At 33.4% G+C, this 288,358-nt stretch overlaps 3 protein-coding genes across 10 annotated transcripts in view; 2 read left to right on the top strand and 1 right to left on the bottom strand.

Annotated features, from left to right (window-relative positions):
- The window catches only part of SEMA3C (semaphorin 3C), a 182,384-nt gene extending 123,573 nt beyond the window's left edge, over nucleotides 1-58,811 (top strand). The window contains exons 10-17 of one of the 2 annotated variants that reach the window (XM_074194035.1): nucleotides 1,962-2,106; nucleotides 16,101-16,323; nucleotides 29,803-29,891; nucleotides 34,954-34,995; nucleotides 39,035-39,192; nucleotides 48,123-48,190; nucleotides 49,100-49,230; nucleotides 55,409-58,811. In XM_074194035.1, coding sequence (XP_074050136.1) covers nucleotides 1,962-2,106; nucleotides 16,101-16,323; nucleotides 29,803-29,891; nucleotides 34,954-34,995; nucleotides 39,035-39,192; nucleotides 48,123-48,190; nucleotides 49,100-49,230; nucleotides 55,409-55,828 — 1,276 coding nt within the window. In that variant the 3' untranslated portion in view covers nucleotides 55,829-58,811. The remainder of the gene's footprint in view (nucleotides 1-1,961; nucleotides 2,107-16,100; nucleotides 16,324-29,802; nucleotides 29,892-34,953; nucleotides 34,996-39,034; nucleotides 39,193-48,122; nucleotides 48,191-49,099; nucleotides 49,231-55,408) is intronic. The other variant, XM_074194034.1, reaches the window with a different exon arrangement.
- Nucleotides 58,812-136,711: 77,900 nt separating this feature from the next.
- Nucleotides 136,712-257,502, bottom strand: CD36 (CD36 molecule (CD36 blood group)). 6 transcript variants are annotated; one of them, XM_074194030.1, is made up of 15 exons: nucleotides 257,305-257,502; nucleotides 192,301-192,386; nucleotides 191,560-191,777; nucleotides 163,707-163,867; nucleotides 159,839-159,983; nucleotides 159,402-159,581; nucleotides 158,666-158,757; nucleotides 157,339-157,385; nucleotides 154,431-154,500; nucleotides 150,961-151,148; nucleotides 147,860-147,978; nucleotides 146,338-146,411; nucleotides 142,404-142,458; nucleotides 140,786-140,950; nucleotides 136,712-138,772 (listed from the first exon to the last, which is right to left on the bottom strand). In XM_074194030.1, exons 3-14 carry the CDS (start codon nucleotides 191,677-191,679, stop codon nucleotides 140,786-140,788), a joined length of 1,416 nt encoding a protein of 471 aa, XP_074050131.1. In that variant the 5' UTR covers nucleotides 191,680-191,777; nucleotides 192,301-192,386; nucleotides 257,305-257,502; the 3' UTR covers nucleotides 136,712-138,772. The 6 variants fall into 6 exon arrangements, with proteins under 6 accessions (XP_074050131.1, XP_074050129.1, XP_074050132.1 ...); XM_074194028.1 differs by lacking the exon at nucleotides 257,305-257,502 and adding an exon at nucleotides 222,643-222,786; XM_074194031.1 differs by lacking the exon at nucleotides 257,305-257,502 and adding an exon at nucleotides 212,394-212,680.
- Nucleotides 257,503-281,981: 24,479 nt separating this feature from the next.
- Nucleotides 281,982-288,358, top strand: part of GNAT3 (G protein subunit alpha transducin 3) — a 159,581-nt gene continuing 153,204 nt past the window's right edge. For both annotated transcript variants that reach the window (XM_074194026.1, XM_074194023.1), the window contains exon 1: nucleotides 281,982-282,446. The gene's annotated coding sequence lies outside the window, so the exon portion shown is untranslated. The remainder of the gene's footprint in view (nucleotides 282,447-288,358) is intronic.

The raw sequence follows: 288,358 nt of genomic DNA, 5'->3' as shown, positions 1-288,358 counted from the left end.
AGTTCCAATGACTTCTTGAGAGAGTTCATTCTGTTGTACACCTCTAATTTCTGGAAATTTCTTCCTTATATTTGCATGAAAATCTGACTTTGGCATCCATTGGTCTTAATTCTGACCTTTGAAGCTACATATAACTTTTCCCTCAAGACAATCATTTCATTATTTGAAGTTACTGTTATGTCTCTTCTTACTTTTTCCTTTCCCAAGTTCCCCATTCATTGTCTTCAATCATTCCTCATATCAGTTTTCAGCTCCAAACTTTTTTTTACCTCATTTCTCTGGATGCACTTTTTTTTTGGTTTGTTTTAGTATTCCTCTTAAAATTTGGTGAACGGAATTATCTGAGCAAATGGATAGTGTATTATTTCTTTTCTTCAGAATCTTAACATGTGTAATTCCTAAGATTGTATTATCAAGTTTAAAATAGCAGCTGAGGAAAAAAATGTGACTTTGGTGGTTCCTCTTTAAGCTGCAATTAGACAAATCCATATGTATATATATATATATATATATATATATATATATATATATATATATATATATAAAATTCAAAAATAAATTAAAAGTAAATTTAATGGAAAATTGGAAGATTTTTAAATTTTATTTTCAATTTAATATGTTTGTTCTTTTTTTAAAAAACACCTTTTGTTTAGGTTGTTTTTCTTACAATGAAAACTGGATTTGTGTCAAGGACACAACAAACTAAACAAAAACAAGTTCCAAATCCTCAAGGCAGTTTTAGATTTAAGGGAAAGATTTTATGTGTCCAGGTTTCTGTTTTCCTAAAAGCCAAGACTGTTTTTTTAATCCAAAATAGATATATTAGACATTTAAGGTTAGTGATCACACTATTGCATGTATATTTTTATAAATATTTTATATGAAAGGCAATTATTTTCCTCCTTTATGTCCTAAATTAGGTATGTAACAGGAGAGAAATGTTTGCAATGAAAAACAATTGTTAGTATTAGTTGATCTGCATGTGTGACCAAAGGGCATTTTTTTTTAGCAAGGACTGAAATAAGACTTACAAAGGTGTATTGTTTGATTTAATATGCCTTTTTGAACTATGTTCCATTCTTGTCTATGACTAAGTGGAAAACTGTATAAGAGAATCAGGAAGAAAATGATTTTATACAATTATAACTAATAGTCATGACAGTAAAAATCTGAGATCATTCTTCTAGCATTGTTCTAAATGAAGATATTCATTAGTTGATAAGCATTTATTAAACTCCTAGTCTATTTCTGATTCTTTACTAATTTCTGGGGATAAAATGAAGAAGAAGATAGTCCTTACCCTTTTAGTGTTTACATTCTAAGGGAGGAAGACAATACATGAAAAGAAGCTGAATAACCAGGGATAGGGTACAGTGGGACACTGTCATGAGTGCATGATGTATGATCAGCTTTGAATTTATTGATGCCATGGTTCCTTAGCTGCAGTAAGAGTTACATTGACATTGACATGGAATTCATCTGTTTATGAAAAATGGTTCTATTCCCAGGCAGTAAGAAAACATACTCTCCTTTTACTCATCCTATGATTGTAGGAGGAAGAGCAAAAGCTATTTCTCCTCAGAAGTTTTGCTAGAATGTTTTTAAACTCTCTAATCTCTCTAACATAATTGGTATGATATATATCCTAGATGGCCCCTAGAATTTTTTTATGACCAAGTTTTATAAATTCAGATGCCTATGTAATGTCACTTCACTTGATTAAGGAGTTTTTCATACTTGGTCTAAAGTTGTTTGGCTATTTTTGACACATTTTCTCACTTTGTATATACCATACTTTAAGTGATATAAAGACTGATTTGTCCAATTCTAGAATATATTTGATTATTTTTTTATCAAAGATTCTCACGAAATTTTGAGAAATTCCTGAGAAAATCCATGCATCAATCAATTAGCTAGTTTCCTATATACAAGGTAACTTTTTGCTTGTTTGTTTTCTTCAGCTCAGTATTTAAGGGTTCAGCAGTGTGTGTGTATCACTTATCTGATATACAGACTGTATTTAATGGACCATTTGCACACAAAGAAGGGCCAAACCATCAGCTTATTCCGTATCAGGGAAGAATTCCTTACCCCCGTCCTGGAACTGTAAGTACCTTTCTTTGGATATTTATTATTTTTCCATAATTTATCAAGGAATTAGTATTCTGCCCTCACCACTAGTTAAAATGGAGTAGATAATTGTACTTCCACAAATTCATCATAACTTATATTAACAAATTGCTTTTTTTAAAGTTTGAACTTTTTTGCTATCATTATTTGTCTAGCACCTTAATTTTTAAAAATAATAAAGCTAAATGGATCTAAGTAACAACTCTATGAGATGAACATGGTACTTATTTGTTTTCCTTTGATATATCTAGAGTAAGTATAGGAATAATGAAGGAATAGCTCATTTATATAAATCTTAGAGAACTTAAGTTCTTTTATAGATGCCATTATATTATCAAAATTATATGCCATATGTATTTAAAAGTGGTTACCGCTTTTTAGGAAAATCCAAAATTTGGAATTGACTATAATTATAATTTAAAATGAAATGCATATATATCAGAATGATTAAAATAATAATTCAAGTAGAACCTAGCAGTCATAAGTATGAAAAATCAGTTCTTAAATGAAATTACTTAGGGGGAGGGTTGGGAAAAAAGATCAATTTACATGACCATCTATCGTCATTATTAAAAACAAAAACCATAATTTCTCCAGCTGAAAATACAGAGGCAACTGTCTGATTAAAATTCATGTTTTTCTAGTCTTTCGATTTTTTTATGTTGCATTTGCTACATTTGGTAGTCATTTGGCCCTATAGTCTGCTACTCTCAGCAACACTGATTAATGTTCCTATCTTGGTATAAATGGCATAGAAAGCACTGAATTAAGAGAAAATACTACAGAATAGAACTGCCTAAAGGAATTATTTTTCCCCTTAACTCATTACACTTGATGGAATAGGGTAATAGAAATTGTAAAGAAATGGAAAATACTAAGTAAGACAGATCTTTTGGAAAATGAAAATGATTCAGTGAAGTATTTGCATTTAAACTTTAGAGTTTATTTTACTGGTATTGATAGTTAATAATTCAATTTATTTTTCCTCTCACTTTTCCAGAAATTAAAGAATATTAATATTTTATGGCTTGCCCAGACCTGAGAGATTTTCTAACCATCCCTCTCTCCTCATTATATAGATTAGGAAACTAAAGCAAAGAGATTTCTTCAATTTGTTCAAGGACTCAAAGTTAGTTATGGGTACAGACTGGAATCAAGATCTCTTCATTTCTATTTCATTTCCCTTGTACTACATAAAGGAAAATAATCAAAGACCTAAATAACTCTACATGATGCTAGAAAGGAATGCAGTCCCTCAAATAGCTTTCAATTTCTTTAGAATTTGGAATACTTTGGTCTACGAAGAAATCCAAAACATAACTTAGAATGTTGAATTTGGAATAAAATTATGCCCTTAACTCAATTCAGCTTAATCTTAAAGAAATGTTTCTAAAAATAGAATAATTTAAAAGGTGAATAGGTTTCTGGGGGGGGGGGGCTTTGAACACTTCTCCTTTAAGCAGAGCTACGTGACCATTTGTTGAGAATATTTTAGACATAATTCTTCCTTTGGGTAGCATTATGTCTTGATCTTTGTCACATCTTCTCTATGAATTGGGAGCTGAATAGGTTTTATATATAAAATCTAGATGCATTAGATCTGAAACAATTTTCCTGACCCTTACCATCAGAATTCTCATGCTTGCCATAGATGACAATTCGGAGCCTTGGCTAGAAATCACAGATACCTATGAATATGCCCATTCATAGTAAATATAATTAAATATAGTAAATATATAGTATATAGTATATAGCAAATAGTATATAGGAAATAGTATATAGTAAATAGTATATAGTAAATATATAGTAAATATAAAATATAGTTAATATAAAATAAATAATAATCAAATATAAATATTTGAAAATTGCCAGACATTACAACTGTACTGCTCTTCTCTGTCTCAACTAGTGTAGACATATCACTAATTCTGAAATGTATTTCTAATAATCCCCTTAGGAAAGCATTATTTGACATTCCTAAGCATCCTGATTCATAATCAGTTTTAAAGAGAGATATTCAAACATGGAAAACCACTTGTCCCTCTTTTGTTACCTCAACCCATGACACTACATTTAATCTACAGAAATAAAAGATAGCACTTTGGCTAAATGAACATTGAGCTTCTTTTCTAAGATTTAATGATGCTTTGATACATTCACTGGTTCCTATCAGCCATTAGCAACAGATAATAATATTTGTCCTTCATTTTTTCAAGACCATGATGACATCAGGGAAGTGATGCCATGATAAGCACATGATTGTATTTGAGTGGGGGTAGGGAGGTGCTATGATAAGTCTTATTTTCTCCTCCAGAGCCATCTGGGTCCAGTAGCCAGATAGGAATCAGGATTACTGGAGATACTTCTGGATGCAAGGCAATCAGGGTTGAATAATTTGCCCAAGGGCACACAGTTAAGAATTGTCTGAGGCTGAATTTGAACTTCCTCCCTTCTGACTTCAAGGCCAGTGCTCTGTCCACTGCGCCATCTAGCGACCATAACCAACAGATAATGATTTCCCTAACAGAAAACTCTTAGCACTTTATTTCTGCTTATTTTTTTCTTTCTAAGTAAAATTTATTATTGTTTTAAAAATGTGGGAAAATAGCTTTGTGTATTTGAATTATCTGTCCTGAGTGAAAGGCAGAAATGGAAATGGATGAGGATATTTTTGGTTAAGAACAACACCAAAACCAATTATACTGTATGTCAAAGTTAAATGACCACTAAATTACACTTAGTAGAGTCTTTCCCTATGCCCTTGGTAAGTCACTTAATCAAAATATTCAAGGGAAAGAGCATATTCATTTTGAGTATCTAGGAGTAGGGAAGTTGTTCCATTCAGAGTTCTGGATTCCAGTAGATTGTTGTACCTATCCCATCTCAGTCAAGTACCAGTTCTGTGTTATTGGGAGAAGTAATGTAGCTTCTCTCCATATCAGTTTCACAACATGTAAAATGGAATGTCACAATAGCTTTAATACTTCCCTCACAGAGCTATGGTGAGTATCAAATGGGATAATGTATATAAAATATTTTGCAATTCTTAAAGGATTTTTATCAATTTATTTCTTATTATTATTATCATGAAGTATTTTATTTCTATCTGTTGCTATCCCTTTAACAAAGGTTTAATGGAGTCAATATAAATAATTTCAAATATCAGCAGGGACCTGGTCAGGACTGATGAAGTTAAATGAGAAAAAATCATGAGCTTTTTTCTTCTTTTAAAGACATCCCTCTCTCATAGTAAGGTAGGAACATGTCCATTTATATTACATTGTGATGATTTATGACAATATTTAATGAAGTTTAGGAAGTACCCAAAGTCTGTTAATTTGATGAGCTTTTGACAACTCATTGAAGATGAATGATTGAGTTGTGGTATTTAGGGATGATTGATCAAGTCAAAGTTTTTATAGATCTTATCTGCTCTTTTCCCTAGGAGTAGAACCCAGAAAAGATCTTGCAGAAAACAGGGAGAACCAAATCAGGGAAGAGCTAAGCACATACATTTACAAAATTAACTTAGGTCCCTGAAAAAATGAAGCCTGTATATCTATACAGTAATCCAAAGGACTTTGCTGCTCCAGAAATGGGAATCATAGAGTCTTTCAACTCCTAAGATGGAGAGGCAGATGCAGAGATTTATTGCCTATGGTAATAGCTGGTGGTAACAGTAAAGTTCCAGGACTTAGTGTCTGAGAGAGATGAGGAGACTGCACATGTGGCTTTAGAGTTGCAATATTGATCATCAAGGGAGTGAGATATAATGGTTAAAAATAAAGCTGAAACTTTATCTCTTCCTTTACCTTGAGTCATGTGGACCATTCAGGCTTCAAGGATACTAGAGTTGAATATCTTACATTCTTCACATGCAACATTTGCTTTCAGAGGAACACTATATATTGGAATAATACTATAAATCTAGAGGACTATAAAGCTCCTAATCTGGGATATGGGAGTCAGGGAAATTTAACAAAAATAGAAAGATAGTTATGATTATTTGGGGGCTTCAATAAATCTTGTGTATTTTTTTAAATTTTCGCTAAAATAAGTGCTGAAATATTTGAGATATAGTGTAAGCTTGAGTGCTTGCACAAAATCTGAAGACCCTTTTTACTCACATGTATAGAGATATAGATAAAATGCATAGTGTAATATTCACAAAGGATACCCTGACTGTAGAACAGGTGAGTCAGGTATGGTTTTTACCCTTCCCCTAGTTTGAACATGATCCATTTAAGTGCAGAGCCCCAGATTCTAAATCATAGGGTACATATTAACTTGCCATACTAGTTAAGGTTAATTTCCTAGTTAACCAGTTAACTAACATGAAGAAGGAATCTCTGCTATAGGAAAAATAAAAGGGGTCCTCAAATTGCAAAGTGTTATGTGATTCAACTTATATGTGTTTTCAAAGAGAACAACTAAGACCAATGCATAAAAGAAACAAGACATTGCAATGAGTCAAAATATAGGGAAAAGTTCCAAATAAATGGAATAAACTGCCTCATTAGCTTATATGTTCTCATCACTGGATACAATTAGTAAGAAATTATTTAGATTTATGCCACCGATGCAATAAAAGAGATTTCCTATGTAGGGTGAGATATTGAAATTATTTGACTTTACCAGGTTCCTTCTAATTCTTTATGATAAAGTTCTAAGTTCCCTGTGAAGATAAGAAGGGTACCCTAAAACATATAATTGACACATTCATTAGCACTAAACATTGACAAATATGTCAGTCATGGAAGGGACTGATTTCTTGTGTCTTAGTAGTAATGTTGAAAGGAGAAATATGTGTATATGTCCATGTGTGTGTATGTGGGGGGGGGGGTAAAAAGGAATAATGTTCTTAATCTGACTTTATTGTTCCACCTGATGAATTAATTCATTAATTCAAATATTATTTTTAAAAGCCCATTCCAAAAACATATATAAATGATTATCCATTTGTCTTATCTAGAATTATATTTGCCACTCTTCTTCTGTAAGCAAAGATAATTGAAGGTTGACTAGAATTATATATTCTTACACATACATATAATTTATTCAGCAAAACATCATTGCTATATAAATGTAGTTTGATGTTAAAATGAGGCTGTAATATAGCATAACTGTTCTCTGATTGTTTACAGGACAAAAATAAAAGGATGGTTTATAGTTTGAAAATTCCATACCTTACACTTTTCACAGAGCACTTTCCAATCTTAGTATTCTTCTGAGAAGATTTAAAACCTGCTCCCAAGGCAGTGTATCATAAGCCAAGATTTTGAGAAGTACTTCTGAGCAGGCAGTAAAAGGCCAGCAGTCAGCGATCAAAGTGTATTTTTATAATGTGGTTTCTTATGTCTGGCACTGAGTCTCTCAATGATTCCTTTAAATCAGAAACTGCCAAATAGGGATCCTTAAAGACATGCATGCATGCAGGCATGCACACACACACACACAATATGGAGCTTCTGTATCTTCTCTTGGAAAAGAATAGCCTATTGAATATCTTGTCCTTTTCCCCATCCCCAGAACCTTGGAGAAGTCAATATTTTGGTCTTGGCAAAGAATAGCTGAAATATTCTCTTCCAGCGCTCAACCTCTCAGCTAATGTAGTCAGGGCATCTGTAGCCAAGTGACCTATGGTATTCCCTGTTCTCAAGAGTTAAGAATGCTGCCTCTGAAGCACTGCTAGTGAAGGATCAACTGTGACTGTCAAACTTTGTTTCCCCACACAGTAGTCCAGCTGCTGATAACAAACCCATAAATCTGTAGTTGCGTACTTAGAGAAAAGACACTGACAGAAATCTTATACCTAAACCGTGACTTTGAATTCAAGCTATTTCTGTTAAATGATGATCAATAGACCATAACAACAAATAGTCCTAACCAACAAGCCCAACCAACTTCAGTAGGAAGGAGTGTGCCAATTATGTCATGATGTTTTTCCATAAGTAATTCAAGTTTGTGGAAGAAACAAGACACCATTGGTATGCTGCAAAGGGCAGCCAAAGATTGCAGACTCTCTCTATGGCCAAGCGAACATATTACATTATTCCAGTTAAGCTTGTTTAATGATCCTGCAGTGCTAACTATAAACTATCCCACAACCTAATAAAGACTGGCCCATTCTAACATCTATTTATAAATGTGGAGCAGGGATATCCACTCTGGTCATTCTGCATCTAGTTTGTCTGGGACCTGATTACATAAAAGAAATTATAAATTCACAGTCTGCATGGTCAACAGATTAGGAATTAATTCCTATCAATTTAGTTGCTTATTTTATGGTAAAGAGACATAATTAGTTTTACAAGGTTAGTTGTATCCTCAATCTTACTGAATATTGCTAAATATGTTGGGGAACTTAAAACATAACCAACATTTATATAGCACTTTATACCATTTGCACATATATCTCACATGATGCTTACAACTAACCCTGAATTAGGTGCTCTCAAAGTGTCCACTTTACAGATGAAGTATTCAAGGCAGAGAGACATAAAGTGGCTTTTCTCAGAGTAATGAATTTTCACAGATAGAATATTCTCTCAGTTCTTCCTAACTCTAAATTCAGGAGTTTTCTGTTCAAAGATACTGGAGTGGTTTGACATTTCCTTTTCCGGTGTGTCCCCATTTTACAGATGAACAACTGAGAAAAATATGGGTTAAGTGACTTGTCTAGGATTATATATTTAGTCGATGTTTGAAGCCACATTTGAACTCAAATCTTCCAGACTCCAGACTGGATGCTTTTGTCCATTGCATTGTCAACTGTCCCAGTCTACTATGTGAAGAATCCACTAAAGATCCTGTTGTTTTTTTCCCTGTTAAATATCTTGATCTTTACTAGTTAGTTTTTATTCTCTCTTTATTTTGTACATACACACACACACACACACACACACACAAACTTACATGTTTTTCCTCTCATAATGTATACACGCACTTATCTTCCCTCTCTTATACAGATATTATTTATCTAATGACAAATCTTCCATAATATTTTTTCATAGTTACATAGATTTAGAGCTGGAAATAACCTTGGAAGCCATCAAGTTCAATCCCCTCATTTCCAGATAAGGCAACTGAGAGAGACCCAGAGAGCATATGGAATTTGCCCAGGACCCTTGAACTTTCATGCTTCTGTCTCCCAAACCAGTGCTATTGCTTTGTTATATATTCCATGCTGAACATGGACAAGTCGCATTAACCTCTCTCAGCCTCAGTTTACTTGTCAGTAAAATGGGTATAAATAATAGCACCTTACTTAAAAGGAGGTTTTGAATATCAAGTGAGTTTGCATGTTTTAAAGTACTTTGTAAAATTTAAATATATACCATATAAAATAATATGTAGACTAAATATAATATATACATATATTGTTTATAACATAAATATAACTAAATAGAGGTAGGTAGATTGCACTCTGGATAAAGTGCCAGTCCACAAGTTAGGGAGGATCTGAGTTCAATTCTGGCCTCAGACATTTATTAGCTGTGTGACTTTAGGCAAGTACCTTAACCTGACTGCCTTGCATCTAGAACTTTCTCCAGTCATCCTGATTAATATTTGACTACTGTACCCAGATGGTTCTGGAAGAGAAAGTGAGACTGGTGTCTTAAAACAACATCCCTCATTCTCAAATCCAATTCACAGGCATTTCATGGCATTACCTCCCTGTTGATATATTTTCTTCAAGAATGAAGGACAAACATTATCATAGTATAAATATATGATATTTAAAATCATTATAATTTTGATTACCATCATCAACACCATTCATTGATAACTTATGTTCTTTACTAGATTGTAAGTTCCTTGAAAGGATTAAGGTTTTTGTATCTTTCAATAGAAAGCACTTTGTTAATGCTCTATAATTGGGGAATAGGGGGGAAAGTCTGTAAATAGTACCTAAAATATTTCAGATACTGTGCTAAAAGTCTGGATTTGAACTTAGGTTTTCTTTAGGTCCAACGCTCTATAAGTTCACACATATTAAAGAGGACTGAAGTTAGACCTGTCTTCTGATCCATATTATGACACTGCATGACCTTGGTCAATCTCAGTTTTATCTTCTGAAAAATGAAAACATTGGAACAGGTATATTAGTACAGTGGCTTAAAAAATACCCATTGACTTTTCATTCTTAAAACCTATGTGACCTTGGCCTAGTTCTGCTATCTTTATCCATAAAATAAGAGAGTCATACCAGAGACTTTTGAGTTTCCTTTTAGTGCTAAATCTATAATGATATGATTCTGTGACTGAATAATCTCTCAAATACCCTTCATTTTTGAGTCTATGATTTGAGAAATTAGTACTAAAATTAGTAAAACTAGTAGGGTATTAATAAAAAGAGTAGATATGTTAGGATTTTTTTTTCTGTATCATTTTGAAGATGTTTATTCTGTATATTTCTATTCAGTATTGACATATATAGTATTGCCTGGGTTAGAATTTAAACTTCTTGACAAAAGGAATTATTCATTTTTTTTGCCTTTGTATCTTTAGCACATAGCATAGTGTTTGGCTTGTGAGTTTCTAGGAAATGATTGTGTATTTATTGTTTGAGAAAATATTCAAACGAAAAAAATAAATCAGGGAAGTAAATAGATATTTAAATAATTATATTTTCAAATATGGAAATATAGTAGTGAACTATAAAAATGTTTTCAATATTGTTTAGCAAGTATATTTGCTTCAGGAAACAATTTAGCACTATTCATATACCATCATTCATTCATTCATTCATTCACTCATTTAGCAAGAGTCTAACATAGGTCTATAGTATTCAAGACTGGAGATACAAGAAAAATAAAATCAATAATTTAATAAGAAGTTTATATTTCTAAAGATCAGTTATACATTTAGACAAATAAAGAAATACATAAATTAAGAAGGGGGAGAGTGTACTAATTAATTACCAGTAAGGATGAAGTAAGATATTTATAGGAAGAAACAACTGAATTTTCAATAGAAGATAGAAATTCAAAGAGAAGAACTAAGAAAGGAATGAGTATTTACTAGGTTTGGAGCAAAAACTGCAAAGATTCTTAGGCAAAAATCATAGTTCTGAGTTTAAGGATCAGTAATATTCCATCCCAAATTATACATCTGTATCTTGTCTCTCTCTTTCTCTGCCACTCTCTTTATTGTCTCTTCCCCACTCTTTCCATTATCCACCTCCCCCCAGGGCTTGTACTCTGCTATAGAGTAGGGAGCAGATTGCCATTAGATATTATTTCAGAGGCATTGACTTATGTACTCAACTTTGATGCTCTCTTTTAAAAAAATCACTTTAAAAGTTTTCATTCCATAATTGGGTATTTCCACTTGATAACTGATCAAAGCAAGCATTCAAAGAACTGGTTCAACAAAACTCTCTCAGTGTTTGTAGTAACCACACTCTTATCTTTATGAATAAAACAATTTTGTTCTAATTATTGAGCAAAGATTGTTTTCTCAGCTTGTAAGGAGAGAAGTGGTAATATTCACAAGGTATAAAGCTCTATATTTCCATACACTTTTTTGTTGAGTCAAAAGACTTATTATTATGTCATCAAGTGTAACCCAGAAGTTTAGGTAGGGTCAGTCACTAAAAGAAGAATAAATTTGTGCCTGTTGTCATCACCATTGTTGATTTTTGTATGCAGTGCTGGGCTTATCTTCAAAGTTTATATAGTGAGTCAATGGTTGTGTTAATCATTACTTGGAAAAAATATGCATTTGTCAATCTTGGAATGTATGGTTACTAGGGAAAATCCTCCTGGAAGTTAGGATGGCATTATCATACCTTCAGCAAAAAGATGTTTCCATAACCATCACTGAGATATTTTTCCCAGTCTACAAGAAAATAAAAACAACTAATTTAGAATTTCCAACTGTGTGAAAATACTGCTGGATGTTACAAGCCCTTTTATTCTTGGTAACTGTTACATAGGAGAAAAGAAAAAGGAAGGAAGGGAAATAAAATTTATAACTCCATGGTTTCAAATAAAATATTTTTTTAAAATCCTCTCATTTAAGAATATGTAGTATTATTTAAGGTAAGCACTTGGAAAGGCCTGAATAAATGAATATGTATAATACAATAAGTTATATTTTTGATAGAATATTTTACCATTACATAAATTAATTCATGTATAATTTTACTCTCTCTTTTGTAAGATGTTTCTACTAATGTATCCCAGGGCTAGTGAATGCACTAAGAAAAATAATGATATGATGCTGACTAGGCGTATTTTAAATTTATTATATCTAACTTCAACTGATTCGTTATGACTGCATGGCAGGCCACTTTTTATTAAAGATTCTATAAAATTATATACAATAGCTGTTCTAAAATTTATGCCCTCAGTTTACACCCTTTTTTCTTACCTATAAATTTACTATTTACTTTATTGAAAAGATTGAGATTATTTGATGTGAAATCTCTCAATTCTACATGTCCTCTGGTCTTACTTGTGCTTCCACTTATCATTTCTACCCTTCATTTCAATTCCAGATGCTAATTTATTTTCTCAGTTACCAAACAGCCTTTTTTCTATTTCCACTGTTCAAAAAATATATTCTTCCCTTCACCTTGAGTAACTTGCCTCAAGTTTTTTTTAATTTCTAAAATGAATAGGTTAGTTCTTCACTTTTAGTTTCATTCTCCATTGATTTCTCAGTATTTTGTAATAATTCCCCATCTCCATTTATGGGGAACAAATTCTAAAAGATTGAAATGGTAAATTTGTGTCTTATTTTCTGTCTTTGATTTGATGTTTCTATTCAGCCTATCCAGGGCATTAAAGTAAGGATCATGGAGTCATGGGTGGTTTTTTCATCACTCTTATGATTTATCATTCAATCTTACAGGATAAATCATATCAGAGAGGTGATGCCATATCATGCAAATGAATTGGATATGAGTGAGGGGGTGCTGCGCAAAGTCCTACTTTCTTCTCCAGAGCCATCTGGGACCAGTGACCAGATATGAATCAGGACAACTGGGCATGGCCCTGGATGCAATGGGATACCTTGGCTTTTTTAAGCTAGGTCTTTCCCAGGTCACAGTTTGACTGAGGCAGCACCCAATCAGTTCTTAAGGTTAGGTAGGAGAGAGAAAAGGCAAGTACTGCTGCCAATTGAAGTCAAGGATGGCTTTCACAAAAAAAGGAGACAAATGGGTGACTAGTCTGAGAATAGGTTTTAAATTTCTGGAATAAACTGAAAATATTGGGTTAGTCTATGAATAAAATGTGCTTAATAAACACTAATAAAAACATTTTTCTAGCATCAAGCAAAGCAAATAATTTAGATATAACAGAAATGATAGAGAAAATTCCTTATGCAAATACACTTAGGTCATTAGTTGACCATATAGCTTTAGGGTAGGAAAAAGAACAACTATTAGAAATAGTTAGAAACATATAAAAAGCAAAATTTAAGATAGAATGTAATACTGAACACCATGACTTCTGGGATCAGTACACAAATACAAAAAGTATGGTTAGCAAATAAGGGATTTAAAAATGCTAACACAAGGAAACAAATTCAACCTCATGGATATTGCTGAGAAGTGGTGGGATGAGACCCATTTCTATAACTCTTTGATAGTAAAAAAAAATGCAATCATTTCATTGTATTGATATAGAAAAAATAGAAAAAAATAATTCAGTGTCAGAAATTGATGCCAGAGAGAGCACCCAGATATTTCATTGTGTCAGAATCTCCTAGTTCAAAATTAACTAGAAAAAAATCTATTCAAATCATATAACATATTAGTTTATATATATGTTATTTTGTGAATTTACAAAGTGATAGTTTTTCTCATTTGAGGTTACGTATTTTAGTATATTCTTGCTGTATTTGTGCATTCATTGTTTTGTACAAAATTTTCTACCAAATAAAACTATTAAAGTATTTTTAAAATATTTTTTAAGTCACATTAAGTTGAATGAGCATTTAAGTGCTTGCTATGGAACATGACCAATGTTAAACATTGGGGATATAAAGGAAAAAAAACAAAGTTCATGGTCCAATGAGAGAGACAAATGCCAACAACTATGTAAAACAAGTATAGTATTTAAGATAAATTGGAGATAATCTCTAAGGAAAGGCAAATGGTTGAGGAGAACTGCAAAATGTTACTTTTCTTGTTTGTTTTTTTAAATAAAAGATAGGTGGGATTTTAGCTGGAACTTAAAGGAATCTAGAATTTTCAAAATGATTATTTCATTACTTTAGACATTAAATTTTTTGAAATTAATACTTATTACTTAATTGAAAATGATGTAGAAAAAGAAGGACATGAAGGGGGTAATAGAAGGAGCAAGAGGGAGAAAGACGAGGTAAGACAGAGGAGATATAGAGAGGAGAGACACTGGAAAAGATAAAGACATGAAATGGGGTAGAGAATATGATTCTTTAATTTAGTGACTGAAGATACTAACTTTATTCTTGATGAGTTGGAAAAAAATAAAGTCATATTGAACTTAAAGCATTGTGTGGTATAGTGAAAAAAACCCAGACAACTGAATTACATTGAGCAAGTCAATACTGAGTCCCTCACTGGTAAAATGAAGAGTGTGAGGTTAGATGTACTTCCAAAGTTCCTTTCATGTCTAAATCTATGATTCTATAAAATTCTATATAAAATTTGTATCATGGTAAATACTAGCTCAAATATTTGCAAATTATTATACTCTGTGACAATGAAAACATCACATGTGCTTAATAAACATGTGCTTAATAAACACTAATAAAAACATTTTTCTAGCATCAAGCAAAGCAAATAATTTAGATATAACAGAAATGATAGAGAAATGAATTGGATATGAGAAATAATACAATGTCTATTTTTTTAGGTTTTTACATTATCTAGAAATTGCAAAAGGGGAATATTCACAAATATTTAAGTGTTGGTTTTAAAACTGCAAAGCCACAATTGCTGCTCTTTTACATAACCCGGAATCTATTTAAATCACCCATGCATTGTTTTTTCCATGTTTTTATTCAAAAAGCATATGTTACCATATTTCCACTTTGTGTGAGGAATGAGGGTAGAAAACACCCATAATTCTATACTTCCCAGAAGTGTGGAACTCATCCATCAGCTAAAATACTCTCAAATTATTTCTTCTAAAATTCTTTGTCCTCATTTGGTCTTAACTAAAGCAAACAGACATATTTATGTAAGTATAACTTTTTCCCTTAAAAATTAGTTCCAAATAAAGATTTTATTTATGAGCTGATAAATTAGGAATCTATATTGTATTGACTGCTTTACTATTAAACAATCATTTAATCTCAGGCCTATCTATTCAATGAGAAAATATTTATAAGTATCAAATAAATACTAATAAGATACTCCAATGAATGTTAAATTTAAAAAAAATTCAAGATAATTTAGGCATTCTTTAAAATAGTGGTGCTATATTCAATGATATTATACCATTTAGTCTGTTCAAATTATTATTTTATTTACGTGGTCATTCTATACCAAGAGCATGAAATAATAGTCTAGCAACACAAATGCTGTTAAATTTTCTTAATGGATCCAAAATAAGAGGATACTATTGTCTACAAGCTAGTTTGGGGTTATCACTAAAATCAATAGGCTCACTTGATGAACTCTTTGTCTTGTTTCTTATAAAACAAAATTTTTAAGTTCATGGAGCACAGAATGGCAAGAAAAGAAAAATAAAATAAGCTGTTGAAAAGGAGAAAGGCAGTAGGATAAAAGAAAAATGGGGACCATAGTAGCTTCAGAAATTCTTGAGTTATCTACTAGAACAAAAATAAACATGTAAATTATTTCTGCATGAAAATTCATTATTAGCCTGCTGGTGGATTTAAAGTAAATTAAACTCAAATACATAGGTCATTCTAAGGGATTCAGTTTTCACAATCACTGAATAATCAAGTAATTACAATATTTGAGTCAATATGATTTACTCTATACTTTTATAAATGTTTTTGAACAGTGTCCAGGAGGAGCTTTTACCCCCAACATGAGAACAACTAAGGAGTTCCCAGATGATGTTGTAACCTTTATTCGGAATCATCCCTTAATGTACAATCCCATCTATCCAATACACAAAAGACCTTTAATCATCAGAATTGGCACAGACTACAAATATACAAAGATAGCTGTGGATCGAGTAAATGCTGCTGATGGAAGATACCATGTCTTGTTTCTTGGAACTGGTAAGGCGTGCATCTTCATCCAAAGACAAACTTAGCATAGTCACTTTTATTTTTACTTAGTATACAGAAATTACCTTAGTTGAACATATATTAGTACTTTCTGATGGCTATAATACTATCAAAGTTAACACATAATTTGTATATATTGTATGACACTAAAACTTTTTACAAAATATTTAATCCTCTCTCTCTTTGTCTCTGTCTCTGTCTCTCTTTCTCTCTCATTGACTCTAAAGTTTTACAAAAAATATATATATTTTATTTATGGAAACATAGCTTATTTGTTTTGACTGTAATTTATAACATTGGGACAAATACCCTATTGGGTAAAATAACTTACCTGACCTGTTCTTCCTCCTTGAAAACACTACTGGAAATTAACATTGAAGGTTTGAATGAGAAACTGTTCTTAGTCTGTATTTTTCAATTAACATTTATTGAGATCTACTAAATATAAAATTTATACAAAATAGAAGTTTTTTTGGGAAATGTTTTAGCAACTGAGGGGTGGGGGGGTGTAGGACTTAACAAAGGCTTTATAAAGAAGTTAGCATTTGAGTTGCACCTTTAAGGAAGGTAGAGTTGTTAAGAATGGATAAGAGAGGGTGTGCTTTCTTAAGATAGGCAATGAAAAGGCTTGGAGATGTAAAATGGAGTTTTCTGTATGAACAGCAAGGGCAAGACTAGATTTCAGAGTTGAAGTATTAACAAGATTGGAAAGACAGGTTGGAAGCAGTTGATATGAATTTTAAAAGATAAAGAGCAGGATTTATACTTGCTTCTAAAGAAATTAAGGGATTTACAGAAGTATAATGAGTTAATGATATCGACAGACTGATTAAGGATAATCAATCAAGGAGCTATGTAAAGGATTGATTATACAGAACAGGAAATTAAGACAGGAAGACCAATAAGAAAGTTGAGAAAGAGATGATGTGGCCCTATTTGGAGTTTTCTTGGAAAAAGATACCATAGTGGTTTGCCAATTTTCTTTTCCAGTTCATTTTACAGATGAGGAAACAGACAAACAAGGTTAAGTGATTTGCCTAGAGCCACAGCTATGGGATTTACTAGATGTAGATGTGTCTGAGGCTGGATTTGAACTCGGGTCTTCTTGACTCAAAACTTTATTCACTGTGCCAGTTGTCAGTTAAGATCTTTAGGCTGTAGTCTCTTTCCTAGGAAAATCATGGAATTCGCGATTAAAACATCTCTGGTGTCCCTTTGAACCCCAATTTTCATTGATTTAAGTGGGTTATTGAATAAATATAATCTTAATCAGAGAGCTAGATAAGAAAATAGTGAAAAGAGGTGCTTGGAAATTGTCCCTGGTTTAAGATTAAGGAAGCAGAAATTCAATTCATAAGCATTTATTTAAGCACCTACCACATATTAAACACTGAAATAGGAATTAAAGATACAAGTACAAAGAATGGGGGGAGGGGATCCATACTTGAAAGTAGCTCACATTCTATTGATATTCAAGTAAGCAAGGATTCCACAAAGAGTATATAAGAAGAGAATCTTGTGTTTTTCTCATACAAGTATTACAGTCACTATAGAAAATAAAAGAACTTCTGAAGCATAATAAAATATTAAAAATTACCTCTATTCTTGTTTCCATGAGTAAATGCTAATCATAGGATGTTCTGTTTTATTTTTAATCTTCATTACACTATTCAAGTGGCATTTACACCCCGAGGCTATTTATGAATCCGTATAAAGCATTACTTTTATGGAATATGAAGACTGAGAGATGACAGATTATAAGTATCAAATTAATTTAGGATATGTGTAGTTTTATTTTGATCTTTTATTGTAGAATACAAATTGATTTTTTAATAATTCTTGCTTAATCTATTGTTTAAGTTTTAAAATCATTAGATATATCATGACCATATAAATAAATAACTAATGGAATTTGTTGTTGCTAATAACTTCTTGTAGTTAAATATATAAAATCAGACTTTACCTCTCTAAAAATCTAAATTCTCTGAAGATATATATTCCACACTGACTAAAGATAAGTGTTGTCAGGTACTTTTAATGTGGAATGTTGTTCTCCAAAATCGTGTTTTCCTCTATGATGGAAGGAACCATTTCAGGGTCATGTTTTCTTAATCATTTTAAAATAATTTAGTTAATTACCCTCTCCTTTCTGTATGGCCATGTAATTGCACACCATGGTATATGATGTTTTTAATCTCCCTTTCCATATAAGCCCTTGGAAACTGAAATAATAGAAAAAAATGCTGGGGGAAAAAACTGAAATTTCTGATATTATGGGTAGCCAAATTGTAACGTTGAACTAAAGACATGACTGTTACAAGAAGTAGAAAATGTTTTTCTCCATTTCATTACTTTTTCTTACCACATAGTTTGCTGGAAAAATGCACATAGACTTCTTAGAAAAAAAAATGAGTGTATTGGTGTTTTTTAAGATGTGTCATTTTCCAAAATGAAATTTTAGCATATGATTTAAATTTAACATACTTAAGGAAACCACATATTCCTCTTAAAGACAACACAAATATAATAACCTAATAAAATTTGAGCTATGATGTAAATTCCTATGAAAACAGCATCTTTTCAAAAAGATGGCAATAAGGAAAGCATGTTTTCTTGACCAAGTGATCTTATGCACATTGCCTCACATGGCCACACTGTAATTTTATGTGTATGTATTTAGATTTATATCTGATCATAACACACATTAAGGAAACTGGACCAATTGTGCTTGTTTCCAATGATGGATTAGTTACCTAATACTGGAGACATCCCAATACAAACTAAACTAGTCAGGGAGATGATTCATACTTCAGAACAGATAAAATCACCACGGTAGGTCCAACCACCTTGAAGATTCTATGAATCCAAAGATTATCCTGAATAAGCCCCTAACCTTTCTAAGAAACCCCACTATTTTTACAGAGCAGGGGTTTAAGGGATGAACTTCTTGAAAGAGGGCTGAAATCTCTGTACTCCTTTTCAGAATAACATAAATTGCCTACAGTCAATATTGAAGAAAGAAATGTCAAAGTTTACTAAGAGTTTAATAAAGTTTATTAAAAATAAAAATATCATTTTAGTTTATAGAAACTTTCAAGTTATTCACAGTTCCCTTTGGAAGTCCAATGGGCCATAGATTAAGAACCATGCATCGAAGCTTTCAAAGAAAGCTTGACAGTTGATTTGAGATCTATTTATTTGTACCTAATGGAGGGGAAAGAAAACTTTACTGAAATTTACTACTGAGAGGCTGAATTCAAATATAGCTTGGTATGTTCATTATTTTTAAGTTAACATGTAGTGCTTTTTCTTTGAAAGGTTTAAACATTTCTTGGGTGGTACCAATATTCCTTACAGTTGCTTCTCAGTGCTAACTTAAAATGAATTTCTTTACCAAAGGCAAAAAGCTTTTCAGCTGTCATAAATAAAAATGATCAGGTTGCTGTCACCATGGAGAAAACTTGCATTGTATTTTTCATAAATTTTAGAGGAATTTAATGAAGATGTTACCTGTCAAAAGAGATTCAAAAGGCAGAATTCTGTGTCAATTCACTGACAAGAATGAAAATATTTTATTAACTGTTTTTGATTTGAAAATTACTGGTTATTTGTTATCTTAAAATCCTTTGGTAGTGAAGACTCAGATGACACAATGGCAATTATCAACAGTTATTCCTGATGGATTGCTATGGCAGAGATAAGACAAGATACTGTGGCTCCTGTCTGTCATGTTTGGTGGTCAGATTCTTGTGTGGTATCAAACTGAAAGCCAGCCAGATAGATAGACACAGATATGATAGAAACATGTTCTGGTAAAGACCCATAATTAAATTGTATTTAATGTGTATAAGCACTTTTGCATTTCATTTCATTCCCCCAATAGTCCTGAGTTAAATGCTTCAGTTATTATCCTCATTTTTGCAAATGAGGAAACTAAGACTGAGAAAGGTGAAGTTAACTTGAGAGCATACCCTTGACAAGGAAATTTCTGAGGCTGGACTTAGACTTAAATTTGGGGGACTGAAAGTCTAATTTTTTGTATTGACTCTACTACATGGCATGTCTCTTGTTAACTTCTTACTGTTTTTATAATAAATCTGTTTCTAGTGAATAATATTCCAATAGAACACATTTCCTGAGGGCAAGAGCTGTTGATATTTTAAAATCTAAATATCTAAATATGGGACCTTGCCCACAATAGGAACTTAGTAAATGATTGTTAAATTGAATTACAACAGAATTAGAAATTTACAAGATATATGTCATATACATAGATAGATATAGATACATTTATATCAGTATATGCATATGTAGGTATATACCTTATACTTGCATATTATTACATAATTAGTATAGTAGTTTTTAATATTTCTTGTCTTGGGGGAAAAACTTAACTTTTATGTTACATATCTGCTCAACAGTTTCTTCTGAAGAATAAATAACATCATTGTCATTGATTTTGCCCCTTTTTCCATTATCAATCTAGTAATCGACCACAATTTAGTATGTCAGATGAGAGAACTAACTTTATTTTATAAACCAGTATGTTGTAATTTGTTGGTGTCAGGGCACATACATTTGGTGAGAGAGAGCCTTTTAAACTCTATAGAAGGTAATAAAACAGCAGGAGAGAGTTTTTCCTGAGATTAATATTTCTATTTTAACATTGCCACCTACTGCTTGCAATGCAGAGCATTTGCTCCAAGTCTACCACATTGCATAGACAAGAGACAGTGCCTGTTTTCTTTAATGTTGCCGCAGTTATAAAAATATTTAAATGTCTGGGTCAGGTTCAGATACATTCAGCCATATTTATATTTTTCTCGCTCTTCATCAATCAGGATGTCATGTGGTTTTTGATAAAAGCTGAATAATTCCTGTGAATGGATGTTAAAGATTTAGGATGATTTAGTATGATTATTAATTCATAATGTGGGATGCATACATGTGGTTTCTGTCCTGGCTTCTCCTAGAGCATTTGCTGGATCAGTGTTTCTTAGGCTCTTTACTTGCATGCAATCTATGTTAAAACCTGCCTTTGCTAAACCCTGTGGAAGTCTAAGTTCTAAAGCATATTCCCCATTTGAGTCAAAGTTATTAACATCTTTGCCTTCGTGTTATGTGACAGTTACCTATGTAGAAGATTGAAGCATTCTGGCAAAACCAGGCTTTGGAAATGCATAACCCTAATGAACAGCAGAGCCATGGGTTCTCAGTAGAAAGAAGAGACTGCCAGAGATAATTTGGTAGTGTAAGGAGGTGCATTTAGTCTCAGAAAAGTCTAATGTTTATTAATCCAAGTTGGCATAGTAGAAAGAGCTCTAACTACATTCAGATGACCTCGTTAAGACCCTATCTCTATTCTTTACTGTTCTATGAGAACTTTGGCAAGTTATGTAAACCAACTCATTGTAAGTCCCCTTATTTACAAAAAAATGAGATTATCTCTGAAGTGCCTCATATAAGTAGTATAGTAGTGTTGGTTTTGAGGTCTGGAAGAACTGAGTGCAAATCTTTTCTCAGCCACTTTTTAGCTATTTGTCACTGGGCAAGTCACTGAAACTCTCAAATTGAGTTTGTTGTTGTTTAGTCATTCTCAGTCAGTTGTAAATAATTTTTTATGACCACAGTTGTTTTTCTTTTGGCAAAGATGGATTTTTTTATGACAATAGTTGTGTTTTCTTTGACAAAGATAATGGAGTGGATTACCATTTCTTTCTCCAGATCAACTTACAGATAAGGAAACTGAGGAAAACAGGATTATATGACTTACCCCAGATCCCATACCTAGTTAGTAGATCTCTGAGGTCAGATTTAAATTCAGGAAGATGAATATTTCTGACTCCAATTCCAGGATTTTAACCACTTTACCACTTATCTGACCATCTCTTTTAAAATCTGGGCTGAGATTTAACCTACAAGAGGTTGTGAGGATCCAGTGGGATGACATATATAAAGTATTTTGAAAATCTTAAAGCCCTGACATTTACTTTAATTCCTGTTTGACCTTAGGAAAGTCACTTTAACTCTGTCGGCTTCAATTTAATCATAACCAATAAAGGAGTTGGATTAGATGGCCTCAAGAACCCTTTCAGTTCTTACTCTAGGATTTGATCAATGAATCCTTGGTAAATCCTGGCTTTTCATATTTTTTTCACTTTATAACAGTGTGCTCCAGCCAACACTGAAAATTAGATAGATACTCCTCAAACTCATATTTCACTTCCCTCTATTTTCACAAAGCTTTCTGGAATGAGATCCCCTTCTATCTTCACCTCTCAGAATCCTTATCTTTCATGAAGGTTCTGCTCATTTGTTAACTCCTAAGCTCCCCAGGTTTTCTTCCTCAGGTTTGTGTTTAACTTCTTTTTATAATATATCACCTCTTGCAGTTGTTTATAAGCTCATTAAGTAGAAGCATAATTTTGTTTTTGACTCCTAGTACTCAAGTGTGATTCCTGTTACAAAGTAAGAACTTAATCAATGCTTATTTACTGAGTCTCCAACACAGTGCTCAACATGGAATAGTCACTGAATAAATTTGGATTATGAACTTCATTGACTTCCAAAGCAAGATCCAATGGCACCTAAGTTTCCCCATGTGTTTTGCAGAGAACTTCATGGCAAGAATTACTACTATGTTCATAAGAACTGAGAGGGTTTTAAGTCTGAACATTCCTTTTTAAAGAATAATGGCACAAAAGAAGGAAAAGTAGAAGTTGGCAGAAGGGTGGCATTAGAAGTAGACTTTAATGAAGGAGAATGTAAAATATAAAGTTAAAAGAAATGCCTCCAAGAATGCTGAGGAGCCTTCCCCCATTACTATAGAGAGACTTTTTCTTCTTAGACTTTTTCTTTTCAATTTTTTAAAGGTAGAATTTTCTGAATTTAATTTATTTTCTTGTTTTTATGTTAAATATAATTTGAAACTTCTCTGAATTTGCAGCTAAACAAAATGAAGTGAAGACTTTTGACTTAATTACCCATTTAAATGAAGTTAATTAGCCCCATAAAAATTGTCCTAAAAGAGCATTGTTTAAAAGTCCCAGATAAATGATTTACTTTTTTGTAACTTTAATTATACAGATGATTTCTTCAGCTCACAATGCTACATGTTTAGACCTCCATTTTATTTTAAGCAAAATACCATCACCCCCTCATTTCTGTATGGTATTTGTAATGTTTTAAAAGCATTTTCAAGTGATGCCTCATATTACTATGGAATTATTTTATTATTTTACTCTTAAAAGTTCTATCCTTTACATATGCAGATGGAATTACTGATAAGCTATAAATAGGAAATGAAACTTGAGTTGTTGGGGGGGGGGGTTTCCTCCCCCCCATTAGTGGTGATGGATTTTTTTCTGAGATCTATCCATACCTCCTAACTCATTTCCCTGTGTGAACAATGAAATGCATTTATAAGAAGTCCAGCTAGGTTAGAAGGTAGCATTGGAAGCTCCACAGGGAACAGAGCTACTTTGTTTTCTCTATATTAAGGCAACTGCCCTATGTAAGATAGAACCCATAGTTTTGATTCAATGAGTTTTAGCACTCTTATGATCTGATGGATAGAAAGGATGTCTTATTGAAAAATTATGGTAACTATGTTCTGAAAGAAGTTCTTTGTTTTTTTCTTCAGAATTTTTAAATTTATTATTATAATAGTTCATATGAATTTAATATTTTTGTTCTTGATCTGGGTCTGTGATAGGGGGAATTCATGGTAAGAAAACACCTTCTTTCGATACAGAGTAGTGATTTCTCTGCAGGGTTATGGAGTAGAATTAGGGTTTTAATTTGGGGAAGATTCCTGAAGCATCAAGTCATCAAGCAACTTGGCAGGATTCATAAATCTATTCAGAAGTAGAGTTTAAAGCAGGTATTCCAGTCTCTGAAAGCAGACCTCCTTTGCATAACTTTATTTGATTTTCAAAGCAATTTTCAAAGTCCCTTGAGATGGGCCTCACATAGGTACTGTTGTTCAACTGTTTTTCAGTTGTGTCCAATCTCAGTGAAACATTTGGGATTTCTTGGAAGTGATACTAAAGCGGTTTGCCATTTTTCCTTCTCTAGTTAATTTTACAGATAAGGAAACCGAGGCAGAAAATTTAAGTGACTTGTCTAGGATCACTAGAAGTGCATGAGATCAGATCTGAACTCATGGTGATGAATCTTCTGACTCCAGACTTGGTACTTTATTCACTAGGCAACTTGGTTTCCCTCAGATATGGGTATTATGATGCCCATTTTACCCATGGTGAAATTGTTGATCAGTAGTAAAGTGATATTCCTGTTTTAAAAGAGCTAGTAAATATTCATGTCCTATGCCTGCCATATCCTTTGGATATGGGTAACTTTTTTAAAAAACCAGATCTGTACACTCCATGCTTGTTAACACTGGGGGAAGATGAAATATGACTCAGAATGCTATGGAAATATGTATCATTGTGAAAAGCACCCTTTTGAAAGGACTGGAAGGGCAGTGATTTATCTTAAGAACTTGTTGATTCAATTACTAATTAGTGATTTGTATGGTCTTAAATCATAGAGACAATAGATGGTTCAGTAGAGTGCTGAGTCTGGAGTCAGGAGGACTTGAGTTCTAAACTAGTCTCAGTCACTAGCTGTGTGACCCTGGTCAAATCATTTAACCCTGTTTGCCTTAGTTTTCTCATTTGGAACTGGAAAAGGAAATCATGTCTTTGCCAAGAAAAACTCCAAAATCAGACACAACTGAACAACAATTAAGTAATATGAATACTGCCAAGCATTTCCATATCCCTTTATGTTCTCCAACTATTTTAATTTTAATTTTTAAAGGATAGCTAGAGGAGATTCCAGCTTGAAAGTATTAAGATATGAAGCTTTTGTCTATTCACAGAATGGGTTCAGAGTAGATAGTCACATAATGGTTTTCTTCTTGATGTCCTGCCAGATTTCCTAATCCTGATTTTGGTGGTGTATATCCTAGGGATAAGAATCTGAGGTCTGTTGTTTAGCACAGCAAGACCTTATATGACTACCCATAAGGATGTCTATTACTGTGAATTGTGGTAGTGGTTTCTGTTGGTGGAAATTCAGCTCTTTAGTTTTACTGAGCTGGGAAGACTTCAGATTCTAGAAAATGGAAAGAAATGTTCATATTGGAATGTAAACTAGTATAGACTGGAAGAGAAGGATTTGAAACTTGAATTGCTGAGGTGAGCTTCTATGTTTGGATTTGCTGAGTCTTAACCTTATTAAATTTTCCTTTTTTTCAAATTCTAGCTTGTCTGTAAGATGAGCAAAATGTTTAATGACTTCCTCTTTAGTATTTTTAATTGGGGAAAAAAAGCAACAAAATAAAAAATAGTCAAGAATATCATAATGTTGGCAAGTAGATTCATAGGATTTTTACAATGGGGAAGAAGGTGAAAAAGAAGTTATTTGACCTTCAGGTAATGATAAAGTGAACCCAAAGAAGCTACTATATAAGAATTAATATAGCAAGGATCTGAGGAAAAAGACAGGAATAGTAGTAGAATTGGAGGCTCCTTGCTCAGAGGTACTTACTAATTGTCAGCCTAACAACAACAGAGCATATTGGATCATGAATCCAGGAAATAATAGGTTTCTTAAGATTTGTCAGAAAATGACTCATCCAGAAATTTGGGAGAAATTATAATTACCCTGAAAGACAAGTCAGAATTCCCAAAAGACTATGGTAGGTTAAAGGTTATTGTCAAATATAATAATATAATAATTAATGGGAATAAATTTAAGTCTTAAGTGAGTGGATAGGGAGTTTAGGATGTTTTAAAAGACAATAAGCTCAGTATGAATTAATATTGAAATATGCCAACCAAAAAACGTTCATGTGTCCTTGGGCTACTTTAAGAGACATTGCTTGCCTGAATAAGGAGTTAATAAATATTTCCTGTATACTCTGCCATTCCACCTCTGTAGCATTAGTTTCAAGTTGGAATACTAAAAATATATACTTCCCAGGAAAGAATTTCTTCACTTATAGAAAAGATATTGTACTAGATAATCTCATAAATATCTTTCTAGATATAGTATCCTAGGAGCCACAATGGATGAAGGTATTGATAATGGAAAGGGTGTTTAGAAAAAGTCTTCCAGAATGGTGAAGAGCCTTGAGTCAATATCATGTAAAGATTGTTTGATGAAACTGGGTAAATTAAGATATATTCCAGAAGGTAATATATGCCTTCAAATTTCTGAACATTTTTTGGAGATAGAAAATGAGTTAAATTTGGCATTTTAGATTATAGAGAACAGAATTAGGCGCAATGAGTGGATATTGTTTTAAAAAAGTTCAAATGTGCTATATGGGAAATCTTCCCAAGAATTAAAACTATCCAAAAGTAGGATGCCATCCCTGGGACAGGGGTTGCAGATTGATGTAGAGATTGAAAAATGATTGGGCCTCTTACCCCAAGACCAAAAATTGGAAAAAAATCCATGGGAACTCATTATACTTGCCAGTTATGGAGGAAATGTTAGTAGTGGTCAATTGTAGTCATGGGAACACTGCAATTCACCTTTAATGGACTGTATTAATGGGATTGAGAACATCATTCTTTGACTACCTAATTATTCTGCTAAAACATAGGCTTGATCAGGGTTTGTTGTTATTTGGGTACACTGAGGAATGCGTTTTAGAAAGGGAGATGAAGAAATCATCCAGACAGCCATTGTCAATAGCTCACAGAAATGTAGAGGCAAAAGCAAAAAACAGGATAGAACATGATCCTGGAGTCAGAAAGACCTAAGTTCAAATCCAGCCTCAGACATTTAATAATACCTGAGCTGTGTGACCTTGTGCAAGTCACTTAACCCCATTACTTACCAAAAAAAAAAAAAACAAATAAAAATAATCTAGGTAACAGATAGGACAGTGGTACTGATTGGCCCTAACCAATGTAAATCATGTTCAGCAGACAAACTAGCTCATTACTTGAATTAATATAGTAGACTTAATAAGAAGTTGATTATCTTCTTTTTGATATTCAACTGTACATAGGCTAGATCTTGATGTAAAACTTTATAACCTTTTCTTTATTACAACAACATAAATTCTATCCTTTGCCCTCTTATTTCAGAAGAATCTTAATCTACAGTCTCTCACCATGTATTTGCTTGTTTTAACTAATACTTTAAAAAGTTTCTTAGAACACTTGATTTTTTGAAAAGGGATTTATTTATAAAAATCATTTATAAAAAAGGCATTTATTTATAAAAAATGGAATTATTCAAAACTAAGTGGTACAGTAGCTAAAGCACAGGTTTTAGAGTCAGGAGGATCTGCTATTTGGTTCAATGTAAAAGAAATTGTTTTTAACATTTTACATTGTCTGAGAATAAAATGCATTAATTTTTTTGAAAAGATGACTTCTGTCCCCTTGAAGGTATTCAATATATTAAAGGGTAGAGGAGTTTAAGTTTCTTATAGAATATAAGCTCCTTTTAAGCAGTTATTTTTTAATTGATTCTTTGGTTTTTGTCTTTTTCTCCCTAGTGTCTAACACAATACCTTTCTTAATGATATTTGATGGCTTCTTGGAGTGGTTTTGAAGAAGGACCTCTGAAATCCTTTTGAACTTTAAGCCTTTTTAAAAGTTATATCAGTCTATAAGAGTTGATTCTTATACATGTTCCAGAAGTTTGTTTTTATGGAGGACTATATTAGAGGAATTAATAAGATTCAAATGTTTGGGTCTTCTGAATGAAGTTGTTGATTTCCATAGTCCCCTGGAGGCATAAAAAGGACAATATTTGAAAAATATGATAATAATCAACTTCCTAATTTAAAGTACTTTCCTTTTGTTAAATCTCTGGGCATTTTTGTAATCAAGGCTTTGATTTTATGGTCCAAAAATCTTCTCTGTTTGCCAGAAATTACTAAGACTATATAGATGATTGTTTGTCATTACAATCTGCAGCAGTGAACCATAAACCCAGCGTTGTCTTCAATATACTTGTATGTGAGTGATGATGTAAATCTAAATAAATAAAAATTATGGCCTTCCTTTTCTCTTCCTATTGTCTAAACACTCATCTTCCCCTCATCACTTCACTCCTTTCAACCACACACACACTTGAAGCAGCTCTCCAAACTTTGCGATTTTCAACTTAGACTTCTTCAGTGGGACTCCATTTTGCTTTTAAAAAATGACTTACAGATCCTCTAGCTTATGTAAGCCTATTTAGATGACTCATTAATGGGTATAAGGGGCAGTCAAGGATTTATCATATTACTTCTCTTGATATTTTGAACACCTTCTCCTCCAAGATGAAAATAGCTTTCTTTGAACTTCAAAATTTGGTCACAGCAATGACCCCATCAGAAAATAAATTATTCCAGGTCTAGGTAGCCCATCTGAACAAAAGTAGATTGATTTCTGGGTTTTGAATACTGACTAGATATAAGATCATGTTCAAATCAGCTAGGGGAACTTTTTCTTTATGAAGTAATGGTTGCAGAGTACTCTGAATGTTCAAAACTGAGTCAGAGAAACTTTGATTATATCCAGAATTTTCAGACCTTGTATTCTGAATATATGGATTTAAATTTATAGAATGTGGCTTGGAACATTTAAAGATTGCCCCCATTTTGAAACTTTTCACCAGTGGAAACCTTCAATAACATATTTTAATATACATTTTGTGGGGTTTGTTACAAACAAGATTGGGCTATTTTTTTTATTGCACTTGAGTAATTTCTTGGACTTCAGTATTTAGAAATCTAAATTTGCTTTTTTTGTTGAGTATTTTGAGACTGTCAATTAACAATGTAAGATGGAAACTCTTAACATGAAAAAGAATCTTTTATGTCAGAGCATTTATAACCCATCCAAGTGCAAGCCAAAAACTAATTTGAGATTTGTGGCATTTCACTAAATAGTTCCAAGTTATGCTTTCCCATGTAATGTGGATTTTTATTCTGGACTTTATTCTAGACCATTCCCATTCTAGACTTTTCCCAAATCACATTTTGTACTTTGCATGGACCAGCATTTTATGATAAAAAGAGATTTTTTTATAACATAAAAGTATTTAGTACATGACTAGATATAAAATTGACTGATAAAATTACAGTTCATGATATGACCACAGAATCAGTGTATTTAAAACATCATAAATGAGGGAAAAATTAAAACAGTTATGATATGACTTCAAAATGCAGAGAACAGAAATACAGATGTAACAATATTATATTATCTGTTCTTTCCTCTTATAATTTATTATATTAAGATTTTTGAAACAACGAAGTCCTGCTACAAATGGAAGTGATTTTATATGCATGCAGGGAAAGGTCTAAGTTATTGTATATACAGTGTAAAAATATTTCTTCAACAGAAATTCAATAAATGTTTCTTCTTGTATCCACATGCTTTTCTTTTCCAGGGGAAAATATAATCTAGTAATAATCTAACATTTCATTATGTTCTGTTTCTTTTCCAGATCGAGGCACAGTACAGAAAGTTGTTGTTTTGCCTACTAATAGCACTGCTAGTGGAGAACTCATTTTGGAAGAACTGGAAGTCTTTAAGGTTTGATTCATTTTTTCCTAGCTTATTTGATTGAATTCTTTGACCTTATGGTCTTTTGAAAAGATAACTAGTTGATAAATGTTAAAATAAATGGATGTTGTAATGAGTTTGAAAGAAGAAAACAGATAAAATGAAAATAGATTGGTATTTCTTGTGGAATCTTTTCCCTCTTCTCTATATCTCAAATTACACATTTATTGTCTGTATTTTCTTTCCTCATCACTATGCCTTGATAAATTTTTATTAATTTTTTTAAATAAAAAGTAATTTTTTTCAAGATCTACTAGGTCTAGCCAGCAAAAAACTTTCATCATTAGCAACATATCCCACTAAAGCATAAACATTTTACTATTGCTGACTGTTAGATAACTACTCCAATTTTTAGTCAGAAAACATAAGAAAAACAGTTTTGTTTTTACTTGGTTTTATTGCTCTCAATTCAAATGTCGCCGAAGCTAAAGAAGACAAATAAATACTATCTCTCAGAACTGCACATTCTATCTCCTTAAGGGATTTCAATTTCATATTTTTAAACTTTTATCCCCACTTTGATGGATCCATCATATGAAGCCTCAAGCCCTTTATACTATTCCTTCTATAACATTATTTGCCTTTCTTCACATAAGCAATCTCTTTAATGCCAAAAAGGAGGGGAATTTGAAAACCTGTAAAAATAACAGATCCTAGAATCTTAAAGTTTGAAGAGTCCTAGTCAACTTGTCAAACTTCCTACATAAAAATCAATTAGATCCTTCTCTTTCTATAACTAGGATCTTGACATCACAGGATAATTGGTAGCACTAGAAAAGACTTAAAAGGTCATTTAGTCCAACATTTTCATTTTTCAGTTAATAAAATTAAGTCACAGAGAGGTGAAATGATTTGAAAGAACAAGAAATCCTTGAACATGTGTTCCTTAATCTAAAATTGGTGCCCTCTCCACTCTGCCTGTGCCTTGTGGCACATTAAGTTTGTAAGTCTTTTATGTATCACCGAATATTGATTGGGAAGATGGATGGTGGCTTTCTATAGTATTTATCTACTCTAGACCAAATTGGGTTGGGGGGTTTTTGGCACCATTTGGCTTGATAGTAGCAGTATTCAACTTTGCAACCTAGTCACTAATGTCCTCATCGCTAATAGTTATTGGCAAAGACTTCTTTCTGGAATAAAGATTTTTATCCATTTATACTCAAAAAGCATTTGACACAAAACAATTAGACATGGGAATAGGTAAAAAGATTATCAATTTGTGTCCAGTACCATTGAGGAGTTTCAGTCTTTTAGTCTTGCCCATAAGGAAGACAAGTCACAATCAGCCATTGAATGAGTAAAAATAACAATCTCTGTTTAAACCATTAAGTTGTGGTGGTCAGTTAAATAGCTGAACAGCTACCTTGAGTGCTATATTATGAATAATTAAAATTATTGTTATTAATTTACTTTAACCTTTACTCATATTGCAGTTTGCAAAATATATTCATATTCCTTACTTCTTTCCACACTCAGGACAATCCTGTGAGAAGGAAGATCAGGATTGTCTATGCAGATGAGGAAATGAGGAATCAGAGATCTTAAGTGATTTGTCTAAGACTCTCTTGTGAAGAAACTGGCACTCCTAAAAGTTCTCAAGGACAGCATTTTTAGAACATCCAATATAATTAATTCTGAGGAAAATGGAAAAAAATTGACAAAATGCAACCATCCAAAAAATATTGAAAATCTTGCAATGTTTGTCTACAAAAGTTTTTTCCTGGGAAAAAATTAATATTTCTCTTCAGTTCAACCATATTCTGACAATTTATAATTAAGTTATTAAGTTAGAACTCAATCTACAAAACAGTGATTAAAAACACTTCTTTTTCCATTACCCTTTTCAGTCTATTTTTTTGGCAAGTAAAAGTAATGTTTGCACTAGTTTAACAAGATATAATATTAATAGATAGAATGATACTTTACATTCTACTCCAAAGTGACAACTTGTCTGGTGAAAGTAATAGAAGAGTCTGTTTCCTGTTTCTTGAAAAAGACTTTATTATACTATAGCACTTCATTTTTTCCTCATATTGAAGTGTCCTTTTGATAATCAGACAGTATTGTTAATTAACTGGGTTTGATACAGACCAAAATATTTACATTGTAGATGGGTTTTCAAAGAAATATGAGATGTGCTTATTGTGATATAAACTGTTATGTGATTTATGTCTTGTTATCATTATGAAAGAATAACCTCTTTTAGAAAAGAAATACAGAATTGCATGGAGGGGACATCAGCAAACAGGAGCAAATCTGCAGTGTTATTTGCAGAACTCTACAGTGACTGTATGTGCCACTGATTGATATGCCCAAGTCAGAAGGCTCACTTACCTAATATAGTTACTATTTTCAGCCCAGTGTTTGTATCACATTTTCTGTGAATTAAAAGTAATAGGGTGTATGTGACAGTATGTCACAGGCTTGTAAGGAAATAATGTATTTAAACTTAAACAAGACTTGACATATTCCTTAGCTGTGTCACATGAGTGTACCACTGGAAAATAAATGTAAGGTTTAAAAAAAAGGCCAAGTTTTCTCCTTTGTTTCCATGGTGGCAAAGGACTACAAACCCTTCTTTTATGCATCCCTCTCTCCAGTCTGTGAGTTGGAACTAAGCCTGGTTTACTTAGAGGTGAGGTTGGCTGAAATATGAGAATTACTGAACTATCACCAACAGCTTAGACGTTTGTCTCAAGCAACACCTTTCTGCACATCTCTAAGAGTTGCTGAAAAAGCACTGGAGTGGGCTTTAGAGACCATTACATCACCTCTCTGAAAAAAAATGTCTTTTAGGCAAAGGGTTTGAGGCACAGAATTACTGTCAGGGAGGTAGGCATAAGCTACTGAACCTTTCTTCATCAGGTTTCAAGAATGATTTTGGGGTTATAAGTGATGCTCACCAAGTTCATCAATTATGAATCTGGCATTCACAGAGGATTACAGTCTGAGTATGTTACTCATTTTTTTTCACTTGACTCCTGTTCTGACCTCATTAAAGTGAGTCATTTCTTACAGTAGTTCTTTGTTCTTTGCAAAAGGAGAGAATTTAAAAGCTTGCTTTAGGCCAACCTGTTCTTCAAACCAAACTTGATCGAATAAAATAATGGTTTGTTATGCCTTCTGATTAATTTAGGAGTAAATATGGTTCGATGCCATTCCATAATTCTTTTTGAAAGCTTAAATCAAAATTTCAAGTTCATCAGTGGACCCACAATTCCAAGATTAATTTCTACTTTTATTTCATTCATTTATTTGTATCTCTTTCTTTTATTCTTTTTTTTAGGACAGGTCATATTCAGGTTATTCTGGTAGTTGAGGTTTGAGATTGGAATAAAATGAGATATTTGTAAATTGAGGTAGTTAACAAGAGTTATTTAGTCATAGCAAGAAATGGATAGTGAATAAGATTATAGCCTTGATCAAGTTATTTATAGTTTCCTTCTGCCTTTGTTGTCCCTCTTGGTCATTGGGTCAGAAGTCTAAAGGAGGAGTTAGCAAATTCTTATGCCCATTTTGTGCTTAGGTCACTAGGAACCTCTGTCAATGAACCTAGCCTTAGTCTCTTAAGTCAACTAAGTTGTGAGAATAATGTAATATCTTTTAAAGTAAAACTTAACCTAGCACTATGGGGTCAGATAGTGGGATATTGCTCCTACTAAATCCTTCCTTTTGTCTTTGTTTCTACCTTTTCTCTTTCTCTTATTGTGGTGATCATTATGATCAGGGCCAGGGTCAGATAGTGATGTGTCAATACTTGAGATAAATATGGAGAAAATTAAGGTGAGGTGAATGAATATGGGGACATACAATTAATAAACTTACTATTTACCAAGTACTGTGTTCAGCACAGAGGATATAAAAAACAAAAGTAGAGTATCTTACTGGCTTCAAGCAGTTTATATTTCATGGGAGAAACAGTAGAATTAGAGAATGTTACCTGTTTTAGTTTAGCAAGTTACAAAGACAGTGAATGCAACTATAGGTGAGTAGATGGCACAGTGTTTTTAATTGCAATGATAATATTGATTGTATTTTGGTTTAAGAAAATGAATTGGGGGTGGAGTGGAGGGAGGCATGGGAAGAAACCAGTTATCTGACTCTATTACAGTTTCTGGATTGAGAGCTTCCTAAACTGAGACTACTGCCATTGTTCCATTGTTCCAATCTCTGTTGGTGATACAGCCATTGTTAACTGGGCCAGCCCTCACCTGGTGTATGACACCTTTCTTGCCCAATACCTAAGTTGTCTTGGGCTAGAAAAAAAAATATCTCTCTCACTTTTTGTTGACTCTGCTGCTCCAAAACTTGGTTGGAGAAATTATTTAAAATTTGTTTGGAAGGGAATGTTAGAAGAGTTCAGTTGGACATCTGCCTATGATTATTAAAAAGGCCAAAAACAGGGTCTATGTCACTTGGGGCTCTCTCTAAAAAGGAAGGCAACATTTTAAAAATGTACATAATTACATACATATATATATATATATATACATACATATATATATATATATATATATATATAAATGTATGAATGTGCGTGTGTATAAATACACACAGATATACACACATATCTATATATATTTATATAGATATAGATATGTATATATGAAGGTCAAAATCAAAGGGAAGATAAGTAAATGAGACTTTCTCTTAGGCCTTTGGTATTTCATAGGTACTAGGGGAGTACTAGATCTGTCATCTAGTATACCTTATTCTTGCAACATAAAAAACTTACCTACCTTTCTTTTCCTACATTTTCTGTATCTTCTTGTGTAGTTCATATACCACTTCTTGCCCAAAGGTTAGGATTTCATATATGTTATTCCTTGTTTATACATAGAAGAATTCATGGAGTTAATCTTAATATTGCTCTCTCCCCCATCAAAGGAAATGCTTTAATTTTCATAGTTACACACACACACACACACACACACACACACATACATGTACTAATGTGCATGTACATAAAGTAATCATTGGGAATGAGATCATTTCCTTAGTACTCTTAACTATTTTGTTTTTCTTTCAGAATAATGCTCCTATTACAACAATGAAAATTTCATCCAAAAAGGTAAAAAGTAACCCATATTTATTTTCTGTCTATATCACAATTGCTTTAGTGATTATTAATAAAAATTTGATGTTAATTTATCTAAACAAGTTAATTATAATTCAATTATTAAAGTACTTAGTACTCAGAAAAGCAAATTAGACTAGATTGTTAACAATTCACAGAAGCAAATAATTTCAAGGAATTTCTTAGATACAGCTAATTTAAATCACATCTAGAAAATAATTCCCTGGAAGATACTCCTGACAAGTGGCCATGCAGGCTCTATATGAAGATTTTCAGTGCTAGGAAATCTGCTATAACCCAATGTAGCTCTACTATGGGGCAGTTCTAATTGTTAGGAACTTGACTATATACAGTGTGAGTTTAAAGAATGCAGCCACAATCTTTCTCATTTGGAAAAGGAAAAGTTCTTATTTATCTTCATTATTCAGGTCACAGTTTTTTTTTTTTTCAGTTTGGCATAGGAATTTGACCTAAAGAATTCCCAGGTACAAAATTACCTTTAAAAATAGGTCTGCACCTTCTCGTGGAGTAATTGGGTGGCCATATAGATAGAACTCATATTCTGGATTTCAAATCCAGCCTCACATACTAATAGCTATGTGACCTGGGCAAATACATTAACCTTGTTTGCCTCAGTTTTTTCATCTAGTTTTAGAATCAGCTAGAGAAACAAACTAATTCAGTCAAGAAAACTCCAGAGAAGTCACAAAAAATTAGACATGACTGAAAAATGAGTAAATATATAACTTTTCTACTATTTTTGGTCAGAGAACTTTATCAAATTATCAATAAAATTAGCATAGTTACCAATTTTGAATTTCTAAATATTCATTTCCTATGTACTAGAAGAACACAATTATATTATACACTTGGGAAATGTGCCCCTTCTCCCTCTCTACCACATTCTAGTATAGAACTCCACCACAATTATATTCACATAGCTCATATGTTAAAATAATTTTGATAATAATTGCTTACTTTAATGTATTGCTTCCTTGATTACAGAGTGCTATGTATCAACTTATTTCTTGACTCTGCTGTAAAATATTTAATTCAAGCGTCAACCTATTTTATACCTAAATAAGCTGAGGTTCAATGGATTATGATTTCCTGGGAGTCATAGGAAATTGCAAAACCAGCCCTCAGATCTTAGTCTTCAGAGGGAGGGATGTTCTTTCAAACATCCAAATCCACTCAAGGATAGAATTCCTAGTCACAAAACATTTTGTATTATAAAAGTGTTTTAAAGAATGTTTTTTCTTCCTCTTTCCTATTCAAACCTATGGCTTAGGAGCTAAAAAAAAGGGACAAGTGAAAATATTAGGAAGGAAGAGAAGCTTCCTAATAATGTTTTGAAGCATATTCCCTTCACCTCTTAAAGGAGCATGTTAGATTTGGGGGTCAGTGAATTACTAGGCTTAACAATCTCTGTGAGAGAAGCTGCTTTATCAGAGACCATTTGTAAATGTTTTACATTACTCTTTGTTTTTTTTCCCCCCTCAATGACATGAGCAGTATTATGCTTGAAATGTAGGTTTAAGGCTTCATCAGTTTAAGACAACTGTGATTGCTTACTTTCAGTGGGGCTCTTTAAGGGTTTCAGGCCAAACAGATTAAGAAGAATTCCACAGTGTGTCTTGTTCTCTTTACACTTGACTAACTTTTATGAGGGAAAAATAAATGGCATACACAGAAGTAAAGGTCTCATCTGTAAAAATGTTTGTATGGTACATGAGAAACATTTTCCCTAAGAAACTAGAAACCATTAGTCATCTTCTGTGCCCCAGGGAACTAATCCAAAGGCAGATTGTCCTTTTGAAGTCAATAGGAAACTGCTTGTTCATCCTAGTTTGGTAGAAAGGGAAAAGGTGCAGAGAAAAAAATATATAAGATTAATTGAAATATATGTTTGTCTTGGGGGGATACATTTGATATGTAAATATGTGCATTTGTAAGCAGACAATGGCATTGCTTATAAGGAATGTAGAGATCTAAAAAGAATGCTTCCCTAAAAGTATACAATTGCGAAAAATTAGCATTTCATATTCTAAAATGCTACAAACTATTTTTAGTATCTAGATTTATCAAGGCACATAATAAGAAGACAAGTGGATAGTTTAATTAAAATTATCAAGATTTCAAGATTTAATTGGAGATCGAGTTTTAATTAAAACTATCAGGATGATTACACAATTTTCTATAATTCATTTTCCAACCTTATTGTAGAAGTACTTGTTCCTTGCCATAACCCTCTCACTCTTCCAAAACATACCCCAATAGATCTTAACTAGGTTTTACAAAGTGTTAAAAATATCCTACAAGATACCATAAGCAGCAAGTCCAGGGGCCGACCTAATGCACAGCAAACAAAGGGGAAGGAAGAAAACCAGAATTCATATACTTTTCAATAAAATATTTTAACCAAGCTAATATATTCTTCTACTCCATAAAAAACATAATATGCCATATATTTTTGCTATTCCAGAGGCTGTGTTTAATTGGGATGAGTTCTTTGCAGTCTGTTCTCTGAACAGTGAAACTTTTGATTTATAGTAATTTTATTAATCCAGCCTTAAATATTTATTAACTATGTGGACAAATCTACTAATCTCTGTTTGCCTAGAAAACAGATCGCTCAGTGCATTAAATGATGGTTGTGGGGTTAGGAAGACCAGAGTTCAAATGTGATCTTAGAAACTTATTAACTCTGTGACCCTGGGCAAGTCACTTAACCTCCCTTTTTGCCTTATTCCATTTGAGAAGGAAATGACAAACCACTCCAGTATCTTTGCAAAGAAAACCCCATAGGCAATATGTTCAATGATATCATAAAGCATCAGACACAAGTGAATAATAATTTCATCATTTTTATCAATCCTATGAGTGACAGTATAATACCTGCACTGAACTATAGTTAGAAAACTATGAATTCAAGTTCTGTCAATGACATAGATTAGATGTGAATCTATAAGCAATTCCAAGTTTTTGATAACTCTCTAAAATTAAATCTAATAATAGCTATGAATAGTATTGGTAAACCATAAGACATTGATATTTTGATATAGCTAAGTATATTTATTTCTAGTTATGTAATTAGTTCTATTTATAGATATAGATTTAAATTTAGACATATGCACACACTGTAATCATTTAATTATATAACTAGAAATACAGCAGCAGGTTTCATTTATATAAACTAGAAATTAGTTCACTTGAAGGTTTCCTTAAAAATGGAGGAAAGAGAAGATAACTAGAAAATGCTATGGGTACAAAAATAAATTTTAAAATTATCTCAAAATGACAGGGGTAGAGGTAGGGGGACTAAAAACCAGGCTAAGCTGAGGATTTTTTTTTCTTTATGTTACTCATGGCAAGTATCCTTAGATTACAGGATTCTTGTCTCTGTAACTTTTGACAGCAATTTAGGAAAAAGCAACAACTTTAAAATGGTCCCCACATTCTAACAGCTGATCAACAAGCACTTTATGTCAGATAGTGCTTTTAGCACAGGTATATAAAGACTCAGTGATACAGAAGTGCTTGGGTTTTTGAACCTAAAAAAGCTATTTATCTTTCTTCCTCATACTTAGAACTTTAAAAAACTAAACTAAACTAAAACTAAGACACTAAATAAAGCCTAAAAAAAACTAAACTAAAAAAAATCATAATTCTAATCTCCCCTACCCCACTCTACTCCATTTATTCAGTTTCAGGTGACATACTGCTAAATTTAAATGAGGAAAAAAAGTTTTTTGTTTTTTTACTCTGATAAAAAGCAAAGTTCAAATACATTAATCAATATTAAATATTTATTTTATTAGTTCCAACTCAAAGTAGAAAATGATAAAACCTAATGTCTAGAAAACAATAATGTTCTACATGGGAACTTTGATGCTTTATTACCTTTTAGTAGGATGGTTATTAGTTCCGAAATGAATCCAAAGATTTATGAGCAAAGAGTATAGAATATTACTATTCAAAGTCTTCCTTTATGTTCCACATCTGAAATGAATCATCATCTTTTCTTTAATAGCAACAGCTCTATGTAAGCTCCAATGAAGGCGTTTCCCAAGTGTCTCTACATCGCTGTCACATCTATGGGACAGCTTGTGCTGACTGTTGTCTGGCAAGAGATCCTTACTGTGCTTGGGATGGCAGTTCTTGTTCCAGATTCTATCCAACAGGGAAAAGGTGAGTTCTTATGGTTTCAATTCAATACACAGTTCCTTACATCTTATTCCACTTATTGGCAGAAATAGAAAGTTCAGCTTTGATGTAGTCTGCCCTGATGTTTACCATGAAGGAGGGAAATATGATGGATGAATATATTACTATAAACCATATAATAAACAAGTGCATTTGTTTTAAAAATATGCAAACAAAAGCAAGCAATGTTGGAGCAGGACCATTCCTTGGGTGGTATAATGAAAAACTATTAGATTTGGAATTGGAAGATTTAGGTTCAAATCTTGTCTTTACTTCTTACTAATTGTCTGGTCTTGGGTCTATTATTTGAGATCTTTTGGTGTCAGAAGTGGAACTAATGCCACAAAACAAGTTAACAAAAGGTTTACTTTGCTCTAACACAGGAAGGAATAAGGATTTAATGGTGCTTATCTTCTCTTGAAATGGACCAGGGGCAACTGCGGACACAATGCATAGAGCACTGTCCCTGGAGTTGGGGGACCTGAATTCAAATCTAGCCTCAGTCACTTAATACTTACCTGTGTGATCTTGGGTAAGACCCCATTGCCTTACAAAAACCAGAAGAGAGAGAGAGAGAGAGAGAGAAAGAGTGTGTCAGTTGGATTATGTATAGTTGATTCAGAAAATCTTCTATATACATCAAATCAGAGGGACCCCCATCTTCACATGAGTGAAACTTTTTTTTTAAATTACCTTAAGCGAGTACATTAAAGTGGAGAAATACGAAAGGAGGAAATTGCGATCAGCGATGGCAACGGTAGAAAAATAAGGAAGTAACTTTTGTGATGGACTCATAAAGAATGTGATTCACCCACGACAGAGTTGGTGGTATTGGAACACAGACTGAAGCACATTTTTTATTATTATTTTTGGGGGGTGCAGGGCAAATGGGGCTGGGTGGCCTGCCTGGGGCCGCATAGAAGGGTGATCGTTGGGTATCTGAGGCCAGATTCGGACCCAGGTGCTCCTAGCTCAAGGGCCAGTGCTCTGTCCACCACCCAGCTGCCCCTACTATTACATTTTATTTTAGGTTTTTTTTCTTTTTTTTTTTGGTTTATCCAGAGCAGTGGGGTTGGGGTGCCTTGCATGTCACACAGCTGGGTGATTGTTTGGTGTACGGGGCTGGATATGGACTCTGGTGCTCCTGGCTCCAGGGCTGGTGCTCCATCCACTTCACCACCTGGCCATACCTACAATTATTACTATTATTTTTTAATTTTAATTTTAATTTTTTTCTCTCCCCTTTACTTTATTGCTCAAATGAGTCTATATTTTTGGGGGTAAGGGGTATTTTGTTTACTCCTAAACAAGAATATTTTATTAATGTATAAAAAATTGTACAAAATGAGAATAAATATTAAATAAAAAAATAAATTATGTTAAGTGACTAGGAAATATCATCAAGGAAAAGAGTGACCAAGGAAGAAACAAAGATATTTATGCTGCTTTTTAGGGAAAGCTAATGCCTGTTGCAGGGAAATACTCAAGATTTATGTTTTACTTGGTCTCAGTTTTCTCAAGAGATAAACCAGGTAACTTCCTAGATCCTTTCCAACTCTAAATTCTATGATATTATGATTGAGTGTATCAGTATAACCTTTCTGGAAAAGTTACCATTTATTTTTTAAAACAAATTTATTTATTTTTTGAACTACATGCAAAGACCATTTTCAATATTCCTTTTTTAATAAGATTTTTGAGTTCCATATTTTTCTCCCTCCCTCTCTCCTCTTGACAGTGAATAATCTAATATAGATTATATAAGAAGTTAGATTTTTGAATTTTATTCTAAGTGATGAATATTCATGACAGTGTTACAGAAACAACATAAGCTCTGAAGCATGGTAATAAGAAAATACAAAGGGTGGTTAGGGACTGTCAAGTAACTGAGTTTATTTAGTTACAGCAAAATGTACATGGAAGAATATTGGGAAGATTTGAGAGGGAAAGAACAAGATTTTTAAAAATGAAAATTCTAGTATGGGATGGCAGTAAAAGTGGGGGATTACTCAATTGGCAGAACTCAGATCGATTTCAGAGAGTTACTCCGCTTTCATGTTCTAAATGGAAAAGCAATGCTCATGTTTTGGAATGAGCCAGCAGGAAATGTGACTGCCAGGTATGTGAGATCTGAGACAAGAAGCACAGTGCTATTGTGTGTATCCTTGACAAATTTTCTAAAGATAGCAGCAGTGATCCATAAAACATGTATCCATAGTTTATGCCTTCATATTTTCATGTATGTGTGTGTATATATATATATATATATATATATATATATATATATATATACAATTCTGTTATAGATAAAGGCAAACCTGTTTTTATCTGGGGGGGGGTTCCTTTAAAAATATAGTAATATATTTTATGTAACGATAGGGTTTTAAACTAAAGGGTTTTAAATTTTTTGCTGGAAGGGTTCAATTTTAAAGTTCAAATTTTTGTCTAGACTAGTTTTTGAGCCCTTAAATAATTAGCTTTCATCCTATTTTTTTCTATTTTTGGGTAGTATTCCTCTCCATGAATTCTGTGTTCCAACTTTCTTCCTCCCTGCATCCCCCTATTTTTCTTTCCTTTTGACTTTTCTCACACTGTTCCCTATATCCAGAATATCGTCCCAACATCTCTTCTCAACTTTTACTATTTTCTGCTTCTTAGCTTTACTCTTTGGTTTGGAAAGAAGAAGAAGGAGGAAGAGGAGGAAGAAGAAATCAGGTTCAAAAATCCAAGATAAGGGGAGAAATGGATAGTGATTCTTGATAAATTTCAGTTCACCCAGGCTGGATAAGCTATCTTTACTAGTACTGAACATATCACCACATCTTATGACTAAGGCACTGTTGGCATTTCAAGAACTATCTTTTAGAAGAGATTAATTATGCCTTTTCTTCTTGGCCCCAGAAAGCAGAGTTAAAAACTATAGGAGAAGTTTCAGCAGGGTGCATTTAAGATTGACATAATTAGGATTTGCTAATAGTTTCAGTTATCTAAAAGTAAAATTTGTTTATCTTCATTGAAAGGTCTTTATGTAGAGGATGACTATATTGTGGAAAAACTTGTTTTATTATATGAATTGGTTCAGAAGATCCTCTTATAAGATTTTCTGATACTCATTCAATTTCTAGTCATTCTTTTGCCATAGCCTTTAGGAAATCTTACTCAATTTCTCCAAATTGATAATTAACTTTTTCTTTCAGGCTTTACATAACTTTCTTTTTTAGGTCTTTTTATAGTCATCATATATTTAAATACTACCTTTTCCAACTCCATCTGTGAGTCCAATTTCATCAGGACCTTGATTTATAGTTTGGTATTCAATGTCTAATGGTGATCTCAACACAAGAAGACCATTTGTAAATATTCGTAAACTTCATTTGAGTTCAAATATATTCTCAAAGTGTTGTAGTAGTTTTGCTCCTCAGACTACTTAGAGTCTAATATTCTTTTGTAGAAGAAATTCAGCAGCCTTCCTACCCTAGAATCTCTAGCTGCCCTTTTAATCCTCAATCATGAATAAAATTGCCTTGATTTATTTACTTTTCTCAAACTGCTAAGTACTAGGTATTAGTATTTAGAAAATCATGAAATTATCATTTAAAACACTAAACATATACAACATAACTTGAGCTGCAATTTCCTTATCACCAATCATACCCTGCATTCAACACATTGAATGTTTGGTTCAGTTTTTATTCTTTCAACAATCTCACCTTAATCCTCAACCTTAAACTCTCCTACAGGTTCATAGAAGAGCATCTAGTCTCTTATTTTATGAAATTCAACACCATCAGATATCCCTCAAAACTCCAATTCCAGTTCTTAATATTCTTTAATATCTTCATCTTGTCCCAAAAGATGAGGTCCAAACTCCTTGGCAAAAATTTAATACTTCTATCTGGATCTTTAACTTCATTTTTTTACTTCTACCTCTAAGAATTTTTCCTATTGGTCATTACTTTTTCCGAATAAAATTTCAGGTTCTCCCTTGCATTTATCTACAAATATACTGTTCAGGATTCTAATACCTCCATAGCTCTTTGCTGTCTGGCTTCTACCTACTTTGAACAGAACTAGGGTGGATTCCAGGGTCAGAAATAATTAATCATACTAAAAAGAGTTATCCATGTTACAGGTGTGGAACAGGGCTAGGTAAACAAAGATCATTAAGGTTTCAGAAGCACAGGTAAGAGTCGAACAGGACAAGCAAAAGCACCAAACAAAGAACTCCAAACCGGTTTTTTCCAGTTAATTTTTGTTGAATTAAAGCTTTTTTTTTCCTTGAGTAGCTTAAGGTTACCCAGATAACCTTATACCCTTTAGAGAATTCTGACTTAAAATGACTTCTACTGTTGGAAAAAGGCTAGAATTCCTACATATAAGAGTTTTATCATCTTCTACATTGATATCTAAAGAAAAACAGTTAAATAACCAGATGGGAGGTTAAATTTCCCATAGGTTCATTTGGGCTAAACTCTGATCTGACGAGAGATACTCCAACCATTTCATTGTAAGAGTCTTTGTCTTTGAAATCCCATATTTATGTATTGGGAACAAAAAAAAAAACATGATCCATCTACTCTAAAATCAAATAATTGTGAATACTTGACAGTATTTTCAACCAGACCTCAATAGTCAAATACAAATCAGTTGTTTCTTCAAACATAAACAGGGTGATGTTAGTATTTGAAACTTTTTATTGGAGATGCAACTGAGATTCTTTAGCCTTTCCATCTGGCAAAGTGCACAAGGCCAAAGAATCTCAGTTGTATCTCCAATAAAAACTTTTTAATCTATTGATGCAATGCTGTAGCAGATTAAGACACAATAAAAATATTTTCTATGCATGAAATTATCTCCAAAACAGGAGCCAAAGCTTAATCTTTTTCTATTTATATATTTACTTATTGCCTTTGTCTTATATTTGGGTAATAAGTATTTGTACAATCTTTCCTTCTTTCTCTCTCTCTCTCCCAATCCTGTCTTGTTTCAAGATTTTTGCTGTGAATAGCAAATGGTTTATTTTCCAAACTCAGTTTGTTTTTGAAGTAAAGTTTTATGTTATATACAGATTGTCTTTTCATGTTTGAGATTTTTCTTTTATGGGTTTAGAAACTTTTCTTAGAATGTAAATTTGCTTTTGTTTGCCCAGGTGGCCTTTCTCTTATGACTAGTATTCTTTCCTGAGACACAATATTGACAAATACTCACAGTTATTTGATTTGGGGTCATGAAGAGTCAAACATGACTGAAAAATGAGCAAATAATACTTATAGTTGATCAGTCTCTGTTTTTCTCTATCTGTAAAATTAATAATAATATAGCTACATTAACGATAATATTTTCAGTACCTCCCTCATAGAGTTATTATTGGGGGAAATGTAGAATCCTACTTGAAATATCATATTTCAACTAATGTCTATGCAATGGCAAAATAGCTTTTTTTCAGCCTATTTACTCTGAGAAATGGTCTATACTATAAAATATCCAACTGCTACTGACTAATCAATTATTTGAGAAAATATGTTAATTTCTGGTGCTAATAGGGAGCACTAGGTTTTATTCAATAGTGAAGGATCATGGTCAGATCTGAGTTTCAGGGAAATTCTTATCAGCTAAGTGAAAGATGGAATATGATGAAATGAGAAAAAATACAATTAAAAAGATATTTTGAGAGAAAAGCAGGATGTAGTGAAAGCCTGCACCAAGGTATTGACTATGGTCAATGAAGAAAGGGGGACTTAAATGCTGTTGGGAAAGTTGAAATGACATGATTTGACCCAAGAATGTTTATGAAATGGTGATATGGGACTGAATTTTAAAAGAAAGGTTACAGTTATATAAATAAATGGAGCAATAGTCTGCATAGAAATGAAAATTGAGTACATATGAGCTGATGAAAACAACAGGGAAGAAGAGTGGAGCAGATAAATTAATGCTTTAGGTCCCACTCATGCTTAGTGGAATGATGAAGATCTAGATAATGAGATGGAAGAAACAATGCAAAAAAATAGAGACCCAAGAGTGAGCAGTATCAGACAGAAAAAAAAGAAAGTATTCAAAATAATCTATTAACAATTTCAAAAATTGTAGTTCAAGAAAAAGAGGATCAAAATCTCACAATTAATAACTATTAGGTAATTGTTGAGAAAGTAGTTTCACCCAGTTGAGAATTTGGAAGGCAGAATGTGAAGTTTAGATGCAAGGTAGAGAAGAGGAAGGAGAGCATCTAGTGTAGGCAGCTTTTTCTCATGGAGTTTAACTTAGTAATAGAAGAGATGTAAAAGTTCAGATATCTGAGGGATGGTAAGTTCAAGTGATAATATTGTTTAAGGAAAGGAATATCATAGGATCTTGTAGACAACAGAGAAATAACCAGCAAAAAGTTATGAATGGAAGATGGGGTTGATGTAAGATGAGAGTCTACTAGATAACACAAGGAAGGAAGGGATCAAGGGTTCATGTAGGACCTTCATGGGCCCTACCTTCATGAAAGATGGAGGTGAAGGAAGAGACAAAGTGAAGGAAATTGTCTGAGGGATTTGAGATGACTAGGGAAGAAGAAAGAGCTTTGATTAAAAGATATAGATATAATATACTATACTTCTATGTCTATTCAACAGAGTAAAAAGCTTCCTGGGTTACTTTACTACCTCTCCAAATTCTATATCAAAATTATATGAATCTTTTAAAACTAGAAGAAGAAATAACCATGTCTTCAACCCACTGATCACAACCATAAGGGAAAGCATAAAATGGATAAACAATACCAACAGACAATTAATAGGGCTCAGAATTAAAGAGAAGAGAGTAGGCTGGATCACCTTCAGGAAATTGCAAAGATCTTTTTTTTAATGAGCACAAACTTCTCAGAGACAAAGGTCAATATTTTTAATATCAAAATTCTACCAGTGTTTTATATATCAAGGAATATGATAATTGTCAAAAAACTGAAAATAGATTTCAAATTAAGAGCAATGAAGAGGCACATGGTAGCTTTAATGTGCACTCCATGTAAATTTCTTAGCATGTAGTAAACATATAATGTGTTTTCATTTTCATTTATCTCTTTATTGTTTCAAAAAGAAAGACATTAGCAAGAAATTTCTGTGCCAAAATGATAGGTAGGACACATGACAAGGACAAAGGATAAAAAGCACACAGTCCGATTTATCTGTGAAAATGTCAAAAAAATATAAGGAAGTTCCCTAGCCTATTAACTTCAAGGGAATCTTATGGTAGGACATGGCTAAAAGTAGCATAAGAGGGGAAGGCATGAATGAGTTGCAATTTGTATCATGAAGAGAAGGCTATACCAATGAAATTACAGATCCATTTGAGTAAATGAATTAAAAATCAGAGACATTTATTGAGCTTAGCATTCTGGTAATCAGAGTGAGATATATGCAAGTTATGTAAGCAATAAACTATTGGGGGGTAATATTTAAATTAAATTACTTTGAAAATAGCTATAAAGCTAATCTTCAGTTTGTTCCATTATTTAATATTTGTCTTTATATTTAAGTGCAGTTTTCAAAATCTAGTTCATATAATTTTATTCAGGAAAGTGATTCCTTTACAACTCAAATTTAGAAAGTATATGACTATGGTATTCTCAGTTATCCATTTCATAATGAGATTTTGAATGGAAGATTATTCTTAATTATAAAGATGATTCAAAAAAGGGACATGCTGTTGTATGTGTGTATCTTTTGAATTCATGGTTCTTGACAATTTTAGATGAAAGAAGTCAGTTTGGGAAATTGATGATTTAAAAAACTGTCAATAAACAGTCATTTATTAAAGGCCTATTATTTACCAAGCATTATACTAGGCCCTAGAAATACAAAGACAAAAATGAAATGATCCCAATCCTCAAGGATTTTGCATTTTATCTTATATCAGTGGCACACCTAGCTATTTTCCCTGTCTGTTATGGCTATGGCATGGTAGAGATTGAGCTTAGTAGTTTCAGTGCCCACACTATTTACATGGAGTTTATATTTGGTGTTACTAAAGAAATTAAGCTATTTTAACTAAATCTAGGATCCTAATAAAGAGATGTTTGTTGAAACTGAAATATAACAGTTTGGATAATATATAAAAGGAAGACTTCTCTGAATACTTTTAGGGGGTTTGGATATTTCTATTTTTAAGTATAAGATCTTCCCCTTAAGAAATTCTTTACATATAAAACATTCTTTTTTTTAATTTTATTTTTTATTTAAGGCAATGAGATTGCCCAAAGTCACATACCTAGGCAATTATTAAATGTTTGACACCTCATTTGAACTCATGTCCTCCTGACTCCAGGGCTGGTGCTCTGTTCACTGTACCACCTAGCTTCCCCCTTACAATATATTCTTAACAAATGTTTGAATAATTGAATATAGTGTCTGGCACATCAGTACAATAGAAATATTAACTATTTCATTTTTATTAAATTATTATTTCCATTATCAATAATATTATTATAAAGTTATTATAGTGGATATAGGATACATTTTCAATTTAATGGGATAAATTAGATTTGGTCCTTATAGTAAACAAGCAGTTTAAATGGTATCTCTTAAGGTTCCCGCAATTTAAAAAACTGATGGCAATAATTACAACACATTTATATTATGCTTTACTGAGTGCTTTCAAGCACAAAATCTTATGTGACCACACTGCTGAGATGGAGTTGGTATTGTTACCTCCATTTCTCAGATAAGAAAAATCAAGGTCAAAAAGGTTAAGGTATATCCTCCCTTCATATAGTTGATATGAAGCCAAATTAGTTAGATATTTTGACTTTAACTATGTAGTTCTTTCCTTACCTCACACAGTGCTCTGTGATTGGTATCACTTGAAATAAAATGAAATACTATGGGTAATATTAATATTAATCATTCTTTTAAATACTTCAAAACCCTCAGGCGGAGTCGCAGACAAGATGTGAGACATGGGAATCCAATGACTCAATGCAGAGGATTCAATCTAAAAGGTATATTAATGGAAAAATTCATTTTTATTAGAGAGAAGATAACTTACTTTTGACTATCAACTATTATTCATGTGGTTTTATGATATAATGTTATAAAAAGAAAATGTCATTTTCAAGTAAGAAACTTTTAAAGTGTCATTTCAAGTACTTTATTAGGAAATGTATGTTAACATTATTATTGTTCAATTAATTTATGTTAATGTGAGATTGCTGATACTTTTTCCACTTTATGGTTTTTGCCTTTCATGTAATTTGACTCTTTATTCAATGAAACTTGTCTTTGCATTCCTTTTTATTGTTATAATTCTGCTTGCTTTTTATTGAATAAATTTAAGCTATTATAATAGCAGATCAAGTTAGTTTCTTTCTTTGCCTGAATGTCATTTTTCTTTCCACTGGAATTTAAAACAACTTTTTTTTAAATGCTGCATACTGAATTTTTTAAAATATCCAATCCATTTATGGTCTAGTCATGTCACTAATGTGATAAGAACCAAATAGCTAGATTTTCTTGTTATCACAGTCATTCAGAGCATTCATTTGAATGTTCACACATCAAAATTGCAGTTTAAAAATAAATGGCATCTCAAGACTATTGCACCCAATATGACATTTGGAAAATTAATTAATGAAACAGTTGCCAGGGTATTGAATATGGCACTTTGTTAGAGTCTCCCTCAAAATAGTATTTTCAGGGTTAATGGGTAAATTTCCCATTGTAACCAATGACAAAAGAAAAAAGATACCAACGTTAATGACCTTCCATATGTGAAATTAATTGGTCAGCTATTTTTATGAAAGAAGGGGTTCTGTAATGGATCTTAATTTTGAATATAAATTTGCCTTTTCAAATGTAGCATTCAGAGGAGGAAAAGAGGTTTTAAATAATTGCATTCTTTTGCTTCACAGCATATAGAAATGCGGCTGAGATTATTCAGTATGGAGTAAAAAATAACACCACTTTCCTTGAGTGCACTCCCAAATCTCCACAGGCATCTATCAAATGGCTCTTACAGAAAGACAAAGACAGAAGGAAAGAGGTGAGTGATGCAGTTCAGTAGCAATCAATCAATGCTAGTGAAAGGACCCTAAATCACCCAGTGGGTCAGCATGCTTCAAATCAAACCAGCTAAGTACAGCATACGAACATCCTTTTATACCTTCAGGATGACAGGTGCCAAGTTCTTTAAAATCAGATGCCCTAAAAGCTGATAGATTAATTAGATGACCTCTCTGACTGCTCCTATTCATGAAGAAGTTATTGGAACAAGAGCATTGGCTGTCAGAGTAAGGTATTGATGTGGGGCTACAAATGGAAGAGAAACAGTCTATATGCAAATTCAAGGGCTAAATTCTATTCCAGAAAATGTGGATGGGGTAGAAAAAAATAAAGGGAATTTAACCATTTTTTAGAGGTTGAAAAGTAAGAAATTAGTGAAAATTATGATATTTTATGACAAAACTCCAGAATGTTGCAACTGTCATATCTTAGTCTTCATAAAGTTTCAGCTTTAGAGAGATTGACTTATGAAAGTATTGCATTTATTCACTCCCATAGAAAGGGAAAAAACCTCATTTCATTTAGAAAGTTGATCTTATGCTGAAGTTCTGAAAGAGACATTTCAGAAAACAGTAATGTAAGAGTAAAATGGCAAAAAAAATGGCAGTGGGAATCATTGTAATAATTCATTCTAAAACACTGATATCAAGTCCTGAAAAAATGGGGAAAATAATTATAATTAATACTTTGTGTAGTTTGAAATATACTTACTATTTGTAAGAAAATGTCTAAGAAAGTCCCATAGTGTGTGGGATTAGCTGTTGGTTTTGTTTTTTTGTCATATTTTAAGTTACCTAGGAATTGATATAATTGAGCAAAGTGTCTTTAAATAAGAGGTATAACAGATGGTTGGTTTTTTTCTCTTTTGATTGTCTACATGACAAGTATGAAATATTAGTACACGTTTTACCATTTATTTACCATTTTACCATTATCTAAAAAATCTTTCTGCACCTTCTCCAATTGTGTTTTATCCGTTTTGTGAATTATCTTGAGTTTATGGCCAAGTTGCAACATGACTTCGTCCTTAAATTCTATCACAAACTATCTTAGTGGTTACAAAATTTTATGACTTTTTGTTCAATGCAAAGGATTGCTCTTTGCTTTGTGTAACTCTGGCAAAGTATAGGAGATTTCAGAAACTCCTTTTTTCACATGTATTTGAAAGTTCCATACAATTGTGGCTCATCTAGCCCAGACTTCAGGCACACTAATATGCCCCTGCTCTATAAATCTGTGAGACTTTATCTTCCTGGCTATAATAGTTAAAGAATTTCTTAGTAAGAATAAAAGGTTACTTCAGAGAAACATGATTACAAAAAAGTCAGAGACTTAAAAAAAATATTTCTTCTTTAGGAACATATTATGTATACAACAGTGAATGGATGCTCAATGTACAATTTTCTGTCATTTATGATGAGTGTTTTAAAAATGTTTAAGACTGATTACTTATTGTAGATATCTAAATTAAAATACCAAAGAGAGTATTTCATAAATTTAATCTGTCATAATTTTTTGATTTGTCTACTGTAGGAACACTGAGAGAGAATGTAGTACTTTAATATTTGTGCTTATTTCTTTAATGACCTCTCTTATTTCTTCTCCTCAATTAATTTATTTTTAAATTTTTTTACCTTTTTTCTTACCCCTTTTAATGTCATAGTCAGATGCTAATAATCCCCACCAAGACTATTTCTAAGGAAAATAAATAAATATTAATATATCATTTGATAAATTAGGCAATATTCTAAACCTAGAGACTCTACTACTTTAAATATAAAACTGAAGGGATTCAATTTAAAGGATTATAATTTAAATCATTTGCTTTATGTTTTGAAGACAATAGTATTTACTAAATATAGTAAGACTAAAGATGTTCAGTGTCCTCACCATGAGCTACTAAATTTTTTTAACTTTCTCTCTGACCTTATGTAATCATGTTTATCTGAAGTAACCTTTCTCCCATACTCAGAAGTTCTTTAAATATTATGGCCAGAGGGCCGGCTAGATGGCTCAGTGGATAAAACACCAGCCCTGGAGTCAGGAGTACCTGGGTTCAAATCTGGTCTCAGACACTTAATGATTGCCTAGCTGTGTGGCCTTGGGCAAGCCACTTGACTCCATTTGCCTTGCAAAAAAAAACCAAAACCTAAAAAAAATATTATGGCCAGGAAGTTGAATTCTCAAAGATTTATGTAGCATGATTGAATGAAACTTTCTTATTCAGGAACTCCCATCAATTCCTCATATCAACTTTGGAGGAAAGATTAATGTTTTTAATGTGTGATGTTTTAAACACATAAACTTCTAAATCAATGTTAAACTATATTTTACATAAAAGAATTATTCTTTTATTAGCTTCCTAATTGCTTTTCAGACTGTCTAAAATAAGATTTAAATGTTTCTTGAACTCCGGTATCTCATTAATTTCACATTCAACCACTTCAAATTCTTTGCAATCTTTCCCTTATCCCTATGTATTTTACCTTAACTGTACCATGACCCAGAACAAGCCCCCAGAGACATAAAGTTGTAAGACACTTAGGGGTGTGTCTGGAGGGAGGGAGTTAAGTAAAGGGAAGGTTACTTATTCTCTCTCTCTCTTTATATCCATTAACTGAAAAAAAGTCCTTATCTGAAATATTTTGAGAACTATGTCTGTCTTATAGCAAGTCATATCAATCACTGTTCTCTCTTACTTCATTCCAAGACAACACTCTAAAAACTTCTAGTCTTTTACTTCTTATTATATCACAAGAACATTTAAATTGGTAGTGATTCCTTATTGACTTCTTAAAATTTACCTTCAACACACATCCCACTCTTTTTTCCAACAACTTCTAACCCTTGTTCTTATCAATATACCTTTTTATATCTAATACTTTGCACATTCCTTCAGAAAAGTTGCTTTTTCCTTTTACTCTCATTGAAGCTGCCTCTAGAGAAAGAAATTCTAAGGCACTACTAACTACAATTAGTACTCTGTATGAAATAAATGTTTTTATTCATTCTATAACATTTATATATAAGCTTGTTATGTATACAAGGTTTAGGAATATAAAGACAAAAATTAAGGGTTTCTGCCCTCTACAAGATTACATTTTGATTGAATTATTTCATTCAGTAATCAATAAAAATTTATAAAGCCCCTAATATGGCATAAGTGGAGATACAAATAAAAACATCTTTAGTGGTTGAACAGTCTATTAGGAAAAGATAATACATGAAAGAAAATAAAAAATTGAGGTATGTGGAATTGGGGGAAGGTGTCTAAGGCAGACATGGAGGAGTTTGTTTTACTGTTTCACAGAGTATGGTGTTGTCAGGTTAGAAATGATATGTGTAAGTGGAGTTCCCTCATCAAATGGAGGTTTTGGAGTTCATGACTCAACCCTCCAATTAGAGGGGAATCAAGTAGTGATGAAGTGGAGCACCAAGACTATAGATGTTGCATAATGAAGAGGTTCTCCCAATAATATATTTCCCAGGTAATCCAGCTACATGAGAACTCATTCACTCATTCCTTAATTAACTATTGGGGCAGCTAAACAATGCAGAGGATAGAACACTGATCTTGGAATCGAGAATGGGAATTCGAATCCAACCTCAGACAATTAACCGTATGACCTTGAGCAAGTCACTTAACCTTGATTGCCTCTCATCCAGGGCCATCTCCAATCATCTTGTTTCATATCTGGCCATTGGACCTAGATGACTCTGGAGGTAAAAGTGAAGCTCATGACCTAATACATACCTTACCCCAACTGAAATGCAATTTATGTGTGGTCTTCTTTGAAAATGAAGGACAAAAAAAAATGACTATAAAGAATCATTGTGCAAAGTAACACTAAAATCACCTTCATATTTTCCAATATGAGAATTAGCCTAGGAGTAAAGAAGATTTAGCTTCAAGCTATGCCTCTGATTGTTGATGGCCATATGACTTTTTGCAAGTTACTTAAGCCTTAAGACTATAAATTGCTGAACAATAATCAACTTGCATTAGTTGCCTTTCCTTACAGGCAGTTCCTGTATTTTCAAAAGTAAGGTCTGACTCCTCCTGAGAGGCTGTGGCTTGACTCCCCAATGGCCTGACTCAAAAGAAAGTATTATCAACTAGTCAGAGGATGGGGATATGGAAGATAAACCAGTCATTCAGCAGATAGACAGTAGTGAGGTTAGCTCCAATACAATAGCATCTAAGGTTATCTCTCATTAGTTCTCCCTCTCTGCCCATTCCCTATGTCATATACTCTCCCATTATCCTACTTCTGGCCAGGTGAAGAAGCTTGGGTTAGTTATAACCTAAGCAGTACCTGAATATCTACAACAGCAACCACATGGGTGCCATTGTAAAAATTTACCCTTCATGGGGGCAGCTAGGTGGCGCAATGGATAGAGCACCCCACTCACCCTGGAGTCAGGAGTTCAAATCCGACCTCAGACACTTAATAATTACCTACCTGTGTGGCCTTGGGCAAGCCACTTAACCCCATTTCCTTGAAAAAAAACTAAAAAAAAATTTATCCTTCAGACTTTATCCTCCCCCCCACCCCAATCACCTAGTTACTGCAGAATACACCTATAGGAGAACAGGCTCTATACTCAAGATAGTAACCAGTAAGTCTCATAAGGAAAGCAATTAAGGATGGGTTTGACTGCATTTCAGAGCTCATTAAATCATCCTTCTACCTAATCCCACTTCACTTTCCAACTTCACTTTGGTTAAGGGCAACACCATCTTTCCAGTTCAAAACATCAGCTAATCTTCTTTCTCATTATATCTACATAAGCAGTTTCCAAATCGTGGTTTCTAAATCCACAATGTCACTAATCTTTTCCTTTCTCTCTATTCTTTCTATATCACCCTTGTTCAATTGGAGTTCTCATCACCCTTTTCTAGGAAGAGTGCAATAACCTTCTTCGGAATCTCTTTGCCTTATGTCTCTACTTTCCAGTCCAGCTTCCACACTGCTAAAAAAAAAAAAGAAATAATTTTCTTTAGCATGCATCTGATGAGGCCACTGTCATATAAACACTTAAAAACTTTTAAGTGCAAATATTATTTCTTTTAGAAGTCTTTGTTATTTATTTTATAATTTTTTACATTATACATCATTATTACTATATTTATATGTTATGTGCACATTGGGTACACATATTGAGAAAAAATATTTGCAAACTTCTGCTCTATATCATTAAAATCACAGGTTCTGGTCCAAAACATACCAACTAGATTCACTTCCCTGGTATTATATATATATAGATGGACAGATCAATAGAGAGAAGAAAAGTAGACAATACTTATATATAATTTCTTAGTGATAACTAAATGATAAATGCAAGATAAATTGAACAAACTTAGCCTTTTGTAATAAAAATAACTCCTCCCACAAACATAATCATTTTGAGAAAATTTTTCAATTTATGTTTATTATATTTTAGGTATGAGTAGAATTACAATTTCATATTTTCCATATTGGTGAATCTTTTTATCCATTGGATTATTGTTATATTTGTGAATGAAATATATTTTCATTTTGTTCTTGCTGTCTTCAGTCTTTTGAATATTTGTCTATAATATAGCACTGAGAAAAAAAGAACATAATCTATTAATGTATTACTTTATTAACATGACTGTCTTTTAAAAAATGGTTTATGAAAGGTTAGAACTCCTTTCTATAGTATGTATTGTACATTGTTTATTGTTTTCATTTATAATAGCTGTTAGCTTAAATTGAACTGAATTGAATTCAGATATAAAATATCCATTTCACAAAAAATCACTGATGTTTATAATTTCTTCCTTAAAAATATTGATTTATCAAAAAAGTATTATCAAAAAAATAATTTCTGTACTAGTGGTTTTGGAGCTATTCTATTTTATCCATAATTTATTTAGCGACTGCCCTCCTCATGTTACAAACAGCAGTTTCAAAATAGCTGATCTTATATAATATAATTGTACTCTTAAAGAACTCATTCCCTTGTACATTAGGCTAATGAACTAGGAAAAAAAACAGACAATGGCAATTTTGCGTCTTTGGAATATGGAATATCCCAAGATTAACATTATTCAATCAAGGAATGAAAATTTAGGAAACAAAATCTGTCTTCTGAATGTCTTTAAGAAATTTCTTCAATGTGTTGTTTCCTAGGTCAAACTTAATGAAAGAATCATTGCCACTGAACAAGGACTCCTCATTCGTTCTGTCCAAGATTCTGATCAAGGACTCTACCATTGCATCGCAACTGAAAACAGCTTCAAGCAAACAATAGCCAAGATAAACTTTAAAGTCTTGGATTCAGAAATGGTAGCCTTTGTGACTGACAAGTGGTCTCCCTGGACCTGGGCCAGCTCTGTCCGGGCCTTGCAATTCCACCCAAAGGACTTTGTGGGGGCATTCAGCCACTCAGAAATGCAGATGATTAATCAGTATTGCAAAGACACCAGGCAACAGAGTGCCTCTCCACAGGGAGATGAATCACAAAAGATGAGAGGGGACTATGGAAAATTAAAGGCTCTCATCAATAGCAGAAAAAGTAGAAACAGGAGGAATCAGTTACCTGGATCATAATTTTTCCCCCCTGTTGGTACAGATGACTTTTATTTCTTGATGCTCCCAGTATGTTGGTTCTTGTTTGTCTTCCCAGAGCACACTTTGAGCAAACAATTTGTGGAATATCAGAGAACAGCTTTTAGCCTGACATGAAAAATGCATTGTAAATGAACTCAAGCATGCATTTTCCTAGTAAAATTCTGACTAGCACTAGGTATATCACAGTCCTCATGGTGCATATAAACTTTACCTTAACCCAGATTCTAACTTATGTCTTTATTTACCTTCCCTTCTAAAATCAATGTTGCTACCTACAAAAATATAACAAGGATATATTTCAGTTCAAATCAGGGACATAATAGTTTGATTTTATTTCCCTGCAGCATGATTATAATTTGCTAATTGTTTTGAGGTTTTACATATGAAAACAAATACCAGATTTACAAATAAGTACACGGAGCAAGGAAACTGACAAATATATTGTATAGAAGATTTTTTAATTGGTAAAATATACATTGAAAGTTGTATGAATAAACAAAGTACATGAAGAAAATTATTTATGTACTTTAAGTGAAATACTGATAATTTTTAAAAGGTTCAAGAAATTAATGTTAATATTTATACGAATCTTTGAACAGTTATTTCCTAAGGCATACACGCTTGCACCAAAGTGTAAATGTAGCTTCAACATCATAAAGATCTATAATGGGAGCTGTCCAAAGAAATTGTAAAGAAGTATAAAAGAACAGGACAAGAAGGTGAAGGTGGCATCCTTTTCCCCAACTATAACAGCGCAATGTGTGAGTTGCTCTTTTATTTGTCCCAGACCAAGGACATTTTCCTCAAAGAGCATAATTTGGACAACTCCTTGGAATATTGTTCTTTGTGGTTGTCTAATGCTGCTCTGAGTGGCAAAGTTGATTTTAGAAGCAGGTGCCAAGTGATGTATTTTGAGGGGAAATTAATAAAAGGAAATGCTTCTACCAAGAAAATTGTGGAAAAACAAGTAAAAGAGTCTTTATCCTTAATAAGAACTGTTTTTAATACTTTCATGCATTTTAAAAATTCAATCTTTATCCAAGGTACTACTATTTATAATTAATCTAATTATTTTAAAGATCTGAGTGAATAAATTAGTACATTTATATACACTGGTTTTAGATATAGCTATTCAGTAGCTATATAATGTTGAAAAAAATTCTTGAGCTTCCAGATTTAGAAGCACTTTTTTGGAATAGTTTAATGATTGATGCTCCACTCAGAATAGTAATTAGGGAGAAAAGACTGAAATGAAATTTTCTCCTCTATTCAGATTTATTGAAAGCTCTTGAGTTTTTCCTTTGTTTCTTTGTTTCCTCTTTCCTTCCCCTTTTTTGTAAATAAAAATAATGGCCTCACCATAGACCTCATCTAATGTCTAGGACACTAAACCTACTAATATAAGTGAAAGTCAATAACGAAGGTCCAAATGCTCTCATATTTAAGCACTGCCAAATTACAACTGTTCAAAGATCATAGTCATTTCCAAAATGAATCTGATCGTTGATCAGGGTATAAGCATATGATTTATTATTTAAATAGTCATAAATTATGATATATCAATATGGTGGTCTCAGTTGAACCTAAAAATAGAAAGTTCTTGGAACACAAAATATTAGTTATCAGTATATGAAATTTGTTTTTTAAGACTGAATTAATATAAATTACATATTGTTCCAAAATAATCTCCAAAGCTGCTTCAACTATGGATATTTTGACTATTTAAGATTTAAATGTTGAACTATTATTTTCTCCTCTGTAAGAGTAGTAGAAATGTGCATCAGTATTTACAGATAATAAAAAAAACTTCCATGGAATGGTAAAGCTCTCTGTACAGAATTGAAAATATAATTGTTTTATGAAAAATGTTCAGAGTAATGTATACATTTTCACTCACCTCACATAGACATAAACTGGTAGGCAATATGGATGTTTAGTTTTGTAATGTTATTTGTGCTATTTAATACATTCTCTTTGGGACATTGTTAAAATGTATATAATTTTATTACTTTTTTAAGGAAATCTTATTAATTCTGCCAAATGTAAAGATTATGTATCCCCTTCCCCAAAGAATCTTTTTAATGTAAATTATATGTTGGTGGCTCCCTTTATTTTTATGTGTTGTTTGTACAGTTTGCTGATGTAATAATATGTCCTTCACAATCATTGGTACTGTAAAGTGTCCTAGAAAAAGCATATTTCAAAGTGCAAGTGTGTGTATAGTTTTTAGCATGATGAAACTGTTATTACGGTGAATGTTGACTATATCTTCAGTAAGAAACAATTAATTGTAGCTAGACTAGTAATATTTAATTGACTACCTAAAATATTATTTGCCTGGTTAAATAAAGTGTGTTCAAATTACAGAAGTTCTTTTAGTTTTTCCCTTTAGGATCTTGTGAATCTTACATTCATATAGCAGAATATAACTGATTTTAAAATATCATTCTCTATTGAATGATTTTAACATCTTAGCTTGTTCTATCAGGGGAAACTCAGAAAAAAAAGAGATGACATTTTGAGTTTAGATCTGGTACCAGTGGTTTAGTGGATAACAAGTCAGTCTAAGAAGCAAGGCAAACATGGATTCAAGACTTACCTATGACTATGTAATTTTAAGCAAGACACATAACTTTAGTGTTCTAAGTAGCCAAGAATGTAATTTCCCAGAAAGGTACTCTTCTCACATGATAAGAGTTTCCTTATCAGAGTTCCTTACACTAATGAAATAACAGATCCTTATTCCCATCACCATCAAAAATAACTAGCTAATGGGATTATTATTTCTAGGCTGATATTATATAAGAGGCATCTTTAAAAGTTGTTACTATTAATTGATAAATAACTTAGATGAACAAGAAAGAATTTTCCTTTCAGAGTTAAGGATGTAGAGATATGGCTAGATTTCAAGTAAATTGAAATAAAACTTCTGTCACAAATACTTTTAGCTGATTAACATGCTGACTTCACACATAAGGTAAAAATAAGAAAATCTATATAGTTTTCAAATCTTAACCACTATAAAAATACTTCTTATTTTATTTACTATCATAAATATATCAACAAATTAGACCCTCTCATTTTCATATTATAACCCTCCCTTCACCAGCAATTCAGTGAATGTGATAAGGTAAATTTTTCTTAATGGGAGTTAGTGCGTACAAGTTTCTGCTTCAAAGTGTCTGATGTAAGCTATGGTCCAACATATTGTTTTGCTCCATTACTAATGTTTTATACAAATATTTCAACTTATTTTTATTCTTTATTTTGTATATATATTGAATCTTTACAGTTGCATAAAACTGAATGAGAAATTCTTTCAAGACCTACAATTCTATGCACGTGCTACATATGTCCAATTTTATTGGTTCCTACTTTTCAAATCAAACTACACTATAAAACATTATATCAACTTTTATATATTTTTCTCCATGAAGGAGAGATAAGGAGATAGGAAACAGAATGCAGAAGTAAAGGTTAAGTTATAGCTCTTATTTACAAGAACTTTTCTTACTCTTAAGTTTTTAACATGCAGAAATTGTTTTTGCAAGAGGAGGAGAAATTTTACTGAAAATTTGCTGGTCCCTGAACTAAACCAACAGGTAAGATATTACATCAGTAGTCAATATCTAGGAAAGGCAACAAGGCTCCAATATTCCCCTCAAAAGTTTGCAGACTGATCATAACACAGAGTCCCAATTCAGGAATAAGACTGGAATAAAGAATTAAAGCAAACAAATTCTTCCTATGATAGAGGGAGAGACCCAGAAGAAGAGAGTGGCTACAAAATATCTATGAATAAAGCATCACAGTTTGGACAAAATAGATAAATAGATACAGAAACTGTTTTTTTAAAGATATCATCCAATCCTTTTTTTAAAAAAAACCACTTTATATCATAATAAGTGGAACTTTCCTAATAACATAAGCAATATCTATGTAAAACTAGGAGTCTGAATTATATATACTGGGGACAAACTAGGGACTTTTACAATAAAATCAGAGATAAAGCAAGGTTGCCTGTTATAAGCATTGCTATTTGATGTAGTTACAAAACTGCTAACTACAGCAAGGATAAGAAAAAGAAATTGAGACAATAGCTTAGTTAAAGTATAAACAAAATTATGACTTGACATATAAGATGATTTATTCAAGGACTCAAAGAGCAAATAAAACACTAAAATAAACAATAACCACCAAAATCACAAGATAAAAAAACAAACCCACATAAAGCATTGGCATTTCCCTAATTAGCAAGAATATACAACAGAAAGAAATAGAGAAATTCTATTTTAAGACAGTAAGGCATGCTTAAAAGACTTGGAAATTTGTCTATAGAGACAAACATAGGTCTTACATGACTATAATTAAAAACATAGAAATAAAGGCAGACAAATTATTTGAGGACTCAACTTCTTGGATAGGCAGAACCAATATAATAAAAAGATACGACCACCTAAGTTTATTTTTTTCCAGGCTATATCATTCAAACTACCAAAGAATTATTTTAAAGACTAGAAGTAATAATGAAATATATATGGAAGAAGAAAAAGTCAAAAAGCAAGGAAGGAGGTTCATTAATACCAGCTTTCAAATTGTATTGCCAAGTTACAATCATTAAAAAAAAGTTTAACACTGGTTAAAAAATAGGTCAATCAGCGGAACAGATGAGATACACAATATACTAAAGCAAATAAACACAAGTCTGTTGTCTGTGTAATGACTCAATATTAGTCAAAAAATATCTGGGAATACTGGAAAGCATTATGGCTTTAGAACAACCTATGTCTAGATGAATTTAAGTGGTTATATAACCTATTAATACAATTCATAAGAGTCATATAAATAACTTAGATGAACATAAAATAATTTTCCTTTCAAAGTTAAGGATAAAAGAAAGGTTCATGTTCAAACAAGTGATAAAGAGTATCTCAGAGGATAAAAGGACAACTTCAATTGCATAAAGTGTTTTTTGTACAAATAAAACAAGTACTGTTAAAATTAGAACTAGACAGTTAACTGGCAAAAAAGTGAAGCAAATGTCTCTGATAAATGCATTATTCCAAAGATACCTAAGAAATTTATTTAAATTTTATAAGTAAAAGAGCCATTCTTGATAGATAAATATGATAAAAAGAATATGAGCAGTAGTTCTAAAAGGAAAATATCCAAACTATCAACAGTCATATTAAAAAAGGTTCTAAATCAATAATAATTACATACACACAAATTTAACAACTCTGATAGTCCACCTTATTTGTTCTATTAGGAAACATGACAAAAAAAGGAAAAATAACAAATGATAGAGGGACTATGGGAAAAGAAGTTCACTGCTGATAAAACTAAATTATTATAGCCATTCTGGAAAACAATTTGAAACTGTTCTCTAAAAAATTATGGTATATTAATATAATGGAATATTATTAGTCTATAATAAATCACAAAATGGAGAGGTTTGTGAAACTTTGTGAAGACCAATATGAAATGATGCTGAATTAGTTTTGAACAACCAAATTATTTATTTATGCAATAAACAATATTGTAAGGACCAACAACTTTAAATGTCTTAAAATATCAATCAATGACAGAGTGAGAGAAAAAATTATTAATAACCAATGATTCCCCCCTTTTTCTTTTATCCTCATTTCAAGACCTCAGTCTCTGAAGGTTAAGCTAACCTTCTCCTCCATCTGGCCCCATTCAACCTTACAACAAATCTTTAGACCAAGATGAATTTCATTCAATCAAGCTTGTGTGGAAATAGATCTTTATGTCTAGATAGTTTAGGGGATAGTTTAGGTATAGGAATAGTTTCTGTCAAAGAGTGACATGATGTCACCCCTATTGGAGTGAACTCAGTATTCTTTGCTTAAAGTTCAACTCTCTTATTTTTAACCATTCAGAGTATATTGCCACCATCAGGAACACTCCTTTTCCAAAAGGGCATCATGGCTATCTTTAATCTAAGAGAGAGAGACCATCCTTTTATTACAGACAGGATGACATCAATCACAAAATGATTAAATTACCCAGAAATTATGATTTTTTAAATGTCATAAGAGTACTGATGATGACCCATGTTAACTCAACTTAGAGAAGATGGCCTTAATAGAATGAGATACATTTTTAAGACTTCAGCAATGTGAGACTTTTGTTTTAATTCCACACATGTATACACAAACACACAATCACACATATGCATATATACACAAATGCATACACACATCATTCAAGGGTTTTGCATGTGTTTTTTTTTAAATTCAGGATTGTGGTTGGAAGGAGAAAAAAATAAACGATTTCTGATTAAAAATAAATTTTTAATTAAAAAAAGAATGTTGGGAAAATAAATGTGCCAATTGAATAAGGAGAAAATCCGATAAATATTAGCACTAATTTCCAAGTATCTCTGCCCACAATTATATTGAATTTCAGGTATTCTTATACTGAAGAAAGATAAGTAACTATTCTGGCTGCTAGAATAAATGCCAAAAATCATTGTATTCAAATGAAGTTTTAAAGACATTTTATGAGTGGGAGAAAATTCAGACCCCTTAGAACAAACTATCAATTGTTGGAAAAGTAATGCTCTTCTGGGGATTCACAGAGTATCCAGGTCATTAGTTTTCAAAGACATTCAATAAATGTTTATATTATACCTCCTATGAGCAAAAAGATAGTCCCTAAGCTGTAGCAGTTCACACACATAAACATAGCTATATATGATAAATGTGAAAAAATCAACAGGAGTTTTCAAGGCCATAGATGGGAAAAGAAAGGGTCAAGGCTGATCTGAATAGGCAGGAGCTGATGAACTGTTGCGTAAAGAAAGAGTGAGAAGAGAAGGGAGCAGTGCCTCTTGTGGCAGTTTCCTGTTTTGATTAGATATTTACATTTCTTTTTAAAAAAATATTTATTTTTCCAATTATATGTAAAGATAAATTTCAACATTACTTTTGTAGAGTTTTCTCCCTCCACCCTTCCTTCCCCCAGCCTAAGATAGCAAGCAATTTGATATAATTTATACATGTAAACTCATATTATATATAGTTCCATATTTGTCATGCTGTGAAAGAAGAATCAGGACAAAAGGGAAAACCACAAGAAGGAAAAAAAATTAAGTGAAAATAGTATGTTCTGTTTGCATTTAGATTTCATAATTCTTACTGTTTATAAGAACTATATATCAGAGTTGTTCATCATGTAATGTTAAAATTTTAAATGTTCTCCTGATTCTGTTCATTTCACTCAACATTAGTTCATGCCAGTCTTTACAGATTTTTCTGAAATCTGTCTGCACATTATTTCTTATAGAATAATAATTCAGTATCTATATCATCTATATCTATATCTATATCTATATCTATATCTATATCTATATCTATATCATCTATATCTATATCTATATCTATATCTATATCTATATCTATCTATAACTTGTTCAGCCATTCCCCAATTTCCTCAATTTCCAATTCTTTGACATTACGAAAAAGAGCTGCTATGAATAACCTTATAATAGTAGGTCTTTTCCCTTTTTTATGAGCTCTTTGGGATGTAGACTTAATTACAGTATTGCTGCAACAAAGAGTATGTACAGTTTTATTGTCTTTTAAACAAAGTTTAAAAATTGCTCTTCAGAATGTTTGGTTCAGTTCATAAGTCCATCAACAAAGCAATAGTGTCCCTATCATCCTCCTCCCCCACAAAGATAGAGAAACCTCAAGAAAAATAAAGTAAAATAAAAAGAAAAAATGAACTTTAGTCTGTGTTCAGATACCATCAGCTCTGTCTCTGGGATGGATAACATTCTTTATTACGAGTCCATCAGAGAAGTTGCTTCAATATTCCGCCCCCCCCCCCAGTATCTATTGCTACCTGTATTTCCATCCATTCCATTCCTCCTCACTCCCATTTATTCTATTCTTTCTCCTTTCACCCTATTCCTCCTCAAAAGTATGTTGGATCTGACTACCCTCTCCCATGATCTTCCTTCTCTTCTACTACCTACACCCCCCCTCCCACCCCGCCCACCCTCATCCCCTTTCTCCCATCCCTTTCCTCTCCTTTTCCCTTTAAGATAAGATAGATTTCTATACCCTATGTCTGTATGTTGTTTCCTCTCTGAGCCATTTTCAATGAGAATGAAGATTCTCAAATTCCCTCTCACTCCATTACAAAAGCTGTTTCTTGACTCTTGTATGAAATAAAATAACTCACCCCCATTCTACCTTTTCTTTCCCTTTTTCTCCCAGTACATTCCTTTCTCATTCATTAACTCTATCCTTATAATATATTATACCTTTGAATTCAGCTCCTTTCTGTACCTTGTCCATATATGCTCCTTCTAATTGCACTGTTAAATGAGAAGGTTCATATGAGTTATCAGTATCATCTTCCCAGGCAGGAACACACACAGTTCAATGTCATGTTTATTCTTTATGATGTTTTCCTTTCTGTTTCTATTATGCATATATGCACATACAGACATAAAAAGATATGTGTTGTCCAGACATTGTTGTTATTCTTGTTAAGTCACCTAAGTCATGTCCAACACTTCATAATCTCAGTTTTTATGAGTTTTTCTTGGCCAAGATATGAAGTGGTTTGTTATTTCCTTCTTCAGTGTTCTAATTTTACATTTCAGGAAACTCAAGAGTTTTAAGTGATTTGTCCAGGGTTACACAGTTAGTAAATGTCTGAGATTGAATTTTAGCTCAGGGTCTTTTGATTCCAGGCCAACACTCCTTCCACTGTAGCAACCCCTTGTGCAGAAATTGATAGAAACAGACAGACAGACAGACAGACAAATAGACAGATATACTGAGCTATGTCTATAGATATACACATTTTATTATCTATATATCAATATATATGATATATATATATCCATGAATACATAAAATAGCATCTTGCCATATAAACTAAGATATGCATATATTATTATCTATCTATGAATATTATATATATTATATATATATATATATCTCATGAATACATAAGATAACAAACTTGCCATACAAACTAATGTATAGAAAGAATAATGACTTATTTAAGGTCATTTAAGGTATCATGGGTACATGAATATATTGCACACACACACACACACACACACACACACAAACACACACCTATCTTACTTGAAAAATAGCACCCTAACTTACTTGAACAATAGCAATTAGGATGATCTCAGTGTTGAATAATTTAATTTCTTTTGACAACACACTAAGCAATGGAACTAAAAAGAAAGAGAAAAACTGTTACTGCCCTTAAAGAGCATAATTTCTAATGAAGAAAACAATATGTAAATAGTTAGGGATAAATAAGACATTTATAAAATAGATGGAAGGTACTCTGAAAGTGAAAAACACGTGCTCAATGGATTGGGAAATTCCTTCTTCAGAAGGTAAGATTTGGAATGAGTTTGAAGGAAACCATAGAAACATTGCCTGCAATTAATCTAAAGGAGACCACAGGTAGGAGCAGATTAGTAAAACAGGAAAAACAGGAAATTTCCACTTCACTAACCTGTCTCCTATCCCTTCCCTTATCTCTACTCTTACAACAATAACCTTGGTTGATACCCTTATCAACTCTCACCTGCCTTCTTGGAAGACTCTTGTCTACCATCATGATATTGCCTTGACATTTCAAAGCTATATTTCTAGTTTAATTACATATTACTCCCTCTCATATGCTATATTTCAACCAAATTGACCTATTTGATGTTGCCTAGGAAAAACATTCTTTTCCCATCTCTGTGTAGTTTCACAAGCTGTCCCCAAAGCCTAATCTCCAGTTTTAGCTCAAGTGCCACATCACACATACCTTTTCTGATACCTCATGTATTCATATTTCCCTCCCACCCCAATTATTTAGCATATACTTATTTGTGTATATATGAATATATATAAATGTGTGTATGTATGTGTATATAAAAATATGTTATTTATATCTATGTGTATATAAATGTGTTGTTTATGCATATATTTATATATAAATATGTTATTTGTGCATGCATGTATATATATATATACATATATATATATATATATATATATAGTCAGTGCTATGTATCTAGTAGAAACCTTCCAAATACTTTTAGATATTACCTCATAGGGGAAATTCACTTAATAAGAGATTGAATCATTTATTTTAGAAAGAATTTAAGTGGAAATACTCCTTGAAAAGGTAAATACAGAATCAAATTCATGTTTATATTTATAAATTTGCTAAAGGAAATAGAATTGAAACAAATAAATATGTTTGTTTATGTATATGTGTATTTATAGATATGTGTTGTAGGTGCATGCATGTGCACAAACAAATACGTTTGTGCATGCATGTGTATATATGTGAATGTACATTATTTGTATATGCATGAATGTGTTGCATGTATGTAGGCATGTTGAAGCATGTACACAGATATACATGCATGTCTATGCATATACTACACGTGTGTTTTGTATATTTTGTATACATGTATGTTTATATGCATATATATTTTATATGTATATTTTGTTTCCCCTACTAGAATGAAAATTTCCAAATTTTGTATATTTTGTATAGTTTGTATGTAAATTTTGTATACATGTGTATTTTGTATGTATATTTTGTTTCCCCCACTAGGATGAAAATTTCTAAAGAGCAGAGATTAGATCATATTTGGTGTTTTTCTCTCAGTACCCAGGACTGTGCATAACAAAGAACAGGATTTTATTTGCTAATTTATTTGTTAAGTTGTTTTACAAGGACTTTTCAGTTTCTATATTAAGATAAATTAGAGAGATTAAGAATGTTTAAACTGGTTATTAATAAAGAAGATTTAGCTGGGGTATAATAATTATTTTCAAGTAATTTAAAGGTTGTCATATTAAGGAGAGTTCCAAAGAATAAGGCTGGTAGCAATAGATGGAAGTAAAAGGGAGAAAAATTTAAGCTTGATGCATGGAAAAAAAAATCCCAAAAGTTAGTCTTAATGAAGAATGGAATGACCTCCCTTGCAAGGTAGTTCCAGAACATGCTCAATGACTACATGCTTTGATATGAAAAATGGAATTCCTGTTCAGGTACAAGTTGGATTAGATGACCAATAGTCCCCTTCCAATCTGAAATTCACTGATTTCATTATCTTCTAAATATGCCAAAAAGCTTTTTCTACTTCCTTGTTTTGCAATTTGTTGTTTCAAATGTTCCTGGACACTGTTTTTAACTCACTGGAGAGTCAAAAGTACCCCTTAGAGGACTATAATTTAAATTTCTCGATATTCTAGGTGAGTCATAACTGCTATTGCTCTGAAAAAAAAAAACCCATAGGTGGGCTATGTTTTCTCCTTAAGTGTTTGTTTGGATGTATGTGACTTCTTTTAATCAAGGCAGCACCTTGAAGAAAAAAACCTTGAAAAAAGCAAACCTTTGCAATTGTGGGTTGATTGGAAAAATGCACAAATTTAAAAAAGAAATAGAGAAAATTAAAAGATTTACCTTAAAATTAAATAAAGGTACTTATTTGTAGTAAAGAAAAAATAATGTTTTGCTTGCTTTACTCATAGGTAAAATAACCAGTGTTATGTATCTAGTAGAAGTCTTCCAAATACTTTTAGATATTACCTCATAGGGGAAATTCACTTAACAAGAGATTGAATCATTTATTTTAGAAAGAATTTAAGTGGAAATACTCCTTGAAAAGGTAAACACAGAATCAAATTCACATTTACATTTGTAAATTTTGCTAAAGGAAATAGAGTTGAAACAAAACATTACTGAGAACCTGAAGGTGGGGAAGAGTGAGTGGAAGAATCTGTCAAGATCCACTGGGATAGAAAAAGGCCCTGGAAAGATGATCTGAAACCATGGAAACAAACTTCACCCTTTACACACCTTTACTAAAGCAATGAGCCCTGTCACATCTTGGTCCTGAAAATTATATTGGCAGGAAAAGTTGACAATTAGGTGGAGGTAACAGATTATTTCAAGAGGAAATAGAAGGGAAGACTGAATCACATGAGCAACAAAATGAAGGGCCAGAGAAGTAGAGCTGTAGGAATAGAGATTAAAGCTGGCCTTAGATCACAGAACACAGGAATTACCAAAAAATAAAAGATGTTCCAGACTGAACTCAACAGCCTGAAAAACCCAAAAGCTGAGATATTATCCATACATCCTGAGAGCAGAGTGGGACCCTAACATGAAGCTAAAGGCATGAGGGTAAAACAGAAAATAAAGACTCCATCGACCAAATCCTGAAAGATCCCAAAATGAAAGCTGCCAGGAATATTATAGCCAAATTTCAGAGCTCTCAAGTAAAGAAGACAATACCAGATTTGCCAAATTCCACATTAAGGGATCATAAGGCTTAGAATATGGTATTCTGGGAAGCAAAAGAACTTGAATTACAACCAAGAATCAACTACCCAGCAAAACAGAATATCCTCTTTCAGGGGAAAAGTTGGACATTCAACAAAATAGGGGACTCTCAAACTTTTCTGTTGAAATGACCAGAACTGAACAGAAAAATTGATCTTCAAATGCAAAACTCAAGTGAAGCATAAAAAGATAAGCAGGAACAAATAAATAATTATCAGGGACTTAACAATGTTGAACTGCTTATAGTCCTGCATGGGAAGGTGATACTTAGAACTCAAATGAACTTCTTATTAGGATAGTTAGAAGGAACATATATAGATAAGGCACAAGTGGGAGTTGAATTTGAAGAGATAATATATTAAAAAGATGGAGTTAATGGGTAAGAGAAGAATGTGCTGGGAGAAAGGGAAAGGGAGAGGTAGAATGGGGTGATTTTCACATAAAAGAAACAAGGAAAAGCTTTTGCAGTGGATTAGAAGGGGGTGGACATGAGGGAGAGTGAGTGAACCTTTCTTTCATCAGAATTGGCTCAGAGACTGAGTTGGATATAGAGATCTATCTTACCCTAGAGGAAAACAGGGGAGGAAAGGAACAGAAGAAATGTGATAGAAGGGAGGGAAGATTGTGGGTGGAAGTTCTCAGATGTAAAACACTTTTTGAGGAGGGAATGGATGAAAGGAGAGAGAGAGAATAGAATAATTGGGGGTGGGGAAAATAGGGAAATACAGTTAGCAAAAGCAACTATGGGAAAAATATTGGAACAAATTTCTCTGATAAAGACCTCATTTTGCAAACATAGAGAACTGAGTGAAATTTATTTTAAAAAGTTCCATTCCCCAAATAATAAATGATGAAAAGACATTAATAGTTTTCAGAGTAGGTTATTAATGCTATCTATTTAAATCATTTTTTAAAAAGGCTTAACTCACTATTTCCAGGAGAAATGTGGGTTGGAACATTTCTGAGGTACTATCTCATACCTGCTGGATTGGCTAATAGGACAAAAAAGAGAAACTGTAAAATGTTGAAGGAAACACAGGAAAAACGAGACATTAATGCATAGTTGGAGGAGTTATGAAAGGATTCAAAAATTCTGTAGAGTAGTTTGGAACTATGTTCAAATGACTATAAAACCATGCCTACCCTTTGACTTTGTAATGCCACTACCAGGTCTATATTCCAAAAGAGATGAAGAACAGGAATGAAAAGGATCCACATAATAAGGTTATTTATAACAGCTTTTTTTTTGGTGACAAGAAACTGAAAATTGAGGGGATGCCCCTCAGTTGGAGAAAGGCTGAATAAAATGTGGTATGTTATTAAGATGAAATACTATTTTGTTATGAGAAATGATGAACAGTATACTCAGTAATAAGTTGCTTGAGCAGATGCAATAGGAAATGGATTATATACCAAAAAATAGCAATGATGTAGGATGATCAACTGTGAGTGACTTAGCTTTACTCAGAAATGCTATGACCTATGAACTCTGAGGGAATTTTGATAAAAAATGCTATCCATCTTGGAGAGCAATATGGAACTATGCCCAAAGAGCAATAGAACTGTTCAGTCCTTTGACCCAGCAATTCCCATTCTAGGTCTATATCCAGAAGAAATTATAAAAAAGGGAAAAGTCCTACATGTTCCAAAATATTCATAGCAGCTCTCTTTGTAGTGACAAAGAATTGGAAATTGAGGGGATACCCATCAGTTGGGGAATAGTTAAACAATTTATGGTACATGAATATTAAGTGATCAGGGTCTAGAGAAGCATGAAATGAATTACAGGATCTGATGCTGAGGGAAGCTAGTAGAACTAAGAGAAAAATGTACACATCATCAACAACATTATGAGATGATCAACACTGATGGAAGCAGCTCCTCTTAGAGACCCATGACAACCCTATTCAACCAACTATGCACAATGTGATCCCCATACAGAGGAAGAAAAACAAAACAAAACAAAATGAAAAAAAAATTTCTTCAGAATCTGATGAACAAAATATTCATTTCTTCAAAGTTTTTTTTTAATTTAAGGCAGGGTGGCTAGGTGGCACAGTGGATAGAGCACCAACCCTGGAGTCAGGAGTACCTGAGTTCAAATCCAGCCTCAGACATGTAATAATTGCTTACCTGTGTTGCCTTGGGCAAGCCACTGAACCCCATTGCCTTGTAAAAACTAAAAAAAATGATTTATGGCAATGGGGTTCAGTGACTTGCCCAAGGTCACAAAACTAGACAATTTTAAGTGTCTGAGGTCAAATCTGAACTCGTCTTCCTGACTCCAGGTCCAGTGCTCTATCCACTGTGCCATCTAGCTCCCGCAATGTATTCATTTTTTTTTTTAATATATCTTTTTCTCTGATGTATTTCTTTCCCTTAATCCTAATTCCTCATACTGAAAATGACTAATCTGTAAAAGTGTTCATCACAAATGTGTTTGTACTATATTAAATCTATTGTTCACTGCTGAGGGGGTTGGAAGGGAGGGTGGAAATTTTGTAACTTAAAAATATACATATGCATATGGATGAATGTTGAAAAACCTTCATAACATATATTTGGATAAATAAAATATCAATTTAAAAAGAATACTATCCATCCCAAAGACAGAGATGATAGTGTCAGAATACAGATTTGAAGCATGCTTTTTTCTTGAAGGTTCTTTTGGGAGGAGAGTTATAATTATTGTTATAGCATGATTATTGTGGTAATGGCTTTCATGACCAAATATTTTTAACCTATATCAAATAATTTGCTTTCTCAATGGATTGAAATGGGAGGAAGGGAGAGAATTTAGGATTTTTAAAAGTTAATGTTGGGAGGCAGCTAGGGGGCGTAGTGTATAGAGCACTGGCCATGGAGTCAGGACCTGGGTTCAAATCCAGTCTCAGACACTTAATAATTACCTAGCCGTGTGGCCTTGGGCAAGTCACTTAACCCCATTGCCTTGCAAAAAAAAACCTAAAAAAAAGCGAATGTTGAAACTTGCTTTTGTAACTGGGGAAAAATGAAATAAAATGAAATACTAAGAAATGCCACAAAAATAAATAACAAAGATTGAGGAAAGTTGAGAAAAGAAATGAGTAAAGCAAGAAAATAAAGAAAATTATGAAAAGAGGGTTTAAATAATACTTGTATAAACAATATAAACTTATAAACTTATATATAAATAAAAACATATAAACAAACAATAAAAGAGATCCAAAAAGCTTCGCCTTTCTCAGTTCTAACTTTTAAGGAATTATGGAGAAGCTAAAGATTTCATAACACAAAAATAAGTAATAAACTAAAATCATAAACATGAAAAAAGAAAAGAACATAAAATATCTCATTAGGAAAAGCAATTACTAGAAAACAATCTAAAAGAGATAATATAACAATTGTTGGACTACCTGAAAATTACAAAAAAATAGTCTAGACATTATGCTTCAAGACATTATTAAGCAAAATTACCCTGAAGTTATAGAACTAAAGGATAAAATAGAAATAGAAAAAATCCCCAGATCATTTCTTGAAAGAGATCCCCAAAATAAAAACTCATGGGAACATTATAACTAAGTTTCAAAGCTTCCAAATCAAGGAGAATATATTACAAACAACTATGAAGAAATAATTTAAATATTGTGAAAGTACAGTCAGGAGAACACTTGACTTAATAGCTTCTATAGTAAAAGACTGAAGGAGTTAAGGAGCTAGCTGGATTTGCAAGCAAATAAAGAAAGCTACCGATCAAAGCTGAGTGCAATCCTGCAAAAGGAAATTATATGTGTGTGTGTGTGTGCATATATATATACATATATATATATACATATTTAATCATCTAAATGACTTTCAGTTATTCTTGAGGAAGAGACCAGAATTTAACCCAAAATTTTATTTATAAAAAGCTGGAGAAACATGTAAAGGTAAAAGCTATAGATATTTAATAAAATTAAAGTTTTTACTTCTCATATGGAAAAATAATTCTGTAACTTAAAAAATTTATTATTATTATTATTATTATTATTATTATTATTATTATCAGAGTAGCTTGAAAAAATATATGGGAGATGAGGCTGAGTTGATTATAATGAGGTGATCTAAAATAAAGGTAGGGAGAGGCAAAATGTAAAAAAAATTATACAAAAGAGGCATGAAATAGAGGAACTCTTACAAAAGAAGTGAGGATGGAGTAGAGGGCAAGTAAAGGCAGAACTTTATTCTAATTGGAACTGGGCTCAAGAGAATAACAAATACACAGACTAAGAAATCTTAATTTAGGGGTGGCTAGGTGGTGTAGTGGATAAAGCACCAGCCTTGGAGTCAGTAATACCTGGGTTCAAATTCGGTCTCAGACACTTAATAATTACCTAGATGTGTTGCCTTGGGCAAGCCACTTAACCCCATTTGCCTTGCAAAAACCTAAAAGAAAAAAAAAATCTTGATTTAAAGAGAATTATAAGGGCAAGGGGATAAGGGAAGGCATTTTAGATGAGTGAGCAGATTAAGAAATAAGAGAAGTTATAATATAGGAGGCACTCTTAGGAATGTTGGGTTATTAGACAGTGTCAGAAAAGATAGAGGAAAAAAATTTGTTTTATAAATTACATGACAAATATAGATTCAGTCTCTTCTTGATGCTTTACATTAAGGCAAATATCTTACCTGTCAAGGCAGCCCATTCTGCTTTAGGATAGTTCAAGACACTGGGAAGTTCTTCCCTAAAGTCAAGTCAAATTTTATCATATTTAACTTCCCAACTGTTAGTCCTCACTCTGGTTGGGGGGGGGGGCTGGAACAAAAGATTGTTAACCTATATTCTACATGACAATTCTACAAATATTAGAAGACATCAATCATTATGCCCTTTATACTATTATCTCTGATTTCTTATTTAGATTCTCTATATTTTTTGTCAATTTAGATCATTATAGTAAATAGCTATCCATTTAATTGTTTTCATTTTTCAATTCAATATTAGTGGATAGAATGTTATAATACCTTTCATTATTTCTCCATTATGACTTTTCATTTTTCATTTCTGCAGTTCCTTCTCTCAGAAATTAAATGACAATGATTTATTAACAAACTTTGTTGACATTAAAGCAATTCTTTGGGAAATTATTTATTTCTAATTTTTAATTGTGTATTTTCTGTTCATTATCATTTTTTCTTTTATGGTTTCTTTGGATTTGCTAATTTTCTACGTTTTTCTAGGCCAATTTTTATTATATTTAAAATATAACTTACAGAGCTGAATATTTGTCTCCACATGCTTTATCTCTATTCCTCAAATTTTGAAGTTTTATCATCACTATTATTATTATTTAATGTGTATTTTTTGAATAAAGCATTATTTAACAAATTATTCTTAGGTGCCATTTAGATTATCATTTTTAATCACAATCTCCTTACTGATGACTATTATTAATGCATAATATTCTATAAAGAAAATGTTTGACTTATATCTTGTTATATTTTTATATAAATTCTTCATTCCATTTATGCAAAAATTCTATCTATATCTACATTTTAAAAAAAAGGTTGTCTAATATTTCATTCATTTGTCTTCATGTAAATTGTAGTTTTTTAGTATTCTGCTAACATCTATTCTATCTAGTTTATCTTTCCAAATGATTTGTTACTTTCTTTTATTGGGATTTTAAAAGTCTCCTACAACTTTGTCTTTTTGTCTATATCTCCTTTACATTTTTTTTTAGGTTTTTACAAGGCAAATGGGGTTAAGTGGCTTGCCCAAGGCCACACAGCTAGGTAATTAGTAAGTGTCTGAGGCCGGATTTGAACCCAGGTACTCCTGACTCCAGGGCTGGTGCTTTATCCACCTAGCCACACCTCCTTTACATTTCAATTCAGTTTTTAATGGCTTTGATTTAGATGCTTCACTGCATATGTATTTTATGCTGTTATTTCATTTACTATGGAACATTTAAGACCCACATGATTTCTACACTTGTGATGTTTCTCTACTTTAATACTCTTTACTTTGAATTCAGCTTTGTCTGAAATCATAATTGAAATCTCTAATTTTTCTGGAACTAATTTATGACGAACATAAATTCCACATTCCAACTTCTCAATCCAAATATCTATTTGTCCTTCTATCTAATGTATCCTTAGGGTAAGTTCTTAATCAGAATTAATGGAGAATAATTCCTTGTAATAGGAGGTCTTGATAATTATTATTTATGGTGATAACTATCAACTTTGACTTCTGTTCGACTTTCTCTTTTTATATTATTTGGTTTTTGTTAATCATTATCTTTACTCAAAATTACATCTACTAATACCAAGGATATTTCCCCTGGTTCTGCTATAACTGATAGCACCACACCCTTAACTCCATATGACTATCCTTTTGAAATTTTAGGTTCTATTCTGGTATGTGCCTGACACATACCAGTATTGATAAGAGAGTTCACTGAGTTATTGTGAATAAATGAGATAACAAACTTTAAAATCCTAAATATATAGCATGCATTTTCATTACTCCTCTTCCTCCTTCTTCAACTATCAGCATTAAACAATTGTTATAAATCCCATCCCAACCAAAAGTATATTAATTTTTATTTTTTTCCTTTTCTTTTATTTCTTTACTCATTTTTGGAGTCTTTCAAAATGTTCATTTCTTAATTATTATTATTATTATTGTTGTTGTTGTTATCCGATGTAAAATGCTTTTTCTCATTTTGGTTTTCGATTTTTAACCTTAAACACATTTACTGTCTGTTCTCTGAAATGATGGATCAGGTTTTATGACCTTACATTCTGCCATCTTGACCTAAGATCCCCATCCTGTCACATTCTAAGACCTCAAAAACTATCACTTCAATAACCTAGTTTTTTTTGCCAAGAATACATTTCAAATTCAAATATGAAAGTTTGAAGTCTAACTTTTTTTTTTGAAAATTTGAAACAGTGGATAGCATTTCTTCTCCTTTTATCTTATCAGGAAAACATCTGCTTTAGCATTATCAATAATAATAGATCTAGGTTTTAGAGAGATATTGTTGATATGATAAAGAAAGGCCTTTTGTATCTTTGCTTTTGATTTTTTCAATTTTTAGAAGTTTTATATTTTCTATATCATATTTTGGAAATTTGACAATTTTATGATTTTGTAGACATTTTCCCACTTCATTTAAGCACAAAGTATTTTACTGGAGACATTTATGATCAGACAAAAGACAGGTTCACCATCAATCAAGATCAAGGAATTAATACAGAAACCTACATCCTCCATTGTATGGACACACACACACACACAAATCCTTAAGGAAGAAAGAAAATATTAGATATGGCAAAATTATGTAATACATAAGATGACTTTTTTTCAAAATTAAAGATAATCATCTTTGGTTTTTGTTTAAACTCCACAGTTCTTTCTCTGGATACAGATGGTATTCTCTATCACAGATCACCTAAAATTGTCCCTGATTACTGCACTGATGGAATGAACAAGTCTGTTAAGATTAATCATCACCTGATGTTATTGTTAGGGTGTACAATGTTCTTCTGGTTCTGCTCATCTCATTCAGCATCAGTTCATGCAGGTCTTTCCAGGTTTCTCTGAATTCCCATTCTTCCTGGTTTCTAATAGAACAATAGTGTTCTATCACATACACATACCACAATTTGTTTAGCCATTCCCCAGTTGATGGACATCCCCTTGCTTTCCAATTCTTTGCCACTACAAGCAGAACTGCTATATTTTTGTACATGTGGAGTTTTTACCCTTTGTCATGATCTCTTCAGGACATAGACCCAATAGTGATATTGCTGGATCAAAGGGTATGTACATTTTTTTTACCTTTTGGGCATAATTCCAAATTGCTCTCCAGAAAGGTTGGGTAATTTCACAACTCCACCAACAATGCATCAGTGTCCCACATCCTCTCCAACATTAATCATTATCATTTCTAGTCATATTGGCCAATCTAATAGGTATGATGTAGTACCTCAGAGATGTTTTAATTTTCATTTCTCTAACCAGTAATGATTTAGAGCAATTTTTCATATGATTATAGATAGTTTTAATTTCCTCTTCTGGAAATTGTTTTACATATCCTTTGACCATTTGTTAATTGGGGTAAGCTTGATTTTTTGTAAATTTGACTCAATTCTCTCTATATATATTTTTTAGAAATGAATCCTTTGTCAGAAACACTAGTAAAAATTGTTTCTCAATTTGCTACATTCCCACTGATCTTGGTTATAGTGGTTTTGTTTGTACAAAAGATTTTTAATTTAATGTATTCAAAATTATGCAGTTTGTTTTTTTATAATGTTTTCTATTTCTTCCTTGGTCATAAACTGCTCCCTTTTCCACAGATCTGACTGGTAAACTATTCTTTATTCTCATAATTTGCTTATAATATTGTCTTTTATGTCTAAATCCTGCACTTATTTTGATCTTAACTTGGTATATGATGTGAGTTGTTGGTCTAAACCTAGTTTTTGCCATATTATCTTTCAGTTTTCCCAGAAGTTTTTATTGAAGAATGAATTCTTATCCCAGAAGCTGAACTCTTTGGGTTTATCGAATAGCAGATTATTATAATCATTTCCTGCAGTCTCTTTTGCACCTAATCTATTTCTTAGCCAGTACTAGAGAGTTTTGATGACTATTGCTTTATAATATAATTTTAGAACAGGTAAGACTAAGCTGCCTTCTTTTGCATTTTTTCCATTAAATTCCTTTATATTCTTGACTATTTCTTCATATGAATTTAATTACAATTTTTTTCTAGGTCCCTAAAGTAATTTTTTTGAAAGTTTGATTGGCATGGCACTAAATGAATACTTTAATTTAGATAGACTTGTCAATTTTAATGATCTATATTTCTGTAGGGCAAATTGATTCTGGACTTAAGTTGCTGGAAATATAAATTTTGAAATATACAAATAAATTGTCTAAAATATCTATACTCTGACTCAGAGATTCTCCTATAAGATGCAAAATCCAATAGGTTCAGTGACAAATAAAAAAATATCAATGCAATCAACTTTTAAAAGAAATAGAACCTTAAGATATGATATATAGAAGGGCAAGAAAATAAGGTTGAATACAAAAGACTTCTATGGAGCTTAAAAAAGAATGTGAATGTTGATAGCAATTTTAAACTTTCTGAATAAGGTCCTGAGTGAAACAAAAGTAATCTTGACATCAATGTGGTCTCTTTATAATTTTTTACAAATTATGCATGACATGGATACATGTAAATGGAATACTAATAGCAAAATGGTAAGGTGATCCAAGAAAGGAAGCATAATTCTGTCTAAGAAAAACATGATAGCCAGGCAAGGCATTCTTAGATTCACCAAGGAGAACCAGTTCACTATATATTTTTTAAAAGACTTAAAAAATAGCTAACTGGGATGTCATATTTAAGGTTTCTCCTTATTATCTCCAAACAACTAGAAGTATTTGAAATAAAGGTAAAAATAGAAGAAAATAGAGGGAAAGAAATATTGTAGAAAGTAAATTCTACTGCAAATCAACAGAGACTGAAGAAATAATTTTTTTAAAAGTCCTAAAAGAATGAAATACTATAGAGAAAATGCAATGATAAATTCAAAGAAATATTCTGCAACAACTAAAAGTTGAAAACTCATGTAAAACAAAAAATAACATTCTTAAGATAGCAGCATTATTTTAGAAACTACTTAGGGCTTCCCTATATGCAATTGATTTAGAGGTAAAGGCTCAAAGAGATAATTTAAAATCCTTAACTTCTCCAGAAAAAAAAAATGATACAAAAACCTCTATGTGCCATAGTTTATAAAATAAACTTACTGGGAGTACTGGAGGAGAAAAGTGAAAATTGATAGACAACACACAATACCACCAAGTATATATATTCAAGGTTAAACTCAGCTTCTGAATCAAAGAAAAATCATTTCTGGCATCCATAAAGAGCCAAATAATTAGAGAATTTGATGCACAGTTTCTCAGGGCTCTTAACTAATAAATGATAATAGAAAAAATACAATATAATATAAAAAAGCTAAATAAAATGAACTTATACTCATGGATCTTTTCCTTCAAAGTTGTTCATAATCTAAAAAGTGTGATTGGGGTTCAGTTACTATATTAAATCAGTTTGCATTATTTATGTTCCCCAAATCCCATTTCTTCTGAATTTTCCCTCAACCAAGATCAAAGTTCAATGCATAACATTGTGCAAGATATATATTTAAAACAGAATGAAAGGTAATTAAGTTAGTTAAGATTATTTACATTATCCCTTTTCTCAATCTCTAGGGATCAAAGTTTGTATATATTTTTATTTCTATATTCTAATGATGGCTTATGAACCAAAAATTGTAATTTGGGAGCCAACAAGAATGGTGCACAAGTCCTTCTTCTCCAACCCTTCTGTTGACATTTTAGTCTACCAGTCTTATTAAGAGATTGGCAAAGGGGCGTGTCATACTTGCTCATCAGAAGAACAAGGAAGTCTTAGACCTTGGAAGGCAATGAATCTTGGCATGAAAGTACTGGCACTGCCTATGTTATATGATGCTGAAAGATACTGCCTCCTGCAGTTTCCCCCCTTGGCAACTAGAAACTTCAAATGCTGCTAATTATCATGAATCCAAAAACTTTCTGAGTCAGAAACTGCTGAGGTAAAAATGCCTCATGCCCTTACTCTGGCTTAAACTAAGCTCAATAACCCATTTTTCCCTTTTTCCTTTCTCCCATACTCAGTATTTTAAGTCTCACTTCTTGCTACTGGCTTCCTCAATAACATACCAATTCCTTTTCAGTACTTCCACGTGTTACAGGGAGATTACCCCAAATACCTGGGGATATCTCTTCTATTATTCACTATGTATTATTGTTCCATGCTAAGTTATAGATGTTATATATATAATTTATGTAATGGTGTGGGGAATGGAAAAGAAGAATAGCCAGGTGGTGATTTAAAAAATTTTTTGAAACACCTTACTACCTTCTGTGATAGAATCAAAGGATAGTAGCAGTAATCAGGTTTAAATTTATGTCTTCGTGGGAAAAGCTGCTTTACATGTCCCGCTCTCCAAAGTCCAAGGTCATTCATGAGGATTACTAGCAAGCATAGTGTCCTAATTGGAAAAGCCTAGAGGGGATAAAGAAAAGCATAATTTCCTGTTAGAGCCATCAAATGAACTCTACTTTAACAGAAGTTTTCCTATAAAGACTTACATCTGTCCTCCTTGACAAATAATTTCATCTCCACCAATATCACAAATGGAATTATTATTGGAGATAAGATCGTGCAGAGAGTAAGAGTGAGTGGAATACAAATGGATTTGGGGTCACTTAAGAAACCATAAAGTTTTGAAGCAACGGAAGATTTTTTTTTTAAAACTAATAAGTAAGTAATAATAGGTAGCATGCATTTGATTACTTCTTAAGTCTTTATATTTAAATTCCCTTCAAACCTGCATTTAAGTATCAGATGCCTCCTAAACTTCATATTGAAGAAAAACTAGCTTAACTGAGGGAGGGAAGAAAGGATGGGAAAAGGGGGAAAGGGAAGAAAAGGGAGAGTGGTTGATAGAAGAGGGTACTGTTTGAGGGAAATGGTACTCAGAAGCCAAATACTGGTGGAGAGGGATACGGTGAAGGGAGGGGGGCGGGAAGAAGAAAAACTAGACATTTTAGCAAACTGAAAGAGAAATGTTGTTAAAGGTCACCATTAAGTCTGATGAAAGAGTGAATATTCATTAACAGTGTCTGTCAGCACTACCACTGGGAAGCAATTTAGGTTTCTACAATGACCCCATCAGTACTGACTGGCTGCCTTGTAACCTTGGACAGTTTCAAACCCATTCTGTATAGTTCATAGGATGAGGTAGGTGGAAACCAAGATGACAGATGGTTGTGAGGTCAAAGATGCGGGAGGTCAAAGACGTCTGTCAGTACTATAGAAGATGACGACTCAACAGCACTTTTTTCTACTGGTAGAAGCAACAATCTGCCAAATCTCACTGGGAATTGCTGAATTTTAATTCTAAAGAAATATTATTTTTCAATGATCCTCACAGTAGGAGAGAGGCATAGCTATTCGAATTAACCAAACAACCTAGGTGGGAGGGCACATTATGAGGAAATATATCATTGATAATGCTCCCTGAAGGTGTGCTGGTCAATCTGAGGTCTGCCCTTCCTAGCTTCTAAACTTTTTTCTATGTAAGATTAAAAACTTCAAATCACCATATAAATATGTATCCCAAAACAAATATAACATATTCTGCAAAAAAAAAAAGAAAATCATATTTTGTTTTGTATTTACATAAAAATGAGCTTTTGGGTAATTGTTAAATCATATTCATAGAAGCAATTTTAAATATAGTTTAATTCATCTGATGACTCTGGGACCTATCTAATAAGAGAAGGGCTAGTCCAAGGAGAGGAGGCTTTAAAGGAGAGAACCTGATATGGATCAGGCTATGAGCCTATAAGAATGTAAACACAATTCAGTAATCCATTTACCATATTTTCCCATGTATAAGACTCTCCCATATATAATATGTATGTTAATTTGAAAAATGAACAGAAATTTGAAAAAATATTGCATACAATTATTGAACTCGAGCTTTATTCATCATAAAATTCAAGGACCTTCTGCTCATAGCTTTCAGGCACCTTTGGGGCAATTCTAGTACATGGACACATGCTTAGTCCATTCCATTTCATGAACCTGAAGCACCAATTGTGTCCTCCTTTGAAACCAGTAAGTTCTTTTTCATCAACAGTTCTTTTTGTGCCTCATGCTGAACCATCTTTGTGGGCACAGAAATTCCAATTCCTTTGGTTCTTCAATACATCTCTTCAAATTCCCTCTCTAACTCAGGCCATTTGGCTGACTTGCCTCCATGTCCTTCTTCTGCCATGCAGTTTAAAGAAGAGTTTCTTCTTCCCATAGCCAGTCTGGGATTGCTTTCTCAATTAGAGGAGGACCAAACTGAGATTCAGTAGCATGATCTCCATTCACTTTTGCAACCTGGATCACTTTGAACTTGAATTCAGCACTGTATGAAAATCTTTTCTGAGCCATTTCTTGGCAGAATGTGGCAAAGCCTAACCTAATAAACTGATAACAAATGTGAAACAATGAGCATAAAGACAACAAGCATGAAAAAGTGGGAAATTCAAGTAAAAAAACTTACAACACTGTATAAGATGCTCACACTTTTTAGGCCCCCAATTTTTTCAAAAATGGGTGTGTCTTATTCATGGGGACATAGAGTAGTTGATTTATTTTCTCCCCAAACCATTTCCCTGCAACTCTATTCATTTTTCTAAAGGAGGATTTCCAGGAATACCTTGCAAAACCATGAGGGGCAAAAAGGATGGATTTGTAGAATCACAGGATTCAAAACTAAAATTTTGCTTAGAATCCATATTGTCTAACTCTCTTCTGTTTTCCAGATTTGAAAGTTAAGATGCTAAGAAGTGAAATGACTTGCCTCAGGTTATGCAGATAGCAAGTGCAGAGCTGGAATTTGAAACCAGGCATTCTGATTTCAAATGTGATATCGATATAGCATCTCTTTTCCATGGATATTTCCTCGAGTGTTCCTCCCATGCTATACTATATTGTTCTACCTCTCTTTTTCATCTACCGACCTCCTTGGATTCAGGTCCCAAGTAAAATCTCGTTTGCTTTTTGTCCATTCATTTTGTCCCTCATTCCCAAAGAAGACAATGCCAACAGGAAGAGGATAACATTGAAGTGGAGGGAAATGTTGAGGAAAAATATGTTCCATAATTAATAATGCTGATCTCCTCTCCATTCCAGGCTAAAAGATGAGGTCAATGAACTTTTAATAAAGTACCTTACTCCTTTCAGGCTAGGATTCAGTAAATTCTTGCTCACAGGCATAAAAACTCTGTCAACAAAACAATGGATTCCTGCCTTTGCATGAAAGGGTCAAGTCTTTTGATCTACCCTTGTTTACCTCTATCCTCAAGACCTCATCTCTGTTTTCTAAGCTACCCACCCCAACTTATGTCTCTCTACACCCTCCTTAAAAGCTCATCTCTCTCTGCTCATCCTCCTTTGGAGGAGCCTTGGAGGGGGGGTGACATCCCCCAAACTTTCCTACCCTTTTGCTCTTCTCTAGCCCATTCTGGGAGAGCATGGTACTCTACCCTTCTCAACTACTTTTCATTTCTACAACTTATACTTGCTCATCTTCCAATGGAGGCAGCTCTAGGGGGAGCGTGATGCCCACATAACCTCTCCCACACACTTTCCTCCCTCTTAACTGTCCTAGGTGTTCTCACCAGCCCAGCTTGTTGCTGTTTCTTCTTTACTTACTGAAGCTTCTACTGAAAACTATCTTGCTGTTTCTCCAAAGAACTTAACTTGTGAACTTTTAGTAGTAACTTGTGAACTTTGGCAGGAACCTATGAATTAAAATTTAAGCCTTTTCTTAGCTTTCTGAGTCACAGAGCTGGTGATTTCTTTACCCAAATGAACCCACATAGATCCTTAAGCCCCCCTTTCCCTGAGGCATTTGTTTTCAGAATGACTTACAAGTGAATTGAATTTAAGTGAGGGAGGTATGTGCAAAATCAGCCTTACTCTCTTCTCATATGCTTCTCTTATAGAGCCATCTGGATTCAGTGACAAAATATAGATCAAGATGACTGGAGATTTCCAATGCAATGGGAGTCCTTGGTTTTTTTAGGCTGAGGTCTTTTCCAGATGTGATAGCACTTCCGTCTTAATTACAGGCTCTTTCATCTGTCAAGATATTTCCTCTTTTTCCTCTATATACCTTGCTTTGTTTATATTTGCTCACATACTGACTTTTGGCTCTTTTTTGTATTTCCAGCTACTAGGATGGTGTCTGACAGAAAGATGGTGCTAATAAATGATTATTAATTGATTGATTCATTCTTTGCATTGTTTAAGAGACTATCTTACCTTGTGCATTCTATAACCAAAAAAAAAAATCCATAAATTTACTTGATAAAACAGTATAATTAAGATGAGATTGAAATTAAAAAGGCTAGAGTCAGCCTCAAAGACTAGTCATTAATAACTCCATGTCAACTTGAAGGAGGATTCCTAGAGAATCTATTTTTTGGATTACTGTTACATTTTTATCAATGATTTGAATAAATGAATAGGTTTTTCAGATTATAGATAACATAGTATCAGAATGAATATGCAACATCCTAGATAGTATAGTCAATGTTTTAAAAAAGATCTTGACAGGTTAGAATAGAGATTTGCAAACTACAGCCTGTAGAACAAATTCATTCTGCCACATGTTTCTAAGATAAAAGAATTATTTTGTTTGTTTTTTTAAGTTTTTTTGCAAGGCAATGGGGTTAAGTGACTTGCCCAAGGCCACAGGGCTAGGTAATTACTAAGTGTCTGAGGCTGGTTTTGAACTCAGGTACTACTGACTTCAAGGCCAGTGCTCTATCCAGTGCTCTATCCACTGCACCACCTAGCTGCCCCTAAAGAATGATTTTTGTCTTTTGAAATATATAAACTTTGTTTGATTATGCAATCTTTATTTTAAAAATATAAACATCATTCTCCCCCCATGGATCATATAAAAACAGGTGATGGGTTGCATTTAATCTACAGATATAGCCAACACTTGGGCTGAAGCTAATATTATGGGGATAAAAGTGGGGATAAAAGGAAAATCTTACATGACTTGAAAAATTTAACTTTAGAGATAAAAGGTAGGGGAACCATAAATAGATAGAATTTTGTTGAAAATATCTGGAGGTTACATATAACTATATTTAATATGAGTTAGTAATCTGTTTTGCCATTCAGAAAACCCAATGTGATCCTGTGTTTCACTGAGGTAACATTTTCAAGAGTAAAAAGTGACTGCCCTTCTTTGCTCTGCTCTCATCAGAGAAAGTCTGAAATAGTGTGTTAAAATTCTGACCACCTTATTTTAGGAAGGTCATTAGTAGCAAGAGAGAATTGTGAAATGGGCTAGCAGAAAGAAAAACATCTTAAATCTGTGTTATATGAAATTGGAGATCCTTAGACTAGAGAAGAAAAGAACCAAGAAATCAAAACAATTCTTCAAACAAAGGTTGCCATATTAAAACACATTCACCCTTCTCTGTTTGGGCTCAGCAGATGAATCAGGAGCAATGCTTGAAGTTGTAGAAATATTTTAGGCTTGATGCACAGGATTATCATGATAGTTGCATTCAAGTAACTGAAGGGCTGCCATATGAAAGAGGGATATTTTAATTTTTATGTTCAGCCTGTTAACCATAAGTTTCCTTAGACTAAAATGAAACAAAATTAGCTTCATAAATGACGTTTAATTCTCGAGGATCTTACCAAAACCCATGGGTGGATGGCATTCTAGTGAATACCAACATTTACTCAACATTTTAGAAAATCTTGATACAGTTTGAACAGAGAATAATAAAACTTTAGGCAGCCAACCAATGAAATTTCACATAGATGACATAGTTTTACAAATACAATTCTCTCAAATCTTATAATACTTACTGAAAATTCCTATTGACAAGAATTCCACTTATGCTGAAGAGTAAATGTTTACAAACAACAATAGGATTTTCTCTCTGCTAGTCCAGGATATCTCTTATCTTAAAGTTTGTTGATCAGGTACTAACATTGAGATAACCAGATAGTATTGACACAGGTGTAGTCAACATTGTAGGAGACAGGCCTTACAAAGCAGACTGCATTTTATAACCCTTACTTAAAGGCTGAAACTAACTTCTGATCAGCAATATATTGCTCAAGAAATATTAATTTCATCTAAAAGAATAAACAAGCTTCACAGGAAAGAAGTGGGAGTATTAGGTAGAATTTTGCAATGAGGGAAATGTATGCTTAATAAAAAATAAAACTTCACAATAAACGGATTGGACAGCTTCCACTGGAAGAAGCTCACTGGTTATTTAAAGAGATTAGATGAATATTTAAGAGGGAATAAAGTGAATATATTGGTCTAGTTGGTTTCTGAAGTTCCTCCTAACTAAAATTCTGTGATTTTTATGATTTTTTAAAATTTTATGTAATAAAGGCAGCAAGTACCTGGAGTTAGAAAGACTTGAGTTCAAATCCAGTCTCTGATATTTACTAGCTATGTGACCTTAGGCAAATCACTTAACCTCTGATTGACTGACAAAATGGATTAACTTGGTCCCTTGGAAAAGAAGATGGAAAAGTACTCTAGTATCTTTGCCAAAGAGATCCTCCCCACCAAATGGAGTCATGAAAGGTCTGACATAATGCAATATATGAGCAACATAAACAACTTTATTCGATAACTTTCTTCTCAAATTTAAAAGAAATAAGATTTCTCAGAGGTTTTGAGAACACTCATGGAGAACCAGAGAGCAAAAATGAAAGATATGCTTCCCATGGATCATGGTGAAGATAAATGATAATGGTCATAACTAAAATTTATATTATATATTGATTTATATGTTTGAGTCCCCCACTGTAGTTTATAACAATTTTTATTTACTTACTAGTTCTGACTGTACTCTTATCAGTGCCCTCAGTCCCTGCCTACTTCATGTTCCAGACCTGCTAAAATCATCCTTGCCCTTTTACTTTATCTAAGGATCCCTCTCTCCCTAGGGACTTAATTACTTGTTATTAGCACTTAGGAATGTCTTGGATCTTCTCCATCTTAACAAGCAAGTTTATAATTTAATCATAAGTTCTGCACCTTTGAACTGCCCTTGTTGGGGTCATCTAACCCTAGGACCACTTCTGGGCATCCAGAATTCACCCTGACAGTTTTAATCATCCACTAAGAACATTTTTTCTTCCTTCTCCTCTATAAAGGAGAATGTTCCAAGTCTCTCTTTGCTAGAGCATCTGCCAGCTCTCAAGTCCACTGTACCATTTCTGTGTTCAATAAAGTCTGCTTGGGTGCGAGAAAGTCTGTGTCAGAGAATTCATTGTCAGACACTCTGCACCCCCCCTCCCAAACAATGGTGGGACATTGAACAAGACCCAAAGATAATTCAATCAGTTTAGATGACAAGTGCCTAGGGACTACAGAGCATTGCTACTTTGTATTGTTCACATTGATGGCTCTCTTCGGTAAGTGAGAATTGAGAATCTACCAAGTTCTTGTGGTTTTTATTTTAATTTTTTTTTCTATTATAAAGGTGTTTGGGATAAGAAGTTCTATTTGTGTATTCTGTAAACATACCTTTGATCCTGTGATTCTGGAATTATTCAAAGTATTTAGGGACAAAAAAGGGTTATTTCATATTACTGTATTTAGCAGAAACTAAGGGAGAAAGAAAATAAAGTAGAAATCAGTATCTTTGACAATGAAGGAGGCGAAGGAAGGAAGAAGGAAGGAAGGAAAGAAGGGAGGCAAGGAAGGAGGAAGGGAAGAAGGAAGAAGGAAGGAAGGCCAGAAGGGAAGGAGAGAAGGAGGGAAGAGAGGGGGGAAGGGAGGAGAGAAGAAGGGGGGGTCAGGAAGGGAGGGAGGAAAGGAGTAAGGAAGGAAGGGAGAGAGGGAGTGAGGGAAGGAGGGAGGAAGGAAGGAAGGAAGTAAAGTTGCTATACCCATGAGGATATTAGCAATAAGAAGCAACCAGCAAGGGATAAGCAGTAAAGAAGGAAAGTAAGGGGCAGATAAAAGGTGCTAACTGGGCTAGTCCTAGGCTATGACAGTAGATCAGAGGTAATGGGATGTGGAACTTTATTTGAGTGATCCCCAGGAGTAAAGATAGATAGTCAATCAACTGAGAAGAGGGTGGACTTTTAAAAGGTCAGGAAGACAAGATAATTGTGGATACATCAATAGGATATGTCAGAGAACAAAGATGAGATTATCAGGAATATGGGGATTAAGGGTGTCACTCAAAGAGAAAAGATGATGTAATAAAGGATATGTAGATTGGGAACTATAGCCCAAAGTCTTTATCCTTTCAGATCAGGGCAGGAATTTCTTATTTTGTTGGTAGGAGTTGTAGTAGAGGTTATGTACAAGGTAGACAATGGGATATAAGTATGGGTGGGTTTCAAAAGATTTCCAAAGCTTAAACAACAGGATGGGAGTGTGGGTGACAAATAGCTGGAACAACAGGATGGAAAGAGAGGAATATAGATGGATCTCAAGTAGTTTCAGTAACCTTGAGCAATGGGTTGGAAGTTAGTGTTAAGGTAAGGCCAACTCAGAAAAAAAAATTCGATTAAGTAGGTTCCCAGAGGGAACAGATGTATTATAGAACATATTTTTCATATTTGCTTTACTATATTATTATGTACAATATTCTTTTGGTATTGTTCACTTCACTATGGGTCAGTAAGTCTTTCTAGGTTTTTTTCTTCCTGAAATCATCCTGCTTGTGATTTCTTAAGCACAAAAAAATACAATTGTCTTGAGAAGAGGGGAACAGTGAACATATAATATTTATAGCCAAATGACATTGAAAGAGTTAATGATGAAAGAGAATCCTTACCTCTGTGACTCCATGATCTTAGCCATTAAGATAATCAGACATATCTTTCATTGATATATGATGTAAAATAATAAGACATTATTACCAGTATAGGGCACTCTCCTTATTAACTTGTCCTCTTGGTCCAAGTATCTTCTAGGCATCTATCTCTCAATTTTATTGTAAAAGGTAAATCACTCTAAGGACAAGTAAATCCCCTTCTGTTCAATTATCACTTCGTCTTCCAGTTTGCCATTTGAACCATGACAGAAAAAAGCTCATTCTTAAAATAATTTTTAAGATAATGCACCTGGGCAACTAGGTGGTACAGTGAATAGAGCACTGGCCCTGGAGTCAGGAGTATCTGAGTTCAAATCCGGCCTCAGACACTTAATAATTGCCTAGCTGTGTGGCCTTGGGCAAGCCACTTAAGCCCATTGCCTTGCAAAAAAAAAAAAAAAACCCAAAACATAAACCTATAAGAAAAAAGATAATGTACCATTAACATCAAAATGAGTTTCTTTCCTAAATAAAGAAACAATTTCCACTCAGGCTAGATACCTTTTAGAAAAAATTGCCTTTGCCAAGCTTATGCACTTATTTGCATGCACTTATTTATACCTTCTATTTTAGTGTGGAAATGTCTGTGACCCATAGAGACTGACATTAAGTAATTAGGAAAAAGACCACAAAATGTTATTTTTTCTGTAACTGAATCTGCAGGCTCAATCAATGAGTAGGCAAAATTGCTCTGTGTGGCTATATTTTACTTCAGCTGCCTTGGAAAAATCACTGGGAAGAATTGAAGATCCAGACTAAGGGTTGGTGGAACACTTTAAGAAGAACTGATTTTTATCACAATCTTTCAGTGGGATGCTTCAAATTTCCCAATGGAGGTCCAAGTCCTATAGTTTTTTCTTATTTCTTTCCTTCCTGACAAATAGAGAAAAATCGGTGCTTCAAAGTGTTAATGCTGCTGTAAACACAATTTATTTTATTTAAGTTGTTTCAGTTCCCCTGGCCAAAAGGCTTTGCAGCTGGTGTTTGCTAAATTGTCATTTTTGAGGTTAAAAGTTTGTCCTACATATCCAAAGTATGGTCATTTCTCAGGAATCAGATGACCACATTAGGACTAAATAATATGTGCAGACTGCAATTTATCTTGGCTTAGCATCCTTCCAGATGCTAAAAGCTGGTGTATTTTGTGGTTGGCTAAACCTTGACTCATACTGCTTTTCAGCTAACACAGAATTGCAGAGCAATCCTTCCCAACAAATACACCAAGGTGAAGTAAGATTTAAGACTCACATATAGGCCAGTGAAAGCTAGTTGGCAATCTACTCTTTTTTTGAGCAGATAGCTATCAACTGATAAAGTGAGGAAGCTCTCCAAGATGTCCCAATAGAATAGAACTAACACTTGAGAACATTTCCCAGATGGTCTTCTTAGGCCTAGTTCTCTTATTAAAAATAATAATAATAATAAAAAGTCCACAAAGGAAGAACATTAAATTAAATTGAATTAATTAAACTGTAACTCACATTTAATATTTTATTCATGCACATTTCAAAACCCTCCACAAATTCCACAATGACTCCTCCCTTGAGTGTGGGGGTCTAGCCTCCGTGGGGTCCTTGGAACCTGGCAGGAGGGATAGAGTCGGCGAAATGACTTGAGTCAACAAGTGGGTAAAGGCAGGAGCAGGTTGACTGACTGTCAGCTGCTTAGATTTATTTTTATAGTCTCAGAATCAAATCAAACAAGCAAACTAAAATCATATCCTTGGTTACAAAACTGTACAATTTTCATCATTAATCATAAGTTCATATGGTTACAAGTTTCATCATGTAGTGGTTACAAGTGATTATCAATCATGTAGTTAATTTTTGTGTCCCTGCTCAGACCGTGATGACCTCAACCTGCCTGTTGCCTAGTTTGTTGCTGCATAGTAAAGTTATTAATTAAACAGAACTTTCCTGATAATAATATTTGATATAATTTGTTCAATGGAATGCTTTTATGTTTTTGTGCCACATATGTAATGTTTTTCAATATGCTCCCTTGACAACCTATAGTGAGGGTAGTTATGTTTGTCCACCTGTCTGTTGATTCCTTTAATAACCAATTTTCCTTTCAGCCCTTGTTGGTAGATGCTACAGTTTCTATGACTTTTTATTCTTTCCCAATAAACTAAGGCTGTTAAAGTTTACATATTGGTTACCTACAGTAACTATTCTCTCACCATCTTTTTAATATATTCCTGTGTATGATAAGGGGGGGCAAAACTGTTAATTTCCCTGGAATTCTATCTGATCCATCTTGTATCTGTTTTCCCTGTATATATTCTGACCATCTCCTTGGAATTCCCAATGTTGGGTTTTCCAGAGATTTCATAATGTTGAAGCCTTTTGTATGTCTCAGGGAGAGGCAATCATGTTAAATTTGGACAGAGTTCAGAATCTGTTTTATTCAAGGAATTTCTCTGAAATCCTTCCTTTATAGTCATTCCACTATTAGGATCAGTAAGTTTTGCAATCAATAATAGACCTATAAATATGGGTATACATGGAATCCCTATATATATTGAAGAAGGAAATGTTCCATCAGGCAGTGTGACTGCCTTGAGTCTTCTTGCCATGACTGTGTCAAACAGCTTAGAGACCCTGGCTCCCAACACTTGAGTATGTGTTTAGAATGCAAAAATATTATTTTGAATTTTCATCATGCCACCTTATTGGCTCTATTGCTCACTTGTTTTAATGTACACAGTACACTTCATAGATCAGAAAATTCTAAATATAGAAGGACCTTTGAAATCATGAAGCCCAAGTCTTCATTTAATAGATGAAGAACTCAAAATTCAGAGACTAAGCAGTTATCCAGGATCACATATTAAAATAATGGAAGAATTTGAAAATAAAACATTAGATTCTTGACTTCCAGTCTACAAATCACTTTAGAGTCATGAATTTGATATAATGGGAATAATATTAGCTGTATCATTAATAGAACTTGGTTCAACTACTCCCTCTATTCCTTTTTAAAAGAGTTACCATGAGAAAAGCACTTAAATTACCTGGGCCTTATTTTCCCTTGGCAAAATGAGAGAGTTGGATTAGACAATCTCTTAACCTTCCAAGATTTTTTGATTTCTGAATCATTGAATCATAGAACCTGAATCATTTGCTTATAGTATTCTAACCTCAACTGTGTACAATATTCTCTTGGTTCTGCTCATCCTGTTCATCATTTCTTGTAGTACAATAGTATTCTATCACAAATTGATAAGTATTCCCACAATTTCCAATTCTTTGCCATTACATAAAGAGCTACTATAAATATTTTTTGGTGAAAATAGGTCCTTTTTCTTTTATCTTTGATCTCTTTATGATACATATCTAGTAATAGCATTACTGGATTAAGCATCAAAACTACATTTGATATAGTTCATAGAAATCAAGTTTAATTAAATAGATTTTCAAAAATTTTTTGAATAATAACAAAGCAATTTGAAATTCCAACTTTCCCCAAATCATATGACAAAAGTTGAATTCAATTATGTAAAATAAACTTTGTCTTTACATCACTAATGTGTTTGTCTTGAGTTTGACTTCATAGCAATGTCACGAATACTCAAAACAGTCAGGGATACTTCATTTCAAAGTGCTTTCATAATCTCACATTTGCTAACCAGACAGAAAAATTTTAAAATGCGTTCATTAATTATTGGAATGAAGTGTGAAGGTTAGGCTATATTAAGAAGTATGTTGTAAACTTGTCTTCCCTCATACACTATCCATCTTTTAACTTGCAGAATATCCATTATGTTGACAAATTTATGGTATTTGAAATATTATGTTAGAATTACAGAAATATTTGAGCTACCATAATAATTAATTGTATAGGAAGCTACCAAAAAGAGAAGTAAGAATATCAAAGGACAGTATAAATTTGGGTAAAAGTAAGGCAAAATTAAAGTGCAAAAGAAAAATTCTAGTACATTAAAAAGAAGGGTAGGGGCAGTTAGGTGGTGCAATGGACAGAGCACCGACCCTGTAGTCTGGAGAACCTGAGTTCAAATCTGATCTCAGACACACAATATTTACCTAGCTGTGTGACCTTGAGCAAGTCATTTAATCCTACTGCCTTAAAAAAAACCCAAAAAAGGGTATTGGATGATTAGATGTCAAAGGACTGCAAAAAAAGATTTTGATTCATTTGATATGAATATATGTCATTGATCAGATGTGCCCATAATAATTTGTGCCAAGAAGAGTATTTGAAACTAAATGTTCTTGAGTCCAAAGCCCCTTTTATCCATTATTCCATTTTATTCTATAGAGGGAATACTTCTCCCTTATACTTATAAATACATTTAGAAACCCAAAGATATTTTATGGATTAACCAAAAGCGATATACTTGTTCTCTTTGTTTTGAGGTGAAGATAGTGATGGGTGATCATGAATAAGTGGGAGAAAAGGACTGAATTTACAAAGGCAGTTTTTATGAAATATGTAGAAAAAACTTCCTGGCAACTAAATGAATCTCCAAAATGAATTGAAATACCTCATGAAATTTCTCTTCCCTGGAGATTTTCAAAGCATAGCTAAATGGTCACCTGTCAGAAATATTATACACAATTCTCCCTCTACCAAGGATTTGTGTAGGTAATCCCCAAGATCCTGTTCAACTCCAAATCCTATTAACCTCTTTGATTCTGTTTAGCCTGTTTGATTCTCTGCTAGAATTCCTCTTCCACCCTCCCTTATCCCCCCCAAGAGTATATGAGAAGAGGGTGATTTATCTATTTCTTTGTCTAAGTAGGATGTGATAGTGTAACTTGGAGAGCCAAGAGGAGAGAATTAGGCATGTTATATTAGCCTGGGAAAGTTTTGGTTAGCAGAACATGCTATATGTTGGTTAGCAGAACATGCTAAATAGATCTTTAATTTCATTGATTTGGGAGTTCCCTTCAGTGATATAGGTGGTAGTCCATCTATGCCTGTCCATCCTATTCAACTCTCAACTTTGTCCTTCTAAAAGTATGCTAAAGGAGATTATCGACTATGATGGAGGTTTTGCTGCTTTTCTTCTGAAAGCTTAGTAGTAAAATACTCTGGCTACCAGTTATACAGTCCTTTAATGACATTCTTTACTTGTGTTCTTTTAAGTTTCTCATTGGTTATGTTTCCACTTGCTCATTATTATCAAAAGTTGCCCCATTGCCTTGTGGGATATTAATCTTTAATTTTTTATATATCTAAATATATACTATGTCTTACATACAGAGAGCAATACTTGCTAAATATTTGCACTGAAAAGATGAGACTTTGCTGTTTTGGGAAGCTTAAGTTCACAAAAGTCACATGTTCCACTTTCCCACTCCTTTGACCTAGGCTATAATTCATCTATATTATCTGTCCAAGATATGCATGCTGTCAGAAAAATCAATCTAAGCAATAGATATTCTTCATTCCTTTAGTATTTTCACATATGGATTGATAGACTAAATTCCTTTGAGTGTTCACAGATATCTTCTAGGAATCTCTCTTATGTGTCTTGGGAATTAGCACAAGCAACAGATTTGAAAATAGGAAAATTTACTATGCACAGGGATTATTACCTCCTAGATCTAGATTGTGTGAATCACCACCCATCAGATTGGAAACTTCTTTCAAAAAGTATATCTTTCTGTTTTATAGCTCAGAGAATAATTGAACAGGATAATTTCTGTCACATCTTCCAAGGAATCCTAATTGATCTTGATACATAGGTAGATACAACTTGTTGTAAAAGTTAAAAGTTCCATTCATTCTGTTTTAAGAAGTGGAATACTTTTTCAGAATGAACTAATGATAATCACATTATACTTTTTTTTTGCAAGGCAATGAGGTTAAGACTTGCCTAAGATCACACAGCTAGGTAAATATTAAGTGTCTTAATCTGGAATTGAATTCAGGTCCTCCTAACTCTAGGCTGGTGCTCTATCCACTGTGCCACCTAGCTGCCCCCACAATATAATTTTAAATCATCAGTATCTTTCAACCAGTTGTGAGATTAAAAAATAAAGATGTACTCCATTGTTGAATATCATTAATAAAAACCTCCCCTCCTTATGTCTTCATTATGAATGAACTAAATTTATGCTGAAAAATAATTATCATAAAAATTTACATAGAAGGAGAATGGGAATATAAGTATATTTTCTGTTATCTTTATTAATCAGTATGATCTGAGATGTATTTCATGCCGTTGATAACATTTAACTGACCTTCCTTGCAAAATGATCCTTCAATATTACAACAATTATATTGTCTTGAATATGTTTCTTCTCTAGTTGTTCTTTTTCAAATATTGGAGGGAATGTGAGGAAAATGAGGCATCAGTAGAGTGTTGGTGGAGTTGTGAATTGCTTCAACTATTTTGTAGAGCAATTTGGAACTATAGCCAAAGGATTATAAAACATTGCATAACCTTTGACCTAGCATTGCTACTACTACATATGTATCACCAAAAAGATGAAAAACAAGAAGGAATATATATATATATATATATATGTATCTGTCTATCTATCTTATATCTCCTTTATATGCAAGAATATTCATAGCAGCTCTTGTTTGGTGGGCAAGTCACTTGATCACATTGCCTTAACTAAATAAAATTAAAAAACATTTAAGTGGGGGAAAATAAAATACTAAATTAAAAATAGAATGTAAAGAAAATATTTATCATTAGCCCTACACTATTTTAGTTATTGTTTTAGTGATAGACAAATGTTCCATGAAATAATATTTAAATCTTACAAAGTCCTTTACCTAGACTATCTCATTTGATACATGTAATAATTCAAACTTAGCTGCTATTTTATTGATAGGGAAACTGAGGCTGGAAGGTTAAGTAACTTGGCCAGATCACATAGACAAATATCATAGGCAAGACTTACTTAAATTCTTATTTTCTTGCCTCCATATCCAGCATTTTAATTAATCTTCTGCCTACATAGCTGCTCATTGTAAAACCAGTCTTTACAGTCAAAAAGCCATCATTGATTCATTGAATTATATAACATTTATGTGGATCAACTCTGAAGGATCCCTCCCACCTTTCTTTAATTGCCAATTTTCACTTTCATTTTGGCTGTTGGCATGTAGCCAAATTTTTGAGACTAACAGAAGTGTTAAGCTAGAGAAGAGAATCTAGAATTGTTATCATTCACTTTAATTTTTACTCTAATTAGCAAATAATTCCTGGTGAATGTTATTCATAAGCTCAAAAGGTACTATGAACTATGAAAGGTATTAGCCCTACTTTATAGGAGAAATAGAGGCATAGTAATCATTAAAGCTTTGTCCCCATTCCTCCACTCTCATAGCATTAGTTATAAAAAATACTCTAGACTGATGTCTCTAGAATCTATATTTCTATCTCTGATTTCTTTCTGAAAGTGCAGTGGGCATTTGAATATTTCTAATTAGCTTGCTCAAATTCAGATTTTCTAACATCATGATTTTTCTCCTTAAATAAGCTACTCCCTCTGACCTACCAAATGTTATTGTGAGGACCATCCCCATTAGTCAACCAGTTTTGAAACCTCGGAGGCATCTTTAGATATAGTTGATGAGTGTTTAGAAAAATAATTATTTAGTTGCCAAGATGCTGATTCTATATCATTTGCATTCTCACTGCTATTCCCCCTAATGTGGGTTAGTTTTTATTTCAACCATTTTAATAGTCTCCTATTGCACCTTCAGTGTGTTCTTCCAAAGCATCCTCTTGCCAGATGAATTTTCCTAAAACAGAGCCACTCCTTTAATTGACCACTAGATAATTCCCCATAGCCTATTGCATAAAATTCAAGTTATTCAGTTTGGCTGACATTCAACGTTTTACACAATATGATCTCCCATGACTTTTCAGCTTTATCATCTAATTTTTCCCTAAATGTAAGAGCTGACAATAGAATAATACTTTAAGTGTGTGAAAAATACTTCACTTACATTTAGATAGAACAGTAGATAAAACAATAGACTTAGATTTAGAAAGAATTAATTTCCAACCCTAAACAAGAATTAGTAGCCTTGTGACACAGGGCAACTCCTTTAACCTCTCTTAGCTTTAATTTCCTTTACTGTACATTGGGGATAATAATCTTTCTTCTCAAAGGCTTGCTGTGAGGATCAAATCCATTAGCAAAGCAAAGCACTTATAAAATCTTAGAGTATCAAGCAAATGCTATTCACTATTACTATTATTATTATTACTACAACCTAAGTTGAGACTAAAAACATAGGTATTGTTAATATCCCTATTTTTAAGAGAAGGAAACCAAGAAGAAAGGTTATTTGACTTTGCTCCTAGTCACATAGCTAAGTGGAACAGGCAGATTTCAAACCCAGGTCTTATTTGTATTCAAATCCAATACTCTATCTGTTGACATGATGTCTCCTCTGTACTCTATATTCTGGTCAAATTAAACAATAATATATTTTTGAGTCATATCTCAATCTTTCTGTTTCTATTCTTGAGATTTGGAGTATGCTATCTGGAGTATGACTCTCCACTGTACCTCCCAGAGAACCACTCCTTATAACAAATAATTTATATCAACATATTTGTGGACACACACATACCCATATCTATAAATAGATTTAGAGGCAGAGAAGACAAAACAAATCAATATGTGAATATAAGCTAATGTTTTAGGTGATATTACAAATCCTTAGACATGTACCTGTTCTGAGAAAAGTTCTTGTTTCTTTTCTTCACATATATACTCTTCTGAATCAGGATTGTTCTTCCTAATTTTGGAATATATTTAGAAATTTTTTTTTGATTGTTGCTCTATTTGTTATTTTAGTTAGTGTTCATGTTGTTTTCTTAGCTCTGTTTGCTCCACTTAATATTAGATATTTTTAAGTCTTACATGTGCAAATTACTTGCCTTATAAATGTGCCACCACAAAAAAATACTGCTTTAAGTATTTAGAAGATTTTCCATTTGTCAATGAGAACTTTCTATTTGAAAATGACCCCATTGGGGAATGTTCTTAGCAGAGAAATCTCTGGTTCAAAGGTGAGATAGTTTAGTCACTTTAGGATATATTTGATTTTTTTTTAAGATTACTGTTATAGGGGCGGCTAGGTGGCATAGTGGATAAAGCATGAGCCCCGGAGTCAGGAGTACCTGGGTTCAAATCAGTCTCAGACACTTAATAATTACCTAGCTGTGTGGCCTTGGACAAGCCACTTAACCCCATTTGCCTTGCAAACACCTAAAAAGTGACACAGTGAATAGAGCACTGGCCCTAGAATCAGGAGGACCTGAGTTCAAATGTGACCTCAGACACTTAATAATTACTTAACTGTGTGACCTTGCACAAGTCACTTAAAAAAATAAGGAATTAGAACTTTTGACTTCATACTGACCATTAGAGATTGGGAGAGCCCAATCAGATCCTCCCTTCTATCTACCTCACTGACCCCCCGCCCCGCCCCAATAGTTATTAAATTGACTATTTTGCTGCTGGCATTGAAGTCAGGAAGACCTGAATTCAAATTTCTCTCTCTCTCTTTCTCTCTTTCTCTCTCTCTCTCTCTCTCTCTCTCTCTCTCTCTCTCTCTCTCTCACAAGGCAATGGGGTTAAGTGACTTCCCCAAGGTCACAAAGCTAGGCAATTATTAAATATCTGAGGTCAGATTTGAACTCAGGTACTCCTGACTCCAGGGCTGGTGCTCTATGCGCTGTGCCACCTAGTCACCCCCTCAAGTTTATTAATTTTTTATGAAACCTCAGAGATGTTTAGATATGCATTTCTCTTTATTCTTAATGACTTTTGACAAATTTTCACATGGTTGTCTAGTTGAGAATTGTTCCTTCATCTACTCTTACTATTTTTCTTGTGGAGAATGGATTTTGTTCTTATCCATTTCTATTAGTTGTCACTGATTATCTAATGCTTATCAGAGATATTAAATACAAAACTATTTTTTTCTTTAAGGATGGATAAATGATCTCTTTTTTCTTTTATTGTATGAGCTTTCAAATTTAGATCATACATTTATATTGAATTTACATTGGAATATGGAGCAAGATATTTGTCTAAGCCAAATATTTGCCATTCCTTTTTCCACAGAATTGAGAATCTAATAAGAAGTACTTTTCATTCAAGATACTTTAATGTTTTTGTGTTTCATGCAACCAAAAACACTTTTTTTATAATATATATTTTTGTCAATTTCATATATCCAAAATTATAAATTTTCTGTTGTAATTGACTTTACTATTAATTTTGATAATAATTAAACTTTTATGTATAAATGTGAGACATGTCATCTGTTCTTTTTTATGGTATGTTCCTTTAGATTCAGATAATGAATTCATTTTGAATTTATTATGGAATATGGTATATAATAGTCAGCCAAATTTCTATAAGCTCTCTTTCCAGATTTCCCAGGGTTAAATATCAGATAGGAACGTCTTTTCTAGGAAATTTATTTTTGGGAGATTATAAAACACTAGATTATTTTGTTCAATTATTTCTGGTTTTCTTTACCTAGTCTGCTGCACTGATTTATTATTTTTATAATAAGCTTTAGTATTAATAACATTGGGATAAGACAAGTAATAAAAATACTTTTCTGTCCTTCATGAACCCTTCCTCCTCCTCTTTTTTCTTGTCATATTTGTTCTCCTTCTTTCCACCTTTCCTCTTTCTCTCTCCCTCCTCCTCCCCCTACTCTTTTTGCTCCTCCTCCTTCTGTTCCTCCTTTTATCCTTTCTCCTCTTCTTTCTCTTTCTCTTCCTCTTCCTTCTTCTTTCTTCTTTCTACTTCCTCTCCTTCTACTCTTCCTTCCTTCCTTCCTTCCTTCCTTCCTTCCTTCCTTCCTTCCTTCCTTCCTTCCTTCCTTCTTCTTTCCATTTTACAGAAGAGGAAATTAAAATTCAGAGGAGGAGAATGCTTCTGTGGTCATATATCTAATAGGTATCCTTTTTAGCAAAACTGGGATTTTAGTCCAAGCCCTCTGTTTCCAAAATCACTGCTCTTGGTTGTAAATGAATGTACAAAATACACATACAAAACTGCTTTAAGTTCATGTTTTAAGCTTTTCTACTATTCATTGTGGACACAGATCAAGACATATACAGGTTTGTGTTTCTGAAATATTTTGTAAATATTTGTGGCATGAATGAATAGTTAGATTAGTGAATGAAATGAGAGTATTAGTCATTGATAGAGCCAGGACTTAAACTTTTGTCCAAGAGGTTTTTATCTAAACCAGTGGGGTCAAAAATCAAATAACAACTGTGATCACTAAATGCTAAATATGAATCCATGTAGACTACATATCTTCTTAGAAAGTAATATTTTAATATTATCTATTTTCTATTATCTATTTTGTTATTTTGCTTAATATTTCCCAATTGTATTTTTTTAAATAAAAGAAAGATTTTATTTATTTTGAGTTTTACAATTTCCCCCTACTCTTGCTTCCTTCCTCCCATCCCACACAGAAGGCAGTATGTTAGTCTTTACATTGTTTCATGGTATACATTCAACTTAGATCAATGTGTTGAGAGAGAAATCATATCCTTAAGGAAGAAAAATAAAGCTTAAGAGATAGCAAAATTATATAATATAGATAACTTTTAAAAAAAAATTTAAAAGTAATATCTTTGGTCTTTGTTCAAACTCCACAATTCTTTCTCTGGATAGAGATGGTATTCTCCATTGCAGATACCTCCAAATTGTGTCTGATTGTTGCACTGATGGAATGAGCAAGTACCCAATTACTTTTTAATGAGGCTCAGGGAGCCCTATGGACAACATTCTGCTGGCATTATCTTTGATACCTCTGCTCTAAACAATACTCTTTTTTGATCAAAATTCTGTATTTCTATCAAAAAATCAATCTTGTGACACTAGTATTTGATAGCTGACTTTCCTTAGTATGTCAACCTTCTGTAAATATTAGGAATCTTTAAGTTAAATCCATTGTGATTATCCCTATTAAGTACTATAGAACTCAATAGAGCATTCTAAAGTATATGATTTTAAAATCTTTTAAGGGACTCAATTCTTAAAAGATCTTTCTCATAGTAAATATCAAATTATCTTTTTCTTAAAAAAAATGCACAAGGAACAAGAGTAGCATGACTCAGTCATATGCTGAGATAATCATTACAATTGTAATCCAGGAAAGAGGAAATGTAAAGATAATTGATAGGCCCAGTGAAACAGAATTAGGGTTCAAATTCAGGAATCCTAAATCTTAATTAATTGCAGTTGTGTATTCAGGGATTTGAGACATTTTTTGAGCTTTCTTTCTTGGTCAGACAGAGAACACTGACTCTCTGTGGTGTACACCAGATGATCCAAGAACACTGCTAACTGGATGTATACAACCAGCCAAAGTGACAAAGCCCATTTAGTTAGCAAGTATATGGAGGAATTCAGAGCCCCATTCCTTATCCCCAAGTTTTCTACACTGTTTCCTTCAACCAGGTGCAAGACCTACTGGGAACAGAAAGTAAGGAAGATGATTAAGAAGGCTAACAACAGCTTCATATAGGAAATACAAGAGGGAAAAGGGAAAAGTCTGAAAGGGTGTGTCTGAAAATGCAAAGTGACTGAACCAGAGAGAGCATCTGGTTGTCTAACACCCAAACCTCTTGAGAGAGTGAACATAGTTATGCTGAGTATTCCTTGGATGTTGACTATGAGAAGAGAGTCAGATCTATGGGAGATTACAATTGCACCAGAAAACTTCTGGCTAATGGTAAAAACAACACACCAGATTCCTCTCCAGTAGTTATCCTGAGATCCAGATTTGAGAACACATACAAACAGCAGAGAAATTACAATTGTGACCAGAAATGGTTTTATGTCCAATTCTCGGTCACTGTGACTGTTTTTCTTCTTATAACTCCTCCAGTATGAAATGCCTTTTTTTTTCAGTTTAACCTTTAGAAAATTGTTACTTCAAACTGAACTTGAGTGTTTGGTCTATGCTAGCTAAAATGACAACAAAAAAAGCATAATTTGCATTTACTTGAGGGTTCAGTTTTAAGCCATGCTCTCTTAGGATTTAAATGCATGCCTTTTTAGCCTAATATAATCATTTTTATATGTTGTTTAGTGCTGGGTTCTAAGCAGCAGCCTAGGTCATGAAAAGAAAAATGAGTGTAAGAAACTTCCTATTCAAACAAGAATATTCTCAAGTTCACAGAAGGGCATATTAAAGGTATAATAAAACCTTAAATGTGTTTGGTTTGGGGTATGAGATGACTTGTTGCAAATTGGGAGTCAAGATAGAATTGTGCAGAGGAAGTTCAAATCATTCCTTTCACTTTTAGTTGTACAATCTAGGACAAAGACCTTAATCTTTCTAGGCTACAATTTCCTTATCTGCAGAGCATATGCAAACAAACACAATGATAGTACTAAATAAGCTCCTTTTTAAATTCTGAATCTGGAGGGGAGAGGAGGGGAGGGGAAGGGAAAGGAAAGGAAAGACCCCTGTGCCTGCAGTCAGGAAGACCTGAGTTCAACTATGGCCTCAGAATTTATCAGCTGTGTGACATCAGGGCAAGTCATTTAACATTCATTTCTCTTAATCCACTAGAAAGAAAATGGCAATTTCCTATATCTTTGTCTAGAAAATGTGGACAATGTGGTCCAAGGGGTCATAAACAACGAGTCAATCATAACTAAACAACCACAAGACTTCCTGACTCTGAACCAGACTCTGTACCACCTATCTTCCTCTGAGGAGCTAGAATGTGGAAAAAAAAAAAACTCAATCCTTGAGATTTTGTTTGTAAAGAAAAGCTTTTCCTACTGTCTCCCATATGGGATCAGTCAATCAACAAATACTTATTAAATGTTTAATATGTTATAGGGGCAGTACTAATTCATGAGAATACAAATTCAAAGAACTAAGTTCCTCTTCTCAAAGGCCTTGCATTTTAAGGTGGGTAGCACAAGGTAGTATAGCAAATAAAAATGGTGGATTTTGAATAAGGAGCCTTAGGCTGACTATAAGACTTACTAGTCATGTGACTCTGGGAGAATTGCTTAACTTCTTTGGGCTTATTTTTTTTTAGGTTTTTGCAAGGCAATAGGGTCAAGTGGTTTGCCCAAGGCCACACAGCTACATAATTATTAAGTGTCTGAGGCTGGATTTAAATTCAGGTACTCCTGACTCCAGGGCTGGTGCTCTATCCACTGTGCCACCAGGTCACCCCTGGGCTTATTTTCTAAATCCATAAAAGGAGGGGGTTGAAATAATTCTCTGAGGGTCCTTATAAGCATGTATAAATATTTGCAATGGATAAAATGTAATTTGGGGTGGAGGACTCTAGCACTTGAGAGTATCAAGAGAGGCTTTCTATAACTATTGATGCATGAGCTATGATCTCCATATTTCTCCCCAAATAAGACCAGATCTTATAGTAATCAGTGCTCCAAAAAATGCATTAGAGCTTATTTTCAGGGAATGTCTAATTTATTTTTTTATGTACAACAATCTACATTATTCACTCATTCATTTATTTATGTACAAAAAATCTATTTTGAGTATTAATGTCAAAAATATTCTTTATTTATATATTAATATTATAATCTAATAGTTCAACATATCTGTCAAGTGTTTCAATGAACATACTTAATTACTTCTTCTGACTGATGGTCTTAACTGGGTTGTATTTTCAAAGAACATCCTGAAAAATGCTAGGTCTTATTTTCAAGGAAATACAGTTGAAAGAAAAGATAAATATTATGAAAAAGAAAAATATTATGACACAGAAGAGAAACAATATTAGATTCTGGGCATGGAAGAAACCATTGAAAAAGCACAGAAAGAGGAAAGATGAATTGTAATTTGTCAAATGGAAAAGCGGGGTGGGGGGGGCTTCTGGGACAGAGCCAAGATGGTGGTGCTAAATACAGAAGCTCTCAGAGATTTTCCCTAAACAACTTTGAGTAAAGCCTCTAAACAGACCATAAAATGACAGAAATCACAAAAAGAAATAATGAAAACTTCTCAGAGAGATATCTTGAGCAAAAGATCTGTGTGGATAAAAAGGGGGGAGTGTAATCCAGTGTAAGTGGGAAAGCTGAGAAACCAGAGGGATGCTCTTAGCCACAGTGCAGCAGATCATCAGTGAGGATAATAATCCCAATTCTGAGACCAATGTTTGAACCCCAGAATGCTCCCTAGTTCATGGAGAAAACTGCAACATCAGAAATGACAAAGCTAGCAGAAAGCCAGGGTCAGCTCCCGCCCCAGCCCCCATCATAAAAAAGCTTGGAACCTTACATCCTATCCCACAGGAGCAGGGCTCAGCTATCAAAAGGAGCAAAACATACAAACAACAAAAAGCACTAAACATTGACAGCTACTATTTTTGATAACTATGATGAAAACACCCTCTCAGAATAGGAAAGCAGAGACAAAATGCCTCAAAGGATTTATGAATTGGTCTGAAATTCTAGGAAGAGCTCAAAAAGAATTTTAAAAACCAAAGAAGAGAGGAAGAGGAAAAGAGGAGAAAAGAACTGAGAGTCATACAGGAGCACTATCAAAAATTGACTGTAGAATTTAAAAGTTAGATTGACCAAATGGAAAAAGATATCATCTCCTCTAAAAGTAAAATTTGGAAAAGGAAACAAAAAGGCTAACCAATGAAAATAAGCCCTTAAAACCTAGAATTGGAATAGGATAATACAAAAATGAACAAGTGGGATTTATACTAAGTAGGCAGGGATGCTACAATTAAAAAAAAAAACTACTTGAAACAATAAACAAATTCTCCTAAGTAGCAGAATATAAAATAAACCCACATAAATCATCATCATTTCTATGTATATGAACAAAAAAGCCAAGAGGAAGAGATAGAAAGATAAATTTTATTTAAAATAACTTTAGACAACATTAATTACTTGGGAATCTATCTCCCAAGATAAACCTAGAAACTGTATGAACAAAATTATAAAGCACTTCTCACCCAAATAAAGTCAGATCTAAATAATTGGAAAATGTCAATTGCTCATGTTCATAATATAATAAAAATGAAAATTGTACCCAAATTAAATTATTCAGTACCACACCAATCAAACTTCCAAATAATTATGTTACAGAGCTAGAAATAAATAGTAAGAAAATCCATCTGGAGCAAAAGGTCAAGAATAGCAAGGGAACTGATGGAAAAAAAATGTAAAGGAAGGTGGCCTAGCTCTACCAGTTCTAAAACTATATTATAAAGTGGCTGTCATCAAAACTGCCTGGCACTGCTAAAGAAATAAAAGTAATGGGGACTTCCAGCCAAGATAGTGGAAAGAAGAGAGGCTCTGAGCTAAGGTCTCCTGATCTTCCCTCATATATAATATTAAACAAACCTCTAAACAGAAATCCTATTGACAAAGCTCAGAAAGAGAAGCTAGGAGAAGAACATCTACCAAAATGTCTGTCTTCTGGGATCATGGGTGAGCCAGGGGCAGAGAGCCAGCAGGGGCAGGATGAGAGCTGGACTAACCTAAGATCAGCCACAGAGACTTTGCTGTGGGAGTGGAGGTCTGGGGAGTCCCAATGCAGAGAACTGCAGAGTGCACCTGGACATTGACCAGCTGGGCTCAGAGCCATGAGCTCCACACTTTCAGTGGAGTCCTCTTTCCAGAACCAATATGGTAACAGCCCCAACCTTCATCCCTCCCTTCCCTCAGGTGTGGGCAGCTGAGCTCCCTCAGCTGAAAGGGAGATTAACCTTCTTGCCCCAGGGACCAGCCCACACTGTTCAAGTATAATTCAGACCCTACTGCTCCCCCTACACCCTCCAGACCTAGGGAGAGGGCCTCAAATCAAGAACACAGATGCTCCAGAGAAAGCAACCAGCACCCCCTACTGGCTGGCCCATTTGGAGTTACTAAGCCAAGTGAGCAAAGCCTCTAGGAATCCCAACACCAAACTTCTGTGAACCAGTTCCTCACCAACACAAGATCCTAGGAAAATGAAGAAAGGCCAGTGTAAAGGGGGGCATAGAAAAATTCCTAGAAGGTAAATACCCTGACTCAGAAATTCTGATGAGAAAATGAATTGGTCTCCAGTCAGAAAGACTTCCTAGAACAAATCAGGAAGAAGTTTAAAAGTCAAAAGTGGAAAAAAGCTCAAGAGAAAATAAACATCTTGCAAGAGAATGTTAACATCTCACAAAAAGGAAAACAAATCCTTGAAAAATACAATTGGAAAAATGCAAAAGGAAGGAAATAATTCTCTCCAAACTACATTTGGGCAAATGGAAAACTTCAAAAATAGAACTGATCAATTAGAAAAGGAGTTGCAAAAGGTCAATGAAGAAAATTCTTCTCTAAAAAATTGAATGAAATATATGGAAACTAATGACTTCATGAGACAACAAGAATCTCTTAAACAAAACCAAAAAATAAAAAAAATGTAAGAAAATGTGAAATACCTCTTCAGCAAAATTAGTGATCTTGAGAATAGAACCAGGAGAGACAACCTAAGAATCTTTGACTTCCTGAAAACATTGAAGAGAAAAAAAAAGCCTGAATTCAGTATTACAGGATTTAATGATGCAGAAAACTATCCTGATATCATGGAACCAGAAGGCAAATAGTTATTTTTTTTTGTTTTTTTAATTTATTTTTATTCTCATTTTGTACAAATGTCTTTTTACATTAATAAAATATACTTGTTTATAAGTATACAAAATACCCCTCCCACCATGAATATAGATAAACTTGCTTGGGCGAAAAAGTAAAGGGGAGAGAAAAAAATTAAAATAAAAAAATAATAGTAATAATTGTAGATATGGCCAGGTGGTGCCATGGACGAAGCACCAGCCCTGGAGCCATGAGCACCTGAGTCCATATCTAGCCTTGTAAACCCAATAATCACCCAGCCACGTGACACACAAGCCACCCGATCCCCACTGCCCTGCAAAAAATCAAAAAGAAAAAAAAAAAGACCCAAAATAAAATAAAATAGTAATAATAGTAGGGGTGGCTGGCTGGCAGACAGAGCATTGGCCCTTGAGCCAGGAGCACCTGGGTCCGAATCTGGCCCCAGACATCCAAAGATCACCCTGCTATGTGGCCCCAGGCAGGCCACCCAGCCCCACTTGCCCTGCACCCTCCCACAAATAATAATAATAAAAATTGTGCTTCAGTCTTTGTTCCAATACCATCAACTCTGTTGTGGGTGGATCACATTCTTTATGGTAAGTCCATTGCAAAAGTTACTTCCATATTTTTCCAACGTTGCCATTGCTGATCCCAACTCCCTCCTTTCTTATTTCTCCACTACCATGTACTATATTTTCTCTCTCCTTTCACTCTGACTCTTCTGTAGGATCGCTGAGTGGTGCAGAAGACAGATCCCTGGTCCTGGGGCCAAGAAGCCCTGAGCCCCCATACCACCCCTTTAGGCCCAGAATCCACCTGGCCCTATGGTCCTGGGCAGGCCATCCAATCCTAGCCTCTTGCAAGAAGTAAAAAAGAAAATGTGTTATATCTGACCACTGTCCCCCCATGATCCATCCTCTCCTCCTTTATTCAAATCCCCACCCCTTCCCCCTGCTCCCCCCTCCTTCTTACTCCAGTTGTCTATACCCCATTGAGTATATTTTCTGTTTCCTCTCCTAGCCATCTCTGATGAGAGCAAAGGTTCCCTCATTCCCCCTTGCCTCCCCCTTCCATATCATTGCAATAGCTCATTGTAATAAAAATAATCTTATTATGTGAAATATCTTGGACTATTCCCCCTCTCCTTTTTCTTTCTCCCATTCCATTTCCCCTTTTTTCCTATTGACTCCATTTTTACACCATATTTTATCTTCGAAATCAGCTTTCTCCTGTGCTTCAACTATAAAAGCTCCCTCTACCTGCTCTATTAACTGAGATGGTTCATATGAATATTATCAGTATCATTTTTCTATACATGCAGTTCATCCTCATTAAGTCCCTCATATTTCCCCCCTCTCCTCCAATCTCTATACTTCACCTGAGTCCTGTATCTGAAGATCAAACCTTCTGTTCAGCTCTGGCCATTCCAAAAGGAACCTTTGAAATTCCCCTGGTTCATTGAAAGTCCATCTTTTTCCCTGGAAGAGGACATTCAGACTTGCTGGGTAGTTCATTCTTGGCTGCATTCTAAGCTCTTTTGCCTTCCGGTATATTGTATTCCAAGCCCTACGAGCTTCCACTGTAGTTGCTGCTAAGTCCTTTGTGATCCTGACTGCAGCTCCACGATATTTGAACTGTGTCCTTCTGGCTGTTTGTAATATTTTCTCTTTGACTTGGGAGTTCTGGAAGTTGGCTATAATATTCCTAGGGGTTGTTTTTTTGGGGATCTCTTTCTCGGGGGGATTGGTGGATTCTCTCCATTTCTATTTTGCCCTCTGCTTCTAGAATATCAGGGCAATTTTCCTGTAGCAATTTTTTGAAAATGATGTCAAGGCTCTTTTCCTGATCATGACTTTCAGGTATTCCAATAATTTTCAAATTATCTTTCCTAAGTCTGTTTTCCATATCAGTTTTTTTTCAATGAGCTATTTCACATTTTCTTCTAATTTTTCATTTTTTTGGTTTTGAAGTATTGATTCCTGATTTCTGGTAAATTCATCAATCTCCCTGAATTCTATTCTTTGTCTGAAGGATTTGTTCTCCTCAGAAAGTTTTCTTATCTCTTTTTTCCATCTGGCCAATTTTGCTTTTTAAAGCATTCTTCTCCTCAGTAACTTTTTGAACCATTTTATCCATTTGACCTAAGCTGGTTTTTAGCATGCTATTTTCTTCAGCATTTTTTTTGATTTCCTTGACTAAGCTGCTGACTTCATTTTCATGTTTTTCCTGCATCTCTCTCCTTTCTTTTCCCAGTTTTTCTTTCAACTCCCTCATTTGATTTTCAAAGTCTTTTTTGAGCTCTATCATAGCCTGAGCCCAATTTCTGTTTTTCTTGGAGTCTTTAGTTGCAGGAGCTTGTGCTTCCTCATCTTCAGACAGAGTATTTTGATCCTTCTTGGGCTCATTTGCAAAATATTTCTCAATGCTCTTCCTCTTGTTTCTTTGCTTGTTCATTTTCCCAGCCTAAGCCTGTTTTTTGGGGTGCTTCCTGAGCTTTTGGGACACTCCCACAAGGGTCTCAGTGTGTGAGGTTCTGTCCTCCCTCCTGGTCTGTGAATGACCATAAGCGCCCCCCCTCCCCCATGGGGCCGAAGTGGGGGGGGCCTGTTGTTCTATGGGGAGGCCTAGACTGGGATCAGGATCTGAATGTGTTCAGAGCCCCAGAGTCCTGTTCCAGGGGCAGAGGACAGAGCTCTGCAATCTCTCTCTTTTTACTCCCCTCCCTCAGCTCAATGGGCTCATGCCCTGGGGGCTCCTGCTTACCAGCTCCACCTGCTTCTGTTTCCTGGTCTAGGCTGCCAAAAGACCAAGCTGCTTGCTGTGTTTCCTGAGGGCTGGGCTCCACATGCTCACTCTGGCAGAGGTCCCCCACTGTTCCCCCACTTTGTGCCCGGTGTTCCCCGGGGTGCAGCTCAGGAGACTCTCCTGCTGCTGTGAGCCCTGGCTCCCAGTCTCCTGGGGCTTCCTCCAGGAGGCTGAAATTCTTTGGCTCTGGCGGGCCACCCCTCTGGCAGGCCACCCCTCTGACCCTGGGGAGTAGAGCCTTTCTGCTCTTTTCCAGGTTACCTTGAGTAGGAGAACTGCCTCACTGGGTCCCTTTGTGGGTTCTGTCTCTGTAAAGTTTAGTTAGAGTCCTTAGTTTATGAGTTTTTATCAGAGAGCTCCTAAGACTCGATCCCTTCTTGTCCGGCAAATAGTTATTGAAAGAATACATCAATCCCCTCTGAAAGGGGATCCCAAAATGAAAACACCAAGGAATATCATGGCCAAATTCCAGAACTATCAGATAAAAGAGAAAATCCTGTAAGCAGACAGAAAGAAACAATTTAGATATCAAGGAGCCATAGTAAGTATTACACAGTACCTGACTGCATCAACATTAAGGCATTAAAGGGCCTAGAATGAGATATTCTGGAGAGCAAAGGAGCTTGGAATGCAGCCAAGAATCCACTGTTTGGCAAAACTGAGCCTTCTCTTCCAGGGGAAAAGATGGACATTTAACAAAATCGGAGACTTCCACCTCTTCCTGATGAAAAGATCAGAGCTAAATAGAAAATTTGGACAGCAAACAGGAGACTCAAGAGACATATGTAATGGATATAAAAAAGGGTAAAGAAAAAACTACTATCCAATAAGATGAAACTAGTTATATCCCCACCTGGGAGAAAGATTCTCATATCTCTCAAGAATTATAATTCTATTAGAGAGAATATTCTTAGCCAGAAGTTATGGACACTAATGACTTATCAGTGACTTTGATAGAATGATGTCCCCTTCCTTATAAAGAGAAAGAAGGATGGAGATGATTGAATGGGGTGAATCACATCAAATAAAGAGATACAATGGACCTATTGCAATAGAGGGGAAGAAAGGAGGAAGGGAGAACTGCCTGAATCTTAACTCTCATCAGATTAGGCCTGAAGTATATGTACACTCAGTTAAGTTGAGAAACCTATCTTATCATTCAAGTGTAAAAAAGGGAAAGGGGGAGGGAGGATGAAAAGAGGAATTAACAGAAGGAAGAAGAGGCAAAGAGAAAGGGGAAAGAAAGGGAGGGGATTAGATACAAGGGGGCAAATATACTAAAGGCAGTGGTATGCAGAAACAAAATACTGGGGAATATGGATAAAGTGAAAAAAAAGGGGAAATACAGAGGGAAGATAGCAGGGAGGGCAATGAAGAGTTAGTAATTATAACTTTGAATGTGAATAGGACAAACTCTCCTATAAAATATAACCAGATGGCAGATTGGATTAAAAACCAGAATCCTATAATATGCTGCTTATAAGAAACTCATTTGAAGCAGAGAGATACATACAGAGTAAAGTAAAAAGGTTGGAGAAAAATATATTTTGCTTCAGCTGAAGTGAAAAAAGCAGGGTGGCAATCCTTATCTCAGACAAAGCAGCTGCCAAAATAAACCTCATTAAAAGAGATAAGGAAGGAAATTGTATCCTCCTAAAAGGTACCACAGATAATGAAGCAAGTTAAATGCTAAATATGTATGCACCAAGTGCTATAGAATCCAAATATTTACAGAAGTTGAATGAGTTACAGGATGACATAGACAGCAAAACTCTACTGGTGGGAGACCTCAACTTTCCACTCTCAGACTTAGATATATCTAACCATAAACTAAACAAGAAGGAAGTTACGGAGGTAAATAGAATGTTAGAAAACTTAGACATGATAGGCCTTTAGAGAAAGGTGAATGAGGATAGAAAGGAATATTTTTTTTCCCTCAGTACATGGCACTTACACAAAAATTAACCATGTATTAGGCCATAAAAACCTAATAATCAAATGCAGAAAGGCAGAAATAGTGAATGCATCCTTCTCAGATAATAATGCAATAAAAATCACATTCCATAATGTTCCAGGGAAAGATAGACCTAAAACTAATTGGAAACTAAATAACTTCATTTTAACGAATGAGTGGATCAAACAACAAATTATAGAATGAGTGAATGATTTCATCCTAGATAATGATAATAATAATAATAATAATAATAATGAGACAACATACCAAAACTTATGGTATGCAGCCAAGGCAGTTGTCAAGGGCTATATTATATTGTTAAATACTTTCATGAATAAATTGGAGAAAGAGGAACTCAATGAACTAAACATGCAACTAAAAAAAAAAGTTAGAGAAAGAACAAATTAAATTCCCCCCATTAAATACTAAATTAGAAATTCTAAAAATTAAATGAGAAATTAATAAAATAAAAAGCAAAAAAACTATTCAATTAATAACTAATTGAATTAATGGAATGAATTAATTTATGGAAAATCAATAAAATTGATAAACCTCTGGTAATTTGATTAAAAAAAAGAAAGTAGAAAGCCAAATTGTTAGTATCATAAATGGAAAAGATGAAATCACCACCAATGAGGAGAAAATTAAAGTAAGAATGCAGAATTATTTTGCCCAACTATACACCAATAAATTTGACAATCTAAGTGAAATGGATGAATATTTACAAAAAAATATGTTTCCCAGATTAAATGAAGAGAAAATAAGAAACCTAAATAACCCTATCTCAGAAAAATAAATTCAACAAGCCATTATTGAACTCCCTAAGAAAAAAATCTCCAGGGCCTGGTGGATTCACAAGTGAATTCTATCAAACATTTAAGGAACAATCAATTCCAATTCTATATAAACTTGCTGGAAAAATAGGTGGAGATGGAACTGTGCTTAACTCTTTTTTTGACACCAATATGGTGATGATACCTAAACTGGAAAGAGTCAAAGCAGAGAAAGAAAATTATAGACCTATCTCCCTAATGAATATAAATGCAAAAATCTTTTTTTTTAGGTTTTTTTTTTGGCAAGGTGAATGGGGTTGAGTGGCTTGCTCAAGGCCACACAGCTAGGTAATTATTAAGTGACTGAGACCGGATTTGAAACCAGGTACTCCTGACTCCAAGGCCGGTGCTTTATCCACTATGCCACATAGCCACCCCAAATGCAAAAATCTTAAATAAAATCTTAGCAAAGTGATTACAGCAAGTTATCACTAGGATAATACACTATGTCCAAGCAGGATTTCTCCCCGGAATTCAAGGTTGGTTCAATATTAGGAAAACTGTTAATTAACTATATCAATAACAAACCTATCAGAAATCATATGATTATATCAATAGATACTGAAAAAGCATTTGACAAAATACAATGCCCATTCCTACTAAAAACGCTAGAGAGCATGAGAATAAATGGATTGTTCCTTAAGAATGATAAGCAGTATCTATCCGAAACCATCAACATTATATTCAATGAGGAGAGGCTAGAGGCATTCTCAATAAGACCAGATGTGAAACAAGGGTGCCTGCTATCACTACTACTATTCAATACTGTGTCAGAAATGTTAGCTTAGCAGAAGCGAAAGAAATTGAAGGAATTTGAATTGGGAAGGAAGAGACAAAACTGCCACTCTTTGCAGATGACATGATTGTATACCTAGAGAATCCTAAAAAAATCATCTAAAAACTATTATAAACAATAAGCAATTTCAGCAAAGTTGCAGGATATAAAATTAAACCCTCATAAATCCTCAGCATTTCTATATATTACTCACAAGATACAGCAATGAGAGCTAGAAAGAGAAATCTCGTTCAAAGTACCCTCAGACAATATTAAATACCTGGGAATCTATTTGCCAAGACAGACTCAGAAACTCTATGAAAACAACTACAAAACACTTCTCTCACAAATAAAATCAGATTTAAAAAAAACTGGGCAAATATCAACTACTCATGGAAAGGTCAAATTAATATAATAAAAATGACAATTTTACCTAAATTAAACTACTTATTTAGTATGCTACTAATCACAATTCCAAAAACAAATCTACTTTAATGAGTTAGAAAAAATTGTAAATAAATTCATATGGAGAAATAAAAAGTCAAGAATTTCTAGGGATTTAATGAAAAAAAAGTGCAAAGGAAGGTGGCCTAGCCCTACTAGATCTAAAATTATATTATAAAGTATCAGTCATCAAAATTGTCTGGTATTGGCTAAGAAATAAAATGGTGGATCAGTGGAAAAGACTAGGTGCCATGGCAGGAAATGACTATAGTAATCTGCTATTTGATAAACCCAAAGAGTCCAACTTTTGAGATAAAAACTCTCTCTTTGGTAAAAACTGTTGGGAAAATTTAAGTTAGTATGGCAGAAACTTGGATTAGACCAACATCTCACACTTTATACCAAGATAAGCTCAAAATGGATACAGGATTTAGACATAAAAGATAATATTATAAGCAAACCAGGACATCAAGGAACAATTCACCTATCAGATCTATGGAAAGGAAGCAGTTTATGACTATGGATGAAATAGAGAACATCATTAAAAACAAACAAGATAATTTTGATTACATTAAATTAAAAAGGGTTTGCATAGACAAAACCACTGTAACCAAGATCAAAAGAAATGTAGTAAATTGGGAAACAATTTTTACAACTAGCATTTATGACAAAGGACTCATTTCTAAAATATATAGAGAACTGAGTCAAATGTATATAAAAAAAGCCATTCCACAATTTACAAATGGTCAAAGGAAAATGCAGAGGTAATTTATAGAAGAGGAAACCAAAATGATCCATAGTCATGTGAAAAACTGCTTTAAACTAATCATTAGAGAAATGCAAATTAAAGCAACACTATCACTAAGGTACCACCTCACACCTCTCAGACTAGCCAATATGACCAGAAAGGACAATGATCAATGTTAGAAGGGATGTGGGAAATCTGGGATGCTAATGCATTGTTGGTGAATCTATATACTGATGGAACCTTTCTGGAGAGCAATTTGGAATTATGCCCAAAGGACTATAAAAATGTGCATGCCCTTTGTTCCAGCAATATGATTACTGGGTCTATACCCTGAAGAGATCATTTAAAAAGGGTTAAAACACCTCTTATACAAAAATATTCATAGCAGCTCTATTTGTGGCAGCAAAGAATTGGAAATTGAGTGAATGTCCTTCAATTAGGGAATGGCTGAACAAATTGTAGTAATATGTATATTATATAACACTCTTTTTAAGATACCAGGAGGGATGGGAATTCAGAAAAGCCTTGTGCTGAATTCAAGTTCAAAGTGATCCAGTTTGCAAAAGTAAATGGAAATTGTGCTGCTGAACCAAAGTTTGATCCCCCTCTGACTGAGTGGTTTGAAAAGCAAAGGGCAATTGAAATTCCTGTGTCCACAAAGATGGTTCAGCATGAGGCCAGAAGAATTGCTGATGAAAAAGAAGTAGCTGAATTCAAGGGAGGACACAACTGGTGCTTCAAGTTCATGAAATGAAATGGACTAAGCATATGTCCATGCACCAGACTTGCCTAGGGAGTGCTTGTGATCAACTTCAGAACAGAGCAGAGGCAGGATAGAGTCAGAGCCTCTCTTAGAATTGTTCATCATCAAACACAGATGAGGACAAGTTAATAGATGAGAGTTTTGACAGTGATAATAATTGTATGAATTTTATGATGAATAAAACTTGCAATAACTTTATGTAGCATACATTTTTTTTTCCAAATTTCAGACCCCAAAATTGAGGTGCATCTTATACATGGAGAAATATGGCAGCTTCTGGGATAAGAATGCACTATTTGAAAAAAATTGCTTTAAAAATTGGAAAATAGTGAGATAAAAACTAGGCATAGATCCACATCTCACACCCCATACCAAAATAAGGTCAAAATGGTTACAGAATTTATTTTTAAAATTTATTTATTTATTTATTTCCATCCATTTATACATGCATATTTCCAAGTTAAAAATTTCCCCCCACCCTCCCTTCCCACTATCCTCCCCTCAGCAGGAACAGTCAAGCTAGCAATTTACATACATATTTTATTAAGCATATTAACAAATTAGTCATTTTTGGCATGTGGAATTAGGATTGGGGGAAGAGCTACATAAGAGATAATTTTTATAAAATGTTTATCAGATTTAGACAGTTTTTTTCTTTGTTTTTTTTTTGCTTTGTTTTTCTTTCTCTGGTTGGGGATAGCATAGGCTAAAACCAGTCAAATATAGTTGTCCTAGCTCTTTGAACTGTTGAGAGGAGCTACTTCCATGAAGGTGGTTCTTCACACAATGTTGTTGATGTGTACATTGTAATCTTGGCTCTCCTCCCTTCACTCAGCATCAGATCTGTAAGTCATTCCATGCTTCTCTAGAGTCCAACCATTTATGGTTTCTTAAAGAACAATAATATTCCATAGTGTTCATGTATCATAACTTATTTAGCTATTTCTCAATTGATAGGCATCCCCTCAATTTCCAATTCTTTGCCACTACAAAGAGAGTTGTTATGAATATTTTGGAACATGTAGGACTTTTCCCATTTTTTAAATAATTTCTTCTGGATATATTTCTAGAATTGGAATTGCTTGGTCAAAAGATTTGAATAATTTTATTGCTCTTTGGGCATAGTGCCATATTGCTCTCCATTTGGGTTGATCTATTCACAACTCCACCAGAAATTCATCAATATCCCATCCTCCCACAACCTCTCCAACACTGATTATCTTCCCTTTGACTCATCTTGGCTAATCTAATGGGTATGAAATGATATTGTATTTCTCTAATCAATAATGATTTGGAGTATTTTTTCATATGATTTTAAATATATATATATATATATATATATATATATATATATATATATATATAGCTTTAATTCTTCATTTGGAAATTGTTCATATCCTTTGACCATTTATCAATTGACTTGTGATCTTATAAATTTCATGCAATTCTCCATATATTTTAGAAAGGAGACCTTTATCAGAACTCCTAGTTATGAGGATTGTTTCGCAGCTTTCTGCTTTTCTTCTAATTTTGGCTGCATTGATTTTATTGGTGCAAACCCTTTTTAATTTAATATAATCAAAATCATTCATCTGGTAGCTTATAATGTACTTTAATTCTTGTTTGGTCATAAATTCTTCCTTTTTCCATAGATCAGATGGATCGAGTATTTTTTTTGTTTTATTAATTTATATATGGTATTGCTCTTTACATCTAAATGGATATAGGATTTAGACACAAAGGTGGACACCATAGATAAACTAATAGACTAAGAAATTCTCTATCCATCTGATCTATGGAAAGGGGATAAATTTATGACCAAACACAAAACAGAATACAAAATAGTCAGATGAATGATTTTGACTATATTAAATTAAAATGGTTTTTCACCAATAAAATCAATGTTGCCAAAATTAGGAGGAAAACAGAAAGCTGGGAAACAATCTTCACAAATAGGAGTTCTGTTAAAGGTCTCATTTCTTAAATATATAGAGAATTGTTTCAAATTTATAAGGTTTAAAGTCATTCCCCAATTGATTAATGGTCAAAGGATATGAATAAACAGTTTTCAAATGAAGAAATTAAAGCTATATATATATATATATATATATATATATATATATATATATATATATGAAAAAATGCTCCAAATCATTATTGATTAGAGAAATGCAAATTAAAACAACTCTAAGGCATCACCTCATAGCTATCAGATTGGCTAAGATGAGAAAAAGGGAAAATGATCAGTGCTGGAGAGGTTGTGGGAAGAGTGGGACATTAATGCATAGCTGGTAGTTTTGAAGTGATCTAACCATTCTGGAGAGAAATATGAAACTATGCCCAAAGAACAATGAAACTGTTAGTACCCTTTGACCCAGCAATTCCCATTGTAGGTCTATACCCAGAAAAAAATATAAATAATGGGAAATATCCCACATGTCCAAAAATATTCAAAGCAGCTCTTTTCATAGTGGCAAAGAATTGGAAATTGAAAATTGGAAATTGGAAATTCCCCATCAACTGGGGAATGGTTAAACAAGTTATGATACATAAATATTATGGAATATTATTGGTCAATAAGAAACCAAAAATGATTGGACTCTAGAGAAGCATGAAAGGAAATACAAGATCTGATGCTGAGTGAAGAGAACAGAATCAAGAGAACAATGTACACATTAACAGCAACATCATGAGATGCTCAAGCCTGATGGATACAGCTACTCTCAGCAATTCAGAGAACTAGGACAATCCTATTAGACTGACTAAGGACAATGTTATACTAATCCAGAGGGAAGAAAACAAAATCCTTCAGAATCTGAGGAACACTACAATCACTTTTTTTTTTTAAAACAACTCTTTTGTATCTCTTTCCCTTAATCCTAATTCCTCATGCCAAAACTGGTTAACCTATATTAAGCATGTTTACTTACACAAATGTCTAAGTACAATATTAATTGACTATTTGCTACTGAGGGGTGGGGAGTGGGAAGGGAAGGTAGAAGGAAATTTTGTTCCATAGAAATATGCATAGGTATATGGATGAATGTTTAAAAAATCCTTTATAACATGCGTTTGGAAAAGTCAATTAAAAATACCCTAGAATTGGATTTTTGGAATGAATGACTCTATGAGACTCCAAGATTCCATCAAACAAAACCAAAACAATCTGAAAAAAATGTAAGAACATGTAAAGTAACTCTTAGGATAAATGACCAACTTGAAATATATATATATATATATATATATATATATACAGAAAAGATAGTATATGAATTATTGGTCTACTTGAAAGCCATGATCAAAAAAAGAGCCTGAATAATATCCTGCAGGATATTATCATAAAAAAGTCCTAATATTCTAGAAAAAGGGAATAATTAATAAAACATGAAGAGGCAGAAAAGGACCTAGGATAGTAGAAAGAAGAGAGGTTATGAATGAAATATAATACTCAAAAGATTTGACTCAAAGAGGGGATAACCCTCATTCTCACCTGAGTCAGAAAGTTATTCTACCCTACAGGAAAGCAGAGGGAGAAATGGGAAATAAAAGGGGGAAAGGGGTGATAAAAGAAAGGGGGAAAAGCAAAAATATGATCAAGGAAAAAAAAAGAGAAGTGGGAGAAGAAAAGGGACATGGGTTGAGAAAAGCAAGGGCAGACTGAGGTGGGAAGAAGTCAAAAGCAATAAGGGGAAAGGAGAGAGAAAGGGGGAAAATAGGATGGAGGGAAATACAGAGTTAGTAATTATAAATATGAATGGGTTTAACTCTCATGAAATGGAAACAGAAGAGTTTTCTCTTCCCCCCAAGTCCCTACCATAAAAAGCTGGGGAGTTTATACACTATTCCACAGTTTTGCTATTGACAAAACAAAAGCAAATATAGACCAAATTAAAAGGGAGAATGAAGGAAACTATATCCTCCTAAAAGGGACCATGGACACTGAAAAAACATCAATAGATTGTGGGCAGGGGCGGAGCCAAGATGGGGACAAGAAAGGATCAAGTCTTAGGTGCTCTCTGATAAAACTTATAAACTAAGGATTCTAACTAAACTTTTGAGAGACAGAACCCACAAAGGGACCCTGAGAGGCAGTTCTCCTACTCAAGGTAACCTGGAAAAGAGCAGAAAGGCTCTGCTCCCTGGGTCAGAGAGGAGGGGCGGACCACCAGAGGGGTGGTCCGCCAAAGCAAAAGAACTTCAGCCTCCTGGAGGCAGTCCCAGGGCACTGGGAGCCCCAGCTCACAGCAGTGGGGGAGTCTCCTGAGCTACACCCCGGGGAGCAGCGGGCACAAATTGGGGGAACTGTGGGGGACCTCTGTCAGAGTGAGCACATCGAGCCCAGCCCTCAGGGCACACAGGGAGCAAAGTGGTCTTTCCGCAGCCCAGATCTGGAAACAGAAGTAGGTGGAGCTGGTAAGCAGGAGCCCCCAGGGCATGAACCCATTGAGCTGAGGGAGAGGAGTGAAAAGAGAGAGACTACAGAGCTCTGTCCTCTGCCTCTGGAACAGGACTCTGGGGCTCTGAACACAATCAGATCCTGATAGCAGTCTAGGTCCCCCCATAGAACAGCAGGGCCCCCCCCACCTCAGCCCCGTGGCAGAGGGGGGAGCATAAGCTCATTCACAGACCAGGAGGGAGGACAGAACCTCACACACTGAGACCCTTGTGGGAGTGTCCCAAAAGCTCAGGAAGAACCCCAAAACCAGGCCCAAGCTGGGAAAATGAGCAAGCAGAGAAATAAGAGGAAGACCATTGAGAAATATTTTGCAAGTGAGCCCAAGAAGGATACTCAGTCTGAAGATGAGGAAGCACAAGCTCCTGCATCTAAAGAATCCAAGAAAAACAGAAATTGGGTTCAGGCTATGACAGAGCTCAAAAAAGACTTTGAAAACCAAATGAAGAAGTTAAAAGAAAAACTGGGAAAAGAAATGAGAGAGATGCAGGATAAAAATGAAAATGAAGTCAGCAACTTAGTCAAGGAAATCCAAAAAAATGCTGAAGAAAACAGCATGCTAAAAACCAGCTTAGGTCAAATGGATAAAATGGTTCAAAAAGTTATTGAGGAGAAGAATGCTTTAAAAAGCAAAATTGGCCAGATGGAAAAAGAGATAAGGAAACTCTCTGAGGAGAACAAATCCTTCAGACAAAGAATAGAATTCAGGGAGATTGATGAATTTACCAGAAATCAGGAATCAATACTTCAAAACCAAAAAAATGAAAAATTAGAAGAAAATGTGAAACATCTCATTGAAAAAACAACTGATATCGGAAAGAGACTTAGGAAAGATAATTTAAAAATTACTGGAATACCTGAAAGTCATGATCAGGAAAAGAGCCTTGACATCATTTTCAAAGAATAACCACAGGAAAATTGCCCTGATATTCTAGAAGCAGAGGGCAAAATAGAAATGGAGAGAATCCACTGATCCCCCTGAGAAAGAGATGCCAAAAAAACAACCCCTAGGAATATTATAGCCAACTTCCAGAACTCCCAAGTCAAAGAGAAAATATTATAAGCAGCCAGAAGGACACAGTTCAAATATCGTGGAGCTGCAGTCGGGATCACACAGGACTTAGCAGCAACTACAGTGGAAGCTCGTAGGAATTGGAATATAATATACTGGAAGGCAAAAGAGCTTAGAATTCAGCCAAGAATGAACTACCCAGCAAGGCTGAATGTCCTCTTCCAGGGAAAACGATGGACTTTCAAAGAACCAGGGGAATTTCAAATGTTCCTTTTGGAATGGCCAGAGCTGAACAGAAGGTTTGATCTTCAGATAAAGGACTCAGGTGAAGCATGGAGATTGGAGGAGAGGGGGAAAATATGAGGGACTTAATGATGATGAACTGCATGTATTCCTGCATAGAAAAATGACACAGATAATACTCATATGAACCTTCTCAGTTAATAGAGCAGGTAGAGGGAGTTTTTATAGTTGAAGCACAGGAGAAAGCTGAATTTGAAGATAAAATATGGTATAAAAATGGAGTCAATAGAAAAAAAGGGAAATGTAATGGGAGAAAGAAAAAGGAGAGGGGGAATAGGCCAAGATATTTCATATAATATTTTTCTTTATTACATTGAGCTATTGCAATGATATGGAAGGGGAGAGGCAAGGGGGAATGAGGGAACCTTTGCTCTCATCAGAGGTGGCTAGGAGAGGAAACAACATATATACTCAATGGGGTATAGGCATATGGAGTAAGAAGGAGGGGGGAGCAGGGGGAAGGGGGGGATGTGAATAAAGGAGGAGAGCATGGACCATGGGGGGAGAGTGGTCAGATAGAACACATTTTCTTTTTTACTTCTTTCAAGGGGCTGGGATTGGATGGCCTGTCCAGAACCATAGGGCCAGGTGGATTCTGGGCCTAAGGGGTTGTATGGGGGCTCAGGGCTTCTTGGCCCCAGGACCAGGGATCTGTCTGGTGCACCACTCAGTGACCCTACAGCAGAGTCAGAGTGAAAGGAGAGAGAAAATATAGTACATGGTAGTGGAGAAATAAGAAAGGAAGGAGTTGGAATCAGCAATGGCAGTGTTGGAAAAATATGGAAGTAACTTTTGCTATGGACTTACCATAAAGAATGTGATCTACCCATGACAGAGTTGTTGGTGTTGGAACAAAGACTGAAGCACATTTGTTATTATTATTATTTGGGGGAGGGTGCAGGGCAAATGGGGCTGGGTGGCCTGCCTGGGGCCACATAGCAGGGCGATCTTTGGGTTTCTGAGGCCAGATTTGGACCCCGGTCCTCCTGGCTCAAGGACCAATGCTCTGCCTGCCACCCAGCCACCCCTACTATTATTACTATTTTATTTTATTTTGGGTATTTTTTTTTTCTTTTTGGTTTTTGCAGGGCAGTGGGGATTGGGTGACTTGCATGTCACACAGCTGGGTGATTGTTGGGTCTACGGGGCTGGATGTGGGCTCAGGTGCTCATTGCTCCAGGGCTGGTGCTTCATCCATTGTGCTACCTACATATTATTGGCCATACCTACAATTATTACTATTTTTTTTAATTTTAATTTTTAATTTTTTTAATTTTTTCTCTCCCCTTTACTTTATCGCTTAAGCAAGTCTATATTCATGGGGGAGGGGGTATTTCATTTACTCTTAAACATGAATATTTTATTAATGCAAAAACCATTTGTACAAAATGAGAATAAAAAATAAAAATAGCAAAAAAAAAGATATCAATATTATGCATATGTGCACCAAGTGGTATGGAATTAAAGGAAGGCACAGACAGCAAAACCATATTAGTGGGGGGGGAGCTCAATCTTCCTCTCTCAAAATTAGATAAATCTAACCATGAAATAAAAAAGATAGAAGACAAGGAGAGGAATACAGTTTTAAAGAAGTTAGAAGTGATATATCTCTGGAGAAAAGTTAATGGAGATGGAAAGGAACACACAATCTTCTCAGCAGTACACAGCACTGACACAAAGATTGAGCATACATCAGGGCATAAAAACCTCACAATCTAATTCAGAAAGGCAGACATATTAAATGTATACTTTTCAAATCATGATGCAATAAAAATTATATGGAATAAAGAGCCATGTAAAGAGAGACTAAAAATTAATTGACAACTAAATAACTTCATTTTAAAGGATGAGTGGATCAAATAACAAATTATGGAAATAATCAACAACTTCATTCAAGATAAAAACAAAAATGAGATATCATGCTAAAACTTGAGGGAGAAAGTCAAAGAAGTTTTTTGGGGAAATTTTATATCTTTAAATGCTTAAATGAATTCTCTAAATGCTTACATGAATAAATTTGAGAAAGAAGAGATCAATGAATTAGGTACACAACTAAAAAAGTCATAAAAAGAACAACTTGAAAATTCCTAACTAAATACCAAGTTAGACATTATGAAAATCAAAGGAGAAATTTAAAAAAAAATTAAAGAAAATTATTGAAGAGTTGGTTTTATGTAAAAACAATAAAATAAAGCTTTGTTTAATCTGATTAAAAAAAAGAAAAAAAAATTTACCAGTATTACAAAATGAAAAGAGTGAAATCACCATCAAAAGGAGGAAATTTAAGTAATAATTTAGTTATTTTGCCCATGCAAATATGTATGCCAATAAAATTGACAATCTAAATGAAATAGATGAATATTTGTAAAAACATGAACTGCCCAGATTAATAGAAGAGGAAATTAAATACTTAGATAACCCCTTTTCAGCAAAAGAAATTAAACAAGTCTTCATTGAACTTTCTAAGAAAAAATTCTCCAGGGTCAGTTGAACTAACAAAAGAATTCTACCAAATATTTAAAGAACAATTAATTGCAAATCTGTATAAACTATCTGAAAAATTAGTCAAAGAAAGAGTCCTGCTAAATTCTTTTTATGACATCAATGTGGTTCTAATACTTAAACTAGGAAGAACCAAAACAAAGAAAATGATGGACCAATTTCTGCATATTGATGTAAAATGTTTAAATAAAGTATTTTTACTAGATCTGCAAAGGATGGTTTAATATTTAGAAAATAATCAACTTACTTTACCAAATTAACAGAAATCTATGATTATCTCAATAGATGCTGAAAAGCCTTTGACAACATAAAGCAGCCATTCCTATTAAAAGGGGGGCAGCTAGGTGGCACAGTGGATAGAGCACCAGCCCTGGAGTCAGGAGTACCTGAGTTTAAATCCGGCCTCAGACACTTAATAATTACCTAGCTGTGTGGCCTTGGGCAAGCCACTTAACCCCATTGCCTTGAAAAAAATAAAAAATAAAATAATAAAACTGACAATTCTACTTAAATTAAATTACTTATTCAGTGTTGTACCGATCTACCAAAGAATTATTTTATAATGATAGAAAAAACATAACAAAATTCAACTAGAGAACAAAAAGTTCAATAATATCAAGGGAATTAATGAAAAAAATTCAAGTGAAGGTGGCCTAGCTGTACCAGATCTAGAACTATATTATAAAACAGCCAATATCAAAACGGTCTGGTTCTGGCTAAGAAATAGAGAAATAAATCAGTGGAATAGATTAGATACAAAAGAAACATTAGCCAATGACTATGGTAACATGTTTGATAAATGCAAAAACTCTAGCTACTGGAATAAGGACTCATTCCTTAACAAAACTGCTGAGAATATGAGAAAAGAGAATGGCAAAAACTAGAAGTAGGTATAGACAAAACTTTCACACCCTATTCCAAGATATTCCAGGATACGCCCAAATGGGTACAGAAGTTAGACATAAAGGTGTTATACCATAAACCAATTAAAAGAACAAGAAATAATCTATTTGTCAGATCTATGGAATGGGGGGAAAGTTTATGATCAAAGAAGAGATAGAGAACAGAAATTATTAAACTTCAGGCTACAAGGGGCCAATTAGGCCACATAACAATGATTTTTAAGCATGCTTATTCCTTAATCATGAAGACCAGGAAAGGAGATAGACCTATTTGTGAGGATAAATTTTTCTGTTCATATTCCTACATGTTAAACAGCGAAAGAATGGATATAAAAGGGCAGAGAACTATCTTATACTCTTTCTGTCAGGACAATATCACTGTTCACCCCCTTTGGGGGGTAAATCTAACAGATATATGATATCTTCCCTAAATATTAGCCCTATGTTCTGCATTTCCTACCTTCAAACTGGTTTTCCATAACCTGATGGATTCTATTGTTTTTGGACAGATTCTGAACACCCTGCTGATAATTTAAACTTAATACCATTAATCCAAATATTTGTGGTGGATGAACTGGGATGATGAACCTAAACACTTAGTGTAAGATTTGAAGTCTTGGATGCATTTAACTTTAGTCATACTATTCTAATCTAAGGTCTTGTCATTTTATGGAATGGAATTTAATAATTGTTATATAAAAATAAGACAAAGATATAGGTCAAGTCACATACAATATTGAGGTGCTTTGACTTTTTAATATTCTGTATTTATGTATATTTCTTAAGACCTAAAATGCAGGAGAGTCTATTATCTCTGATAGCAGTTTATTTCACTTCTGAATAATTCTAATTGTAGTAAGTGATTTTTTTTCCCCCAGGATCAAATGTTAATTTTCCTCTTTGCAACTTTTACCTGTCACCCTTAGCTGTGTCCTATAGAGACAAACAGAACAATTTTATTCCCTTTTTCACAAGACAGTTCTTCAAATGATTGAACACAATCATCATGTCCCTCCCAAGTTTCTTCCAGGCTGAACATACTCAGTACCTCTCTCTCTCTCTCTCTCTCTCTCTGTTCTCTGTTGTAGAATCACAATCCTTTGCCACTCTATTTGCTCTCTTCTGGCAGATTAATGTCCTTATAAAACTATAGTACCCCAAATCAGTAAAGTAAGCATTTATTAAGCACTTTCTAAGTACCAATCACTGAAATTAGCACAATATTATATATTATAGAGCATATGCATTATACACACACATACACACACATAAATATGTATGTATCTATGTATGTATACATACTTTATTTGACCTCTTTGTAATATAGGAATATATGTATTTCTTAATACATATGAAATGCTAAACCATGATCCCTGCCCTCATAGAACTTTGAGCCTCCTATTATCTTTTATTAGATTGATTTCAATTATTACTACACATGTAATTAACTTTGTATTTGCATTCATAGATTCAGCAGGTTGATTTGATATAACATTAAAGATGTTCTATTCTAACATTCATTTTATATTAATGGAAATGGAGTCCCAGAAAATTGTGATATGCCCAAAATCATACAAGAATTAAGTAGCAGATGGGAATTTGAACAAAGTTCCTCTGTCTGTAAAATTGGTGCTCTTTCTACAATACCATTCTCTTTCTCCATCTTATCTTTCCAACAGTAGTGTAATTAAAAAAAAATTAAATTTTAATTTTTTGAAGGAAGACCTACTTTCTCTCCCTCTAGTCTTTTCCTCTAGAAAGCAAAAAGAAAAAAAATTGCTGTTAGAATCACATAGAGTGAAGCAAACATCTTCTGATTAGCCATATCAAAGAAAAATTATGTCTCAATCTACAATCTGGGCGTATCATTTATTAATCACAGGTGATTAATCTGTTTCATCAGAAGTCCTTTGGTATAGTAAATATGTTTATCAGTGCACCAAAGAGTTTCTTTTTAAAAAAATTAATATTTCATTTTTCTCAATTACATATAAAAAAATTTGGCATTCTTTACTTTTTAAATTTTGACCCACAAATTTTCCACCTTTCTACTCTCCCTCTTTGAGAAGACAAGCTATTTGACATAGGCTATACATGTGAAGTCATACAAAACAAAGACAGAAAAATCCTAAGAAAAGTAAAGTAGGATGAAACAAGGATGCCTATTTTCACCATTACTATTCAATATAGTATTATAAATGTTAACTGTAGCAATAAGAGAAGAAAAAGAAATTGAATGAATCAGAATTGGCAATAAGGAAGTAAAACTTTCACTCTTTGCAGATGATATAATTATAAATTTATAGAATCCAAGAAAATAATCCAAAAAACTCCTTGAAACAATTGACAAATTCATCAGTGTAGCAGGATATAAATTATATATATAAAACAAAGCCCAAGAGAAATTCCATTTAAAGTAACTATAGACAACATTAAATACTTGGAAACCTACCTCCTAAGATAAACTTAGAAACCTGTATGAACACAATTATAAAGCATTTCTCACCCAAATAAAATCAGATATAAATAATTAGAAAAATGTCAAATGTCCCTGGTTAGGTCAAGCCAATATAATGAAAATGACAATTCTACTCAAATTAAATTACTTATTCAGTGCCATACCAATCCAATTACCAAATAACAACTGTACTGAGTTGGAAAAAATAATAACAGAATTCATCCGGAGCAACAAAAGTTCAAGAATAGCAAGGGAACTGATGAAAAAAAAAAGTAAAGGAAGTTGGCCTAGCTCTATCAGATCTAAAACTATACTATAAAGCAGTAATCATCAAAACTGGCTGCTACTGATTAAGAAATAGAATAATGGATCAGTGGATTGGGATAAATTCAGAAAGAAGGTGCAATCTATCATTTGACAAACCCAAAGATAGGAATTCACTATTTGACAAAAATTGTTGGGAAAACTGGAAAATAGTATGGCAAAAACTAGACATAGATCCACATCTCACAACCTATACTAAAATAAGGTCAACATGGGTACAGGATTTAGACATGAAGAGCAACATCATAGATAAATTAATAGACCAAGAAATACTCTATCAGATCTATGGACAGGGAATAAATTTATAACCAAATAGAAATTAGAGTACATTATAAACTGCCAGATGAATGATTTTGATGATATTAAATTTAAATTGTACTAATAAAATTGTACTAATAAAATCAATGCTGCCAAAATTAGAAGGAAAGAAAAAAGCTGTAAAACAATCTACACAACTAGGAGTTCTGATAAAGGTCTCATTTCTAAAATATATAGAGAATTGCATCAAATTTATAAGGTCATAAGTCATTCCCCAATTGATAAATGGTCAAAGGATATGGACAGTTTTCAAATGGAAAAATTAAAGTTTTATATATATATATATATATATATATATATATATATATATATATAAATGCTCCAAATTGATTAGAGAAATGTAAATTAAAACATCAATGAGATATCACCCACACCTGTCCGATTGGCCAAGATGGAAAAAAAGGGAAAATCATCAATGTTGCAAAGGTTATGGGAGGATTGGGACTTTGATGCATTATTGGTGGAGTTGTGAGATCCAACATTTCTGGAGAACAATATGAAACTATGCTCCAAGAGCAATAAAATTGTTTATGCCCTTTGACTCAGGAATTTCAAATCTAGGTCTATATCCAGAAGAAATTATAAAAAAGGGGAAAAGTCCTACATGTTCCAAAACATTCATAGCAATTCTTTTTTGTAGAGGCAAATAATTTGAAATTGAGGAGATGTCCATCAATTGGGGAATGGCTAAACAAGTTATGGTACATGAATATTGTGGAATATTATTGTTCTATAAGAAACCATAAATGGTTGGACTCTAGAGAAGAATGGAAAGACTTACAGGATCTGATGCTGAGTGAAGGGAGTAGAATCAAGAGCACAATGTACACACTAATAACAATGTAAGATGAACAGACTTGATGGAAGCAGCTTCTCTCAGCAGTTCAAAGAGCTAGGACAACCCTATTAGACCAGCTATGGACTGTGTTATCCCCATCAGAAGAAAAACAAAATAAAACAAACAAAAAAGCCCAACCTTTCAGAATCTGATGGACACTTTATAAAAATCATGTCTTATGTATCTCTTTCCTTTAATACCAATTCCTTATAGTGAAAATAACTAATCTGTAAACAAGTTTATCAAAATATGTATATACAATTATAACCTAACTGTCACTGAGAGGAGGGGGATGGGAAGGGAGGGTGGAAGGAAATTTTGTAACTTAAAAATATACATGTGCATTTGAATTAAAATAAATAAATTAATTAATTTAAAAAATAAAGTAAAGGGAAAATGTCTTTTATCTGCATTCAGGATCTATCCATTCTTTCTCTAGAGATGATCCTAAGCGTTTCAAAGATGCCTTTAGATTATTTTTGTTATTGCAGTAATTTCTCTTCTCATTTTATGCATCAATCATACATGTTTTCTCAGCTTTCTCTGAAACCATGTCCTTTATCCTTTCTTAATATAATAACATTTCTTAGGAAAAGATGCAGATATTATATATATCTTCTATAATGCCTGCTATATACATAAAGATATTCAGTCATTTCAGCCTAGTTCAGCTCTCCATGACTCCATTTGGGGTTTTCTTGGTACAAATATTAGAGTGTTTTGCCTTTTCCTTTTCTAACTCATTTTACTGTACAAAATTCAGGTAAACAAGATTAATTGTCTTCCCTAGAGTTATATAGGTAGTAAGTGTCAGAGACTGAATTTCAATTCAAGAAGATGAGTTTTTCTGACTCTAGACCTGGTGCTCTATCCATTGTATCAAATAACTGTTCTACAGAAGAATTCTATTTATATATTTGAGAATAATAACTTATAGATAAATAGAAATTAATATTCTACATTTAAATCACCTCTCTGAAATCTTGCCAATATTCAAAGTTTCTTTTGTAAAGCAAATAAACAATGGGTTTTTTTTATATCAAACCTGTCTTGATATATGCATTGCCTTGCTTGCTTACACGTGGAAACTGGTATCAAACTGTAGGGTTGTCCAATGGAGAAGTGTTTTGAAGTTTTCCTGGATGGAGTAAGCAAGATAATTGTAAAGTCCTAAAGTAACTCTGGTATTTTGTTCTTTTTCACATCTCTAACAAAAAAGACAATGGGGCTAGTGGCTATTTCCTAGGATCATTAGCTACATACTTTTCTCCTATAAAGCAAAGTATTAACTGTTGGTTACTCAAAGTGTGATGGATATATAAATGAAAAAATATCAGAGTTGATACTAGCCATATTCTTTTTTGTTCAGATGATGAAACTAAAGCCTAGGACAGTTTTGATCTACCCAAGGACATCCAAGTATTTGAGGCAAAGCTTTGACTCCTAAGTTTGTACATTTTCACTTATACCACATTGAAGTTCCCACCAATAATATCAATTTTGACTCCTAAGCTGGAAAGGCCTCTTACCTGTTGGGACTGTGACCTGAAGGGATTAAAGTAAATTTGGATATAGCTATAGCCTACAGTTTTCCCCAAAATAATAGATGGACAGATGATTTAAACAATAGATGGAAGCAAAAGTGAGAGTGAGAGCAAGTGTGAGAGAGAAAAGAAACTATCTACTTAGTTCTTCTAGATTAAATCTTAAAAAGCAAATATAAGCAAATAAATCAGTTATTATACTTAGGGAACAGTCATTTTAATGAATGAAGATAATAATACATAAAGGGGAGCTAGAAAGGAAGGGTGAGGGGGCTAGGTATCCAGTGAGAAGGTAGAGAAGTCTGCAGACTTAGGCCTAGAGTGGAGAGGGCCCCTTGGATGCCCTTATGATATGGAGGTCTTAGCTAGAGAGTCACTAATCAGGAAAGCACATCTTGGAATGGCAGTTTCCTCAGGATGGTGAGGATACTGCTGAGGAAACAGTGAGTCCAGAGAGTGAGTTGAGTCAGGAGAAAGAGCCCTTCCCAATGGGCATTGTCAATATTTCTCTTCTGATCACGAAGTCATTCCTGGGTGATACCAGTGTGGGGTGTGTGTGTGTGTGTGTGTGTGTGTGTGTGTGTGTGTGTGTGTGTGTGTGAGAGAGAGAGAGAGAGAGAGAGAGAGAGAGAGAGAGAGAGAGAATTTTCAAGTATCTAATCCTATAATGACTCTTTCTTGTTTACTTGTCTGGGATTAGGAATCCTTGTTGGGGGCAGCTAGGTGTCACATATATACAGCACTGGTCCTAGAGTCAGGAAGTGTGACCTTGGGCAAGTCACTTAGCCACATTATCTTAAGAAACAAAAACAATAAAAAAGAATGCTTGAAATTCCCATGAATCTCAAAATATGTCTGCATTCACCTTGATTATAACATTTATATTTATTTTGCTGCCATTAATGCTCTCCAACAGAACATTAGTATGTGGTTTTTTGTAACTTAAAACACTGAATTTATAATGGTTGATGATCTTATGCACATATAAATCCTTGGCAATGACAGAGATTTCAAAAACTTAATGGAGGAAAAACCATAAAACACCCTTTTAGCCCTCAGGTTCCTTTGGGAAATTTTAGCTTTAAGCATCATCCATATTATTTCAGGCTCTATATCCTGGGAAGCACATTTAGTTGTATCTAGTCTCATTCATAGTTTATAGGGAATAAGAAAAAAGGCAAGAAACCTACTGAGTTGTAAATCACCTGTATATGGAGTCCAGAGTTCTAGAGTTGGGTGAAGATGCCAACTCAGGATATTAAGGACCATTTGAAAAGTCAGAAAAAATAGTGTTTGGTTGCCATTAAAAAAAAAGATTCATTTCCAAAGTTTGCTAGCTCTCACATAGATCTCTAATGGAAGGTGATGATAATGATGATGTTTGTCCTTTATTCTCAAAGAAAACCCTGACATCAGGTATGATGTTTGTCCTTCATTCTTGAAGAAGACCATGATATCAGCAGAGTTGATGTCATGACAAAAAACACTGATTTGGATTTGAGTTAGGGGGTGGTATTCTAAATCACTTGTCTCACCTTTTCCTCCAGAGCCATCTGGGTCCAGAGACCAGATATGAATCAGAATGACTAGAGATAGCCTTGGATGCAAGGCAGCCAGGGTTAAGTGAGTTGCCCAAGGTCATAGAGTTAGTGAGTATCAAGTGTCTGAGGTCAAATTTGGACTCACATCCTCCTGACTCCAAAGCCAGTTCTCTGTACATTGTGTCACCTAGCTTCCCCCAATGGAAGGTATGGCTAAGAACAAAGAGTAGTATCTTTATTATAAGTCAAGGATATAATACCAAATACCTGGACATTTTTTGAAAGTCTTATGTGCAAACCAAAATGTTTTTAATGAAGTTAGAATATTTTTAGTGCTAGGAGGAATGCTAAATATCTTTTACTCCAACCTCTTCATTTGATAGGAGAAGAACCTGAGGGTCAGAGAGGTTAAGATTTGTCAACATCATAGGCATAGTGGTGGCTCAGTGGATAGAGGCCCTGGAGTCAGGAAGAACTGATCTGAGTTTTGACTTCAGACCCCTACTAGCTGTATGACCCTCACCAAGTCACGTAACCCTGTTTGTCTCCATTTCTTCATCTGTGAAAATGAGCTGGAGAAGAAAATGGCACTACAAATCAATTAAACAACAAACAATATTATTTATCAAGTTAATTTCAGAGCTATGGATAGAACATGGATCTGCAACTCCATAGCCAAAATTCTTTCCATTAGGATAAAGGATTTACAGGGAGAAAGGATCTTGGGGGTCATCTAATCTAGTCCATTTTCAAGATAAAGATATGTAGACCCTGCAAGTTTAAGTGATTTGCTTAAGCTACACACACAACAAATCAAATTCTCTAATAGAACTTGGTCTTCTGAATCCAAATGCACCATTCTTTACTGTGATGATTTTCCTAGCCATTCCATTATCTACTTAAATAAATTTAGTGCAGCTTGATTGATACTAGTGTGAATAAAGAAAATATTAATATTATATTCCCACTCTAATTCAGTCAAATAAACGGCAAAATAAACCAAAAATGCTTATGTTCCCTCTTCTTGTGGCTTTGTTGTTTTTTTGTTTCCTGAAATGAATATTTTACTTTCGGTCTCTGTGTGCCATCTAGTGGCAAGGTTAGAAATATGTAAAAAACTCAACAGGGTACAGTTGAAATAGATTGACCGGGACTTGCATTCTTGTTTGTTATATCTTCCTCTAGCATCCAATCAACTGAAAAGGTAAATTCTGGTATTCTATGACATTTCTTTGATTTAATATGCAAAATTTATAACTCATATCTTCTCATCCTGAGATTCTAAAGCATCATGAAAGGTGATTAAACATTTGGAAAAAAAGTCAATGCAAGCATAAAAAGAAAACCAGGCTGTATGAAGGGGAACAAGTGGAATGAGGAGGTAGAAAAAATGAAATTTGAAAGGCACAGGAATTTATTCTGCAGTATGAGGAGATGGGGACAAACTCATGCCTATTAAGGCACAAGGAATTGATCCCCTGATTACATGGTGGCTTTATTATAGAATGATAGAAGTTTTATTTAAAAAATTGGAAAATAAAATAGTAAAGACGAAACTAACACCTCGGCTGATAAATGGTATACTTTATGGATTATATAGTAAAAAGCAAACTCTCAGAATATGGGATTATTGGTTGGAGTAATTGTGGGAGAGGTTGTAAATAGAAAAAAAAAAAGTTTCTTTCTGCAAAACATTAACAAATTATACTAATCTCCAAGATTTGGGCAGCACCTTGCTGCTTGGAGAGAGATAAGAGACAGAGAGGGGAGGAGGGAGAGAGAGAGAGAGAGAGAGAGAGAGAGAGAGAGAGAGAGAGAGAGAGAGAGAGAGAGAATGAATCCTTTCTAGTTCTCTATCACTGCATTATCACCAAGATGGAGGAGGTGTTCAAAATCTACTCTGAAGCTGTATGAACTTGGTCAAATCATTTAATCTTTCTTATCCTCCATTTCCTTATATGTAAAATGTTTTGTTAGGTGGCTTGGAAGTCCTTTCAGGTCCCTATCAGGTCCCTAGGGAAACCATATCAAATTTGGCACTGGACTCTCTGCTACTGAACTGATCAGAAAATGTTAATAATTCTTATCAGAACCAGAAGCTTGAATGGTATAAACTCCTCTGGGAGAACACAACACTAGTGCAATAAATAGTAGAGGACAGAGTCCAATCATAACAGAAAAGTACTAATAGTTCTAAAGCATTTTAGATTTAATTTTAATTGGGTGGTGTGTAGGAAATATACAATAGTTTTCAGTTGTATTTGCATATACTTTTTTTGCAGTATATACTTAAGAAGTAATCAGTACATTTGATAGCTTGACTTAACAGGAATTAATTTTGAGGAAGATATTGGATATGTAGGAATTAAATGCAAATATTTTGCTTTAGATGTTCCTATACTGAGGAAAGATACTGACTCTTGGCCCTGAGGCTGCACCCATTATTTTATTCTGTCATTAAAAATGCTCTGATGGGGACTGAGAACAAGACTGTTTCTTAATAGATTAACTCTATTTTTTAGATCTGAAAGTGATAACAGAGACAGCAAGATTTCCAAGGCATCTGTGTTTTTAATTCCCTGAGTGGGATACTGACAGACACTTGTTATACTAGATAGATGACTTTTGGAGCTCTACTACTTCTGGATGAGAAATATACATAGAATTAAAGTAATGCCATTAAGCAACAAAGCAACCATCAAACTCCTTCCAAGGTTATACAAGGTTTATACTTTTAAAAAATTATCAGAGGCTTGTATTATCTGTGCTCTAGGACTATGTATAAATGGAAATGATGCCTTTCTGGATTTGGTCTTTTGGGAACACTTTGGGAGGCAGCCTAGCTCAGTGAAAAGAGTTCTGGAGTTGGTGGAACCAAGATGGTAGAATGGAGGTAGGAAATCCCAGAAGTTCTCTCCTAGACCACTCTAAATGCCTTTAAATTATGACTCTAACCAAATTCTAGAGTGGAAGCACAGAAAGACTGAGTGAAACAATGTTCCAGCCTAAGACAGCATGTAAGATTTGTGGGAAGGGTGTATTCCACTGGGGTTGGAAAGGGCTGCAGTGCAGCCCTGGCCAGCTGTCCACTAGAGCAAACTGGCTCCAGCCATCCAGGAACAACAGCCCACAGGGTTCTTGGGTTCCTGGCAGTGGGGCAGTTTCCAGACCTCTCAGCCCAGGGATTGCCAGGACAACTTGGAAGGTAAGCTTGAAAACTCTGCAAAACTAGAGTGAGTGCAGAGTCCAGGCCAACATGTCTCAGGGAATCAGAAGCAGGCCTGTGGAACCACCCAGCAGCTGCTTCCAGAGCACTCAATGTACAAAGGGTAAGAGGTTGGGGAAGACCGCAGAGGTCTCTACTCTATCTCTGAGGTAGTACTCTGTTGCTTTGCCCATACTCAGATCCAGGTCAAAATCTGAGTCCCCATCCTACTATAGTGGAGCAGGGACCCTCCTCACAGCTCCCCTCACAGAAGGGGGGTTGTGATCATCCACAGATCAGAGCACAGGCCTGGAGAGCAGTTAGGGTCTCAAAAGTTTGGGAAAGTGTGTTCTCCCTCTGAAGCAGAACCCCACTTTAACAAAGACTTAAAAATCAAGTCATAAGTTAGGGAAATGAGAAGAAAATGAATCTGATCATATTCAATTACTTTGGTCCCATGGAGGATCAAAATACACTCTCAGAAGAAGACTAAGTCAAAGTTCTTTTAAAATAGAAACAGCAGTCCAAAAGGCCAACGAGGAGAAGAATCGTTTAAAAAGCAGAACTTGGCCAGTACGACAAGGAGATTTAAAAAGCTCTCTGAAGAAAATAATTCCTTCAAATGTAAAATGGAGCTAAAGAAAGCTGATGACTTTGTGAGAAATCATGAAACAATAAAATAAAACTAAAAGAATGAAAAGTTAGAAGAAAATGTGAAATATCTCATTGGAAAAACAAGTGACCTGGAAACCAGAGCCAGGAGAGATAATTTAAAACTTATTGAGATACCTGAAAATCATAACCAGGAAAAGAGGCTGGACTTCATTTTTCAAGAAAATTGCCCTGAAAACCTAGAAGTGAAGAGTAAAATAGAAACTGAGGGAATTCACCAATCTCCTCCTGAAAGAGATCCTAAAATAAAAACTCTCAGGAATATTATAGTCAAATCCTATAACTCCCATGTCAAGAAGAAAATATTATAAGCACCCAGAAAGAAACAATTCAAATATCATGAAGTTACTATAAGAATTACATAGGATTTAGCATTCTATATTAAGGGCTCATAGAGCTTGGGATATGATATTCCAGAAGATAAAAGAGATTGGACTGCCACTGTGAATCAACTACCCAGCAATACTGTACATACTCTTTCAGGAGAAAAGATTGACATTCAGTTACATAGGGGACTCTCAAACTTTCCTGTTGAAACAGTCAGAGCTGAACAGAAAGCTTGATTTTCAAGTACAGGACTCAGGTGAAGACTAGAGAGAATGAATGGGAAGGGCAAATCATGAGGGTTTTAATAATGTTGAACTGTTTGTATTCCTGTATGTGAAGATCCTACTGATAACTTATATGAACCTTCTCATTTATTAGGGCAGTTAGAATGAACTTATATAGACAAGGCAACAGGAGGGAGCTGAATATGAAAGTATAATGTATTAAAAAGATAGAGTTAATGGTCAAAAAAGGAATGTACTGGAGAAAGGGAAAGGAGAGGTAGAATGAGAAAGTATTTCACATTAAAAAGGCAAGAAAAAGCTTTTGCTATGGAGTGGAAGAGGGGGAAGGTGAGGAGGAGTGAATAAGTTTTTATGTTCATTGTTAAGTGGCTCAGAGGAAATAACCTACACAATTAATTGGGTTTGGAAATCTATAGCAGGAAAAAAGGAGAGGAAAGGGATGGAAAAAGGGGGACAAGGGAAGGGAGGGGTGCAGTTGATAGAACAGAGGGAAGATTGTGGGATAGGGTAGTCAGATACAGCACACTTTTGAGGAGAGACAAGGTGAAAGGAGATTTAGAACAGATAAATGGGGGTGGAGAGCAATAGGATGGAGGGAAATACAAGTAACTGTGGCAATTATGGAAAAAAATTGAAGCCATTTCTCTGATGGACTTATGATAAAGAATGTGATCCACCCCAAAGACAGGACTGATGATATCTGAATACAGACTAAAGCTCACTTTTTTTCCTCTCATTTTATTTTTCTTGAGATTTCTTTATCTTTGTGGGGGGAGGGGGGATATGTTTACCTTTACAAGGCTATTATAGTAATGTGAAAAATGAATAAATTTAAAAAATTAAAAAAAAAAAATTCTGGCCTTTGGAGTGAAAGGATCTGAATTCACATCTGAATTGTACCACTACTGATTGATAAGACTTTAGGTAAGTCATTCAAATTTCCTGAGTTTCTATTTTCTTATCTGTAAAATAAGTGTACTGGACTATATTTCCAAGGTCCTTTCAATCATCCTGTAACAAGAAAGTACGCACAATGTTTACTGAAAATTAAAAAGGAATAAAGGTACAAAATGATAAATCTAATACAATCTAAAGAGATTGTTATTACAGCTAAAATTTAAGTAATAACATGACCACAAATATGCAATTAGTAAGAACAATGGAGAAAAGGATGAAGAAAACAGAGAACACTCAGTTATATTTTTAGTAATAGAAGTTTATTGCCACACACATTTCAAAATTATGCTATTTTGGGTCCAGGAAATTGAAAGGCAGAATGTTCTGTATCTTCAATATAAATATAAATTAACTCATTTGGAAGTGATTAGTCTAGAAACCCTGCAAAACAAATAAGATTGAGGGTACCATTTAAGGAAGGAGTAGTGTATTTTGTCAATTCATATGTAAAAAGACAAGAATTTTAAAAGTATCCAGAATGGAGTCAAGATGGTATCAAGCATCCAAGATTTTCACAGTTTTGGGGGGAGGGAACCCCTGCTCTGGGTAACTTCAAATAGAAGATTGGGCCATTATAGTCTCCAAATTAAACTCCAAGAGGAAAAACAATTTTTGTGTATAGCTCAGGTATTTGCCATATATAATTAAAAAAATACAGAAAATTATTGAGACATTATTGCACACATATGCATCTCTTAAACAAGCATTCATCAGCCCTCTGACAAAGTTAAATTTCAGCATAGAAACAGGCTATATTTAACTACATTTGTTGGTTTCACAAGTAGTGCTAAATATATATGTGAATATATATATTATATATATATATATATAATATACAATTGTTCTGAGAATCCAAGTATAATACCATTTTATTTGGTTTCTCAATTCACATATTAACAGCAGGAAGCATTTTTTGTCTATAAAAACAAGATTTTTTTCAAATGGAAAATTTTTAAGCACTAAAACCAGTTTTCAAGGATTTTCATGATTTTTTGTAATTAAGGTTAAGGATGAAATGCACTTTTTATTAGTCTTTACAGTTTTGTATCTTAAAAATCAAGCATTTCACCCACATATAATTACAAATCTTCAAACATTTAACCCCATTTGAAAACTCTCCATTCATTTGAAAAAAAGCCACTAATTTTTTTGCACAAATACATAAGAAATAAAACTATCAAAAATTCACCCATCATTTATTTTATATTTTCTATATTTTCTTTTATAAGATAAAATAGTGTTCAGTTTACTATGGATTTTTCAATACAGAATTTTCAGCCTTTGACAGTTACATGGAGGATTTTAAAAATTGAAATGCAATGGCTAGAATATAAAATGAGTGCCATAAAGTTAAGGTTGCATTTAAACAACTAATACACATGGGAAAATAAAACATCCAGTCTCACTTCCCTGATTTTCAAGTACTTGAATCAGGGCCAGCATCTATTAAGAATGTCATTAAGTTCTAGCTGTGCTACCCAGCTGAACCCAGGTCTAAATTTGCTTTAGTATTTTTCTTTTTTTATTTTTTAAATATTTAGTCAGTGATTGGGGATAGGAAGGTAGATTATATATTTCTCCCAAGACTATGTTAGCCTATTCTTTGAAGTCTTGTGTCTTACTAGGATATAAAGACATGATTTAATTTTTCAGTATTTGTTTTGTCTTCTAGATAAGTATAAAATTCAAACTGTTTCCATTGTTGGAAGCACATCTAGACTTTGTTTTAAATGATTTTTCTTGAGGATTGGATGAGTACATGCTATCTCCTAAGTTAATGTTTTTAGTTATCAGTTGGTTGGTTAATATCTGAATATAGTTTTTGTACAACAAAATAAACTAATAATTGTTTAATACAATGGTATAGATCTATGTTTCCAATTAACTAATTTTATTTGCTTGTTTGTTTTGCAAGGCAATGGGGTTAAGTGGCTTGCCCAAGGCCACACAGCTAGGTAATTATTAAGTGTCTGAGGCTGGATTTGAACTCAGGTACTCTTGACTCCAGGGCCTGTGCTCTATCCACTGTGCCACCTAGCTGCCCCTCCAATTAACTAATATTGTTAGATTTCCAAATTCTCTAAGAATATTTTTTACCTCAAATGTGACATAATATTTGTTGAGGTCCTAACCTGTTCCCAATTTTATTATGAAAAATGATTAATGATCTTTTTCTTGGTTTTGTACTTGATGTAAAAAAAAAATTATTTTGCTCCTTTTTTTTCTAGGAAAAGGAGGTGTACTCTTCTTTCCAAGAAAAGTGAACTTCTCTTTTACTTTAAACTGGTAACTTTAATGACCACAGGAAAAAAACAGGTTGTGAGTTGTCTTTACTAATGTGGGGGAAGGAGGGATTTTACCCCCAGTACCTCAACTTCTATTTTTTTTAAAGTGAACAAGAAAAGGAATTCAGCATGTTTCTGCCTTTTCATCCCCAATCGTTCAGAAAAAATCAAATTGAAGAGTAATTAGATATTGTTAATTAAATGTCAGTAAAACTTAGAATCTAGATGAAGAAAAGATACCTTAATATATTCATTTGTTGAGAGAACAAAAAGGAAAATTCCATGCTACATGAAAATGAAAGAGTAAAAGAGTACAATAATAAATGAGAACACTAATCAAAATAATTTGTTTTAAAACAGTCCTTTTAGGAGTTACACAGTTATAATTACTATACAAATACAATTATGATTCATATCTCTGACAATATTGAAGCATTCTGCAATGACCAATTTTAAGTTTTGGATGAATGGAAGGATGAAGTCCTATACTTACAAGATACCTGAAAACAATTGAAAAATTTTGGGAACTATCCGATCCCATATTCGTGAAAATGAAGACAAGTGATTGAATGGTTTACATTTTTATGAGTACAGCATCAGGAACAACAGGTCTATAACTTAAACAAAAAGTGGTGGATGTCTTTTTTGTTTTTGAATGGACTAAGGTAGAAAAAGTTGGGCCAATATTCATATGTGTTGATATATTTTCCACTGGCCTTTCAAGTTAATTTTTTTCTCATGAAGTAACTGACATCTTTTGAAAAAGAAAAAAAAATGTTGATTATTGCCACCAACTATAAACACCCTAGAACAATAGGAATCCCAAGTCCCTGTGGTCTGTGCAAACTTCAACTTGTACTGAATCTCTCACTAGACAGTACTCGAGACAGGAGGAATTTATTGATGTGTAGTCTTGTTCTAAAGATTTTATAATCAACTTAGTCATGATGCATTTTAAAAGATATGATGGGTTTATGGTATTTTATTTAATGCAGTGGTTATGTCCTAATAGTTCTTCAGGAAAAGATCTCTCTCTCTCTCTATCTCTCTCTCATGTATATATACATGGGGGGAGAGAGAGAGAGAGAGAGAGAGAGAGAGAGAGAGAGAGAGAGAGAGAGATGGATAGATATAGATATCTATATATATACACAAATATATTTCTGGTTAGCTTTAAGATCAATGTCTCAGTTTCTTCTTAGTATAGTTTGTATTGTTTGAGTCAATGTTACTGAAAATCCTGATTATGATACAGTTTTCCTCTATATCCAAAGTGTCTCTTGCTACCTGTAAAAGAAGGGGAAAAAAAGTTGAAAAATTACGTCCTTTTAAAAGTTAAAAAGTTTATAGCTTTTTGAAAGAGTGTAAATGAATAGGTTTATATTAAATATCATGTCTCTGAAAGTTGGCATTTTTTCTTTTTATTTCCTTACAGCCTAACTCTCTAACTCTGGACTAGTGGAAAATTTTAGAATACTCAGAAATAGTAAAGAGGAAACTTCATCTCTTCTCTATTTGGCCTGCATGCTATGGAATAAGGTGAAGATATCAGTTTGATATGTACTCTAGTATTTCCAAATGTTTTAGAATAACAATGACTTAACAAAAAGAAGATTAATTCCATGATATGGGACTATGCTTAAATGAAGGTAATATGATATAATGATATTCATTTCAACTCAATAAATGATTAAGTGTCTACTATAAGTAAAGAACTGAACTAAGCTCTGATACAAAAAGGAGGTAAAAAATTGTCCCAGTCCTCAAGATATTTAAAATCTAAAGGGGGGATTTAATATGCAAATGAATATATATATATATAGATATATATATAGATATATATATATATAAAACAATCTACTTACAGGATAAATAGAAAATAATTAAAATTGGGAGATCACTAGAATTAAGAGGAATTGGGGAAGAGAGTATTATACTTGATACTTAAAGGAAGGCAGGGTGGTCAATAGTCATAATAGAGGAGGAAGAGCTATCCAGGGATAGGGGACAATCAGAGGAAATGTCTGAAGTGGAGGGATGAAATGTCTTTTGCTTGGAACAATCCATTATCACTGGACTGAAGAGTATTTGTTGAGAAGTAAGGTGTTAAGAAGACTGAAAAGGTAGGAGAGCCAAACAGAGCATTTAATATTTGCTGTTAGAGGCAATATGGAATCCCTGGAGTTTATTTAGTAAGGAGGCAACATGTGTCTTATGAAAATCACTTTAGTAGCTGAATGAAAATGGATGAAATAATATTAAAAGGTCTTAACTTTATATGTTTGTATATTTGAGTCTTTTGTTTTGGGATGAGACCAAAAGAAAGACAGAGTATGCTGAGTCCCAAGTATAGCACTATATCTAACATATAGTGACTATCTGATCCTTGGGAAATTCCTCAACATCTTAAGATTTTACATTCAAATATTTCTTCTTCACATATTAATGAAATGATGCTGACTACTTCATCTAGACACTTTATATCCCAGTCAATTCTATAAGGCTCCAAGTCACAGAAAGGTTGTAAAGTACTTAACAAATATTATTTCATTTATATCATTACAACAAACTTGGGAGACAGTTATTATTATTATTATTACCATTATACATGAGCAAATTGAAAGATTCAGTAACTTTCCCAGAGACACATAATCATAAAGTATCAGAGGAGGGATTGGACCTCAGGTCTTCCAGGCTGTACTAGCTATCTGATTTATTAGTTAGCAACAGATGATAATACCTTAATATAGAATTTGTAAGACTGATTACACAAATTAGTTACTTTATTCTTTTTTTTTGTTTTTTTTTGCAAGGGTTAAATGATTTGCCCAAGGTCATACAACTAGGTAATTATTAAGTATCTGAGATCAAATTTGAACTCCGGTCATCCTGACTCCAGGGCCGGTGCAGTGCACTATGCACTGCACCACCTAGCTGCCCCCCTAGTTACTTTGTTCTTAACCACAACCTTGAACAAAGTGAGTTAGTTCCTTGCAATTAGAAAGCTTCAGGAAGAAGTTGGATGACCAGCAACTGTGATATTGTAGAGTAGGAAAGTTTGCATCAGGATTGGTTTACATGACTGTTAAGGGGTCTCCCAAATCTAAGAACCTATAATGCTATATCTTCCCTACTTTTTATTTTATATCTCTATGACCCATCAAAACCCATGTATAAAACCCATTATTCACACAAACACATTCATAGCTATCTGTTATATGACCTTTATTTTGAATACCTAGTAAAAATTGAAAACAAAAAAACTACCTATGGCATTGAGAACTTTTGAGGTGTACTTACTTATTTTATTTTCTTTGATCTGCATACACAATATGCAATCATGGATGCAACAAAGGTTACAAGACCAATGATAAGTAGGACCATTTCTAACAGACCCAAGAGGTTTATTTTACCAGTGACTTGCTTTCTGAACATTTCTGCTTTCTCATCACCAATGGTACCAGTCTGAAATCAAAGCAAAGCAGTATTACTTATGAATCAGTAAAACAACAACAAATGTACATAAAACAAATGCTCTTCTTTTTTGTGTGTGCATTTTCACATACAAAAGTGTGCCTGAGAAACTTAAAAATTGTGTAAGTAACTAGGATATTTTGGGGTTAACTCAGGGGAAAAAAGAGAATCATGACTAAATGGCTCCCCACTTAAAAGGATAACATCCATGTCCTTGATTTTGCCTACTAAAAATTTTAACTACTTGTGGATCAAGGGAGACTTGGGAAAAAAGATACATGCAAAGTGCATTGAAATGCTAATCTTACTTCAATTTTTTTCATCTCATTTGTTTCTTCCTTTCCACTTCTCTTTATCCTTAACCTCCACTAAATCTAGTTTCTGTCCAATTCTTTTCTTTTTTGCAAACAAGAGTAGTATTGAATAATGAGGTTAAACCAGTGTATGAGAACTGAAAGCTGGTAAACACTCAGCATTTTTCATGTTTGCTTTCCTTAACCTTTCTCTAATTTCAGTAAGGTATATGTAAGATTCTAATCAACAGTAAGATTGATCAACTAGCTCTAACACACTGTCATCAGTCATTTGTTCACCAACGTCTGAAGGAAAGTTCAAAGAGTTATTTGGGATCATTTCTATTCCAGAGGTTCAAAGTACTTATTAGCTCTGTGACTAGTTGTCTTGAGTGATAACAAAATTGTTTCAAACGCTTTTCGTAGCAATCTATCACATATTTGTAAACTTGTCCTTTACTTAGAATTATGAATACATAATGCATCCCAACATGACCAAATCACTGAAAGTCATACAATTTGCTAAGGGTCAGACAGATTTCTATGATTTTCTTTTGTACAGTGCTTACTGCAAGATCCCATATAAGCAGGTGTTTGAGATAAAGGTTTAAGATATGGTAGTAATTGGCAGAACATTATCTTGCTTTGTTGGCATGAAGAAACATTTTATGTTTCTGTTTATTTTGGTCATAAAAGGAAAACATGCATGTGAATGAATACGTTCACAAATTATCATTAACATTTATTAATGTTCTTGGAGTAATGAAAAAACACTTCCAACCCCAAACACATTTTATGTATATACACATATATATGCATATCCATATATATATATCTATATATATATATATATATATATATATATATATATACAGATATGATCAACTAAGATGGGTGCAGTTTCAAAGACAAACCTGAGAGAGTTGCTATGGAAAATTATATATATATATATATATATATGTATATCTATCTATCTATCTATCTATCTATCTATCTATCTATCTAACATATTTTGAAGCAAATGTGGGCAGAGGAAGAGGAGGTTTGGAAAAGATGGTCAGTTCAAAAAGAGACCTGTCATTAAAAGCCTTCTTTTACAAAAATCTTCTGATCTTCTGATCTTTAGTAATTAATATATTCAAAATACTCACCTCATTGAGCCAAAGAATTGGGACAAGGTAGTTCCGTTTCAATTTACTTAAAGTTCTGTAAAGAATTAAAACAATAGGTTTTTTTTTTAAAAATCTGAAATATACATTGTTCAGTTCAATCATTTATTAACCACCTTTTTATATGTGGTGATTATGCTAATTGTGTTAGGCTTAAAAAGATGAAAACAGACAATTCCTAGACATTTATCCTACCTTATAGGGAAGTAGGAGGAAAAGGGTAAAGGAATGTGAGGCAGACAGCAGTCAAAAGCAAAACATTGGTGAGGAGAGATAAGGGGAAGGGAGAAAGAAAGGATGGAAAGAAAAAAGATTTTTGCATAAATAAAACCAATATAACAAAGATCATAAGAAATGCGGAAAGCTAGGAAACAATTTTTATATATCCATTGTTTCTGATAAAGGACTCATTTCTAAAATATTTAGAGAACAGAGTCAAATTTATAAGAATATGTCATTTTCCAGTTGATAAATGGTTAAAGGATATGAACAAATAATTTTCAGATGAAGAAACTAAAGCAATACATAATCATATAAAATATGCTTCAGATCATTAATGATCATAGAAATACAAATTAAAACAACTCTGAACTACCACTTCATATCAGTCAGATTGTGACAAATGACAATATGACAAGAAAATGAAAATGATTAATATTAGATAGGATGTGGAAAAACTGGGACCCTAATGCACTATTGGTGGAGTTGTGAACTGATCCAACCATTCTGATGAGTAATTTGGAACTACACCCAAAGGGCATACTCTTTCATCTAATAGTACCACTACTATGTCTATATCCCAAAGAGATCATAAAAAATGGGGAAAGACCCACCTATATAAAAGTATTTAAAATATTACTTTTTTGTAGCAGCAGAGAACTGGAAATTGAGGGAACACTTCAACTGGGAAATGGTTAAACACAGTATGGTATGTAGATAGAAACCTATTGTTCTGTGAGAAATAATAGCAGACAGACTTTAGAAAATCCTGGAAAGACTTACATGACTTAATGCTGAAGAAAGTAACTAGGAGAACATTATACACATCAACAATAACATTATATGATCAACTAACATGGATGCAGTTTCTCTCAGCAGTTCAGTGATCAAAGATAAACCTGAAGGACTTGTAATGGAAAATGCTATATACATCCAGAGGAAAAACTATGGTCTGAATGAAGAGAAAAGCATACTATATTCACTTTTTAAAACTTTTTTATATTGTTTCTTTCTCTCTATTGATCTGTTCCTCCATATTTCTAATTCTTCTTTCACAACCTGCCAAATATGAAAATATATTAAATATATGATATATGTATAACATATATCAAATTGTTTGCTACAGTGAGGAAGGAAAAGGAAAGGGAAGCTGTTGGAAAAATGTGGAACTCAAAAGCTTGCAAAAGGGTAAATGTTGAAAACTATCTTTCCATTAATTGGGGGAGGGGAAGAAAGAAAAAACAGACGGTTCCTTTCCATAAAGAACTTATAGTCTTCTGTGTGAGTTATACACTGTACACAAAAATCAAAAGTAATAATACAAAGCATAACATAAGACAAGTAAATGAGAGATCTGGACAAAGTGCCCTAGGAAAATTGAGAGGTTGGAGTGGTTAGGAGCAGGGAAGGCTACATGAAAGAACTGGCATCTGAGCTAAAAATAGAAGGAATTAGAAAGATTTCATAAGACTGACTACATAGAGTTATAATCTGGCATGTGAATCTCAGAGGATAATTATTAATTCAGTCTCCCAGAAGGTTGGGGTGGAACTGAAAAAAAAGTTTAATGGCATTGACTTTGGCAATAAGGGCATAAATATGAAAATCTTAGGGACCAGGTATACATACATACATGCATGCATACATACATATATATGTATGTGTGTGTATGCATATATGTGTGTGTGTGTGTGTGTGTACAGATACCAATATATCCACTGAAGTCGTTTGCTTTGTTTAATAAGGTTACCCAATGTTCCCCAAGTTCCTATGATCATGCCCCTGAATCTGTACTGATTTCTAAAAAGAAAGAGCAAGATCCTATGAATCTAAAGAACTAGGAGAGCTATTAGCATCAATCTGTGATTACCAGGAAGAGGAGATACTGAAAACATTTAATGTATTTAGATCAAAATGTAAAGCTAGGATGTAATCTGTATTGCTGTCTAAGACACAACTTAGGAAAAATGAAGATAGTGAGCCAAGAGCCAAGAGCAATAAGAGAGTTGGCTGACAATTTTGAGTTTAAGGATAGGAGATTTAGGAAATTACTGTTAGGATCCCACACTGTAACTCTTAAAAAAACAAACAACAGCTAGAACAAAAAGAAATAAAGCAAAAAATAGTCTTAACTTTCTCTTCCTTTTCCTTACCTTCCACAAAGGCTAGGGAAGTCATTTACAACTGGGAAGGGTTTCAATATCTCATTTTTATTTTGATCATTTATGTTAGTAAAGATGCTTATTTAAAACAAAGAAAGATTTTGTATGTGTGTGTAAGCACACATGTGCATTTCTAAACATAAACACAGATGTTTACATGTGCATACATAAATATATGTGTTTACATATACACACGTATATATGAATAGTTCCAGCTATGACTGGTGTTCTTTCCTCATAATTTTCCCTTGCAAAGGTATCAAAGCCTAATAGAAATATGCCTGGAAATCATAGGGAAGTTCATGAGCTAGAGAGAAGAAACGTACATTTAGTCTAATGGGTTGTGACTACATGAATTTCAGCCTTATCAGTCAATAATAAATTGTGTCCTATGTGTCATACTCTATTCTAGGAACATTCAGAGACTGTTGAGTCACAAGTTGAAAGCTTAGTCCCAATCAGACAGAGAGGACGATCTCATGAATGTGCCTTGAGTGTGAGTTGAAGAGCCAGATGGTGAATTACTTAGTTGTAAAAAAGGGTCAGTGGTTAATGCTGTCTGCCTCTAGGGAGGAGGTTCCTGCTATTGCTCACTAAATGTTGCAGTAATTAGATGAATAACCTAAAATAGGTCTGGAAAACTGAGGGTCAGATAATGGAGAGTCTTAGGTTCTAAAGAAGTTTGGGTTCTACCTTCTTGGCTTTGGAAAATCAATGAAGGTTTTGAGTAGAGGAGGGAGTTGTCGACATGCTAAGACTTTTATTTTGATAATGGTATGAAGGATGACTATAGAAGGAGGAGGGATTAAAATTTTTCTGCCTATGTGACAGAGAGATTGGCAGTGCCAATAATAGATACTAACAATTAGAGGAAATCTAAGAAGGGAGGAGGTCATCTTTGTATAACACAAAGTTTGATGGAATTGCAAAACATTCAGATGGAGACGCTCATTAGGAAGTGAAAGGTACTAGAGCAAAACCTCAAGAGGGGTTATGGAGATTTTTTTCAAAATGGTTTAAATATTCATCATTTAACTTCCATGTAATGATTGCCAGACTTATACATTTCAGTTTTATATTGCTGCTTTTCAGTGTTCTCTGTCTCTTCGTGACTCCATTTGAGGTTTTTTGGGCAAATATTCTGGAGTGATTTGGCATTTCTTTTTCTAGTTCATTTTAATTGAAGAAACTGAAGCAATCAGGGTTAAGTAATTTGCCCAGGTTCACAAAGCTAGTAAATACTTGAAACCAGATTTGAACTCAAGAATCCAGAGCTGGCACTCTGACAGGGGATACATTGAACCATGAAACTTCTTGTTTATGTGTAATTTATGCATATTAATGTAAACATATTGTATTATTAAATGAAAGTCATTTGAAAAATAAGTGAATAGATAGTTTTTAAACTACATGGCATTTGAAGTTTGACCTTTTAAAGGATCAATCCTCTAGCTTCATCTGGTCAAATTAGTAGAGATTATTAGATTATTTTTTTAATCCATGTTAGAATACCAAACCAGATATAGAAAACTTACTCAATTTTTTTTACTGGTTTAACAAGTATGTTAACCTGCAGTCGTTTTGCAAATTGCAAAGTAAATCCAGTGATCTAAAAGGAGAGAAGAATTAAATAAAATTACTCATCCACTTTTATATATTGACTATCTGGAATATATAATTAGATTTCTTATCATAGAGCTTATAAAGCTCTTTACATATATCATCTCATTTAATTTTCACAATCATAAACATATTTTACAGGTGAACAAACTGAGGCTTACTGATCTGCCCAGGATTGCATTATCAGTAAGTGTCTGATTTGGATTTATGCTATAGTTTTCAGATTCAGTGCTCTATCAATTCAATCCAGCATGCATGTGTGTGTGTGTGTGTGTGTATACATATATACATAAATGTGTGTCTGTGTGTGTTTATATTTATACATATTTGCATATGCATATGCACACATGTTCTCTATATATCTAGAGAAGCGAATATATATATGTATATATATGCATATATATATGCATTTATTCACAAATCTTTTGTCTTGATTATAACAATCAGGCTATATTGTAAAATTATTTTGTCTTTTATATATTGGATCTTAAACTTATCTTTATCATCTGATCATTAAAATAACAAAATAATATAATAATTCTTACATATCTGTAAAAGATAAATTGATGACTTAGAAATCAAGGTAATAAGGAAATCTTGTGATTTGTATTATTGAAGAATATGCTTATGTTAATGAAATGATGGATTCTTTAAATCTTGAGGGAAATATTAATTTCTGATTTCAACCAAAAGAACTACCTTGTAAAAGTCTACTTACTCTTTCTACTTACAAATTAAAATGGTATTATCTTGATATTGTATAATCATTATTTGGATCATAAAGGCAGAAAACTACAAATGACTTAAGATTTTACAGATAAAAAATAGTTTTGGGGGAATTAATGACTTGCCCTAGGACATACAAGTCATAAGCATTAATTGCAGAACTGGAATCCAGATCCCCCAACTTCATTGTGGTAGGTGGAAAATATTTACTTTATCATTAATAATTACAATGGTCTATATTTTACAGTGGTAAACAAGGTATAAATAATGGAGAGAGAACTCATCTTGGTACCAGCAAAAACTAATTTTAGCATATTCTAATTGTGAATACCAATGAAATTACAAATCCATTTGCTATCCCAAACCTTTATAAAATTTTGCTAAAATATATTACAGCTATGGTGTCCTTTGATTCTCAAAATAATGTTATAAATAGCACAAGCATTGGAGTTTCCATCTTACTGATAAAGTACTGCTCTTCTCAAAAATCCTAGTTAATTAAATATAGCCTGACTTAAAGTCCTTTATCCTTTCTGTTATAGCATGGTGATTTTCAAAAGGGGAACATAAGGATAGCTTTATGAATTTAGAATGGGAGTGGAGGGCAAGACATGAAATGAATTATGGATAAGAGGAAAATATATGCTTCTTGGGTACAAGTAGGTTTAAAATTCTGACCATAGGATTATTATACTTTTAAAATTTTCTTACAGGTTCAACATCCAGATATGTTCTATGCTCCTCTTCATTTGGATTTAACCCTTCTATAGGTTCTGGGATATCAGGGCTTGCATGTAGAAAGTGAGGAAGTGAAATGTACACTGGCTTTTCTGGAAGAAAAGGAAATTTGAAATGGTCATTGATAAAATCATTTCCTTTTCAAAATCCATAAAAGCTGCAACAAAATAAATAGTTGAAAAGGAAAAGATTCCAAGGCTAAACCAACAGAAAAAAGTAAAGCATAAATTTCTTATGCCAATATATGAAGATAGAGTTCAGAATTATGCTGCTGGGAATAAATATTACTAGAAGGATAGAATACTGGCCTCTGAACCAGGACACTTTCAATTCAAGTTCTACTTCTCTTTACTAGAGAACAGATGAGCCTGGGCAAGTTCCTTAACCCCTTGGTACCTGAGGGGTATTATCTAAGGCAGAAGGCTGCAGAGTTTGTGCTAATTTGTAATTCTCTACATGGATGAATTCACAGCTCCAGGAAAATAAAATAGTTTAGAGAGTTATAGATAAGTTGTGCATACTTCAATGGATCCATTATCTTGTTTTTTTAGATACTCTTTTCCAAGGCCTTTTGGAGAATTCAATAATCAATCTATGTCATTTCATCCTTTGTGATTTTTTCCCCATGATTTCCCAGGAAAATGTGTTAGACAGTACCTGGAGAAACTGAAAGTGTTGCCCAACTTACTAATGCTACCCACTTTTCTCCTATTTAGTTTTGGGCTCATTTTATTATCCATTTATAACAATTTGTTTTCTGGATAAATTCACTAATGTCCTAATTCAAGGGAATGACTATCCAATCACACACATTAGTCTAGAAAAATTGTGTTAATCATTCATTTTCTCTTTCTTTTGTTTATTGTTAGGCAAATATCCTCTGAGTAATATTGACTCTCAAAAGCATTTTAAGAATTGATATAATCATTGTAATACTGTCCAACTCTTTGTTTTTTTTTTCTGGCAAGAGTAAATATTTGTGGTAAGAATGCTTATACTACTTTGACACTTTGCTTGACATGGCATTATCAAAGAAGTTATTTCAATAGCTACAGGTGTGAAAGAATTTTGTATCTAGATGAAACATTCTTAGAAGAGAGAGCCTTGAAAACCTTTGCTTGTCAAATGATTAAAAAGACCAGAAAATAATTCATCTAAATAGTATGTTAAGGTCTGTGGAGTACTTTACAAGTATTATCTTATTATCCTTATGGAAAACAAAAAAAAATCTATTTTACAGATTATTTGAGGCAGAAAAAAGTTTAAATGACTACTTATAGTCATATATTAAGAAAGGGTTTAAGGGCATATTTGAACTCAGGTCTTCTAACTCTTGGTCCAGTGTTGTATCCACTATGAAAACTAACTGCCTCAAAATAATTTTGCTATGTTTGACTCTTCATGACCCCATTTGGGTTTTCCTGGCAGACACTGAAGCAATTTGCTATTTCTGTCTCCTGTTTATTTTACAATTGAGGAAACTGAGATAATCAGAGTTAAATGATTTGTCCAGGGTCACACAGGTAATATGTGTCTGAGGCTAAATTGAACTCAGAAAGATGCCTCATTTAGCTATTCCTTAATATCAATAACAAAATGAAATGTATTCTCAACCTTTTCAGTCCAACTTTAGACCCTCATGATGTGGTCAGCTATGGGAAATCCTTTCTTTTTTCCTTCTTATTTTAAATCAGAGGTATCTATATGCATTTATAGTATTATTATTATTCTCATGATGATTTTATTGAAGTACGTAAGTAAGAAAATCAGTCACTGATATTGCTATCATCTCAATTCCAAGTTACTTTATTAAGTCACTAGGCATTTTCCTTTTTTATAAGCATTTTGAAAATAGATTTTTCAATGTTCTAAATTATTTCATTTTTCTAACTATTCTTCCTATCTTTATTTTTTAAATGATTTGGCTTCTTTCTCATTTAGCATACTAGGGAATGAAATCTCAAATTCCAAGTAAGATAAATTCCACTACTCTCAAGAATGACGTTGCCACTACTTCTATTAGATGACATATGTAGCTGCAGTTTAATTTCAAACTGTGAAAAGACAAAGGAAAAAAAATTATGTTTCAAAATGAACTGCTTGGAAAATTTTAGGAAATAACTTGCTCAGAACTAGAAATCCTTGATCTTTCATTTCCTAGATCAATTTCTCCCCCCATCCCCATTGGGCCCTCCCTGTATGCTTTAACTTTATGCCCCCTCCCTATTACTGGAAATGGAAGAAAAATATGTGTATGTAATTACATTTATATATATTTATATGTATATGTATATAAATGCACATTTTAATCGTACAGACATATATATATATGTGTGTGTATACACACACATACACATATATATGGATATATTTATAAGAGCCTGTATAAAATACATAACAAAGTGGGAAAAATCCACAAGCAGTTTCAGAGCTTAATGTGATTAAAAAGCTTATTAGAGAAATACTTTGGAGATAAATTTGACAAATGATATGATTAAATATCAGAGAGACAAGATAATCAGTAAAATCTAGAATCAAATCCGATCTCTGCCTCATATTTTCTATATAACCACAGGAAATTACTTAATCTCAGTATTACAGGCAACTCTCTAAAGCTAAAAGTTATTGATTAATTTCTGATGTATATCACTGGAGAGAACTTTCACATAAGAACTTATAAACCTTAATGAAACCAAAAGTTCAGAAGAAAAAAATAATAAGCCTAAATGATCCATGAAGTTTTCAATTAGGGAATGAACAGGGTAGGAGAGACAAGAGAAAAGAATATTGAAATTCAGGAAGCACAAAATATTATTTACAGCATTACTTTCATTTTACTCTCATCCTAAAAGAGATACTAGGTAAACAGATAACCATTTACCCAAAAGAAACTGTTCATTTTCATAGTTCATGATAATCTAATTTAAAATGTGGAGCCTTGCCTTTAAATGAATATTTTAATTACTGTTCTCTATAATTTTTATAACTTTATCCCATTAAATTTAAGATATTCTGAGAATAAGAAAATATGGATAAGTAGTGCTATTGATTAATGACAATAATAATTCACTCACTGCCTTTGCAGCTGCTAATATCTAGAACTCCAGCTGATGTGCAATTCTTCGAGATAACTCTTTCAGTGCAAAAGCAATCATTATCTGGATTTACCACAGGAGATGCAAATGCCTTAGATGGAAGGACAAATCGGTAGACTGGAATTCCTTTCAGATCGACCTCATGTTCAAATTCAGCATAGATTGATCTAAAAATAGAAAACATGTTGCTTTCTTATAAATACCCCAGAAACTCACATTATAGTCGTTTTCACATTTCTTCACAACCTTGCCCTTGGCCAGGGTAATAAAATACTCTTGTGAAATTTTTAAACTTTGCCTTACCCAATGATGATAAAATGTGATTATGAAATGTTTCAGCTTTACTAAGACCTAGAACCTTAAAGTGAACTCTTTTTTTCTTCTACTTGTCAAATAAGAGAGGTCATTTCAAAATTCTGATTTAGAATTCTAATAGGAATTATTATACTTTAATGCTATATAATAGCAAATATTATTTTAATGTATTTATTCAAATCAAAGATGTTTGGGGACAAGAGCCTGTTTAAAAACAACAACAAAACAAACCTGAATTGTAATGTGAACAAAGAGATTAGCATAGCTTCTTGTAATTTATGGAAAAACTCTGAAGTTACTTAGAAAGCATTTTTTTTTTTTGCTGGACAGTAGTGTTGGATTTGAAAAAAGGAAATAATAACAAATAATTGTAGATTAAGGAAAGAGAAATGCCATTTTCTTTTAAACTATCAACAGATAATAACACTTCTACTTCAAGGTAATGCACACTGAACATCCTCAACACTCTTCTTCTATACTTCAGAATTGGTTTTAACACATTTCATTCAGGGAAAAATGTGTCTTCTCTTCATAAATGTTAATACCTGATTCTTGATAAATGATTTCATCTCTTTCTGTAGGAATGGGCTCCAACAATTCTATCCTCTCCTGACTATTCAATTTCTTCATATTCATTGTCTTTTTCTCTTCCATTTACAAATATGTTTATTTTCCATTATCCAAAAAAGACCTTTCTTTTATTTTTCTCTTTCATGGGCCATATTTATTGGAAAATTTATTTCCATATTCAGTCTTTTTACATCCTCACCATTTACACAATCCACAGTCTCTTAATATCTTGCTTCTAATCCTATCACACAAATGAAATTGTGCTGCCAAAGGTCAATAACCTCATGTTAGACTTTGTGAATGCCCATCCTCCTCTATTTTCCAGAGGTATTTTGATCCTGCTGAACAAGCCCTCCTTGTTACTAAGTTCCTATCTTGTTTCCATGGTGCTGCATGATCCCAACTTTCCATCTGCCTCATTACTACTTCATTGTTTCATCTACTGGTCTTGCTTTCCTCTTCTTAATTCCCAACATATAGATCTGCCTTAAGGCTTTTTTTTTGCTTCTTCCTTTCTCCCTACTGCTACCTCTTTTTTATTTCTCATTTCAGGATTACATCAACTCTTCAAATATAAATTTTAATCAGATGATTTCCAAATCATCCTCTTTCTCTACAGCATGATTTCTAACTATCCACAGACCACATCTCTCTAGATCCACACCCAGAAAACCAAATTTAATATGATATCTTTTTCAAATTTGTCTTTTTCTTTCTGTTTTAAATGCTATTACTACAACAGAGATACTTCTTATTTCAATCCTGGGCTAGACTTTTAATCTATCTCTGCTTCCAATATCATCTACTCCCAATATATATATATATATATATATATATATATATATATATATATATATATATATATATATTATACACTACTTCCAGATTGATCTTCTGATTCAAACAGCACTCCACAGTATAAAAAACTTTAATGGTATCATAATAACCAACAGTTTCGATTAATCTTCCAAGCTTAACATTTAAAGTCTTCAGTGGTCTGCCTCCAGATTAATTTCTGGTCTTATCTTATACAACATCATTTGATTCATTAACCAGCTGTTATGATGCTATACTTGGCCAGACCTTAAGTATCCTGAGTCTTCCTGCTTTGCTAAGTATTTTTCCAATACTTAGAATGTTATTCCATTTCTCACCCCCTAAAATATTTACCTAATGAAATCATGTATATATTATTATACTATTGATTGTTAGCAGTTCCTCACAACTGCCATTATCTCCCTTATCACCTCCCAACACCTTTTATAATCCCTAGTTTCTTCAAGGCTAAAGTCACATATCTCCTTCTACCTGAAGCCTCTCAATAGCTCTTCCATTTGTCCATTTAAATTATCTTGAATCAGGGCAGCTAGGTGGTGCAGTGGATAGAGCATGGCTCTGGAGTCAGGAGGACCTGAGTTCAAATTCGACCTTAGACACTTATTATTTGCCTAGCTGTGTGACCTTGGGCAAGTCACTTAATCCCATTGCCTTAAATTTAAAAAAAAAAGCTAGTAATAAATTAGCTTGAATCCATTTTGTATACAATTTGAATATACAAACATGTAAATGTGTTTTCCATCATTGACGAGAATTGTTTCCTCTATCTTTTTATTTATTTTTTTTGGCAAGGCAAACAGGGTTAAGTGGCTTGCCCAAGGCCTCACAGCTAGGTAATTATTAAGGTCTGAGGCCAGATTTGAACTCAGGTACTACTGACTACAGGGTCGGTGCTCTATCCACTGCGCCACCTAGCCAACCCTTTATCTTTTTATTTTTTAAGAGATGGATTGTTGGGTATCTGGTTCGAGAAGGGGAAGGGGAGATGGTTATTTATTTGAAAATTATGGTGACATAAAAACAGAAGTTTAAAAAGCATATAAATCCACTATATCCCTCAAGATCTAACTTCCACATTCCCTCTTCCATGAAGATTTCCTAATTCTCTAAGCCAAAGAACAATTTCAGCTCATATGTCTAATAATCCTTTCTATCTCTCTTTGTTCTTATTTGCATTATAGTCATATATATGTTTTACTTCATCTTCTACATTATAAGATCTTTGGGGGCATGGATGTCTGTGATTTCTACATAACAGATGCTTTATAAATGTTGGCCATGTCTAGATAGAAAAAACAGAGGTGAAAAGGACATTCTAAGGTTCATAAAACTGAAAATGCATTGATCAAAGGGAAGGATGGAAAAACACAGCAACTTTATTTCATGTGATTCAAGAATTGAACTGTCAGTTCCTTAGAGAGTAGATACATACCTCTGAATCCTCTATTTCTATCTTTTTTTTTCAATAAAGTCTTGTGAAATCTCTCAAATTATGTGTAATTAAATTAAAATTTATGGATTTTATAAGTAGTCATTCTAGGAGATAAAAAATAAGACAGGGTCCCTGACATCAAGCTACTTATAGCAATCTAGTAGAAAAATTTAAGTATAATATATTTCTTTAAATATGATTCATTAATATGGTATCTTTAGTCTTATACTACTCAATTGGGGAAAAATTCTATGTAATTTTGAAATGAAATTTAAAGCAACACTCTCATTCTTACCTGCAAATATCAGAGGAAAAGAACCTCAAAATCCTGGTCTTCTCCACAAAAGGAGGAAATGAGGCTGCATCTGTTTTTTAAAACAATATCAAGATTAAGTGGGAAACTAATCAGATTTTTCAGGGTGGAGTATTATATGCAGGCTAGAAAAAATATTTTCAAAGACAAAAACTAAATTCATATGTTTTTCATGGGTTAATCAAAATTTTTCTTCTATTAAAATAAAATGAATTTTTAAAACATGGAAAATCTTAATTTTGTCTTATACAAAGTGAAAAGTGGCTAATTTGTGGTTGTTTAAAAAAAAGAAAAAACTGAAAATTTGATTTACAGCTATTGACTCATTGAACAAGCCTTATTTTGGTTGCCTGAGATTTCCCATAGAAACACTACATATTTTTATTAATATTTTCTTTGCCCTAAAAACTATTTTATAATTGTTGAAAATAGGTATTAATTTCTCATTGATGCAAATCTCTGGTGTAAGAATTGGGGAAATTTAACTAGTAAAAATCAAAACAAAACAGGGTAATCTATTTGTTCATTCTCCCAGTAGTAACTTAGAAAATTATTGACTGCCTACCATATCCAAGGTACTGCTGGTAAAATGCATACATCTACATATATACATACATACATATGAATTCATTTAAAACTATGCACAACGTAAGAGAAACAAGTCACTTTTGACCCAAGAAATCAATTTTCCATTTACTATAATGCTATCACTAAGATTGGACATCATTTAATGGCTATAATTAAAGAAATACACTATCATTGATCATTAGTCCTGACCTTTCCTGTCTATCACCATTCTCCATTTTTATTCCAGTGATAAGGTTTGGAAAATGTTAAAGGAAATGATTCTTTGGAACATTTGGGAACAATTAGAAATGCTTTGCGATTTGTACTTAATCTAGACACTTCAGGGAATAGATACAGCAGCCTTCTCAATAACTATGCCTAATTAGTAAAGACAAATTTCAGAGTTGTGATGCAGATAGAATTGCAAACTAAAGAAATAACATTAATACATATTTCTACTAGTTGCTACAAAAGGTCTTATCAATCTGATCATTTGACATTACTATTAGATTATTTTAAACTCTTTAAAATACTCATATGAAGTAAGGGAAAGTGTCTCCCCTGCAAGAATGATGTGAAAACTTGTTTTCCTAGGTTTGAGTCTCCTAAGTGTTGTTACTAAGAAAACATCCCCCCCCCCCCCAGGGACATAGTCCTAGTCCTCTGTTTGGTACCGTTTATATTTGCATCTTTCTTAAATTATCTTTAGATTTTGTCTAAAATATTTTTTACAAAGAGTGATAATTATGAATTATCCTACACACCTTTCCTAACACCTTTGTCAGCTCACTCTTAATTAAGTCTGCCTCACAGTACCTCTCAACTACAACAAAATATGTCTTGTTTTATTTTATTTTGCTATTAATGGAAAAAAAAAACATCTCATCAAAGATAATGTAGGTTTTCTTTCTCTTTTTTATTTGCAGAAATAGAATTTTTAAAAAAGGCTCTTGGTTGGTCATAGTGGGTCACTACAAATTTAATTTACCATAACAACTTGAACCCAAACTTAGAATATTTATTGGTATTTATTACAATAGCATGCCTAATGATTGACAAACAAGGCTAGACCGATATTTTCATTCATTCATTCATTAGGAACCTGGGAATAGGTGAGATAAAGAAAATTTGCAAAAGACACAAGAATTATTTTTCAAAAAACCACTGAAAACCAGAAATTGATTTTATTATTATTTTCTACAAAACAGAGTAAACATAATACTTGGAAGAATAATATCATACAAAGATCAGTACTTCCTTGTTCTTATAATTTCCAAAGTAAATAAAGAGATAGGGACTATGCCTGTGATTTTGTTATAAGGAACACCTTAAAAAAGCATGTTGGACCTTCCCTGAAGTTTCTAAGTTAGAAAGTTTTCTAAAGCATCAAGAAATAATATGTTCTGTAACTTGAACTTGCATCTTTCTGACTCCACCTAGTATGCTGCCTTTATGCTACCTCTATTTACAAATTTGACTAAGTTCATTTTCTTTCCTTACTTTTGTAACTTGACCACAGGATTATAGGGTGAGATCTAAAACAACAACCAAAAAAAAGTTCAAAGACCCATCTGGTACAAACCTCTCATTTGAAAGAAGTAAATACTGAAGTTCAGGGAAGGAAATTTAATTGACTTCTTCAGTCACATGAGAACTAAGCATCAGAGGTAGAATCCGAACCCAGGATTATTTACTCCAGAGTTAATATTCATCACACCAACCCCCAATGACTACTCCATCAAAGACAAATCTTGCATGTTGATTTCCTTAACAAAAATGTCCATTAACTTCCCTAGAAGTGAAAATTCTGCTGTAGCTCTTTTTACCTTATACAATTTTGTTATCTCCCCTTTTCAACTCAAACCTTCTATTAGTAGCTTTCTGGCTCCCCCGTTGACACAACAATAGTTTAGAATGCCCAATTTTAATGGATCTTTTACAAGATTAGGTAATTACAATTTGGAAAATATATTTTTCTCCACAATTTTAGTCATCCCCTCACCCTTATTTCTGGTCATTTAAATTAAATGTGTCCTATTTTACTATTTCATTTATTCTTCCTTTAGTTTCAAAGCACAGATGGAAACATATTTACCTTTGAATGACTATTCTGATTTTTACTCTTTCAAGGTCTACACTATTATCTCTATATTTTTGTAAGATTATATGAAGACAAATTAATCTCCTATTCTAATACTTCTACTTTATATATTGTCTTTGTTAAGAAAATTCTTTTAAGTAAAAAAAAAAATGGAAAGGACTCAGGTAAATCTGTGTATTGATCAGATTTGCAGTTTTGTATGCCATGAATATTCATCCTTACCTGTGCCATTGATCATGTCACAGTAACCCGGCCAGAAAGAGAGATTCCTAGAACAGAAGATATTCCAATGAGCTGATAGAGTTACCTCGTAACTCTTTTGTAAAACTATTTTAGATATTGTGGGGAGAGCTGTAAATGGCAGACTAAAAAAAATCTAACTTCTTAGGGCATCTAATACACAGAATAGGCAGGGAGAGCTATGAAATGATTGTTACTTGCATTTTCAAATATAGTTGGAAAATATGCATAAAGGATATGAAAATGAACTAAAACTGCTATGGGTCAAATAAAAAAGCCTTAGAAAAGGTAAACTTTTCATAGTAAAGCTACAAAGTACACAATTTCTACTATTATTTTTTTTAATGTTTAACCTCTGTTCTAACTGGAATATTTGGAAGGTAATATAGTAAATCAATTTGTGCCTATATAAAACAAAAGTACATGCACATACAGACAGACACACAAACACGAACATATGTGGGGCAATGAGTTTGTGACTTGCCCAAGGCAATACAGTTAATATCAAGTGACTAAGGGCACATTTGAACTCAGGTCCTCCTGATTTCAGGACTGGTGCTCTATCATCTAAGTTACCTAGCTGCCCCCGGATGCTTTAATTAAACACATATGCAGCACTTTGTGTATTATATGTCTACTTTTATTGTTTTCAGTCAGACCTGCTACCTCCACTGGTAGTGAAAACTCCTAGTGAGGAAATTCCCTCTACCAATGAAGTTAAGATATCATTTCTGACTTTAAAGTCTTAGAGAATGAAGATACTAAAAAATTAGTGAGTTATGACTTGAAATTATGCCAGCTTTCTACCATACCATATTAACTTTCCCCCTAAATTTTATAGTTCTATTTCTTTTTCTAGCTTATTTGAATCTTCCTAACAATGCTTGTAAGAGCATAACATCAAAGATCTACAGAGGCAAAATAAAGAGAGGAAGAATATGAGGTTTTTAAAGGGATTCTCAGAAGCAGTATTTCACTTAAGAAAACATGTTTTTCTTTTAATTCATTCAATCATTTATACACATTCAAGTTGACTTTGGTGTTAATATTCTAGTTTTTGTGGTACCATCAACAAAGTTCAAACCATTTTATTGACTTTTTATATGTAAAATTAAATTAGTTGTTCTTTCCAGTTTGTCATTTTTAGCTGACTGTTGTGGTTAAAACATTTTAAAAAGGTTCAATCCAAGAATCAGACTTGTACTTAGAAAAATGATTATCTTTAAAAAAGTTCCAACTTGAACCACCCCTCAAAGTGTTATAGATACCCACAAGTAAAATAACATGGTCTCAATGAAAAGTCACATACTTTTTATCTTTATAAGTGTCAATTATGGCCACTTTGCTTATGTCATCTTTTCCATTGAAAACTTTGTAAACTCCATCTGCTGTATTGTTGTACTATAAAAAAGAGAGAAATTTGTTTCTGCAAGAAGTCACTTTTTAAAGTTGTACAATGCTAGGAAATTATTTTAATGAAAATGTTGACTTTTTGTTTTATAGATAAATTAAGGCAACTAAAACTCTTCAAGAGATTCAAGATATTTTGGCTATTAACTTTAAACATAGCATTCTAAACAATTTGAAAAAACAAGATCTGAAAATTAAATAGTAGTGTTTAATTTGAAAAAGAAACTGTTGACTAATATAATAAAAAAGGAGGAAATAAAGAACTATGAAAGAGACAGGCAACTGAAAATTGATTGGAAACAGATTTGCTTTAACAACTGAAATGAAATTATACAGGAAATAGATCAAATTATTATCAAGATGGTTTCCAATATATGAAAATGACTATATTGGATGCTAAAGCAAAAGGGTCAATTGCATTTCTTGTTCACTTGACATCATTTACATAGCTGTAATAATTTTCCAATGCTTTTGGCTGCTTCCATTATTTCAACAATGCATTTTTGGAGATCTTAAAATAATTAAGGTACTATTTCTCTTTATAATATAAAATTAATAATAATAATGAATTAAATTAATATCAATTTTCTTTACCCATCCATGTATCATTTGAACTTGGAATATTCGTTACTTACAGGATAGAATGCACCAACTGTGGTATCAATAGGATAGGGAACCAAACTTAGGAAAGGATCCGTATATCCCCACAATAGTTCTTTCAAGGTTCTGACTTGAAACATCGAAGATTTTGACTTCTTGATAAATGAGTTTAATACCATCTGGACAAAGGCATTTGGATACAGAATGGGTGCAGCCTGAAAAAAATCACATAAAAGTAACTTACATTATGTTTTTTAATTTGTATGAGCTCATTTAAAATCTATCATGTGGAAGAGAAAACTTGTAAAATTGTGCAATATCAAGTCAAGATTTTTAAAAATTGTTTTATATTAGAATCATTTAAGCAACAAACTGGCTTTAATGGAGTCCTAGGGGATTTGGAAATAAATTGCATAATTACTCACCATTCCATCACCCCTACCCACCCCCTTTCCCATCCTGAGACACATACTGCAACAGCAAGATTGAGTACAGTAAAGCTGTCATCCTCTGACCCCACTGACAGTCTACGTTCAAAGATAGCTCCATTGGGCTGCATGAAAGAAACCGTGTTGTCTGTATTCTGAGTTACATTTTCCTTGGCTAGATAGCGAACCCTGAAAAACAAAAATGAGAATCTAGAACATTGCTTTATAAGAGGAAATTTTAACAAAACTATGATATAATCTTCCAAAATTATAAATAATCATTAATTTTACATAGAGAATAACACCAAGCATTAATAAAAACTGTTTTCATTTGAATGTATAATTGAGTGAAAGACTGGACTTTATTGAAGATTAGCTCCATATTTAAATGAATTTTTTAAGATATATTGAGACTCAAGAAAGGTGACATATAGAGTGGACATTTAATTCATTTAATTTTGTAGATTTATTCAGTCTCTGATTTGATTTCTTAGTTAACCCTAATGAAACAATTTAAAACTCATAAAGTTTTTTTATAATATAAACAGTCACAGTTCACCACCTAGTCAATGGTTAACTTATTAATTATCAAACTTCTTTCACAGATAATTGATTGCCTAAGAAAGACGAGCATGTGGCATGTGTCTGTATATAGATATGTAGAAACTGGATGCTTTTATTTGAAAGTTTATATACATCCAGGGTCATGAGAAGCACAAAAAAGACTTTAAAAATTCATATCTGAAAATAACTGAGAAATAAAAGAGAGTTTGGTCCATAGTTCAAAGGTATAACTATGTACAAAGTGACTCTTCTTTGCATACTTTTTAAGAAGATAGGAATGAAGTTGATTTTTACCAAATATTTTAAATATATCTACAGCTCAACTAGTTCCTTTAATGATGGAGGCTGAAGGGGGATGGTTAGAAGGAAAAATGTTATAACCTGGTTGTTGAGATAGGAGGAGAGACATTAGAGATTAAGAGAAATTTTCATATAGTGAGTTCAATTTCATGGAGTGGAACTTAAAGTTCACTTTTTTCACATATAAACTATAACCTGAAATACTATTATAAGAATAGAGATATTTATAAAAATGAAAAAAGTTTTACTATAAGACAAAATATTTTAAGATTGATCATAAAACACAAAATAAATTGACATATCAGCTATATCACAAAACCTACTTTATTAAGAAAGTGATTATTCTAGAGCTATTATGGTTTTATGCTTATGGAGGCAATAATATTCTATATTCATTACATTTAGGAAAAGATAGAACTTTGAAATGTGAATTAATAGAGATGCTATATTTACAATCTCTTTATTAGTATTTTTATAAATTATTGAAAAGTAGATCACACTGAGTCCTTGCTTCATTCCAGGAAGTTACTTAGATTTTTGAGAATTATATTCATGCAACTGTTATCAAATAGTATTATAAATGTCTATGAACATTACAACAGCCATGATCAATTCTTTGCATACATTTTTAAAAGAAACCTTCTATTACAGAAATTATTTTATACCTATAGGTCATTTACAGTTTTTGCAATTACAAAATGTAACCAACAGATGGCACTCTTTAAAAGAAAATGCAGGATTGAGAAATGCCTGTTCCAACCTCCAGTTTCTGGAAAACATTTTTAATTGGACTTTATATCTGAGTTTGAAGCCTAATATGTATTTATTCATCAAAGTGAGTGTTCAAAATGGAATGGTAAGAATTGTCCAACTACAAAAAAATGTTTTATTTATTTATTTATTTTCTGTTTCAAAGTTAGAATGCCTTAAAGAAGATTTGATTTGGATATAAGAATTTCTTGACAACTAAGCTTTGAAATAGATTTTAGAGAACCTTCAGAAGTTTATAAAATTGGAATTTTCTGGGTCTAGGGTCTAGGTGCAATGCTAACTTGAAAGGCCAGGATATGAATAAAAATGACATCTTCTCTTAAGGAAGACCTGCTTCCAGTGATAGAAAGTTCTATCTATATCAGTCAGGTCTGGGGAAATAGGAAAATGTGGTGGCTTTCTTTCTGTTTAATTTCATTCATTCATCCATTTGTTTATTTATTATTTATTTAGATTAGGAGAATCAAGAAGAAGAAATAGTTGTTACTTTTGCCAGCTTATTAAGAACAAGTATTCACTAACTAAACAGGTCTCCTTTGCCTTTTTTTTTTTAATGGGAGGTGATTTTAGAGAGAAGGATGAGGAAAAAAGGAAGTAGAAGAAATGAAGGAAGAAGAAGAAAAGGAGGAATAAAATGATGAGGAAAAAGAGGAGTGAAAGGAGAAAAAGGAAGAAGAAAAGGAAGTTAAAAAGGAAACAGAAAGGAAGAAAAGAAAGAAAAGCATGTGGCATCAGATAATGGGAAAAGAGGGTGTAACAAAAATTTATACTTTTTAAAAAGATATATTTATATTTTATATGTACAGTTAAGTATTTACTAAGAGTAAACGACTATGATAAGTACTAAGGATGAGAAATAAAGGAAAGAATAAAAACATAACTCCTTTAAAGGAACTACTTTATATTGAATACTGTCTTTGATTCCAGAAAATGCTGCTTACAGTTAAATAAAAATAATATAAGGAAAAGTAGAATTTGAATGTGAATATTGACTGAGGGCAAATAGGTTGCTCAACTAACAAAAAATTATGAAAGAAACCTTATAAGTAGTTTAGACAGGTATGTAAGGGGGGGAAATCATGGAATAGATTTAGAGATAGCAAGGACCTTTCAGGTCTTCCAACTGCCTCAACCTGTAGATGAGGAAGTGGGTTTGCAGGGATGATTTTCACCAAAGATCATACTTGTAGCACACAACAGAGCTTCTATTTCAAACCACACCCTTTAATTACACATTTGAAACTGGGCCCTCCCAGATAAGGTGGCAGAATTTAGTATGAAAATCAGAAGTTTTACATTCTTAAATGCTGTCTTTTATTTTTAAATTTGTAGGCTCTTATCATCCCTTTGTATATTTTCAAACTTAGACAATGTATGCATAGCGCAATTTTATTTAATATAAAGATTAAGTTCAATCAGTGAAATAGGAAGTAGCAAATTATATTGAATAGAAGAGTTGAACTAGAAATTAGGAAGTTAAAATGATCATTGCTACCCTGCCATATGCTTCTTGTATTCCTTGCTTAAATTGTTTATTTTCTCTGAGTCTGCTTCCTATTCTGTAAAATGCCTGCTTTTAGATTATATGATCTCTAAGATATATTTCTAGATGAGATATTCTATTTATCTATTCAGATGTATATAAAAATACATTCCAGAGGTCCTCTTACTGGAGAAAACAGGCAAAAAATAATGAAGGCCTTGATTTTTAAGCTCTAAAACCAGAAATTTATGTAAAAAACTTTTTTGACTAAGTTTCAAATCCTAAAGAAAAGCTTTATTTCTTTGATTGGACACCATATAAACTTCTGCAACAACTTTGAGAGTTAAGTTTTTATTGTTTCTTTACTGTTTTTCTTATCCCTGCTACTTAGCATAGTCCATATAGCACATATATCCAACCATTAAGCTAATGTGAAAATTTGAACAACTCTAAAACATGATAAAACAAATTTCTTGATAATAAATATATAAAATGTATAAAATTTATTTTGTCATGGAATGAATTTGTATTTAATCAGTGTTAAATTGGTTGGTGGGATTTTAGAATATAGATGATATTTCCTTCTGCTATTGATTAAATTACTAGGGAAGTCACCAGACCTGTCTCTTTTGTGTATTTATTTCTCTCATCCCAAGAAAAATTGAGTATTCATTTCGCAAAATAGGGAAAGGATTCATAAATACGTCTTAAGCAAGATGATTGCATTGGTAATGATAAGACAGCATTTGTCATTCAGGAAACATTGTCGTTTATTTGATTGAATTTTCACATACCTGTATGTATAAGGGCCTCTTTGCTTAACTTTAATGTTGCTACTATTAACCATCACCTCCTCTGGATTTTGCACATCAAATATCCAAAACTGTCTGTAAACATCTGTGCCTGTTTTAACCCAATTTTTATAAGCAATTGTACCTTCTTCAAGGACACATTCCTATGGAAAGAAAAAAAAACAGTAAATTTGGATCAGTTGGCAGGAAAAAATGCTGATTATAGCAGTGGGAGTTCATAATATTTCATCACCCAAATGGAAACTCAGACCTAGAGTAACCTTGCTACTTATAGAAAAAAAACCATCCTGCAATGTTGCCACATACTTGCAACAGAATTTATTTTAAATTATTGTAGGAACCTTTTCAAGTTAACCTTATGTCAAGAGACAGCAAGTCTGCAGTAGTGTAGACAAGTTTCTGGGATTTAAAGGAAAAGGTTGTCAAGAGTAACATTAACCTTAGAGCAACTTAATTGCAAAATTTAGCAACAAAATGTTGCTAAGCAAATTTTGAATATGATCAGAGAATTTCATAGCAGTGAAAAAAGCTACCTGGTGGCTGGTGGGTAATTCACTTAGATTAATAACAAAGGGAAAAAAGAGCCAAAACAAAAGCAAAATCATAGAAATACTTAAAATATATTTTCTTAAAGAGAACAAGAATACTATTCTAGAAACATGAAATTTTGAATAGGCAACTTAAAAATCTCGAGAAACTCCAGAGTCAATCAATTGTATTGCTATTTGTGATTTCATTGAAAAAGTATACCCAACTGTTAAGGGAACTCCAATGACACAGATTACAATCATTAATAAATGGTTTTTCAGAGTTTTTAGGTTAAAAAAAGTCTCTGAATTTAGCTATGGAAACCTTCTGATAAGAGACATATGGTTCTGGAAGAGATATTGAGACTGATGATTTTTCATAGCCTTTTCCCCAATTACATTCAATTCACTTGAATGCCATAGCAACACCTCCCTGTTCAAGAATGAAGGATGAAAAACAACAACCTCAAACCACCAACTGAAGTCTATCTAGCTAAGGGTTTGAGAGAGCTGACTTTCTATTGGCTTAGTTTTTCAAATCCACAGTCATTTGAAGCAGAATTGAGGGGAGAGTCACAATCTCAGGAAGTTTCTAGCCAAAAGTATCACGCATTACCGTTCCCTTTTCTTTTTTTTCTTTCTTTGGTTTTTGCAAGCCATATGGGGTTAAGTGGCTTGACCAAGGCCACACAACCAGGTAATTATTAAGCGTCTGAGACCGGATTTGAACCCAAGTACTCCTGACTCCAGGGCCAGTGCTTTATCCAATGCGCCACCTAGCCACCCCTACCCTTCCATTTTCAAATTCAAATCTAACATACTTTACCTTTTATTTCTTCTGATCTATGATTCATGATCTCAGGTAAACTTAAATTCTATATTTCCATAGCTTCCAGAGGGTGACTTCAGATAGATGATTACTTGACAAGCACAGTATGGTGTCATTATTATCTTCCTAAATAGCACATTGGAGGAATACTATCTATGCTTGCAAATAGCACCCATAGTCCATCTAACTACATCATTTTTACTATAAAACATGAAAATACCTCCAAATATCAGTGAAACTCTAGTAATAGTTAACTTAATCTCTGTTTTCATGGGGTGAAAAACACATGTATACAATTTTTTAAATAAAATATATTAAATACTTTAAAAATCTGTCATTCTATTCTGGGAAGGGGAAGCTGTGTAATTCCTAAATAAAGAAAATGCATTATAAAGTGAATTTTTTTTCTTAATTAATCTGCCACGGACACAATCATTAGATGAAAGGGGAAAAGTAGTCATTGAGATAGTCAATATTCCAAATGAGGGGCCATAAGAAGAATGCCCACATCAGGAGAGTTTTATCCTAGAATTATATGGAAAAGACAAAGAAAGAGACATCAGAAAAATTCAAATAAAAAAAAACCATGGAAAGATAAGTAGTTTTTAAAACTGGCTTTTTTCTAAGGATGCTAACATCTGAACTTCTACCTTCCTCCACAATATCTACTCTAAAAGTTCATTCACTCTTCAGAGTCCTTTTCTCATTTTCTAATGTGTGAGATGAAGGAATTCTAAGGAGAATTGGCTTCATATTTCAGTTGAAAGTAACTTATAAAAATGCTCTAATTTTGATTATTTTAGAACTGCATTGGTGGTAGCTGCTCAAATGACCAGTTATAATTATATAAAATATATGAGAGAGATGACTAGGAGAAGATGACTAATTATAAGAAAACAAAATCAAAACCTAAGGTCTGGCTACTTATTTGCTATTTTTTACCAGTGCCACTGGGGGGGGGGGGATTTTTTTCTTTCCCTATACAATGAAATGATACTACCATAACCTATTTCAAAAAGGATTTATGAAGAAATAAGTTCTTGTTATTTTCATGGTAAAATAAAATACTTTACAATTTATAAAACACTTGCATTTCAGCCTCACATATCAAAGGGAAAAACAAGTGTTTTCCAATGTAACCATTGTAAAAAATTCTGATAACGATGATGGTGTCGAGAGGGAGGGAGGGAGGGAGGGAGAGAGGGAGGTGGAGAGGGGGGAGAGAGACAGAGAGAGACAGAGAGAGACAGAGAGAGTCAGTCAGAGAGAGACAGACAGGCAGAGAGAGAGACAGAGAGAGAGACAGAGAGAGAGACAGATAGAGAGACAGACAGACAGACAGAGATATACGCACACACATACAGAGGCAGAGAAAGACAGAGAGATAAGAGAGATGTAATGTGAAGGAGAGATGAAGATAAAGATACACAAAGATTTAGAAAGAGCAGCACACAAGTACAGAAAGAGAGGTGAAAGCAGAGAGGGACATGAGAACAGGGTGAGAAAAAGACCAAACTTTACTTAAGTTATTTCATTTGACCTTAACAAAAACAAGGCAAGGTTATGCCATTATCTTCATTTTACAAATGAAGAAACTGAGCCTGATGATGATTAAATAACATGTCTAGAACAGAATACTAATTAATGTCTGATGTAGGATTTGAAACTAGGTCTTTTTGACTACAACTCTAATGTGCTATCCACTATATACATTACCAATTCAAGTGATTTTAGATTGTCTTTTTACGGTGGCATTCAGTAAGCAGAAGAGTTCAAATGTAAACTCCAATCCAGTGACTCTGTTTTATTTATTCATTGTATCACACACTGATTCTACTGTTTTCTCATAGCCTAGAAAATATTCTAAGATTCTACAAAATACTCATTTTTCACAGCTTACTAAAACCACCAAAACAAACATCAAAGAAGAATGGATAGTCTAAATTGAAATCCAGCATCTCACATTTATTAACTGTGTGACCCTAGGAAACGAAGTCCTTAATGGATTGTGGTCTTCTTTAGTGATTCCATACTAATGTCAAACAGGTGACAATTCCATTTCATCATGATAAATAAAAAATATATTTCTACACAATTCCATCTTTCATAGAAATGACTTTTTCTCTCTCATGTAGCATCAAAAAGATAAATGTTTTCTTCTTGTCTTGTCATATATACATATTTTGTCTCTTAGTTTCTTACATTAGGAATTTGTATTCTTGGGGGCAAGGGTCACAAACATCAAATTTTACCAAAAAGGAAGAAGAATGACAATTTCAGAGAGAGAAATAGTCATTGGATAGCTAGTATATTTCATTTGGTGGATAAATGCTCACTTAGAGGCAGATAAATTGTTCCAAACTTGCAGATGAGGAAGACAAAATTTTTGTGCTAATATTTTAGTATTTGTTGTTCTGATTATAGAATGGTGTTTTCTCAAGTAGAATGAGGTTATCTGAATAGATTTCAATACAGGAAATAAACTACATGCTACGCTGGGGAAAAATCAGCAATTATTTATATAATTGTAGTAAGTTGGGGATCCTGGCATAGTCTGCATAAAATGTATTTAGGAGAAAGATCATTCTGTGGTAGAAGGGGTGTCATAACCATTTGAAGAGAAGTGAACTAATTTTAAAATAACTATCTCCTATAGCATAACAAATCTTACTGGACATTTTAGCAAGAATAATTATATTCTTTCCCACCTGTTTACTTAATAATATGTGTGATTTGCTTTTTTTTGTTTTTTTATAAGTTCAAATATTTCTACTAACCATAAGCACCTGCTGATTAGAATTCACTGTTTTTTCTTTAAACTATAGATTCCCAATTAGTTTGAATAATCCAATGAAGGTTCTCTCTTATACAAATATGCATTATATAATTCTGTTGGGTTAGAACCAATTGTCATATCTTAGATATAATTTCAAGTAATGTAAATTCAAATACATGGGATACCTTCAGAAGATTCATTTACTGTCATTTCTGAGAACATAGTTGTATTACCCTTTTCCCACTTTCCAAACCATAGCACAGACTTTTCTGTAAAGTTTATACTTAGAGAATAGTATAATTTGTGGAATTGAGTTGGTAGTATTAACTATCTATGTCAAATATTAAAAGGGGAACATGCATGCCATCTTCCATTTGGCTCTATGTGTCCACACAAAGAGGATTCAATGCCACTTTTAGTACCAGTATAATAACTACCCCATATGTACCTTTCTTGAATTCTATGAATTCAAGTGAAAGGCATTTATACTTGGAAGGGATCTTAGCATCTTGCAGAAAAGGAAATTAGAGCCCACAGAGATTTCTTAACTTGTTTAAGATCATGTGGCCTAGTAAGTAGAAGAGCCAACCTTGGAACCACAATTCTGATTTCTATCCCATCGTTCTTCCTGCTACATTGGAGTTTGCTCAAAGGTCATTTAAGGAAACAATGTATAAGCTAAAACAGGAACTAAAGTCTTCCTGATGATTCTGATGCTTTATGCACTGAAATGTCAGTTTGCAGCTCTTTTCCATGCCAGCATGATGAGATATGAAGTCGCATGTATCTACTAGTTTCTAAATAGATAGGAGACTTAGGTATTTGATAGTGGAATAGAAGAGAAGTTTCATTTCCTCCCCCTTCCCTCTGTCTAAGGTATTTAAAATAAGATAAGCAGCATATTATGTATGCTCTAGTAAATTTTTATGGTTTCTGAATATAAAGGATTATAATTTTTTCCATCAGTTTGAATCATTTAGATCAGAATTTGCCTCTGAACTGTAGTACTCTGACAGATAATATAGCTTATAAGGCAGTTGAATAGCAAAGTGCTGACTAAAGCCTTCAAGAATTTGGGGAGAGAATGAAAGAGAGAGAGTGTCATAGAAAGTTTTACTCTACTGAGTAAGGATAACTTGCAAGTAGATAAATTATATTGTTACCTATCCTCTTCCTGCTTTTCAGAGTTTTACTCATTCAATTCAATTTATTTCTCAAAGTATCAGCAGCCACAATTAATACTATAATTAATATTTTGGTGATTCATAATGCTCATTTATAATTGCAAAGATGGCAATAAATATACTATTAAAATAATATGTTTAAAAAAAGTTTATATTGATATGATGGATTTTTTTTGTACAGAGGGCATATTTTCACATATTTTATCTTATTTGATGTTTACTACCCTGTGAGGTAAGTAATGTTAGGATAATTCCCATTTTAAAGATTAGAAACTAGATTCATCTAAGAATAATATTAAAAACAATAATAGCTAGCATTTATATGTGCTTTCTAAGTGCTAGGTATTCTGTTAAAAGGTATAAAATTATCTCATTTGCTTTTCACAGTTGTTGAGGGCCAGCTTCCATATGAGTGAGGACACAGATGTCCCTGGAACTAAAGTAACCAAGGTTTAGCATGCATTCTTGCTCATTAAGGACTTGGTTGGCTCACCAATGAACCCTGACCCAAACATCTGCAGAGCTAGAGGTGTGTTGGAAAATTTCTGATAAGGAAGTCTACAGACTTCAAGGATAAATATCGCAAATTTAATAGTGAAGCTATGTAGCTGGGTTTCATCTGACTTGTCATGTCTGAGATAAGTTCTGTTATAAAAGTCTGGATATTCAAAAATAAAGTCAAGAGATTGTTTTTACAGAATTAAGTATTGGTGCTTTCATGACATCTAAGTGTTTGTGAGATATCTCTTCAACCTGGCTCTCAAATTAATGTTCAGGCACACACCTGAGTTGTTGTGGGCGATAACTGGTGCCTGAACAGAGGACTACCTGGAGGGGAATAAGTCTTGAAAAGAAAGACATGTTTGGACATGCTAAGAGTCACATTGCATGCTACAAGACAGCAGGTATTGGGAATGAATATATATATATATATATATATATATATATATATATATATATATATATATATTCACCAAGTTTAAAACAGAGAGCATTAATATGGGACAGGTAAGGGTAGAGGACATTATTTGAGAGTGTTAAAGCAGATAGTCAAAGAAAGAGGTTTGTTAATAACAACAAAACAATTGGAAGAATTTATTGAACATATACAAAAATGTTGTCCATGGTTTCCAGGAGTGCTAAATACCAAAAAATGGGAGACTGTGTATGGGAAGAGAGATGAGTAGACATTTTGGACAGGAAGGTCAGGAGGCATTTCCTATAGGACTCTTTTCATTGTGGAATATTTTAAAAATCTGTATGAATCCCTTGGAGATGTTCCCTTGGCTCCGAGTATATAAAAAGTTGATGTAGATATTCAAACTATTCACCAGGAAGATAATAGTAAAAAAAAATAGGAAAAAGAATGGTGGTCTTTACCTCCAACGCCATCTCCTCCTAACTTTATTAACTCACCTTTATAGTCTAAAGAAGAAAATGCTAACAAAGATAAAGGGCATATGAATGTTGTTCAAAAGGCTGCTCAAAAAGCAGGGGATAAAGGGGTGGAGATTCTACTGGACATGAAAGAGTTATTGTTCTCCTTTCCTGTATTTGAGAGACCTGATGCAAAGAATCCAGAGAATGTTTTGAGAGAATATGATTATCTAGATTTTTAAAACATTTATGGAATTAAAATCAGCAACAAGCATATATGACAATATTAGCCCATATGTTATAACTATGATAGAAACATTAGCCAGACAATTATTAGCCCCAGAAGTTTGGACCTTTATGACAAAAAATGCTCTTACACCAAGAGATTAAATAATATGGAAAACTGAATTTTTTGAGAATTGTCCTGGTTAAGCTAAAAGAAATGAAGCAGCAGGGTTAAGAATGACATTTGAAATGTTCACTGGCACTGGTCCATGAGCAGGAGAAAGTACACAAACTGGGTATAGCTTACAAGCATATCAATAAATATCCATTTCTGCAAAACAGACATGGCTGAAATTGCCTGAAAAGGAAGGAGGCAACATTTTATTTACAAAAATAAAACAAAGAGCTAATGAAGATTTTGCATAATTTCTCACTAGATTGCAACAGGCAGTTCAAAGGAGTGTGAGAGATCAGACAGCTAGCTTGCTCATGGATCATTTATCTTGACCTTGAAGTTATCAGAAAGAGGAATTAAGAAAAAGAATTAGCTAAGAGAGAGATAATTGTTTCATGAAGACCTGATAAAATAAAATAAAAAGTTATAGGAACAGAGGAAGTGAGGATTTACAAATTGAGAAAGGTTTGTGTTAAATAAAATGCTATTTGACATTGTGAAAACTTTGAGCAAGTAAATTCCAGAAAGACAAAAGAATCAGGTCCATTCTAAAGTACATAATTTGAATATTACAGAAAATAATGGGACAATTGAGGATTTAAAAATAGAAGACTCCCCTCCTAGGAAAGATTTAGGGCTGCCCCCTTAAAAAGAAATTATTTGGTTTACTCTAAGCTAAAGGGAGCAGGGGATATTCCAATTAGGTTGAGGGATTTTTGAATGACTGTTTGCCTTCTCAAAAGTTATAGTTATAGTTATTTAGAGTAAAAATCAAAAGTGCTACATATTAAAACCCTTGAAATGAAAAATGTATTGTGAAAAATGGAATGTACTCTGGATGGTTCATCTGGTTTCTTGGAGATTTGTCACCGCTGATGGTGTTTATTTTTGTTTTCTGGCCAGAGTGGGTATGATTTATCTGGTACCCTGTTGTCTTTGTATTTGTAGTGTTTAAGTGACCTCTAGCATGAGAGCAAGGTTGGGATTCCCCTAAGTTTGAGGCCCTCTCTGGTTTGAAATGCTCTGACTCTATTTTTGTGTTATGTGTTTGTTTTAAATTACAGGCAGAGGGAAGCTCTCAGCTGTCTCTGCATGGGCAAGACTGCTGTCATGTCTCTGTGTTCTAATTGACTATTATTCTTTCCATTCTCTCTTTTCAAAATTGGATATTTTTCTCAAAAACTCATAATTTGGCATCTACAAAGGAGATTTTCCTGAAAATCATGATGTTTTTGGAAGAGAAGGGGTTTTATTATCTTATCTTATTTTTTTATTGCTTCTTTTCTGGTCTGATTGACTAACAATTTTATTTATTGATTTGGCAAATTATACTTCTAAGGGACCTAGAAGAAATTGAAATCATCCCTAAAATTATTTTTTGACTGATTTTAATTAACATGTCAAAAAAGAGTTTTTAAAATTATAATGTTTTATGGCTCCTCCAGAGGCATAGGAATAAAAAGAACTAATGGATATGTTAAAATAGATAGAGGCAGAATGGCCTTGATAGAGGCTGGGAGTACGCCAAAATCATTGTTAGCACAGATTTCTGAGTTATGTGCTCTTTTTTTTTTAGGTTTTTGCAAGGCAATGGGGTTAAGTTACTTGCTCAAGGTCACACAGCTAGGTACTTATGAAATGTCTGAGACTGGAATTGAACTCAGGTCCTCCTGACTCCAGGGCCAGTGCTCTATCCACTGCACCACCTAGCTGTCCCTGAATTGTATGCTCTTAATCAGGCTTTAGAATTACTAAAAGGGGGGGGGATAATACTTACATAGATTCAAAATATGCTTATATGTTACAGTTCATGTATTAAAAAAAATTTGGGGTGAGGAATGATAAATAGTAAAGGTAAAGAATTAGTGCATACTACCTTGATGTCTCAAAATGTGGGGAATCTCCAATTCCCAGAACATCATTTTGTCAGTGAGGATAGAAAGCTCTTATAATTTAGAGCACTGAGAAGTTAGAGGAGCACTGATACAGATGAGAAGAACTTGCAGACTTTTATATTTTGAAAAGGAAAATAATTTAAGATAATTTTGAATATGAATTTTGGAATTTATAAGATTATTAAGAGAAATACAAAGCAAATCTTGTGATCATAAGGGATTTTTACAAATATCTGGTCTTAAGAATTTTTTTATGCATTGCCAAGTTTTAGGGAGTAAAGGGAATATATATATATATATATATATATATATATATATATATATATATATATAATTGAAATGTGTTATGTATAATTAGTAAACTTTGTATAAGAACAGATTCAGACTTTTTTTTGAAAATTTAAAATTGTTGTACTATAACAATCAATGAATGAATTGAAGTGTAATCCAACACCTTTGTAAAGATTTGTTATAAGGAAATTAGAGAATATCTTGCCAACAGGTTATATCTCTCAAGGTCTTTTTGGCCCAGAGAGTTTGAAAAGAGAGAATGGAAAGAATACTGGCTAATCAGGACACAGAGAGATGACAGCAGGCCTGCTCATGCAGAGACAGCTGAGAGCTTCCCTCTGCCTGTAATTTAAAAACACAAAAACACATAAACATAGTCAGAGCATTTTGAACCAGAGAGGCCCCCAATCTTGCGGGTGTGTCCACCTTGCTCTCACACTAGAGGTCACCTAAACACTACAAAGTTCTTCCACCTTGTGTTTATTAATGGGAATATTTATATGTAAGGTCCAAGTAGCTCACTTAATATCTGTTATTTAAGAAGAAGAAATTATATATGCATCCTGTAACACTGGCATTGGTAAAAGGTTTACATTGGAATTTTGAAATTATCATATATATATATATATATATATATATATATATATATATAACTAAATTCATAGAGAATCTTATATTCTTTTTGAAAATAGGAATATATTTGAAAAAGAGGAAAATAAGCTTATAAAACAGAGATGTGAAAGAAATTTGTGTGTAACAGATATTCAGTTTTAAGGTTAATTTTGAGAGAACTTGTTTTGTCTTTGTTTTAAGAGACTGAGATGTCAGCATGGAAACTTTATGTTTCATGTAGGACAAGAAATTAATGTTCAATTTTAAAGAAGTAAAATGCTAAACTCAGAAGCAGAGTGTTTAAGAGATTGGGAAGTATATCTTAACTGCAATTATTTCCAACAATACTGAATAAATGTGAGGGGATTTGAAAAATGATTGGGAAATTGAAAATTATGTAGCCCATAATTAGGTAACTTACTGATGAACAAGATGTTGAAGAGTTATGTGATCTAGTTTTGTCAATATAAGCTATTTTACCTTTTTTTTGCTTTGTTTTGTTTTGTGTTTTTTTTCAAGGCAATGGGGTTAAGTAGCTTGCCCAAGGTCACACAACTTGGTAATTATTAAGTGACTGAGGCCAGATTTGAGCTCAGGTACTCCTGACTCCAGGGCCAGTGCTCTATCCACTGAAGCACCTAGCTGCCCCCAAGCTATTTTACCTTAATGATATCAAAGCCTGGAATTAATGACTGATTGTTTTGTAGAGGTAATGAGGGAAAATATCTGAAGTTATGAAACTCTGGGTTCCCTGAAATTTTTAAGCAATGTGATGGACCTTATTCTAGACCTGTAGGTCCTAGTATAAATGCAATAATATTGCATAAATGCAATAAAAAGAAATTACAAACTCCTTATACATCAACACAAAAGAATGAATTATATGCTATATTAATGGTATTTAAAAGAACAGACACAACCCCTTAACATTTTTTACAGATAGAAAGTATAATTATCATATGGTCAGACAAATAGAAACAGCCCTTATAGAACATAGCACTGATGAAGATTTATATCAGCTCTTTAAAGAATTACAAGAAGTAGATTCAAACTTCCAGCCAAGATGGTAGAGAGAAGCAAGACACTATGGTAAGGTCTCCTGGTATTCCCTCATATATAATATGAAACAAACCTAATAATAGAAATTAGATTGAGAAAATCCAGAAAAAAGAAGCTAGGAAAAGAACAACTACTAGCAAGGTCTGTATCCAGGGATCATGGGTGAATGTTGATTGGGGAGGGGCAGAGAGCCAGTGGGGGAGGGGTGAGAGCCAGACTAACCTAAGTTCAGCATTCAGCAGCAGAGACTTTGACTGTGGGAGCCTTGGTCCAAGAGTCAACTAGGCTGTGGAGGCTTTGGCTGTAGGAATGGTGGTTTGGAGCAACTCCAAGCAGGGCAAATTCTGGCACAGAGATTTGCAGAGCACAGCTAAACATCAATCTGCTGGGCTCAGCTGCTCTGGAAGACCTCTGATTCCATACTTTCATTTCAGTGGGATTCTCTTCCCAGAACAGACACAGTAACAGCCCCACCCCCACCCTGAACCCCCCATGCTCAGGCTTGGGCAGAAGAGCTCCCTCACCTGAATTGGGAGATTAACCATCTTGCCCCAGAGTACAGCCCAAATTGTTAAAGGATAAAAGTATCCAGCAGTGCCACCCACCCCCTACAGGCCTAGGGGGAGGGCCTCAAATCAAGGTCACAGACACTCCAGAGAAAGCAACCAGCATCCCCTACTGGCCAGCCCACTTGGAGTTAGTAAGCCAAGTGACTAAGCCTCTATCTTCCCCTACTGGTCAGCTCACTTGGAGTTACTAGACCCAGTGAGCAAAGCCTCTCAGCATCTCAATACCAAACCTCTGTGAATCAGCCCCTCCTCCAACACAAGATCTTAGGAAAATGAAGAACAGTCAGCAGAAAGCTATGTCCATATGAAACTAGCTAGAAAGTAAAGACCCTAACTCGGAGAGATCTAGAATCTCTGAGGAGAATATGATTTGGTCTCCAGCCCATAAAGACTTTCTTGAAGAAATCAGGAAGAAATTTAAAAATCAACTGGATAATTTGGCAGAAGAAGCCCAAGAGAAAATTAATACCTTGCAAAAAGAAAAAAATATCCTTGGAAAATACAATTGGACAAATGCAAAAAGAAAATAATTCTCTCAAACCTCAATTGGACAAATGGAAAACTCCTTCAAAAATAGAATTGACCAATTGGAAAAGGAGTTGCAAAAGGTAAATGAACAAAAACCTTATCTAAAAAAAGAATGGAGAATTGTCAAGAGAAAATAAGATGTTTAACAAAAACCAAAAAAAAGATAAAATAGAAGAAAATGTAAAATACCTCATTGGAAAAACCACTGACCTTGAGAAAGAACCAGGAGAGACAATCTAAGAATGATTGAGCTCTCTGAAAATATTGAAGAGAAAAAAAAATGCCTGGACTTAATATTACAGGATTTAGTGATGAAAAATTGCTCTGACGTCATGGAACCAGAAGGAAAAATAATTATTGAAAGAATACATTGATCCCTTCTGGAATGAGAGATCCCAAAATGAAAACACAAAGGAATATTGTGGACAAATTCCAGAACTATCAGATAAAAGAGACAATCTTACAAGCAGGAAAAAAACCCAATTTAGATTCCAAGGAAGCACAGTAAGGATAGCAGGGGACCTGGCTGCATCAACATGAGGGATCAAAGGGGCTGGAAAGCAATGTTTAAAATAGCAAGGTTAGCTTGGAATGCAGCCAAGAATTCACTATCTGGCAAAACTGAGACTTCTCCTCCAGGGAAAAGATGGATATTTAATGAAATAGGAGACTTCCAACTTTTCCTGATAAAAAGACCAGAGGTTAATAGAAAATTTGGACTTCAAACAGGAGACTCAAGAGACACATGAAAAGGTAAAAAAAAGGTAAAGAAAAAAACTGGTATCCAGTAAGATGAAACTGGTTATATCCCCACCTGGGAGAAATACTCATAACTCTGTAGAATTGTAACTCTATTACAGAGACTATACATAACCAGAAATAATGGATACTTATGACTTAACCATGACTCTGATAGAATGATTTGAAAGCAATATCTCCTTAAAAAGGTGGAGAGTCAAGAGACAGGAGGATTGAGGAGATTGAATGGGATAAATCACATTACATGAAGAGGTACAAAGGACTTATTGCAGTAGAGGGGAAGAAGGGAGGAGGTGAGAACAGCCTGAATCTTACTCTCATCAGATTTGCCTAAAAGTTAACATACATACACTAAGTTAAGTTTAAGAAATTTATCTTACCTTTCAAGTATTAAAAGGGGAAAGGGGGAGGGGGAGGAAAACAGGAACTAACAGAAGGAAGGGAAGGAAGACGGGGCAAAGGGAAAGGGGAAATGAAGGGGAGAGGGGTTGGATATAAGGGGGAAAACACTGGAGGTGATGGTATTCAGAAACAAAATACTGGGGAATATGGATAAAGTGAAAAAAGGAGAAAATTCAAATGGAGGGAAGATAACATGGAGGGTAATAAAAAGTTAGGAATTATAACATTGAATGTGAATGGGATGAACTTTCCCAAAAAAACATAAGCAAATAGCAGACTGGATTACAAACCAGAATCGTACAAAGTGTTAATTACAAGAAATTCATTTGAAACAGAGAGATACTAGAGTAAAGATCAAAAGTTTGGAGCAAAATATATTTTGCTTTAATTGAAATGAAAAAAGCAGGGACAGCAATCCTTATGTCAGACAAAGCAGCTGGAAAAATAGATCTCATTAAAAGAGATAAGGAAGGAATATATACTCTCCTAAAAGATACCATAGACAATGAAGCAATTTTAATACTAAATATGTATGCACCAAGTGGCATAGCATCCAAATTCTTAGAGAAGTTGAATGAGTGACAGGAAGACATATACAGCAAAACTCTACTGGTTGGAGACCTCAACCTCCTTCTCTCAGATTTAGATAAACCTAACCATCAAATAAACAAGAAGGAAATTGAGATAAATAGATTGTTGGAAAACCTAGGCATGATAGACCTTTGCAGAAAATTGAATGGGCAAAGAAAGGAATATATTTTTTTTCTACAGTACATGACACTTACACAAAAACTGACCATGTACTAGTGCATAAAAACCTAATAATCAAATGCCAAAAGGTAGAAATAGTGAATACATTCTTCTCAGGTCATAATGCAATAATAATCACATGCAATAATGAATCAGGGAGAGACCAACCTAAAACTAATTGGAAACTAAATAATCTCATTTTAAAGAATGAATAGATTAAACAATAAATTATAGCAAGAATTAATGATTTTATCCTAGATAATGAAAATAACAAAACAGCATATCAAAACTTAAGGGATATGGCCAAGGCAGTCAACAGATTTGGCTTAAAGTTAATATACATACATCCAGTTAAGTTTAAGAAAATTATCTTACCTTTCAAGTATTAAAAGTGGAAAGGGGGGGGGAGGAAAACAGGAACTAACAGAAGGAAGGGAAGGAATTTTAAATGATTTAAATGCTTACATGAATAAATTAGAGAAAGATGAAATCAACAAACTAAACATACAAATTAAAAAATAGAGAAATAACAAATTAATACCCCAATTTAATATCAAAGTAGAAATTCTAACAATTAAAGGAGAAATTAATAAATTTGAAACCAAGAAAATGACTGAAGTAAAAAAAATAAGACCAAGAGTTGGTTTTATGAAAAAACAATTAAAATTGATAAACCTCTGGTTAATTTGATTAAAAAAAGAAAGAAAAGAACCAAATTGCTAGTACCATAAGTGAAAAAGGTGAATTCACCACCAATGAGGAGGAAAGTGAAGTAATAATTCAGAATTATTTTGCCCAACTGTATGCCAATAAATTTGATCATCTAAGTGAAATGGATGAATATTTACAAAAAATAAAAGTTGCCCAAGTTAAATGAAGAGGAAATTAAATACCTAAATAACCCTGTCTCCGAAAAAGAAATTCAACAAGCCATTATTGAAATTCCTAAGAAAAAATCTCCAGTGTCAGATGGATTCACAAGTGAATTCCATCAAATATTTAAGGAACAATTGGTTCCAATTCTCTATAAACACTTTGGAAAAATAGGTTAAAGATGGAACTCTGCCTAACTCTTTCTATGAACCAATATGGTGCTGTTACCTAAACCAGGAAGAGTCAAAACAGAGAAAGAAAATTATAGACCTATCTCCTTGATGAATATGGATGCAAAAATCTAAAATAAAAATCTTAGCATAATGATTACAGAACATTATCATTAGGATACTACCCCATGACCAAGTAGGATTTATCCCAGGAATGCAGAGTTGGTTCAATGTTAGGAAAACTGTTAGTATATTTAATTATATCAGAAATCATATGATTATATCAATAGATGCTGAAAAAGTCTTTGACAAAATACGGCACCCATTCCTACTTAAAACAATAGAGAGCATAGGAATAAATAGATTGTTCCTTAAAATAATAAGCAGTATCTATCTGAAACTAGCAACAAGTACTATATGCAATGAGGATAAGCTAGAGGCATTCCCAATAAGATCAGGGGTAAAACAAGGATGCCCATTATCACCACTACTATTCAATATTGTATTATAAATATTAGCTTCAGCAATAAGAGAGGAAAAAGAAATTGAAAGAATTAGAATTGGGAAGGAAGAAACAAAACTCTCACTCTTTGTAGATGACATGATGGTATACCTAGAGAATCCCAAAAAAAATCATCTAAAAAACTACCAGGAGGGGCCGCTAGGTGGCATAGTGGATAAAGCACCGGCTTTGGAGTCAGGAGTACCTGGGTTCAAATCTGGTTTCAGACACTTAATAATTACCTAGTTATGTGGCCTTGGGCAAGCCACTTAACCACATTTGCCTCGCAAAAACCTAAAAAAAAAAAAAAAACTACCAGGAGCAATTAGCAACATTAGCAAAGTAGCAGGATATAAAATAAAGCCTCATAAATCGTCAACATTTCTATATATGACTAGCAAGATACAGCAGAAAGAGCCAGAAAGAGAAATCCCATTCAAAGTAACTTCAGACAATATAAAATACTTGGAAATATACCTGCCAAGATAGACTCAGAAACATTTTGAAAACAATTACAAAACACTTCTCACACAAAATCAGATTTAAATAACTGGGTAAATATCAATTGCTCATGGATAGGCCAAGCTAATATAATAAAAATGACAATTCTACTTAGACTATTTATTCAGTTCCTTACCAATCAAAATTTCAAAAAAATATTTCAATGAGTCAGAAAAATTGTAAGTAAACTCATATGGAGAAATAAAAAGTCAAGAATTTCCAGGAATTTAATGTAAAAAGTACAAAAAAAGGTCACTTAGCCCTACTAGATCTAAAATACTCTTATAAAGCATCTGTCATCAAAACTGTCTGGTACTGGCTAAGAAATGGAGTGGTGGATCAGTGGAGTAGACTAGGTGCAAAAGAGAGGAGGAGATGATTATAGTAATCTCCTGTTTGATACACCCAAAGACTCCTGCTATTGGGATAAAAACTCTTTCTTCGATAAAAAACTGTTGGTAAAATTGGAAGTTAGTATGACAGAAACATGGATTAGCCCAACACTTCACACCCTATACCAAGATAAAATCATAATGGATATAGGATTTAGACATAAAAGACAATATTATAAGCAAACTAGGAGATCAAGGAATAGTTTTCCTGTCAGATTTATGGAAAAGGAAGCAGTTTATGACCAAGGCAGAGATTGAGAACATCACTAAAAACAAGCTATATAATTCTGATTACATTAAAGTAAAAAAGCTTTTGCACATAGAAAACCACTGTAACCAATAAACTGGGAAACAATTTTTGCAACTAGTATTTCTGACAGAGGATTCATTTCTAAAATATATAGAGAACATCAAGTCTATAAAAAAGCCATTGCTCAATTGACAAATGGTCAAAGGATTTGCAAAGACAATTTACAGATGATAAATGATGATACAGATGATCCATAGTCTTATAAAAAGTTGCTCTAAATAATTACTGATTGGAGAAATGCACATTAAAGCATCTCTGAGGTACCACTCACACCTCTCAGACTGGCCAATATGACCAGAAAGGACAATGATCACAGATGGAAGGCATGTGGGCAATCTGGGACACTTATACATTTTTTGTGGAGCTGTGAACTCATCCAACCTTTCTGGAGAGCAGTTTGGAATTATGCCCAAAGGGCAATAAAATGTGCATACTTTTGATCAACTACTGGGTCTGTACCCTGATGAGATCATTAAAAAGAATAAAACCATTACTTGTCCTAAAATATTCTTAGCAGCTCTGGTTGTGGAGGCAAAGAATTGGAAATTGCGTGAATGTCCGTCAATTGTATAATAGCTGAACAAATTGTGGTATATGTATGTTATAAAACACTATTGTTCAATTAGAACCCAGAAGAGATGGGAATTCAGAGAAGTCTGGAAGGATTTGAATGAACTGATGTTGAGCAAGATGAACAAAACCATTAGAACTTTGCATACCATAACAGCAAGATGGGGTTGATGACCTGGCTTAATGGATTTTCTCATTCCATCAGTGCGACAATCAAGGACAAGTTTAGGATATCTGTGATGAAGAATACCATCTGTATTCAGAGAAAGAATTGTGGAGTTTGAACAAAGACAAGAGACTATCACTTTCAATTAAAAAAAAAAAACTTATGTAATTTTGCTATCTCTTTTGTTTCATTTTTTTCCCCTTAAGGATATGATTTCTCAACACATTCAACTTAGATCAATGTATAGCATAGAAACAATGTAAAGAGTAACAGACTGCCTTTTGTGGGGGGGGGGGGAGGGAAGTAAGATTAGGGGAAAAGTTGTGAAATTCAAAAATAAATAAAGTTTTAAAAAATAAAGTGAGAAGTAAAATAAAAAAAAGAGAATAACAATAAGTTATAAGAAATGGCTACAATCCCTTTTGTGAACTTACAAATTCCCACACTGGATTTCCTGAGCCTATATATGAAGGTAATGATAGAGTTGATCAATTAACCCTTCCACTTCTTATAAGTAGAAGAGTAGGATAGATGGTCTCACAAAAAATTTCATCACAATGCCTTTTTACTAAGGAAAGAATTTAAAGGCACCAGAGAGTAAGCTAGGAATATTGTAAAATCCTGTCAACAATGCATTCCATATTTACCTACCCCTCCAAATTATTCTAAGAATCCTAGAGGCCAGGCTCCTATTGAATTGTGGCAGATGGATATGACTCATTATGTATTTTTTGGAAAAAAATGAAGTTTATTCATGTTACTGTAGATACATTTAGTTCGTATATAATGGTAATAGCACAAAGTTCAGAGGTTACACATGGTGCAATTGATAATTTATTCCATTGTTTTTCTATTGCAGGGATGCCAAAATCATAAAAACAGATAATGGTCCTGGATATATTTCTGTAGCATTTAAACAATTCTGTCTATATTACAATATAAAACATATTCAGGTATTCCCTACAACCCCACTGGTCAAGCTTTAGTAGAAAGGAAACATAAAGATCTTAAGAGATTTCTGGAAGTACAAAAGAAGGGGGAATATATGGGGGGAAAAGGGAAACAGAAGAGGAGAATAAATCTTGCATTATATACCATGAATTTTTTTAACATTGAATGATAAACAAGGATATGCCAGAAGGATATGCAAGATAATAAGGATATGCAAGAAAAGAAGGTCATGGTCATATGGAAGGACCCTAAGGATGACCAATGAAAAGGACTTGATCAATTTCTCACCTGGTATCAAGGGTATGCTTCTGTTTTATCCACAGATGAGAAATTATCTGGATACCAGAAAGGAACATCAAACCATGCAGGCCAGATGAACAAGTAATGCAGAAAATCAGTAACTTATACTTAAGAAATCAAAAAAGAAAAGAGGAGAAGGAAGGACAGATCATGCAAAATGAGAGTATTACATGGACTTATAGGACAATTTATGATGCTTACATTAATCATGAACAATTTGGGATTGTAAAAGGAACTGAATATTGAAATTATTATGTTCAAAATCCTCCATGGGAAACTGCTCTACAATGTTTAAAGAGTATGGCTGAAGTATTAATAGGGGAAATTAAAAATTATTTAAGATATAACAAAATTACTACTGGGAATATCAAAGTAGAGATGCTGAGAAGAAGATTTAGGCATAATTTTTCTGGCTTAAACAGTATGACACCTATATGTTTTGTAAAAAGTGTACTGTTGAACCATGTATTAAATTAAGTAAAACTAATCATTCAACTCATCCAAATATTCATAGCATTGGAGATTTTAGGACCTTAGAAATGTTAGGTGTTCAATTTGTAGAAAGTACTGAAGGTAGAAAAAGATATCCATTAGGACTTTCTTGTTTAAATTTACATGCTTGGGATTTTAAATGTGAACATTTTCCACCCTGGGTTGCCTGTCACACCCCATATAGAGGAATTTATGATTATTCTATTTTGTTAGAAGTGTGGAAAATTTTCCTGGTAGACTTATTTCATGGGGAATTCCATATACCCAGAAATAGAGTTAGCTAATTCAGAGATATGGAAGGCTATGGCAGCAATAGATGAGATAAGATTTATATAGTAGAATATGATGTTGAGCAAAATATCTTATGCAGAAAAGAAATTGTCTATGACTGCATACACAGGACCAAATATTGCTTTCATGATAGGATCTTCCAAAAGTGTCAATATTACTAGAGAAAAAGAGAGTTGTAATGTTAACTGTTACAACTGTATTATTCAAGCATGTGTAGGTAAAGAAATGAAGAATGATCATGTTGTTTTTATGAAAAGACAACCGAAATTTGCTATAATACCTACTAAATTAGAAGGCTGGCATATGTCTTCTGCTGATGAGTTTTTAGAAAAGGTATTAAAAAGAATCTGGTAAAAGAGATATGTGAGTTGCATTGTGTTTGGAATATTAAATGAAACAGCAGCTATTGCAGCTGCTACATGCACAACTATATCCATACAAGTGATGAATAAAGAAAAAACAGAAGCAAAATATATATTCAAGAATTGTTAGAAAACGTTACTATGAACATTAAAGACTCAGGAGAAAATCAATGAAGATCTTTATCATTTGATTAATGCATTACAAACCTCTGTAATGAATATAGGGGATCATGAGATTACAATTGCAATGTGATCAGAGATTTTCTGTTATTTGTGTTACTCCTTTAAAATATAATACTTCACTTATTCCTTGTGATAATATAAAAGTATTTGAATAGAATATGGTATAATGATCCTATAACTATGGATATGAATCAATTGCTTAAAATTGTTAATGATATTGCATTGGCACCTTGAATGGAACTGGACTCAGATACTGATAATTTTTTAAATTATATTAATAGATTTAATCCTTTTCATTTTATGAACCTATTAGTGAGCATGCTTCCTGGTATTTTGCATCATTATTATTATTATTATTAATGATATTGTTTTAATCACATTTGTCTCAAATGTGATTTTCTCTGGGACAAGATTTGGCTACCTTTAAATACCTCTTAAAGCTTCAGCATAATTCTGAGAAAGGGGAATTGTTAAGTGCCAGCTTCCAGAGGAGTGATGACACAAATGTCCCTGGAATTAAAGTAACCAAAGATAAGTATGTATTCTTTCTTATTAACAGTTTGGTTCATTCACCAATGAACCCTGACCTAAAACAAATAGCTATGATTTAGCTATGACCTAGCTCATCTGAGGAGCTAGAGACGTGGAGAAACTTTCTGGTAAGGATGTCTACAGACTTCAAGGAGAGATGTCATAAATTTAAACAGAGAAGCTATGTAGCTGGGTTTTATCTGAATTATCATGTCTGAGATAAGTTTTGTTATAAAAGTCTGGATATTCAAAAATAAAGTCAAGAGATTGTTTTCACGACATTCAGTGCTGGTGTTTTCATGACATCTAAGTGTTTGTGGGGGATAGCTCTTAAACTTGGCTCTCAAATCAATGTTCAGATGCATGCCTGAGTTGTTGCAGGTGATACACAATAATCCTTGGTGATGCTTACTGTTTTTATCTCCATTTACAGTTGAGGAAACAGGTAGACAAATTTGAACTCAAATTTTTCTTACTTCAGATCTAGATAATTTTTATTTAAGATGACTTGCTAGTTTAGGGTAAACATTGAACTATAGAGTTTTATTTGTTCCCCTTTTTTGGGGAGGGGAGATTTGCAGGGTAATGGGCTTAAGTGACTTGTCCAAGGTTACACAGCTATGTAATTATTAAATCTGAGACCAAATTTGAACCCAGGCCCTTCTGAGTTCAGAACCAGAGCTCTACCCACTGCACCACCTAGCTGCCCTGAATTACATGGTTTTAGAAGCAAAACAAACTTATTTATGCCTTTCATTTCACACAGAAAATTAGTACATGAGTCTTTAGTGACTTTCTGAAAGTCAAAGGATTAGAAACAAATGAAATTTTCTTGACTTTTCTATTCCATTTTATGAATCTATCAACTAAAAATTCTAAGAACTGTTTTATAAGGTATTAAAATAAATTGAAAGACACTAAAGAAAATCAATCTTTCAAGGACACAGAGTGGATGATTAACCTAGTCATCAAATTTGTAAATGCACAAGAGAGAAAACATATGAATCAGTGCAAACTTCATCCTACCCCCAACGCTTTTAGAAAATAAAATAATCAATATATTTATTGCTCTTTTTTCTTCTTCTTGTGTTCCACTCCTCAACCTCTTGTGTTCTTGCTTTGGGCTGACTTAAAACACTCAAATGAAGCTCTCCTTCTTGGGATCTTTTATAGATTGCAATTCTATTGCCCACCCTGTCTTTCTTCCTTTTCCCCAGACACTACACTTTTATGATTCTCCTGTTACCTGACCATTTTGTATTTAGTCATTGCTCATTTGAATGTTCTATTGTTTTCAGTCAAGTCTGCCTCTTTGTGACCTCATTAAGGGCTTTCTTGGTAAAGATACTGCAGCAATTTACCATTTCTGTCTTCATTCATTTTACATATGAAGAAACTAAGGCAAATAGGGTTAAGGTACTTGCCAGGGGTCATACATATCTGAGACTATAGTTGAACTCTATTCTTCCTGTATTGATGTCAAGTGCTCTGTGTACTATGCTACCACTTAGCAACAGTTGCAGTGAAAGAACTTGTCAGATCTGGCTCGCATCTGGCCTTTTACATTTATACTAGTCATACTGGGCAAGTCACCTAACTTCTCTGGGTCTCAATTTCCTTATTAATAAAATGAGAATGACTTGGAATAGATATTCCAAAATTCCTTCCAGTTCCTATATCTCATGTCCTAACTGTTATGTCTGTCAGGGCTAATTCCCAGGTCTTCTCTTTTCTCTTTATCCTTTCCCTCTTGAGTATAGCATGAATTCAGTCATTTCTCTGCAGATTATTACTAGATCTATATATCTAGTCTTAATCTTGCACTGGGTTTGTACTCTCATATCAACAGTTATGTTTTAGACATCTCCAACTCATTGCCCTGGAATTATTTCTAATACATCCAAAACACAACTACTCTTCATTAAATTGGTCCCTCCTTAAATCCCCTTTATTCCTCCTGTTGGAAAAGCATCTTCTCAGAAGTTACCAATATTCAATCAATTTGAGATTCAGTCTTCCTCAATTCCTTCTCCCACATCCCAATCCTATGCCCAAAGCAGTTGCAGTGTTATTTCTTTTACTCCCACTTTACCCTCACATTCATATTATCATCCTATTTGATATCTCATCACTATTCTCTTGAATTACAAAATGCTCCTGTAATGGTTTTCCTAAAGGAAAAAATCATCTCATTTTGATGCTCGGAGCTGTCAATACTGTTAATCTCTTCATCTATTCTACTTTAAAAAGGTGGTCTACTTGTTGTACTTTAATTTCAGGAATACATTCCCTGCCTCTTTGCTTTTGTATAGGTTGCATCACTTTAACCACCCCCAGCCCCCCACTCCTTGAAGTGTACTCCAGTCTTTCAAAAAATCACATAATCTCTATTTGTCTCAGTTTCCTCACCTGTGAATTATATAAATAATAACACCTACTTTTCCATTTGTTGTGAGGATCATATGAGGTATTTCTAAAGCATTTAACACAGTGCCAGGTACATAATAAGACAAATGTTTATCATCATCATCACCACCACCACCACCACCATTACCACCACTATTGGTAAATGGTCCCATACTTTTTAAAAAACAAGCCATAAGTTGAAAATCTATCTAATAACTCAATCATATGACCTACAGTAGAAGCCTATTTCAATGTTTTGTAGATTTATCTTCTTAAAGTTTCTTTATTACTTTTACTTTTTACATTTTAGTCAAGGGTAAAACATAATTACCCAAAATAATCAACCTTTCAGCCTTCCAATTACTTCTGTGTCAATTTCTTTGAATGTCTCTAAATAAGTGAGATGCAGAAATAACATGTTTTTCAAAGTTCCTAAATCAGTAATCCAATATTGAATGTAAGTATGCTTTATGATGCAATTTTATTCCATTTACAGTTGTTTTGGGGTTTTTTTTAGGTTTTTGCAAGGCAAATGGGGTTAAGTGACTTGGCCAAGACCACACAGCTAGGTAATTATTAAGTGTCTGAGGCTGGATTTGAACTCAAGTACTCCTGACTCCAGGCCAGTGCTCTATCCACTGTGCAACCTAAATGCCCCTACAGTTGCTTTTTAAATAACTGCTGCTAAAATGCTGACATATGGTTTAAAGAGTTTTATCCTCAATGTATCCTACACACACACACACACACACACACATACATGCACACACACCCTCACTACCTTTCATTTGCACCAATTTAGTAATTCAACTTCTTGAATGCAAGTACAATAGCATGATTCTTTCTTTTATTATTTTATACATCACTAGCTTACGCTGTCAAGCTCAATCATTCTATTTTTGTCCTTTTCTATCCTAGGATCAGGAACATTACTAAATAAATGCTTGTTGACTTGACATATAATTGCAAGAACTATACAAACATTTTTGATCCAAGTTTATAAAGTTAATAGTTTCATATGTATTTGGATGGATCTGTGACTTTTATTAGTATAGAAAACTCCCTTTACTGATGAGATCAGTACTTACAGTGCAACTTGTAGTCAGAGAATTGCCTGGGTCACCAAGAGATTAACTGTCATGCCTAGGGTCATACAATCAATAAATATCAAAGGTGACATTTGAATGTAGGATATTCTGACTTTTATGCTGGTCTTCTATAGTACTGCTGTTAACTCTAATAAGTATGTTTTTCAGATAAAACTAGTACATTTTGCATTTCATCTTCATATCTTTATTTAAAGGAGAAAATTCTGATATAGCTTCCATACCACATATTTTAGAAAGTATAGCCTGCATATTGGGGGATTGAATATCATGAATTTTCAGATGTTTCAAAAATGTAAGATGCTCAAATTTAGAAGTATTTCCACTCCAAATATTTATATGAACTATTTTTGCCTGACCTGTGAAAGAGCCTTCCAAGTTTGTGTTGTTTTAATCAGACACAATTGGACCTACTGGACCTTGACCCTAACATAGTGATGTCATTTCAGTTCTCTTTTAGTAAGAAAAACTACCAACCAAATCTATTGGGACTCTAATGCACTACCTTAGAGATCTAATGATAGTTCAATAAACTGGTGGCAAACTCTGTCAGGAGTTGTAGTTCACAGAGTTGAGAAAGGCTTGATGAACTGAACCAGTACAGATATATCCTGTTTGATAATCATTATGCAACTAGTTGACCTTCCGTGCCACTAGAAGATTTGCACAGAGATAATTCTTTTATTCCCTGGAAATTATTTTCCTTTTGGCCCAACATTTCTTGAGATATCTCTTACTATTCTTTTATACTCAAAATGATGAAGGAGAGGAGCAAGGAAGAAAACATAAGGTAGAGGATTAATTTGGTTCCCTACATAAACTTCTATGGTAACATAGCAAAGGGACTATTTGCCTTAGATTTTCTATTTCAGATCCAATTGGGGGGGAATCATTCCTTTAAAAAGGAATATGTCAAACAGTATATATTGAATTTTGCTCAGACTCATAGAGAAGGATCAATTTCCTATATCTACCTCACTCAATTTATAGTTTAGGGTCTGAGAATCATAGGCTTGGTGCTAAAAGGGACTTCAGAGGCCATTCAATGCAATCCCCACATTCTATATAAGAGAAAATGGAGAACAAGTGACTTTTCCAAACTTATTTGTAAAGGAAATCAAGCCCAGGTTTTGGGTTCTTGGTCATCTATTTTCATTGCCATTCCTTCTAATATAGTTTTTGGTTGTCTTTATTGAGTATAAGAGGAAAACAGATTTTCAGCCTCATTACTCTAGCATCCAATTGTTAGAAGAAGCTTTCAGGTTTTGGGAACATTTTTCTCTCTTCCATTCTAATGACTACAGAGGAAACAATGCACACTAATTACTTTAATTCTACAAAAGATTTTTAATATTTCAATATGGAAATAACCATAGCCTCATAAGGGCATCAGAAGACAGATATGTCAGTTGCATTAAGAACATAAAGTTCTACTTGCGGATGAAGTTTTCTGGACTGGTCTTAATTAAAGATATTGTTTTGGACATTACTGAACCCTTTCCAGTTTTAAGACTGCCATTTGTCCTAGAAAGTAAAATTTCCTCTTTGGCAATTTTTATTTTTGCAGAAGCAGTGAAATAAATGAAATGTGAGAAGACAGTGTATGGAAAATTCATCATAGCCTATTATATAATGAATGTATTTCAATCTTGTCAATGAAATTATTTGAGTTAAAGATATAAACTGTGTATTAGAACAATAAAGAAGGATATGTGAACAGAGAGTTGAGAGAATGGAAAACATAAGGTAGGTAGAAGGAAATGATGCTTAGTCTGGGAAAGGAAAGACATAGGGGTATGATGGTTATTTTCAAATATCTGTTGGACTAGCCTATTTGAAGAGGGGATTATATTTGTTCTACTTGAACCAGACATAAAAACTAAAAGCTATGGGGAGAAGTGATCTTTGAAGTCACTAAAGCTCACTGGACCTTGGTTTCCTCATCTATAAAGTGAAAAGATTAAATTAGATGGTCTCATATCTAGTTATTGAGAGGCAAATATAGGCTTGCTCTAATGATACATTTTCTAATACTTAAAGCTGTCCCAAATGGGCTATTTCAGAACATAGATATAACTTGTTTCAACCATGTATAACCTATTTAAACCCCCTAACCTATTTGTTAAGTTACTAGAGAACAGGAAAATTTACCTCATGTCTCATGTACAAGCTCATAAAAGTGCTTTGCAAATAATAAGAGCTCAAAAATATAATACATATTCTGGAAAATATCAATCCAGAGACCCATAAGTTGCTCTCATCATTTTTAAAATAGAGCTCATGTTGTTCTTTTGAACCATATAACTACATCCCTCTTTTGAAGTCCTAAATATTTCTTTATTACTTGGAGGTGATTAGAACTCGGACACTTCATTTCCAAAGTATAAACTCTAATAGTAATACAAGTTTTTTTTTTTTTTACTATGGTCAAAGGACTTGTCCTTTCAGGACCCCTTGCTATAACCAGAGTAGTTTAGAAAGGTTTACTAGCAGTCTTGGCCACTTGATGTAATTATTTTATTCATAGCATAACTGTAAAATTACCTAATAAGAGATTCAAGGGCCATGAAATACTTTTGTGTAAGAAGATTTTAAACTGATATAATCACTTACATTTTTTAAAAGTTGAAGAAATCAGTCTATTTTTAGCTGTATTTTTGCCCAATAACAAACAATAGGTAATAGTTTTAATCAATGTGTGTAACACTTGATTCAGAGTCTGAGAATTAGGTTTCCGAACCTAGTCCTGATATTTTAAATCTGCATGACTTGGATAAGTACCTGAGATTTTCTAAGTCTGAGGTTCTTATTCTAGAGTCTACTTATTTGATTAACGCATTTATAGGTTAATATATACATATATGTGTACACATATACACATACATATATATGTAAATATGTAAACATAAATACACACATGCATATAAACTTATATATATATATGATTATACATAGAAAGATACACACATATACAAGCAAACTGTATTTTGACATAATTGCTATCCCTTGGCAATCTGATGTATTTTATATATTCAAAAATTTTATATATTCAAAATATTTATATATTTAAGGAGTCTCTAGGCTTTACAAGTTTGCTCAAAAGGAACCATGCAACAAATATGTTAAGCATCTCTATTTTAAGTACTCAGTTTACTAATATATATAAAATGAGAGGACTGGAATAGATGAAGATTCAGTCTGTTTAGTTCTAAATCTCATCCTTATTCAAAATGAAATCTACTCATCAACTTTGATTCTATAGTATGCCAGGATAATTCCTTGGTACTTACTTCATAAACTCTTATTTGAAGAAATGTTTAGAAAACATACACATACCCACACACACATATATACATACACACAATCAAATTGTTTTGCTACTGAGATGGAACTTATAGGCTGCCTTTCCAGAATTTGTACTTGTTACAATTGAGAAATTCACTAATGACCCCTTTTTATACAATTCAAGTCAAATCAATAGATACTTGGTTTAGAAATATTTTATAACTTACTTGAAATTCAAGACTATTTCTATCACACTAAATTATGTGAAATTAATTGTAACTAATTATGAAAAACATGTTAATATATATATCACTATTATATTAAATTAACCATTAAAAACTCCCCCCCACTTCCTTTTTGTGTGCTCCTCACTGGCACAGCAGTAAATATTTAGGAAACATTATGTTGACTTCTTAATAGGAAGAAAACACTTAAAATGAAAGAGAAGTAAAGGAAAATCAGTCATCAAAATTTATTAATATGTACCTTTTTAATTGTGTTCTGAATAATCATGTCTCCAACAGGCATGAGTATGCCTCCCAGTACAGCCAGCACTCCGCCTATAACAGCACCTGTGATAAGCCCACAGTTCCGATCACAGCCCATTTTTCCAGTTTAATGGACCACTTAATGTTTAGCACCTGGTTTTCTTTTATTCTTCAGGTCTCTCTCACTTTGAATGTCCAAGGAACTTGATTGTATTACTAGAAACATCATAAAGCAGAAGCTAAATATCAGTTCAAAAAGATCAAAGTACAAAAAACAAGCAATGAGCACTGGTGGTTAGATAATTGTCCTAGTTACAAATAAACGAATGCTTAGTTCTATTAGTATAGTATAGTATAAACTAATACTATGCTACAGACTCTAGGGTTTCCAGGCCTTTTCCTTTCACAAACATAATATAAGAATATAATTAGCTTAAGTTCATCCTATAAACTGCTGTTCTTTTTTCCCCCTAGGATATTTAGCATGACAAATAACAATCACATTAAAACTACTCATACATGATGCTATTAAGCTCATCTCCACCTTCCTATTTCCTCCCCACCCTCTCATACCCTTATGAGCTCTCTGGTTTCTCTACTCAGTCATATCCACACCCTCATAAGTTCTTTTGCAAGTTGGTCTCTTTTGCAAGTTTAAGAACTTTTTTTGTTTTTTTAAAAAGTTCCCATAAATCCAAATATCACTAAAATAAAAGTTCAAAAGTCTCATTCCACATACCTTTTTAAGGACTGGAGGGAGGTTACACAGAGATTTTGAGATGTCTTATTTCAGAGAAAAAGACAAATTTCCCAATCATCTGAAATCTACAAAAATAAACATATACATATTAAGTTGTTTGAAAACAAAAATTATAGAAAACATATCATTAGTAATAATAAAAATAACAATACAGTTCACATTTATAAAGTGTCTTTATTTTACAAATCACTTTTTGCATGGCAACTCTATAAAGTAGGTATCCTTAACCACATTTCATAGATGAGGAAACTAAGGTTGTATGAAACTAAATACATTGTCCAGTTCTTACCTCACTGGACACTCAAACCAAAGTCTGACTCCAAGTGCAATGACCTTTCCATTATACCATGTTGCCATTTTTTCAAGAATTAACTCTAATATTAGTTATAATAACAATTACTGCTATGAAAAAATCTAACTGGAAAGAATTGGACATCTAAGTAAATAAAACATAAAAAACATTTATATGGTACAAAAGTTATTAATAAATCTTTATGATAAGCACTCATATATGATTTTTTGAGAGGGGATATAAAAATAGAGAAAATGTTTGGCCAAACTAAAACTGAATCAGCCACTATTACCTTGTTTTTTCTTTTAAAACAAAAATAACCTTTGATTTTGTTCTTATCATCTAGAGCTATAACAAGATTTCTTATCTATGTTAAAGCAATAGCTATATGTTCTTTGTAGTATAAAATCAGAATAATGTTTCCCCTTTTGAGATAATGAATTGTTTTTATTATGGACAAAACTTGAAGAAAACATCTTTTATAAGATTATAAAAGTTCTGAAGAAAAGTGAATCTTATTCCTATTTGGAGTCACTGCTATGTGCAGAATAATGTGCCATGGATGAAGTCATTTTTATTCATTGCAATATATTTTTATAAGAAGATTGATAAAACAGTTTTGCCAATGGATCTGCAGGATATAGCTTAAAGATCACTGGAATTCAAGCCTGAGACCCAAGTTCAAGTTCCAAGTCTCTCATTAATTAGGTGCAAAGGCCCAAATATTTTAAGTCATCTTTTATATTGATTCATCTTTGTATTTACATACAAAATCTTACATACATTTGTATATATATGCACACACATACCTATATAGTACCCACACACAAATATGCAGGTAAGCATATAGAACATATACATATGCACATAACACAAAATATATGTACACATATAAGCATGTGAATATACCTGCACATGCAACATGCATGTGAATTGAGTTACATACTGTACAATTTTTTGGAAGGATTGGAAGCTCATGTAAATGAAGTACTTTGCAATCATGAATTGAAACTTGAGGCATTTTCACAAGAAGTTTTGGTTGTAATGATATTTATTGTAAGAGGGGTTAGACTAATAATTGTATTTAATAAGTTTATGAAGCAAAAAGATACAAACCATAGTGGCTGATTCTCATAGTAAATAGTACAGGAAAAAAAATCAAATGGTACACATCCACCCCCCCCCAAGAAACCACATAGGTACATTGCAATTTTGTCATCACCATTATGATATAAAGATAGATAAGGAAAAAAATGTTCTTCTATATTTTCTTTCCTTACATAAATGGTAATAAAACTTCCTTTTCCTTTGTCTTCTGTAGCAATATCACCTTTTTACTAGTGATTCTATAGTATAGATTGTTCCTATATTTCTTCTTGCTTCATCTACATTTGTTCAAATGTCTTTTTATGCCTTTGCAAACATTTATTACCATTCACAGAAGAGTAATACTTCATTATATTAATTTCAATGAGTTATAACTCATTCATATTTTCTTCAGTTGATGTACTCTATCCCTTGGTTTCCAGTGTTTTAATCACTACAAAGAGAGCTAATATGTATGGGTGTATGTCTGAATCTATGCCTGCACATATACATCTGTGCATGTGGGCAGATGCTATTTATTATACACATATATGTTCTTCATGTTTAGTTGGCTTTCAGTCATGTATGCCTTTCCATGACCCCATTTAAGTGGCTTGCTTTTTCCTTCTCCAGGTTATCTTACAGATGAGGAAATTGAGACAACCAGACTTAAGTCTCTTACTCAGGATCATACAATTGGTGTTTAAACCTGCATATGTCCTGAGAACAATGACTCTTCCTGACTCCAGGCACAGCCCTTTATCCCTCCAGTGCTCGCTCACTCTCTCTCTCTCTCTCTCTCTCTCTCTCTCTCTCTCTCTGTGTGTGTGCGTGTGCATAGAGACTACAACAAGGCCAAATTCACCTTCAGCATTATTTTTTCACTTGGAAGCAAAATAAACTTGGATTCTATAAAACATTGGTGAGGAGAGTATAACAAAGACATGGAAATTGGAATAAAATGTCACGAAGATGGAAGTGATATCTGCTTGTGATATGTGATATGTGAAATGAATTATAACTAATTAAGAAAATAAAACATTTTAATAAATATCAAGAAAGTTAGGTGGAAGAATATTTAATTGCCAGGAAGTGGAGGGGAGATTTTTATTGTTTGTAAATTTATACAGTCAGGGTTTGTGATTATACTTGTAGATTTTAGAACTTGTACCTGGATCAACTTACACTTAATATAGTAATATGACCACTTAAATCTAGGTTTAAAATATAATGGCACTATGACTATGAAAATAAAGCACAGAACAAAAACACAATTAAATTTCCTTTCTAGTTCTTTTTTTTCATTCCCTTTCTGATTAAAAATGAGTCACAAAATATCAGAGATTCATTTGTCATGTAGACATACGTAGGCAGAATCACAATACCCATTATTTTTCTCAAAATAATATTGATCTTCTTCAAAGTCTTTATGTATAAAAATCAATATACAAGGCAATATGAACTCTACCTTCATATGGAATCATTAAAATTGAATTAAAGACTTTCACACACATGCATTTACTACCCCAAATAGAGGCTAAAGTATTCTCTACTCTAGAATGTGGCAAATTGAATACCTTTTTAAAATCCCATTTACCTTTTGAAGTGATAAATGTCTACAAATTCACTTATGATACCCTTTCTCAATTAATAATATTTAAATGTTATGATCTTGAAGAGAAAGAAAATTAAGGCTACACTATTGTTTTGCTTTTCCCCCATTGGATTTTTTGAGAAAGTGAATGGACAAATAACAAATAATGAAAATGTTATATAGATATTTATATATTTATAGATATGTATATTTCTCTATCTCTATATAAGTATTTATACATCTATTTTTCTATAACTTTCTTTATCAATAGCTGCATATCTATTGACCTTTATCTCTCTATATATTTCTATCCATCTTTGCATCCTTCCTTCCATCCATCCATGCATCCATCCATCCATCCTTCCATCCTTCCATCTCTCCTTCCATTTTTCCATCCAGACATCTGTCCGTTCATCTGTCTGTCTGTCTATCTATCTGTCTATTACTACCTAAGTGAACTCCATATATTAATTAATGGCTAAAAAAGGCATGTACGTTAGTAGGCAGTTTGTAAGTATCTACCAAAGAAAAGGTGGGAGCCTTGCAAGCTATTGGTTGACTCTGTATGTACCTTAAATTGCACCCTTAATGAGATTTTTCTTATGACACATTGTGCCCCAGGCAAAAAGTTGTTGCAGAAAAACTTTGTACAACCCAACTTAAACAGCATATACTAAGGACATTCCTTAACTCCCTGTGTCAAGAAAATCAACTTCACCAGTAAAACCCTCTGGTTTCCCCACCTAGTCATAGCCTCATCCTTTCTGTTTTCTTGTATCCCTTATTGATCCAGATTTCTATTTCATCTGAAATATTAGTCTACTATTGTTATGTTGTAAGCATTTATATGATGAGAAGATATTAGTTGGTTGAATATTATTCTATCTATTATGTTTCATTTTCAAAGAGGTATTATGTTCTTCAATAATGAAGCAATTATTTTTCTGAATTTAAATGACTTTCTTTTTTTGAAAAAGATTAATATTAATATTACTTAGGCTGAATTATTTTAAATGTTTGATGCCAAAATAATTATTAAAACAATTATGCTTTGCACTTCTAGAGCTTATCACATCAGTTTTTACTATTATATTTTCTTTACTCAAGAGGACTTGAGAGAAAAAAAGAGTCCATAAGTCCAAATTATGTCAGAATTGAAGCTGAGTATAGAAGAAAAGTCCTCTTGTAATACCACATACTAGTTAGCAATTCTCTCCTCTTTCAAATGCCAAAAACCTTATAATTTTCCATTTAATATGCAGTTATTCTTGAAAAGCAAGATGAATGCCTTGTCCTTTTGACATTCTTTTGATTCATAAAATAAGAGATAGATGAAGTTCTCTCAACCTCAAAAATGATAGGTTTTCATTCTTAAATATTTACACTTTGGAAAAAATGCTGAGTGACAGTTCTATTTGGACAGAATAGATTTTTTTTAAACAGGCTATAGAGTTTTTAATTTTAGAGGAAATTAGAATAGATGAACAGAAAATGAGAAAGATAGAATAACTCAAGTAGAAAATAAGAGGGGAAAAACAAAATGCATTTTAACTTCTCCCTGATTACATACCTTTATTGATCCCAAATGAAGATCAGATGGTTTTTTATCCTTCAATCCTCAACATTTTATAATTCTATATTCTCCTTTTCCTACTTCAAAACAAAATAACCCTTTCTGATTTGTAAAGCACTTCTTGAAAGAAACATGCACACAAACAAAAGCAACAGAAGAATCCTTGTGACTCTTTAAGCCATAGATATTTTTTTTCAGGATAGAACTTTTGACTATCAAGTTGACAATCTGGTAGAAAATGATAGGCTAACTTAGTAGCAATTCCTGTTGTAGGCTATACTCTAAAGAAACCCCTCCTATATGGTAGGACATCACAGAAGTATGGTGTTCTAGAGAACCTGCAATTATATCCATATGTGGATAGAGGCTATGTGACTTGGGAAACCCCACCCAGAGTTGGTATGACCCATATGGGATTTCCTGATTATAAAATGTGAAGGCTGATCAACAAAATCAGTTCTGGTTCTAAAATACTCCTACCATTAAGAAACTTCAGGTTCTGGATAACTTTTCCTGACTGAAGAGAAGATATGAGACTCAGATCTTCATCTACCCACATTCATTTTTTTTGTTGTTGTTTATTCCCTGCAAAAAGAACTAGGGACAAACTAATTCATATATAAGGTCCTTGAAATTGCCCTCAACCTTTCAGACTTGATATGCATCAAGACTGTTCTGACACATACAAGCCAATTTGAAAACCCATACTTATTCAAAAACTAGTCATTGGGAAAATAAACAAATAAGAACAGGTTGAACTTAGTCAAACAGTAGTTGGAATTAAATATTGAAAATAATTTACTAAAAATAATTTGGTATTAATTCTTCTTATTCTGTTCCCTTCTACTAAATCTCTGTGAACATCAGCATATATGTATATATATATATATATATATATATATATATATATATATATATATTTACTTCTGAAAGGCAACAAAAATATGATGGTAAAAGTGGCAAGTAAAGATCAGATCTGCATTCTAATACTAGATTTAGTCCGAGATGAGATCATTAAAAAAAGGTTTTGACATTTAGTTTAAGAGAAAGAAAAGTCATTCAAAGCAACCTGATTCCAAACAGGTTACTTCTAAACCATGTGGGGTGGCAGCCTTCTCTCTACACTTTTGACTAAAATTAAAAGGAAGGTCCTTGATAAGTCTCTGTTGCTGGTTCTGACTGATCTTTAATGGAGATATGTGTTACACTATAGTCTAATTATTGCTACCTCTTGTCCTCAGTTTGGAGCTTTTCCAATCTAAAACAGCTATGCATGTATTAGACAGGGACTCCACAATCTTATTCCAGAATTATAGCAGAACTGAATTCTTTGGTTATCAGATCATTATGGGTGTTTTGTCTGGTAGAATAATAATAAATAATAATAATAATAATAATAATAATAATAATAATAATAATAATAATAATAATAATTTAGTTATTCTGTATAATGTTGGTACCCTATTACATAAAAGGAGCTAAATTTTTCAACCTAGTAGAGTACCTCTGTAGATTCTGACTAAATAAATAATAATTAAAATAAAAAAAATAACTGAATCCATACATCAATATGCACAGGAGCTATGAAACATTTGTGGAAAACAAAGTACAATTCAGTGAAATGAAGAACAACCCCTTAATATAGAGTTGCTATATCAGAAAATTCCTATTAACATACCTATGTAGTAAGATGGCAGAAAGGGAAAACTCAAAAGTTTGAGGAGAATACTAAGTAATATTGTTAAAGAAGACTAAAAGGGAAAAATCTTGAACAAAGGTGGAAACCAAATTAAGAAAATAACACACACACAAATAAGGGTGGTTGTCTTAGCTTCCTAGACAAATGTCAATAATTATTGTACATTTTGTCCAAACACAACTGTGGCTATACAATGGCTACCTCACTCCCTACATTCACTTGTTATTCGATGCTATGGTGGGGGGGAGGGAGGAGGAGGGGAGAAACAGACCATATCATAATCAATCTAACAAGCTAAATAAAATTACATGGAATTTTCATGGTCACTTTTATTACTCCATTGTTTAGATTAATAAATATTATTTGCAACTTTTAATTTAGAATTTGAAATGTGAATTAAAAAAAATAAAGTCAGAATCTACAGAGGTACTCTACTAGGTTGAAAAATTTAGCTCCTTTTATGTAATAGGGTACCAACATTATACAGAATGACTAATCTAGGTCAATTTATGTATCTGCCAAGATATCTAAAATTATTCATTCTAGAATATACTTCATAAGAGCTCTAGTGTGAAGATAGTACCTGGGCTGAATTATTAGTTTCCTAAATCAATCATTCTTCTGAAGTGGCATCATCTTTCTTCAAACTCAATGAGCTTCTTTTAAAAAAAGTCTCACTGAAGGATAAGAATAAAAGTACAGACTTCAAGAAAAACATTTTTCCTTTTGTTAATTTGCTGTACATAATCACATAAAAAGTTAAATTTGCATCAATTTTTATAACATATGTTAGTAGTATTGTAAATCAATAGCATTTCTGTCCACTTATTAATGTTTACCTTTGAAAAAGTACTCAAGTACACATTACATTAGTTATCTCATCAGAGTCTACCTATCCTAGAAATTTCAATAATCTATTGCTGATGAAAATCATTAAATAATCATATGGTATAGGTTAAATTGCTGCCATCAACTTAATTAAACAAATAATACATAAAGCTAAGTAATAGCACATAGATTTTTTTGCATATATTGATGAAAATTAAAATCAAGACCAAAAATATTTTAAACCATAACACATAGGATCACAGATTTACCCTAGAGTCAAATATCAGTTTACAAAGGAGAAAACAGGCTCAGAAAAATAAACAGATTTTTCCCAATGTCACATAAGAACTAACTTCCCAAAATCAGAACTTGAATTGCATTCTTCTGACTGATTTAAGTATTTTTATAAAAAAATTATATTACAGGCCTTATAGAATGTAATTCCCAAAATGAATTACTTAGAATATTATATTAATATCTGACATTAAGATAAAATATTTCCAATTCTATTTTCATACTTGGATAAAGAATTTTAAGTCATAGAAAAATGAAATGTTTTTGGCAGAATACCAAAAATTGTGTCAGATTTCTTAATCTATGAATGATTTTCAAATGAAAAGATTAGTAGTGCATTGCAAAGTATCCATTTTTTCTTCAGAAAATAGGAGTAAATATTAGACATTGAAAAACTAATGTACAATATTTCTTTCCAACTTACAAATTTAGAAGAAAAAAATAACAGTTAAAAATTATATATATATTTATTTTTATACCATCTAAGGGGACAATTTATGTCCCACTGCCTGCTGGAAGATAGGAAAATCCTTTACTTAAATGATTTTTATACAATAACCTATGACTTACCTTTGAAAAGCTGAGAATGAAATTTCATTTGATTATTGCAGCATTTGGTCATACAGTGCTCATTAGGGTTAAGTAGCATCTGTAGTTAAATCCTCACACTGAAAAAACATCCACTAAAGACTGTGAGAGAGTTTAAATATTCAAGAAGACGTCAGACCCCACTGTGTAGTTTGTTGCCAGGAAAAAAAAGAGTATTTGTATTGCTATGGTCTGACAAAGACCTATTACCTATATCTCATGATAAATACTAAGAGCAGGATTTTTTTCCTTTTGGTAACATTTCCATCCAAGTAAGTCAGGGGCCAGGCAGACAAAAGGGAACTTAGTTGCTGAGCTGCCAATAATATGCTCTGTAGTAGCGTTATTAGTTCAAAATGCAGAAGCTAGGAGTATGAAACAAGCAGTCATCAACTCACTTCCTTAATATAAAAATTTTGTTTTCAAAAGTTTTCAATGGAGGTGATGAGATGCCTCTTGTAGAACCAAAAAATTTTTCATCCATTAAAACATATTATTATAATTTCAGAAATCAAAATGGATTTGGCTAAAATAGGTTTTTTTAATAGCTAAAAAGACACTGTCAATCATCAAGGATGAAATACAGACCTAGAAAAAAAGGAAATGATCTATTGTTCTAACTGGAAGTCCTCATGTATTTATCAAGTTTCTGTTTGCTTCATAGAAACTAAAAATCACAATGCAATCTGAAAAAAATTGTTCTTCAGATATTTAAAGCATGATATTATACATGGCTTTTGTTATATTCCCATGTTCACAAAGTACCAAATTATAGGTTGATCTATTTCTAAAATTTTACTACTATCAAGTGATATTAAAACAAAAACCATAAAAAATAAAAAAGACATTTTAAGAATTACACAATTATCTTGTTGATGGGTAATTTTCAAAGGAAAATTGCTTATTTGAATTTATATTCCCCAAACACAAGAGATATCCATTGCATGTCCATCTTAAAAGAAACTCATAGGATTTCTAAAGAAAAAATATCCTAAATGGGATAAAATAGTCTTTTCACAGAGAGATCAGTCATTTAGAAATCCTCCCAGCAACTCTGAATTAAGGCAGCATGCAGAATTTTAGTTCATTCAACTATGTTAAAATTAGTTATTATTACTGGATTGACCTTTAGCTTTTTCTGACATTGTTATTTAGATAAATCAAGGTCTCTCTGGTATACTTTTAGATCCTCATGCAGTTTGAGAGAGGAGCAATTGTCCTAAGAATCTGTAAATAAAACTCCAAATAAAACAAAACTCACTTCACTTTTATTATATATTAATATATTTATAACATTTTGAACCTTATATGAAAGATATATCAAAATTTAGAATGGGTTAAGTCTTAAAAATTGAAACATGTAGTATTTTATGAATGTTCCCCTTTCTTACAGTTCATTCCTAAAAGTCTGGAACTATCCCAATGCCACAGTAGTGGAAAAAAAGTAAAAAATTAACAGAAAAGAAGAATTCAACAGAGAGTTGTGTATACACTTGTACTTTGCTTTAAATGAGGTAAATAGGCAGGTACCATTTCCATTTGATAAACATATTGGTTATGTGATCCAGAACAAGTCAGTTAAGCTGTCAGTGGTGCAGACAATTCAGCAAGAGTATAAATGACAAAAAAGTGACAAAGTTCAGGCAGTCAAGTGACCCAGCAGATTGAGCTAGTCCTGGAGTCAGTAAGTTTTTCATGATCATTTAGTCATTTTCTGGAGGTCTTATTCTTTGTGACCCTTTTGGAGGTTTTCCTTGGCAAAGATGCTGGAGTAATATTACTACTTTCTTCTCCGGTCCATTTTACAGATGAATAAGCTGCAGTAAAGAGAGTTAAGTGACTTTTCTGGAGTCACTCAACCAGATTTGAACTTGTCTTCCTGTCTTCTGGCTTCTCAATCTCTCCACTGAATCACTGGGGTCAGAAAAACCCAAGTTCAAATCTGATCTCAGAAATTAGCGGTGTGACCCTGGACAAATCACTTATAAAAAAATCTCTGTGTGCCTAAATTACCTCATCTTTAAAATGGGGGATATTAATAGCACCTGCAATTTGAGATATCAGTAAAGAACTTAGCATAGTACCTGCAACTGCTCTGTAAATATTTATTTCCTTCCCAGATCTCACTTGGTTGGGTGAATTTCATATTCCAATGAAATTATAGGACTATCCTTTATATCAAACAGATGCATGAAGGACAGTGAATATTATTATGCAAAATATCATTATAGGACTCTTAAATTATGAACTTCTCTAGATGATTTAAACTGATTAAAAATAGGTGAAAGTTCTGGTAAATTAATTAACAAAATATGCATAAGTCTACAATTCTAAATCTATAACAGTAAAGTACATTTTGAATTTCCCAATCTCTCAGGTATTAAATATAGAGGTTAAGAATTCATTAAGCATGGTTCTCTGAGCCAGGCATCAACAAAAAGTAAGGAGTCTCTCACTCAAGTTGAGAAGAGGAAAAAAACTCAAACTATACTAACGCCAAGCCAAAGGATTTAAAGCAGTGAAAGAGTTGCAACCAATTAATTCACACCCAAGAAACTGGTCAGCGAACAACCTAAATATTTAGGATTATAATCCAGGTTGAATACATTACTATACTTGTCTACTACTTGTTATTTCCAAAGACAAACTAAACTGATAACTCTTCTCTATTTTACATCTAAGAGGAGAATCAATCTCTCTCTCTCTCTCTCTCTCTCCCCCCCCCCCCCCCCCCCCCCCCCCCCCCCGCCCCATTAACTAAGAGCAGAAAGTGAATGGTTAGGAAGATCATCCTGGTCCTGGCCCTATAGACCAGCACCAGAAACAACCATTTCCTGACCACAGAAAAAAGGAAAAATCAAGTTGTACTTTTGTAAAATACACTAACATCCTTTAAGGGGAAAAAAAATTAAAGTAGTTATTTCATACACTTTTACTTATTTCAAATCTCTCTCATTTCTGATAATTACTTAATAATTTAAAAAAAAGATCTTAATTTTACCTGTCTCTTTTAAATAATACACATTTTCCAAGTATTAATTTGTTTAAACTGTACGGCGGCATGTCTTCAGTGGATTGCTACCCTGAGTTTCCTTTTGAAGTAATCTGTTGCAGATTAAGGATTATTGTTGTTATTCTGACACTTCAGTTGTGTTTAATTCTTTATGATCCCATTTGAAATTTTTTTAGCAAAAATAGAGAAGTAGTTTGCCATTTCCTTCTCCAGTTCATTTTATGGATGGTGAAACTAAGGTAAAGTTAAGTGACTTGCCCAGCATCACAGTGCTAGTAAGTGTCTGAGATCAGATTTGGATTTAGGAAGGTGAATCTTCCCACCTCCAAACCAAGACCTCTATCTACTGAACTCCTTAGCTGCCCTAGATCATGTTAGTCCTTAAAATATATAGCAGCAATAACAAAATGTGTATTGCATTTTCCTTAGAAAATCTAGGGGGCTGCCAGGTGGCACAGTGGATAAAGCACTGGCCCTGGAGTCAGGATTACCTGGGTCATCAAATCAGATCTCAGACACTTAATAATTACCTAGCCAGGTGGCCTCAGGCAAGCCACTTAACGCCATTTGCCTTGCAAAAAACTAAAAAAAAATCTAAGTCATTCTCTTGAAGTAGTTAACAGAAAGAAAAAGATGGGAGAGAGATCAGGTACTTCAAGGCCATTCATAGGAGTCTCTATGTGTTTGTTTTCTAATTCAAGATAAAAGTAAGATAAAACTATTAAGTCCAATTTAAATCATTAGTTTTTGAATGAGAATAAAAAGATTGGAGCCAGTTGAGTAGCTTATGTCAGATATGACAGTAATACTTTCCAGAGTAAGGAATTCAGAGTCTTAAAACTTAAAACCTATAAACTGAAACAAGAGAATATAAAGATTATCAATGAAAACATTGCATTGACTTCCCTGCTCTGTCTTTTTTCTGCGGGTCTGTACATATATCCATACATATCTATATCTATATCATCTATATCTATCTATATCATCTATAACCATCTCTCTCCACACACACACACACACACACACACACACACACACATTTAAAGGGCATGAGAGGGTTTTTATACCTAGCACTAGTGAGGAGTCTAGTTATCTGAGTTTTTCTACTGACAGTTTTATCACCATCTAGCTTGGGTAAGTTATTTTTATTTCTCAATCTCTATATTTCCTCATCTATAAAAATAGGGTTAATTCTCACAGTAACACTCCCATCAGCTTAGTATCTAGAGGTGAAAAGGACCTTACTCAATAGCACACAGAGATTACAAAGGCAGAATGGAGCTCTGAATTCAGACCTCATTTCTCTCTACTATATTATTGATGGTCTTAAATAAGTTAAGAGATGAGAAATTTCTGCAAACATTAAAAGACTCAATTTGTATAGCTGCTAGGGGGCACAATGAAAAGAGTACCAGGCTTGGAGTCTAGAAGGCTTGTCTTCCTGACTTCAAATCTGGCCTCATAAACTTACTTGCTATGTGACCCTAGCAAATACTTAACCCTGTTTGCCTAGCTTCCTCATCTGGAAAATGAGCTGGAGAAGGAAATGGCAAACCACTCTAGTATCTTTGCCAAGAAAACCCCAAATGAGGTCACAGAGAGTTGAACACAACTAAAAATGACTGAACAAAGGCTTTATTAGAAAGTATTTAACTGGTAGTTAAGGCCTGAACAAAAAGTGAACTTTTTGATAATTAAAAAAAGGAAAAGTTAATTAATTATACCTTATTTGAGAACAAATTTTTACATTTTGATAAATAAAAACAAGGCATATCAATATAGTCTGCCTTCAGAGGTAGCTTATTTCTCTGGCTCTAATCTTAAAAAATGACATACTTTTGAACTGAACCTGAATTTTTAACATTTCCTCAATTACTTTCTTAAGTGTATAAAATCAACAACAACAAATCAAACCCAGATTTGAAGTATTTGTTAATTTCCGAAAGGTAAATATTTGGAGATGGTTCTAACTCATCCTTGCCTGTACTCCAGTGTTGCATTGTTATAAAAAAGGAGAAGAAAAAAAATCAAAATTTTAAAAAAAGAGCAATAAAATAAAGTGTTCACAAATTTTCTTGGTTCCGCATTTTTGGTAAGCAAGAAAATTCATGAAAAAGAAGATTTACTTTTCTATCATTTAACAATAACAATAACACAGAAACACAAAATGCATTTGTACTGTGCTTTAAGCAAAACATTGTTCAAAGGAAACTTTGGGGGATATGTATGCTTTCCACTTAAAATCTTTACAATGATAAAAGTTATAATATCTCTCTAGTTCCAGACCCTCATTCCCTTTTAATTTTCCTGTCTAAAAAAGTATGTAGCAGGAGTTTTTCAAAAGCTAATCAACTGACTAATAAAGAAGAAACTGTTGTTCTTTGGTTTGAAGTAAATAAGCTATGTTAAAGAATATATTTTTTCTTTCATAAAAAATTAAGCATTTAACCTTTCTTGTTTTACTAATTACCTTCTCCTGCTTTGTTCCACTTAAAATATGTTAAATAAATATATTATATACATATATATAAATTTGATTCCATTTAAAAAGGTATATTACTAAGATGCATTCAGAAATATGTCTACCACATTAAATGAGATAAAGTTGTGATGTGCAAGTCAATTCTTCAATTACCAAAAGTTGTGGAAGGAAAAGGTTGAATTGAATAAAAAGAATAGTATATGAATAAAGTTTACTAAAAAAAGGGATGTATCTTCTTGTTAAAGATGATATTATTAAAGGATGGAAGAGCTGTGTATGAAGCATACTATAATTAAAAGACTGGGTTTGTGTAACCTGAGGAAGAAAAAGAAAAACTATTCACCAAAACCTAGCAATTGGTTTACTGCTTTTGTTATCAATGTAAAGTTGCATGGCCCATTTGTTTAAATGGATTTAATGTTTAAATGGCTTGCAAAAATGAATGGGAAAATTGACAAAATATAACACATCAGGATTCATTTTAATAAATTAAGAGGAAAGGAGATTAAAGATTTGATATTCATCAAGATTAATAAAAAGATTAATAACAAATAGATAAATAGATAATAAATAAATAAAAAGATTAATAAGTAATTTAAAACTAAAATAGGTATTAGGCTATAAAGGGATAAAATGTGAAAAAAGTTTTTAATTACTTGAAGTATGGAAAATTAATTTGGAAAATTGAGATTAATATCCAGTCTATATAAGAGAATGTCCAATCGGGTGAGAATCTTCAAAATTTTTATTATTCTTGTTCAATCAGTGTGTAGATATTTATTCCTTCATTGTTTAGCACTTTCTTAAGTCATTTGTTCACTGATAATGTGCAAAGAGTGAAATGTAAAGAAGTGAATCAAAATGTAAGGAGATAATAATAATAAATTTTAATAGTTACAAGGAAAATTTAAGAACATTCTATGGATGTAAACTTAAGTGAGAGAATGAAAAACTCAGAGATAAATGGATCATACTGCCTCAGCGGATTCTTTGAGAAGTATTTTAGTTAGCTAGTGCCAAATAACAACAATAAAACATGTAATTTGAAAAGAATTAATAACCAATTTGAAATTTCTCTAAACATAGTTATCAAAGAAATAAATGTGAGATTATAAAGAAATCCAAGATCCGTCAATTGGAGAATGGCTAAACAAGTTTGGTACCTGAATACTATGGAATATTATTGTTCCACAAGAAACCATAAATGGTTAGACTTTAGAGAAGCATGGAATGAATTATGGGATCTGATGCTAAGTGAAAGGAGAAGAACCAAAAGAACAATATACACATTAACAACAGCATTGTGAGATGATCAACCTTGATGGAAGCAACTCCTCCCAGCAGTTCAGAGAACTATGACAACCATATTAGACCAGCTGTGGACAATGTTATCTCCATCCAGAAGAAGAAAAATTAGACAAAAACAAAAAAAAGAAAAAAGAAAACAAAACATCCCTTTAGAAGTTGATGAACACTTTTTAAAAATTATCTCTTATGTATCTCTTCCCTTAATCCTAATTCCTCCTTCAGAAAATGAATAATCTATAAACATGTTTATCAAAAATAGGCATGTACAATGTTAACTGACTGCCACTGAGGGGAGGGGAGTGTAGATGAAAATTTTGTAACTCAAAAATATACATATGCATATGTATGAATGTTAAAAAATGAAATGAATGAACTTTCTGGGGAAAATTATGACTCTAGACAAAATTTAGAGGGGTAGAACCCACAGAGAGAATGAGTGATACAATTTCCCATCCAAAACAACTTAGAAGTTCCACGGGAAAGGTCTGTTTCACTGGGACCAGTGGTTAGAAAAAGCTGCTGCAAGTGCAACCACAGCCACAGCTGCAGCCTCAGCAGCAGTGCAGCTGGCCAAGTGCTTAGATCCCCAGCGACACTTGGATCTGTGGCAGAGGGGGCAGTTTCCAGACTTCTTGGTCCAGGGGTCACTTGGAACAATTTGAAGGGGTGGTGAGAAAATTCTGCTGTACTAGTGTGAGTGTGGAGTGAACACCAGACTCCTGCACCTCCAGAGTGCAGCCCACAGACAGTAAGGGGGTTGGGGAAACTGCAAAGGTCTCTCTGTTCTCCCTGGGGCAGGACTCAGCTGTTTGCCCACACCCAAATCCAGGTTGCAGTTTGGGCTCCCCCACTACCATAGCTGGTCAGAGACCATCCTCACAGCTCTAGGGCACAGGGAAGGGCCTGTGGTCATTCACATACCAAAGCACAGGCAAGAGAGCAGTCAAAGCCTCTCATAAGACCTTGGAGGAATTAAGCACCCTGTGTCACAGGGTGTCACAAAAAACCTCGAAGCCTTGGAGGTGTGATAAATCAGTCATAGGTTGATAGGGGTACTGTGCTAACTCATCAACCTCACTTTCTCTTCTGGAATCACCTGGGTCCAGTGGCCAGATAATAGATCAGGACAACTGGAGATGCCGTGGATGCAAAGTAATTAGGGTTAAGTGACTTGCCCAAGGTCACACAGCTATTAAGTGTCCAAGGTTGCATTTGAACTCTCATCTTCCTGATTCTAACTTAGATATGGAGAAAAAGAGAGGTCTCTCTTTATACACACAAACACACATATTTCAAAAATATTATTTTAGAGTAATTTTGGATGGATATAAAACTAATTTCACATGGTCTGCATTCTTTTTTTAATTATAATTTTAAGTTAATTTCCTTGTAGAAAAAATGAAGAAACAGTACAATAAATCCAACAAATGAAAGCAGAAATAAAAAGCATAATATATATATATATATATATATTACAATTATGTTAAATGATTTTTAAAAGGCTATTCAATTTAGATAGCATGGTAAGGAGAACAGTTTTAATGCCTGGACTTTATTAAGTATTTTGCTATGGTTGGATATTGAAAATTTAAATTGATGGAAATGTACTAGAAAGTTTGTATTTATTTGCTTGGGGTTTTTTTTGGACTGGAGGTGGTTAGAATGTTACTAAGCAAGCTGAATCAAATGAAGCCAGGGACATGGGAATCTTCATAAAACATTATATATCTAATAATTAAATAATAGTATCAATAACTTAAAATATCAATAAATCATTCTCTCAAAACACAAAACTCTTTAATATTTAAAAAGAAATTTTTGTCCTTTGGGGAGGAAGGGGAAGAGAAGATAGGCTTAAGAAAGTAATGATAGTTCTACTTATTAACTTGCATAACACCTTGTTTGACTCCTATGATCCCTGAAAATGACTTATTTGTGTCATCTCTATATAACTATTTATAATCTATATCTATATAAATGTAATGATGATGAAAAAAACTGTTTTTAAATTTCGAAGTGGCCTTTTTAAATTCATCCTAAAGTTCTCAAGCTACTGCTAGGCTTTTTGAATCCTCGAGGAGACCCTTGATTGCTCTTATATCCAGGGGATATCTATTTTACAGAATGGTCTTCCAAGGCTGCCTTGAAATGGACTGCTAGTCTGGTGTCTAGGACTACTAAATACACATAAGTGTTTAAATGTTGACAACAATAGTAGAAAAATTTAGGTTCCAGATTATTAAAATCCATACAGCAAGCCCATTTTATTTCACAGGAAATAGTCTAAAACAAAATGAAAGAAAATACTGTAAATAGTAGCTACATTATTAATTTTTCCAGGAAATTACTTTGGCAGTAAAGTATATAACAGATTGTGATGCCAGACACTGGTGTTGGCAACACTGTTTAGGAGGTAACTATAATAGTTCATTGTAAAAGGTAATGTAGTCTTGAATTATCTTGGTGACAAGGGAAGAAAAAGGGACAGATGGATTGAAAGGAAGGCATCCAGGACACTGAAGGCCAAGTTGATGTCCTTTGAAAATTCTTTAAAGGACATAGGGCTTTTTAAAGTAGATTTAAAGAGGACATAATGAACATCTCTAAGTATTTGAATGGATATCATTTGTAAAAACTAGATTTATCCTACTTTGTTTCAAAATACAGAATCCAAAGCAATGGTAAGAAGAAATAACAGAGAGACCTAATTTCACATCCAATCTCAAATGCTTACTAGCTTTGTGACTATAGGCAAGTTACTTAGCCCCAAACGCCTCAAAGAAAGGAAGAAAAAGAAAGAAATATGAAAATCTGAAACTTGAGGTAAAGGGAAAATAATTCTACTTGACTTTATTATAGTTGAATATTCTACAGTATTGTGTATTGGATAAGGTATTGAATTTTTATTCAAAAAGAACCAAATCAAACCTTGCCATAGATACTTATTAGTTATGTGATTCTATGTAATCCAATTAAACTGAGTCTCAATTTCCTTATTTGTAAAAATAAAGATAATGCTAGCAGTTATCTACCTCATTGGATTATTTTGAAGACCAAATGAATCATAGGATCATAGATCAAGAAGTAACCTTATATATCATGTAGTCCAAACTCCCCATTTTGTAGATAAGAGATCTGAGGTTCATCAAGGTAGGCTGACAAGGCACTAAGTGACAGTATAAGATTTGAACTTATTTGTGGTGACATCATATTCCAAAGTGTGTTCTTTGAATGTAAAATATTCTTAATACTATAATATACTGACTATTATGCTTGGCCACTGGCAGACCAGGCAGAAACTGGACGATCTCTGTAGAAAAAAGTTTACATTTAAACAGGATTAGATGGTCACTAATGACTTAACCATGACATTGTCAGAACACTTATCTTTTCAATTATATCTGACTCTTTGTGATCAAATTTGGGGTTGGATTTTCATTCCTTCTTCAGCTCATTTAGTAGATGAAAATACTGAGGCAAAGAGGATTAAGCAATTTGCCCAGAATCATCCAGATACAAAGTGTCTGAGGTCAAATTTGAACTCAGGAAGATGAGTCTTCCTGACTCCAGGTCCAGCACTTTATCCACTGAGCCACCACAAAATAGAAAACTGCCAATTTGTTCTCTAATCAGAAATCAAATATCTCTTTAAAAATCAGGCAAATTCATTCTAACACAGAATTTTATAGCCAGAAGCAGTGATGTGCAGATAAATGTTTAATAATCAGATCTCTAGGACAAAGAAAGTACTCACAAGACACTATAAATGAAGTTTAATCTTCATTATTTTAGATTATCAACAAAAGAATGAATAAAACCCTGTTGTTTTGTAGCATTTTGAAATTTCTGAGGTGTAAGTGCTCCCACTTAAAATCTTGTCCAGAAGGAATTTTGAGATCATCTTATTGTCATTTTACAAAAAAAAGAAAATCAAGTCTGTAAAGTTAATTTGTTCAAGGTAATATAGCAAGTAATGTGAGTTCTTAGATAGGACCCACATTTTATGAATTATCATCCAATTATAAATCCTTTTATTCCATTCTACTTATTACCAATTTCAATTACCACAAATTGGGATGAACTGGCTTTTGGGATAAACAAATAAGTCTCCTGATATGATAAAAATTGCAGAAATCTGGGTAAGACTCAGAATAAGAACAACTTATCTTCATACATTCAAATCAAGCCTCCAATAATTGCTATCAGTGATATCTATCTGCCCCAGTTCATTGAGCTAGAGAAGGAAATGGCAAACTAATCCTCTATTTTTGCTATGAACCCCACCCCCACCAAAGAGCATTATGAAAAGTCAGAAATAACTAAACAACAAGGATTGATCCAAATTACAAGCTTGGAACTAAAATACAAAAATTTTACACCAGGAAATCAGTTTTAAAACTTTAAGGGATCTTAGAGACCATTTCACCCATTTCCTCTTATGAAGCAATGCAATTGATTAAAACAGTTCACAGAAATGGCAAAGGGAATAGGTAAAAAAATTACCTCATCAAAATCTGAAAAATCTACATTTGCTGAAGTTTTATTTTGAATAACCAAAAGGTCTATTAAAATCCAAGATGAGTTTTTTGGCTACATAAAATAGATTTGGAAATAAGAGCATGGCACAATCATTGCTTTTCACAATGAAGATTGCTTTCGTCAGGAAACTAGTGCCCACACGGTCCAAGATGTGCAAAGGATTCTCAAGATTTTACTCTTGGGAAATACCCACATTAAAGTTTCAAAATACAAATAAATACCCCCTTGTCTTTTTGTTGATTATTATTTATTCAGCAGATATTTTGGTATAGTGTGGAAAAAACTTTTTGGGTTTAGAACATTATGAGGAAATGATCTAAAGTATCTTTCAAAATCACATATACCATATAATCAAATATTATAGTCTTCATAACTAGGTTTAACACTGGCAAGTATAACCTAGAATAGATGTGTTTCTGCCACTATTGTAGTTTTTTTGTTTTTTTTTTTGGTAAGGAAATGGGGTTAAGTGGCTAGTCCAAGGCCACACAGCTAAGTAATTATTAAGTGACTGAGGCCAGATTTGAACTCAGGTACTCCTGACTCCAGGGCTGGTGCTCTATCCACTATGCCACCTAGCTGCCTCCACTATAATAGTTTTAAAACACATAATTAAGTGATCTCCAGAAATTTTCTGAAAAGTTTCTAATATAATGAGCTCCTCTTTTCAGCTGCCTATGATTCTACTTTTCCTCAAGGTTTTTCAAATTGATATTAATGGGATTGGGTAGAAGAAACAGGGGGAAGAATAGCAAGGGTAAAGGAGGTCAGCTCACCTTGTTCACAAGTTTTTTTTTGCCATCACCAAACACCATCCGAAGTTCTGATCTTTTCATATTATCCGTAAGTTCCATTGTACCAAGATCGTTTTAGGTTTGCATTTATACTCTTAGAAGTAGAGTCATTTAATCAGTTTACATATCTATTGCTACACCCTCTTCTGAGGTTATATAAACAGTCAGCAACAAATAGAGCTTTGGGTCAATTGAACTTTCAAAACTTTTTCCATTCTAATCCTTGCTCAGTTACTGTCCAAGCAAGTAGATTTATCAATATTATAACTTACACCACAAATGTGAACTTAAGAATTTGGGAATGACCTTTTAATACTCAGTCTTTGACTTCTGGGATCATTCCTAATTTCTGAATTCAGTAGTGTTAGTATCCAAAGGCTTTCCTTCTTACTTGGCAAAGCTCCAGGATCATGCTAAATTATGTGGGTTGAGCATGTTTCAGTGTCAGTATGCAATATTGTTACTGTTGTGTAAACAAGGCTTTCCTGTTCACTGTGAATAGGCTAAGAATATCAGTGTTTTCCAAATTACAAGGCTTCTGACAGTATTCTTATTGTAATCCAAGGTCTATAGCATTTTCAGGGCATGACCCAAGAAAATTCCTGTTTTCCTCCTCATTTTCTGTGGTTCATCTGGGAAGTCTGTATAATCACAACATGGGAAAGGAAAAGTCCTATAAGGGATATTGGAGATTGCCTGTGAAAGAAAAGTCATTGAAGGCTAATATCTACCCTATTTTAGGCAGTCTCTTTAATACACCATTATTTTCCATGAAGCGATCAAGGACCTTTAAGTGGGAGTCCAAAGTGATTGTTCAGTTGGACCTTATTTTCTGCTTTCATAACTTTCAATTTCCACTTTGCATTTTATGTCTTGGTCAGCTCCTATGTTCTTTTATTTATCCTTTTTTTTGGCAAGGAAATGGGATTAAGTGACTTGCCCAAGGCCACACAGCTAGTTAATTATTAAGTGTCTGAGGCCGGATTTGAACTCAGGTACTCCTGACTCCAGGACCGGTGCTCTATCCACTGCACCACCTAGTCTCCCCTCTTTTATATATTCTAATTTTAATCTGCTTCCTTTAAATCTGGCTACATGAAAGAGATTTTAAGATTGTGAGAACATGAGCTAGAATGAAAATGAGAGAAGGGTATGCTATTATGTTTGTACTGCTAATTACCCCCAAACAATGACAGGATAAATTTCCCTTATGCACAGCAAAAAGAACTGAATATTTGAGATATATATATATATATATATATATATATATATATATATACACATACATATATATGTATGTGTATTTAGATAGATGATAGGTAGGTAGTGAAAAAAGGTGAAGAAAAGCAATATTTTGTGGTCTAAAACCAATATGTATCAATAAAAATCATTAATCCAAAGAAATTTAATCTACCTTTTCTATTTTCAGAGCTAGGAGACTATGGGTTTGGAATACTGGATACATTATTGACTTGTTTTGTTGAACTGACATTTTTACTTTTCTAATTTTTTTAAGAGAATGCCTAGTTACATTGGGGAGAAGGCAAGGATTATTGATTAATGAAGCTAACATCTAAGTAAAACTACCAATTTAATTTATCATAAAAAAGATTTATTTTCATGAAGCCATAGAACAATAGAAGTCTAAGTTTAGAAACAACCAATTCAATTTATCCGAATTTTTTAAGATTATAGATTTGGTCTATTTTATGGTTAACTATTCCCTTTGTGGATTCTACTTTCTTAATAATACACAAAAAACTGATATCTTTCCCACTAACAGAACCTTCTGGTTCAGATTGGATCTACATCATTATGTCATGAAGATAACTTTAAATTTATATTTGGATTGAAAGCTGAAGATTTTATATATATATAATATTTATTTATATTATATATTTACATAAACATTTATATATATATATATATATATATATATATATATATGCTTTTTTTCTTTTGTCCTTTGTTCTAGAAGAAGGACACAATATCAGGTGATGGAATGACAAGTATATCAATAGGATTTGAGTGAAGCATTGCTGTGCTATATCACAAGTCTCACTCCTCCACACTATCTGGGTTCACTGTCTAGATGCTAATCAGAATAACTGGAGATGTCTCTAGATGTGAGGCAATCAGGGTTAAATGTCTTTGCCCAAGGTCATACAGCTAGTCCCAACTGTCTGAGGCTGGATTTGAACTCCAGTGCTCCTGACTCCAAGGTCAGATATATGCATATTATGAATATATTACATGAGTATATATATATATACACACATACATACATACACATATATGATAAATTATGATCAATAAGTTTAGTATAAATTAAATATAACATTTAAAAGTTTCCATTTTTTTGTATTAAAGCAAAGGCGCGATTTATTATGCTTCAATTTGAGACTGTCTCTATATATCACATGTGAAAGAGCTAAAAATTCACCAGTGAAGCTGTATTCCTGTGGATAGATTATCAGTTTGGTCAGATAGCTGATTCATTGATCTGATAAAATAATTAGGCTAATAAAATTTATTTAAATATATTTATGCTCTCAAACCATTGATTGAGATGGTAATATTTAAACTCTTCTGGACTAGGGGATTCTGACACCATCCTATGTTAATTGTAAACTCAGCTTCATAGCTATTAGAAGCATCTTTTTTTCATGTTTATTTTGACATTTTCATTATAGTTCTGGTATTTTATTTGAAGGGAACACTGAAGTGACATGTTTTCTCCCACTGGGAAAGTTGAACACTTGTCAGCATTCTCTGCTGTTCTGGGATATCAAGTTCTATATCTAAATGTTCCTTTTGTTGTATTTCTTAATCAAGTTTGAAAAAAATGGCAGAATTCCTCATTGAATACTTTGATAGATACATTATGTCACTGGCAATATGGAAAGCAAGAGTATATGAATATGAGCAATAGTATTATAAGTGGATTACAGGGTTTTACATTTTTGTATTTGAAAGTTCCCTCAAATCAGTATACTGCAAAATTTTAATCATGAATGACTTAAAAACAATCAAACATTGGGAAATTATAATGAATATATTTGGCATAAGAGAAGAGGTTAAGAAATGTAAGAGGCATGAAAAATTAATTTTCCTCTCTACAGAGAGATAGAGAATTATGTGCACATACATATATAACATATATGTTTAAACACACATAAAACATAGAATACATAATAAATTATGACAAATCAATTCTGTGCAAATTAAGTAACATACTTAAAACAAGGGAGAAATTTATTATGCCCTAACTTTGGGTATCTCAAGAGATCATATGTGAAAGTAATCAAAAGTTTGATTGGTCTTGTCACACAATGCATGGACAAAATTTCAACAATGAAAACTATATTTCTTAGGATATACTATGCAATTCAATTATCTAAATCATGGATTTAGATCACTCATCACATCCATCCAATCTAATTCTGTGAAACCCCAACTCTGTCATCCCATGATTACTCTGCATTAGATTCAGTATGACTAGTGGCCTTCTAAATCTTTTTGACACTGCATAAAACAATTGGACTTGACTCTCAGGGTTGGATAGGGGAGGAGGAGACTTCTCTTTACTCCCACAATATGACCTCCCTGTTTTGTTTTGTTTTTTTCATTTTAGAGTAGGGTGGGACAATATGGACAGTAAATTACCTTCATTTAAAACCTGCCTCTAACATTTGTTTGTAGGCTTTGGCAGATCACTTCAGTAATCTTGACCTCAGTTTCCTTAACTGTAGAATTCAAGATCTGAAGTACTGAAAAGCTTCTTTTTAATTCTCCTATAACCCCAGATCTATAATCTCTTTAACTATATCCTTTATTTTGGAAAGAAAAAGAAAACTTTTTTTTTTCTTATTGGAGTTAGAGATACTGAAGTCAGAAAATGATTTTTTTTTAAGTTTTTTTTTTACAAGGCAATGGGGTTAAGTGACTTGCCCAAGGCCACACAGCTAGGTAACTATTAAGTGTCTGAGGCCAGATTTGAACTCAGGTACTCCTGACTCCAGGACCAGTGCTCTATCCACTGTGCCACCTAGCTGTGCCTCAGAAAATGATTTTAAAGACACAACTTCTATTTGAAATATAAATTTTCCCACCTTTCCATTTAGCTGTATGGTTAGAGCTGAGGATCATCTCAACCAAGCTCTTCATTTTACAGATAAGTAATCTGAAGTCCAGAGGAGTGATTGATTTTGCCCAGATAAATTTTCCTGGTTAGAATTTTTTCTAGTGTAAAATTCAAGTTTCTGTTTTGTGAATCTGTATTTAAAAGTAAATCCCAAAAGTTTCCATAGGTAAGAACTAAGAATCTTTTTTTTCCTAATCTGTGTTTATTCTGGTCAAAATTATAATAAAATAGTTTTGTGTACAAGTGACTTGCACATTATACTGATTTATAAATATTTAATTGAACAGACTGAGGCCTAATTTTGCTAGCTAAAAAAGTCACTAATTTACTTTAAAGCTCCTTTATGTAACTATGGGGAATATTGTGTCATAGAGAGAAATGAATATTTGTAGAGCTTTTGGATAGCTGAACAATTATTTGTTAAATACTTGACTTTTCCTAGGTCATAAGAATTGAAAGATTAATAGCAAACACAAAATGCAAAATTCTTTTCAGCTGATTTTTTTCAGAATCCTAGACTATTTCATCATTTCTCAATGAAGCAAACATAGAAAATATATTTATAGAATATAACTCCTCCCTAATAATTTTGGGTAACAATTATGAGCAACTCAAGGAAAGTTATTATCAGTTCCACTCTTAGACTCACAGTTGAGCACATAAGAAATTTTGTTAGACACTGAAGCTTTTCCCCCAATCATGCTGATTATGAAAATTACTAATATAGTATCCTACATAATTTTGCTCATGATTAATATTCAAAAATGTATATGTCATTAGTTTTAACTAAAAATCTTTTAAACAGGAGTAACAAGCTTGGCAAAACACATCCTTTATATATATATATACATACATATATATATATACATACACAATACACATACACATACATATACATACACACAAGTACATGTGATCATGGTCATACAAACATAGAAATATATACACATATGTGCATGAGCATGCATACATTTGCAAATGTGTATGTGTGTGTGTGTGTGCATTTCTACATAGCATGCCAAAACTTATGCAGTTTCATCATTTCCCTATGGAGTAAAAGTGAAAAATACATTTTCACAATACGACTAATATATAGTAATTATGAATAGGTCAAAATTCTTAGTTTAATTTAAACTTTATAGCTTAAATTGTACTGACTTTTGGAATAAGCTATGTATAATTGTAAATACACAGACATGCACATAATAGAATCAATGTAATGGACAATATAGTAGTATATATATTTAATAGCTAAGTTGCTATTTTAAAATGATGAGGCTAGGGGCAGCTAGATGGTACAGTGGTTAGAGCACTGGCCTTGGCATCCCGAGGCCCTGAGTTCAAATGCAACCTCAGACACTTAATAATTACCTAGCTATGTGACTTGAGCAAGTCACTTAACTCTATTGGCTTACAAAAACAAAAAAAATGAGAATAATTACATGTCATATAGCATTATCAGATAATGTTTTGTAGTCTTATTAGGAACATAGTTCTTGAATTCTAAAGATGTCATGAAAAATTCCTTTACTCTTAAATTACACTTGATTTATATTCAACTTTTGAAGGATATATATGCATTAAAATGAGCTGCATCTATTGTACAAAATAAATAAACTGTAATATCTATGTTTATTAAGATGCAGATCAGCCATTTTTATTGGCTTCTTGTATTATAATTTGTTTCAGCATAATATTTAAGTTGAAAATATATTTATTTTATATAAACACACATATAACCATTCATGTACATATATATATATATATATATATATATATATATGTATATACCTTTGTGTGTGTATCATGAACTAGATGACCAGCTATATTACTTTACTATGTCTTATCAAAAGCCAGTCATCTTAGATTTTTTTTTAATCATTCATTTGATTTATTTTCACTTGAGCTTTGATCACTTTTAAAATGAGTGAATTAGGGATTAGGTTATGGAACTTTTTTACTATCAAATGGTACAATGTTTTTTAGGAGTTTAAAAAAATTATCTTAGACTATGACTCCTCTCAGGATAGGAAATCTAATTCTGAGAAGTCAATCCCAGGAAAAGGTTTAAATTCTGCCAACTTCCCTCTACCTTCACCACACCACACCCCCATCTGTGAGATGACTGATATTACTGATCTCAAAGGAATATTATCCAGCTAAATTGATGAATAATGGATGCAGTTCCTTTAATAATTAGAGAAAGACATCTCTGGAAAGAAGTGAGAAAGAAAATCTGAAAATAGAACCCTGTTCTTATGGCACTTAGTAATTTTCAATGATATTAATAAGGTGGAAGGCTTTTACCTTGAATTATTTCTTAAAAACAAATTCATCATTTTCATGCAATTTGTTTATAAACAACAAAACAAAAGGTAAAAACTCCAAAACTCCAGAGAAAAGGAAACTAAATAAAACCTAGTAATTTTATCTCAAGGGAAATCTCTAGCTGTTGGTAGGATCCCAAATGCAGCATGATTAGAAAATTCTGCTTTCAAAATGGAAAGCATAAACACACATATAGTTAAAAATGTGCTTGTTCATATGCCTATGCACAATATGAATTATATAATATAGCTTAAGTGAGAAGAAGAGATGAAAACTGAGCAAAATAAAGCTACAGTTAGAATTGGGTGAAACAAAGGAAAGAGATATTGGAGGAAACAATCATATACCCAATCCCAGGGATAAAATAATGATTTAATGCATCTTTTCACTTCTTCAATAACATGAATTTAAACTGACTTATTTTTCTATTATGTTTGAGTAGAAATTTTTGTCTCAATCAAATTTTAAAGATTAAAACTTAAATGTTTGTTGAGTTGAATCTACAAATTAACTGCAATTTCAAAACATTACTCAGCTATGCTAAGAAATGCATTTACTGGTAGAAAACAAATTAAAATTCTATTCATTATCTTATTATTATAATTATCTTTATTTGGCATTCAATGGAATGAAAGCTCATAATAATATTTTAAAATAAAAATATTTCCTCTATGGGTGCACATAATAATGTCAAATGAAATAATGTTTCCTACAATTGTCATCTGCTATGAAATACCCAATCTATGACTCTTCAAGATAATCTACCCCTTTCTCCTTCCCCAACTAAGCTTAACCTATAATATCATATTCTTCAGTCATATAGTTTTATAATTGGTCACATACCTGTTTGATGGAAGAATTGCTCTAAATATGCTTTCCAGCAGAATAAGGAGAATTGGAGAAGTGCCAGGTAAGTAAGTTTTGCATTCACTGATAAATTGGGTTACCATAGCAATTCCATAGTCACTAAGTTTCTTAGCAACCTAAGACTCCATAGGCTGCCCGGTAGTTATAAGTGCACAGATCTTTCATCACTTATAACCAAGAACTTCTGAAACATCCTGGTACTGAACTTCTCATAATGTCAATTATATATATTTTTGTTAAATTGGGGAACATACTGGATCAAACAGTATGAAAAGTAGATGCACAAAGAAATAAGAAAAAATAGCAAAGAGTAAATATTCCAAAAGATAATTCTCCCTTTTAGAAATAAAAGAAAAATAAAGAATTGTTGATGTAAAATGCCATTTGTAGGGTTTTCCTTAAAGTAAGACCTCTTATATGCTAAATTCATAGTTAGACATTTTATAATGTTTTAGTACCTGAAGTTAGAGTGACTTTTCAACCTGCATAAAGTAAAATTGATACCTATTGCTATGGAAAGCTGTAAATATCAAAGGGAAAATTCTACTTAAATGTATATTTTAAAAGGACTGGTGAATAGGTTTGCATAATATTGGTCAGCTGTATCATCTTTAAGAATTTTATTTTGTGAGAGTCACAGTGCAGTCCAAAATAAACACATTTTGTCAACAACAGTCAACAACAGTCAATAACAGATGAGTAAGTACTTGTGGTCTTTGTCCTGACATGCTTATTATTTCAAAGTGCTTCATTATTTTTCACAATCCCAATTGTATCAGGTAAAAATGTGGCAAAAGGAACCTCAAATTTGCAGAGGGGAAGCAAGTTGCATTGTGGGGTAGTAACTAGAAATTGACCCCAAATTCAGGAAGAAATCATAAGAACACCTAATAATCTAGCATTGGTTTTGTAGTATCCCTTCCATCTGCTCCACCGTCACAAGCATGCCAGAGTGCTGCGGGAAAGATCTCACCTCATGTTTAGACACTCATTGTCATCAACAACTTAAGATAATTTTCCTCTTTTTTCTTTTTTTAAGGTATTAAGATAATTTTATAATAAAATAAAGATACACTTAAACTCTAGAATGTCCCTGGACAAGATGTCAAAATAGAGCTCCACTCTAACAGGGCTGAGAAGAAAATATAATATCACAGTCTGCCAAAAGAATGTGAAACAGTACACTGTTGAATAGCATTTGTAGCCATTATTGTTTGTTCATTAATTCAGAGCTAGAAGACACATTAGAGGTCATCACAAAAAAAAAAGTTCCTTGTTTTACAGATAAGGACTAACTTGGGAGGAATCAAGGAATCTTTCAACCATCACTATTTCCATTATGGAAGGAAGGAAGGAAGGAAGGAAGGAAGGAAGGAAGGAAGGAAGGAAGGAAGGAAGGAAGGAAGGAAAGGAAGAAAGAAAGAAAGAAAGGAAGAAAGAAAGAAAGAAAGAAAGAGAAACAAACAAACATTCTCTCCATTTTTAAAGCTAATCATGAAAACTTTTTTAAGGATCACACACAAATCGACTCTTTTAATGGTCACATCAATTATTATTTTTTTCTGCTCCTACTGCTAGAACAAATCCTTGTTTGCCCAAGTCAAAACCTTGCAACAACTTTGGGACCAAATATATTCCCTTCAATGAATCATCAATTAATCCAGGTCCTGAGGGTAAAAGAATGAGAGCAAAAGGAAACACCATATATTAACATAATCTCTAAATTAGAAACACTATAAAAATGTCTGCATAAGGAAATTCTATGAGCTCCATATTTCCTTTATTACCATTTGATAAAGATATCATGTAAGAAAATGAGAGCTTATTTATTTTCATTATGAAGAAAAATCAGGAGGGTGGACTTACTTTGTGCATTTATGTTCACTGTTTTCTGTATACATTGATGGATACATACTGGGAGCCTAATAAATGTCTATAGACTGAAACATTCCTACTTATCATACATTAAATAGAAATTTAGTTTTATACTATATATATATATATATATATATATATATATATAGCATCAATTAAGTGAAAGTTATTGTGCTAGTTTCTGAAGATAAAAGTTTGTTGTTTTTTAATTACATAGATTCTATCCTCAAAATAATTTAATAATCCTATGGGAAGATAAGACATCTTCATAAATAATACAAGTTAGAGTGGAAAAAGTATATAGTAAAGAAGAAACAGCAGGGCATAAGGGAGATGAAAAAGAATTGTTTCTGTGACAAATGACATTCCTTTTTACATCAGTTATAGGTGACCTATACAAACCCAAACTCTGTGCTGCAAACCTCAAATGTCAAAAAATAATTATCAATTAATCTAAAGTTGATTTATTGCTTAGAAAGAAGTATGTATCTTATATTTCAGATACTTGTGTGTATTATACCTCCTGTTCCTCCCAATTCAATAAATATTAATGTTAGGTGATGGTAACAGAGAGATAGATATGATATCCCACTTCTCAAAAAGATTCTATCATTTGAAAGTTTAAGCTAAATGCTTTACTTTTTCATGGTTTTATAATCATGTGTTAGAATTTGCTAGGTAAACAGGTTTTTGAAAAGAGTGGTAGTCAAACTGATGGTTAGTCATTATATCTGAATGCAAAGCCTTCCACTCTTTTTTACCAAGCAATTCCAAAACCAAATGTCCAGGTTAATCCTGCTGGAACCCACCCACTCATCAAATGCCTAATTTGTTCCTACTTTTTTAGTAGAGACAATAATATCTGCAGCCAAAAACAAAAACTATATAAAAACAAAACAATGTATTTCTAGACATCAAAAAAACCCTATAATTTTTATTATAGCAACCTCAAGATTTGAATCCTTAAGTCATTAGGAACAAAATCCTTAGAGAGATCTACAGAATACATATATTTACCGTGAGTAGTCCAGAAGCAAGGTCACCAATGTAAACCAGCCATTGAAGCTGTGATTGAAAAACTACATGGCTAACGCTGCAGCTCTAATTTTTTTGACCTGTGTCCATAGCCAAAGTCTGCTGTTTATCAGTTGGCCCCACCTTCACATAACTGAGAATGGTTGCTGAATTTGAGTAACACTCAGACTAGGCTGTCAGATGCCCAGGCCAATTTAATCTCTCAAACCAGTGTTTGCCAAACTCTTCATCACAGTTCTTTCCTTTTAAAAACAATTACTCTGTGACTTTTAAAAGAACACAGCAGTGTCTTCTCTCTTCAGGGATTTCACTACTTGTTCCTTCATAGTAATTCCCTGATCTCTTTTCATCCTGTGTCCTAGCTTATAACTTTCCCCATCTCTCTTAGGAACCATGCAATAACACATCTATTGCCCTTTTTTGGGGGGGGGGATTGCACCAGGTAAGACACTTCAGTCTTTCCAATGTATAGGAAACTAAAGAGGTAAGTTAAAGTTAGAGGGTCCTAGACCTTCAACACTTTGAAAGGAATTTGATACATCTTACTACATTAAACACCAAGATATGGCTACAAAAAATTGCTTCTATTAATTTATTTGGAGTTCTGCACCTAGATAGCTGCATACACTAATGATGAGACTTCATCCTACAAAATATATCTATGGAAACCTGTTTTTTTCCACATGAAGGAAAACTGCCTTGAAATAACATGAATTGTAGCTTTCCTCTTTATTGCAAGTCATGTTTCCTCCTTGGGCTTCTGTTTCCTAGTGTATAAAATGAGAACATTGGATAAAAATTAACTTTAAACCTTCTAGGTCTAAAATTCTAGGCTTCTAAGATTTCCATCCCCAGTTATTTAAATATATAGATAGTTATTCTTACCTAGTGGAAGAGTGAGAGCTTCATTTTTCAGGCAGGCTCATCTCATTATTTCATGCTGATCTCCTAACTTTATTCCTCAGTAAGCAAGGTTCTGTCATTAGTGTTTTACCTAGCTATCAATGAATGTTTCTTTGCCCATGCCTTCTGTCTCTTCTAATTCCAATGTAATTTAACCATCTTTAGTTTTAAGTCGTCTTACTATTTGCTATGCTCAATTCTTTCCCAGGTCTGTTCTGAACACATTTTTTGTCTCCATTTCTTTTTTTTTTACTTACCTGTCATTACATTTTCTCTTGAAAGAGAATTCTAATATATGTAACTCTAATAGATGCATGTATGTATGTATATATATATATATATATATATATATATATGTGTGTGTGTGTGTGTGTGTGTGTGTGTGTGCGTATAACAGTCAAAAAATGAAATATCTATCTATGGGTAATTTCACTTCTTTCTCATTCCCATATTCTCTCCCATATTTTTGGATATCTAATCCATACAAAGCTTCATTTAGTTTCCTTTTTTAATCATTAAAAAGAACAATCACATTCCTTTGCAATATCATGAAACAAATCATTCCATTTTAATGCATCTACATTAGAAAGTTCTTCTTTTACCCTTCCCCCAAATATGTTCCCTCATAAATTCCCTGTTTTCTCTCCTTTGTATATAGAGCAGGAATAATCCCTTTTCCATATGCCAGCCCATCAGAGGCAATATGACATTGTGGAATGAGAGATAACCTGGGAATTGGGATAACTGATATCAGGAGACATCTAATTCCAAGTTCTGTCTCTAATTAATGCTATCTTGGAACAAGGCATTTTTAAATTGCTAAGCCTCAGGTTCCTTTTCCATAAATGCAGACATTGGACAAGATTAAATAACTGGGAAATGTAATCATGACTATCAAAAGTCATTTCATTTTTGTTCTAAATATTGTTTTTGTTGTATTGATATATTTTCATGAGGAAACTCTCCATCTTTGTAACAGTTAAGAGTTATTGTATAGGGGACTTTTACATTGTTTAAAAGGTTGGTTCCCTAAGATTTCTCCTAAGTCTGAGTCTATTAATAGCATTAAAACCAGATATTATACTTTTTAAAACATAAACATCATTACATTTATTAAAAAGCTCCTCCTAGTATTCCCATGTGTCATCACATCAAATTTCCTAGCAATATGAGGATATAAATATTTCCCTTTATTTCTGAACTGAATAATAGCAGTAGTTTTGAAATCTTTATCTTTAATGACATGGGCTGTTTCTTCCCTTTATCTCAATTAAAAATAATTTCTTTAGCCCCCCCCCCCCAAACTATCAATGTTCCTTGAAATAATTTCTAACCTTACCAGAAGCAGTAGACAACTTGAAGCCTGGAGTCTGCTCCTATCCTCAATAATTTATTCTGAGAGCCAGGACTAGAACTCTTGACTGTTTTTTGTTGCTCTTCTGAATCAGCTAATAAGGAGGTAATGAGTCTTTTCTTGTTAAAGCTCTCCCCTTTCCAAATAAATCACAACTAAACCTCTTGAACTAGGGACTTCCTGCTAATCTGTCCAAAAAAAACCTAGCTTTAAAGGTGCTTAAGCAAGGCAAATTGATCATGGTGGCAAGACATAGTATATTGGCAATGTGTATGGAGTGAGTCCAAAGAGCATGTGTTCAAAAGGAACAAAAATATTATAGGCATTAAATTTTATGAATTCTGATTAATTTAAAAATAAGTAGCTTGATGTTTTCAATCATCTTAAAAGATTTAAAAATCTACACATTAGCAATTTGTTTGTGTGTGTGTATGTGTGTGTGTGTGTGTGTGTGTGTGTAAAAAGGCTGTGAAAGTATCTTTAATGGATGCAACAAGGTTTAACAGATAAGATCCTAAACTAAGAAAGATGAATTCATATCTTGTCTCTGCTACTTTATAGAGGTACTGCACCTTGGTATTATGTTGAAGATATCAGAATGTTACAACCTATTAGATTACATAATATTGTGCTGGGTTTATTATATTTTCCAGTTAAGAGATATTTAGATTAACTGAAATAACCAATGTTGGCTCCGTAGAACAAATGATGAAACATGCTTTCCTCTGTCCTTTAAGGAAAGAAACTATAGGTGTTATTTGTTGGCAAAAGAAGCATTTTGCTCCAGAAATATTATGGGTGCCTCTGAATAATACAATAGCTGAAACAATCTATTCAAAATAAAGTTAAAGGAATATTATTTCATTGTAAAAGACAAATATGAAGAAGTTATAGAAATGTGTGAACTAATACTGAGGAAAATTTACAAGTTAAGCAAAATGATGTTAATATATATGATACTGAAAGGCACCAGAAAGTTGATAAATGCTAAAAACAATCTCAACTTCTACAGAAAGGTGGGAGATTACAATTATAATGTGATAACATACATTGTTATACTTGACCAATTATTGATTTGTTTTGCTTGACTATACTTCATTTTTATGATGGTCCTGTGAGGTAGGAAGAAGTCATTGGGAATTAACAGCAAAATGCAAAACTTCGATAATACATTTTAAAGTAATTTATCAGCTAGTTTAGCTTCACTATTTTTTTAGGGTTTTCTTTTTGCAAGGCAAATGGGGTTAAGTGGCTTGCCCAAGGCCACACAGCTAGGTAATTATTAAGTGTCTGAGACTGGATTTGAATTTAGGTACTTCTGACTCCAGGGCCGGTGCTCTATCCACTGCACCACCTAGCTGCCCCCCACTATTTTTTTTACAAGAGAAAGTGAAAGAGGAAATTATAAATTATCTGAATGCAGAAGAAAAAAAAAGAAAACTTTTCACTGGCTATGCAAGCACCACCTATGTGACATCTTGTGAATTTAATCATATTAACTCTTCTCTGTTCAATTATTTTCAATTACTTTCTATTATCTGAATATTTTGTTTAAGCTTATTTCACACTACACCTCTTCATAATTTCAAGCAGTAGCTATAGAGAACCCTTTAGTGATCCCCATGTACATTGTAATTGCTACTTCTATGGTTTTATTCCTTTATTCACATTAGCATAGCAAAAATCTAGTTGATACACAAATAATTATAATAAACTGCAAACCAATGATATGTCATAGCTTTAATTTATATATGTATATATACACATATAACATATAACCATACATATACCCACAAAACATATATATATATATATATATATATATATATATATATATATAAAACATATAAACATATGTATTATAAAAATGAGCATTGGGAAATGTTCCCTTGTCAAAAGTGTTTACCACTCTTATGGCAGATGATTTCTGCAGAGTTCAATGGAAGAAAATAAGTTCTGATATGATGCAGTCATGTAGATCTCCTTGTTTCAAACATATTTATTTCAGCAAGTAACCAGAATACTACAATGGTCTCCATAGATATTCAAAACAGATTAGATTTGCAACCTACTTAGGAACAAAGAAACAAATGGTGCAAGATTGCACATTGTCTTTATTATGAAATACTGTCTTGGTCAACCAAGCTCACCTCCTATGAATTAAGCTTGACTCCTTACTCCCATTGCTTATATCCAATCTTATGCCAACTTCATTTGATTCTGCTACTACATCTCTTGTTTTTTTTTTTTCCACTTCTCTCCTTTGACACTGTTATCCTTCTGATCCAGGTGCTCATCATCCAGCACCAGGTCTCACGCTTCTGTGGTTCATTGTTTAGGTTTTAATGGTCTAGAATGAGTGTAACTAGCATGTGTTTTTTTGGTTCTTTTCAAAAATAATTAAGGATCTTTGCCTCCCAGATTGTTAATTTTGTGATGGTAATTTATTCAAACTTTGTCTCAGTTCTTTGTCAGGCTTGCTAATTGAATGGGCTTGCCACAGATAAACTGAGACCTAGAAAGACTTTAATTTAGAAAACCCAAGATCACCCACTACATTTTATGCTATTGCTAGTCATCTTAACTTTTTTTCACTTCTGGATTTTGATGACTCTGGAGGTGAGAATAAGATGATTTTTTTGAAGCTCTGTCTCACTTCAATTAAATTCACACGCAAGTGTCATTGGTCCTCTTTAAGAAAAATAAAACAATAACAACTTTATTACCTTACTGGTGGTTTTCCCTACTCCAAGCTTATCCCAATTTTAGTCAGTTCATCACAAAGTTTGATTATCTTTGAGTATAGAACAATTATTATATGAAATCCTCTATTTGAACTCCCCTTTTAGCTTTTAAGTCATCATTATTTAGTGCTTTTCTATTTTTTCTAATCTTCTTACACATTCCCCTCCACAACCTCTATGATCCAGTAGTACTTGCTTTCTTGCTCTACCTCACACAAATCATTCTGTCTTGCATCTTTTTCATGCTTGAAATACTCTTCCTCTTTATCTAATCCTTCTGGCTTCCATGATTTTCATCAAAGTTTAGTTAAAATTCCACCTTTAGCAAGATATCTTTCCAAGTTTTCTTTTTTAACTACTTAGTGCCTTCCATCAGTGATCATTACCAATTTTTACATTATATATCTTGCCTGTACAGTCTCTCCCTTATTTTCCACCATTAGAATGTGAGCTCTTAAAGATCACAGATTATTTTATTGCTTTTTTTTCTGTGTTCTCAGATATTATCACAGGGTTAATTAATCAAGTGATTAATAAATGCTTGCTGATTGACTAAGTTGCATACAAATAGAATCCACTGAATTCGTTTATCAGGTTGTATAATTTTTGAAGGAAATGGAGAATGAACCTGCCTTGAAAGAAAGAGGAATGGGCTATCTTGTCCTTGGAAAATTGTGATACATTTTTTAAGAATCAGCTGCATCCCAACCCCACCAATCAGTTTTTTAATAGCAATATTCACAAAAGATCTTAAACACAATTCATTATATTTACATGAAAAATATTAATAAACTCATGTTCCAAGATATTGAATCATGTTCTCAAGGGTTTGGGCCTAACCAGTTTTATACTTTCATTTATTACAACCATTGCCAGCATCTAGTCATTGTCAGTTTGTATTACTGCAGAATAGATATCCTTAAAAGAAAATATCTGCTTTGATGAGGAGAAAGAAAATATGTAGTGCTCACAGTACTTCATTTTTGCATTTTAACTTAAATATACCTAATATATTTTGAATATTAAGAATAAAAATAAAAGTAAATACTTATGAGATCACCTTTAAATCATAAAATCTATTACTTCTAAATACATATCTTTTCTATACTTTGAATATACTATACTAATAGATTAGGGCTTGTTTTCTAAGGACTGCCTAAGATAAAAATATAAAAGGGTCACATCACTAGCAGATTAGTAATCATGTTATGATCCTTTTTTTTGGTCATAGAATCCTAAGAAAACAAGAAGAATGAATAAGCAATAATTTTTACTCTCCTGTTTATGATTCGGAACTGATGGTGGCAAAGGGAAGGGAAAAAAGTGCCCTGAGGTTGGGGGAATAAGAATTACTATGTTTAGTATATCAACAAACATCAATTTGGTAGTTGGTTCTCTATGAAATCTTTGCTCAAAGACTAATAAAATTGTTTGGTAAAATGTAACTAAGATTCCTAAAGATATAAATGGAGTATGGTTTATAACTTGCATTGTTAGGTTTTGTTCAAATCATTGAGATCATAGATCCATTTGGGAATTTGGTATTTTTGTCAAACTGGTGCCATATGGGGGTGGGAACAAAAATACTACAATCATTGGATGGGAGAACTTCATGGTTTTTCTAAAATCATCTTTCAATGTTAAGATTCTATGGTTATACGGGGCGGCCAGGTGGCGCAGTGAATAGAGCACCAGCTCTGGGGTCAGGAATACCTGAGTTCAAATCTGGCCTCAGACACTTAATAATTACTTAGCTGTGTGGCCTTGGGCAAGCCACTTAACCCTATTGCCTTGCACAAAAAAAGATTCTATGTTCATAATTAACTGAATAAATATAATCAGGGTGAAGTTACTCAAGACTCAACTTATCTAAATAATCAGTTATTAGTATTCTTCTCTCTTGTCAGAATTTTGCAAACTCTTGCTTGGGCAAAAAGTCTAAAAAAGAAACAGGTATCAGGGATTTCTTAATACACACACACACACACACATATATCTGAATTAAGACATGGATCAGTATAAATTGTGTGTGTATATAAATTCAACTTACTTTTCTTTTTAGAAAATTGATTTTGATAATGACCCTATGACAGAAATTTGCAAAATTATTTAAAAATAAATACTAAATCTAAATAACTAAAACAGAGATGTAGGCAAATACATTTTATAAAAATATTATTAATTTTCCCAAATAGAAACTGAGGTCATGATTAGTAGAAAGTTTAGAAAGTTTAAAGTAACTTACTCTGAAAATTTAAATTTTCTACACTGACTTAACTGGGTGTTGCAGTTATTTGAAATTTTGAAGGTCATAGCTTATAAGGTCAGGAAAACATTAAAAATCCAAGATGAAAGAAGCAAGAAAAGGAATCTGATCATTACTAATATATCCTAGTATTGTATGATCATTCCAGAATCTTACATCTACCTAGAAGGTTGAAAAGAGTTTCAAAACAGTGATGGAAAGAAAAGATGGCTCATATGTTATTGTAAACAATCATTTAAAATTTCATTATATATGATCATGCAATTTTAAATGTCCACATAAAAATACATCTCTACACTCCATCACTGTGTGTTTCTTGGTGGAAATTTTTGTGTATGAACCAATCAATTGACACAGTTTGATGCTCTTACATATAATCTAACTCCCCCATGGAAACTCAATCTGGTTACAGTAATATGATAGTTACATACTTCCTACATACCCATTGTCATACATCTGCCACTCTCAAATTCCTCCTGGATGAGCCTCACTATTTCATAACAAGGAGTTATTCATCAGTTAATAGGAGGCAGCATAGTATGGAGCAAGTGTTTGGTGTCTTACATTTCTAACTATTGGTAAATTATGCCAATTTATAAGTTAAAGGTCAGAATTGCTTAAATTTGTTTTTTTTTCTCTAATAATCATTTAAATTTTTTCAAGTGGTTAGTTATATTTTGTATTTTTATTTTGATAATTGCATGTTTTAATTTAATCAATTTTCATTGGAGAAGTCTCTTTAATGTTATTAATTTGTATCACTTTCCTCTAGATTTTATACCTTAAATTGTGCTTTAATTTCACCAAAGACATCATACAAATGTATGTCTCAAAAAACAAAACAACAACCCTATAATTCTATTTGGCCCATTGAGTACACCACTGAGATGGAATTCACTTGACCTGAGCTTCCCATCTTTTTTATCATTAATTTCCTGGGAGAGATTTGTCATACTTTAATCCCTTGAGTTTTGAAAAGAAAAAAAAATGGTGATGGTTCCAGATCTTCATCATATTATGAGAAAGTACACAAGTTCCTTGAAATTCTTGAAACAAATGTACTTTTTCTTCAGGGAAAAAGTGTGATAAAGATCTTTAAAAATACCTGGTACTTGTTATTCTTCATTAATTATTTAGCCTCCTGGTATGCCTCATGTAGACCATGGTAAAACAATGGTGAATTTAATGAGGGATAGTATATTGTCTTACTAAATGACACTATCATTAAAATAAAATTATTTCAAAAAATTCTCTGGGAAGTAGTAATAAGTCCAGAGACTATCCATGGAAAAAGGAATAATTGTTATCAGGATGAACCTTATATTTTTAATGTATAATTTGTAGTGACAAACGATCATTGTTTCATCACATTCTTGGTCATGTAGCCTTGACTCTTGAACCTCAGGGCCTTTTGTCAAATCATTCCTATTCTCTGAAAATATTTCCTATCTGTTTTCCTGTTATATTCCTTAAAGCCTAACTCAAACACCACTTTGACTGAGAAGTTTCACTGCATTCTCCTTATCCTCCCTGTCACAATTTTTGCTCTTAGGCACTTATTATCTGTTAGATCTCTTGGCTGGATTACTAACTACCAGCAATCACCAAGATCATAAGATTTCTGTCTGATTTAAACTTTATATGTGCTCCTATTTTTATTATACATTTATAGGTTTCATTGAGTCAATTGACATTACTGACTCAGTCTATATTGCTTTAAAGATTGCCTAGTAATTTCCTCATAGAAATCATGTTATGTTTATAGTGTAAAATTATTCCCATTATACAAGATTAAATGGAAATGTTGTCAATAATTATTTTAAATGGAAAGGTTATATTCTGTTGCCAGTAAGTGTTAGACCCAGGAGTCATGTGCAAACTCTTTATACTCTTAAATCAACACTTTCCATATTTTCTCAAATTTAACTGTTTCTATCTGGAATATTATTGACAGTAATGTTTTCTTAATTCTCAACTCCAATATTATTTTTTTTCATTTCTCATCCTTCACCTCTCTCCATCCTTCAATACTGCTGATCAAGACAATTAGCAAATTCAACAAAGGAACAGGATATAAAATAAATCCCCCCCCCAAATCATTAGAATTTCTATATATTAACAACAAAGCCCAAGAGCAAGGGATAGAAAGACAAATTCCATTTAAATTAACTATAGATGGGGTGGCTAGGTGGTGCAGCAGATAGAACACCGGTCTTGGAGTCAGGAGTACCTGAGTTCAAATCCGACCTCAGTCACTTAATAATTACCTAGCTGTGAGGCCTTGGGCAAGCCACTTAACCCCATTGTATTGAAAAATCTAAAAGTAAAAAAAAAAAATAAAATAAAATAACTAGAGACAACATTAAATACTTGGGAATCTACCTCCCAAGACAAACCCAGAAACTGTATTAACACAATTATAATGCACTTCTTACCCAAATAAAGTCAGATATAAATAATTGGGAAAATTTCAAATGCTCATAGTCAGGTCAAGCTAATATAATAAAAATGACAATTCTACATAAATTAATTTACTTATTCAATGCCATGCCAATCAAACTTGCAAATAACTACTTTACTGAATTAGAAAAAAAATAGCAACAGAATTCACTTGGAGCAACAAAAAGGGTCAAGAATAGCAAGGGAACTGATGAAAAAAATGTAAAGGAAAGTCATCTAGCTCTACCAGATCTAAAACTACACTATATAGTGGCACTCATCAAAACTTCCTGGTACTGGTTAAGAAATTGCTTATTTCGTACATTACCAATCACACTTTGAAAAAAATACTTTAATGGGCTAAAAAAATGTAACTAAATTCATATAGAGAAACAAAGTCAAGAATATCCAGGGATTTAATGAAAAAACATACAAAAGAAAGTGGCTTAGACTTACCAGATCTAATATTATACTATAAATTATCAGTCATCAAAACTGTCTGGTATTGGCTAAGAAATAGAGTAGTGGGTCAATGGAATAGATTAGGTACAAAAGAGACAGCAGGAAATGATTATAGTAATATTCTGCTTGATAAACCCTAAGAGTCCAGCTTCTGGGATAAGAACTCTTTCTTTGATAAAACCCGTGGGGAAAATTAGAAGTTAGTATGGCAGAAACTTGGATTAGACCAACGCCTCACACCCTGTAGCAAGATAAGAACAAAATAGGTACAGGTTTTAGACACAAAAGACAATATTATAAGCAAACTATAAGATCAAAGAATAATTTACTTGTCAAATCTATGGAAATGGAAGCAGTTTATGACCAAGGAAGAGATGAAGAACATTAAAAACAATTTAGATAATTTTGATCACATTAAATTAAACGATGAAAAGAAATTTAATAAACTGGGAAACAATTTTTACAACCAGTATTTCTGACAAAGGACTCATTTCTAAAATATACAGAGAACTGAATCAAATTTATAAAAAAAAAACAAGCCATTCTCCAATTGACAAATGGTCAAATGATATGCAAAGGCAATTTACAGATGAGGAAACAAAAGATACTCATCGTCATATAAAAATTGTTCTAAATCATTACTAATTAAAGAAATGCAAATTAAAGCATCTCGAGGAACCACTTCAGACCTATCAGGTTGGCCAATATGTGCAGAAAGGACAATGTTCAATGTTGGAAGGGATTTGGGAAAACTGGGACACTAATACATTGTTGGTGGAGGTGTGAACTCATCCAACCTTTCTGGAGAGCAATCTGGAATTATGGCCAAAAGGCAATAAAAATGTGCATTTCCTTTGATCCAGCAATACCACTATCCTGAAGAGATCATACAAAATGGTAAAAACATCACTTGTACAAAAATATTCATAGCAGCTCTATTTGTGGTAGCAAAGAATCTGAAATCAAGTGAATGTCCTTCAATTGGGGTATGGCTGAACAAATTGTGGTATATATATATATATATATATATATATATATATATATATATATATATATAGTGGTATATTGTGATGTGATGTGTGTATGTGTGTGTGTGTGTGTATGTGTGTGTGTGAGATGGAACACTATTATTCTATTAGAAACTAAGAGGGATGGGATTTCAGAGAAGCCTGGAAAGATTTGCATGAACTGATATTGAGAGAGATGAGCAGAACCAGAAGAACATTGTACACCCTAACAGCAATAGGGGTGATGATCAACCTTAAGGGACTTTCTCATTCCACTAGTGCAATAATCAGAGACAATTTCAGAGCACCTGGGATGGAGAATACTATCTGTACCCAGAGAAAGAACTGTGGAGTTTAAATAAATACTGAAATCTATTACTTTTAATTTTTTTAAAAGTGTCTTATGTACTACATAATTTTGTTATCTCTAATATTTTATTTTCTCTTCAATGAAATGATTTTTCTTCCAACATGTTCAGTTTTGATCAATGTAAAGCATGGAAACAATGTAAAGATTATCAGATTGCTTTCTGTGGGGGTATGGGGGGAGGAAAGGGAAGGTAGAGGAAAACTGCAAAATTCAAAAACTTACAGAAAATGATAGGTAGAAATTATTATTGTATATATTTGGAAAACTAATAAATATTAATAAAAAAGAAATAGAGTATTAGATCAGTGGATTAGTATAGGTTCAAAAGAAGCCACAGTAAATGACTACAGTAATATACGATTTGACAAACACAAATTAGTTTCTGGAATAAGAACATACCATTTGATAAAAATTGTTGGGAAAACTGGGAAATAGTATGGCAGAAACTAGGCATAGATGCACATCTCACACTCTATACTAAAATAAGGTCAAAATGGGTAGAGGATTTAGACATAAAGAATGCTACCCTAGATAAATTAATACACCAATAAATTATCTATAGATCTATATATAACCAAACATGAATTATAGCACATTATAAACTATAAAATGAATGATTTTGACTATTTTAAACAAAAAATGTTTTCCACTAATAAAATCAATGCTATCAATATTAGAAGGAAAACAGAAAACTGGGAAACAATTTTCACAACTAGGAGATAAGGTAAAGGTCTCATTTTTAAAATATATAGAGAATTGCATCAAACCTATAAGGTTACATACAAGTCATTCTCCAGTTGCTATATGGCCAAAAGATATGAACGGTTTTCAAATGAAGATCGTTCATATCTTTTGGATATATGTAAATATATATATATGTATATATACATATATATATATAATCATATGAAAAAATGCTCTGAATCATTATTGATTCGAGGAATGCAAATTAAAACAACAATGAGATATCACCTCACACCTATCAGATTGATCAAGATGAGAAAAAGGGAAAATAAGCAATGCTGGAGAGGTCATGGGAAGATTGTGACATTGATGGATTGCTGGTGGAGTTGTGAATGGATCCAACCTTTATGGAGAACAATATGGAACTGTGCTCAAAGAGCAATAATACTGTTCATACCCCTTGACCTAGCAATTCCAATTTTAGATCTATATCCAGAATAAATTATAAAAAAAGATAAAAGTCCCACATGTTCCAAAATATTCATAGGATTTCTTTTAGTTGCAGCAAAGAATTGAAAATTGAGGGGATATTCATCAAATGGGGAATGACTAAACAAGTTATAGTACATGAATACTATAGAATAATATTGTTCTATAAGAAACCATAAATTGTTGGCCTCTAGAGAAGTAAGGAATGATTTATAGGATCTGATGGTAAACAAAGGGAACAGAACTCTCAAGATTAATAGAATATTAAATATATTATTTAAATAAGCCTATTTAGAAAAAAAAGTATTTGCATAAACCATGGGGCAGCTAGGTAGTGCAGTATGTAGAGAACCGGCCCTGGAGTTAGCAGGACCTGAGTTGAAATCAGGCCTCAGACTCTTAGCTGTGTGACCTTGAGAAAGTCATTTAACCCCATTGCCTTGAAAAAACAAAAATAAATTAAAAAAATGATTTGCATAAACCATCAATGACCTTTCTAAGAAAAAATTCGAAGAATCCAATGGACTGGCAAGTGGTTTTATCAAATCTAAGGAAAATAATTCCAATATTATATATAATATTTTATGGAAAAATAGACAAAATGGTAATATTATCAAATTCTTTTTATGATGCAAATATTTTGATACTGAAACTAGGGAAAGCAAAAATAGAAAAAGAAAACTACAAGTCAATTACCTTAATGAATTAAATAAAATTCTAGCAAGTAGATTACAGAAAGGTATCTATAAGACCAAATGGGATTTATACCTGGAATGTGGGACAGATTCAGTATCAGGAAAACTATCAGCATAATTGCCCATATCAATAACACAGACTAAAATTACACTATATCAATAGATACAAAAAAATCTTTGGCAAAATTGTATACATTCTTTTTAAAACATGAGGAAGCACAGGAATCAATAGAACTTTCTCAAAATTATATGTAATAGCTAACTAAAACCAAAACTGAGCATTATTTGTAATGAGAACAAAGTTAAAGAATTTCCAGTAAGATCAGGGGTGAAGTGAGGATTTCCAAAATCACCACTATTATTCAATACTGTGTTAAAATAGTAATAAGAAAAGATAAAGAAATTGAATGAAAAATTAGGCAACAAGGGAAAAAAACTGATTCTTTGCAGATGATACGATATACATAATCAAATATAAAGCTAATTTAAATAGTGAACAATTGCAACAAAATTGCAGAATATATTTTTTAAAATCCACAAACTACCAGCACTTCTATCTGCTACCAAACACAATTTAATAGGAAGAGTCAGATAGAGAAATTCCAATTAAAATAGCTACATACAATAGGAAATACTTGGAAATCTACTTATCAAGACAAATCCAGGGTCTATATGAACACAATTACAAAACACCTGTTTCATGAGAAATAAAAGTAAACTGTGGCTCCAGGTTGTGAGCAAGAGATCAATTATTATTAGCAATGCTAGCATTTGACAAATTAAATACAAGGGCTCTTCACTAGTCAAGGATATTTGTGACACAATGCAGAGCATTCTTATAAAATAAAAAGAGGAACTAATCAACACATACTTATTCACAAACAATAAAAACCATAAAAATAATGCATATGCATAGATTTCATAAGAATAAAGAAAAATTACATTGAATAGGGAAGCAAGTTGATTTGAAAATCTGCTTTGGGCATAGTTGACCCCATATTACATAAAAACCAATGACTAATGGATAATTATTCTTTTAAATCACAAGGTGATTAATCTTTGCTGGAAGGACAGGGAATCTTGACCTTGAAAAATATTTTAAAAATTCTGTCTTCTATTTCTTTTATTATTTTTTCTTTTTAAATTTATTTATTTTTCTCATTTTGTACAAATTTTTTTTACATTAATAAATATACTTGTTTACAAGTAAACAAAATACCCCTCCCCCCATGAATATAGATAGACTTCCTTGGGTGAAAAAGTAAAGGGGAGAGAAAAAAAATTAAAATAAAAAAAATAGTAATAATTGTAGGTATGGCCAGGTGGCGCAATGGATGAAGCACCAGCCCTGGTGCTACGAGCACCCGAGTCCATATCCAGCCTCATAAACCCAATAATCACCCAGCCATGTGACATGCAAGCCACCCGATCCCCACTGCCCTGCAAAAACCAAAAAGAAGAAGAAAAAAAAAAAAAGACCCAAAATAAAATAAAATAGTAATAATAGTAGGGGGTGGCTGGGTGGCAGACAGAGCATTGGCCCTTGAGCCAGGAGCACCTGTGTCCGAATCCGGCCCCAGACACCCAAAGATCACCCTGCTATGTGGCCCTAGGCAGGCCACCCAGCCCCACTTGCCCTGCACCCTCCCCCAAATAATAATAACAAAAAATGTGCTTCAGTCTTTGTTCCAACACCATCAACTCTGTTGTGGGTGGATCACATTCTTTATGATAAGTCCATCACAAAAGTTACTTCCATATTTTTCCAAAGTTGCCATTGCTGATCGCAACTCTCTCCTTTCCTATTTCTCCACTACCACGTACGATATTTTCTATCTCCTTTCACTCTGACTCTGCTGTAGGATCGCTGAGTGGCGCAGCAGACAGATCCCTGGTCCTGGGGCCAAGAAGCCCTGAGCCCCCATACCACCCCTTAGGCCCAGAATCCACCTGGCCCTATGGTCCTGGGCAGGCCTTCCAATCCCAGCCCCTTGCAAGAAGTAAAAAAGAAAATGTGTTATATCTGACCACTGTCCCCCCATGGTCCATCCTCTCCTCCTTTATTCACATCCCCACCCCTTCCCCCTGCTCCCCCCCTCCTTTTTACTCCAGATGTCTGTACCCCATTGAGTATATTTGCTGTTTCCTCTCCTAGCCACCTCTGATGAGAGCAAAGGTTCCCTCATTCCCCCTTGCCTCCCCCCTTCCATATCATTGCAATAGCTCATTGTAATAAAAATAATCTTATTATGTGAAATATCTTGGACTGTTCCCCCTCTCCTTTTTCTTTCTCCCATTCCATTTCCCTTTTTTCCTATTGACTCCATTTTTACACCATATTTTATCTTCGAAATCAGCTTTCTCCTGTGCTTCAACTATAAAAGCTCCCTCTACCTGCTCTATTAACTGAGAAGGTTCATATGAATATTATCAGTATCATTTTTCTATACATGCAGTTCATCCTCATTAAGTCCCTCATATTTCCCCCCTCTCCTCCAATCTCCATGCTTCACCTGAGTCCTGTATCTGAAGATCAAACCTTCTGTTCAGCTCTGGCCATTCCAAGAGGAACCTTTGAAATTCCCCTGGTTCATTGAAAGTCCATCTTTTCCCCTGGAAGAGGACATTCAGCCTTGCTGGGTAGTTCATTCTTGGCTGCATTCTAAGCTCTTTTGCCTTCCGGTATATTGTATTCCAAGTCCTATGAGCTTCCAATGTAGTTGCTGCTAAGTCCTGTGTGATCCTGACTGCAGCTCCAGGATATTTGAACTGTGTCCTTCTGGCTGCTTGTAATATTTTCTCTTTGACTTGGGAGTTCTGGAACTTGGCTATAATATTCCTGGAGGTTGGTTTTTTGGGATCTCTTTCTCGGGGGGATCAGTGGATTCTCTCCATTTCTATTTTGCCCTCTGCTTCTAGAATATCAGGGCAATTTTCCTGTAGTAATTCTTTGAAAATGATGTCAAAGCTCTTTTCCTGATCATGATTTTCAGGTATTTCAATAATTTTCAAATTATCTTTCCTAAGTCTCTTGTCCATATCAGTTGTTTTTTCAATGAGATATTTCACATTTTCTTCTAATTTTTCATTTTTTTTTTTTGGTTTTGAAGTATTGATTCCTGATTTCTGGTAAATTCATCAATCTCCCTGAATTCTATTCTTTGTCTGAAGGATTTGTTCTCCTCAGAGAGTTTTCTTATCTCTTTTTCCATCTGGCCAATTTTGCTTTTTAAAGCATTCTTCTCCTCAATAACTTTTTGAACTGTTTTATCCATTTGACCTAAGCTGTTTTTTAGCATGCTATTTTCTTCAGTATTTTTTTGGATTTCCTTGACTAAGCTGCTGACTTCATTTTCATGTTTTTCCTGCATCTCTCTCCTTTCTTTTCCCAGTTTGTCTTCCAACTCCCTCATTTGATTTTCAAAGTCTTTTTTGAGCTCTATTATAGCCTGAGCCCAATTTCTGTTTTCTTGGAGTCTTTAGATGCAGGCGCCTGTGCTTCCTCATCTTCAGACTGAGTATTTTGATCCTTCTTGGGCTCATTTGCAAAATATTTCTCAATGGTCTTCCTCTTGTTTCTTTGCTTGTTCATTTTCCCAGCCTAAGCCTGTTTTTTTTGGGGGGTGCTTCCTGAGCTTTTGGGACACTCCCACAAGGGTCTCAGTGTGTGAGGTTCTGTCCTCCCTCCTGGTTTGTGAATGAAAATAAGCGCCCTCCTCTGCCACAGGGCTGAGGTAGAGGGGGCCTCTGCTATTCTATGGGGGGGCCTAGACTGCAATCAGTATCTGAATGTGTTCAGAGCCCCAGAGTCCTGTTCCAGAGGCAGAGGACAGAGCTAGGCAGTCTCTTTCTCTTCAATCCCCTCCCTCAACTCAATGGGCTCATGCCCTGGGGGCTCCTGCTTACCCGCTCTGCCTGCTTCTGTTTCTGGGTCTAGGCTGCAGAAAGACCAAGCTGCTTGCTGTGTGCCCTGGGGGCTGGGCTCCACGTGCTCGCTCTGGCAGAGGTCCCCAGCTGCTGTTCCCCCACTTTGTGCCCAGTGCTCCCCGGGGTGCAGCTCAGGAGACTCCTCCGCTGCTGTGAGCTGTGGCTCCCAGCACCCTGGGGCTGCCTCCGGGAGGCTGAAGTTCTTTGGCTCTGGGGGCCACCCCTCTGGCAGGCCACCCCTCTGACCCCGGGGAGCAGAGCCTTTCTGCTCTTTTCCAGGTTACCTTGAGCAGGAGAACTGCCTCACTGGGTCCCTTTGTGGGTTCTGTCTCTCGAAAGTTTAGTTAGAGTCCTTAGTTTATGAGTTTTTATCAGAGAGCTCCTAAAACTCGATCCCTTCATGTAGCCATCTTGGCTCCACCCCTGTCTTCTATTTTTAAATGCCACTTCTCAGACTTTTTCCATCACTCAGATTGTGAGGAAATAAGGAATAGTCAACACCTTGATAGCCTTCACAGGATCCCATAAAGACTTTACTTCTATTTTCTCAGAAAAGAAGTAACTTAACTTATTCTCAAACCATTTAAGTGAAAAATTATCAAATTAGCTGAGGTTTTATTAGTAGAGTCTGATTTAGAATTCTCATATTTTTATGCAAGAAAGAATTGTAGAAATATTAGTTGATCATGGAAAGTCCAAAGAAATATTATAAAAATGCCAATTCTACTAATTTAATTTATTTGGTGCTATAGCAATCAAACTATTAAACAATTATTTGAGACAAAAAAAATCATAACTAAATTCAATTGGAAGAACAAAAGGTCAAGAATATCACAGGAATCAATGAAAAAAATGTGGAGGAAGGTGTCCTAACAAAGTCATATTTCATACTGTATTATAAAGAGTTAATTATCAAAATAATCTGGTACTGACTAAAACCTAGAGTGGTGAATCAATAGAAAAGATTGGATACACAATGCATAGTATTAAATGACCATAGTTATAAAATGTTCGATAAACTCAAAGATCCAAACTTTCAGCAAAAAATTGACCATTTGATAAAATAAGTTGAAAAGCAGTTTTTCAGAAACTAAGGTATATACTAAGCTCTCACATTGAATACCAAGATGAGGTCAAAATGGATAAATGATTTCATAATAAAGGCTAATACCATTAGAAATTTTTAGAAACTTAGAAAACTTTACTTAGAAGATTTATAAATAAGAGCTTATAACTAAAAAATATAGAATCACAGGAAGCAAAATGAATAATTTTGATTCTATGAAATTAAAAATTTTTGCACAAATAAGATGACTATATAGGCAAAATTAGAAGAAAAGCAAGAAACTGAGGAGAGAGGAGTTTTTATAACAAGTTTTTTCCTTGAATAAAGCCTCATCTCTCAAATATAATTGTAGAAAAAATAAGAACCATTTCTCAGTTGATAAATGGACAAGGAATCTGAACATTTTCCAGAAGAAATCACATGAAAATACACTCACTAATTAGAAAAATGCAAAATTGAAACAGCTGTGAGATACTCTCTCACACATTGGATATGACAAAAAAAAGAAAATTACAAATGTTTCAGGGAATGTAGAAAAACTGGGACATTTAATGAACTACTTGGTAGAGTTGTGAATTACTTCAATCATTTTGGAGAACAATGTGGAACTACTTCAAAGAACTTTTAAATTCTATACTTTGATTCAGTATTATCACTATTATTTCTGTATTCCAAGAGATCAGATAGAAAGGGACATATAGTGTTTGAATGATCTCACGTGCATAATTTATATAAAATTGTCTTCTCAAAGAGGGAGGTGGAGTAGGAAGAAAGAAAGAATTAGGAAATCAATTTTTAAATGAATAATTTTTTACATATAATTGGAAAATATTTAATAAAAAATAAAAATTCGACATTAAAAGACAAAATATAGAATGATCTGAGGAAAGAATTTTTTCTCTTTTAAATTATTTTTATTTACTTAATAAGGGATTTCTCAATTACATGTAAAATATTAACAATTATTTTCATTTAGTATTCTAGTTTTCTTTTTTGTCCTTTTTTTTGAAGTGAGAGAAAAAAATCATATTTCAGTCTGTCTTCAGATTCCATTGACTCTGTCTCTGGGAGGAGATGCATTTTTTTATCATATGTCCATCAGAGAAATTGCTTCAATATCTTTTCCCACAGTCGCTATTGCTAGCTGTATTTCCCTCCATTATATTACTCCCCAACCCCATTTATTCTATGCTCTCTCTCCTTTCACCCTGTCCCACCTTAGAAGTGGGTTGAATCTGACTACCCTCTCCCATGATCTTCCCTCTCGTCTATCACCTACTCCCCCTCTCCCATCTGCCCATCCCCCTTATTCCATCCTTTTCCTCTCATTTTTCTCTAAGGCAAGATAGATTTCTATACCTTATCGAGTGTGTATGTTATTTCTTCACTGAGTCATTTGTGATGAGAATGAAGACTCACTCATTCCCCCCCTCACCTTCCTTCAATGGCAAAATCTTTTTCTTGACACTTTTATGTGAAATATCTTAGCCCATTCTACCCCTCCTTTCCCTTTCTTCATCACCCATTGACTGCATCTTTATACCATGTTATTACATCATATTTAACTCCCTCCTGTGCCTTGACTATATCTATATATATATACATACATATATATTCATATATATGTATATGCTCCTCCTCACTACTTTTATAAATGAGTAGGCTTATATGAGTATCAGTATCTTCTTCCCATGCAGGAATACACACAAATACACAGTTCATCATCATTAAGCTCCTCATAATTAGTCATTCCTATCCACTGTCTCTATGCTTCGCCTGAGTCCTGTATATCAAGATCAAACTTTCTGTTCACCTCTGGTTGTTTCAACAGGAAAGTTCAAACGGCCACTGTTTCATTGAGAATCTATCTTTTTCTATGAAAGAGGATGCTCAGTTTTTCTGGGTAGTTGATTCTCAGTTGTAAACCACACTCTTTAGCTTTCCAGAATATCATAGTCCATGCCCTATGAGCCCTTAACATAGACACTGCTAAATCCTGTGTAATTCTGACTGTAGCACCATGGTAGTTGAACTGTTTCTTTCTGGCAGCTTACAGTGTTTTTTCTTTGACTTAGTAATTTTGGAATTTGACTATAATATTCCTCGGAGGTTTATTTGGGATATCTTTCAGGAAATGATAGGTGGATTCCCTCCGTTTCTATTTTACCCTCTGCTTCTAGCATATCAGGGAAATTTTGCTGTATTATTTTTTGAAAAATGAAGCCTAGGCTCTTTCCCTGTTCATGACTTTCAGGTAGCCCAATGATTTTTAAATGATTTCTCCTGAATCTGTTTTCTAGTTCAGTTATTTTCCAAAGAGATTTCACATTTTCTTTTAATTTTTCATTCTTTTGCTACTATTTTATTATTTTTGGCAAAGTCATCAGCTTCCTTTACTTCCATTCTACATTTGAAGGAGTTATTTTCTTCAGAGAGTATTTTTATCATCTCATCCAGTTGGCCAATACTGCATTTTAAGGCATTATTTTCCTCGTTTGCCTTTTGGGTTGCTTTTTTTCCATTTGACCTAAACTGGTTTTTAACATGTTATTTTCTTCAGTATTTTTTGCATTTCTTTCGTCAAGGTGTTGACTTTGTTCTCATAATTTTCCTTTATAGCTCTCTTTTCTCTCCCCAATTTTTTCTCTATCTCCCTTACTTGCTTTTCAAAGACTTTTCTGAGTTCATCCATAGCCTGAGGCTATTTCTCTTGGAGTTTGGATACAAAAGCTTCTAGTTTATAGTCTTCTGAATTTGTATTTTGATCATCCATTGGACCAAAGTAATTTTCTACGGTCAGCTTCTTTTTCTGTTGTTTACTCATTTCCTAAGCCTATGGCTGTTTTACTACACTTCCAAGGCTTGTGGGGGTGGGGGTTGGGACACCCTACAGGACCTTAAATCCTACAAGGTCTTATGAGAGACTTTGACTCTCTTTTACCTGTGTTCTAGTCTGTGGATGACTTAGGTACTTCCCTTTGCACTGGAGCTATGAGAAGGGTCCCTGTTCCTCTTTAATAGTAGGGGCCCCAGACTGCAACCTGAATCTCAATGTGGGCAAACAGCTGACTCATGCTCCGGGGACAGCAGAGAGACCTCTGCAGCTCTCACTACCCCTTACCACCTGTGGGATGAGCACTCTGGAACTGTTGGGTGGCTCCACCGGCTCTCACTGAAGGGTTGCTCTGAGGCCTGAGCCAACTTGGGCTCCATGTTCACTCTGGTGTGGCAGAGTTCTGTCTAAGTTGTCTTGGACTAAGTATTTGTATTCTTGACTTTCTTTGTGTTCTACTCTCTTAAATTTTGACTAGTCACAATTTGACTGCTTTTGGAGTTTTGGGGAGGACAAGTTACTGGGAATTTCTGCCCTCACACCACCATTTTGACTCTGCCCTAATATTGTATTTCTACCACTGGTCACAGCAACATTGTAGGGTAATCAACTGTGAATGACTTAGCTTTTCTCAGTAGTGTTCGTGGTCCAAGACAACTTCTAGGGACTTATGACAAAGAATGCTATCCATTTCCAAAGAGAGAGAGAGTTTGCTGATGTTGAAAGAATTCTTTTGCTTTTACTTTGTTTTTCTTGTAGTTTGTTTTGGGGGGTCATGGAGGTGTAAATTTTCTTTTTACAACAAGACTATTATGGAAATGATTTATCTGACCACATATTTTAACCTTTATCAAACTACTTGCTTTCTCTATTCATTGCACCACTCAGCTGCTCCTGAACTACTTACTTTCTCAATGGAGGTGTGGGGCGGGGAAGAAGGAAGAGAATTCAGAATTCCAATAATTTTAATATGAATTTTAAAACTTGTTTTATATGTAACTAAGGAAAAATAAAATAAAGAATAAAGCAAAACAAACAATATTGGTGTTACTTCTTATGTAATACATTTCAGTTTGAAACACTTCATAAGTCTTTCCAAGTTGCTTGAGAGCATCCTGCTTTTCATTTCTTTTTTTAAATAAATTTTTAATTTTTTGTTTTCATTTAAAACAATGGGATTAAGTAACTTGCCCAAGGTCACACTGCTGGGCAATTATTATGTGTCTGAGGCTACATTTGAACTCAGGTCCTTCTGACTCCAGGGCTGGTGTTCTATCCACTGTGCCACCTAGCTGCCCCCACTTTTCATTTCTTAAAGCAAAATAATGTTTCATCATAGTCACATGCAATAGTTCATTCATCCATTCCCCAATTAATAAGCATCCTCTCAATTTGTAATTCTTTACCTCCAAATAAGAGCTGCCATTTCCTTGTACATATAGGTCCTTTACATTTTTGCTTTTTATCTCTTATGGGATACAAAACTAGTAGTGACATCACAAGGTCAAAGAATATGCATGGTTTTACAGTCCCTTGGGTTACAGAATGGGTTGAATCAGTTCACAACTTCAGCATAGTATAAAGTATAAATGTCTCATTTTTTCCCTTCAACATTTATCACATTCCTTTCCTGTCTTATTAAGCAATCAATAGGTATGATGTAGTACATCAGAATTGTTTATTTTGCATTTCTTCTATCAATAGTGAATTAGAACTTTTTTTCAAAAGGTTATAAATAGATTTGACTACTTCATCTGAAAATTGTTTCTCTTGTGATCATTTATCAATTTGGAAATGACTCCTATTTTTATAAAATTGACTCAGTGTTCTATATATTTGAGAAATGAGACCTTTATTAGAGAAACTTTATTCAATTTTTTCCCCACAGTTACTATTGCCAACTATATTTCCCTCCAACCTATCCCCCCCATTATTCTATTTTCTTTCTTCTCTTACCCTGAACCCTTTCTCAAAAGTGTTTTGTTGATGACCATTCCCCTCTCTCTCAATCTGCCTTCCTTCTATAATCTCATCCACCCCTTTCTCTTATTCCCCACCTCTCCTACTTTTCTGTAGGATAAGATAGGGTAAGATAAATTTCTAAATCCAATTGGGTTTGTAAATTACTCCCTCTTTGAACCAATTCTGACAAGAATGAGTTTCACTTACTCCCTCTCACCTCCCTCCAGTGTAAAACCTTTTCCTGCCTCTTTTATGTAATATAATTTACCTCATTCTACCCCCCTTTCCCTTTTCCTTTCTCACAGTATATTCTACAATTACTCCTTAATTTTTTTCTCTTAATATTCAATTCATAATTGAGATCTCTGTCTATATATACACAGTCCTAATGGCACAGTGAATAGAGCACTGCCCTTAGACTCAGGAGGACAGGAGTTCAAATCAGACCTCAGACACTTGCCACTTATTAGCTGTGTGACCTGGGGCAAGTCATTTAATCCTGACTGTCTCCCATTTAGGGCCATCTCCAGTCATGCTGAATCATATCTAGTTACTGGACCCAGATGGCTTTGGAGGAGAGAGTAAAGTTGGCAATTTAGTATAGCCCCCTCATACAAATACAATTCAAGGGCTTGTCATGGAATCAACCACCTGATATCATGGTCTTCTTCAGAAACAAAGGACAAACATCAGCTCTAATAACGAGAAAGGTTTTATCAGTTACCAATATCATATTCCAATGTAGGAATGTGAGCGGTTTAACTTCATTAAGTCTCTAATGATTTTTCTTTCCTATTTACTTTTTTAGGCTTCTCAAATCTTATATTTGAAAATCAAATTTTCTATACAGCTCTGATAATTTCATCAAGAGTGCTTAAAAGTCTTCTGTTTCATTGAATATTAATTTTCTCCCTGAAGGATTTACTTAGTTTTGCTGGGTAGGTGATTTTTAGTTGTAATTCTAATTCCTTTGTCCTCTGGAAAATTATATTTCACTTCTTTAAAGCAGAAGCTACTAAATTGAGTAATATCCTTTTTTATGACTCCACAATACTTGATTTTTTTTTCTTTATGGCTGCTTGCAATATTTTCTTTTTGACCTGTGAACTCTAACATTTGACTGTAATATTACGTGGAGTTTTTGTTTTTGTATCTTTTTCAGGAAATGATTGATTTTCATTATTATTTTAACCTAGTTCTAGAATATTATATCAATTTTCCTTGATAATTCCTTTAAAGACTATGTTTAAACTGTTTTTTCCTCTTGGTTTTCATATAGTCCAATAATCTTTAAATTATCTTTCCTTGATCTGTTTTCCAAGTCTACTGTTGTACAATGATATATTTCTCTTTGCTTCCTCTTTTTTCATTCTTTCAGCTTTGTTTTCTATTTCTTGATGTTTCATAATATTAACTTTCATTTGTTCAATTCTATTTGTATGAAATCGTTCCCTTCAGTGAACTTTTATACTACGTATTCTATTTGGTCAATTCTACTTTTTTTTTAGGGTTTTTTTTTTTTCTGCAAGGCCAGCGGGGTTAAGTGGCTTGCCCAAGGCCACACAGCTAGGTAATTATTAAGTGCCTGAGGTAGGATTTGAACTCAGGCACTTCTGACTCCAGGGCCAGTGCTCTATCCACTGCACCACCTAGCTATCCCTCAATTCTACTTTTTTTTTTTTTTGCAAGGCAATGGGGTTAAGTGGCTTGCCCAAGGCCACACAGCTAGGTAATTATTAAGTGTCTGAGATCAGATTTGAACCCAGGTACTCCTGACTCCAGGGCTGGTGCTTTATCCACTGTACCACCTAACCGCCCCTCATTTCTACTTTTTAAGCAGTGTTTTCTTCAGTGAATTTTTTTAAACTTCTTTTCCCATTTGGACAATTCTGTTTTACAAAGTTTTCTTCTCTTCATTTTACATTTATTTTTATCATTTAGCTTAGTTATTATTAAGTTATTATTTTTCTTCAGTTGGTATACTGTTGATACTTTTTTATGATTTTCTTGCATTGTTTTCATTTCTCTTCCCAATTATTCTTATATCTTTCACTTGATTTTCAAAATCCTTTTGAGTTCTTCCAAGGTATGAAACAAATTAATACTTTTCTTGGAGACTTTGGATGTGGGAGCTTTGACATTATTATCTTCTTCTGAGTGTGTGTGTTTTAATCGTTTTTTTTCACTATAGCAACTTTCTATGGTCTGATTTTTATTTCTGTTTGCTCAATTTCTCAGATTATTATTTGACTTTTTACTCTTTGCTAAAGTAAGGTTCTGCTTCCAAGGTGAAAAGCACACTGTCCCAAGGTTTAGGAATTTTGTGCAGCTGTTCTAAGAAATACTTCTAGGAATTTGTAAGTTTTCAATTCTTCCAAGTTAGTATGATTTAAAGAGCGGTGTTTACTCCTATTGTGATCTGTACTCTTTTCTGTGAAGAGGCATAAACACTCTTTTCTGCCCTGAAACTTTGAAGAAGGTTCCCGCTCCACTACACCCCTGGGTTGTGGTCTGCAGTGTGTCTCCTTGTCCTGGGAACTGCAACCAGGATTTAAATAAGAACAAAGCAACAGTCTTACTTTAGTGCTAGCAAAGAGACCTCTAAAATCTCCTTCTGACCAGTGGTTTGATTACCTTAAAGTCTTTGGGTTGAGATCTCCAGAAGCAGTTGCTACTGTTTATGACGCAGTAACTCTGACAAACTTTTCCTAGATTGCTGAGACCAAGTCTCTGCAGGTGTGGCCTGCTCTGGACTGTACTCCTCTCTCACTCTGGTGCAAAAGATTTTCCTGCCAAATTGGGATGTTAAATTGTTTCACTCCAACTTTTTGGGTGAGTTCCACTGCTCTAGAATTTGTTCAGAGTCATTATTTATAGGTACATGGAGGGAATAAGGAGACTCCAGGGAAGTCACTGCATTTATACCTACATCTTGACTCCACCTCTTCTAGAAAATGAATTAAAGAAGGCACAATTGAACTCCCAAAAAGAAGAGAGATACCTGGAATGAGATACATTTGTAACAAATTCTTTCAAATATTCAAGGAAAAAATAATTTAATATTATGCAAACTTATGAAAAAATTTCCAGCAAATTCTAAGATGAAAATATTTTCTAAACCATAGAACACCAAAAAGGAATAGAAATCCATAGACTAATATCCTAAAAGAAGAGTGATTCAAAAATTTGAAATAAAATCTTTACAAGGATGTTAAAGCAATATATCACAAAGATAATATATTATGATTATGTTGCATTTTTACCAAGAATGCTGAATTAGGTAATTATGAGGATCAAAATATTAGAGAGAAGAAAATTTTAAAATCTAATGATTATTTCAATAGATGCAAAAACATTTTGATAAACTTTCTGTTCAAAAAAAACCAGGTAGGGATGGCTAGGTGGCGTAGTGGATAAAGCACCAGACTTGGAGTTAGGAGAACAAATCTGGTCTCAGACACTTAATAATTACCTAGCTGTGTGGCATTGGGCAAGCCACTTAACCCCATTTGCCTTGCAAAAACCTAAAAAACAAAACAAAATAAAAAAAAACAGGTCCCATAGAAATAATTGGGTCTTTCCTTAAAAGATAAATAATAGGATACTCTAAATAAAATAATAGGATATCTAAAGAGACAGTGTTATACATAATAGGGATAAATAAGTGTTCTTTCCAATAAGATCAGGGGTGAAGCAATGATATTTGTTATCACATTTCCTTTGCATATATTTAAATAAGTGAAATCTATAGTAATTATATAATAAAAAAGAAACTTAAGGAATAAGCATAGCAAAGTAGTAATACAATTATTCATTTTCTAAATAATATGATGGCTTACTTAGAGAACTCCAGAGGATCAATAATAAATCAATTAAAATAATTTCAACAGGGGCAAGTAGGTGGCACAGGTGATAGAGCACTGGCCCTGGAGTCAGGAATACCTGAGTTCAAATCTGACCTCAGACACATAATAATTGCCTAGCTGTGTGACTTTGGACAAATCACTTAACTCCATTGCTTAAATAAAAAAAAATAATAAAAATAAAATAATTTCAACAAAATTGTAAGACCCCAAATCCAAAGTCATATAAAACATAAGCATTTCTGTGTAAAATCAATATAATCTGGCAGAAAGAGATAAGATAAATTCTAAATAAAATGACGGGATATTGTGACAAGTAAAAATGCAACAATGGTAAAATGAGGCAAGTTTTCTGGGTAAGATAATATTTTATTAATATTTACATATATAACTGTTAATTAATTGGGTCAGTCTGCCTAATTGGGCAGCAATGATGAAGGCATTGAAAAGACCCTAATTATTAAGTCTCCAAAGAAGAGGTGGCAAAAGAGAAGTCCTGTGATTAATTGTAGTTGGAGAAAGGTTGACTTTTAGCTGTTACTGATCAGATTGGGACTCAAGTGCCTCTAGCAAAATTGATTTAAGAATCAGAATCATTCTAATCAGGATCAGTCCTTATACCTCCCTTTGGAGTACAAATCACCTCTAATTTTGACAAAGAAAGAGGACAGAAAAGTCCCCTATAGACAGCCTAGCCCAAGTTGGTTCTCCATTTACAAGAAAACAAAAGAAGGGTCCTACTTTAAACTGATCAGTAAGCAAATGTCCAGTCATGCCTGTAGTTCTGACTGGGAGAGATTTTCTTTTACCCTAGGCTAAAAAATGAAGTTTGACAAAATGGAGAATATGATGGGTTACGGATAAATATTTGTTATAAAATAATATAGTCCAATATTAATTTTTCACAAAACATAAAGCACTAGAGCATACTTAAATGAAAATTGTTGTAAAACACTTTACAAAAAATACAGACCTAAAACATTAGATAAAAGTTCATGGGTAGATTAAGCCAATATAACAAAAGTTAAACTAGTACCCCAATTAAGTAGTTTCTTTAGTACAATATTTATCAAAAATACCCAATGATTACTTCAGGTTCCTATATAAATTATATACTATATTTGGAGAAGCAGTCTATTAAGAACTTTAAAGGAAATAAAATTTTTAAGAGGAAAGTACCTAACAGTATCAGATCTCAAACTTTAGAACAAAGCAATAATTAAAATTAGTAGACCAGATTTGGTATAAAACTAGAGAAGCAAATTAATACAGAAATCTATCTGATAAACATAAAGACTACAGCTACTGTGGAAAGAATTCTCTAACCTTAACTGTTAGGAAAACTGGATACCAGTACAGCAGAAACTAGGTATAGACCAGTATTTCACACCTTATACAAAGAAGTTATAGCATGTGTAGTGGCCATACCCAAATCAGCAAATGATGCTAAACCAGATTAAGGGTAACTGATGGGCATCAGACCTGATGGTGAGTTAGGGGGATATCTCCTACCTATAAGCATGTGAAGATTTCCCCCATGATGTAATAAAGTCAGAAGATACATGTGCTGTGGAGAGCTCATAGCTTGATCATACACTTAAGATGCCAAGGTCATCTACTATGTTCTGGGTCTTTTCCAATTGTCTTGATTTTTGTCTTGTCACTGAATTTGGATGACTCTGGAAGAATGAAGTTGGCTACCTCATAAATCCAATTCACGTGTAAGTCAAGCATCACCCTGAAATCACTGGTTCTCTTTAAAAATGAAAGAAAAACAAGGATCTTATACCAAGAAAAAGTCCAAAGAAATACATAACTTAAGTTTGATGTCATAAGCAAGTTAGAGCAATGAGAATATAAAAATTACTTTTCAGAACTCTCAATAGAAAAAGAATTCACAATGAAACAGTGAATTGAAAGGATCATGGAAGACAAAGTGGACAATTTTGATTACATAAAATTAAAAAGGTTTTGCCTAGACAAAATGTTAAAATGACTTGAAATGAGAAGGAAAACAGATACCCAGTGGGGAAGCAGAGGATTTTTGCAACAAGCATCTCTTCTAAGGGCTTCATTTTTAAAAATGTACAGGGTGTTCTAATAGTCTTAGGAAATTTTTAACTTGAGTACTCTGCAAGTAGCAATATTGAGTATGGGAGAGCCCTGTATAAAGAAGGGCCTGGTATCTGAAAAACACAAATTCAAATTTGACCTCAGACACTTTCTACTGTGACGCTGGGCAAGTCATTTTAATCTTGTTTGATTCAGGTTTCTCATCAGCAGAATAAAGATAATAATAGTGTCTACCCTTTCAAACCTTTCAGGGTTTAAGTGAAGATAAATTGAGATAATAATTGTAAAGCGCTTAGCATAGTGCCTACTACATAGTGAGAGTTATATAAATGTTATTAATAAAATAATACAAACCATTTATCAATTGATAAATGGTCAAAGATAGTTTGAACAGGCTGCATTCTAAGGAAAAAAAGAATCCAAGACATCAATAATCATAGGAGAATATGGTCTGAATAACTAATAATTAGAGAAATGTGAATTAACACTATAAAATTTTTTCTCCTACCCATCAGATTGACAAAATTGACCAAAAAAGGAGAATGACAATGTTGGCGGGACTATGTGAATACATACATTAAAGCATAGTTACCAGTCATTTACATTGGTGCCATCATGTGGAAAAATAATTTGAAATTAACTCCTAAAATGTGTATTTGTTTCATCAATAATACAACAAGATCATTTTTGCAAAGCAATAAAAGCAAGAGGAAATGGATTCAGATGCACAAAAATACTAGTAGCAGCATTTTTATGGGTTCAAAGAAAAGGAAACCAATATCATGGCTACTATTTTTAGAATGGCTGAAAAAATGTGGCAAATAATATAATATTGTAATGTAATAATGTAATATCATCTAAATAATTCTTTCATAAAAATTGATGAAGGGGACAATTTTAACAGAAAAAAAGACTAGGAAGACAAACTTTTCTGGAGCAAGGTGAATTGAAATAGAGCAATTTATTCAATAATAAAAATGTAAAATCAAACAACTTTTGAAACAAAAATTCTGATGAACACATTGACCAACCACAATTCTAGAGGACCCATGATAAAACATGTTCCCTACCTCTTAAAAGAGTTGATTAAGTCAGCAGAAATTGAAATGTAAATATTTTTGTATATAGATAATAAGGGAATTAATTTTACTTGAATATACAAATTTATTATAAGGATTTTCTTTTTCATTTGTCCTTGAAGGGAAGGGAAAGAAATATCTATTAAATGAAAAAATGAAATAAATTTCTAAAACATATTCAATAATAAAACTCCCTACTTACAAGGAGCTTATATTCTACTAAAGAAGAAAAATAGAATATAAGATGAATAAATGCAAATAGATAAAAAATAATAAGGTAGTTTGGCAAAGAGAGCACTAGCAGATAAGAGGATCAGAAAAGTACATGTTTAATACTAGAATAATTTGTTTCAAAATTGTTTGCTGCCATTTAGATGGCACATAAAATATAGGCTTGACACTTAGGTTATGGGCAGAAATGAATGTTGTTGGGGTTTTTTTCCCAGTCCAAGAATACTGTTAAAATAAACTACCAAGGGGCAGCTAGGTGGTGCAGTGGATAGAGCACTGGCCCTGGAGTCAGGAGTACTTGAGTTCAAATCCAGCCTTAGACACTTAATAATTACTTAGCTATGTGGCCTTGGGCAAGCCACTTAACCCCATTGCCTAGCAAAAACCTAAAAAAAAAAATAAAATAATCTATCCAATAACAAAATATGGGACATTCTAACTGTGGAAACGAATTGGCAGAGTTTCAAGATTATAATAGGAATCTCACTGGGTTTTAGTCATCTCAGCATTAGTTCATTCATGATATAATATTTGACTAGGCTAAGTTTTGACTTCTTCAGATGTAAGCGTTAAAGTTGGAGTTAAAGTGAGGTTACTTGGCAAGGGAAAACAATTCCTCAAGATCCATACGAGGATGTCTTTTAAAGGATATCTTTAAAATAGAATTTTATAGTTCTTCTCAAGCTTCAGAAGGCTCATTCTTTCCATATCAGGAAAAATGAACTCTGTGTCCTTGATGGGAAGTCTCATTACCCTGCCTGTAAAGTAGCACTTTTTCTGAAAGGGACGTGTGTGACAAAATGTCTTTGTTCATATTTTAAGCTATCTTAAAGCATTTGAAGGAATATCTTTAAATACATATCCAAAATGAATATTCTAATTTATCATGCAGTTTTGTTTCACTTAAAATCCAGAATACTGTTACATAACCCCATCATATATTTAGTTGGTACAGACTTTACCTATACTTGTATGCATAATAGTATAATGTTTCCTCCTATATAGAACATTAGATTCTCAAAAGCAGGTATTGTTTCATGTTTTTCTTTGAATATCCTGAAAGTTTAGACACTGGATAGGTCAGTTGGTCAGTAAGCATTTATTAAGGGCTTTCTATGTTTGAGGGATCACATTGCCTAGCAAATGCTTATTGACTGGTTATAATAAGACGATGACAATTTTTTAAACTATATCATTTTAAAGCCTGTAACAAATTTATTTATATGAAATCATTTGTACTCTCATTAGCTTTAATTAACATCTGATTTTTTCTGTAAACACAGACAATATTAGGATTTAAAGTACAAAGTATCTGGGAAAAGAAGAAGCAGAAGAAGAGAAAAGAATAAGTTCCATCCATGTGCTAGGTATGATGTTGGTCTGTTGTATTTACAATGCCAAAAGCCCTTTACTAGTTATAGATATTTTTATTAACTGATTAAAATATATGATATTTTCCAATTTGTGAATCTGTTCCTCTGAAGCAACTCCATAATCTGTAATATAAAACTGAAAATGTAAGAGTTCATTTTGTTGAAAATGCCATTTCTCATCAATTCCTGTGTTCTGTTGTTCCCTGGTTTTACTTTCAAGATTTATGTGTTCAACAACCTGTAACATGTCTTTATTAATACTTTTCATCAGGTAATATGTTGTCTCCATGAAGAATATTTAATATAAAATGATTAATAGAAGCTAAGATCACTTTACTCCTTTTCTATTCATTTCTAAATAGTTTTGTCAAAAAACTGAATACAGAAACTGTTCATCTAAAGAGGTGATGTCAAACTCAAATAGAAACAAATTCCTGTCTTGGCCTGCATATTGACTTAAAAAATCACAAATTAACATTTTCTATGTTGTATTATATTTTCATTTAGTTTGTTAAATATTTCCCAATTATTTTGTTAAAAATTTCCCATTTCCCAATGTTAAACATTCCCAGACATTTGCCAGTTTTCTGCATCTGAGCATCTGAGTTTGATACCTTTGGTCTAAATCCATAGCATCTCGGACAGTACCCAGCACATGATACCTGGCACAATAAATGCTTTATGAATGAATTAATCATCTATTTTAAAAACACATAATTAGCTCATCAATCATAATCATAACTGCTATTGTTTTGCCAGCAATAGAACAATTGTCACTGTTCTATGAGGCCTATATATATATAGCTTTAGATTTTAAAGCATTAGCTTCAACCACAGTATTTACTTTTTTGTTTATCAATCTATGTAAAGAAAATGTCTTTCATTGGTTGAAATTGCTCCCTCTGAGGTTACTAATTTATCTTTTCTTTCAGTTAAATTGTTCTGTTATCACCTGAGCAGCTCAGGAGTTCCCTTTCTTGCTGAAATCCTCAAGCCAGTTAATTGTTAAATAATCATGTCCCTAGCAGGAGGCTCCAATTGCAACTAATTGGTGCTGGCGTTGTCTATCACTTGGATATATTTCCCTGGCTTTTCAAATCTGTTAGCATCTCACATATTTTCCCACAAGTGCTATGTTGATTATTTACCCAGGTTTGCTTAGAAGAATAGTTCAGAATATAATACAAAGGAGTTTAAGCCAGTTATGTTCAAGTTCAGAGAATGTAACACAACCATTCTAAATTTGTTGTAAAATCCTATTCTTGTAGAATAGAAAGAAAGACAAAAATCCCCATTTAGAAAACAATATGGTACAATGGGAATGCAATTGTTCTATAGACAGAGGACCTGGATTCAAATCCTGATTTTAATTTCTGCTACCTGTGAGTTCTTGGTTAAATCCCTTAATTTACCAGGTCCTCAGTTTCTTTTAACTATAAAACTAGACATCCTTTAAGGTTGCTTTCATCTCTAGATCTGTAAGCTAGTAGCTGAACAGAAGTATATGTCCTCATATCAGGAGTAGTTTGGAAAATCATAAATTCCTTAAAATTTCATTCCAGAATAGCTTCCTCAAAGTTCAGATGTTGGCTTCTCTGTATCAAATTCAAGACTATGTTTAGATTCAATTATTTTTCTAAAAGTTTAGAGAAGTGAGTTAAAGGTGTGTCTGTACATTTCTATGAGTACACCTATGTGCATAAGGGAGAAGAGACAAGAAAAAGATACACAGAGAAAAACTTTGAAGGATAATTTTGCCAATTCATTTTAAGTTTTGTGTGGGTATACTGACAAAAGAGAAAGGATTGATTTCTTACAACAGGGTTTTTTAATTATTTTAATTATTTCACATAAGTATGTAGATAAATCCATTTTCTGCATCATTTAACTTGTATATCACTTTTTTGAATTGTTCTTACAGTTTTACATAATTTGGGGGGGGTAAACTGGCTATATAACTGTTTACCCATTAAATAAAATACTTTAGGTAATAGACTAATATTCACTCCGAGTACTAACTAGTAATCTATATTTTCCATGACTTCCAGAGGTGAAGTTTGGAGAATATCTTTCTTATGTAAGATTTCTTCCAAATGGCAGAGAAGTTAATAGAATAAAACAATTTAGGCACATTTTAGGTTATTTTTTTAAATATTTCCATTGAACTTGATAGGAAATTGAGAAGGCCATACTCAAATAAAGGTCACTTGACTCTTATTCTTTTAAATATCTTATACCAAACTGTTGAAAAATGAATCATTATTCAACTAGTCAAATTCAGGGAGCATCCTTTTCAAAAATAAAATTGTTACACATATATACATATACACATATACACACATATAAACACATATGTATTGTATATATGTTGAGACACAGAGAAAGTTACAGAGGAAGAGATTTTAATTTAAAAAGTAAATCCATTTATATGCAAGACATAACTGAATCTCAAAAAATGCACAAAGAGCTGTTAAATTAAGTTTAGATACAAAAAAATCAAAAATCATGAAAATTCTCCTCTAAAGAAAAGAAGAAAAAGTTAATGTAGAAACAAAAGCAATAATAAAAATTTAAATTTTCATGGAATTTGAAGAATGTTACTTAGATGTCAAATAAAACATCAGTGACTATGTATTATGACAAAGTGTTTAATACTTAAGAATTTTAGAGTTTTCTTGTGGTTTGAAGTCTTAGATTTTATGAAATGTTTATTTTCATAATCATTAGCAGATTCAGTTTGTAACCTTATAAAAACTTCCAAATCAAAGAAAATATATATTCAAACCACCCCCAGGATTGTCCCCCAAAAAGAAAATCTGCTCACCGACTTTTACAGAACACTGATTTCCCGGATGTAGTCTCAAAACTGAGTTTTGAAAGACTGCCTCACAAGCAGACTTATTAAGCAAGCATCTGATTTCCAAAGCACAACAGCTGAGTGCAGAGAAAGTAGGTAGAGGGTCCTGGATGTCCATCTAGTTTCAAGGGTTCCCTGCCATTTGAAAGCCATTGACATCCAGGGACGTCCACAACACTTCTAACTCGTGCCTAAAGCAAGCTAAATATAGACACCAGACACCTGACACCTGAACTAGTCTAAATGAAAGTTAGCTTGGTAATCTCTCTTATTCTGTGCCTCAGATGAAAGGAATAAAGAAGATTTAATCCTTTTATTAAGAAAAAAGTTTAAGAATAATTCTTGTGGAAATGTGATACCTAGTGAGTTTTTTACTGACAATGGCTATAGTTGTGAAACTTGAGGAGTCAAAATAATCAATTCTTGAGATATTCATTTTTATTTTTTTAATATGCATATCCAAGTCACAGGTCCCCATTAATAGAAGAGTGAATGAGAATTCTCTCCCCAGATGAGCAGTAGACCTAGTCCATACAACAGCAACTAAAAAGCTTGCTTTTAAAGTCATGTGTGGTTGTAGAAGATACCAGGAATATAATTTCTAGATGGTTCAGTGAATACAGCAATGGTCATGGAGTCAGGAGGATATGAGTTCAAATCTGGTCTCAGACACTTAATAATAGCTGCATACTTCAATTGTTTCTTTTAAACTTTGCTTCATTTCCTTCCTCAAGCATCTTTTCTACAAACCACTTTTTTAATCACTCTTTTTTATGGGATCTAGATTTCAATCTTGGGACACTTGGGCAAGCGATTGCTTAAGCATGATTCCTAATTGGTGGAGAGAATGATGTGTCTATGTTTGTCACAACCCCTTCGCCTTGCATAGAATGTATTGGGAATATAATTTCCAGTTACCTTCAATTTATGTTTCTTGTTTAGAACATTTATCCTCAATTGAATACATAATATATTTTGGCATAACCCTTATAATATGACTGGCTATTTGGCATTTTCTTTATAGATATCCTGTGAAACATTTCTGTCTCTAACTTTAGACTGGAGCAGCAAGGCAGGGGAGAGCTTCTTCCTGGTATATTGGAAAGTGGAGCAGCAAGGCAACATGCTGGAAAGCTTGGGTTCTCATTTATGTTCTGGCATAAGGCTTGATATGTCACCTTTCTTGCAAAGTTTTCCATTCATAAACAATCCTCTTTGTTGAACTTCTAAGGAGAAGTAATTAGGAGAGTTTTCTCTCAATCCTTCCAGGATATGCTTCTTTTTTATTTTTTTGTTTGCTCAAATTTTATAAATGCTTGAAATTCCTGGTGTGGTGAAACTTCTATTATGTATGTTCATATGTAGAATAGCAACTAATTAGTATAAATGCATATATATAGTCATTTTTGGTTAATATATACATTCTATTAACATATTTATTTATAATACTTAATTTTATAAATACATGTCATATATGTAATGTCATATATGTACATGTAATGAGAGAGAGAGAGAGAGAGAGAGAGAGAGAGAGAGAAATACTAGTGTCCTAGAGGGTTACCATTGGTATTGAGAAATCACGTCCTTAAGTCACTAAGCTGTTGTATGTCAGAAATAGACTTAAATGGATGCTTTTCTGAATCTGAACCATGATGTCTCTCCTGCCATTTTTCAAATACAAGAAAGATCTACCAGGCAAAGGATAATTAACTTTCAAAGATTATGCAAGTTTTCATAAAGAATATACCAGTTAACAAATATTTAACAAATATAAATTATGTATTACACACTGTGCTAAGCACCAGGAATATAAATTCAAATGGAAAAAAAATTCCTGCCCTCAAAGAGATTATATATTCCAATGATGGAAGACAATATAAAAGAAAATTAAAAGTGGGTGAGAAGGAAACACAATGATTGTCAAAGTCTGTCTGCATCTTGAAAACAAATGAGTCATTCCTTTTGTATTCTTTTCAGAATTGACTTGTCTTCAACAGAGTCACAGCTCTGCTTTCTACATGGAATTTTCTGCAAGTGATTTCACCTTTCTAGATCTATTTCCTGATCTGTAAAATGAAAGTTTGGTCTCTAATACCTCTAATATCCCTTCTGGCTTTCAGTCTATGTTCCTCTAATCTCATGATCTGCCTCAGCTTTGAAGAGGTATTCACAGTGTTTTAAATCTAAATTGCACCTTCCTATCCTAATGTTCTCTACCCGCTGCAGGTATAAAAACTACCTTTATCTAGTTCAGATCATTTCCACATCAATTGTATGTTTTGTTTTGTTTTTTAAACTTTGCTTCATTTCCTTCCTTAAGCATCTTTTCTACCAACCACTTTTTTTTTTAAAAAATTCTTTTTCTTTTTAATAGGACCCAGATTTCAAACTTGGGACACTTGGTAAGCTGTTGCTTAACCATGATTCCTAATTGGTGGAAAGAGTGATGACTTTGCAGTGTGTGACTACATGAGAGAGGGAGTTGTTGGCTTTGGAAAAGAGAAAAATCCTTCCTTCTTGCATAAAAAATAGAAACATTTTGGAAAGCAGACAAAAAGGAAAGAGTTGGTTCCTCAATATGTTCCTGATTTTTCACTAGTCTCCCTAGGGAATTTATGGAATTTCACTTGAGGTAAAGTTCGTACTTCTCTTATTTGAACGGAAGTAACTGAAGTTTATCTTAGAAAAATCATTCACTCCTGCATTATCACATGTATTTTAATCTATACATTTACTCCAATTACTATTTGTTATTTGGATAATTGTGGTTTTTCATGTTTTGTTTTGGTAATGATATTTTGAATAACTAGCATTTGGGGGAAGTAATCAAATCTGTTAATTATTATCTCTTCTTTTAGGAATAATAATTAGGAAAGGGGCTTGAAAATAGAAATCATACCATGCTCTAGCAATATTTAAAGTAGCATATACACAGAATTTTGATACAGTACCACATTCTCAAATAAGAGATCACAGAAACTAACATCAAAGTCTCTTCACTTGTGAAGATACATAAGGGAAGATTTTGTAGCTAACTTAACTTCTTAACTCCTGCAAGCAACAAATTGTTGCAGTTTGTTCTTCAGAAAGAAACTTAATGGTCTACTAAAGTATGGCCAAATATACAGGTTGCTGACTGCTGACTTCTCAGATGTATATCTATATCTATATCTATATCTATATCTATATCTATATCTATATCTATATCTATATCTATATCTATCTATCTATCTATCTATCTATCTATATATATATACACAAAATGTATGTGTGTGTGTGTGTGTGTGTGTGTGTGTGTGTGTGTCTGAGGCCATATTTGAACTCAGGTCCTCCTGACTCTAAGGCCAGTGCTCTATCCACTGCTCAGGAAATAAATTTTTTGTAATATATATATATATATATATATATATATATATATATATATATATATATATATATTAATATATATTTTGTATTATATTTTGTATTTGTAATATTTTGTAATATATATATATAATTAGACTTTATGAATTTATGAAAATCACTTAAGAGGAATAAAGAGATCCTTATACTGACCCTTAACTCTGGATCTGGCAATCATTGTTCCATTTGTGCAGAGACAACAACCTTGGCAACAACAGTTTATTTAATACCTCATAGTTCCTAATAGCATCTTGTCTTCAAGCATGATGATGCCATGTAGATAATGAGAAAAAAAAATCACAGTAAAGAGGAAAGATGTGAAATGGGAGAGAAGGATTCTAGATTGAGTTTCAATTCTACTATAATACTATCTGGTGATCTGGGACAAAACATTTCAATTGTCTGGGTCTCAGTTTCCTCAAAGGTAAAAAAAAATTAGAGTAGATGACCTTGAAGTTTCCTTCTCTCTCTATGAATCCATAACCATTAACTTTTAGAAGAACTCACACTGAATATTGACACTATGACATTCTTGAAAGATTATGACATTTGTATGTACACATATGTTTGAATGTGTGTGCCTGTGTGTGTGTGTGTGTGTGTGGTGTGGGAGCAAGGTTTAAAGGAAGCAAAGAATAGAAGGGGGAGAGTAAGAGAAGAGCAATTCTCAACCCACATAACCAAGGACTAACTAAACAATCTTAATGGCAATTAAATGTTACTTAACTTTCAGGTATTGGTTGAGGCAAATCTACACAACTGACATAATTTCATATTAACTTCTTTAGCCCCAACCAAACTTTCCTTATTTTTTATACATTATTCCCTAGTTATTCACACTGAAATACAGGTAAACACTCTTTTTCTTTTTCCTCATATTGATACTCTGTCTCTTGCCTGTGTACTTTCACATTGGCTTGCTCCATGTTTGGAATTCATGTCCTCTTCCCCTCAAAATCCTTGGACTTCTATTTGGCTGAGCTCAAGGGTCATCTGGCTTTGCTGATTCCATCAACATTTACTGTTTTCTCCTCAAATCATATTTGTATCAGTTGTGTGATATCTATTATGTATATAAATGTGTTTATTTTATATTTATGTTTATACATATACACAAAATATAGGCAGGATGATGTAGAGAGAAGAAACTAGCAGCTGATGACATAAGAAAAGGCATATTGTAGGTGAACCATAAGTTATTTAAAGAAGGAGATTCAAATTTCTAACATGAATATGGAATGCATTCCAAACATAGAAAACAGTACAAAGGGACATTGGAAATTCAGTATCAGATCTGAGAAGAAAGACAATTGTCTGGGTTATTCTAGATGAACGTATTTTCTCCTATGGTTAGACTATTTTTTTCTTTAGGGAAGGAAAATATTTCATTTTTGCCTTTGTGTCCATAGATCTAGCATTGTACTTGGATTCCTTAACAAATGCTTTCAAATTGATTGATTTTATAGTGACAAATATCATCAGATATTAGTTGAAACAGTCTTAATCCAGAGGGACTGGGAGATAATGTAGTAAATCAGGAATTGGCTACGTGATCTAAAATGAGGGAAGGGGTGGGAAAAAGCAGATATAAAGTATCTAACTTTTAAAAAGTTAAATACTGAGTGACTTCTAGAAATTCTACTAACTGCAATTCTTTTGTGTATCTGCCTCTGTAGGTCACGTGCATATTGTAATCTGATGGAAAATGCGGGTCCCTCTGGACTCAGAGCAAATAATATCCACAGGACATAAAGTCCTTCTCCCAGCCGTCAGAGTAGTTAAAATAACAAAATAACAGGATGGAAGCCAATTACAATAGCAGCCAAGCCAGTGTCCTACTGGTTTTTCAATCAAGTGTACACCCAGATTTGGAACCCTTAGTATGTTGGGTTCTTATTTTCATTTCTATAGAACTTTGTAGTTACAAAATGTTTTTGCATCATAGAGCAATTATCGAAATATATGTGTGAATTTTGGGATTACCTTTTTCTGAGAGCTTTTTACAAATCATTCTCTGTAGTTAGTTATATTGGAGAGAAAAAAAATTAAAATAAATAAAGCAAGATTGTTTTTCCAAGGTCAAAGCACAAGAGAAATCCGTAACAGAGAAGCCAATAATCTTTGAGCTCTCATAGAATAAACTGTCACCACCCACTATTAGTATATGCTTGCCAACCCCTTGTTTCTGAATTGTTTAGAAAATAAAAAACAGATATTCATAAATGGAAATTGTTCAGTGGTGGTACACTCACAGATTTGGGGGTTATAATTTTTGTTGGGGGAGTGGAGGTAGAGGGGAAATGCTTCAACTGCAAACAAGTGAGCAGAAATATTAGTAAAGAGGGACATTTACATTGCTTCCATGTTATAGATCAAGTCAACTTAATATTGCTTTAAAAATCAGCAGTGAGAAACATTTTTTTAAAAGTTGAATTCAGAGTTAGGAGATGTCAAGGCTCACATCCCCTGCCCATAGCATTCATTCTCTGTGTATCTTGGACTAGACATTTTTATTTCTGAGATTTCATTTCCTCACTGACAAAGAAGCAAGGAAGACCTGTATTCAAGCTTAGCCTCTGATATGTACTGTTTGTGTATTGATATGTACCTTGGCCAAGCCACCCAACCTGTCAAGGCTTTAGAACAATCTCCAATATACCAATCAAGGTATATGCATTGTATCAATCTATGCATTGTAAAACAAAATTCTTCCCTGGGAACTGCCTCCATTAACAGGGTCACTGGCCTAGGTCTGTCCTTGATGCGTCATTTCTCTAAGCCCTCCTCTCAGGGTTGTAAAGCTCAGATAAGATCAGACACGTTAAGGTATTGGTAAATCTGAAATATTATATAATGGAAGAAATTCAAAAACTCATTTCATATCTAGATCTGTTATTTCACACATATGGGGAATTCCTCTGGACACCTGCTGTTCTGCAACTCAGATTATAATATTAGAGATTTGGTTCTAATACTGAATGGTTAAGCAATTTAAGTTTCCAACAGCCAGTATGTGGCAAATACTGTACTTGAACTGAGACATTTCTGACTAAAGAATAGGGTATCTATCTACTACACCTTGGTAGATGTTTTTATTAATGTCATTAGCATTATTCCTATTCAAATAACTTTAAAAAATACACATCCCACTTGTTTCTATGGAACTAATACAAGCTTTATTTATAAAATATTAATATTTTTGTATGTTCAAATTTTTAAATTTAATTAATTTATTTTGAATTTTATAATTTTTCTCCTAATTTTGCTTCCCTCCCTCCCACCCCGCCACGGAAGGCAGTCTGTAAGTCTTTACATTGTTTCCAGGGTACACACAGATCTAAGTTGAATGTGATGAGAGAGAAATCATATCCTTAAGGAAAAAAAATAAAGTATAGGAGATAGCAAAATTACATAATAAGATAATGTGTTTATTTTTAATTAAAGTTAATAGTCACTGGTATTTGTTCAAGTCCCACAATTCTTCCTCTGGATACAGATGGTATTCTCCATCAGATACCACAAAATTGTGCCTGATTGTTACACTGATAGAAATAACAAGTCCATTACGATCAATCATCAATTCCATGTTACTGTTAGGGTATATAATGTTGTTCTGACTGTGATAATCTCACTCAGCATCAGTTCATGCAAATCTTTCCAGACTTCTATGAATCCCCATCCCATCTGGTTTCTAATAGAACAATAGTGTTCCATAATGTACATATACCACAATTTGTTCAGCCATTCCCCAATTTCCAATACCTTTGCCACCACAAACAGGACTGCAATGAATATTTTTGAACAAGTGATGTTTTTACCCTTTTCCTCTTCAGGGTATAGACCCAGTAGTGATGTTGGATCAAAGGGCATGCACATTTTTGTTGTCCTTTGGGAATAATTGCAAATTGCTCTCCAGAAAGGTTGGATGAATTCACAGCTCCACCAACAATGCATTAGTTTTCCAGATTTCCCATATCCCTTCCAACATTGATCATTGTCCTTTCTGGTCATATTGCTCAGTCTGAGAGGTGTGAAGTGGTACCTCAGAGATGCTTTAATTTGCATTTCTCTAATAAGTAGTGATTGAGAGCATTTTTTCATATGATTATGGATCCCTTTGATTTCCTCATCTTTAAATTGCCTTTGTATACCCCTTGACCATTTATCAATTGGGGAATGGCTTGTTTTTTTCTTAAATTTGACTTAATTCTCTATATATTTTAGAAATGAGTCTTTTGTCAGAAATTCTAGTTAGAAAAATTGTTTCCCAATTTACTACATTTCTTTTGATCTTCATTACAGTGATTTTGTTTGAGCAAAAGCTTTTTTAATTTAATGTAATCAAAATTATCTAATTTGGTTTTAGTGGTACACTTCATCTCTTTCTTGGTCATAAACTGCTTCCCTTTCCATAGATCTAACAGATAAACTATTCCTTGATGTCCTAGTTTGCTTATAATATTGCTTTTTTATGACTAAATCCTATATTCATTTTGATCTTATCTTGGTATAGGGTGTGAGGTGTTGGTCTAATCCAAGTTTTTTTCCATACTAACTTCCAATTTTACCAACAGTTTTTATAGGAGAGAGTTTTTAATCCAATAGCTGGACTCTTTGGGTTTATCAAACAGCTGATGACTATAATTATTTTCTGCTATTGCACCTAATCTATTCCACTGATCTACCATTATATTTCTTAGCCAATACCAGACAGCTTTGATGACTGATGCTTTATAATATAATTTTAGATCTGATAGGACTAAGCCACCTTCTTTTGCATTTTTTCATTGAATCCCCAGAAATTCTTGACATTTTATTTCTCCAAATTAATATATTTACAATTTTTTCTACCTCATTAAAATATTTTTTTGGAATTTTGATTGGTAGGGCACTAAATAAGTAGTTTAATTTAGGTAGAATTATAATTTTTATATATTAGCTAGGCTATCCAAGAGCAGTTGATATTTGCCCAGTTATTTAAATCTGATTTTATTTGTGTGAGAAGTGCATTGTAATTGTTTTCAAAAAGTTTCTGAGTCTGCCTCAACAGGTAGACTCCCAAGTATTTTATATTGTTTGAAGTTACTTTGAATGGGATTTCTCTTTCTAGCTCTTTCTGCTGTATCTTGTTAGTGATATATAGAAATTTTGAGGGTTTATGAGGGTTTATCTTATGTCCTGCAAAATTGTTAAAGTTGCTAATTGTTTCTCATAGTTTTTAGATTTTGGGGGGGATTCTCTAGGTCATCTGCAAAGAGTGAGAGTTTTGTCTCTTCCTTCCTAATTCTAATTCCTTCAATTTCTTTTTCTTCCCTTATTGCTGAAGCTAATCTTTCTAATACAATACTAAAGAGTAGTGGTGATAATGAGCAGCCTTGTTTCACCCCTAATCTTACTGGGAATGCCTCTAGCTCATCTCCATTATATATAATGTTTGTTAATGGTTTCAGATAGATACTGATTATTATTCTAAGGAACAATACACTTATTCCTATGCTCTCTAGTATTTTTAGTAGGAATGGGTGCTATATTTTGTCAAAAGTTTTTCAGCACCTATTGATATAATCATATGATTTCTGATAGGTTTATTATTGATATAATTAATTATACTAACAGTTTTTCCTAATATTGAACCAACCCTGCATTCCCAGGATGAATCCTACTTGGTCATAGCATTATTCTAGTGATAATTTGTATTGTCCTAGTGATAACTTGCAATTGTTTTGCTAAGATTTTGTTTAAGATTTTTGCATCTATATTCGTCAGGGAGATAGGTCTATAATTTTCTTTTCCTGTTTTGACTCTTCCTGGTTTAGTTATCAGCATTGTATTGGGGTCATAGAAAGAGTTAGGCGGAGTTGCATCACCTATTTTTCCAAAGAGTTTATAGAGAATTGGAACCAATTTTTCTTTAAAGGTTTGACAGAATTCACGTTTTAATCCATCTGAACCTAGAGATCTTTTCTTAGGGAATTCAATAACAGCTTGTTGAATTTCTTTTTCTAAGGTAGGGTTCTTTAGGTATTTAATTTCCTTTTGATTTAACCTTGGCAACTTATATTTTTGTAAATATTCATCTATTACATTTAAATTATCAAATTTATTGGCATAGAGTTCGAGACAATAATTCTGAATTATTACTTTAATTGTCTCCTCATTGGGTGGTGAGTTCATCTTTTTTCATTTATGATATTAGCTGTTTGGTTTTATTCTTTCTTTTATTTAATGAAATTAACAAGAAGTTTATCAATTTTATTGTTTTTTAAATAAAACCAAGTCTTGGTTTTATTAGTTTAATAGTTTTCTTGCTTTTGATTTTATTAGTTTGCCCTTTAATTATTAGAATTTCTAATTTGATATTTAATTGGGAGTTTTTAATTTGTTCTTTTTCTAAATTTTTTAGTTTCATATTTAGTCCATTGATTTCTTCTTTCTCTAATTTGTTCATGTAAACATTTAAAAATATAATATATTTCCCTGACAGCTGTCTTTGCTGCATCCCATAAGTTTTGGTATGTTGTTTCATTATTGTCATTATCTAGGATGAAATCATTAATTCTTTCTATAATTTGTTGCTTGATCCACTAATTCTTTAAAATGAGATTATTTAGTTTCCAGGTAGTTTTAGGTCTATTTCTCCATGTCCCATCATTGAATGTGATTTTTATTGCACTGTGATCTGAGAAAGATATATTCACTATTTCTGCCTTTTGGCAATTGATTATTAGGTTTTTATGCCCTAGTACATGCTCAATTTTGGTGGAAGTGCCATGTACTGGAGGAAAAAAAAATATATTCCTTTCTATCCCCATTCTATTTCCTCCATAGTTCTATCATGTCTAGGTTTTCTAACAATCTATTTACCTCCTTAACTTCCTTCTTGTTTATTTTATTGTTAGATTTATCTAAATCTGAGAGTGGGAGGTTGAGCTCTCTGATCAGTGGAGTTTTCCTGTCTATGTCTTCCTGTAACTCCTTCAACTTCTCCTCGAAGAATTTGGATGCTGTACCATTTGTTACATACATATTATTGAATTTACTTCATTATCTATGGTACTTTTTAGGAGGATATAGTTTCTTTTCTTATCTCTTTTAACAAGATCTATTTTTGCAGCTTCTTTGTCTGAGATAAGGATTGCTACCCCTGCTTTTTTCACTTCAACTGAAGCAAAAGATATTTTGCTCCACCATTTTACCTTTACTCTCTGTGTATCTCCATGCTTCAAATAAGTTTCTTTTAAGCAGAATATTGTAGGATTTTGGTTTTTAATACATTCTGCTATTTGCTTATGTCTTAAGAAAGAGTTCATTCTATTCACATTCAAAGTTAAATTTAGGGGTAGCTAGGTGGCACAGTGGATAGAGCACTGGCCCTGGAGTCAGGAGGACCTGAGTTCAAATCCTACCTCAGACACTTAATAATTACCTAGGTGTGTGGCCTTGGACAAGCCACTTAACCCTACTGCCTTGCAAAAAAAATCTAAAAAAAAAGGTAAATTTATAAACTCTTTATTGCCTTCCATGTTATCTTCCCTCTATTTGTATTTTTCCCCTTTTTACATTTTTTTCATATTACCCAGTATTTTCTTTTTGAATACTTCCACCTTTAGTGTATTTCCACCCCTATATCCAAGCCCCCATTTCTTTCCCCTTTCCTTTGTCCCTTCTTCCTTCCTTCCTTCCCTTCCTTCTGTCAGTTCCCCTTTTCCTCCCCTCCCCCTTAACCCCTTTCCCCTTTGAATACTTAAATGGTAAGATAAATTTCTTAACTTAGCAGAGTGTATATATGTTAAATTTAAGCCGAATCTGATGAGAGTAAGATTCAGGCAGTTCTCACCTCCTCCCTTCTATCCCTCTTTTGCAATTGTTCCTTTGTATATCAATGTAATGATATTTACCAATCTCTTCCATTCTCCCATCTCTTTACTATCCCCCCTTTTAAGGAGGTATTGGTTTTAAATCATTTTGTATGAGTAACAGAGTAGTCATGACTGTACATCACTTATGGCTAAGTATATTCTCTTTAAAAGAGTTACAGTTCTTGAGAGTTATGAGAGACATTCTCCCACATGGGGATATAGCCAATCTCATCTTATTGGATAGCAGTTTTTTTCTTTACCCCTTTTTTACCTTTTCATGTGACTCTTTTGTGTCCTGCTTGAAGTCCAAATTTTTAATTAAGTTTTCGTCTTTCCTTTTTTTTTTAGGTTTTTTTCCAAGACAATGGGGTTAAGTGGCTTGCCCTAGGCCACACAGCTAGGTAATTATTAAGTGTCTGAGGTCAGATTTGAACCCAGGTACTCCTGACTCCAAGGCTGGTGCTCTATTCATTGCGCCACCTAGCCACCCTATAGTTTTCATTTTTTCATAAAGAAAATTGGAAGTCTCCTATTGCATTAAATATCCATTATTTGCCCTGGAAGAGAAAGCTCAGTTCTGCTGAATTCTTGGCTGCATACCAAGTTCCCTTGCTTCTTGGAATGTCACATTCCAGGACCTTCGATCCCTTAATGTTGATGCAGTCAGGTCCTGTGCAATCCTTACTGTGCTTCCTTGGTATCTAAATTGTTTCTTTCTGGCTTCTTGCAGGATTTTCTCTTTTATCTGATAGTTCTAAAATTTGGCCGCAATATTCCTTGGTGTTTTCATTTTGGGATCCCTTTCTGGAGGGGATAGATGTATTCTTTCAATAACTATTTTGCCCTTTGGTTCCATGATGTCAGGGCAATTATCCATCACTAAATCCTTAAATATTAAATCCAGGCTTTTTTTACTCTTCAATTTTTTCAGGGAGCCCAATGATTCTTAAGTTGTCTCTTCTTGTTCTGTTCTCATGGTCAGTATTTTTTTGTGATGAGGTATCTTACAATTTTCTTCTATTTTTTCAATTTTTTGGTTTTGTTTAATGAATTCTTGTTTTTCTCATGAAGTCATTAGTTACCAAAAACTTCAGTATTTTTTAAAAGAAGAATTTTCTTCATTTTCCCTTTGCAACTCCTTTTACAATTGGCCAAATTCTCTTTTTGAAGGATTTTTCCATTTGGCCAATTGAGATTTTGAGAGAATTATTTTCTTTTTGCATTTGTCCAATTGTATTTTCCAAGGATTTCTTTTCTTGTTGCAAAGTGTCAATTTTTCTCTCCCAAATATTCCAATTGATTTTTTACACCTTCCTAATTTCTTCAAGGAAATTTTTCCAGGCTGGAGACCAAATCACATTCTCCTTAGAGGTTCTAGATTTCTCTGTGTTAGGGTCTTTAACTTCTAGGTAGTTATCTATAGATGCCCCTACCGCTGGCCTTTCTTCATTTTCCTAAGATCTTGTGTCGGGGGAGGATTTGGTACACAGAGATTTGGTGTTGAGACCCCTAGAGTCCTTGCTCACTGCGTTTAGTAACTCCAAATGGGCATGCCAGCAGGGGGTGATGTTTTTTTTCCTCTGGAGTGACTGTGAGTTTGATATGAGGCCCTCCCTCTTGACCTGGAGGGCATGGTTGGTGCTGCTGGATACTTTTATCCTTGAACAATGTGGGCTATGACCTTATTCATCTGAGGGAGCTCTGCTGCCCATGCCTGAGCCTGGGGTGAGGGGTGTGGGCTGTTACTGTTTGTTCTGGGAAGAGGACTCCACTGAAGTGAAAGTAAGGAGTCTGAGGTCCTCCAGAGCAGAGGAGCCCAGTGGATCATTGTCTAGTCACACTCTACAATTTTCTTTGTTGGACCTCACTCTCCAGCCCGTCTGGAGTGCCCCAGGCCATCATTCCCACAGCCAAAGCTTCCACACCTCAGTTGGGTCTTGGACCTCAGAACTCACATTCAAAGCCTCCGCGACTGATCCTAGGTTAGTTTGGTTCCTACCCTGCCCCCACTGACTATTTGCTCTTTGCCCCCCCATTCATTATCCCCAAAGACAAACCTTGAGGTGGATGTTCTTCTCCTAGTTCCTGGATTTTGTTGATGAAATTTCTGTTAAGAGGTTTATTTCATGCTATAAGTGAGTGAAGATAAGGAAACCTTAGCACAGTGCTTGTCTTCTCTCCACCATCTTGGCCAGTAGTTCTGTATGTTCACCTTGATTATCTCTAGTCAAATGATAATAAAAAGAAGAATGTATTGTGACTCATTACACATATTGGGAAAACAGGTTCACTTCAAGGACAGTCTGAATGTCCACCACAATCCACATCTCTGACTGTTGGTTATTTGATTTGTAAACTATGGTCTTAGTGCATAAACTAGACCATGAAGGACTCTAAAATGATTGCAAAAGAATTTAAGAATAGTAGAGATTGTAAAACCATGAAACAGAAGTCACATGGTATCATTCATAAATCCTGCAGTTGGGGTGAGGAAAGAGGCAAAGAGTCTTCTTGGTGAAATATATATTATTTACAGAAAGAAGTATGTGGATATACCTCTATAACGTTTACTTAAATTACAGATTTCCAGCCATTTCCTGACTTGCTCTAAACTAATGATCCTTAAAGCTGTATTAACAGAAATTTCTTCTAGATCATTTTCCTTAGAAAGTGGTTATCTGGGCCTCCCCTCTCATTCAGTGATTAAATATGAACCAAACCAAAAAGACCTTTGTAATATCTTGGCAAATCAATAGATGGTCCAGCCAATACAAATGTGAGAAATATGTGTGCAGCCAGGCCTATGAGAAGTATACTGAATGTAAAAGTTATTGTGTTTCTGAACTCTGTAAAGTACCTAATTTACTAATCTTATGTGTCATTATATGAGAATCTTTTAGATAACATCTTAGGTTCTAAATATGAAGATTATTGTAATTTACTATGTATCAGGCATTATGCTAAATTCTTTACAATTATCTCATTTAATGACACAAAAACCCTGGGAGGAAGGCGTTAAAATTACATTTTACATTTGAAGAAACTGAAGCAAATAGGTTGATGTGACTTGCTTACAGTTGCAGAGTTAGTAAGTTTCTGAGGTCAAATCTGAACTCAGGGCTTCCTGATTCTGGGTTCAACACTCTGTACTTTGGCACCACTAGTAGCCTGTAAGAATAGCTAATGTCAACACTTCAGATATCTTTATGTATGCTGAAAGGGTCACTTTTCTATGAAATGAGAGATAAATCTCATTCTACTTGGCTGAGTCAAACCCACTGGATAAAGAGTTATAAGGAATATATGAAAGACAGCACCCAGAGGTGTAGACTTGGGAGAAAAAAAAGATGCTATAGGTCAGATAGAGGAGAATGAGGATCAATTGAAGGGAAAAAAATCAAAGTAATTAAAACAGCATGTGAATAAGAACAGCAAAATAATCACAACAAAATGCTGAGAAATTATTTTGACAAATTCCATCTCAAAAAAGGGATAGTTGCATTCCAAAAAAAGTAGAGATGAAGCCAGCTGGCAGAGTAAAGTTAGACTTGGCTGAGTTTTTCCCCAAACCACTATAAATGCCTTTAAATAATGACTCTTAAACAAATTCTAGAGTGATAGAACTCAAAAAAAGACTGAGCAAAACAATTATCCAGCCCAAGACACCTTAAAAGTTCTAGATGGAAGGGTTTTCTGCAGCAGGGTGAGAGAGGAGAACAAGCAGCATGAGGGGCACCATAATGAACCCTAATATAACCACTCAGGAACAGGAAGCAAGGTGACTGGGTCAGTGGCAGTAGTGGCCATTTACAGACCTCTCGCCCCAAAGAATGTCAGTTACAACTTGGAAAGTCAGCCACACTGGGATAAGATTGGAGCACAGTCCAGTTCCTCAGCAGCATAGACTGGACCCCAACAGATCAGTAGCAGACTATTGAATTAGTGGGAGCAGCAGCTGCTTCCTGAGCTCTCAGTTCATGGAAGTTAAGTGAATAAGAAGGAGATTATAGGGGTCTCTTTGAAATTACTGAATTAGGAATCTATTGCATTGCTCATATTCAGATCTGGGTTGCAGACTGGGGCCCTGGGTTCAGGAAGAGGAGCAGAAGCACAATAGAGCTTTCTGTCATAGCAAAGCAGGGGCACTCCTCACAGTTCCAGGGTGAAAGGAATGCTTGTGGTTACCCACAGACCAGAGTATAAGTAAGAAGAATAGTCATCACTTTTCATAAGACATTGGAAGAATGAAAAATTTTAGGTCCCTAGAAACAGTTGCAAAAACCCTCAAAAACTTGGCATAGTAAGTCTTTGTCATGGATTAAGGAAATGAGCAAGCAAACAAAAGAAATAATCCAACAATAGACAGTTACTATGTTCATATGGAAGATCAAAATATATATACCTAGAAGAAGATAACAGATTCAAAACCTCTGCATCCAAAGCCTCCAAGAAAAATATTAATTTGGTTCAGGTCATGGAAAAGGTCAAAAAGGATTTTGAAAATCAAGTAAGGGAAGTAGAGGAAAAAATTGTGAAGAGAAATGTTGGGGATAGGGGAAAATCATGAAAACTGAATCAGCAGCTTGGTAAAAGAGATACCAAAAAATACTCAAGAAAATATCTTAAAAATCAGACTTGTCCAAATGGAAAAAGAGCCCCAAAAGTCCAATGAGGGGAAGAATGAATAAACAGAATCAGTCAAATGGGAAAAAAGATAGAAAATCTCCCTGAAAAAAAATAATTTCTTAAAATATAGAATGGAGTAAAGGGAAGCTAATGAATTTGTGAGAAATCACGAAATAACAAATCAAAATCAAAAGAATGAAATACTAGAAGAAAATATGAAATAGCTCATTGGAGAAAGAACTGACCTGGAAAACAGATCCAGAAGAGATAATTTAAAAATTATTGGACTGCTTGAAAATCATGGCCAAAAAATAGAGATGACTTCATTTTTTCAAGAAATTATCAAAGAAAACTACCCTGATATTCTAGAAGCTTCTGAGGCAAATGGAGTTAAAATAGAAATTGAAAGAAACCACAAATCACCTCCTGAAGGAGATCTCAAAATGAAAAACTGCCTGGAATATTGTAACCAAATTTCAGAGCTCTCAAGTCAAGAGAAAATATTACAAATAGACCAAAAAAGTGGTTCAATTTTCAGGCAGCCAAAGTTAGGTTTAGAAATGTCTATATTAAGGAACCATAGGGCTTGGAATATGTCATTCCAGAAGCCAAAAGAGCTTGGATTACAAGATACAACTCAGCAAAACTATACACATTCTTTTGGGGGAAAATATGGGCATTCAGTAAAATTGGAGATTTTTAAAATTTCCTGTTGAAATGACCAAAAATAAACAGAAAATTTGATCTTCAAATACAAGACTCAAGAGAAGTATGAAAAGGTAAACAGAAAAGGTAAATTATAAGGGACTTAATGATGTTGAACTGCTATTCCTGCATGGGAAGATAATTCTGCCAGGTACAGATATTGAAGGGGAATTGAATTTGAAGAGATAATATATTTTAAAAATGGAGTTAATGGTTGAGAGAAGAAAACTTTGGAGAATTGGAAAGGAAGAGGTAGAATGGAATAAGTTAATTCATATAAAAGCTATTGCAGTGGAGAGGAAGAGAGGGAGTGAGTGAGCCTTACTCTCATATGAATTGGCTCAGAGAGGGAATAAGTTACACACACACACGCGCGCACACACACACACACACACACACACACACATACAAACACACTCAATTGGGAGGAAATGGATGGGATAAAGAGGGTGGAGGGTATGTAAAACAAGGGAGGCAAAATTGTGGGAGGGAGGAGTTCAGATGCAAAACACTATTGAGAAAGGAATGAGTGAAAGGAGAAAGAATAGAATAAATGGGGTTAAGGGGAAATAGGATGGAGGGAAATGCAGTTAACAACAATGATGCTGGGAGAAAATATTGGAACAAGTTTCTCAGAGAAAGACCTCATTTCTCAAATATATTTATAAAAATTAAGAGCCATTTCCAAATTGATAAATCAAAAGATAGGAGCAGTTTGGGGATGAAGTTATCAATATTATTTAAATCATTTTTTAAAAATGTCCTAAGTCATTTTTTAAAAAGCAAATTTTATCTTTATACTTATTTTCATTATTTTTTATATTTTACTATATTGCATTTTAATATTATACTCATTGATAATATGGTTACATTGTAGTCATAAAAATATCAAATTTTATATGTGACCTTTAACAACTTTTTGTTGAGCATTGCAACCTAGAAGAGCTAAAAAGGTTGGACACCCTTCACATACACACTCAGGCATAGAAATATAGCTTAACCTGTAGGGAAATAAAAAGGGACAGGAATAAGAATAGTGGGGATAGACTGGTACAAGAAATAACAAATTTGGGGAGACATTGGTCAGAAGCAAAATGCTTGAGGAGGGCCAGGATGAAAGGAGGGAGAGGGAGAGAGAGAGAGAGAGAGAGAGAGAGAGAGAGAGAGAGAGAGAGAGAGAGAGAGAGAGAGAGAGAAATAGGATGGTTAGAGTTGGTTATCATAACTGTAATTATGAATGATAGGAAGGGCAGATTGGTGATGCAATGGATAGAGCACTGGTCCTGGAATCAGGAAGACCTGAGTTCAAATTCAGACTCAGACACATAATAATTGTCTAGCTGTGTGACCTTGTGAAAGTCACTTAACCCCGTGGCCTTAAATAAATTTTTTTAAAAATTATGAATGTTAGGAAGTAAACCATAAATTGAAGGGGATAGCAGAATAAATGAAAAAACAGAATTATACAATATGTTGTATGCAGGAAATATATTTGAAGCAAAGATAGTAAAGGGAGGGAGCAAAAGTAGGGAGAAGGAGCAAAATCTATTATAAGAAATGTTGAACTGGTTGCTCGAAGTAAAAAATTTACATGAGCAGATGCAATGGGAAATGGACAATATAAAAAGTAATTGCAGGGAGGCTAGGTGGCCTAGTGAATAAAGCACCTGCCCTAGAGTCAGGAGTACCTGGGTTCAAATCCGGTCTCAGACACTTAATAATTACCTAGTTGTGTGGCCTTGGGCAAGCCACTTAACCCTGTTTGCCTTGCAAAAAACCTAAAAAGAAAAAGGTAATAGCAATGCTATATGATGATCAGCTGTGAATGACTTACCTTTTCTCAGCAATGCTGTGATCCAAGAGAACCCTGAAGGCCTTATGTTAAAGAATGATATCCATCCCAAGACTGATAGTGCCTGACTACTGACTGAAGTATAATTTTAGAAATTTTATTTTTCTTGAGATTTCTTTTCAGTGGGAGGGGGAGAGGGTTTTATTTGCTTTTACAATATTTTTGATCTGTACCTGGTGACTTGCTTTCTCAGTGAGGGCTGTTGGATTGGGAGGAGGGGAGAGAATTCACAGTTTGGGGATTTAAAAGTGAATATTGAAGCTTGTTTTTGAATGTAAATGGGGAAGATAAAATATGTAAATATGAAAAAGGAACAGTAAAAAGCAACTAACTTTATGGCACTTCTTAAGCATTTAGGGACCTATGGATGGATATATATATATATATATGTATACATATATATATATATATATATATATGTATATACACACACTTCTTTATATGTTAGTTTTGTAGAACTGTTTTTTATCTCTTTTAAAATTTTCCTAAGACACAGTTCTTTGGGAAAGGGAGTAGGGGGAGAGAGAGATTGAGAAATGCAGCTAATATGAAAATAAAAGGTAGACACATTTTAAATATACATATATATGCATGTGTCTACATACACAAATTACAATAAAAACTCTTTTCATTCCCACATCCATACCTTTCAATATTCCTACAATTCTGGTCATTTATGTCTATGAAATAAAATATCACTGCTGCTGTGTGGCCCTCTAATATTTTAATATTATCATGATTTTATTATGATGGGTACTCAGTGATGTATGACATAACATCTTCTCATTTTTTAATTGAGAGAATTTTTAGTTACATTTCAATTTTTATTTAACTAATTCAATTTAATTCTTTTTATTCTTGTCTCCACTAACCCCTTGGAAAAAGAAAATGCCTTTGTAAAGGTATGCACAGTCAAGAAAAAAAAACATCTTTCTCAACCTGTGCAATCTTGTGTCCTTGGCCTCCCTTAAATCCATCAAGGAGAGGAAAAAGACCATCTCATGTCCTAGAGATATTTCTCTATGTCCTCTAACCTTAGCTGGCTATGGATGATATGCCTTCCTGGCTCCAAACCTGGAGCCAGAAAGATCTGAGTTCAACTATGACCTCAGAAACTTACTGCCTCTGTAAACCTGGAAAAGTCAGGACGAGTCACTTAATGCCTGTTTGTCTCGATTTTCATATACATAAAATGGGGATAATCTCCTTCCCCAAATTGTTATGAGGATCAAATGAAATAATCATTATAAAGTACTTAGCAAAGTGTCTGCCACATAGTGAATGTTCTATAAATGCTAGTTGCTATTAAAGGTATTATGTTAGTAAGATACCATATAGCCTATTTTTTTTAACAAGAGTTAAGTGACTTGCCCAGAGTCACACAGTTAATTAATAAGTAATTACTCAGTGTCTGAGGCTAGATTTGAACTCAGATACTCCTGACTCCAGGGCCAGTGCTCTAACTGTGTCACTTAACTGCCCCATATAACATATTTATATGACCGTATAGCTTAGCCTTATCATCAATTTGATTTGTTTGGAGATTGTGATTTTTCAACAATTTACTATCATATAGCATTTTTCTTATTTCATGGAGAAACTCAGGATTTTAAATACTTCACAGTATCCCATAATTCAACTAGACCTTTATTCTCTTCTATTCTGAGTGTGGCACAAGTTATTTTATATCTCCTAGAGAAAAGTTTCTTAATGTGATTAGAAAAATGACTTGAATGTGGCATGATATTCTCTTCTAAATTGGCCCTTTAGCTTGGGTCTAGTTGCTTCCCCGGGGATGATGGAAAAAAAAACTTTCCACAGTGTTAATATTAACAGGAAATCTTTTGGCAAGAATGAGACCAGCTGTTCCCCCAATGTAATTAAAATTGTCCCTTAGTCCTCCTACATGATATAATAATAGATATCTTATGGGTATATGTTTTCATTAAATGAATAAGAGAGATGTGTACATATAAATCTAAGAAATAATGAAAGAGTTTATCAAACTGGCATGACTTCTGTTAGATTCTCTCCTTTTCTTCAAATTCAAGCTGTTGGGGGATGAGGGAAAAAATTAATCAGGAAACAACTACACAAATCCTTCTCACTTTATTGTACAAATCAAAGAAAACAAAACTGTTCATTAGGACCAGGATACCATCTTGGATCTGTTCCAGTTTTAGAAGAATTGGAAAAGTAATCATGGTATTAATGGGAATCCATGATCAGGTATAAACATCATGTACTAAAGCATGGCATTTAGGTAGTTATTTATATTTAGGTAGTTAAACTTTTATTGACAATTCTTTCTAGTATACTATGTTTCATAAAAGGCCTTCTCCCAATAGAGAAAGATCAAGAATAATTCTTCTTGGCCTTTAAGAGGAGACATTCTTGGTTTCTTCCTTGGTATAACATGTGAAAATTAGGTGTTCTTTATAAATGCATAGGTGTTTCACTAGCACATATCTAGAAGTTGGAATTGAGGAAGACTAACCTAAAGATCAATGCTCAATAATATAAAATTTAGTAAGATTAAGCAAAAATTCCACATTTGAACTCAAAAAAATCAGTTCTATAAGCATTACACTAAAAAGTACAGCTAGATAACAATTTATTAAAAAAATATGGAAGTTTTAATTCAAATTTAATATGAACGAACAATGTGAAATGATAGCCAAAAAAAGACACTTTGACTTAATCCTGCATAACAAAGGGATAGGCACTAGAAAAAGAACAGCTGATGGAGAAAAAAGAAATGAGTATAAATATGATATAATATTTATATGATATATTTGTCAAGTATTTAGCACACCTATAGGTGTGCTAAATACTTGACAAATATTATCTGAATTGATCATCACAAGAACTCTGAAAGATAGATCTAATTATTCTCAACATTATAAAGTTAAGGTAAATTGATGGGGTCAATTAGGTTTCTGAGACTGAACTCAAACTCAGGTTTTCCTGTCTCCAAGCCCAGAGCTTTGTCTGTGCAGCACCATCGATATGCTTGACAAGGCAATTTTTGGGAGTACTATTTTCAGTTCTAGAGATCTCATTTAAAGGGCACTGTTAGATCAAAAGATGTTCAAAGGAGAGATACCTGAATGAAAAGGAAATTGATTGGCCTGGAAGAATGAAAGCTTGAGGACATCATGAAGGCAGATAGGTTTGTGCAGTAAATAGAGCCTGGAATCAGGTAGGCTTTACTTCAAATCTGAACTTAGATACTATCTAGCTTGGTGATCCTGGGAAAATAACTTAAGCCTGTTTCTTTCAGTTTCCTCATCTGTAAAATGAGCTGAAGAAGAAAATGGAAGATCACTCTAGTATCTTTGCCAAAAAACCTCAAATGGGGTCATCAAGAGTCATTCAGTATGAAGTAGGTAAAATTTAATAATTGTGATTGAATTTCTCATCAAAACAAAAAAATGAATGAAATAAAAAGACAATCCATCAGCATATTGTCTATATGAAGTCTTTCTGATGCTACAAGACATCAAGAGTCATAGGATAGTGTACATTTCATTGATAAAAGAATTTCCAATTTTATTTTATTTTTATTTTATTTTATTTTTTTAGGTTTTTCCAAGGCAAACAGGGTTAAGTGGCTTGCCCAAGGCCACACAACTAGGTAATTATTAAATGTATGAGACCGGATTTGAACCCAGGTACTCCTGATTCCAGGGCCAGTGCTTTATCCAGAATTTCCAATTTTAAAAAATTCCTTTTTAATCTATTCAGGTCAGTACCTTCTCTATAACTTATAGCTTAACTATGTTTCCTTGAATGTGGGGCTAATGTTATCTCTATTGCGTACAAGGTTGTTGTGAGTCTCCTATGAAATAGCATATGAAAAGCATAAAGAACCTTGAAGTCTACCTACTATATTGCAATAATGATATCTGTAGGAAGAACCCTGGCATGGTGGATAAAAAGCTGATCTTGGAATGAAGAATCTTTTCAACATGATTGCTATGTGATGGTGGGCATATCCCTTAGCTTCTCAGTGGCCCAGGCAACTCTCTAAAGTTAAAAATTTCAAAGCAAGCACTTATTTACATTGGCATAGGGAGTTTCAGACTTGGAAGTTCCCTATTTGAATGAAATAACCGATCTGGTTGTTCCTTCAAAAAAAAAAGCTAACTGTGATACTCTGTCATCCAGGCATCATGGGAGATAAGAACTAAGAACTTGATTTTCCTGCAGTACTAGGGACAGATTAGGAAATGACAAATGGGTCTTTTATATTAGAATGTGCACATAATAAACATTCATTAAATGCTTATTGATAGACTAAAACTGATTGAAGAGAAAATTGCAGGGGTTCAACAAAAGACAAAGCTTCCTTTATCAGAACCAGAAAGCCAAATCTGGATTTTTTCATGCACTCTATCATAGCATAGCCCCTTTGAGATATTATATATTAAAACTGTTTCCCTAAAGATAGAGTCATTTCTAGTGCCAGGCAAACCAGGCTTTCCCCAGAACAGTGAAATAAAGAGGACCATCATAGGACCTGTCCATTATGGCTTGGCCCAGTCTGGGTCTGTTCTTGTAGGAAGTGTCATCATTTCTCAGGACTTAGAAGCTTGTTATCTATAATTTTTCTCTTCATACAATACTTTGCTTCATGATCTTTCACTCCATAGGGCCCCTGTGTCTTGAAATATGGGGTCCCCCCCCTCCAAAATTAATTTCTCTTATAAAAGTACAAAACTTTATGTGATGATGACTTGCCTTGGACACATTTTGTGGTACTGACCCTAGATACTATGATTGCTAACTATTATATAATGGCATGTACTGTATAATTAACTGAGATTTTTAAAGATTTGAAGACTCATCCAGTGTTTGGGGTTTCATTCTCCAATTTCCAGAGTTACAACATGAAAAAAACCTAATCCAAGAGCAAATATATATGAAATACAGTATTTTTTATACCAGTATTCCTTAACTTCTGATCTGTATCCAACATTTTTATCAGCACATATACAAAATGTTCTATATGTGTGTATACATCCATGTATAATATCTGTATCCATATAAATGTGTTCAGTCATTTTTCAATTCCGTATAAGTCTTTGAATTTTCTTGGCAATGATACTAGAGTAGTTTTCCATTTCCTTCTCCAGTTCATTTAATAGGTGAGGAAATGAGGCCAACAGAGTTAAGTAACTTGCCCAGGGTCACACAGTCAGTAAGTATCTGAGATCAGATTTGAGCATAGGTCTTACTCCACTGGCATTCTATTCAATGCATCACTGACATATGTATTTATAAATGATATATATTTCTATTTATATATCTATGTGAGATATAATATTTGTTATGATATATACTATTTGTATATATGCATACAAATAGGCATATAAATTCAACTTATAGGAAGCCATGTGCTTCAAGAGGTAAAAGATTCATTTTGAATTCATAGAATTTCAGTTCAAATTCAATTTATTTCACTTACTATCTACGTGACCTTGCATAAGTCTCAACTACCTGAGCCTATTTCCATATCTCTAACATGAGAAAACTAGACTAGATAGGCTTTAAGATCCTAAAGTTCTATATCTATAACCCTTTCTCTGATCATGCAATGCTTAGAATATTATACCTGGAGGCAGAAAGAGCTATATTCAAATCTAGCCTCAGATGTGTACTTAGCTGTGTGGCCCTGAGAAAGTCATTCCCTTCCTGCCTTCTTTCCAGCTACTGATACCTCCCCTTCAAGTTATACAGAAGACAGAACAATATGGAAACAAAATAAGTTAAAGGACCTTAGTATAGTTTAGGTTGATCTTAATTGTAGACTAGTTTGGATATTCCTACAACCTGACAAATTAGAAAAAGTTTTATCCAAAGGAAATCACCTGAGAATCAAAGTAATGTACATCTACACTTGTTAAAGGGTTAGGATAGAGAATGTGTACGCCTGTTTGTGTGTTGTGTGTGTGTGTGTGTGTGTGTGTGTGTGTGTGTGTGTGTGTGTGTGTGTGTGTGTGTGTAGAACTGACATTTCAAATGAAGGGTGTTAAATCCAGCTAGGGCACTTAAGGATGAGAACATGCGCTTACATTTTCTAGTATATTTTAAGACTGACCTCCAGTCAGGCTTGGTATGTAGGACAAGAGTCAAGGTCAGTGGGACTACAGTCTCAGCCTGAATTACAGATTTCAGAGGCCTGCTGCAGAGCTGATCTGCCAAAGGACTCTTGCCTAAATAGGGAACCTAAATAATTGTCTGGCAGTCTGGAAGTCACTAATACCTTTGGCACTTTTATGCCCTAATATATCCCTTTCTTTCTCAGATGAGCCTTGATTATCCTATTCATAGAGTTATGTTATGAACTAAGATCAAAGGGATCTATGAATTTGGATGAGGAAAAATATCTTTAACATAGTACAATTGGTTTCTTTTTGGAATCCTCTATATTTTATGCATTATAAAATAGTATTTAACAAAATGTCCTTGACACACATAAAAAAGAACTTATAACTTTGATGAAGACTGATGAACTCTTCAATTGCTCATTGGAGTTATATTGGAACATTATTATGTTTTCTCAGTGATTCTTCAGAACAAAGGAGACTGCATGCAATTAAATTTCCTATACAGGGAATAGAATTTGGTATTGGGAAGATGAGAAGACCTTCACTTTGCAGGTACTTTTTTATGCACTTTACTTTCCAGTTAGCCTAACTTCCTTGCTATTCCTCACATAGGACAATCTATCTCTCAACAACATGATTTTGAACAAACCCACAGTATTCTCCTCTGAATTCTGCCTATAGTATTCTGCCTCTGAAAATCCCTGGCATATCAGATTGTGGATGTTCTTTGTTGCATTCTGCAAAAGGATAGAAAGTACCTATATGTATAAAAATATTGATAACAGGAGTGAACAGAAGCAGAAGTCCATTGTTTCTATTAACAACATTGTTCAAGCAAATATAATAGATTTAACTCTTGTCATGAACAAAGACTTGTAGAAAATGTTATCCACAAAATCAAAGCAAAACTATGGAGTCTAAATGCTGAACAAAGCATACTATTTTCACTTTTAAAATTAGTTTTATGTTTTTTCTTTCTCATATCCCCCCCTTTGTTCTGATTCTTTTTTCACAACATGATTACTATGGAAATGTATTAAACATGATTGAACATATAATATAACTATTATGGAAGGGGAGAGGCAAAAAATGTAGAACAACAAATCTTGACAAAAACCAATGCTGAAAACTATTGTTACATACAATTTAAAAAATTAATTAAAATTTTAAGAAATTAAAAGCAGCACTTTCTCAGTAATACATCTAAAAACATATTGTCAGTTGTTCATCTGGAGAAAGAGGATGTATGACTAGGTGACCTTTGTTGAATTAGAAAAAACAAGAGACATATATATATATATATATATTCATATATCCATATATATCCATATATATACATTTTCTTATTTTTGTGATTTCATTTATATTCAGAAATTCCTAATGCTAATAATCATCATTTGTAACTTATTTTTTGTTACAGTTTATGCATTTCTGTTATACTTGAATCTTCTTGACACCATTTGGAATTTCTTGGCAAAGATACTGGAGTGGTTTGAGGCCAGATTTGAATTCAGAAACATGAGTTTCCTGACTTCAAGACTGGTATTCTTTATCCAGTATATTACACGTTGCCTCTTGTATCTTACAGCTTTAGAGAATGCTTGAGGAATCAAACTCAGTGACTTGCCCATGGTCAAGTAGTTCATAAAGCTAATATGTCAAAGGAGTAAAATCTAGGTCTTCCTGGCTTGATGAGTGGCCTTATATCACTTGGCCTTTCTAGTAATAATTATGTTAATGTAAATGATAACACTAAATTGATTAATTCAGTGAAAAGTGATGATTAATATTAGTTCCAGAGAATACGTGTTAAAAAGTATTTCCCTTCTCCCAGAAGAATCAGAAGGGAGGCACTATGATTGTGAAAATTTGCTCACTTATATTTTGTTAACTGGATTGTTACCATATAAGATTCTGTATGGGAAGTGAAAGGATGATTCAGGAAATGACTATTAAAAAATAAAAAAGCACAACTTTAAAAAAATCAACCTAACTGTACACATTCATGCTGTTATCTGACTCCTCTCTTCTGATAAGTGGATATTTTTAGAGTATGGTAAATATGAACTAACTTACCATGAAAAATAGGTACGTGCTAGACAATTTCTTTAACATCTCTATGACTTTTCTTGTATCTCTCTGAACATCTTGTGCCCTTACAGATGGACATTCTTTTGGTAGTTTGAACTCAAGTTATTATTATATTTTTTAAAATATACTTATCTCTATTCTGATTACACACTTAGGTCATCAAAGTAAAGATTTCTTTTAATAGTTGTTCCTTCAGATTAGAGTTACCAAAGTTGTTCCTGATTTCAGATTTACCTAGTGTTATTATAATCTCTGTTTCTTCTTCTTTCCTAGTTTTAGAGTTCTTGCTTTCTCTCTCATACTAATAAAGGCTATCAATGAATAGGGAGAGAGAATAGTTCTGATTCAGTCCCTTCTTTCACCTTACCAGGACTCATCTGTGATAAACAGACAGGGAACATCCCTCCATCTAGACAACTACACCTCCACATGTCTATTGGATACCTTTTATAATGTCTTAGCTGTACCTCACACTCATCATGATCAAAACCAAGCTTATTTGGATCGTCCAACAACTTGTACCTTCTTACTTCACAATTTCCTTCACAGTTTAACCCAGTTTTCCAGCATCAAGACCTCTGGCTATTTAGCAATTCTCTCTGCCTTATATATCATAACAATGAATTATCAAATGATGACCTCTTTCTACTGTTTTAACCTTTCCATTTGAATATCTTCTTCTTTTATTCAGGCTTGTATTAATATTTATCTAGAAAATTGCAATAGCTTCCTATAGATAGGTTTCTTTTGGTCCTCTCTGATCAATCTTTCTATTGCTAAATGATTATGGATAGATCTGATGTTATTCCTCTACTAAAAATCCTTTGGTGTCTCTCCATTACCCCACCATTAACTCTATACTATTTCCCTCAAGAACGATTCACCCTTCCCTATTTATGTTCCCATAGTTTCTTGCTGGTATGTTTTTGTTCATACGATTTCAGATACCTGGGATATCTTCTCTTGCTTCCATGCTTTTTTATTCCTGACCTACCCTTTAAAGACCAGTTTGCATGCTACACTCTCATAGATTGCTCCAGTTGGTACCGGACTTTCTCCTTTGTCCTTCACATAAACCTTTGCTTACATCTTATCATGTATTATGTAATTCAAAAGCTTCCAAGTGACCTGGAATTCAATCAGATTATAATAAAAAATGAAATTTTTAAAACTCTTGGTATTAAATACTTGACAAAAATGGTATGAAAAAGGCTCATTTTAAATGTAAGTTCTATAAAGTTAGAATAATGTCTTATTTTAAATTTACATATTATGCAGAATCTGAGAAACAGTGTGGTGTAATGGACAGAGAGCTTGACTTAGAGCAAAGGAAAAAAATGGGTTCAGTTCCTCTCTATTACACATTTTGTACCTTGAATAAACCACATGAGTTTTACATAGCTCTTTAAGATGCTAAATTGCAATGGATTGTTCTTACTAATTTCATTCAGGAATTCTCTAGTCAAACAAAATCAAAAATCCACTCTCTTTTTCTACCAAGTGTTTAGCACAGGCTCTTAAAAATGTAAATTTAAGCAATTGGTAAGATGTAGCAATTGGCCCTGTCATGAATGGGAGTAATTTTACTTAGCAAATACTAAGCTGAGACCACATAGACAATTGCTCACAGTCAGGTATAAAAAATATTTATAAAAATAATGTTTCCTCTTTGAGGAAGCTCATTAGAGCAGTGGTGCATTTTAGGCATAGCTTTATAATGTGATGTGCAGTTTTTTGGTATTTCATTTATTGTGTTAAACATTTCCAAATGATATTTTATCTAGTTGTAGGGGTAGTTGTAGTGTTTTGGGCTACATGTGGCCAGCAAGATGTGTTTGATGCCTCTATACAACAGGAGGGTACATTTATGTGAATTCTAATTTCTGAATCAGCATTTTACTCAGAACTACATTTACTTAAGGATTCATTTTCTTTCATGAGGGTTTCTATCTTTTTCATCATTTGACCAAATATGATTTTTAAGGAATTATTTTTTCATTATCTTTGTGCCTCTTTTACCAGACTATTAATTCTCTTTCCATAATTTTGTTGCATAGTTCTCATTTCTTTTACCATTTTTTCCTCACTTATTTTTTTTTTAGGTTTTTGCAAGGCAAATGGGGTTAAGTGGCTTGCCCAAGGCCACACAGCTAGGTAATTATTAAGTGTCTGAGACCGGATTTGAACCCAGTTACTCCTGACTCTAAGGCTGGTGCTTTATCCACTATGCCACCTAGCCACCCCAAGACCTCACTTATTTTTAAAATCAGTTTTGCTCTATTAGGATTTCTTGTTGAGTTTAAGCCAATCTGTGTTTTTCTTTGTCCTCTGATCATTTTATTCTTTTGAATTTGTGTTTTAAGCTTCATTGTCACCATGTAGTTTTTATAAAGGTCAATTTTTTTGTTATTTCAATTTAGGTTTCATAAAATTATAAAAACAAACTACATCAATAAAATCAAAGAAAAATTTTAAAAATAAAGTAGTGGTAAAATAAGATTTTATGGAATTTTGAATTGTCAAAGCTATCACAAAAGAAACTGAGGTAAATCTATGCACCAATGGCACTTTATTAAAGGATCCATAGTTCCCTCTTAATAAGAGAACAACAGATCTTATTCATGATCTGAGATACCCTTGATCAGAAATGTTTTATGGGGTTTAATACCTAAATATGCAAAAGAATTAAGATAAATAAAGTTATCTCATTCTTTGGGCGAAGCATGTAGGATTTTCACTTAGTGATCATAAAATGGTTATCTGGTCATATTTGACAAGAGAAGTCCAGAGGTACAAATATCAAATACGGGGACTTTCCAAAGAACCAAAGTATTCCACCCATGCTAGGATTGGATACTGAATTTGAAGAAAACAGGATGGAGATATCCTTGTCAGCATTCTTGTCACTGTGCAAGTGAACTTCATAACTGGTAAACAAGCAGTGAACAGTGAACTGGTAAACACGCAGTTACATTAAAGTATAAGGGTCACTATAAAATTCTACTATATGAATATAACTTACCTAGTTATTGTCATGTATTTTTATGCACAATAATAAACTGATTAATATTGATTGTAATATAATACAAGTCAAATTAATCACACTTTCTTTGCCGGGGGGATGAAAGTGTTTTATGACTCCTAAGTTGTAAATTTTAATTTTGATTAGACTTAGGATTTCACACATCCAGAGGAACTAACTTCCTCTACTAATGTATATGACACTACTTTAACTCAATCATTGAATATTAAAGGTATATAAATTTATGTGTATATATACCTATATATACACTTAAATATTTAAAATGAAGGCTTTGAACTAGAAAGACATTAAAGTTCCTTCTTTAAAATTCTATATATCCTGACCTTTTCATTCAAACTCCACATCTCTGGTACCTAATGGAGTATAATGATTCAGGATCAGGAATGCTTTGTGCAACTGGCAAGGCAAGTGCCTCATAAGAATAGAGTAAGTTAATAGAATCAGATACTAAGGTAGACAGTAATCACAGCCATATGGAACCTCTGACTCACCTTATAAGAAAATAGTTATCAATAATAAACATGCGCAAAAGACATTTTGCAACTATCGAAAATGGAAAAGTATATCTATCATGAAGTAAAAGATCAGCAATAAGATTATATCATTACATAACCATTTATTGGCATGTAGCTAAAAGTTCAAAGTATTCTATAAACATTACATAGCAATTATCATTGTCTCATTCAACTGAATGGGAATCAGAAAAAAAGCATGTGTAAAGGTTTTATGAAACCTTACTGAAAAGTGGCCCAATACATAATACCCTGAAAATTTTTCTAGCTTTCTGAGCTACCTTCTTTCCTGGGAATCAATTCTTAAATGAGTATGGTCCTTTTGGGGTATCTAAAGAAATGACTATTTTCAGTTCTCAATTTATCATGAATAGTTTTGGCTTTGAGTATAGGTTTTACTAGATGAGACAGTCCAGTATTTTCATTTCCTCCAAAGTTATCATGCTAAGTGTTCTAAGGAGGTGTCATTCCATAGATTTCTATATAGTTTCTTATTTGTGTATTTCAACAGCTCATCCTTATAACCATGCAAAATTTTTGTAAATGAATATCTCCAGGACTCTTTAAGCATTTAATCTGAAAGTGTTTTCCAAAGAATATGCAATAAAGTCTAATATATGTTGGTTCTTTGTAGAATCTCACAACATCAATAAAACATATATATATATATATATATATATATATATATATATAAATGAACTGAGTACAAGAAATTGCAAATGACAAATGACTTGAATAGAAATAGAATATATGCAATGTTACTAACTTAAAATTTTCCCTAAATAGTGATCTTAGGAATAATTTTTGGAAAGATTCAG

The sequence above is a fragment of the Macrotis lagotis genome, chromosome 7, assembly GCF_037893015.1.
Source record: "Macrotis lagotis isolate mMagLag1 chromosome 7, bilby.v1.9.chrom.fasta, whole genome shotgun sequence".
Taxonomy (NCBI): Eukaryota; Metazoa; Chordata; class Mammalia; order Peramelemorphia; family Peramelidae; genus Macrotis; species Macrotis lagotis.
Note: the sequence above shows the minus strand (reverse complement) of the source record. Positions and strands in the feature narration are given on the sequence as shown.

What these genes read in the sequence shown, in the direction of transcription:
- CD36 (XM_074194030.1), bottom strand. Translation starts at nt 191,679, where the DNA reads ATGGGCTGTGATCGGAACTGTGGGCTTATCACAGGTGCTGTTATAGGC. An exon ending in TACTCAATCTTGCTGTTGCA is followed by an intron (nt 159,582 to 159,838) that starts GTATGTGTCTCA and finishes GATTTTTTTCAG; the next exon opens with GCTGCACCCATTCTGTATCC. An exon ending in TTTTCCTCTGATATTTGCAG is followed by an intron (nt 151,149 to 154,430) that starts GTAAGAATGAGA and finishes TTCTATTTTTAG; the next exon opens with ATCAATCTATGCTGAATTTG.